The sequence below is a fragment of the Phyllostomus discolor genome, chromosome 8 (genome assembly GCF_004126475.2).
Source record: "Phyllostomus discolor isolate MPI-MPIP mPhyDis1 chromosome 8, mPhyDis1.pri.v3, whole genome shotgun sequence".
Lineage (NCBI taxonomy): Eukaryota > Metazoa > Chordata > Mammalia > Chiroptera > Phyllostomidae > Phyllostomus > Phyllostomus discolor.
In genome coordinates, this window is record NC_040910.2 from 112155098 (window position 1) to 112427149 (window position 272052).

A 272052-nucleotide genomic window follows, 5' to 3' on the forward strand; every position below is an offset into this window, starting at 1 on the left:
ACCCAGAGCCTGAGGCCAAGGGCTGGCCAAGAAGGCGGGGCCCGGGCTCGGGGCATGTGCCCCCACGGACACGGCCCCGTCGGAGGGGACACAACAGGGTTTCCCTTCTCCTGGAGCCCCACGGACCAGTTGTCCCTGAGACTGAAAAGGGACAGGAGAGACGGCCTCGCTCACTCCCTCCGCCCCCGCCCTCCGGGGCAGCTCAGAGGGCCAGGGCTCCCCACCCGCCCCCCACCCTGAGGGGGGGTGTGGTTTCCTCTCAGCCTCCGCCCCTCGGAGGCTTCTGCTCAGGGGAGATGCTGCTGGGAGGTGTCGGCCAGTCCGAAGGAAGCCTCTCGACAGACAGACAGACAGACAGACGGGGGCCAAGGCCAGGGCCAAGTCCAGGCCCTTCCAGTGGAGGGGCAGCAGGTGGGGGCCACAGGGCGGGGACGGCGCCTGATACAGGGGGGGTGAGGCTGTGTGCTCGTGTGTGGTGTGCACACGTGCCAGCGCCGCGTGGGCACCTGTGCGTGCGTGTGCGGGTGCTGGGAGGGAAGGAGGGAGGGCAGGGCGGGGCAGGAGCACCTGTGGCAGCAGGCGTGGGGGGGGCGGGGCCAGCCCGTCCAGCAGCCCGGCTTTGGCCGGAAGCCGGGAGGCAGGGCGTCTGCCTGGGCTCCTGTCTCCGCTGCTGGCCCCGTCTCAGAGCCCACAGAGCCGACGTCCAGTGTGCGCACAGTAGGTGCCCGGTGGCTAGCCCCGGTCCTGGCTCTCCCTCCCAAGGGCGCTTCTCACCCTCGCCTGTGCCCGCCGGCCGGCCCCTCCCAGCCTGCCCAGGACCCTGTGGGAGCCCCGGGGGTGATCCGAGGGCTCTTCCCTCCCCGCGGGCCCTTCCTCCTCCCCCGGGAACAGGGGGATTTCCTGGCCGGTTCCTCGGCGGGCGATGGGAGCCGTTTCTCTCAAGTTCAGCCAGACAGACAGCCCTGCAGGCCTCCACCCCTCTGCTCGCAGAGGCCTCGGGGGCCATTTCCCTGGCCCACTGGCGAGACTAGCCTTGTCCTCAGACCAGACCCTGTCCCCGCCCCCACCCAGGGGGGCGTGGGATGGGGGCTGAGGCTTCAGAGGGCAACAGGCCCCGGAGCAGCCTGGTTCCCCCCCCACCCCCCCCCGCACGGGTCTCATGTCCCGGCCTTCACTGCCCGCTCCTTCGTCCTTCAGGAGGCCATGCCGATGAGTCCCTCTGCCGGATACCTTGCCCGCCCCCACGTCTGGGGGGGTGACTCTCCTGGGCGCTCACACCGTGCCCCAAACTTGCACCCTCAGCATCAGTCGAGGTGACCTGGAACTGCCGGACTCCCTCCTCCCTGGACTGTGACCCCCCGGAGGCAGGACTGGGCGCGACAGCCGGTGCGTGGCCAGTGCCCACTCCACCGTCGACGCCCACTGCCTGGGGCCTGAGCACGCCTTCCTGGCACCCGAGGCAGAGCCCACCCTGGCACAGGCGACCCAGGAGAGACGGCGCTCGAGAACCCACCGAAGGGTTCCTGGGGGAGCGGCCCGCCCCTGTCTCCACCCCCCAGCTCCTCTCCCCTCCCCCACGGTCCTGCCAGCCTCGGAGCCCGGCCCCACTCCGACACGGCCTCAGGATGGCGGCCCTGCCACCGGCTGAGGCAGGCTCATCGGTTGTTGCCATGGAGACCAGCCAGCAATCCGCTCCGCACCCTCCTGCTGCACAAGGTGGGCAGAGCAAAGGTGGCGGCCAGCTGTGTGCCGAGAGAACCCGCCAGGCAAACCCCTGGGCTGGGCTCAGACGCGCCCGGGTGCACAGCCGCCTCCCACTCTCCCTCCCACAGCGGCGTGACCTCAGGCCGGCCGCCTCAGCCCCCAACACACACAGGTGTTGAGGGACGAGGTGAGACACTCAGGACAAGGGCCGTCACTGCGTCATGTTGGTGTGCCAGCCACCGCAGGGCCACTAAGTGGCAGAGCCTGGGGCCACTGACCTGGGTGCCACGTTGGCCACTCGCTGAGAAAGGCTCTGCTGCCCGCCGCTCACCCCCCCAGGGTCTGCGCTACCGAGGCAGGAGAACCCTCTGGGCCCAGGTACGCACCCCAGAGGGTGACGGAGTGCAGCTCTGGGGGGCGGGGCGAGCTGCCTGTGCAGGCCCCCCTTCCCGCCGTCTGCACGCCCGTCTCTGGGGAACCCCAGGCTGCCAGGGACCGCACGTCTCCCTGTAGCCTGACAGCCGTGGCTGTGTGACACTGCAGGCCCCCGGAGGTCAGGGACCACCCCGGGGCGTGTCTGTCCGTCTCCCGGACCCAGGGTAGTCACACGACATTTGTGGGGTGAGCGATGACCTGCAGACGAGCCGAGCCCCCAAACTCAAAGACTCACAACACTCAGCACAGACTCTTGTTTCTTATCGTCGATGGGTGAGGGCAGCAGGGGCGCCCCCAGGACCCCGCAGCCGCCAGGGCCCACGCCGCTCCCCGCGGACGGCAGAACCCCCAGCGCCCCGCCGTGCAGGCGCACTCGGGCACTCCCTGCGAAGCCACCCCTGGTGTCGGCGGGTTGGGGGGACTTCTGCGCCCGCCCTTGTGGGGGTGCTGCAAAGCCTCCTGGCCAAGGATGCAAACGTGGAATTCCAGAGCAGGGAAGGAAGAGTTAGAACCCAGAATCTAATCTGCCACAAACCGTAAAGCGGAAACAGTTTTTTTTTTTTGTAGACCACGAAGACCTGTAGACCACGAAGCATCAGATAGACGTTATAACTGGGCTGGGACAACGAGCGTCCCCTCGGCGGCGGCAGCACAGTGGCTGCAGAGGGGAGTGGGGTGCTGGGCAGAGGGACTGCCCCGGGGGGGGGGGTCTGAGGCTGTGGATGGGGCTCATCCACCCGGCTCTCACGGGCCCCCACCCCGACCCCCCACCGGCCGGCTGGCACTCCTCAGAGAATGCGCCGGAGGCCGGGCAGCAGAGCGGGCTGGCATTTCAAAAGCTATTCACGTAGCGAACATACAGGGGCTACTGTTAACTCGTCAGGCTCCGTGCCGGTGTGCCCCCAGATTTCAGATACGCGTGGCTGGCCCTGGGCTCAGAGGCACCTGCTTCTGCCTGGCACACGCACCCCTGCACACACAAACACACACGCACACACACACACGCACCCACTGACCCTCCCTCCCCCGATCCCCAGAGGCACTCAGCTCCCAGGAGCGGGAGCACTAGGCGGGCCCACCCAGGGCTGCGGCCAGAGGCGGCACAGGGAATACGCCGGCCGGGGCCCGAGACCACTCGGGTCCCCATTCTGGAAGCCCCGGCAACCCCCCCCCCACCCCCGCCTGCTCAGGTTCCCAGCTTCCTCGTTTCCCTTCCCAGAGCCCCGCCCACCCGGGAGAGTAAGGCGGACGGACACTGTCACGGGCTCTAGAATCGGCCCCGGGGGCATTGGTCATCATCGAGACTCTAAAACTCACTGAGTTATTAATGTTGGACAGCGCAGCCACGCAGGGTGATGCTCCGTGAAACCTTAAACGCCAGAAGCTGCTTTTGTTTTCCGAGCACCTCTTCCTGTCGTCTCAAAGGGGAGGGATTATTCCCCCAATGAAGGGGAACCAAAAACAGGGTCAGGAAGATGAGACTGCCTGCCAGCCTGGGGCCGAGGGTCCTGGGGTGACAGTGGTTGTGCTCCCCATTGGGGTGGGCGCCACCGGGTGCTAGGGAGTGCACGGCTTCTGTCCTCAGCTTCTCAAGATGCCGGTGTCTCTCTGTCCTTCTCACCCCCTCGTTGATGCCCAGGTGCGGGTCCCGGCCCCAGGGACTTGCTCCAGTTGTCTTTGCAATTAGCGTTCCCACCACCTGCCTCTCCGCATGGCCGCCATCCCCTCACTGTGCACAGATGCGTAGACACCACATCCCCCCGACAACCTGCTCCCCACACAGGTCCCCCCACAAACACACAGGTTCCCCCCACAAATGCACAGGATCCCCCCCAAACACACAGGTTCCCCCCGTAAACACACAGGTTCTCCCCACAAACACAGGTTCCCCCTGTGAACACACAGGATCCCCCACAAACACACAGGTTCCCCCCATGAACACACAGGTCCCCCCCAGCTGCGACAGCTGAGGCCTCCCTGAAAGCAGAGACAGGCAGCCTGTCCGGGATGTGACCTCGAGACACTGGGCAGGGGAGGGTGGCGTAGGGAAGGGGAAAGAAGAAAAGGGGTGCATCCAGCTGCCTGCACCGCGACACCTGGGGGCGACCCCACTCGTGAGCTTCCAAGGAACGTGTAGAAAGAGCTCTGACCTGCCCCTTGGAAAGAACCCACCCCACACAACACTCGTCATCATTTAACTCACAGGGACGAGGCAGTGGGGCCAGGGGTTAAACAGCTCAGCCGGGGAGCTATCTGAACCTCGATCGCTCCAGGAAGCATTGGGACAACCTTTGGGGCTGGAGGCAAAAGTCGCATGAATTTTTGGACTGGCCTCAGGCACTCACAAGCTTCTGGCCACTTCTGCGGCAGTCCCAGCTCTGCTATCTCTTCCGCGTCCAGAAACACCTGGCCCTGGCCGGGGGCTGTGGGGTGGGGTGGGGTGTTGTGGCCCTGGCCGGGCTCAAGGCTCTGTCACTGCCCCCGACAAGGCAGCCTCCACCCCCCTCAAAGCCCCCTTCTGGTCCCGGAGAGCATGTCCCTGTGCCTGTTGGAAGGAAGGAGCCTGGAGCTGCCCAGGGGGTGCCTGGGAGGTGGCCACAGCCCAGCCGGAGACCAAGGACACCAGCCATTAATCATTGTTCCCCGGTGTTGTCAGGCCTGGCGACCTCCAGTAGGTGCCACATAAATACACTTAACCTTTAAAGGGCCAGGGTGGTAGCCCCAGGGAGGGGAGCTGAAAACCCTCCCCCGCGGGGACGAGCCGTCACCGTCCTCTGCTCCCCGAGTCCCAGTCACAGAGGAGAGAGCGTATAAAACAAGGAGGAAGCCCCAGTCGTGACCCCAGCTCCATCCATCAAACTGGCGGAGCTCTGGCCGCCGCCTGGAATCCAGGGAGGGTTTCCAAGGAGGACAAAGGCCAAGGGATGATGTCAGCGCCGGAGACCCAGCCTATCTGTCTCACTCCCCCCGGGGGCAGCTGTGCCCCTGAGCACCAGGCCTGTCCAGCCAAAGGGGCAAGTGGCCATGGGAGTCCTGGGCTGCGTGGGACCGGGGGGCCTGAGGCCTGAGGACCTGCCAGGCTGGAGGAGGGCGTCCACCACCCTCTCCTTGGCCTCCCTCCTTCGCTCACTCCGCAAAGCAGCTGAGCGTCTTCCTCAGTCCAGGCCCGGCACAAAGGGCCAAGGACGCCAGAAGAGATCAAAGACGGTCCCTGACCCAGGGGACTCATGGTCGCTGTGAGGGGGAGGGGGAGCTTGCGAGAAGTCATTGCCACAGACTGGAAGTCAGTTCCAGGACGGGGTAGAGAGGAGGCACTGTGCAGCCTGAGAGGTGGGAAAAGGAAGCACGGACGGCGGGAGAGGAGGCGGAGGTGGCGTCTCAGAGCAGGAACGGGAGCTCCCCAGGCAGACAGAGGGAGCTCCTGTGGAGCGGCCAGGACACGGGCGGTGATGAGATGAAGGCCAAGGCCACCATGGAGGATCAGGGAGGCCAGCCCCAAGCAATGCCACAAACAGGTGGCCGCTGGGCTCAGCCACCCGGGTCCCCTTCAGTGCCGGCAGCGACCTCAGGGAAGGCCTGGGCTGCAGAGAGGCGCCTGCCCGAGGCCCCGCCCTGCCCAGAGGGGCCCCACCCAGGGACCTGCAGGTGGAGGGTGCCCAGGACCTGGTGGCCCGCCCAGCGCAGGGTGGCTCCCGGGGGCTGCTCCTACAGACTCACCGCCCCTGCCCACTCCTGTGTCCTTCCCTCCTTTCCCCTTTTTTTGTTGTTGTTGTTGTTTTTTAATTTTTTTTAAATATTTTATTTATTTATCTTTAGAGAGGGAAGGGAGGGAGAAACAGAGAGAGAGAGAAACATCAATGTGCGGTTGCTGGGGGTCATGGCCCACAACCCAGGCATGTGCCCTGACTGGGAATCGAACCTGCGATGCTTTGATTCACAGCCCGTGCTCAATCCACTGAGCTCTGCCAGCCAGGGCTTGTTGTTTGTTTGTTTGTTTGTTTGATTGATTGTTGAAGGCCAAGCAACATCTTTGTTCAAAGGGTAAAACACAATGAGCGTTTACTTAGGAAATCGTCGGACTCCGTCAGGACGCCAGGGCCTGAGCAGGCCTTGCTCCAGGCTGGCCTCGGACTCCTGCCGGAAGTGGAGACCTTGCTCCCTTTTCTTCTCTTTTAAACCAAGTTTCCTGGGGAGACATTCCCTCCTCCATTCTCCGGTCCACACCCTGCTCACTCTCTGTGCCTCCTGGGCGAGTCACCCGAAAAACCAGCTCGGGCTGAAGGGAAGGCTGTGATTTAAAAACAAACGGTCAACAAACCGATCAGAAAGAAAAGCCCCCGGCCAGCCGGCCACCCACTCAGTCCAGGGTGGCAACCAAGACTCGCTCTGCTCCCAAACGCCCCTCGCCCGTGGGGAAGGGCGGGACCCCGAGGCCCCAGGCAGCAGCTCCGCACACTGTGTGCTCCACACCCCCGGGTCCTGGGGCCAGGACCCTGCCCGCAAAAGACGTTGCCGCGTGCTCCGGGGCGTTTGCCCAAAAACAGCGCTGGCATGTCGCAGAGGGGAGCCCCGGGGTGGAAGTAATGTGCAATGCTGGGGTGACACGAAAGGACAGGACCCAGGGGTGCTCACACCATCTCTCAGATACCCTGCCCCAACCACAGAGGTTCTGGAAACCCGACAGGTGAATGCAGTATGGTTCACTGAGAGGGCTGGGGGCCCACAGAGCCACCTGGGCCAGCAGGTGAAGACAGAATGACCTCCTCGTCTTCCTCTTGTCCCCAGACCCCTGGCCAAGAAGTGATTTGCTGTACGAAGCTTGATTTACCCACTAACTACACTCGGCCTCCCAGGTAACCTTCCACCTGCTTCCAACACACTCCTGCCTCTGGGGGAGCCTCACCTAACACCCCATTCAAGGAGCTGGTGATTTGCAGTTGTGTTGGGAACCGCCCCGCCTGGTTTCAGGAGCTATAACCCCCAGGGCTGAGGCTGAGTGACATACCTTAGGACCATAAACCACTGAGGAGACAAAGCTTATCTCCCTGGGAGGGGCGCCGCCTCTGCCCCCTTCCACCTCACCCTGCTTGGCCCCGGGAGGATCACTGGTTAGCCAATGAGGGGTAAGATTCCTCAAGGGAGGGACAACCTAAGACAGGCACGGTCACGAAGGGGCCCTCAGGGAAGGACTTGGGGGGCTATAGAAAAAGGGGGTGATGGACCCTCACCCCTCAGCTTTGACATAGCCTGAGTGCTCATTCTGTCTGTGAGAAGTCTCCTGATCTCTTGGCTGCCTTACTTCCCCTGCCTGACTTAAGCCTGAAACAATGCGGGAGGGTGGGTGCCGCCCTCTGCTGGAAAGGGTCCCCCCCAGGCGATCAGGCCTAAGGAAGAATGCACAGAATCCTGGGAAGCCTGCTTTGCTAAGAATGTCCTCAGTGCTCTGATAAGGGTCCGAGCACGAAATGAGTGTGTTTCCCAGAGTCTCATGGCCCTTCAGCTCCCTGACCCTGACTCAGAACAGGCCCTCGTGGTTCTCTGGACGTTGTCTGTCGTCTGAGCCTCACTGCCCAACCCTGACTGATGAGCTTCCCCTGTGCTCCTGTGCGCACCGAGCCCCCTGAGAGCCCCCTGAGGAGCAGGCTCCCGGCCCTTCTCCTCCGAGAGATCAGCCCCCTCTCCTCCCCAGGCAGGTCGTGTCTTGGTAGACGTATTCTCATCCGTGGTGGATGGGGGCGGGGTGCCCTGCAGGGGGAGCCCCCCACCCCACTGCTCATGTGTTTATTACGAGGAGGACCTGTTGCCAGGAAGTCGGCACATAAGACGCCATGGCTCGCCGCTCACTCACTGTGACCTGCCTGGTTGTCTATACGTGGCTCACGGAGGGATCCGAGTCCCCTGGCTCCCTGGTGTACGAGCACCTGTGACAATGGCTTACAGACACCAGTCCCCGCGGGGTGGTTTGTCCCCGTGACAGTGCGCAGGTGAGCGTGCATTTTCCGCTCTCACCTCCTCCCCCACAGACCTCGGGGACCTGAAGCCCAGGTGGGGGAAGGGGAGGAGTCTGAGCTGGGACCAGATGGAGAGCCACCTCAAGGGCAAGAGCAGGGCGGGACCGTGAGACGCCTGGGGGAGGAACCGGGCAGGTGCCACCAAGGCTGCCGCATGGGGACTCGGGGAGACTGGAGGCTCCTCACCAGCAGCAGAGCCCCCTCCCCGACCCCCCCCATGCTCATTGTAATGACCCCTTTCCGGCCACCAGCACCCCAGCCCTCCCAGACTCTGGGTGCGGGGCCTGTCCAGGGACTCACTGACTGACACACTAACTGCTGCGAAACAGTGGGGACCCGCATGAGTTTCTGGGTCACATCCAGGTCACGTTCACCATCAGGCCCTTAGTTAGCACTTACCTGTCTCATGAACGGACCTGGGCCTCATTTCCCTAGCATGTCAATGAGGAATATTACTGACAGCTACCTCATAAGAATGCTGTCATAATTTTAATAGCAATGCACTTATAACGTGCTTGACACAATGCGAAGCAAATGGTAAATGCTCGGAACAAATTATTATTATTATTATTATTGCCACCAGCAGTGGCTTCATTCTAATCGCTGCCTCTCAGGGCTGTGGGGACAACCCCAGTATGTTTTTCTTGCCCCCCCCCACCCCCCGCATTTGTCTGACACTCAGGTATTGAGACAGAGACACATTGGAGATTCACGGGGGGCGAGGAGCCCGGCTCCGAGGAACAGGGGGGGAGAGAGACGGGAAGACGAGGATGGCCCCGTCACGCCGAAGCGTCCAGGTTGTCCGTCCGCCCCTCCCGTGCAAGAGGCGCCGAGGCCGAACTCAGCCCCAAGGCCAGGCAGCCTGGAACGTCTGCGGAGAATCTTCTCTCACGACAGAGCAAAGGAAAACTTCTGGGACAGCTGTGGCTGCTCCTGCCACCATTGCTCACGCCTTTGTTCCTCCCATCCCCCTTCCGAAAAGCAGCCGAGCGGCGGAGGATGCAGAGAGCCGTCCCAGGTGCTCCTCCTCCTCGCCGCCTCCGCGGCCCTGCCGCGCCTGCTCGGACCTCCGGGGAAGCTGTGACCCCGCCCCATCTGTCTCATCTCACCTACCCAGGGGCAGGGGGCCCCCGGCCCCCAGGAGACCCTGCCCCAGAGCCCTCTTGCCAAGATGCCCTTCCCCCATGGCCCCCCACCGTGTGTACCTCGCGGCGGCCCCTGGCTGCCCCGGGATTTAGCCGAGGGCATCCCGACTCCCCCGGCGCCCCGTGGCCCTCTCACCCCCCCCTCCCCCCCGTGCATTCGGGTACAAGCTCAGGGTTTGCTACCTTCATTACAGACCGTAGCGCAAAACCGTAATAAAATACAATGAATGTTTTCCCAGTGAAAATCCAGGAGATGAGTTACTGTTGTAATTTAATAATGGGACGGGAAACTACAGCAAATTACCAAAGTATATAATTAAAGTAAATCTATTTGAAAGTCCTTTATTGCTCCGTGTTCCTCGGGTCTCAGCCTCTCCCCCCTCCGCGGCAGCCCCTTCCCTTTTCCGAGGTGCGTGGTGGGGGATGGGAGCCGTGGATTCCTCGGAAGCGGTGGGCTCCTGGCGGGAACCCCGACTCCCTGGACCTTCCCCAGGGGAGGACAGCGTGCCTGGCGGAGGCTGCGGCCCAGGCCGGCCTCCCCCGGGGCAGAGCAGGCCGAGACCCAGAGGCACAGGCTGAGGTCGGGTGCCGGGACCCACCTCCGCTACAGCCTCAGGGGCGCGGGGGGGGGGGGGTGGGGGGGTGGATGTTGGCCCTAAACGCTGCCCGGGTGAGGCTGAGGAGGGGGTGGTGACGAGGAAGGAGGGGTGTGTGCCCTGAGAGGACCGTTGGTGGAGGACAGGAACCCCAGACCCAGGGACCTCAGATCTGGTCATGGCTGTCAATGTCAACAGTGTCGTGGTGACGAGGCAGCAGGAGGCCAAGGCTCAGAGAGGCTCTGTCATCTTCCAGGGTTGCACAGCGACGAGAGCCGAGCTGGGGTCTGGTCCACCCGGCCCTTGGCACCTCCCACGAAGCCGGGCAGGGAGGCTCCCGCCTGCCGAGGGTGCAACCGTGCCGGAAGGTGGGGGAAGGAGAGGTAAAAGGCTTCGCTTGCTTCCGTGGCTCTTTCCCACTTTCTGGAGTTCACGGGCAGATGTGGGGGGTGGGGGGACGGGGGTGGGCGAGGTCGAACCAAGCCTGTGACCCTGCACCCACAGCGCCGCGCCCCCCCCGCCCCCCACCCCCGCTTCCTAAACCCGGGAGAGGTACCAGCTTCAGCCCCTCTGGGACAAATCCCCTTTGTCAGAAGCCGAGGGGCAGGCCCTGGGGACCCCCAGCGTGGCCTGGCCTGCCTTTGCAGGGAGGGGGCTCTGCGGGCCGGCCCAGCACGGGAGGGGGCCAGCTGCGCCTGTGGTCACTGAACGGGCCCTGATGGGAGGATTTCTGCGGGCCATTCAAACCCAGGCGGCGCGTTCCGCCCCGTCTAGAGCCCTTGAGACGTCCGTGCTCCTGGTGGCTGTGGGGAGCTGAGTGACCCAAACTGAGATCGGGCCCCAGAGACCACGCTGTTAGGACAGCCAGCTCGTGGCTTAAGAAAGTGACCCCCAAGAAAAGCAAGCACTTCCCTGCCCACGAGCAGGTTTTCCAGAGAATGCTGGGGCTCAGGAGAGAGGCTCCTGCTCACAGCAGCCCTGGCCAGGGCTGTCCACTCCCAGCTGGCCCTCCCCCTCCTCCTCCTCTCCAGAGGAAGGGACCTGGAGGCGGCCCCCTCCCGCCTCGCCCTCCCCCCTTCCCTGCAGGAGGAGAATGATTGAGAGGTGTGGGCTTGGCAGGCAGCATGTCCTATGCAAATGAGATGCAAAGTGGATGCAAATCTGAGCCGCGCTCTCTGAATCTCCAGTTGTCATCTGGTAGCTGAGCCGCGGAGCCCCCCAGGCACTCTGAAGGCCACTGTCTCCTTCCAGCTTCGTGTCCATCAAGGACCGGGAGCTCTGGCCATGGGACAGGTGAGCAAGACTCAGCAAAGGGCACGGGGCCACCCACCCACCCACTGCAGGCCCCCCCCCAGGGCCCAGGCCACTGACGCTCCCTCCTCCACCCACAGCCCTCTTTTCCGGCTCTGCCCAGAGACACGCACCCCCAGAGCCCCAGGGAAGGACGGGCCTGGGGAAATGCCCCAGTGCATCCCTCCGGCCACGCAGGGGGCTTGTTGAGCGTGGGGCAGCCTTGAGGGCGAGTTCTCCACCAGATTTCCGAGACTGGAGAGGTCTGGGGGGGGGGGCGGCTGTTTCCAGCACCAGGAGAGGCAAGTGGGGGGGCTACCTCTGCTCACCGGGAGGGCAGCGGGACACCACTGCTCTCGGCGGCCCAGGGCGCACGATGCTCAGCGTGCGCTTGGCTCCCTTGGCCGGGGAAACACCTCTCAACGCATCCCAGAGCTGCAAGGCCACTGCTGCCGCTCCTGGAGAAGTAGCCGACATCCATGGCCAAGTGCGTGGGCAGGGAGGAAGGAGGCAAAGAGGCCATGAGGAAAGAGAGCAAAGAGAGGCTGGCCCCGGGGCGCCGTCTGCAGGATTGGGAAGGTGAGGCCACAAGGGACGGGTCCCGGAGGCCGAGGACGAGCAGACTGTGGGAGGAAATGTGCGCGAGTGTGCAGGGACGGGGCCCAGGAATAAACACCTGTCCCCACACCTGTCCCCTCACCCAACAGCATTGTCCTCGGGGCCGTGGCCCTCAGCAGCCCAGCTCAGCTCCGGCTCCCAAACTGGGGCAAGGGTCCTGGCTTTTCTCTAACACCCGCCTGCCCCCAGTACCTCCTTGTCTGGGATGAGAAATGCAAAGGGGACAGAGGGGGACAGGGGGGACTAAACAGGCCAGGAGTTTCCCTTTTCCGTCTGCAGCCTTCCTGGCCCTCCAGGGCAGTGGGCCGCAGCCCAGGGCTGCGGGATACCATCTGAGGGGCAGCGCTTCCCCAGGGTCACCCTGGCTGACACCTTCGCGCAGCCCAAATTAGGCCCCGCCCTCTTCCACACGCTCCAGAGGAAGAGAAACCTGTTCCGGAAGTTGCCCTCCAGGTGGAGGATGCGCGCTCTCTTCACACCCGCAAAACAAAGCTCTGTGCCAGGACGAAATGAGCTTACCCAGGTGGGAGCAGGTACAGAGCTCCTGCTACACGGCCTGCTCTGTGCCAGCCCCCCAGGGGGCAGGGGCCACGCGGCAGGGGGTTCTGCCACGCCCTCTGCCCTTCCCGCCAGTGCCCACGCCCGTTCTGTGCCTGCTGCAATCAACCTCCAAACGCAGGAGGCTCCCCGGGACTCTAAGGTGAGGCGCGTCAGGCCGGGCGAGCCGGAGCCAGGACCACACAGCCCTGGGCGGGAACAGGGTCATTCGCCCAAGTGCCCGGGAAAGCCGGACTCCTGACCTTGAAGTGCCCTCCTACCCCCAGAGCCCCAGGGAGTGTTGGCGGTAGTGACCCCAGAACACGCATGCCCCAGTGTGTCCCTCTGGCCCCCCAACATCGGGCAGCCCCCCCTGGATAACGCGGCTGCAGCAGAGCTCCGCATGCTTTTTGCAGCTGAAGAGCAGAGACGTGGGAGGGAGGGCTGGCCCAGAAGCCACAGACCCCTCTGCAGAAATAGAACAAACAAACAAACGAGAGTCCGATCTGCCCAGGACCCCAGCGCAGGGGACATCCCGGAAGCAGGTCTCAATTTCCCTGCTTCCCTCCCCAGGGCTCCCGGCTCGGTCTGGCGTCGCCGCAGTCTCCGGGGCCCGCAGCTGCTAGCCCGCCAGCCGGGTGCACAGCCCAAGGTGCACGTCCTTGGCCCGGCACGAGGGGCTTTGCAGCCCTGGCCAGCTCCGAGCTGCGTGGGGGAGGCAAAGAACCAACCAAGGGGTCTGAGCCGTGCCTCTTGCGGCCCCAGGTGCACAGCCCACCTGGGCAGCTTCCGGACACCCTGCCAGCTGGACCCGTTGGTTCAGAAAACGCCACAGTTGCCACCGTTGCAAACAGGCGGGGTAAGGGAGCCTGCTCAGGGGAGCACAAACCTGTGAAGGGGCAGGGTGGTGTCCTTTGGTTAGCTGTGTGCACTTGGACTTCTGTCTTAACCTCTCTGAACTGCCGTTTCCTCATTCGCCAGACAGAGAAAATCGTGCCTTGCAACTTGGTTACACAAATTGCATTATTATTTATGTCTCCATTACATTATTATTTATGTCTCTATTACATTGTATTTATTTATTTCTGAGAGCTTCCCACGAGCCAAGCATCTGGTTAAATACTCTCACGCACTGTATTTTATTTATTCGTCGGATAAGGAGGGGACAGTACTAACTCCGGAAAGGAGGAAGTCCCGTGAGGGTTGAGGTGGTCGGGCTGCATCCAGGTGTTCTGGCTCCAGCCCCGACACCTCAACCACCGTCTCCTGGTGCTGTCCTTGCTGTTCAGCCCCTGCAACAGCCTTGGGTGCACAGAAGCGTCTCAGTAAACGACGGCCACTCTCTCACTGCCACCCTTTCCACGTAGGTGTCTTCGTGGTCTCGCCAGTGTCCGGCGGCTGCATAACCAATGACTCTAAAACTTGGGCGCTTGAAGCAACACACATATGTTATTGCACAGTCTCTGTGGGTCAGGAGTCCGGGCACAGCTGGCCTGGGTCCTCCTGAGCAGGGTCTCACGAAGCCGCCATCGAGGTCGGGCTGTGGGCTCCTCCAAGGCTGGCCCGGGGAAGGATCCGCTCCACACTCCTGTGGGCGTGGGCAGACGTCAGCACACTGTGCGCTCTGGGACTGAGGGCCTCTGTGTCCTGCTGGCGGTCAGCTGGAGATTACAGCTCAGTGCAGGGCCCCTCCAAAGTCAACTCACAACACGGCCGCTTGCTTCGTCAAAGCCAGTAATGGGGAGAGAGAGTCTCTTTGCTAGAGGACGTTACAAACCTCTGCAACGTAACCGCATGCCTCCCGTCGGCCCCAGGAGGCCCTGCCCACACTCCAGGGGATTAAGCCCCCAGGAGGAGGGGACGATGCCCCTGAGAATCCGTCCTCCACATTGGGCACGGCAGTCACAGACAGCTACGTCCCGCCCGAGGCCAGCAGAGCCTGGTGTGCTCACGGTGAGCTGTGAGGCCGCTCAGCTGCACAGACACACCAACTAAACAGGGGGGCGGGGGGGGGTCTGCTGCAGAGGCGCAGCCCGGCCGGACCAGGGCCGGAAATGATGGAGGGGAGCTCAGAGGAGCTCCGAGAGAAGGAGAATGGGGGCCTGACCTCTGCCGCGCTCCTGGCATCCAGCCGCGCACGGCACCGGCCGGGGCTGAGGACCGTTTACAGGGCGAAAGGAAAGGTGTGTTGGGGGGCAGCAGGGGGAGCCAGGTCCGTTCCCAGCACCTCGCCGGCTGGCTGCCCTGTCGGGGAAGAGCCCACGTCTACAGGAAAAGCAGGTGAACTCAGCTGGAGGAAGGCAAGCAGGGAGTGGAGTTTCCCCACCTCCACCCCCGCCCCAGGCACTAAGGCCCCTCCAAGCCACAGCCCTTAGCTGATAGGAAGGAAGAAAAGGCTTTTGTTACAAGAGCCCTCTTTATGGGAGGAGAGGCTGTCCTGTCAAAAGCCCAGGGTGGTAACCCGTCCCCAACACCACACACACGAGTGACAGCGTCTAATGGAGACTTTTATGATAGCAATGTAATTGTAAAAAAAAAAATGATTAAAAAATTGGTTTCCATCTTTGCGCTCCTAGAGTTCATTTGTTTCCTCATTCATGCACTAAATAAGCCCGTAATTAATCTTGAACCCTGCAGAAAGGAGGCTAGATTGCCATTTTCTCCATAAGGACGCTCTTTACGTTTTGGAAAGTTTGAAGAGGCTCTTCAGCAGTCTCCTTTAGTGGTGTTTTATCGGCGTTTCAGAGCGGCTTCATTAGGCTGCCGGGGCTGCTAATTGCATTACCATATTTTTAAGCCTCATAGGTTCCGGGCCAGGTTTGTCCTTCTCCGAGGCGTCCCGGCTTTGCTGGTTGGACACGTCAGAGGTCTGGGGCTTGTTTTGCTTCCCCCGGGGCGGGAGGACCAGCCATGGGCTGCCGGCTTGCAGCCCCAGAGGAGAGAGGCCACCTCTCACAGCAGCGGGGGCCGATTTGCTTTCTCTTTTCATGCAGAATTTAGCTTCAAGGGTTGCTGCGATGGCATTGTTCCTGGGGAGCGAGGAAAACCTCCAGTGTCCCAGCCAAGACAGACAAAAGAAGTGTGTGTGTGTTTGTGTGTGTGTGTGCACAGGTGTATACACAGGCATGCACGTGTGCATGTGTGTGAGACAGCCCTGCACATGCACATGCAGCAGGCATGGAGGAGCTCTGTGCATTGGAAGAGTGGACAGCAGGCTGGGGGCTGGGACAGTGGGACGGGGAGCGGTGCCACCGGCACAGGATGCACACCACAGAAGTGGGAGCTCCATCGGGACACCCGGCAGCAAAAGGGCCTGGACAAGACCACCCCCCTCCATCCGGAGGGTCTCCCAGGAGAGCCACATCCCCCGGTACACACTGGCTGCTGACCCCTGGGACAGCTGGGGCACAGAGAGGCCACACGTGCCCAGACCTCAAACCACACCCCGTCCCCAAACGTCAGATGTGACACGCCCCCAGACGCCCATCCTCGTTCCGGTTTCCCTCCAGGCGGACCCCCCAGGGAGCTCGGGCTGAGAGAGAACGCATCACAGGAGATGGCCAGGAGCCCTCTTCTGTCTCGGGCCGTCCTGGGTGTGCGTCGCTCTCTCTCTCTCTCACAGACATTTTTAAAAAAACAAAGGACTGCGGCCAACCCCACAGACTCACAGGGGCACGCCTGTCTCCACACCTGTGCACAGCGGTGTCCCCTTTCTCCGCCACCCACATGACGCTAGCCCACGGGCAAACAGCGTGCTGTGACTCAGGCTTCCGTGGAACACACACACACACACATACATACACACACACACACGTATCTGTCTTGCCCAGTGCCTTCGGCGTGGCCGCTGAAGAGGAGACTTTTCCCCATTTGGCGGAAAGGGATTCCCGGCCCGGCTACGGACCCCGGTCAGGTTTGGCTTCGCTGGGGAGCACGAGATGTCAGCAGCCGTCCCGCCCTCGGAAGGTGCTTCATTTCTCCCCAAGTACCACTTCGCTTCTTAAAGACGTATTGATTTCTTCTTAGGGAGAGGGGCAGGGAGAGAGAAAGACAGAAGAGCAGCATCGACAAGGTAAGAAACGTGAGCACACGCGCCTCTCACACGTCCCCAGTGGGGGGACCTGGCCCGCCACCCAGGCACGTGCCCTGGCCGGGAATCAGGCTGGAGAACTTCCCCTTTGCAGGGTGACGCCCAGCCCACTGAGCCACCCCAGGCAGACTCCCCGAGGGACACTTCTTGCCATTCAGTGGCAGTCCCCCGCCTGAGGGCTATGGCCCCCGATCCAATGCAGCGTTTCTCATGCAGCAGGCGCTCCATCCACCTGTGTCGAGCGACTGTCCTCCCCACGGCTAGGCCAGGAGAAGGTGAGGCAGCCAGGGTTCTCCCTCCTTAATTCCACCCCTCCACCTGGACGCCCTGTCCTGTGGCAGCCTCGCCTGCAGACGGAACGCCCACCTCTCAGGACACCTTGATGCCGCCCCATGGCAAAATTCCAAAGCCAAGAAGCGAGGGGTGAAGTGCCGTGGGCTGCCCACCTGACCTCTGAGTGGGTGCAGTCTCTAAAGCTGGTGTCTCCAGGCTCCCCAGTGTCCTCAGCCACAGTCCTTTGGGACCTGGTTCCTGTGGACGGTGGCAGCCTCCTTCTGCACCACGCACCCGGCACTCGCCCCACCGCACCGACTGACTTCACCCGAGAGGATGGGGACCCGTCAGGCCGAAGACATCTGGTTCCTAAATGTGCTCACAGCCGTGGGAGGAGTTTGCGGCATCCTCCGGTTCAACGGCAGAGAGCAAAGGGCACGCTCCGAAAGGGGCAGCAGCCCAGACCACCGCCCTGGTGAATGCTGCCTGCAGGCACCTGCCCCGGCTCTCTGAGGGCCGCCTTCCCTCCTCCGACGACGTTGTCACTTTTCCGAGGATAAGGCGGCCGAGCGAGCCCCACTCAGAGTCCCCAACCTGCAGTGCCAGCTCCCTGCGCTTCGTACTCACCGCGGAGGCAGGAAAACCTTCCAAGACTGTGAAACAGCTCTAGTGGGTGGGGGCGGGGCGGGGGGACAGAGATTATAAAAGAAAGAAAACCGTGGTAATAGCTAAGGAGTAAAATATTACCCTAATTAAGCAGGGGGAGGGGGAGGAGTCGATGCGCTAAGGTTAAAACACGCACGGTTTTCCCTTCGCTTCTTTTTTCTTTTTGCAAATTGTGTCCTCGTGCGTTTCCTGATGACTGATGGGATATATTCCGGGCTTTCAGAGCAAGAAAAGTCATCAGGGTTTCATTCGTTATGTTTATGCCAATGGAAATAAATCTCGGCCGTCACCGGCAAGGTTGCTCACACTCCCAGGGCGCCTGGGGAGTGCGGCCGGGCGCATCCGCGGCGGGCGGGCGGGCGGGCGGGCAGAACCGACTCGAAGCGAGATCGGCTTCGGCCTTATTGATCACAGCGCTTCTTCATCACCTCTGTGGGGCTGCGGATCAATAGCCAGGCCCGCGGAAACAGAACCGATTTTTTCTTAGAAAATCAATGAAACCGAATATTTTCTTACAGAATTGAGCTTGCATGGTTGTTGGTGTGCAGTTTCACAGGGTTTTTTTTTTTGAGGGGGGGAGGGGGGTTCTTTCCCCGGGCTGCTTTATCAGGACCAAGGGGCAAAGCCTCGTTAAGACAGGTCGCCTTTGAAAGGAGAAGAGAGAATTCTCTGGGAAAACAGAGCGCCCAGCTCCGCCACCCCTCCCCCCCCAAACCCTGGCTGGACGCTCTAGCTTTGCTAGAAAGCGCGGGCATCGGCCTGACCCCTGCACGTCCCGTGGGCAACGCCCGTCTGCATGAGCCTCCTCTCGGGCTCGAACGTGGAAGTGAAACTTCTTGGAAAGCGCGGACGGACGTCTGCAGATCCGGGTTCCGAAAGCAGAAGGAAGCTCCGCGGGCATAAGGGTGAAACATGGCGGGGCTGCAGCTGCTCCGCTTGCCGCAGCCCGCACGCGCCTCTTTCTCCACCGCCCCCCACCCCCACCCCCACCCCGGGGACGCGGAGGAGCGGCTGCAGGCCCTCGGGGAGGCCGGGCTCAGGCTTCGGAACAACGACAGGAGGAAGCCAGAGCCTGGAGCCTTGGCCAACGGGCCGCGCACACATCTGGGCGTGTTTCGTTCACAGACACTCAAGCAAATCCCCACCGTGCCCAAGGAAGCGAGCCGGTGGGGGTTGGGCAGCATGCCGCCGCTTGCAGACGCGCCGCAGCGCCCCCAAACCCTGGTCCTTCGCGGGCAGAGGGCGACACAACCCCTCTTCCTTTTGCTTTAGTTTTCTTGCCACCGTCTTCCAGTCTGGTATGATCCCAGATGGCATCCATTAAAAAAAAAAAAAAAAAAAAGAATTTTCCTTCCACTTATAGAATCTCTATGGAGAAAACTCCCATGGACACGGGGCCGTGGCGTGGAGCCCAGCAGGACGGCCGGGCTGAAAGCCCTCCAGCACCGCGGAACAGAAGGAATGATATGTTCCTGGTGGGACGTCATAAATAACAAAGCTGTAATTCCACAGAGGGGCCTGGTGATGACATTTCGAAATCTCCCTTCGCTTTGTTCCGGCGGCTGCTGTCATCAGAGCGCCAGGCAAACGCAGCCCAGATTTACGGCCGTTTGGGAGGGTCTCCTGCGAGGCCTGTTCCCTGTCCTCTGTCTCTCGTCCTGAGCTGGTCTTTGGGTGACTCGGGCGTTCCCTCTGGGCCTCTGAGCCCCGGGACAGATGGCGCCCGATTCGGACCTGGAGGGTTCAGGTTTGCCCCAGTCTCTGCGGATTCTGCAGTTGCTGTCTTTTTTGTTTCTATTATTTTTTAAAGCTATTTTTTAAAGATTTTATTTATTTATTTTTAGAGAGGGAAGGGAGGGAGAGAGAGAGAGAGAAACATCAATGTGCGGTTGCTGGGGGTTATGGCCTACAACCCAGGCATGTGCCCTGGCTGGGAATCGAACCTGCGACACTTTGGCCCGCACTCAATCCACTGAGCTATGCCAGCCAGGGCTTTGCAGTTGTTGTCTTTTTCCCCCTCTCTGTGTTTGAAAGATTCTGAGCTGACCAGGAAAGCTGGGGTGATGCACAAAGCCGGGTGCCTTTCTGCAAGACCAGAAGAGTCAGAAAGGTCCCCAAACTAATCTAAAGCAGCGGGCTGGCCGCCTGGAGACCAACAGCCGCCTGAAAATGGAGCCGGCCACCTGCCCCCTTGGGTGTGGAGAGCAGAGGGGTGGGGTCCAGGGGTATCGGGGCAAGCAACAGGCCTTGTTCAGGGGAAGAGGCGGGTTAGAAACAGCGCTGAGTTTGAGGGCCATATGGGGGGTTTCAGATCCAGTGTCCTGAGGGAAAATACTTCTGCTAAGAGCACGTTTTCAGCCCGTTAGAGTTCACGGGATGTAATGCAGGCCTCGGCGGACCGGGGAAGGACCTAGCAAAGGACCTGCTCGGACCCTTTCCGAAGTTCAGCGAGGACTCACGGCAGGCCCTGAAGTCCAAGACCGCGAGGAAACAGCGCAGAGAGAACAAAGGCACAACCTCGATAAATAACGCGGAAACCAGAAACCCCACATTTGTCATCTGTTGGGGCGTGTTTCCTTGGAGACCCAGAGCTCCAAATGCCTCCCACTCGAGACGGACCGCACGGGACACTAACTGGCCCGAGGAGCGCCCACGGAGGCCCTCTGAAGGCAGGCGCCCCTCTCGGGAGAGGCCAAGGAGGAGGAGGGCCCGTCCTCAGGAGCGCGCGTCCTGGGGTGGAGCCAGGAAACAGACAAGCGCACGTGACCCTGACGTCAGCTCCGCGAGCGCCAGCAGCGTGTGGGCGTGTTCGCCGCTGACTCTCCCGCGTCTAGGAGGCCGCCTGCACAGGTGGGCGCTCAGGCCACTCCGGACTGGAGCAGCGGTACCGTGTATGTGTAGGTATGTCCGATGGCAATGCGTGACGTGTGTGCTGTGAAGAACACTTTCTAAGAATACAACGTAAGGGCCCCACAGGTGCCGAGCTTAAATACCCTTGACCCTGGAGCAGGACCAGATTTGCAGCTCGTCCGACCTCGGCACACCATTCAGTCAAGCCTGTGGCCCCTACACACGCACACGCACACACCTGACATCCATCCAAATACAACTCCCCTCACCTGCGACAACACCTGTTTGCCACAGGCCTTTTCCGACCGCCAGGCCTCAGGCCTCATCTCGCATCTGGAGTGCGTGGCTGTTTAAGGCCGACCCCACACAGCAAAATGATTTTTGGTCATCGCAGTTGGCTGAGTAATGGCCCCCTCAAAATATCCTCATCCCCAGAAACTGTGACCATTACCATATTTGGAGAAAGATATTTGGCGAATGTGATGGCTGAGGGGTTTTGGGAGGGGTAGGTCACCCGGGATGAGGCAGGTGGGCCCTGAGAGCAATCTCGTGGCTTATCAGAGCAAGGCAGAGGGCGATTTGGGAGAGGGGGACTGTTGGGAGCTGCCCCGCCTGGTTTCAGGAGCTGTAACCCCCAGGGCTGAGGCTGAGTAGCATACCTTAGGACCATAAACCACTGAGGAGACAAAGCTTATCTCCCTAGCTGGGGCGCCGCCTCTGTCCCCTTTCACCTCACCCTGCTTGGCCCCGGGAGGATCACTGGTTAGCCAATGAGGGGTAAGATTCCTCAAGGGAGGGACGGCCTAAGACAGGCACGGTCATGAAGGGACCCTCAGGGAAGGACTTGGGGGGCTATAGAAAAAGGGGGTGATGGACCCTCACCCCCTCAGCTTTGACGTAGCCTGAGTCCTCATTCTGTCTGTGAGAAGTCTCCTAATCTCTTGGCTGCCTTACTTCCCCCGCCTGACGTAAGCCTGAAACAATGACGGAGGGCGGTGCAGCCCTGGGCAGGAAAGGGCAGGTCCCCCCGGGCGATCAGGCCTAAGGAAGAATGCACAGAATCCTGGGAAGCCTGCTTTGCTAAGAATGTCCTCAGTGTTCTGATAAGGGTCCGAGCATGAAATGAGTGTGTTTCCCAGAGTCTCACGGCCCTTCAGCTCCCTGGCCCTGACTCAGAACAGGCCCTCGTGGTTCTCTGGACGCTGTCTGTCGCCTGAGCCTCACTGCCCGACCCTGACCGATGAGCTTCCCCCGTGCTCCTGTGCACACCGAGCCCCGTGAGAGCCCACTGAGGAGCAGGCTCCCGGCCCTCCTCCTCCGAGAGATCGGCCCCCTCTCCTCCCCAGGCAGGTCGTGTCTTGGTAGACGTATTCTCATCCGTGGAGGACAGGGGGCGGGGACAGGGGTGTCCCCCACCACAGGACGAGGCTGCACAAGGACCCGAGCGATGCCCTTTGAAGGTGGAGGAAGGGGCTGCGAGCCAAGCGCCGCGGACGGCCCTGGGAGCCTCCTCTCCTCGAAACCCTGGGAGGGGCTCGGCCGCCAGCATCTTCATTCGGGCCGGGTGACGCCCGTCTCGCGCTTCCGGCCTCCAGGACTGTGAGGTGGTAGGTTTGTGCTGCAGGAGCTGTCAAGCTGGTGGCACTTTGTTACAGCCATTGTCGGAAACACATGTGGCAATAACACATGTAACAGTCATTCTCTCCTCGTGTGGTGATGTTAAACAATCACTTTATTTTATTTTATTTTATTTTATTATTTTAAAGATGTTATTTATAGGCAGAGGGGAAGGGAGGGAGAAAAAGAGGGACAGAAACGTCCATGTGTGGTTGCTTCTCACGTGCCCTCAACAGGGGACCTGGCCCGCAACCCAGGCACATGTCCTGACTAGGAATTGAACCCGCAACCCTTTGGTTCACAGGCCAGCGCTCAGTCCACTGAGCCACGCCGGCTAGGGCTAAAACAATCATTTTAATAGGAAGAATACACTTTCATCATAAAAAGATAACTCCGATCCAGTGAGCCATTTCAGGGAGGAACTACAATGTGTAGTGAGTGACCTTGCCAACCACAAGCGTGGGTTGGCGCAGTCCCTGCAGTTTCACCGCTTTACACGTTAAACACGGGGGACACTGCAGGACCCACCCAGGACTGAGTGAGTAGAAGTGAGGCAAGTCCCGGGCTTCGCTGCGGTCCCTGCGCTCTGCCGCTGCTGGCCTCTGACCTGCTGTTTAAACGCGGAGACGTGCAATTCCCCAGGGGCTGGACGCGAGAAACTGCGCCGGAACTGACCTTGAAGGCTTCCAAACCCTTTTGAACTTCCTCCCCAAATCAACAAACGAGCAAGGGTGGCCGTCCCCACGCTGGGATCCGCCCACACGCAGCTGGAGTTTTCTCACCAGCTCTTGAAAAACACACTGTTCATCACAGGCCACGTAATAAACGGGTGCCAGTTTGAAGCTTCCGTATACATTCTCCAAGCCCCACAGTGACAACAAATTGCTAGGACCGACGGGCCGACGAAAACACGTTCAGGGGACATCATGGGGGTCCAGGGTGCGTGGTGTTCGTAAGCCGCAAACCAAGTGTTGTTGCCTTTACTGTCGCTTCTGAATTTCCTGCGGAGGCTGGGTGTCCTCGTGGCTGGGACGTGGGACACACAGCTCCCCCTGTCCGCCCCTGGTCTGGCACCTGTGTCACAGCCCAGAGAAGACGGGGAGCCAAGCCCTCCTCTGGCCCTCCTGCCAGGGGGCAGAGCACACACCCAGGGGAGAGCCCTGTCTCGGAGGGAGAGCCCGAGGGCGGAGGACCAGGGTGAGGAGGGCGCTCCACAAAAGGCCCAGGCCCTTCCAGACCTCCAAGTGGAGGGAGGCCTCCTTCTCAGCCCAGGTGTGTGGCTGGCAGGGGCTTTGTGGGAGGAGCCTAGCAGAAACCAGCACAGATTCCAAGCGGGCCCGTCTCCCGCCCCGTGCAGCCTGGCCTTGGGCTTTCTCCTGGGGTGGGGGTGGGAGGCCAGCCCTGCCCAGGCCCTGAAACCCCTGCTCTGGCCTTTCCCCGGAGGGGCACCTCCACCCGGGAACTCACCCACTGGGCTGGCCACGGGCCAGGGACTGTTTCCCCGGCCAGGTGTCACCCCCAGCATGGCCGGCCTTGAAACCTTGGAGCTCTGCAAGTCTCTGGCCTGTGACAGCGCCCCAGCAGCCAGTGGAGGGATGAGGTCATCGGGAAGCCAAGAGGCCGCAGGAAGGGAGAGTGTGGCCTGGGCCACAGACTGACCAAGCCACACCCCTCCCGCTAACTCCAGCCACCCTCCACCTGGTCACTGCTTCCAAGGTGAGGTGGTGGCCTGTCACTGGTCAGCACCACCACCCACCCCTTCTCTCCCGAGCCCCCTGGCGTGCAGGTGGCCTCCTGGTGAGCCCCGGGCTTTGGAGCCGGCAGGTCCGGGATTGGGATGCTGCGTCTGCCACGGGGGGGGGGGGGGGGGGGGGCAGTGGGCTGCCCCTCATCCTGCTCCTCACTGTTCCTCCCGGGCTCAGGGGAACATCCCACGGGAAGGCACAGTGTCATTTGTCCGGACCACCCACCCCCACCCCCAATCAGGAGGGGTCCTGCTTGCCCCTGGGAGGAGCTCTGACGGCTTCACGGGAGCCTCTTGGGGACCAGCCGATCATTTCCTTGAGTGCCATCGGGGGAGGCGTCCGGGGCTTTAGGGCCCCCCTCAGGGTGGCCCCAGGGCAGGCAGCCCCTTCGGAGTAGGGCAGAGTGGGACCCGGGCAGGAGAGGAAAGGGGTGAGGGCGGGCGGGGGAGGCGGCGCGGAGGGAGACGGTGGCGGCCCGTCAGTATGCAAATCGCTCGCATTGAGATAAATGATCCGGAAGGAAGGCAGGCAGGGCTCCCAGCGGGAGCCATTTGTCATTCCTGCTCCCGAGGTGTGAACAGCGCCCCCCCTCCACCCCCAACACCCGCAGCTTCCCCATCCCTCCCTCCCACCCAGGTGCCAGCGCAGGCACAGGTGCGGGGCCAGGGGAGGCCTCGCCGGGGCGGGCCCGGCCGGCCACCTCCTGCGGGTGGATAGGGGCAGGGCGCTCCTCGCGCAGCCTTGGCCTTGGGTTGCCCTGCGATCGGCGTGGGAAACAGAGTCCTGGGCCGCCAGGGAAGCGGGCCCTTTGTCTCTCTCGGAAGGACAGTGTGAAACCACAAACCTCCCTTTTCGCGATCAGCTAATTGACACATGCGTGTCCTGTGCATGAGCTGCTAAGATTTTCCCTGACGTCAGCACAGCCCAGCCGTCCGTGGGGCTCGCCCGGCGGGCCTGGCACTGGGTGGAGGACGTGTGGGGCCAGGCTCTGTTGAGCAAGAATGGGCGTGGTGCTTGGGGCCCCGCGGCCCCATTCGTAAACCGGGGAGAGATGGGCCCACCAGCCCTGGGGATCTGGAACTCTCCAAGAGACTCAGCCCAAGTCTTCCCACCACCCTCTTCTGTTGGGAGCTCCCCTCTTGAGAGCAAAGGACTGAGACATCACACTGGCAAGACCCAAAGCGCCGTCTGGGAGCAAATTCGGGGCAGCCGGGATTTGGGGCCACTGCACTCTGGCGACCTGAAGACCGGCTTCCCGGGCTGGAGACGGGCTGCTACAGCTGGGGCGGGCTGGGCCGGTGCCCCCCTCCCCCTTCCTGGAGCTCGGAGCCCGGTCCGCATGGGGGCCGGGTAAGTGTTTGCCGAGTGAATTAATAAGCACCCAGAGAAAGCCCCTCCGAGGACCACGCCGCACAGACTTCATTCTGGAGAGCAGTAACGCTCTTTGGGATTGCACCCACAGCCTTTGTGTTACAAGCATGTGGCCTCACGTTGGCCTTTGATTCACTTGTGCATTCATTCATTCATTCATTCATGCAAGGCATAGTCATCGCTCAGCCCTGGACTGTCCGGGTGTCACAGGGCTGCCACGAGTAGGGTCCGCAATGGCAACGAGGGGCTCTGCTGCTGGCGGCCGATCACGGCCAGTCCTGCAGCTCCCCGGGAGCCCAGGGCGTCACCGGGCTCTGTGACATCATGGAAGGTTCTAGCAGCTCACACCCAGGACAGGCACTTGTGAATTAGCTGCACGCTCACACGCCAAACTCGGGGTTTGGGGGTTCACGCTGCCCTTCCAGGAGACAGCCAGTCTTCGCCAGTGACGAGCCTCACCCTGGCCGCCTGTTCGGGACAGTGCTTCCTTCCTTGGTGGTCAGCGGCCGGGCGGGCTTGTCATCGCTTGTGTGAGGTCCTCATCCGAATACTCCGAGGTCGGCTCTGCCCGCAGCCCCCTCGCTGCCAAACTGCAGGAAAACGCCAGAGACGCAGGCGCGACTCGATTTAGTTCCATGGCACATGTTAGATGCCGCCCACGCCCAAGGCACTGAGTCCGAAGTTAACAAAAACACCACGCTGAAAAAGACCGGGTCCCTTTCCTCGGGGACTGGCGGGCGACCTGGAGGAGGCAGGCAGACACAGTGCGTGGACAGGACCATGGGTAGGTATGAACAAGATGGCTGAGCAGGGGGTGCCGGCTGAGTGGTCCCCAGCACCGGGGCCCCCCCACTAACCATGTGCAGGCCTGGCTGTACTTTGCACCAGGGGGCTCCGTGCGGCCCCCCTGTCGTTGCCTCCATTGTACAGACGGGGAAACTGAGAGTTGAGAGGCCAAGCCGTGGGCCCAGGGTCATGCACCCAGTGAGTCCCGTCGACTTTCACTGAACTCAGCTTCTGGGACACCCCATGGTGCTGTTGGCCCAGGTTTGGCAGGGCAGGGGGGACCGCCGTCTGATGGGGGCCCCAGGCCTGTCACTGGGGACTTGGGAGCCTGTCACTGCCTAGTGCCCCAGAGCTGGCTTCTCCTCCCCCTTCCCTGCTGTGCCCGTGTCCACCCTCCCAGGGTCCCCAAATCTCCCGGGTCTCCCAAAGCACTGAACTGCTGGGTGGAATCTATTCTTTAGCTTTTCCCCTCCGCTGAAATCGGCTGTCAGCCATGACCCAGGACACACCCCCAGTGACAGGCCTGGCCTTCCCCGGGATTGAAGACAGGGACCTGAGGGGCACGGCCCCAGGCTGTGCTCTGCATGGCAGCCGGCGGCAGCCAGCTTCCCGGGCAGGGGGCCAGCCTTGGGCGCAGCCCGGGCGAGAAGAGCTTTTCTGCTTGTTGGTGACAAGCTGGAGCCTGGAAAACATCACCCTGGGCCGATGTGTCTGGGGACTGCCGAGCCTCCTGGCGTCCACGGAGGAGGCACCGTGGCCACAGACAGACATGACCCCGAGCGGGAGCCGCAGACACGTCACCGGGACAGCGGAAGGGAGTCGGAGAACAGACATCCCGTTTTATAAACAGAAGGCGGCAGGCCCAGGGCCGAATGCCCAGCGTGGAGTCTTCTCCACGCCCCTCGCTGTCCTCAGCCTCCTGCCTTTCTCCTTCCGACCCCTGCTACCTTCCAGGCGCAAAGGGAGACCCTCGGGCAAAAAATGGAGCTCCTGCCATGCCTCAGTCTCCCCTCCTGTCCAGTAAACCGTCCTAAGGCCCAGGATGAATGATGAGCTGGGAAAAGATTCCTTTTCTAGTCCCTGGACTTGACCTTCCCCAGCCGGCTCCCTCCTCCCAGCCCCACCCCCACTCTGCTCCCCGGGCCTCCTGAAGCCTCATCTTCGCACACATTCGATGGCCGATGGCCGTGTGATGATCATAATTACGGCGTTAGCCCAGCGGCCTGAAAAGAGGTCGGGGTGGGGGAGGGGCGGGCTGCGAACGGGGGAGAGGAAAGTTCTTTATTAAATACAGATGTTTTTAAATCACTGTAATTAACTGGAATGGACACCACGAATCACGGGCATAAAAGCTAAATGGGCCTTTGTTTTAACTGTTTGTCATTCATTTCAAAGGGTCACTGGAGACTATGGCACTCAGAGGCGTGCGTGCGTGCTTCCTGTTTGCTCTTGCCCGGTGAGGGCTCTCTCCGGGCACAGGACCGAGTGTGCCTGCCCGTGTACACACGCCTCCCGTCTTCTGTCTCTGTCGGTCTCCCCCACGTGGGCGTGCACACACGTGCCCCTCGGGCTGTCCTGCATGGGGCTGGGCGGGGCTGGGAAGGGGAGGGGGTCCCAGGCCTGCAGCCTGGAAGCTTCTTCAGAGGCTGTGGCCCTTCCCCCACGGAGGCCTGTCCGTGGCCTGTCCTGCAGGTGGCTTCTCCGTGGACGCACAGAGGGTGGAGCTGAGCCCTCTGAGCCCCACAGAGCAGGGGCTGTGTCCTCAGGGACTTGCTGCCTCCCCCCTTCCTTGCCACAGGAAATAACTGGGGGAACACGTGCGCCCCCCTTTGGGTCAGACTCCCCCCTTTTCTCCCGGGAACGTCCTTCGTACTCCAGCACATTCCTGCCCTGTTTCAGGGCAGTGGGAAGGGGGCGGGCTCAGGCCGTGGCGAAGAGGACGGAGGTGCTTTGAAAGGCTTTTGGAAGGTCTCCCTGGCCAAACACCCATTCCCACCCCTCTCTCTGGCCCCACGCCTGAAGCACTTGGGGCACGTGGGGCCCAGCTTGTCTGGGGTTCGTGGGGGAGAGGACAGACAGCGCCGGCAGGCGCGCCTGCAGCAGCAGGGCGAGCGTCTCCCCAGCGTCTCCAGGCCAGCCCGAGCCTGCCGGCCTCAGTGCTCAGCCACCGTCGACCGTTTTGGTCCTAGGCGAGCCCAGCCCCCCTGTGCCCACAGAGCCAGCGGCTCTGCTGCTGGAGGAAGCCGAGATACTGGGGCCTGACAGCGAGCACCCACCTCCGTCCCACCTTGCCACCAGGGCCCGCCCCCATGCCCTGCCCGCACAGCCTGCCCACCAGCACAGCAGGCTCCCCTGTGACGCCCACTGCCTGTCCTACCACTCCAGCCCCCGCTCGGAGCCCGGCTGATACAAAAGGGAAGAGGGCCAGGAGGGAGATGGGGTGAGGGCCCCTGGAGTGTGGGGAGACTGATGATATTCCTGGAATGTTCTGTTGGAGCCAGAAACCCATCCCCCTCCCCCACTTCCCATAGAATCCACGTTGGGGTATTGGGTTCTCCAACGTTGCATTTAAGGTTGCAATTTAGTCACACCCCAAGTCCAGCCAGGACCCCAGACCCCTAAGAACAAGGCCACCTCCAGGTCCAGTGCCCTCGGAAAATGTTGTCTTCCAGGACAGGCTTTTCCTTTCACTGCGGTCAGTGGAGCAAGGGTGACCCAGTCTTGAGGTCAGCTCCCGGCTGCCTCCCCCCGGGGCTCCCCTCGGCCCCCTCCCCGGAGCTCCTCTCCTCAGACAGCACCCTTAGGTCTGGGCTGTCCAGCCCAGTGGCCCTCAGGCCGTCTTGGCCGGAACCCACAGTAGTAGACGTGCCCCGTGCACCCAGCCCTGGGTCACACACGCATGCGCAGGAGAGCAACGGAAACAGAAGGCCTTGCACGCTGATATTGTCTGTTCTGCCCTATTTTATTTTTCGCTTTTTTTTTTTACGTGAATCCTTTCTAGTCTCCTTAGTCAGTGGTCTTTTCCACAGCCCACGACCTGGGCTGCACCCACCAGTGGGTCTCCTCTCACAGCGAGAAAACCGCTGCTCTAAGTTAAGTCCTCAAAGTCTCAGCAAGCCGACTGTGCGGCAAGCCCCGCCCCCCTGGTGTCAGGGGCGTGGCTTCTGGCAGGACCCGCCCAGTTTTGGCCTGGCTCTTCCCTCCACACAGCCGAGAGCAGGCAGCAGAGGCGGGTCCCACCTGAGCTTCCGTTTGCCCCGCCGCCCTGGCCGCCTTCCGCTCCGGCATCGCTGAGCTCCCTCTCCCCACCCTCTGCCCCGTGGCTTCCTCCCCCTTGTCCAGACTCTGAAAACCGTTTTGTTATTTGAAGCACAGGACTTGGGTGTCCACAGCCTTGAGAGATGTTGGCCCAGAAGTCCAGCGTATGGCCGTAGAGAGGGTCCGTCTGCAGGTCTGGCCTGCCAGGGGACACTCTCAGTTCATACAGGGGTTTTGCAGGAAGCGGTGGAGCCTTTCCTTAGCAGCCACGGGGTGTCTGGAGCTCCCTGAAGTTCCGACGGCACCCTCTCATTCACTCTCCCTGTGAGTCTCAGGACATGGGATCTCACTGCCACTCTTCTTTGTTTTTTAAGATTTTATTGATTTATCTTTAGAGAGGGAAGGGAGGGGGAAAGAGAGAGAGAGAGAGAAACATCAATGTGTGGTTGCTGGGGGCCGTGGCCTGCAACCCAGGCATGTGCCCTGGCTGGGAATCGAACCTGCGATGCTTTGGTTCGCAGCCCGCGCTCAATCCACCGAGCTAGGCCAGCCAGGGCTCATTGCCATTCTTCTCCTGGGACACTCAGAGAAGTCAGTCTCCAGAGGCCTGGGACCAAGTCAGGTGGGGGAGGGGGTCGGGGCTGGCCGGGCCAGCCTGAGGACAGCACAGCTGGGGAGGCTGCTTCCCCCGGGGCAGGTGATCACGGCAGAACAGGTCCTGCTAGCCCCAGGTCTTTTGAGGATTCCACACCCCACGACGCCACCCCACATCCCTCCTGGCTGTAAATTTCCCAACAGAAGGCAGCTGTTCCTGGTGTCATTGTACAGCCAGACATGGAAGTAGGGGAAGGGAGAGGAAAGAAACAGGGAGAGAGAGAAAAAGGAGACAGAAAGAGGTCAAAAGGGAAAAACTAATCATACCTTGTAATACCGAATTTCCTCCGTTTGAAAGTCAACTGATTTTCCACCTTCCCGGGTTGCCACAACGGAGGCACATCTTATCATCGGCGTCAGGAGAAAGGCGTCAGCTTCCACCTGACAATCGATCGTGGTGAATCGGGATAGAGGGGAAAATGTGTTCCCAGGCTTGCCCCTGCAGCCCTCCGGGTGCCCATGGGCTCAGCGGTCCCCACCCCACGGGTGCCCGCCGACGGCCTGAGGACCCCTCCCTGGTTTGGTGTCGGCTGGCTTCACAGAGCTTCAACCGCACTGGTTCACAGGGAAGGGAATTTGGAGGCCACGGTTATATCTGTGTGTGCACGGCCTTGTGTGTCTATTTTCAACTGAGTGTTCCCAGCTTTGGGGCTTTTTGTTTGTTTGTTTGTTTTCTTGCTTTCTGCAGTGATAATGAACCTAATAAAACTCCAGGGTTGCTCGGGCAGAGGAGCCACTTCAGAGAATTTCAGATAAAAAACACGGCGTTTGGCAGGCAGGCGCCTTCCGAGAGAAGCCAGCCTGCCTCCCAGAAGCCGGGCCGCACGAGGGGGGTGGTTTTCACTCCGAGAGCCTGGTAATTAGAGAGGAGAGGCCCCTCAGGTAGCCGCCGAGAAAGGTTCCTTCATGTGACCCTGCTTGGCGCAGCCCGCTTTTCAATAAAAGGAGCCACTTGAGCTGTGTCCCGGAGGAAATCACCTCGGAGCCTGTAATCCCCGGATAGTCCTGGGGTTATGCAGCCTCAAGTCCTGCCTTTTGCGGTGCTTGCGTCTGGCCCGGCGCCCACTCCCCACTCGGAGTTCACCCGGGACGGGGGACGGTCCCCGACTGGCCTCTGGCCCCACGGGGACACCGGTCCCCGGCGATGCTTCTTCCTTCGTCGGCGGGCACCTCCCTTCTCGTCGGCCGTGATGATCATCTTCCCGAACGTGCTTCTCTTCCGGCTGTCGGGAGCAGCCCACAGCCGTAGTTGATGGTTTATTCATGATTTGCTGATTTATTTATTGAACATAGGTATTCCTGTGGCAAATACATTTTTACCAGAAGTTGGAAAGAGAAATATGCAGCAGCTTCTCCTGGCCCCAAACTCCGGCTCTCCCCTGCCCCCCACCCTCCCTGGCCCGACTCAGGTAGACGGTGCGGATCCTCCTGAATCCAAAATCTCACCGTAAAATGTCCCCCCTCCACCAGGTGCTTCGGCGCTAGGTTTGTTTTTTGTCCCCAAATTTCCCTCCCTGAGGTGTGACCCAGCAGTTGGGCCCCTTCCGGCTGAATTCCCTTCCAAAATGTGGAGCACACATTTTCCCACGCCCGTGCGAGGACACGTGGGTACTTTCTGGGGAGTCCCCACGAGGGCTTCGCTGCCCACCTCTGTCATCGGGAGCTGCGTCCGGGGTCACCGGGCCCGTGCCCAGGAGCGTGTCAGGGATCCAGGCCCCAGAGGCCTCCCACGTGTGACTCACTGCACTCGCACGGCACTGAGCTCAGGCGGCCGCTCCTCCGGGAGCCCAGGCTCGGCCCCCTGCCCTGCTGTGTCTTCAGGCCCCTGGACCGAACACCCACGCTCGTCTGCAGTCAGCTGTCTGCCTGGGTCCGCGCAGGACCGAGGCTCTGCAAAGGGAGTGTGCTGGAAAGCCAACCTGATGGGGTTGAACTGCCAGGAAATCGACTGGCTTTGGAGGCTGAAGGCAGGGCTGGCTTCAGGCGTGGCTTGATGCAGGAGCTCCGACAATATGATCATGACGGGTCGCCGTCCATCTCTCGGCCTGAGTCCATGGGCTGCCTTCCCAGACAGGCTGTCCCCTTCGCATGCTGCCGGCGTTGCATTCCGTTTAAACAAAGACGATGGAACGAAGTCCGGCCACGCTGGGCCGGCTCCCCTGGGCTCATCCTTGTGTCTCATTGATGCAGGGGCCCGACGGGCAAGTTGACTGGACCCAGGGGTTGGTCTGGAACCACAGACTATTCATAGTGATAACAACAACAGCTCACCGTTAGCCGCCTGAGAGTAGAGGGTAGGTCCTTCCATAAAAACGGGGTGACTGCTGTGACCCCAACCAGGGACGGCACTAACACACACCTGCCCAGCTGAGAAGGCTTTGGAATTACAGAACGAGAAAACCAGTTGCCAATCATCTCATCACCGAAGACAACTACTAGCATTTGGGGGTGCTCTTCCTTGCACCCTTTTTCCTATACGTGGACGTGTTCATGTGGAACTGGTCCTGTAATAGGGTGTTGAGCTGAAGGTGCTCCCAAATGGAGAAAACCCCCGTAGCTATGACCTGGGGGCCAAGGGAAGCGGACCCGAAGGACTCGGCCAGTCTTTTAATCACCTTAAAGAGCCGCGCCTGTGCTCGGAGCCGGGGAGATGGACTCAGACCAAGAGGCCGTGCAGCTGGGCAGGGGGGTGGGGAGGGGGCTTCCTGCACCTGCCGGGGGGCCTGGAGGCCGCTCCTCCGTCACAGGGCCGGCTTGCCCGGACTAACAATGGCAGCTGAGGAAGGCCGAAGGAACCAGGCCACGGGCAGGTGTAACCCGGTGTGGGAGGAGTCAGAAACGGGGTTACGGAGGAAGATCCGCGCCAGGATTTAAACCCAGGTGTGCCGGGGCCTCACCGCGAGGCGGCCTGAGAGCCGGTCGCGGGGGGGCTCTCGTGGCTGGGCAGCTTAGACGGCGGGAAAGCAGGACGTGCGTGGCAGCCTGCAGAGCTCTCTCCCGGCCACACGGGTTGAAAGGGCACAGCAGGGCCCCCGGCCCGCCGTGAGGATGCAGTTTTGAATTAAGAACAGCAGCCTACCTGAGCTACCTGGACCTCTATGTCTTTTCCTGAGATACGGACCCCCTGAAGGGCCGGGTTTGGCAAGGGGAGGTAGGACTGTGTGTGTGTGTGTGTGTGTGTCTGTCTGTCTGTTTTGAAGGGACTTTGGGATTTAACGGCAACATCCCACCATTACTCTGAACCTGCATGACTTTTAATGGAATCATTCCTTTCCTTTTTACCAAACTCGGACTCGGAGAGCCACAGTTCTTTTTTTTTTTTTAAGATTTTATTTATTTATTTTTAGGGAGGCTAGGGAGGCAAGGGGTGGGGAGAGAGAGAGAGAGAGAGAGAGAGAGAGAGAGAGAGAGAGAGAGGGAGAGAAACATCAATGTGCGGTTGCTGGGGGTCATGGCCCGCAACCCAGGCATGTGCCCTGACTGGGAATCGAACCTGGGACACTTTGGTTCGCAGCCCGCGCTCAGCCCACTGAGCTACGCCAGCCAGGGCTAGAGCCACAGTTCCTAATGTGGCGGCGGCGGGCAGAAAGAACCCAGAACAAAAGACCCCAGAGCCGGGATGGGGGTGGGGGTGGGGGTGGGGGGTTGTTTCCGGAACAGTCCTCCTGGCTACAGGTTTGATGTCTGGCTTTCCTTCACTTAACACTTCACTTTTCTCACCTAACCTGCCGTTTTTATAACCCCCTAACTGCATAACAATACACTGAGATGTATATTAACCTATTTAACCATGTTACAATGGGCTTTTTAAAAAATATGCATGCTATTCTAACAATACAACCTGAGGCATTTTTAAAAGCGTCCCATTGGGTGTTAGAGGCGATGCTTTCACAAGCAGGTGATCATCTGGCCTTAGGAGACCACCCTGGTGGTGCTGGACCTCCCAGGGCGCCCCTTCCATCTCCCTTTGGATTCTCCTCGGAGTGGGGGAGGGGGCAGAGAACGTCATGTCTGGTTTTCCGAACTCTCCCCGCTTCACCCAGGGAGCCCCCCTGGGGGCCCTGGCTATCCGTTCCTCGCAGGGATGCGCCTGCACCCCCCCCCCCCCAAACTCCTCTTCAGGGAACAATTTCCCGAGGTCTCCCATGGTGCCTCATTGACAACTCCCCTTAATTGGGCTGGGATGATCGCTCTTTCTTTAAGCCGCAAATGGTGACGGATGAGGCTCTGACACGACCAGGTCTGCACTTGAACCTCACCTTCATTATTTTAATCTCTCTCGGAATCACCGTCTAATGGACCCGTGTTGCCGTAGGAGTCCGTGAATGGCAGGCGGGTGTCTATAAACCCCTCAGAATCACGAGAGGTCCCTCCACCTGATTCGGGAGACCGCGGACAGGTGCAGATAACCGTGTGGTCCCCCCCCCGCGAATGCTCGCAGACGGGCAAGGACACCTGGAGGGGCGAGCCTGGGCCTGACTACTCGGGATGCCCAGCGTCTGACCAGACTTACACCTCGTGGGAAGGGGTGGGCGGCAAAGGCTGAAGTGGTAATGTGGAGACCGTCGAAGAGTACAAAGGGTTGCGAGGAGTTAATTAGGAAGTTTGTTGATGGATTTATTCCATCATTTGGCATTTGATTGGGCTCACCGGTCTGTGCCAGGCTCTGAGGCGGGGCACAGGGATATCAGGGAGCGGCCCCCGCTCTCCAGAGCCTCACGGGCTCTGCGTGGGAAGGAGGACCTGCAGTCCACCCCTGACCCTGTGGAGCAAAGCGCTGGGGAAGTGTCCAGGTCAGCGGGGCTGGCTTCAGGGCCGTGGGACCCACCCACGGCCCGGTGCACAGAAGGACCTTGTACCTGGTTCAGGTTCTGCAAGTGGGCATTGCGACCCTTCCAATTCATTCATTCTGCAAAGATCTATTAGGCGCCGACTAGGTGCCAGGCACTCCTCTGGGCACTGAGGACAAACGAGACAATCCAGGACAGGCGAGAGCCACCAACTCTGCAAAACACATAGGGTGTCAGGCGGGAGTGGGGCCAGGGAGGAGAGCCAGGCTGGGGACACGGTGAGGGCGAGTCAGGGGACTGGCCACCACGTGCCACCCCCTGGATGGTTATGACGGTTAATTTTACACATCAGCTTGGCGGGCCTGCGGCACCCAGTTGTTGGGTCAAACACCAGTGTAGATGTGGGAAGGACGTTTTTAGGGGGTTTTGGGGGGTTTTTTGCATACGATTAACACTTCCATCGGTGGGCTTTGAATAAAGCAGATTACCCTCCATGATAGAGACAGGCGTCATCCAATCAGCTGAAGGCTTTAAGAGAAAAAAACGGAGGTTCCCTGAGAAAGAAGGAATTCCGCCTCCCTCCCGACAGCCTTCCAGTGCAAACTGCGCCACCACCCCTCCCCCAGGGCTCCAGCCTGCCAGCCAGTCCCAATCATCACCTGCTTAATATCTACTTAATATCTCTCTATCCATCCATCCACCCACCCAGCCGTCCACCTAATCTCCCTCTGCATCATCTCTCTGGCTCTCGATCTATCGTCTCTGTATCCATCTGTGCATCTGTCTCTCTTTCTCCCATCAGTTCTGTTTCTTTGCAGAACCCTGACCCACCCAGCAGCGCGTGAGGCCTGGCTGCCGGCTCTGCCCCCCTCCCTGCTCCTCACGTCCCTACTACTGCCCAAGCCAGGATGCAGATAGACGGAGGGGGCTCCTGAGCCCAGGGATGCCTCTGAGGACTCCCCTCCCCGAAGTTGCTATCACAGACGGCCTTGGCAGCGGCCCCTGCCTGGGCCAGGAGTCTGGCACGGGTGTCTTCTCATTTCCCTCTTTCAAGGACCCTGTGGCTCGAAAGCCCTGCGCACAGCACCCGGTGACATCCTCTGTGGCTGTTCGTGGGGAGAAGAGGCTTGCTTTCTCCCAGATGGCTACCATATTTGGCTTGAGCTGGGCCTGGGATGGAGGGACTCCATGGCACGTAAGGCCCTTAGGTCAAGCCCAAAGAAACCTCGCAGGCAGCCGATCGTGGCACTGGTCCTCACTTCACACCCAGCGCTCACACGCTCTGCAGAGGGACCCGGCCGGCCGAGGCGGGGAGGTGGCTGCTGCTGGTGCCACCGCCGCCTCCAGCTGGTCGACGTGTCGACAAGGTCTTTCCGCGGTACCTACGGGATTCTTCAAAGAGATTTTTGCTGGACTGTCAGGCGCTGCTCCTTTTTTTTTTGACATTGAAACGTGCGTGTCATTGCTCCAGAACGCTGTTGTCTTCTGGAAACAAACACAGAGGTCATTGTTTACACTGCCAATTAGCAGCCGCGACCGTCGGTGGTGCACAAAGGCCCGCTTGTGTCCCGCCGGCCGTGGCGGCGGGGGAAGCGTCTTGGATCTCTGACGTGGGTCTTCACACGGAAAGGCCCGGGCTTGCCCTCCGTGGGATGCTGAGGAGCCATTGTCTGTTGCCCCGTGAGCTGGGGGCCGCAGGTCCGAATACTGGTTCCCATGGTCCCCTGGGGCTTTGCCAAGGGCGCATGTCACCCTGGGGCAGCCGTGTCCCCGGCATCACGCCGCATCTCCTCCCTGGAGACCTGGGGAAGGAAGCTGGATTCGGAAGGGGCAGCGGGACACCGCAGCGGCCAAAGCCTTCCTGGCTCGGCGGAGGAGGGCGGAGGAGGGCGGGGGTGCACGCACGCTCCCCGGACCAACGGGGATCTTCTGCCGCCCTTGGGCCGGGCACACGGGGCAACACAGGGCCCCCCTGGGCTAGGCACTGGGTGTCCGTGAACTTCAGAAAGCTCTGCTAGGTGGCAGGGCTGACCCCAAACAACAGCAAACCACTACAGTCTGACTTCTTTCCAGGAAGCCCACCCACTTCCTTCATCCGCCTTGAACATGAAGACTAACAGGGAAAAGCTGCTTCCATATACACTTGGCGGTTGCTAAAATGCGCTCGTCGAGGGGTCACTTTGCATCTGGACACGGACGGAGGGAAGCAAGGAGGCGCTTCGTGGCACCCAGTGCTGACCCTCCAGGTGCGTCCTGGGGTCGCTGCAGGCACCAGGTGATGGGAAGGGCTCCCAGGTCATGGAGAACGTCAGCCCGAGACCCTTCCGCGTCGTTGGCGGCTGGGAGGAGACCCGTTACGTAAATCACGGCAAGTTCATTTGGTAAAGCAGGGTGCCTGCTGTGAAGATGGGGTTTAAAGAGTTTATGGTGACAACAGGAAAACTACCAAACCAAAAAGTTTCTTACGCTCAGACGGAACACACTCCTCTTCTCCCCTGGGGGCAATTCCGAAACATTCGTAGAGCAGGAACATGTCTACGGGCTTGGAAATTATGTTACAAGCTTGGGAGGAAACACTTTTGAATACTAACACCGTCTTGAGGACTGGGATCACGTGGTATTTTTCCTCTTTCCATCTTTCTATATTTTCTGTTTGTTTGTTTTTTTTCCATAAAGAGCATGTATTATTTGATAGTTGGAAAGAATAAAAACAAAAATAAACAAATAAGCGGTTGCTATGATGAGAGAATAGGGCGGGAACTTCATTATCTTGCTCCCCACCCCCACCCCCCGGGATCACATTACACCCACAGGCCGTCAACTGGCAGCTGGCCCCCTGCCCGGGGCCTCTTGGCCGACTCCACGTCACACCAGATGCCAAATGTAGAGGTTTGGCAACCTCTGGATTTCACCAGATTTGGCTTTTTTTTTTAAGCACTTCTGGCTACACCTTCCCCCCACATCCGTGCACCTTGGTTCGTGAGGTTCGACACGGTTGCACCCCCTGCAAGAAGCAGGCTGCTCCCAGAGTAGCCAACACAGTGTCTCGGGGGGAAGATGGACCCCTTGTGTCAATGTCGGAATCCCAGTTCCGTTCCTCTCCCAGGGACACTGCCCCTTGCAGCCCCGCTGTGGATGAGGCAGATCTTGTGACAATTCCCAGAGCCACACCGTCCAGCACGAGGGCTGCGTTCCAAGAGGTGACCTGGACAGTGAGTGAGTCAGCACACGGGACCTCCCCGGGCTTCCTCCCCTGGATCCAAGGGCAGGACCGGTCCACCGGAGGATGGAGCATGTCCCAGGGGATGGGGCACACTGTGACGGGCTCCAGGTAAACCCACCCTGTTCTCTCCCTGTCAGCCGATTGAAATCTGTGGTTCGAGCGGCTACAACAAGCCTGTGGCTGTCTCCCTGGTCTTGCTTCTCTAATTACTCACCCTGCGGATCTCAGCACGAGTTGCAGCTGAGTGTTTGAAGCCAGAATCGTTTCCGTGACCGAACCTTCCAAGACAAGCCTGCTTCTGTCCCCCATATTGGCGTCTCCACCTTTGGGGACATGGAACTCAGGCTCAGAAGGCCTGTCCCTCCCTCGTTCCCCGGATGATACTCGCCCACTCTTAGTCCCAATGCCGTCTGTCTGTGACACCCATGGGCGGAGGTAAACCCATAAAACCTGGAACAGAGAACCATTCCTTCACCTGGCAAACATTTATGGAGTACCCGTGACGTGCCTACACTGGGGGCACCACAGGGAGCCGGTCAGACGTGGTTCTGCTCGTGCGGAAATGGACACGGAATAAAACGGCCAAAGGGAAACCCGGGGGACCCAGCCTCACTGTCGGGGGCACAGCAGGCATCTGAGCTTGACACCATGGCATTTGGGATAACAACGTGAGGAATTACCTTGGTTGAAACCAGGTCGAGACTCCCTTGGGCTGAATGTAATAACAGACTGGACGTGCTCGGCCATTTGCTTACCCACCTGTTATCACAGATGAACTATCACCTGAAGGGTAACCACCCCCACCCCCCACCCCCCACCCCCGCCAGTCCTCCCACTTCTGCCCCGGGCACCACCGTTCTCCCATCACCCCCACCCCCTGGGCCCGTCACCTGAGTTGCTTTGACCCCTCCAGTCCCCTGCTGTCCAACCAGGGCCCACGTTCATGCCTCTCTCTGAAACGCTTCCGGTTCTTTCATCGTGGGCGCCACCCTGTTTACTCTGCACGATCAGCCGCTGCCTCCCCTCCTCTCCCAAACATTCATTAGCCGCCCACGGTGCGCCAGGCACCGCGCCGGTCCTGGGCTACAGCCGTGAACGAAGGACGAGCACGCCCCGCTGTCGTGGAAAGCGCAGTCTGGGGGCGAAGGGTCAGGCACGGACACGCGTGGGGCGCATGACATGAGTGCAGCGGAGCAAGCTGACTGGATGAGTGAGTGGACGAGTGAATGCCCAGGTGCCTGACCGTCGTGGTCCCTGCTCCCGGCCACCCTGCAGCGCTTCTGCCTGGTCCCGTCACACCCTGCCCAGAACTCCCGGTGGCTCCCACACGGGCGGCTCTGCTGCCCTAGCCTGCGGGTGCTCTGTGCCCCGTTCCAACCCGCCTTTCTAGCTTTATTTCCTCCCAACCGTCCGATAATGCCCACGCCGCTCCGTGGCCACGTGGGGTTTGCCTGTCCAGAAGACTTGCCTCCCATCCTGCTTGTGCATCGGAGGGAGCGGGGAGGTGCGGGATGGCGGGGTTTGGTGTGCGAGAACCGAATCCTTAGCTTCTGGAGCAGGAAGTCGTGATGTTAAAAGAGAAAAATCGCCCTGGCTGGCATAGCTCAGTGGATTGAGCGCAGGATGCAAACCAAAGTGTCGCAGGTTCGATTCCCAGTCAGGGTACATGCCTGGATTGCAGGCCATGACCCCCAGCAACCGCACATTGATGTTTCTCTCTCTCTCTCTCTATCTCCCTCCCTTCCCTCTCTAAAAATAAATAAGTAAAATCTTAAAAGAGAGAGAAATCAGGAAGGAGAAGAAGAAACATATTCTTTTTGGAACTAGGAAGGTTGACAACTAATGGTCTTGCACATGGTAGCTTCCAGGGGAGAAATCAGGAGGGAGGAGGGAGGGAATGCGAGACTGGTTTTTTTTTTTTCGTTTATTTTCAGACTAGTAATGGGCAACCGCCTTTTTTTTTTTTTTTTTTTTTTTATTGATTTTTAGAGAGGGAAAGGAGGGAGATAGAGAAACATCAATGTGCGGTTGCTGGGGGTCATGGCCTGCAACCCAGGTATGTACCCTGACTGGGAATCGAACCTGAGATACTTTGGTTCGCAGCCTGCGCCCAATCCACTGAGCTACGCCAGCCAGGGCTGGCAACCGCCTTTTAAACTATGTCCATGGGTTAGATTTGTATTGTCTTGAATGCTTACAACGTAGCAAGATAAAAATTTAAATAAGAAGTAAAAGTGCTCAGTGAAGTAACATGTATAAAGTGTACGGCGGAATGTCTGGCATGTTAATAAGCAAAGAAAGAAAGGTTCACAATTCTTTTGTCTTCACAGTGAACGCCGGGTCGTGTGGCACTTGCTACGGATGTCTTTGCCTTCAGCGTTTCCTAATCGGTGAACGGCACGGGCGTCTTCTGAAGAGCGTTTTTCTCCAGAAGTCCTGGTTGAAAGACTTTCTGCACGCGTGTCAGGGCCGTGGAAGCTGGCAGAACAAACTCCCAAGCTTTTCGGGCCTTCCCCTAATCCATCTCCACTCACCTGGCATTCCTGGTCTGTAGGAGATTTTTCTCCCCTTGGCATTTCAGGAATAGAGGCCCTTTGCATGGTGTGGCTCCTCCCTGGCCCGGTGCCCCGAAGTTCCTGGCATCCAGGCAGGAGGAGGAAGTGAGAGGAGAAGGTAGAGATGCTTCTCAGTTGCCTGGATACAGCAGTGCTGGCCGGCACCACTCCTGCTCATATCCCATTGGCCAAAGCGAGTCCTGGGGCTCCACCTGGGTGGGAAGGGGGTACTGGGAAGTGTAGTCCCTGCCGGACAGCCTCTTCTCGGTGAAAACCAACAACGGGGAAAGGCTTTGGGTGGAGGAGGCGTCTCTGTCACATGCACAACTAACTAACGGAACTGCATCCACACCCTCGGCTTAGCCCAATGGTTCACGTATGTGTCCGAACCCTGTGCGGTTCCTCCCTCCCACCCTTCTCTAGTCCCGGCCACCGGCTCTCGCTGTCCTCTCCCCGCGTGGTTCTGTATATTCCGGGGGGCACACCCTGTTCATTCATCTAAATGCAGTGGGGTTTCTCAAGTACAAATCCTGTCTCCTCTTGGAAGTTGGTTCTGTTTCCACAGCCATCTACCGACAGAGCCACCGACACTGAGTTCCAGAGGCCTGCAGTGTGACAGCTGGAGGGGCCTCAGCACTGCGGTCCAGTCCCACTGATAGAAGAGAAGGCAAACGAGGCCCCAGAGGGTGAAAGGACTCCCCAAACTGGGTGTTCACAGAAGACCTGTTTCCCCTTCCTGCCAGGAGCTCAGCAGGAACCTCCAGGGCAACGACAGGTCGGGACCCTGATCCTGCTGGGCCGCGGGTTTGAATGGGACGTGCTGGGGAGGAGCCCAGCTGGCCTCTGGGCACCGGCACTTCCGTGTGGATCTGTTGTCATGGGAGCCAGTCTCCAAGATGGCCCTGTGAGCTCCCTCCCACGCCGAGCTGGGGTGGGTCTGCAGAGCAGAAGTGACAGAAACTGGAGCCCCCCCACCCCGCCCTGCAGATGTCCCAGCCCCAGGCAAACCTCCAGCCACCATGGGCCCAATCAGCTGCTTGGCCGAAACCTCGCGAAACACCCCCAAGCCGGAGCCTCCCAGCTCAGCTGCCCCCTCGGGGGTCCTCACTCTCAGAAACTGTGTGACGTAACATGTTTGCTGTTTTAAGCTGCTAAATTTGGGGATAGTCTGTTATTCAGCAACAGATCATCAACACAGACATTTTTGTGTTCTATTTTTTTTAGAGTTAAAACAAAAATCTTCTTTTTATTATTAAGTATATTTTATTGATTATGCTACATTTTTGTTTGCTACTTGCAATCAAGAATACCTTTTGCTTTACCTGGGCTGGAGAGTAAATCGAAAATATTAAAGCTTTCAAAAAAAAAAAAAAAACACTTGATTTCTGCAACCGTCTCAGGAAATGTCTGTGGTCAATGTCAGACACTCTGGTATTTCTTCTGTGTTGTCCCAAGTCCTCAGCTAGTGGGTAAACTACTAAGGAAAAGAAAAAGATAAAGAGGAAGGAAGGGAAGGAGGAAAGGAGGAGGGAGGAAGGAGGGAGGGAGGGGAGCCCGGGAGGGGAGGAGGGAGGGAGGTCGTTTTCTGGCGGCTCCTCCCTAGCCCACCCTTCCAGTGCCATATCTGGATCTCATCCCCCCCACGGGCACTTTGGTGTTAACCTTCTTATGACATTTATCACAGGTTATCTTAATTCTTCATGAACTCAACAACAACAAAAATATTCATTAGGCACTCAGGGCAGCTCTGCTCTGCATGCTTGAGATGCATCAGTGAACAATGATCTTGCCCCAAGAGAGCTTACGCCCCAATCGGGGTGACGAAAAACAATAACCACAATACACAACAAATTATGCATCCAAAAAGGCGATTGACACTATAGAAAGATGATACAGCAGACCAGGGGGGTGAACTTGCTTATGTCTTTATATCACGTCTCCTCTTTCAGGGGCTCCGGGCGGCCGGCGACCCTGCAGCGTCTGCCGCGTCTGCCGGGCTTTGCTTTGTGTTTGCTCGATGCCTGCAGATGTTTGCTGAATTCACGCCAGCACGAAGGAGCTAGTCCCAGGACCGGGAGTTCATTCAGATGCCCAATCCGAGAGTGACCGATCATCAGACCAACGAGCAGATTCGAGCCGCAGAGAACCCCGGCTGGGGAAGAGCCCGCGAAGGGATGGATCCCTCTTCCTTCGACCCCGTCGGTGAAACTCTGCTGCCTGAATCACCTTATCTCCCCCTGGCCCACTGGATCGCCAGTTTGGCAGAATGGGGTCAAAGCAGCAGCGGTGCCCCCAAAGCTGTCTGCCCGGGTACCACGGGACCCTGCTGAATGAGGCCATTGCAAATACCTGAGCCCCTGGACAGGTGACATTCTCATTCTTTTTTTTTTTAAGATTTTATTTATTTATTTTTAGAGAAGGAAGGGAGGGAAAAAGAGAGGGAGAGAGAGAAACATCAACGTGCGGTTGCTGAGGGTCGTGGCCTGCAACCCAGCCATGTGCCCTGACTGGGAATCGAACCTGCGACACCTTGGTTTGCAGCCCGCGCTCCATCCACTGAGCTACGCCAGCCGGGGCTGACATCCTCCTTCCGACTCCATCAGTCGTCTTACCGTCAGTACCCAGATGGCCTGGCGTGGTTTTCACCCCGCCTGGTAGGAACAGACCCCATGGAAAGGAAGGGCTACGAAGTGCCCAGGTCTGCTGACCAAGGCTCACCTCCAAGACGCCCACCACGCCACTGGATGACTCAGACCCTGAGGAACCGAGGCAAGTGAAGTGTTGAGCTGTGTGGCCCTGCACAGTGTGGGGGCTGGCGTGTGTTTCCACGGCAGGCAAAAACACAAGGGGTATGTTTTCCTGTTAGCTTTAATACACCTCGGACAAGGAATTTAAAAATGCGATACTATTAACATAGAATAAAGCAATAATTTACATTGAAGCAGCTACTGAGTTCCAAAAGATCTAGAACCAGAATTTTAGACCTGAAGGAATCTGAGGCCGCTTACAACATCATCAAACAAACAAACAAAAAACCAAGGTGGTAATGTCCTCCATTTCTTTTGCAAGCCCCGCCCCCCGGTCCACCCCTCCCCCCTACACACGCAGATTATCTGCCTCTGCAGCCGTCTCCCCGCCTCTCTCTGGTCTCAGGAACAGGAGAGACCCCTCACCGCCGCTGAACACCCGCTGAACACAGAGTGCCCCCAGCCCCACCTGCCTACAGGCCTGTCTTCCTCCACACGTGACCCCTCCAAACAGACGGACAGACGCCTTCCTCCTTGATGTGTCCTCTTTACTGACTGGCTCTTTCTTCTCAGCACGTTAACATGCTCCTGTCTCTCTATCTAAAAAAGCAAAACAAAACAATGCAAAACCACTTTCTTGGTCTCACCTTTCTCTGTAGTCACGCCCGCCCCCCTTTCCTGGCCCTGTTGGTTTCCTGTGGCTGCAGTTACAAAGGGAGGCTCACGCAACAGACATTGACTGTCTCTGGGTCCGGAGGCCAGGAGTCCAAGATCAAGGTGACGGCAGGGTAGGCTCCTGCTGCGGCTGTGAGGAAAACCCGTCCCAGGCGTCTCCCCTAGCTTGTGGTGGTTGCTGGCAATCTGTGGGGGGCCTTGGCTTGTCAATGCATCACCCCAGTCTCTGCCTTCATCTGCATGTGGCCTCCTCCCGACGTGCATGTCCGTGTCCAGATTTCCTCTTTTCTAAGGCCGCTAGTCACACTGGAGTAGGGCCCACCCTCGTGACCTCGCCTTAGCTTGACTCTCTGCCAAGTCAAGTTTCCAAATACCGGGGGTCAGGACAATAGAAAGTATTGGGGGGACACAATTCGTAACAATGGCCCAACTTTAAAAAAGAAACATGGTTCCTCCCTATGCCTCCTCCCCATCTTTACTCCCTGCTGTCTCCGTGTCCCCTGCCCCCAGGCTCCTGCACGGCCCCTGCTGAGGACTAAAGGACCTTGAGGTAGCCCAGTGGGATGGATGTTTTCCTGTCTTCACTGTGTGGACCTTACTGTCACGCTGTTCCTCAAACTCCTTCCCTTTTGGCCTCTCCGCTGCTGGGGTGTCCCCTGGGACTCCGCAGCCCTTCCTCAGATCCCCGCAGGGCTTTCTCCTCCTCCTCGGGGTCCATCCTCAGCTTTCTTCTCTCTCCCCACTAAGCCATGCCTCAGCGACTCCTCTACGCCCCTGCCTTCAAGGCCCACCCCCTGTGCAGACCACCCCTGTAGAGTTCTCCGGCACCGACGTCTCTCCTGACTTCCAGGTCTGACCATCGCCGCCGTCTGTTCCCCTGGCGTGTCCGACTCCAAATGCACCCAAGCAGACTCACCCCTTCTCCCTCCAAGTCCTACCGAAGGCCTCTGGCGAACCTCCTCCTCCTGCTGGAGCCCCTGCCTCACCGTCCACACACCTCTCCCCGAGCCAGACGACTGGGCGCCACCCTGTATCGTCTTCCGTGCCATGCCATCAGTCCCCAAGTCCCCAAGTCCCTGGAGTTAAAATTATTTCCCAGACGGATCCTCTCCATGTGGCCTCTACTGCCACCCTCGTCACCTCCACAGGTTCTCCTTTCTTGGCTGTTTGACTTTGTAAGCCTCCTGCCTGCGCCGTCACCTCCTGCCTCCCCCTACCTCCTCCGCCTTACCTTTCTATCCACGTCATCCTTTACACTGTTCCCGACAGGTCTCTCGGGCAGCCAAGGTTTAGAATCACTCGAGGGCTCTGCCTTGCCTGCATGATAAAGAACGAACTCTGTAACGTGACATGAGCAGCCGCTCCCGTCCGCTGGCCCCTGCCCACTCTTCCGTTCCTGCCCCTCCCCCTCCTAGCAGGAGTGCTGTTCCAGCTGATAGATACTTCAAGGCCCCTGAAAGTATGTGCTGCTTTCTCATCTCCTTCAAGGAGATGGCTGTTCCTCTTGTCCCCGCTTGCATCCTTCAAGACGCAGATGACGGGTCCCCCCTGCCCTCTTCAACACCTGGTATGTACCGCAACCATACGTCACCCGTGGCCTCATGCATTATACCTCCAGCACCTAGTCCACTGCCTGACACATGATACAGGGTCAACCATTGTTCCATGAGAATCCGTAACCCAGTGAAGTGTCCAAAGCAGAACCCTGAGGCCCAGAAAAGCGCCCAGGGTCTAATGGCCAGTGAGTGGTAGAGCTGAGGTTCAGCCTGGCCCGGATTTGAAGGTTCTTGTCAAACAGTGCAGCTTCTCGGGCCTCACCCTGGACCTGGATCAGTCGGGACTTGGAACAAGCGACCTTGGTGATTCTTCCGAACAGACGATGGCCGACGCCTTTCTGCTCGTCTGAAAGGCCTTTTAAGTTGGTCACATTTGTAAAGGGCCAGTCGGTTGCTATCTGTGGGTGACAAGCAAGGAAACGGGGCCCAGATCCATTTCATTTTCATAGAAAAGCAATCTTTTGTTTGAGTCCTGAGGCTTTTCCTTTTAGAGTCCACCATTGGGATGCAAATTCTACTGGCAGAATCAACAGACACAGAAGGAGGGAAGTGGGGACTTGAGGAGGAAGCAAAGCAGATCTGTGCAGTGAGAAGTGGCGTGGAGGAGAGGGGACTGTCGCCAGCAGAACCCTTAGGGAGGGTGCCCTTTACTGTTGCTTTATTTCCAAATCTTAGTGTGCATCAGAATTAGCTCCTGGGTTTGTTAAGAGGAGTATACCTGGGCCCCGCCCCCAGATCTGGCAGCAGGGGCCCAGGCAGCAGCATTTCTAATAAGCTCCCAGGGAGCACACTTGGAGGACCACTGAGCTAATCCAACCTCTGTACCCAATGCAATAACCTATTAGTCTGTGTCACCCACGGAGACAGGCTTGTGATCACCCCATCTTTCTGCACAGACCAGCCGCGGACCTTGTCATACCTGACCCTTGAAGACGACACGGGAGAGTGGGTTGTGAATTTGACTACAGAGGGCTTAAAATAGGGCAGCAGAGAGGAGTGCTCCCGCCTCCTGGGATCCTCGAAGGCAAATCAGAGTGGCGGGTTTGTTGTCTCTTTCACCCACAGACGTTTCAAAGCACAGCACTTGCGGTAACAAAATTTGTATTGCGGAAGCAGAGTGTCATTATCTGTTTCCTTCGAGATAGGGACACGTAGACAGGAGTGGCCTTCTCCAACACCAACAACTTCCAAGTACCGCCGCTGAGCTTCCACTGCGCCAAGCGTGCCAGCCTGCTTCCACGACTCCTCCTGAAAATGGAGGCAATTCTTCTCGTGACTTGAACCGAAAGTTAAAAAGGGACTGTTAAATCGCGTATCTCCCCAGACCTTACCTGAGATTAATGACTAGTGTATATGGAAGAGGAGTGGCGGAATGGAGGACCACGACCTGTATCGAGCGTCCGGGTCGGCCCGGACGTCCGTTTGCACGGTGGGGGTGGGTGTTAGTGCTCTTGGGAAGAGGATGTCCCCCTGGGGGCCTGTTTCAAAGCGAGGCTTGTTTGGCTTGCAGTAGAGCGCTCCCCCGGGAGCGGCAGCGCGTGCAAGGGCCGGCTGGCAGGCGCGTGGCTAGCAGAATGCTCGGGGCTCCAGCCGGCGCGTGTACGTGTGTGCGCACTGTGGGGAGATTCAGGGCGTGTGCACGGCACGGGCGGGACGCGCGCCACTACGGGCGCCGGGTGAAAATTCCGCACAAAACCCAGGCTCCTGCGCTGCGGCGCGCTAGCCTGGGGAACCTAGTGAACGTGCAGAGCGCTACCGACGGCCCATGGCTCCGCGCGCTAACAGTGAGCTGCTGCATCCAAAGACTGGGAAGAGAGCTGCGCGACTCTCCACAGACCACTGGTTGGGGCACGAGACCCCGGGACCGGGCAAGCAGAGCGCGCACTCAATCACTGGCACCCCCGCGCGCTCCCCGAGCGTTCCAAGGAGCCACAGCGCGGGCGGGTATTAACGGGGAAGGAGAGGGCGTGGCCTGTCCGAGACCAGCCAATGAGCCAGGGAGGGGCGCGGGCGGGCGGAGCTGGAGCATAGAGCGCCTATTGGCCAGCTGGCCTCCGGTATGCAGATGCGGTAGAGTCACGTGCCAGGGGCCCGGACGACTTCCTGTTGGAGGCCAACGCGGGGCGGGGAAGGGGGCGCGAGCGCCCCGTCTGGCTGGAGCTGGGGGAGGGGGGTTCTTGTCAGTTACAGCAACAAGATGGCCGCGGTGGCAGCTCCGCACCTCAGCGCGACGGCCTCGGGAGCCGCAGCCACCGCCGCCGGCCCCGCCGCTCCGCAGCCCTGAGCGCCACCCCGGCCACCCCCGCCGCCCCCGCCAGAGCCCTCTGCGCCACCCCCGCGCTCCTGCCGCCGCCGCCGCGGGCCAGCCTGAGCCAGAGGTGGACGCAGCGCAGCCGGCCGAGCGCTGAGCTCCGAGCCCCGCCGCTGCCTGGGATCTCGGGCTGCACCGGAGCCACCGTCCCGCCTGCGGGAGCGAGGAGGAGGGCGCGTCGCGGCGTCTCCGGGGCCGGACCTGGACCTGCCGGGACGCGCCGCCGCCCACCCGCCCGCGCCGCCGCCGCCGCCGCCCGCGCCGGGAGCTGAGCTCGCGGCGCCGGCGCTGAGCGGGCCCCCGCCGTCCGAGCGCCCCGCAGGCCTCAGGGCGGCCGCCTGGGTTCTCGTCGCCACCGCCGCCAGGCCCGCGCCGCTGGAGCCCAGCCGAGGAGCCGTCGCTGCCGCCGGGGACGGAGCCCAGGTGAGCGCGGGCCAGGCTCCGAAGAGCCGCAGCTGACCGAGCCGACGGCGTCGCCTTTGTTCAGCCGGCCCGGAGCGCGAGGGGTCGCAGGTCCCGGCGGGAAGGGGTGCGCAGCGCGGGGCGGCGGGAGGCGCTGCCCGCGGCGCGGTGTCGTGTGCGCGCGTGCGCGCGCGCGGGGAGAGAGGTTCCCTGGGCCCGGTGTGCGGGGAACCTGGCGGGATTGCAACGGTGACACATCAGTTGTGGTGTTTTTAAACTGATGCGCTCGGTGGAAGCGGGCTCTCCCCGAACGGTCACCCGCGGGCTTTGCATTTTGTGATGGCATGCAGAAACCCGAATGTTTTGGGGGTAGGGCCTCCGCGCCGTTGTTCAGGGGAAGAGCAGCCCCGGGGCGTGCTCTGGCGGAGGGTGGCCAGGCCTGGGCCTGGTGCAGGCCTGGTGCAGGCCTGCAGTTAGGTGGGCTGCTGGCGGCGTTGCAGGCTGCGGAACGATGCGCGCGAGGAGGGCAGCCGCGCCACATCACAGCTGCCCTGCCATCCGATCGCGTAACCCGAGCGCCTCGGCGCCACCTCGGCACCTTTACCTTGTGGATGAGATTTAATTGATCGATTCGTAGCTATTAAAATGTGCAGATGCGAATTTAGGGGCTCCCTGCGCGGTAACCGGGCGGGGATGCCGTTCGCTCGCAGCTTGCGCGGAGCGTGGGGAATCTCACCGAAGATGCAGGATCGCTGCCTCCTAGTCGCGGGCGAGGGAGGAGCCGCAGATCCGGCTGCACCTATTGCGGTTTAAGGCACTCGGAGGCATCCGTGATTCTGCACGAAGCGAGTGCGTTGCCTCGAACCTTTGCCTGTGTCAGAGTGAACCTCCATTTGGTGTGCTCGGTTATTTCTCGGCGTGAACTGCGGATTGTGAACTCAAAATGGTGCTCTGTGGAGGTCCGGCTCAGGCGTCCTGAAGGAGTTGCGAGCTGGGGGCGTCTGGCTGGTTTAATCCATTGTGTTGCCGGGGTTCGGGTTTTCTCCTGTAGCCGGCGTTCCGGGCGATGTGCTTCGGCGGCGTAAGTGGTCAGGGCACGGTGATGGCTGCGTGGAGCTGCTCGGTCTCTAACCGTCATTGACCCTGCACCAGGCTTTTTTTTAGGCGAATTGTTTGCTGCATTCAGGATTGAGTGGCTGTGGCGGGATGGTTGAGACGCTGGAAACGTAGCTCGAGTGGTCTCGGAGGACAGCGTTGGCGGGTTCGAACTGTGTGGGGGTGGCACAGACCCCGGCCCTCCTGCAGCGCAGTGGGAAAGCGTGGAGGGTAAAGCCGAGCCCCAGGCCAGATGAACTTGCTTGGCAGGGGGCACCTTGAAGGAATGGACATCGTGTCAGAACCACGCAGGTGGTGAAGGTCTGGGAACGCCTCTCAGCGTGGCCCGGCTGTAATGCTTTGTTGGGGAAAAGGATGCAAAATGAGGTTTTCAAAATGACCAACTCGGTCGTAGTGTCCAAATTAATTTCATTGTTGCTGTTTTCAGAAGACAATAGCCTGATAAATGCTTACCTTGTTTACCTATACTGAAAGTTTGTTTTTTCTACAGAAAGTTCTTAATGCGTACATTTTCATAAGAAAAGAGGTCCTTAGAGAATCTTTTCCTTTCACAAGTTGGGTGATGAGAAATCGATAGCCTAGAACGTGGTCATAGTAACGTTCCTGGGCAAGGTAAATTATGTTGACGTGACCCAGGAATTGTTCAAGTGAGCACTTCCCCACCTGCCAGAGCAGAGCGCATTCCAGGTGTGACGGAAACCCCTGAGGGCATCCTTCCGGGGACGTGGTTTCTCGAGCCTGATTCTCAGTCTTCGCGTCCCAGTCTGAGGCCTGACCGACGCCCCGTGCCTCTGTTTTACTGCTGAGGCGCCGAATCAAGTTAGGTGGACACCGAGGCTGTCACACGGCTTAGTCCTGTTTCATCTGGATTCTGGCACTTAAATATTTCAGTAGTGACCCGGGGTATGTGCAGATGTTGATTCTGGATTCTCCTCCGCACCCTGTTTGTTGCTGCTCGTGCCTAGGTGGCGCGGGCTCCAGCACTCTCGCAGAGGTGGTTTTGTCACACATTTCTGTTCAGTTGGCTCAGCGACTGTGGAACACATAGTTGCACTAGAGGGCTGGTCCGAAGGAGACCAGGGGGAACTGTGTCTTTTGACTCTTCGTGACCATGGCTATGGGGGGACGAAGGAAACTTTAAGTGGCGGCATTTCTCGCCGCCGCCTCCTTTGCGTCACGCAGCCGGCTCTACAGAGATAAGTTGGTGCTTCCCCCAGTGCTGACCTCTGGCTCACTTCCAGAGCCCATCTGGAGGAGGAGGAGGAGGAGGTCAGGGTGGGAGCCGGCAGTCTCTCCTCCGTGAAGGGACCTTTGGGTGGGGAGGAGGTGGAAGATAAAACCCGCGCGGCGCTTGCCCGGCTCCAGTGAGGGTGGCGGGGTCCCGAGTGTGGGCTTATCCTTGCTGCACTCAAGGAGGTGATGCCAGTTTTCCTAGATTGTTTTTAAAGATGACTGGTGGGAATACGCCCATTTACCCGTGATTCAGTGTGGCATCAGGTAGCGTCCCTGACAACTTAGCATCTTAAGGGTGAAGAGCCGTTTCAGTGAGGACTACTTATGGCCCTCCTTGGCCTTCCCCAGTAGGGATCACATGGGAGAGACCGCCTGCTTGTGGCGGGGTTTATTGTCTAAAGGGGACATCCGAGAATGGATTCCCATCCGGAAATGGATTGGCTGGGCAGTCTGAGGCCGTTCCACCTATCAGCCTAGCAGACGACGTAATTAAGATTTGGAGATGGAGCAACTGAAGGTTACTCAGCCCGAGGAACTGCAGCCTGTGGGAAAAGCCTGAGCCACGGGGAGCCAGGAGGGGCGCTGCCAGGAGGGGCACTGCCCGAAGGCCTGGCTGAGGGCGGGGTGGGTGGGGGGAGCAGCCAGGTGAGAAATCTTTTTTATTTTGTTTTTGTTTTCTTGAGTTGACATTGCTTTGGCTTCTCACTCACGATTTTGAGACAATCACATGGGTTTTTACCTTTCATTCCAGCGTTACTTCAGGGGCCTTCTGAAGGGTTAGAAATCTGTCTCTGGGGTCTTGGTGCCATGTTCTATTTTCTGTGATAACTGATTTCACAGGGCAGGTGACTGGGTTTTATTGGCTTACTGAAGACACTTGATCCCTTGATCATGCTGTTTGGAAATGTCGGAGATTTAAGTAGGCAGAACTGCATCAGATGAGAGCTAAGCTTTTTTTAAAACAGATTTCAGAGTTTCTGTGGGTCACCCTAAACACGATTACCTAAAATTTTACTAGTTAAATAATTTTTTCGTCACGAGAAGAGCATTCTTTTCTTTGCAACGTAATATATGATAAACTTTCTTTAAATAGACTTTCGTGCAGTAAAGATGTTCTCATAAACATTCAGCTTATACACAGCTTTCCAGGAACATCGTTCCTGAAAAATGTAAAGCTCACTTGCCGTCCGAAAGGCTGTACGATCTTGCGTCACGATTGCGTGCCTGACGTGGAAGCCCAGAAGCCTGCAACTCTCGCCTGGTGGACTTGTTTGATTAAGTTGACTGACAGACTCCTGTAAGCTTCCTGTTGTGCGCATCCTGCATTTGAACTGTAACTTGCTGAGTGAAAAGTAAAAGGTGTATTTTTCAGTTCTCCAACGGGGACGTGACAAGCTTTCGCATGTTAAAAACATGGTGAAAATCCATACCCTGTGGGCCATTTTGGGAGCTGGACTAGAAGTGAGAGTTCTCTCCTTGGCCACGGACGCTTTCAGAGGCCAGAGAAGCCGGCGCAGCGACGGATGCTGTTGGCCGAGAGAGCGCGCTCCCTCCCGCGCTCGGAGGAAGGACGGCAGCGCTGCGTGCGGGGCGGGCAGTCTGGGCGCCGGGCCAGGAGGCGTCGGTGTGTGCGGTACAGATAGCTGTGCGCATGCGCCCTCCTGAGCCTCCGTGGCCGCGGGCCGCGCGGAAGGGGCGGCCCCGGGAAGCAGCCTCCTCCTCTGCTGTCTGAGCTCTCGGTGCTGCGTGTCGGCGCTCGGGGTCCGGGCCGCGCACTGGGACTCTGGTTTCCCAAGATGCAGTCAGTGTTGCTTACGGGTGGGCAAGAACGTGGCTTCTGACGGTAGGTCTCTTCTGGGCCGATGGGTTTAAGTGTTTGCTCTCGGAAGTATGGGGCGGTGAGTTGTCGGTCACAGGGTCCCGTCCCCCCCACGTGCCTCTTGTCAAGGCTCTTCTGTTGGAGAGTGACGGCCCGATCACAGGCCACTGGGCCGCGGCGCACAGGCCCCGAGGGCCACCTGGGGTCTCTCCCCGGTGGACTGATCTGACCCAGCCGCTTCCCATTTTACTTCCTCCTACACCTTTTCTGACACCGAGACACTTTTAATTGTTCGTACAGAAATGTGGGAATGCAAGAGCGTGCAAATACGTCCACTCATCGTTATTCAAGGTTGCAGCCTGTTCCGTGACCGGCACCCGTCTGTACAAATCTGGGTGACCCCCATGACCTCGGACAGGTCTTTTTTCTTCGGAGACTCCCATCCTCCTTTAGGACGTTTTAGACACTAACGCTATGTTACATCTTCGTAATGTTCCTCCTCTGAGGGCCTGAACTGCGGGCCCGCGACACCACAGTGTCGAGTCAGAGCGTCCTCAGCAGTGGGATGAGCCGCCCACGGCGGAGGCCCACGGGCCCGCGGCCAGGCCAGGGCCACAGCAGGGCAGTGCCCGGGCGCCTCCTGGGGACTCACGGTCGCGCCGTGTGCCGGGCCCCGGCCGACGGAGGAGGTCTCTCACAGCCCAATGCATTGCTCGTGTCGGACCTGGCAAAGGTATTGTTCACCTTTTAGTCCCAGAGAGGATTTCTTTGTAATTACTCTTTTAGTAGGCAGGGGAAATCTCAGTTAAAACAGCAGTCGGGAATTACAGTGGGGCCCGGAGTTGGGAATGGCGGTGGCAGCGCGACTCACTGCCTCTCGGCCGTCGGTGCAGGGAAAGGTGTCCGCAGCACCCTGGGGCGGGGGTGAGCGCACTGGGTTTCTGCCATGACTGCATGGTCGTGCTTTCCTACATGGGAGACGAAACGAGAAACACCGAGGGGAGGGGCGCCGCAGGAAGGGGGCTGAGTGGGCTCTGTTCTTGGGGAGGCTGCTGTCTTAAAGGGGGCCTTCCTGGGTGGGTGCCGCGGGGAGGGGGAGGAAGGCGACCCATGGCTGTGTGGGAGCAAGGACATTTGAGTCACTGGGGACAGGTGAGGAGGGCGACGTGGGGCAGGAGCAGTGAGGAAGCATCCCCGCCGGTAACCGGCACTCCTCTTAAGAGCAGTCCTCTGTTGGAGGACTGGTCCGTGAGCATTTGCTCCGTGGTAGTGTGCCCAGGACGCGGTGTTGCTGTCTTCTCAGCCCTCACGGCACCCCCGGAGGGCGGCTGCCCTCACTCCACGTTACACATGCGGAGAGGGGCCGGACAAGGACAGTCACTTCCACGAGATGCCACAGCTTGTGGCAGGCGGGGCCGGAAGTCAGCTCAGACAGTGCACTTCCGACTCTTCTGCGAGGGTAAACAGCTATTCACCCTGGATTGTTTGAGCAACCTTGATTTTTATTGTTTTTATTTATTGATTCCAGAGAGAGAGAGAGGGAGGGAGGGGAAAGAGGCGGGGGGTGGGCGGGAGAGACACACACACACACTTCGGTGATGTGTTCATTGGTTGATTCTTTTATGTGCCCTGACTGGGGGTCGAACCCATACCCTTGGTGTATTGGGACGATGCCCTCACTGACTGAGCTCCCCGGCCAGCGCTGGAATTGCTTTTAAGTTAGTCTTTCTTCCTCCGGTTGGCGTCCCGCCCGTCCGTCAGCAGCCAGCAGGAGCTGAGTGCTGTCTGGGCACCCAGTGAGTGCTGTCTGTCTCTCAGCCGCAGCTCGTAGGGGAGGGGCCATCTCTGTGTTCACCTGCTAGGTGGGGGGGGCGCTGGGCTAGGGGAGGCTGAACAATCTGCCCAAAGTCAAAGCCTTACTAAGTGTGCGTAGACCCTCTGCCACCAGAGTCTGAGCTCTGCGCCATCCCCCCCCGGGCTGCCTTCCGGAGCCCAAGCCCGGTCACGTTGTTCCTCCCTCTCCCCATCCGCTCGCCCCCCCGAGTTGTCCTGCTAGTGAGGGGATGGCACCCAATGGGAACAAGACGACCACAACAACAGCATGGTAGCAGTAAGGGCGGTGAGGGTTTCTGGAGGTGACGGCGTCTGTAGTGGTGTAGACGGAGGAGCCGTGCCCCCCCGCCCCCCGCCCCCCCCCCCCCCCCCCCCCCCCCCCGCCTTGAGGACGCGCAGTGCTGTGTTAGATGCTTGGGGAAGTTCCGCACCAGAGGAGCTGTTTACCGCCTTGATCAGCCCGGCCTCCCCAGACGTATGTGACCACCACCCATCGCTCTCCCTCCGCACCTTCTCCTGGTCCCGTGGAACGGACTCTGGGGGCGTGGAGAGGGGGGCCTGCTCCTGTCGAAGAGGGAAGGGACCGCGGGTGGAAGTGGTCGGCCAGACCTCACGTCGGCGCGTCCCGGGGGTCCGGTTGTGGGGGTATTCTGCAGGGAGACAGACAGGCAGGCCGTGTGTAGGGGGCGTTTTGGAACGAGACCGACACAGCAGCTTGGACTAGGTGTCTTATTCAGTACGTGACACTGAGGCCTGCCTGGAAGGGAAGGGAAGGCCTGTGTTGGCGGTAAGGTTGAGAAGGGGCTTCAGGGGCAGACCCTCCTTCCTGCCTGTTCAGGGACTGCCGATGGTGGTTGATGAGCGAGACGTCGACTCGGGGGTAGATCAGAAACTTCCACCGAGCAAAGGTGGGGCAGGTGGCTGAGGGGGGGCAGTCGGAAGCATGAAAACCCTCGGTTGCAGCTGTCTGTGTGAGGCGCCGCACGCTGGGACACGTCGCGGCAGGGTCGGCCTGGGAAGGCGCGAGGGGCCGGCAGGCGCAAGGCCCGGTGTGACCGGCGTGGACTGTGCGAGCAGGGCTTCTCTGGGGTCAGGCTGCCTCGTGCCGCGCCTCCTGGGATGTGCCGGTGCGGGATCAAGGAGCTAACCCTGGAATGTTCGGTTATATACAGGCAGTGAACCCGCAGGCTTATTGGTCTATATTTTTTGGGTGAACCCGCAGAGGTCTTTTAGGCTCCTTCCCTCCCACCTTCTCCCATCATTACTTCTACGCTTACATTTTAAACTCTATAATAATGCTGTCCTTAGTGAGATATCCATTCTAACGTTATCATGCCGGAACACACGTGAGAAGTAAAGCCAGCCTTACACAGATGAGCCCAGGTCGTGTTGGAGCAGTCAGGCGTGTGTCTGAGATGTTTGTACCAGCGCAGCCGGCGCGGGGCCGCGCAGCCGCCTCCGGGACTGCTGTCTGGGACCCAGACGCTGTGCTGCGCCCGGGGGCTCGTGGGGAGTCCCTTTGAAGGTGCCGGCGGGGAGAGGTGGCCCAGGAGAAGACCGAGCGGCCTTCGCTGAGCTTGGTGCCTTGGGCTCCCGGGCAGAGACTGGACGCCCGGCCTGAGTCCTGGTGCCTGGTGAGCCACGAAACGATGGGGCGGCGCCCCTAACGACGGGGCGCCCCCGGCGAAGTTGGACGTCTCAGTGCCGCACCCGCCACACATCCCGCACTCAGACTTCATGTAACAGCCCCAGACAGGCCGTGCGGTTGATGGATGGTTCCAGAATTGGGACAGAAGAGAGAGAAAACCAATCATCAGGATATTCTGGGAAACATGAAATCGGATTATAACATAAACATATATACCAGTGTTAGTTACTAGAACTTTTTAAAAGCTACATAAACTTAATAGATTCCATTACCCAATAATAGGTTTTTTAACAAAGAAATTAAAACCAAAAATGGACTTTTTAAAAACCTGCCGTAGAGTGGGGTGGGGAAGCTTTAAAACAGACAAATATTTATTTACCACGGTTGGGTGGCGGAAAAGAGCCTCGGTCTCCATTGTCCCTTTGTGCGTTACTACGGCCTCGTGTCCTGTAGACAAGCACTACACCCGCGCCGCCCCGATCCCTGCAGGTCCCAGGTCCCAGCGGAGCCCCTCCCGGGGGGGCCGTGCCGTGCAGGGGGGCCTCGGTCGCCCCGGGCGTTCCTCTGGTGGACTCGGAGTCGCTCGGTAGCAGGGCTGGTCAAGTGTTCCTGTTCGCACGGCATTGTGTGGGTACGAAGATCAAAGTTTTCCGTCTTACTTGGAGTCCCCTGTGTCTTCGGGGGTTTCGCCGCCACAAAGGATGGTGGGGGAGGGCAGAGGTTGATGAGGAGGCGCGCTGCGCCTCCTTTTCGTGGTCGTTGTGGGGCGGGGGCAGCCCGTGGCCTCAGACAGTCAGCCTCGCCCGTGGAAGAGTGAGTCTTGAACAGTCCTGAGTGGGGCGCCTCGGGCTGTGTTCCGTGGGTGCCCGTAGGAGCGGGCGGTTCCCGTTCCCGGAGGCCCCCGGGTAGGTGCCGCCCATCGGACTGTGGAGACAGAAGGGGACGTTTCTCAGGGACATCGGGCTTTCAGGCATGATGGGTGAAATCGCACAGAACACCTGCCGGTCCGCCTGCCCGCTGGGAGGGGGGCGTTGTGCGCGGCGGGGTCGCTGGCTGACCCGGGTGTGTGGTGGGCGGTACCGAACTCACCGCCCGGGTCTCCCCGGGGGCGGGGCTCCGACCCGAGCGGGCCCGAACAGGGTGCTGTCGGAATTCTCGTTCTTGAAATCAGTTTGCGTTCTCTCGTAACCTGAGCACCCCGTTAGCAGTTTATTAGATGTGGTTATCTAACCAACTGCACACGCGCCTGCTGAGCCGGCGGCGCCGGGTTTTGGTTGCGTAGACCCCGCGGCCCCGGGAAATGGCTCTTCTCTGCAGTTGGTGATTTTTCTAACTGAATCTCAAATTAGCGAACATCAGTTTCAGGATTCGGCCTTTAGGGCCACTCCAACGTGTTTCTAGCCTTTTATTTGCATTTCCCGTACCGTTTTCCCTCCCCTTTTTAAAATGTGCTGTTTTCCCACCCTCAGGTTTGCTTTATTTTACATTTTCTCTCCTGAAACTTGGAACTTCAGGGATGGGTGTTTGCGGCGGTAATGCTGAGGCATCTGTTTTCTTTCATTTTGATGTATTTTTGCGTTCCAAAGTGTGTTTGCTCTGAAGATACAAATTCACAGCTGGAGAAGGGATTCTGAGCTTCATAATCGCTTTCGTTTTTGAGTTCCTGTCGTGGCCCAGTACAGAGCACTTGAGGTATCCCCTCACTTCTTCCCGCCGGTCGGCCGAGAGACCCAGGCGCCCGAGCTGGGCGCAGCCTCCTCCCGCCAGAGGGGTGGTTGGCGCTGTTCCTAAAGATCCCAGAGCGCTCTGGGGCCCAGGTAGGGTGCGCGAATCTGAGCTATTGTAATTAAAAAGCTACCATATGTTGCATAGATTACCTGTGTCTAATGGATTTACAGCCCCAAATAAAATAATTTGGGGCTCTAAAGGCATACTAAGGGAACACTAGCTTTGCTGTGTTTGTGGAAAACATCACAGATGCCTGAAGAGCCTGCCGGCGAACGTCCTTTGCTCCCTGGCTCTTGCCTCCAGCGCCCAGAATGCAGCCCCGGTCCCGCGGGGCTGCGGGACCCGCGCGGCCCTCGCTGATTGTTTTTTTCCTGCCACGGGAGCAGAGTTCTTTTGAAGCATTATTTGAGAGTCAATGTTACTGAAAAACTGAACCCTATTTAAAGGGATTCTAGTTTTGATCCACATTTCTATAAAAATCCGTGTCACCTCACCACCGGACCGCTTTGGGTAACGGGTGTGCGGGACGTGAGCCGCCTTTGATCGCGGGAGCAGCGCGCGAATGGACGGCGACTGCCTTTCCTCCGCCCGATTCAGCTGCTTCCCACCCGGTCTCAGATCTCTCAGATCTCGGCTGGAAAGCAGTTCCCCTCACTGACCCATTTCCCTTCTACGTTGTGTCTCCTGACTCTTCAACGCAAAATTTGAAGGAATGAAGTATTGTAAAAACCCCCGTAGACTTAGGAGGTGAGGAAATCCAGGCGCCTTCTGTAGAACGAGCATGCCGTCTTTGTTTCATCGTGTGGCTCTCTGGTGGGAGACGTGGCGGTTTGCTTCTTTCCTGAGATGTCCGTGTGTCCAGAAGAGATGCATGTAAAGTCCCTGGGATTGGTAGAGAGGCTATGGGTCTAGGAAAAAAACAGATGTGTGGGGGTGAGAGTCTTGCTTAGTTAACACGGACAGTGTAAGATGTTACAATTTTAGTGAACATGTATGCAGTAAGCCTAATATTAACATGCATCAAAGCCTTAAAATAAAAGGACAGCTTTTCTGCCTTTAAAACAAGATTCATAGCAAATTGGGAGTTGTGCAGCCATAACCGTAACCCAGTTTCTGAGCATCTTCCTTACCCCCAAGCCCCTCGTGCCCACCTGCAGCCAGTCCCCAGTCTCGCCCTCGGCCCCAGACAACCACATCTAACCCTTTGGGTTCTACAGACTTTCCCTTTCTGGAAATGTCACATACTTGCCATCTGGCTACTTTTACTCGGTGTGATTTTTTTTTTTAAAGATATCTTTTTTTGAAAAAAAAAAAAAAAAAAGATTTTATTACTTTTGGAGAGAGGGGGAGGGAGGGAGAAAGAGAGGGAGAGACACAGTGATGTGAGAAACATCGGTCAGTAGCCTCTGGTAGGTGCCCTGACCATGGACCGAACCCAAAACCGTATTTTTAAGTGTCTCATTAGCTGGACAGCTAGGTCTCTTGATATCATCTGGTAAACATCAACACCTCTGCTGGTCACAGGTATGACCTCATGTTGTCATGTGATGACATTGTATTTCACATGCGTGGAAAATGAGAGCCTAAACTGGCTTCTGTCCTTGCAGATCGAGTTCCGAGTGTCTTAACGTACTTAGCACAACACTGGTGTGCTTCGTGAAACCTATTTTTACTCTCTCGAGCTTTCTCTTTGCTGTCTTCGCTCATGCCCCCGGTGACCTCATTTAGTTCCGTGACTTAAATGCCACACATACCCTGAGGACTCCTGAGTGTCATGCCACCGGCCTGGACTGCTCCCCGCATTCAGTGTCTGCATGCCCACTTGCCTTCTCTCCGTGCGGTTTAAAGGGCGCGTCCCCCCCCCCCCCCAGGCCCGGGCCCGTACGCTTGCTCTGGCGGCCCCACTTAGCTCTGGCTCACCCCCCACCTGGAGGGCGCTTCCATCCTTCCGGCACTCCAGTCAGACCTCTGGGGTCCCTTCCTCCTCGTTTTCTCTCCATGCATACTCCATACGGAATTGAACAGATTTTTAAATAACCAAGGACAAAGAAGAGATCACAGGGAATGTCAGAAAAAAACATATTAAACTGAATTAAGAAAGAGAACAACCTGTCGGATTCATGTGATGCAGCTAAACCGTACTAAGAGGGAAGCTTACAGCTTTAAATGTCTGTGTTTGGAAAGGACAGGACTGTCAGAGCAATAGCTTCAGCTTCCGCCTTACGAATCCAGAAAGTGAAGAGCAAACTAAACCTCTAGTAAGCAAAAGGAGTGAAATAAAGATTTGGGGAAATCAGAGGAATGGAAACAGAAAACTAGTAGAGAAGATCAGTAAGACGAAGGGCTGGTTGATTGGAAAGATCAACGGTATTGAGAAACCAATAGCTAGACTGACCAGGAGGAAACCAGAGAAAAAAGAAGTTGCCAGGATCAAGGATGAAGGAGAGGGCACGGGCCCTGATCCTGCAGCCATGAAGGACAGACCGTGAGCAGCTTCGCGCCCACAGATCAGACGGCTTAGATGAGATGGAGGGATCCTGGGAATAGGCGAATGCCAAAACCGACTCGGGAAGAACGAAGAATTTGCACGGGCATACAACAAGAGAAGAACTTAAATTAGTAAACCAAAGTCTTGTCACCAGGAACACCCCAGCTCATGTCGGCTTTACCGGCACCTTCTGTCCAACGCGCGAATACAAAGCACTACTACTACCAAGCCTTAACAGTGTCCCCGAAACAAAGGAGGTGATGTTTCCCAGCTGACTCTGTGAGGCCAGCATTGCCGTGAGTCCAAAGCCAAAGACATCGTAAGAAAATGAAGCTGTAGCCCACTATCGCTCATGAACATAAACGCAGAAATCTTAATGTCAGGAAGCCACGCCCAGTATAAAAAGGGTTAGGATCAAGAGGGATTTGTCCCCGGACTGCAAGTTTGGATGGATATCCTAAAATCACTTAATGGAACACACCATGTTGATAGAAGAAAGGACAAGACCACGTGATCATCTCAATAGACGCAGACACATGGGACGCTCAGCTGCGACAAAAACTCTCAGGACATGAGGTGTGGAAGGGAACTCCTTAGACTTGGTTAAGAGCATACGGGAGAAACACACGAAGTTAACATCATACTTAGTGAGGATGGGTGACTAAATGCTTTCTCCCTAAAACTGGAGACAGGAAAAGAACGGCGGGTACTTCACTTCTGCTCAGCACGCCGCTGGAAGCTGTAGCACGTGCGGTTGGGGGGAGGACCAGGAAACGCACGGAGAGTGGAGGGCAGAAGCCAGCTGCCCCTGCCCGCAGGGGCCGTGATTCTGTGCGGAGGAAACCCGAGGAGTCCCCGCGCAGAAAATCCGCTACAACCGGTACACAAGCCCACAAGGACGCAGGATTCACGATCAGCATGCAGAAACCACTGGTTATTTCTTGTGCATCTAGCAGTAAACAATTTGAAAATAAAATTCCAAAAACAATTTAATTCACTGTAGTATAGCATCAAAAAGAATTAAATACTCTAGAATAAATTTCATAAAAGAAGTGAAAGACTTTTATACTGAAAACTGCAACATGTTATCCCTGGCTGGCGTAGCTCAGTGGATTGAGTGCGGGCTGGGAACCAAAGTGTCCCAGGTTCGATACCCAGCCAGGGTACATTCCTGGGTTGCAGGCCATAACCCCCAGCAACCGCACATTGATGTTTCTCTCTCTCTCTCTCCCTCCCTTCCCTCTCTAAAAATAAATAAATAAAATCTTTAAAAAAAAAAAAAAAGAAAAAGAAAACTGCAACGTGTTGCTGAGAAAAATTAAAGATCCAAATAAATAGAGGCGTTCTATATTCATGGATGGGAAGACACAATATAGAAAGTCTCCCTACATTTATCTATTCAATGCAATTCCCATCAAAATCACAGAAGACCTTTGTTTTTTTTTTTAACATACATGGGGAGGCTGATTCTAAAATATATATGGAGATGCAAAAAACTTAGAATAGCCAAAGCAATTTTGACAAATGAGAAAGTTAAAGACTGAACATTCCCAACTTTAGAATATACTGTAAAGCTAAAGCGGGTAAGACAGGACGGTGTGGCATGTAGACAGACAGAGTAGGCAAACGGAACACGTGTGAGTGTTCAGAAATAAACCTTCGTGCTTGTGGTTGAATCCGATTTTTGACAAAGGTGTCAGCGCAGTTCAGTGGGGGAAGGAGTGTCTTTTCGATGAATGTGCTGAAGGAACTGAATATCCACACGCATGAGCGGGATTCAGACCCTTAACCTCACACCATACATAAGAATGAACTCAAAACCGATCATAGATTTAGATGTAAGAACCGAAATTGTTCAACTGTTAGGAAAAAAAAAATAGAAAAATCCTTGTGACCTTTGATTACACAGAGTGTTTTAGGTACAACACCAAAGGAAGAAAGAAAAACACCATAAAAGAAAAAAAGCGGGTGTTCATACAGTAGAATATTATTCAGAGATAAAAAGAATGAAGTTCTGATACATGCTGCAGTATGGACGAGCCTCAGAAACATCATGCCAACTGCCCTAATCCACGAGGCTCCGTTGTTTGGGTGTGGTCCCACAAAGCGAAAGGTTACCAGTTCGATTCCCAGTCTGGGTTGTGGGTTCATCCCTGGTCAGGGCAACTACAAGAGGCAACTGATTGATGTTTCTCACATCGATGTTTTATTTATTTGCTTTTAAAGAGAGGAGAAGGGAGGGAGAGAAACATCAATGTGTGGTTGCCTCTTGCACACCCCCTACTGAGGACCTGGCCCGCAACCCAGGCATGCACCCTGACTGGTAATCAAACCGGTGACCCTTTGGTTTACAGGCCCGCATTCAGCCCACTAAGCCACACCAGCCAGGGCAAATAAATAAATTTTTTTAAGATACCTTAAAAAAAATCACACGGGGTAAAAGTAGCCAGATGGCAGGTACATGACATTTCCAGAAAGGGAAAGTCTGTAGGACCTAAAGGGTTAGATGTGGTGGTTGTCTGGGGCCGAGGGTGAGACTGGGGATTGGCCACAGGTGGGCACGAGGGGCTTGGGGGTACAGAAGATGCTCAGAAACTGGGTCACGGTTATGGCTGTACAACTCCAAATGTGCTGTGAATCTTGGTTTGTTTGTGTGTTTAGAGACAAAAAAACTATCATATTTTAAGGCTTTGATGCATGTGAATATATTTTAACATTTTCATTTTTTGAATTAGAAGATTTTTTGTTTTGCTTGGATTTATTTGAGGTTTATATAAACACTGCTGTTTAATGTTCTTTATAATCAAGGTGATCATGATTACAACAACAACATTTTTAACTAAAATTATATCCACTCTGTTCCCAAGAATAAGTCGTAACTAATTTAAACTTAAAAATGTATGGATCTGTGGTGTGTAGCAGTGAAAACTGAGATGCAGAGAGGCTGCGAGCCTGACAAAGATGGGACAGCCCTGGGTTCAAGCCTCGGGCTCGCAGAAAACTAGTTTTATGTCGGCATAGTTAAGTGAGCAAAGAAAAAGACAGTGTATAAAGCAGATTAGTAAGCAAACACATTTTCTGAAGTCTATATTGCCGGTAGTCAAGCAACCAGTCGGGACGGGGCACACCCCCGCCACCAGGTGCCGCCAGGTCCGCCTGTCCAGTTCCACGGTGTGCTGGGTGGGGGGAGGGGCGGCGAAACCCTGCGACCAGCCCGAGTGACCCCCGGGAGGATGCGGGGAGGGGGTTGCTGTCCTTACAATTCTGTCTGTGAAGGTAGCTGCACCTTTCCAGTTTAAAAAGTAACTGAAAGCCTAGCGGGCGGCCCGGCTGGAGGCGGTCTTGCACACCAAAATGTTGCGGGTTGGGTTCCCAGTCAGGACACGCACCTAGGTTGCCGGTTTGATCCCTGGTCCGGGCACGTTTGGGGGGAGACCGATGGATGTCACCTCTCTTACATCAGTGTTCCACCCCCCCCCCCCCTCTAAAATCAGTCAACACGACCTCCGGTGAGGATTTAAAACCACTTTTTAAAAAAGGTTTTAAAAAATAACTCATTCTTGCAGGAAGGAAATTATCTGTTAAATATTATTTAATCAAACCCTTCATTTGGGGGCAAAATCTGTTCTTTTGAGAATACGCAAAAGCAGTGAGGTCAGGAGCCCTTGTGGCTATTACAAAAGCAAGTTTCAGCAACGAGGAGTGGCCAATACACCGCTGGCACCTTTTCATCTGGCCGCTTAGACGTTGCGTACAAACCACCGCCGCCACCACCATCTGCTCTTATCGTCACTTTGTAGAATCAAAGACATTCCAGGCCAAGAAGAAAGGGACACCGTCAGAGGGGCGCGGCCTGGGAATGCGCATAACTGATGGTTGGCATGTGGGGGTCACTAGTGTAAGTGATCTTGGAAATCGTGATTCTGGGCTAGATTTCCAGGAATGCTGGGAGTCCTTGGGTTTCTTTTAAGATTCTGTGAGCCTTTGTTTGCTCTTCTGGAAGTAGATAATAATGCGTACTCCAAGGTTAGGGATTAAATGATGCCGCACCTAAGTTGAACACCGTGCAGGTACACATTATCTTCCCCGTATTCAGCCCTGCAAAGTCCGTGCCTCACTGTCGTGTGTGTGTGTGTGTGCGCGTGTGTGCGTGTGTGTGCTGCTGCTGTTATCGGTTCCTGGGTGTACTGCTGCAATTTCAAAAGTGTGTTTCAGGTCTAGAGAGCGGGGTTATTTTAACCCTGTCATAGACACGACCACAGTAATCACTTCTGTCTGATTTGTAAGTCGTGGGAGGGGGGTGGTTTTACCCTGGACACACCCAAAGTGCTGGCATATACATTGTTTGAGCACATACATGGACGAGAGGTTGAATCTGAATTCTTTGTAGACTGTTAGGGTTTGTTTTTATGATGACCATACTGTCGGTTTAACTTACTGGACTTCACACGGAGAAGCCCAGTTGCGGTTGCAGCATTGCATATGACGCTTTCTCCTCTGGCATTTATTGACCGTACTGTGGCAAAGCTTTATTCAGTAAGATCACGTACCTAGGAATGTATAGTCACTCCAGAGTTTATCAGAAAGTATAATTCATCATTATTAGTATTACTTCTTCAAAACCTCCTTCTAAAGCTCCATCCCCTCGCTTAGGGGAGCGTTGAAGGAGGAGGGGGAGCGCCTGCCAGGCTGCGGCTCGCATCCGAATTGCTGAATCACCGTGACCGTGTTTCCAGCTTCCCTCTGTCTCACGGCCGTAGCCTTCTGCCTTTTACAGGGATTCCCCTGTGCGCATTCTCCCTCTCTCCTATTGGATCATAAGCTGCTTGAAGGCAGGAATCATGCTTAGTTCTTATCTTTGATAAAACCTAGCTTATTGACACGCATAGTAGGCACCAGGGAATATTGCTTGATTGTGGGAGGGTCTTCGGATGCAGTGGATCGCTGATCTCTGCTGGTGCCCGCCCTCCCTGCGGAGCCGGGTGAGACCCCCGGTGCTGAGAACAGTGGGGTGCCCGCCCTCCCTGCGGAGCCGGGTGAGACCCCCGGTGCTGAGAACAGTGGGGTGCCCGCCCTCCCTGCGGAGCCGGGTGAGACCCCCGGTGCTGAGAACAGTGGGGTGCCCGCCCTCCCTGTGGAGCCGGGTGAGACCCCCGGTGCTGAGAACAGTGGGGTGCCCGCCCTCCCTGTGGAGCCGGGTGAGACCCCCGGTGCTGAGAACAGTGGGGTGAGCGCAGCGGCTCCTTTTCTGTCCCACAGATACCCTTCCTGGTCTGCACTCTCCCGGGGTTTTAAAAAGTAGTAGATATTTCTAACCTGGTGCAAAGCAAAAGACAACTTTTAGGTCAAATGGAAATAACATTTATTTGATGTTAAATTTGTGCCAGGACAGGGTCTTTTTCAGTAGTCATGGAACCCTTTGAGAATCCAGAGTACCCAGATAGAACAAGGAAGTATTTTAATGATAAAAGAATTTATCTCCAAAAAGCTGCTCCTTTTTAGATAACGTTAATAAAAATTCATTCTTTTATATTTTTCATATTTACTATGTAAATTGCCTCAGAACTTTAAAAAGAAGGAAAGCTATATAGTTTACTTTATAAATTAGAGTAGGACACTAACAGACATGGAGATAAGCAACAAAGCTAACTTTAGATTTCTGTAACATAGATGTAATCTGAGAATCTTAAAGAGTTTATCAGAAAGTATAATTCATCATTATTAGTATTACTTCTTCAAAACCTCATTCTAAAAAAAAAATGTGAAACAAATGCAGCAGCATATTAAATTAGAATAGTAAGGCCAAATAAGGTGTATTTGGGGAATGCAAAGAACTCTAATACTCCATGAGAGTAAATCAAGTAAGAAAGAAACTTGATAGGGTTATCTTCATTGCTACCTGGAAAGTCATTGAGTAAAATTCAATATCCTCTTTTTAAAAAAAATGGAATGCTGACACACAAGAATGCTCTCTGCAGATTATTTTTATCTTAAGAAATTTGTGGGTCTCCTGTGAATGAATATGTAATACATATTTTAGAGAGGGGGGGGAGGGAGGGAGAAAAATGTCCATGTGCAAGTGCCCCGGCCAGGGCCTGAACCCACAACCCAGGCGTGTGCCCTAACCAGGAATCGAACCCGTAACCTTTCGGGTCATGGGATGATGCTCCAACCAACTGAGCAACATTGGCCAGTGCAAAATTCAATATCCTTTGAGACTTCTGCTTCTGGCTTAGGCAGACCTGCTGTATCAGACCAACCATGCTACCAAAAACTAAAGAAGCTAGGTAGGACATAAACATTAAATATCTGAAGGCATTGGAAGCTACTGTGACGTTGAGGACTTTCAGGGGCCAAGGTCCCTGCGAGAAGAGCGTTCTAAAGCAGCAGAGGAAGTGTGTGGTGCCACGTGACCCCTCAGAGGCATCTGTCAACTCAAAAGCTATGATGGAAGAGCAAAACGGAGAGAACGGAGGCTGAGAAGCCAAGGGGGGTCCAACAGACTTCTGAGGCTGGGGCACAAAGCCTGGGACTCGGGGTGATGGAGGAGGGAGGGAGGGTGCTGGTAAACGTCCCAGGCTTTTGGTTGGACCCCAACCCCCCAAAAGTTTTACCCTAGGAGTAATGGTGAATGTAAGGGTGATTCTGAAATGCAGCCCTCGCAAAAACGAAAACTTAATTCTGATGCTATGTATCATCCTTAGCAGAACTGAAAAAAAATCAGTCACTAAATTATTTTCTGTGAGACAGTTCTCTCGCTGGACTTGAGTTGGAAAAAGCTGCTGTAGAGTAACCACTGAAAAGGCTAGAAAGAGAATTGATGGCTATAACCTAATACCGAAGGAAAGGGGCAATGAAATAATAACAAATGCTTAACTGGGCCAAAGAAGACAAAAGAAAAGGAACACAGAACAGATGGGATACGGTGGTGGTAAGATGGCCAGTGTGAGCGACCTCAGACAAAACAGAATTCAGGCATGGCCCATCCCTGGAAATGAAGGCGATTTCAGGATGAAAAATGAGCCAGTGCACCAGGAAGTGAGGGTGTGCATATTAACAGCTTCAAAATACGAAAAGCAAACACCAACAGAATGGAAAGGAGTAGACCTAAGTTCATTACCACTGTCTCGTCTCTGAGACGTCCGTTAGGAAGAGCGGGATACTCGTCTCATCACGCGTGAGCTCTCAGACCGGCTTTCCACGTCCCGCCCCGCGGCGAAGCCCCGGGAGCAGTCTCCCGCTGTCCCTGCCCCTAGTGACTCGGTCGGTCGCGGGGTTCTGCGGGACAGCAGCGCGGGCCTCTGCCGCGTGCGGGCTCTGCTGGGGGCGGCGCTGTACGGCCCGAGCGAGTGGGCGGGGCCTCTGCCGCGGGCGCCGAACAGTTCGGTTACTTGGGCATGGGAGGCGGCCGGCCGCCTGTCTGGGGCTCTTTGTGCGGCTGCGCCCAAGGGCCGACTTGACTGGCTGCCGCGCTCAGGCGTCATTACGGAGGAGGTGGCGGCCACGCCGCGCAGCGGGGGCGAGGGGGGCGAGGTCTGCGGCCGCCGGGGCTTCCCCCACGTGTCTCTTCTCTCCGCGCCGACTGCTCGGCTCACGAGTGAAGAGCAGTGGGAATCTGCGAGCCCCCCGCCGCCGCCCCACAAGGCAGGGCTGTGAGGGGATTAGCGGGGCCACGCCGCTGCCGGGGAGGGAGAGCCGGGGCCTCGCCGCCGCCCGGGAGGGAGAGCCGGCCTGGGGAGGTTCGCACTGCGGGAGGAAGGGAGGTGCGAGGTGCGGGGACGGCGGAGGAGGCGGCCGGGACACCGTCCGTGACCTCAAGACCGGGCGCAGAACGAGGAGTCGGAGTAAGTTAGTGCATTTTTTCTTTGCTCGTTCTATCTGTATGTTTAACGATTTTCCTCCTCTTTATTTCATATCCAAATTGTTAGGCGTTCATGGGACAGCTTGGTCTTCAGGGAAGAGAGTGTTAACGGACCGGACCGAGCTGAAGGAGCAGCTCGTGCAGAAGTGGCGCGGAGCAGGGGCAGTCCGGCCGGCGGCTCCCCACTCCGGGGACGCGAGGGCGTCCGGGGACAGGAGGGCGGGTCCCCGCGGCCGTCGGCACGAGTCGTTCCGGCGCGTTCTGTGTGCGGTTCGGGGCGTGCAGAGGAGGAAGCACAGGAGAGCCACGCGGCCGAAGCGGCGGGCGGCGCCGGTCGCCTCCCGTCTCCGGTCTGTGTGAACTCGGGCCCGCCCGTGCCCGCCTCGTGATGCTGGGGCTGGGACGTGTGTGCGCACCAGGGCCCAGGCCTCTTGGGGCGGACAGGGGACCTCAAAGTCCTGCTCACTAAAATATGAAATAGAAAATAAGGAATACAGCCCTGGCTGGCGTAGCTCAGTGGATTGAGCGCGGGCTGGGAACCAAAGTGTCCCAGGTTCGATTCCCAGCCAGGGTACATGCCTGGGTTGCAGGCCATGACCCCCAGCAACCGCACATTGATGTCTCTCTCTCTCTCCCCCCCCTCCCTTCCCTCTCTAAAAATAAATAAATAAAAATCTTTAAAAAAATTGCTCTTGTTTAAAAAAAAAAGAAAAAGAAAATAAGGAATACAAAGGTGGAAGGATGTTTTCTGTTTGTAGGTTGTATACCCAGAAAACCCAAGATGATCAGCTGAAGAGTTATATGGTGCAGTATAGACAAATCACTAACCTGACCATCGGTAACCATTTGGGCAGTGTATGGAGTATTTGATCCTATGCGTAATAATAAATATAAAATTCCTAGAAATGAACTCAACATATACAGGGAATAAATATGAAAAAGACGACAATTTCACTGGAAGAGGAGAGAAATAAATTGAGGGAGTTTCTCAAGTAGGAAATTAAATCCTGCAGAGCTTTCAGTTCAATTAATTTGTAGGGTTAAAGCCATTTAAGTGCAAGAAAACGCATATTTGCCGGGATTAGTGCGGCTCAGTGGGGCGGACACCCTCCTGCAGACCAAGAGGTCTCCGGTTCAGTTCCCGGTCAGGGCACGTGCCAGGGCCGGGCCCCTGGGTGGGGGGGGGCGGGGGGTGAGGCAACAAACAGATGCTTCTCTTCCTCCCTTCCCCTCTCTCTCAAAAAATTAGTTGAAGTCTTTAAAAAAAAAATACTTATTTTTCTTTTGGAACTTGACAAAATGGTTGTAAATTTTATCTAGAAGGATAAAAGCATACTTAAAAAATTTTTTTTAAAGAGTAATGAGGGAAAGTAGTTGTAACAACCAGAATTTTAAAAAGCTGTGGTAACTAGAATAGGGCGGCCCTGGCAGCAGCACACAGTCGTCAGGGCGGCAGCGTGGTCTTCGGCCCCGCCCGCTGCCTGTGACTGACCCGGGAAGAGCCGTTGTCACAAACGCGAAGAGGAGGGGGTCATTTAGTCCCGGGGCACTAAGATGCCCACACACTCGGCTCGCTACTTGATTTACAACAACAAATAACAACAACGAGAAAGTAAATCCAGTGCCTACTATACAATTAAGTAAAACTTTTAAGAAGATTTTATTTATTTATTTTGAGAAAGAGAGGGAGAAAGAGACGGAGAGGAGGCTCACCAACATGTGAGAGACACAGCAGTCACTTGTCGTCCGCCACCGCCCCCCCGTTTGTTTGCAAGGCCGCAGCCCTGCCGCGCGCACGGGCCGGCGGCGCTCAGTCCGTTTGCAAGGCCGCACAGGCCGGGGCCCAAACCAGTTTTAAATAAAGCATCATCAGTATAAAAAAATAAGAAATCTAGGACATAAAAATAAACTCGGGGAATATTTCTATGCTAGAAATCTCAAAGTTTTTTTTTATGGGATTTGTGGAAATTTAAAACTTCTGAATGCCAAAAATAATTAAAAGGCAAAGTAAAAATGGGAAAAATGTTTATAGCGACAGGATAAAAGGTTAATACATTTAAGATATAAACTCTTATAAGTTGATAAGCCCCCCACTAAGAACTCAATGGATAGGCCAGAAGATATAAACAGTCAATTCACAGAAAATGAATGCATTTAGGTTAAGAGATATGGGGGATATGTTTATTAATAATCAAAGAATTGTAAATTAATGCCAATGAGATATTTATTCTATCTGATTAACTGATTAAAAATTGTAATACTCAATGCTTGTGAGGGTATTTTGGAATAATCATTCTTGTACTCAGATAATAAAAATAGGGGTTATTTAAGGGCTTTTGGATAATAGTTTGGTTGTAAGTATTGAAACCTTTAATTATACCCTTTTGTTTTAGTAATTCTGCTTCTGGAAATCACTGAAGATATTAATCACAAATGCAGAACAAACTACACAAAGGGGGTTAGTGATTAAAATAGTATAAAATGAAAACACTTAAATGAACAAGGAATTGCTAAGAGAATTGATGTATATCTACACAGTGACGACATCATGTCGTTAAAAATTGTACTCGAGAGGCTTGTTTAGTGTAAGATTATCTTGTGAAAGTGGAAAAGCAGAATACGGAGTTTTGTACGGAGAACTGTTTCAACCGCATCTCCTGCTTTAAGCTGAGAGCGTCCCCTGCACTGAACTGAGCGTTTCTGAGAGTGCAGTGTAGGGCGGCGGTCAGCCGCGTGCCCCGGCCGCTGTGCGGGTCGGCGGGAGTGACCTGCTCTTCCCTCTCCGTCGGTCTTCTCCCCGACACGAGAATGTCCGCTGTGCACCTGCCCACCTGCTCCTCTTCTCTCCCGGGAGACACACCTGCACTGGGGTGACTCCCCGCTCGGTGTCCTCTTCCGCCCGAGCCCATTTCCACTCCACGAGGGCCTGGGGGTCATCGGCGTCCGCGCTGCTGTGTCCGTATTTCAGAATGTAAACACGTCTTCCGTGGGATCTGAAGCTACACGATTGCTTTTTCAGGGCCGGGCAGTCTTCTTTGGGTACTGAATGTTCGAAGCTCTTTAACGGTACATGTACCTACAAATAAACAACTATCGATGGGAGAAATAACATTAGTTTTCAAGGAAACGGTTTTGCGCGTTTCGGGCACCCGGGCCGCTCCCAGTGCGCACAGGTCGCACGGAAGAGAGAACTGCCACTCCGTGGGGATTCTGCAGCCAGAGTTGGCTCACTGGGTATCCTCGTCCCTAAAGCCACATCCTGGTGCGTGGGGCCCGGCATGAGCAAGCTGTGGGCGCATAGTGAGGGGCCTGGTCGCCCTCTGAGCCTGGCCTTTAAATGTGGGTGCCCCTTAGCCTCTGGCCCTTTTTTCTGTTAGCCCGAACCACTTCCCTCTTGGCCTCCCCTATGACTGCAGCTTTGACTGAGGCCTCTACATGGACACCCCCTAGCACGTGCTCCGGCCCGAATGTTGGAATCTGGGCGATGCGACCAGCGGCCGGCTCCCTTCCCAGTGTAATGAATGCTCAGCGCCTCAGACTCGGCACGTGCTTCTCCAGGGTGGGTCTCGGGGAGGGACGCCCCCCACACTCAGTCACACTGGGGAGAGACCTCGCAGGGACCTGGAGGCCTCCCTCTCCCCTCTGCTCACACCCTGCTTTCTGTCCCCAGACCTTTGCCGCTCCCCACGGCTGCACCGAGTCTGAACTCGCTCAGACTGACCCCAGGGGCCTACTCTCTGCTCCCCGCTCTCCACCCTCCCTCACAGCCCACCCTCCACCCTCCTTCTTACAGTCCATTTTCCACACAGATGCCAGAATGGTCTCCTAAAACACAAGCAGGATTGTTTCTCTCTTGCTTAAGATTCTTCAGTGGCTTCTCACTGTCCTGAGGACAGAGACCAAAACTCCGCCCCGAGTCTTCCTGAACAGACTCACTCTCGTGCTGCGCCCTCGCCGTTTGCACACGTCAGGCCCACCGGTCGGTCGCCCGGTGGCCGTCCCCACACACTGCACCCCTCCCCAGTGTCTCGGTGCCCCCACCGGGCCAGCTCGTCACCCTCCGGAATGCAGCGTGCGTGCATAGGAAGCCGCCCCTGCCCTCGGGCTGGGCAGGAACCCAGCCCCGTCCCGTCTGAAGGGAGCTGTCTTTCCCTTAGAATTGACTTGGATTTTTTAAATTTATGAAATACAAGTATTTCCTCAGTATATTATTTATATCATCCTCATAAAGAATGGTCTAATAGCAACTATAACAATTTGTATTCTAAAATTTAATTGATTTTTTACTTTGTAATTGCACGGGGCAGATAAGTTTGATTTGTTATTTCAGGGGCCTACTGCATTGCTGTTTGTTCTAAGAGATACATTTTCCCCAGTTCTAACATCTCTGACATTGGTATGCATCTTACAGAAATTGGCATATCATGGTATTGTGGACAGCATTTTTCTTTCTTAGTGGTGCATGAAATGATGGCACGTCTTATACTTGAAGGCATCTTAGATGTGATAAAATTTGGTATTTTGTAACAAGTTCATAAGTTCATTCTGGAAGAATTTTTTTAAATATTTTTAAATTTATTTTTTTAGAGAGAGGGGAAGGAAGGGAAAAAGAGAAGGAGCGAAATGTCAGTGTGCGAGAGAAACACTGATTGGTTGCCTCTCACACGCCCCCAACTGGGGCCATGGCCTGCAGCTCAGTCATGCACCCTGACCGGGAATCGAACCAGCGGCCTTCCGGTTTTCAGGCCGGTGCTTGATCCGCTGAGCCACACCAGCCAGGGCTTGCTCTGGAAGATTTACTGGGGACCCGGTGATGCTCAGGCATCCTGTGGAAGCATTGACGAGGCTGTTACCTCCATGGGAAGGCGGACAGGCCATCCAGCGGTTCCGCAGACTGTTAGTTTTCCCTGAATGCGTGCGCCCTTGCTCTGTTGGAAGAACGTTTAGACGGGCACGGGCAGAGACGTTTCCCCAGCCTTCCTCGTGTCCCGCTACGGGCGCGTGAGTAAGTTCCGGTTAACTGGGTGTGAGCAGAAGTAGTATGTGAACTTCAGGGCATGACCCAAGAAGGAAAGGGTTTGCTCTTCAAGTCATCTTTTTCCTCTTCTAGCAAATGAAAAGAACCCGGGTCCTTAGAGAACCTCACGGAACAGCGGTGCCTGGCCAGCCTCTGGGCTGGGCGGCGGCGAGAAGCCTCTTGGGGTCTCTTTGTTACAGCGTCTTTGCCTGTACTGTAGCTACTGTGTCGTCTCAGGATTGTCTCAGTGGGGCCCTTCAGTTTCCGGAACACGAGGCCAGCCTTACCGTCCTAAGCTGGAGCAGGCGCTCCCCCTCTTGGCTGGGGTCAAGATGCGCTCCTTAGGGGCGCGGTGGGGCGCGGTGCCCTCAGCGTGTTTGAGAGGCGGGCGACCTCAGCTCGGCTTCCCGCCCCGCCGCTGACTCCGTCGGGCCACCCCCGCCCTCTGGGCTTCAGAGTCCCCTCCTAGAAGACGCAGGTGACGTTCAGCGCAACAAGATTATTCTGAGGAGTAAGTGAGGTCATCTATTAAAAAGGCCTTCCTAGCTCAGGGCTTGGTCAATGACAGCTACTGCTATTATTAGTTTTTCCTAAGACCACAGCCTCCGACTGTCTGCTGCCCTAGTATTTTTTCAGTCGGACTTGCTGTCGATGGAGGGTTATTGCCTTGGCTCCCCAGAGTCGCTGAGTTTTGGAAAGTTCCCTGTGTTTTCCCATCATGCTTTAGGCCGCGCGGAGGTGGAGTGAAGCCTGGCCTTTCACGTTCCGCAGGGCACGACAGAACTGTCCCACGCTCGACTCCATGCCGCCTGTGGGAGGTGTCCCCTGAGAAACACGTGGTTGGACCCGAAGGCCAGGGCATCCCCCTCTTCTCCGCAGAGCTGGGGTGTGTGCTCACGGGTGACGAGAAGCCAGAGGGGACAGAGCGAGGGATCGGATGCGAACAGTCCCACCGTTTGGTCAGCTGCCGGCCCCTCCCGCCGTCAGACAGACTGCAGGGCAGCCCTGAGCGCTGCCTGTGTCGGCTGTTACCAGGCGTGGTCCAGTGAGAGGCCTTTGCAGGCTTCTTTCTTTCTTTTTTTTCTTTTCTTTTCTTTTTTTTTTTTTTAAGAAATCAGAAACCAGGGTAGTGTCAACTAGCAGTAAATTGATTTTGTGAGAGTAATAGGAAATATTGCTTTTTTAAAAGAGGCTTTGTGAATATAACAATTGGGTACGCCATTCATACAAGCGGACATACTTTGAGCGTTGGCGTTGGCCGTAGTTGAAGGTGCAGAAACGACAATCTGTGACGAGCGAACACGCATTAGTCACCCAGTACGCGACCCCACCAGGGTCTCAGGCTAGTCCAGCACCCGTCTGCTTTGTGTCGCTTGAGACGGGGACTGAAGACTCGCCCCGGTTGGTCAGGCAGGGGCCGTGCGGCACATTGTAGAACCCTCTTACAGGGAGGCAGCTCCCCCGGATCTCTGGCCGGATGTTCTTCCGTGCTAACCTGTTGTGTGTGTAAAATAGAAAAGCAATGTTTTTTTCTTGCCCTGGCTGGTGTGGCTCAGTGGATTGAGCACGGGTCTGTGAAGCACAGGGTCGCCGGTTCAGTTCCCAGTCAGGGCACATGCCTGGGTTGTGGGCCAGGCCCCCAGTAAGGGATGTATGAGAGGCAACCACACGTTGATGTTTCTCTCTCTCTCTTCCTCCCTTTCTCTCTCTAAAAATAAATAAATAAAATCTTAAAAAAACACACACAAAGCGATTCCTCTAAAAAAATAAAATAGAAAAGTAATTTTTTTCTATTACTGGTATTTTTGAGGTAGATTTTCTTCATTTCTCTGAAATATGAGTTCATAAAAATTTTTAAAAGTTTATTGATTGATTTGAGAGAGAGAAAGGAAGTGGGGGGGCATTGGTCTCGTGTCCCCCTTCCTCGTGCAGTCCCGGGTTGGTCCTCACGTGCGCCCTGACCGGGTGCGGAGTCGGAGACCTTAGCGTCTCTGGGTGACACTCGAACCAGCTGAGCTGCTAGCCAGGGCCAAGCTTTTACATTTGAAATGTGAAATGTTAATAGTCATTTCCGTTTCTGTGATACTTTTCTGCACAAGTATGATTGGTCACATAACTGTTTTCTGCCATGGGTTTCATTATGGAAAACTTTGAGGCAGGCATTTGAGGTCTTTCTCAGTGTATGACTCGGGCACCTACCCGAGACCCTTCCCTACCACCCTCACACACGAGCCCGGGGGCTGGGCGCGTGCTGGTGTCACCTCTTTGTCTCTGACCTCCCCTTTGCGCAGACAGCCAGGAAGCTGTTTCTGCCCGTCCTGTGCGCTTGCCTGCTCCCCCAGTCAGAACCGGACTGGGAGCGCCAGGGGGTTTAATGCGCCCCAAACAGCCTGCAGCTCGCAGCCCTGGAGCCCGCAGAATTAGAGTCTTAAACAGAGGGCTGCCCTGGGGGCGTCCGTGGCCCAGGCAGCAGGCCCTCCCTGCTGGGACTGCGTCCTTTCTCTCTTGCAGTCACGGAGGAGCCTCTTCTGAGTTTGCCCAAATGCACCGCAGGCTTTAGACCACAGAAATATTATGGAGTTAAAAAAACAACTGGCAAGCGATAGCAGCTAAATTCACGCAAATAGAGTCTTCCCCACCTGTCTGTTTTGATGTTTAGGTTATGGGTTATTAATTAAATTCAACTTGTAGTTTTATACTTTGGTATCATGTAGCCACATCTGTGATATTTATTTATTTATTGATGTGACAGTATTAAAAAGTCTCCAGTTTATTGGCAGGATTGAACTGGGCTCTAATGTAACGGTCCTTCTGTCCGGTGAGGAGGGAACCCATGCGGTGATGTGAGCAGGGAAGTTGTCATTTAAAGGATTGGCTGAGTGTGCCGGGGGGTCGGAGTGATGCGGTACTGGCCGGTCAGAAGCAAAGACAGTGATACAGGATGTGGGGAAGCCGGCAAAGGGAGCACCCGCGGCCCCTGGGCTGAGGTCCAGACCTCCCTGGAGAGGGCACGGCTGTGACTCACGAGGTGACAGAGGTCACTGACCCCGGTGGCGGTCACTGACAAGGGAAGCTGCCGGATCGGGAAGCGAGGATGTGTGGGCTGGGGGCAGGCTGCAGGCACCTACCAGGTAGAACACGCTGCTTCCACAGTCTCTGTAGCGCCCTCTGCTGGAAAAGCTTAGCATCGCGCCAGCTAGCGAAGGAAAACGCCTTTCCAGGGCCCGGCTGTTTGCAGAGCGGGCGGGAGCTGAGTGTGGAGCAGAGAGGGATGCATCAGTGAGTAGCCAGCAGCTTCCTGCCTCCTGGTTCGCTTCCCGCCGCCCGGCTCCGTAGTAGTTGGAAGGAGACGCTTTTGGGGCCGGCATGCTTATCGGTGGTTACACAGTACATAGTGTAAAGTTCTCTGGCAAACAGTGAAATCCTCCTGTTTGTAACCACGCCACAGCGCGCACAGCAGGACAGGCCGGCAGGGCCTTCTGTACCTGACGGACGCGCCGGAGAGTGGTTTGCCTTGCTTTAAGCATATTTAAAGTGCAAATATTCCAGGGGACTGCACGGTAATGGGGAAAACACAGTACGGATTAAATTAAAAAATAAAGTACGCACATTCAGGTGTCATTACATAAATTGACTATGGAAATGGTGTGACATTAAAAAGTATAGTGTCATTTTCTGACTTAATTCGAGGTGGCTTTAAACTCCGAAATGAACTAAAGAAAAGGTTTTTACAAAACGGGACTGATAACTCCTATAGTTGTAATCGACAGGTTAGTGTAGTAACACTGAAGCAATTTCTATAATAGTTAAAACTGTCTACTGAACCTGATTCGTTTTGAGACAAATCATAATTAAATAGCTCTAATCCAGTCAGCACTTGCCGAGTCAGCCTAAATTAAACAAACAGATTGCCAAGAAACCGTTTATCAGGGCTCTGGTTACAAGCGACGGGGAGTGATCCTGTGTGGCTGGGACCGAGGGAAGAGGGACTTGGGGAACTTTTGGGGGGGCAAGTTCCGGCTCAGCAGCCTGCACTCGGCAGCGAGTGCGCGTGGACGGGTTTTGCGGGTGCATCCGAGACGTGGGTCCGTTCCAGCTGTTTGCCGCCCAGCTCAGCTTGCAGATTCCCGTGGGGGCACCAGGCCCCAGAAGCAGCATGTCCCTGGGCTCGAAAAGCATTTGTCTCAGAGACTGGGGTCTCCATTTCTCAGCTTCCCCGGCTTTGTCGCTGGCCCCAGTGGTCGAGGGAAGGCTCCCGCAGCCGCTCCTCTGAGCTCAGTGCCCCCTGATGGGCCCCGCGCAGCGCTGTCGTCCCTGGGGCCACCGCCCCGAAAGTCCCTGGCGTGCCTGTGGCAGAGGCGGCTGCAGTCTCCGGGGGAACTGGACAAGTCACCAAGGGGGGGAGAGAAGGAGGCCGGGCGGCCAAAAGGAGAGGGAGGTGGTCCGCCGGACTGTGCAGAGGAAAGCCAACCGAAACGAGGGGCATCATTCTGTGGCAAGAAGCCAGTGGAAGAGGATGACAGGATGGCGGACACCTTGGGGAGACGGGCGGGACGTCCCTGTGTCCGTGGTTGGACCGAAGTCCCCATGGAACGTTTGTCCGTCAGCCGAGAGGCAGGAGATGCCGGTTCCTAAGGCGTCTGGCCGCTCGGACACAGAAGACCCTCCCGGGGTGCTGCGGGGTTTGGTCCGGTTCGGCGTGTGCGCCAGGAGGGCGAGTCTCAAGAGCTGAATCCCGGGATGACGTCCTCGGGAGCACCAGAACGGAAATAAAGTCGGCGTTCCTTTGGAGCGCCCTAAGCGTCTCCTTGCCTTTCGTGTTCTGGTGGTGAGGGGCTTGGCCTGGGTCCCTGTCCCCCCAAGGGGAGGGCCTCTACCAACCACATTATCTTCTCACCCTCAAGGAAAAGCTCCTTCCACCCTCTGCTCCTGCTTTTTCATTAATTCTTACTGTTGACACTATCACAGATGTCCCCATTTCACCCCCCTTGCCCGCCTCCATCCAGGCCCCCCCCACCCCGAGCTCCTGTCTATCAGAGCCAAGGTCCCTTTGCCTACTCCAGGTCCCTGTGTCGCAGCGAGTGACTTAATGGTTCTTACAAGCAGCTCCTTGCTCGCCTGTATGTGCCGGTGACCGTACTTGAGAGCCCTGTCCCGTGACTCTGAGCCCCCCCTCGGCCGCACCGTTCCCCTGGTTTCCGTCAGGGAGTCAGGCTGATTCGGGCGGCCTCCCCGTCCCGGGACAGTCCGTGCGCCTCGAGGCCTGAGACGACTTCACGTCGCATCCTTCACCCTTCACGGACCGCCCACAGAGGCCCAGCGGGCGCCGCCCGCACGTAGCCGCTTTCAAACACACGCTAGAAAACTGAGAATCTTGAATATTTCTCCGACAGGATATCGCTTCCTTCCCTTCCCCTTTTTGATCTCACATGATAACCCGTTACCGGCCCTTCCTGACCGGAGTGCTGCCGGGGAGTCCCCACCGAACCAGCCACACCTCCTGCAGGACAGCGCGTGGCGCACCGGCACACGGGGACCCCCGGCGCGGGAGCCCCGCCGGCGTGCTTTCGGAGCTTGGGCTGACGGGCCGTAGGCGAGGAGGCGGAGTTGGGGCGAGAGACGTTCCAGCTTCTGGTGACTAAACTTCAAAGCTAAAAACAGGCCGGCCATCCCTTTTTTTAGTTCTCACTGGAGGGTGTATGTTCACTGGTTAAGGGAGAGAAGCAGCGGTGATGCGAGAGAAACATCGGTGTGTTGCCTCCTGCGTGCGCCCGACCAGGGCTTGAACCGCCACCTCGGTGCGCGCCCTGACCGGGAATCAGCCCGCAGCCTCTCGGTGGACGGGGCGGCACGCCAGCGAGCTGACCGTCTTCTCTTGGATCCTGTTCTTTTGTGAATGTAGGGAGTGATCAGCTGACAAAATAACTGGAAGTTTGGCGGTTTTTCCACCCAGAGCAGTTTTGCCGTGGGCTGGCCGCATTCCCAGTCCTCCTCCTTAATGTCGTCTTTTAACCCGTGGTCTCCCGGGGAGCGGCCGCCGTTTCACTCGGGCCCTGAGCGGGTGCCCAGAGGGGGCCCTCCCCCTCCCCAGCTCTTCCTTCCGGAGGCCTCCGGGAGGGTTCTTCTCTCTCTACCCACAGCCTCCTAATCAGTGGTTGCTAAACTATTTAAGAAAAAAAGAAACTTGCACATTAACCCAGATTATGAAAAATATTTTCATTATAATAAAAGTCACCATAGTAGGGACCCGTTGTAGGGTGCTGTGCCGCGTAGGGACCTCATGTCCACGGCGGTCCCGTGACTCGCTCTGGGTGCAGAGGCGGAGCCCCGAGGCAGGCCTCCCTCGCTGGGTCCCCGCCGCCCCAGCACAGACGCCAGTCGGAGCGGCGCTGCTCTCCCAGCGCAGGGGCTGCTCCTGGGGGCCAGAAAGTGGAAGTGAGGTGCGTGTGCTGAATTGGCTGTGTGGCGCTCACACCGTGGCGCCCTACGGAGCCGTTAGAAATAATCGCTTAGATCTACCACTGGGGGAGCGGGGAGGGCCGAGATTCCTGCCTGCCCCCCAGTGAGAAACGTTTGCAGGATGCAAAAAAGTGTGTATTATGTGACGCAGTCTGAGTTTACAAAGCAGTGACCACAGTACGTGCAAAGTTGTGCTGCTCTGCGTGTTTGCACACTGAGGGGCGAGCGTGGGGGAAGGGGCGTGTGCAAGGGAGGTGTGGCAGGGTGGGCCTTCACGGGGCCGGTGGGGAGTCGGGGCGCCAAGAAAAGGAGAAACAAGAAAAACGTGCACGCATGCGTGTTTAGGTATAATTTTAAAAAGAAAGTTGGAATTAGTAATTAAAGTTTAACAATGAAATTCCCCAGCCCGATCATCATCACTTTTCTTTACCCACCCCCCCTCCGTGCAACCTGACTTCTAAGCCCGTCTCATGACTTCTCCACGCAGAAAAAAATGCTAGTTGACCGTCAGTGGTTGATACGTACAGTTTTCTCCTCTTCCGCTGGGCCAAGAAACTTTCCAGGTCTAAGTTTGCAGTCTTCTGACTGGTCCTGAGAGGCAGATAGAAATTTACTGAATACTACTTGGTCACTTCAGAACAACAAAGTTTCCCCGGTCCAGTACGAATCTGAGCTGAGATCACGGACCGGAAACTGGTACCAGAAGTGTCCTGGGTGGGGACAGGCTTTCGTCAGGGTCGCAGAAGCAGAAGGCAGTCCTGCCGCCGAGGTGCGCACAGCCCAGAGGACAGGTGGAGCACCCGGGGTTTGCTGTGGCCAGGGCCTGCGACCCCCTGACCACAACAGAAAGACGGCAGAGCCGGAGGGCGTCCCCTGGGTGGGCATCCCTGTCGCGCTCGCTGCACTTCGTACGTCTCACTTTCGAGTCGTGGTGACGGGACTCGCTGTTCCCGAGACTCTCCCTGAAAGCGTGTGAACTCTGCTCTGTTCACGCCTGACATCAGCACTGGAGAAAGAGCACTCAAACTGCCACTGTTCGGGCAGTGTTGGCTGGGAGCCGACCCGTCCTTGTGTCGCTGGTGCCCGCCGCAGCGAGCAGCGCCTGTCAGTCGTGCGGTTCCTGAGCGATCGGATCAGTGCGCGTGCCAGTCGGTCCCGGGGTCGGGCTCTCTAGGAAAGGGACCAGGGAAGGCAGCTTAGACCTTGGACGGAAGGGGCAGTCCGGGCCCAGGTGTCATGAAGACAACGGACGGGCGCAGCGGAGACGGGAGTCACGGTCAGGGTGCGGAACAGGGGCGTGTGGGGTTCCAGCAGCGCGGCAGCTCTGCCTGCCCAGGTCTCGTAGCTGATGCTCCAGATAAAGCGCCCGGCGATCGGGGCGGAAGCTGCACGGGTTGGCATCTGAGGCTGCCACTGCCAAGGTAACCAGCTCCCCCGACCCTCCCAGAGCACGGCCCACCGTGAAGCGAGTCCAGCCCGCACCTACAAAGTTAGGTGGGTTTTCAGCACCTCACTTCTCAGCTTGAGTGGGCAGCCAGAGATACCAGGCAGCTGAGAAAAGTCCCTCACCTTAAAGACGGCCCCAGGGAGGGAGCACCCAGAAAGGAGACAAAGATAGGGCAGGCCGTTGAGGGGAACTTCAGAAGAACCCTGGTACTGTCAGCCAGGACAGAGGCCGGTGCTGTTGCACCCACAAAACAAGGATCGTGTTCTGTGAAAAGAGCAACCAGACAATAAGAGTCCTCAACAGTTTCAAGCATCACGGAACCGGAAACCCCCTCAGAGGACTGGGAACCGACTGAGCTGAGCCCCCGTGGAGGGGAGGGCGGCGGCGGTGCAAGGGCAGGAGATGTGGAAGACAGGTTGTAGGTGGTCGGTCCAAGAGCTTCCGGGTGTTGTCGTGTAGAGAACAGGTGTGTTCAAGAAAACAGTGGGAAGAAGTGTCTGTGCTGGAAGCACCAGCCAAGTGCTGGGCACAGGTGATGGAGCAGGAGACGCCCGCGCACCTGTCAGGAAACTTCGGCGTTCCAGGGTTGCGGGGGGCTTCGGAAAAATCACCGGAACCGGCCCGAGAAGCACGGCGACACGGTGCCACCGGACTTCCCCTGCGGAGGCGCAGGGGCGCGGTGCCTTCGGAGATGGTCCTCGGCCTGCGGGCCCATATTCAGCCAGGTCATCGGGGAAACAGGTGGCCTGGCACGGTTCTTGGACCGCACGGCGTAGGAACGTCCAGGCATCGCCCTCCCACGAGCGTCTTCCTGGAACAGACACCTGGAGAGGCTTCGTCGCCAGGCGAGAGCGTAGCTCGGCAAGGGAGACCAGGGCAGCGGCAGGGCGACGGCGCTGGTGGTGCAGGTCGGCGCTGGCAGATGGCGGCGGCGTGTGCTGGGGAGTTCCCATGCGCGGGAGCGCGGTCTGCAGGCTCCTCTCCACTGGAACAGTCCAGGTCGGCAGGGACGTACAGTGAGGCAAAGAAGTTTCATTGAAGAATAATTGAACTGCAATGAAAGAGTAACTGTAGGCTCCAAAAAGATACACAAATGTCCAACAAGCATATGAAAAAATGTTCAACATCATTAGGGACATGCAAATCGAAACCACAGTAAGGAGGCGAATGAATGAAAACAAAACAGGAGGGTGGTTGGCCGGGGCCGGGGCGGCGGGGGCGCACGGCGGCAGCCGTGCAGTGAGGACGGTTTCGGTTCTGCAGGGCGAGAGGAGGCGCGGAGATTGTGCAGCTGTGTGGGCGCCACGTTCCCACACGGCACACCACAGACGGTGAAGGCGGTGAATTTCACGTATATTTTGCCACAAATAAAATTTCCTAGGAAATAAACTGAGGAGAGGGTCTATTAGAAACCTGGAAGCAGCGTGCAAGAGGAAAAGAAAATCCTTAGGAAGTACTGGAAGCAAAGAGCCACAGGAGGAATGGAATGTAGTCACAGCATGTCGCCCAGCTCTGCAGGGAACACTTACACATTCTTTATAACGCTTGCATATAAATAAATGTTGTGACGCTTACCTTATAAATAAGTGTGTATGTATAAATGTAGCATTTCCATATAAATAAATAATGACATTTCTGGATGTGGCTGAATGTCGAGATGGGGCGGGAGACAGGGTGCTGTAAGGACCAAACCGTGCCCACCGCCGTAGAGATGAGATCGCTGATGACTCGGGCCAGTAAGTCCAGGGACGGCAGCTCAAGCCCGCGTTCAGAGACGCGGAGGGCCGTGGCCCGTGAGCGCGGGGAGCGTAACTGAGGACGGGGATGCGGAGAGGGGGCGAGATGCTCCCACAGCTCCCTTAAGAGGGCGGTCCGGGGGGAGTCTCCCAGAGGCTGTTCTGAGAGAGCCGGGGTGTCGGGCGGGATCTCTGTGTCCAGGGCCTGTGGGCCCTCGAACAGGGAGCCTGTCTTGTCGTCACAAGGCTTTTATTTTATTTTTTAAGATATTTATTTTTAGAGAGGGGAAAAGAGGAAGAGAGAGAGAAACATCAGTGTGTGGTTGCCTCTTGTGCATCTCCTACTGGGGACCTGACCTGCAACCCAGGCATGTGCCCTGACTGGGAATCGAACCAGTGACCCTTTGGTTTGCAGCCTGCACTCAATCCACTGAGCCACACCAGCCAGGGCCGTTCCATAGCTTTTATATTGTGTGTATTTTGCTGGGAGCGTCTATTAACTTTATTGAGTAAAAAGGTGATTGGGTGTTGGGTTTTTTTTTGGTTATTCATGAAAAGTGGCAGAAACTGCACCCTGAGAGTTCGCAGGAGGGCAGATGACCGCTGGTCAGGGGCAGATGACAGCACGGGACGAAGCTGTGGAAGAGCACACGCGCCTGCGCTCCGCCCCACGGGCGGGGACTCGGGCGGGAGGTGGACGGCGCCTCCCAGGCGCACGCGCTCTCTGTTTGGGACGGTTTGCTTCGCTGTTACAGTACAACCTCGACAGCGCTGCCGGGGGAGTCGCTGGCTTGAGTTAGTTTGATTTTCAGAGTAATAGAATTAAGCAAAAGTCATTTTTACTCCATCTATTGAATATCTTTTAATAAGATAGCTGTACTTGCCTACTTTATTAAGTTTACTGTTTGGAGAGAATTCAAGGCGTTTGTGCTGCGTGGAGGCGGAGAGGGGGCTGCAGGGGGTGGGGGCCGCCGCGAGCCCGGACGTTACGTGTCCGCTTTCCCGAGCCGTGTGCCTGCGGCTCGACGGCGAGACGCTGCCTGCTCGCCGCCGCCTCGCTCACAGGCTTGCCTGGCCCTCGTGACGACCTTGTCAGAGCAGGTTTCTTCGTGAACACGTCCCTGGGAAGGATCGTGTATGAATCATAACTGTTTTCCGAACTCGATACATGAATGTATGGCCCTTCTTTAAACGTAGTTTTTCTCAGCCTTGGCTGAGCACCGCAGGCATCTGGAAGCTTCTGGAAGATTTAAAAATGGCTGATGCCCGAGTCCCACCCCAGAGGGCTCCCGGAGAGGGTGGCGGCTTCCCAGGTGGGTCTGGTGCGCAGCAAGCCCGAGACCCACTGTTTCACAGGAAGAGTGTCCCCTAAGCGCGCCCCCGTGTTGATTTAAGTTACTTTTCTTAACATAGTGTTTAAGTGTGTACAGACTGACCCTGGGTTGAAATATCCCGTGTGTGTTGTTGTGTATAAAACATGTTTGCAAGTTAAAAACAAAGTGCACAATGAACAGATTCGAACCGAGCATCGGTGGGCAGAGAGCAGTGCGCGGGGGCTTCTGTGCGTGTGAGCCTGCTGCTTCGCCTGTGACCCCCTCTGCCTGCGGCGCCCCCTGGGCCCCGCTGGGAGCCGGAGACCGTGCGGCGGGATCACGCGGTGGGATCACGCGGTGGGACGAGCAGAGGAGGTGTACTGCAGAGAAGACTGGGCCTGGGTGGAGGGCAGCTGTAGAACACCATGGTGCGGGGGCCGAGGGAGGGGACCCGAGGGGGGACTCACTGGAAGAAGGCGTGGCCGCGGCCCACTGGGTGGCAGGGCAGCCCCGCGTCTGCCCGGGCCAGAGCTGGTCTGCACACGCCGGGCAGCAGGAGGCGTTCCCCGGAGCGCAGCCGGCAGCCAGGGCGCGGGCTCACAGGAGGTGGGGGTCCTGGTGGCAGCCCCCCCAGTGGCAGACGGCACCCGCGTGCCCCGCCACGTGGGTGTGCAGAGGGAGTGGGGGTGTTCTTGCGGCAGGCACGGGGCACACGGTGTCCCGTTGGGAGAGCCATGTCATGGGGAGGACTGGGGTGGGACAAGCAGCAAGAGGCCTTTGGAGCACACGGTGTGTGTGTCTCGAAAGGGTCGCACCTCCAAGGAGTCGGGCTGGGCTGGGCCGGGCCGGGATGGATCCCAGGAATCTGCCGGTTTAGTAGGTGCCCCGTGATTCTGATGCCGGGGGTCCCGGAGACGACACTTAAGGGCGCCGGGGCCGGGGCCGGACGGTAGGGCTGTGTGTCGCTCCTTCTGTGCCCTCATGGCCTGGGGAGAGGCCGGTGTTCACCGGGGGGCTGCACGGGTGACCGCTGAACCACTCCAGACGCAGGCGCCTTGCGGTCGTGCCGGAGGCCCGTTCCGGGGGGGACGAGCCCACGCCTGACGCCTCTCCTCCAAGTGTCCCGGGCCACACCGGCGACACTCTGAAGCGCCTCACGACTCCCCGAGGACCCTCTGTGTTTGTTTTTTGGTTTAAGATGGGCTTGTACTAATGGCACTTTTCTTTGTGTTTAATAGGGAGAAAGAACAAGAAACACAAAAAGAGGAACATTTGATGGAAGAAAAGAAAAAGAAAAAGCAGGAAGAAAAGAAAAAGAAGGAAGGTGCTCAGAAAAAGGTTTGGCTGGCGTTACTACTTCCTTGTCTTTATACTTGCGTGCTCATTTGCATTATCGTGGCCATTCCATCGCAGAATTTCGTTTCATTGCTTGTAAAGATCAATGTGCTAAGTCTGTAGTTAGCAGAAAATAGATATTTTGCTGGTGAAACAAATACAGGGTGACAGCCACGAAATTTCTTTCTTAAGGACCCACAAATACTGGAGCTGTGTTTTAAAGACGTTTGCTTCCGGTGGCTGGCGGCCAAGGGTGCTCACGCTGTTCCCTGCCTCAGCGAGCTGCCCGGAAACGCGAAGGGCCGTTCAGCTGCGGCTGTTAGAAAGCGAGAAATAGTTGTTGTAACTTTGGCAAATGTTCCTCTGCAAATCCAGTAAATATTAAAAATTATAATTAACCTTATAGTCATGCTTGAATTTTCTGGCATTTAATATACCAAGTTATGCCATTTGCTGTTGCGCTCGCCTGGTTTAATGGACCTTGTAGTCTAAACTGTGTACCTTCTAGACTCATTAAAGCGCACAGCTCGTGTGAGCGCGCAGGTACACTTGTTTGCCTTTGGATCAGTGTCGGCACGCAGTGAAAAGCACGTAGACAGTTAGACATTGTTCCCAGAGGTACAGTGGGTTTTAGTAAATGAACTGGGCAAAAACTTGTTTTTAAAATTTCCTGTTAAAGCCTACTTATAAACTTTCATAGATGTGTGCGCTCTACACATTATCCCTAAAGAGTTTCTAATTTTTTTTTCAGGCTGCTGATCAAAAAACCAAAGGTAAGTTTATTTTATTTGTGGGGGGCACATTTTATGGCAGCACCAAGCTTCTTGTGACAAAGAGTTGTCTTTCATTGGCGGTTAAACGCGGAGACTCTGACCCTGCCTCTGAGTCCGCTCTTCCTTGTTCGCTGTGAAACTCCTCCCGTGTCGCCGGCTCCCCGCCCGCGCGCGGCTCGGGGGCGCCAGTCTGCTCTGGAGGCCTGGAGAGCGGGGCGCCAGCCTTCCGCGCAGCGCTCTGTGGTTCCCCCGGTGACTTCGCCCCGGCAAGGGGTCACCTGATGAATCGCTTCAGTTCGATTAAGAACAGCCAAAGGGCCCTGAGTCCTCTCACAGCTTCTGGTTTGTCTGAGCCAGCTGTTCACCACGAGGGCGAGTTCTTCGTGCGCCCCCTCTGCATGTTGACATGTCAGGGTCCTTTCGTCCGGCACGCCCAGAGTCCGCTGCTTGCTGTCGTCTTGGCGGGTGTCGGCGGGGACACACGCGAAGACCTGTCTCGGTCGCTCAGGCGCCCCGAGATCGCGTCTCAGCAGCCAGCCACCAGGAAGCGCCACCCCAGCCTCTTCCTTTGCGCTCGACGGGGGGAGGGGCACGGACTCCGTTTCTTCAGGCCTCCGGCGTCCCCCGTGTGGAACAGGAGAGGTAGTGGAGGAGCGGCGCCCCCTCATGCAGCCGCGTGGGCCCGGGAGGAGAGCTCCCGGGGAGAGGCGCAGCGCCTCGCGTGCAGGCGGTGCTCAGTGGGGGGCGCTGTAGCCCGTCGTGTTATTTTTGAGCCTTTGTCTCGGTGGGACCGTCGTTTGTGCACAGTTGCGTACGCAGGCACGTGCGCTGCGGAGGGTCCCCTGAGGTGCGGCCTCGGGCCGAACCCCTCCCCGTGCTCGAGTCTCGTGTGGCATTTTACCGTTTTCACAGTGAGGCTTCTGTTTCCTGCCTCCCTTGAACTTCGTACCCGGGCAGAGCAGGTGTCAGTTTACCTTGGAGACACTGAGGCTGAGAGCACGAGTTCCAGGGCTCGCTCTTGGCCGGGCAGTCAGTGTGAGGAGGGGGCCCGGGGCCCGGCCCCCCAGGGGCCCCTGACCCGCCCGCACAGAACGCAAGTCGCCAGAAAGGACACGAGGGCCTGTTCTGTGCCCTCGGAGCCGCGTGAGCTTACTTCTCACGAGGGTCCAGAGGGCTGTGGTGCGGGGTTGCATTGGAGTTCGTAATCTTGAATAAGAAACAGTGGTTTCTTTTAATAGTTATTTTACAGAATTGTTTGAATCATCCATTTCTTTCTGTTTTTTTTTTTAACATTTTGAGAAGTTTTTACAACCTGATTCGGTACCAGCTGTACTCCATCGTCATTGTCGGTGGCGTTCTTTTCTCTTCAAACAGTGACGGCTGCCGACGGTGCGTCGCCTTCCCCAGCGGCTGCTGTCTCTGCTGCTCCGACGCCCTTCTCACTGCTGACCCCCCCCCCGCCCCCCCCCGGCCTCCGCGGGCCTCGCCCTCTGTCTTCCCTGAACTACTGCTCCTTTGGGTGCAGCTTGTCGCCCTACTAGTTAGTAGCGACCCTACTAACTATAACTAGCATCAGAACAGACCATAGTTACTACTATTATAATGTCCTTCTAAACAAAAACAATGCTGTTTTGAATTGTAAATAATCTAGCAGAGCGGCTAGGTAATTCGTTCATCTACGGTTTTCTCAGCCTGCCGGTCACTGCTGCTCACGTGAAAGGGAGCTGCCTGCAGCGGTGGCCCGAGTCTCTGACTGAGTGCCTGTAGACCCCACGCGCAGGCCCGTGTGGGCGGGAGCCGCACGGCAGGGGCCAGTGCTCCCACCATCACCTGCACGGCCCTCGGGTGGGCGGAGGGGTGGGGCTGCCCTATCCCACGCGCCCCAGCGCCCCAGCTCCTAGCACCCCGCGCAGTCGGTAGGCTGGTCGGCGCCTTCATGCCAGTCTTCACAGAGTGTTAATTATACTTGAAAAGTGTTTAGTTTCTGCAGTAACCATTGAACTCGGACAGTGAATCCTCTTTTAAAAGATGAATGCAGAACAAATCTCAGATATTTCTTTTGTGATGAGTTCATTCTAATACAGTGTGCTTCCGGCTCCCGCCCTGGAATCTTACAGTTTCGTCCCTGATTGTGTTTCAAACCCCAAAGCGCGATTCCTCTGGTGAGGTCCTTTTCCTCCGGTCACGGGACTCAGGCCAGCTGAGCCAGTGTGTCGGAGGCAGCGCCCCGCCCTGGCGGCTGGGTGGGCCTGTTTCCCCAGCGCAGACGCGCCGGCTCTGCTGGGGCGGCCCCCCACCCACGGCTCTCCCCGGGCCTCTCCCGGGGCCGCCCTCCCTGTGTCCGGCCGGGCGTGCGAGTCCTGAGGTGGGGTGAGGGCCTGTGCTTGGGGGGTCCTTGCTCAGTCAACTTCCCTCCTTTCCCCGGTGATGAAAGACCTGGGGAACACGGTCTCGACAGAAATCACGGGCACTACCTGAAATGAAGGGCCGGCCACTCCAGATCCCTTTTTTCCGAGATGCTGCCCAGCCGCCCGCCGTCGCCCACCCGCGGAGGAATCTCTTTGTGAGCGCGCACGCGCACTCGCAGATCGGCTTCCCGCAGCTGACGCTCCCTCCCGTCGGGGACCGCACTGAGCCGCTCGGGAGCCGGTTCGCACACCAGGTGGTCCCTTGTGAGTCCCAAACCGTGTCTTTGCCCGGTGACTGAAGGCAGGGCCAGCTGCACACACTCGCCCAGGACACCTTCGCCCGGGACACCTTCGTGAGACCCTGGCGCTCTCGTACCGGGGGTGGGCCCACACACCACTGTTGGCTCCCGCGCTGCGGCTCTGCGGGGCGTCCCTCGGGTCGGTCGCGCTCCGGGGCCCAGTGTTGCTCTCCATTTGGGAGGGACACCAGCCTGAATTCGGTCACAGACAGTAGCTTTACATGCGATGCGGTGGCGCTGTGAGCCTCAGTTTTCCATGTTGTCTTCTGGGTTTCAAATGGATTTAATGTTTTTTATTATTTGTTATCGTTTAGGGTTAACTGTAATACTATTCGTAAATATGAAGTGAGCTGAATTTGGTGATTTTTAGCTGTATTTTCTGAAGCTCATAAAATAGAAAGATAAGTTTTCATATAAAAAGCTCAAAGTAAATTATTTTATGTGTGAAAGTGAGTATGTTAATGACTCGATGTGGCTCCAGCCCCATATAACCAATGGTCTGTGGTTCAGGGCAGCCATGTACTTTCATGAAGTCATGCATTTTAACCAGCTGCCTGATCCTGCGGGAAAGAACTACAGATTTCTTCAGTCCAGTATTCAATTTTGCCACGCGTTCACTTTGTCATTGTTAATCTTCAGAAAACCTCTGCATGCTCTTGTTGGTGCAAACCAACAGAAACCGTGCTCTTCCGGAGGCCTGGCGGTGGGCGGTGAGGCCCGGGGCGCCCACGTCACGGCCCGGGGCCGGCCTCCCGTGAGGGCTCATTCATTCTACACTGACCTTTCCCAGAGCTCCCCTCACCGGGACGAGACGTGGTGACGTTGGGCTTCAAAGCAGGCTTCCCCCGCGTCGCAGTCAGAGGTGGGTGCGAACCTGCACTCGTGCGCTTTGCCAGGTAAGTGGCGCACCTGTGGAGCCGAGGCGGGGGGCCTCTCCCGTGCAGGGGTCTCTCGGGGTCTCCGCCCAACACGCACTGAATAGCGTTTACGGAGCAGCAGACCCGTGTTTCCCTGAGTGCCGCTGTGCGTGAAAACTGGCCGGATTCCGTGAATTTGCATGTGTGCATGTTTGTGCGAAGCAAGTTACTATTTTGAGTTTGCGACTTACTCTTAAAGGCAATAGCTGAAAGTCTAGTCAGCGTGCTCAGCACAGTATGTTTTATAAAACATGGCATCTTATTTGCCTGTCTATAAAATTAATAAAATCTTAGCGCTTGAAGGGTCTTTAGAGATTATTCAGTTCCTGTGTTGGATGGGAAAGGAGATTCACAGAGGTTAAGTGATTTGTATAAGTTTTGACAGCCAGTTTGTCCGAACTAGAACTAGAACCCTTATCTTCTGGTTGTCAATTATAAATTTTTTTCTGCTATCATTCTAAGAAGTAATTTAGGATCTTTTCAAACAAGGCTAAAAGAGATTCCTGAGTCAGATTACGTGCGAGACCTCTGTGGGATGGCACCTCCTTGGGAGGGATCTCCAGTGCTGGGTCCGTCTTGAGCCGTGTTGCTCCGTGTGCAGCGCAGTCACGCACTGTGCAAGAGCGGTCCGGTCCGCGACGCACCGCGTGCATGACAGCGGGCCCACGAGGTTACAGTGGAGCCGGCATGTTCTGTCGCCTCGTGCCGCAGCCGTCAGAAGGTCGCAGGGCACACACGGCTCCCTGTCCGTGGTGGTGCTGGTGTGGGCGCACCCCCTGCACTGCCAGGCGCACGAAGGCGCGGCACGCGCAGTCACGCGCAGTGCGGGGTGCCTGATCCCGATCACTCACCACTGCACTTTCAGTCATTATTTTAGAACGTATGCTTTCTGCCTAAAATAAAAACCTTGTTATAAAGTAGTGGCCCTAGTCTGCTGGCAGCAGCCTACCGACCAAGCATAAATGAATCAGGGGGCTTCGCCAGAATTCAGAGACAAGTTTTATCCGAGGGTCTCAGGCGCGCTGCAGTCCCGGAGAGTTCCCATGGCACAGAGCACGTTCTTGAGAAGAGTCGGTGCCGCGTTCTCGGCTTGCGGAGCGGCGGCCCCTGACGGAGAGAGCCCTCCCAGGTGCCCGGGGGTCTGCGCGCTGCATGCCCCTCCGCGGTGCCTCAGGGGTCTCTCGCGTTCCTGTGACTCCCGGCACTGACGCACAGCTGAGAGGTTCAGGTGCGTGGGTCTAATTCTAAGCCGGTCGAAGTAAGATAAAGTTAACTGCTCCCGCTTCAGCCCATTCTGGTTTCAGTAGTTGCGTTGGCCTGACTGCGGTGACTCCGTTTTGTTTCCTCGCTCTTTCCTTGGGCCTCACGCGTCTCCTGTCCACTGCGTCCTCTTGTGCTCGATCCACCGTGTCTTAGGGCCGTAAGATGCACCGGACCGTGAGATGCACCTAGGTTTTAGAGGAGGAAAATAGGGGGGAAAGTTCTGAAGCAAAAAATGTAAAATATTTAATAACCTGTGACCCCACTCCACCGCTCCCCCCCCCCCCCCGAGAGCCAGGTAAGCTGCATTCAGACTATAAGACACCCCCCCCCCCCATTCCTTCCCATGTTTGCAGGGAAAGTGCGTTTTATGATCTGAAAAATACAGTGATCCTGTGTTTCGTTCGGTGCAGCCCCTAAGCGTTTGCGCAGCGGCGGAACGTACTGATGCATTTCTCTGCACGCACCCCTGTCGCTAGGTGATGCGTGACTGTATTTAATCTTACTGCTGAGCCCCTCGTGGAAGGAAGATATAACAAGTGCATTAACTTTTTTCCATGAGGACAAAAGAAAGTGTATTAAGATGTGGTATTTTCCCGCTAATTACAGGCAGTTTAAAAGGATAAAAATTTATTGGAAAAAAACTACCCAGGTACACAAATACAAATTTGTGATTAAATCTTGGAAGAAAGGAAGTAACCCAGTTGTAACGGGGAGCGCACTGCCTCTCCACTGCCCGCGCCCGCGGGGGCCCTGCCGTCGAGTCTCAGGGGCGGGGGAAGCCCACACCTCTAGCTCGGGTACCTGTGCACTGAAATGTTAACATGAGCGCAGTTAACAGAGAAAGCTACAGTTCAGAGCTCTAGAGGGAGCGGACAGTCTGCTTTCCGAGAAATAATTGATCAGATTACCTGCTTTTCTTTGGCCTTTCTCTAGCAGCTTTATTGTGTTAGAGCTGACACACAGTAAACTGCACTTACTTGAAGAGAACAATTGAGCGCGTCGGCATGAGCACACCCGTGCGACCATGCCCACAGTCAAGACCATACCCGTCGTGCTCGGAAGGTTCCGAGCGCCCCTGCCCATCGCCCGGCCTCCTGCCCGTCGCTGCAGAGGTCTCCCCGCCCCCCCCCACCCCGGCCCCAGACGGTTTGGTGGGCAGACGGGGTCACGCAGCCGGCACTTCTGAGAAGCATCCCCACCGCTGCGTGTGTCAGTAACGCATTCCTGCAGTGTTGGGCACTATCTGCCGTTCGGATGTATCGCCACTGGCTAGCCCATTCATTCACCCGTGCGTGCACATTTGCGTGGCTTTAGCTCGCGAGAATACAGGTACCGTGAACGCTCAGGTGCAGGTCTGTGTACGGGCATGCACTTCCACCTTCCGCTGGTAAACGTGCCGGAGAGCGGCCGGGTGTGAGAACGAGGTACACGTGTGCCGGAGCGATCACCCCTGCTGTGGTCCCTGGAGCTAGCTGCGAGAACAAGGGTGGGGGCGTCTTCCCTGTGCTCCTGGAGCCACCACCCGTCGGGCCCTCGGGACGGAGCCTCTCCACCGCCTCTGCAACAGAAGGGGTGGGGACAGAGGGGCCGGGAGGCCGGTGCGCGGTCCTCGTGCGCCGTGCATGCGCAGGGCCCTGGAGCGAGGTTTTAGACCGGAGGGCGCGTCGGAGAGCTCCAGGGCGGGGTGACAGCAGGAGCTGTCTGTCCTCGGGAGGGCGCCGGGGTGCCGGGTCGGACGGGACTGGAACAGGCAAGCGAGGGCCGGAGGCCGAGGGTGCAGTTAGGCCGCTGGCCGCGTGGTTCGGGCGCAGGTGCCTCCGCCGCTGGGTCAGGTGACAGGGAGGGGTCGAGTTGCTGGGTGGACGGGGCTGAGCGTAGAAACTCCCTGCGCTGCTGAGGGTTTCGTTCAGCAGGTGCTTTCACCAAGCGCTGCTGTTTGCCCCGCACCGCGCTGTTCACGACGGGGAGAAGAAGATGTAAGGAACGGATGACCCTCCCACTCCCGTGGAACACGGAGACGTCTGGGGAGAGGGACGGACCCCAGCGTGGCGCCGCGGGTGTCGGTGCTGACTGAGCGGTCACGTGGCAGGAATGTTGTCTCACGAGCCCGGAGAGCGGAGGGCCTGGGCTGGGCTGGGCTGGGCCAGGCCGTGGGGGCCTCCTTGGAGATGCCTCAGTGAGGTTTGAAGGGCGACAAGAGCATGACGGGGCCTGGGCCCCCCTGCAGAGGGAGCAGTGTTGGCAAAGGCGCTGGCTGGGGGGCGGCACTTCGCGGGTCCTGAGCGGCAGCAAGCCGGCCTCGCAGGCGACTGGTCAGCCAGGGTGGGGTGTGTCTCGGAGGCAGGAGGCAGGTGGACACAGGCTGGGCAGGATGTTATGGGGAGGTGCATCCCTCCTCCTCCTCCAAGCAGGAAGAAGGTTTTTTCAAAATCAATCTGCACGTGGCCCGTTTTCCTCCCGGTCCCCCGCCTTCCCTGACCACTGTCGGCATCGTTAAACTCGGGCTCCCCCTTCTGGCGGTCGTTGGAGTCTGCACTTTGGGGAAAAACGTCCCAGGGCTATTGCTGTCCCACAATCCCTTAATTCGGTGAAGAGCCACACAGCCCTGCTGCACGAGGCGGTGCACGCCCCTCCAGAGGACGAGGGGACGGGCACCAGGAGCCGTAACGCCACCGGAGCCTGTGGCTCTCGGGACTGGGACTTGCCGCTCTTCGGGAGCCGGCTCGGCTCAGGACGGCACGGGGCGGAGAGAAGGGAGGGCCGGCTGGGCAGGGGACGGCAGCCGGACACCGCGTGGGCGTCCCCCTCCTGTCCGTCCGTCCAGTGTGCTGTCCCATCCGGGGGTGTTCAGCTGGCCTTGCAGGTGGGAAAGATGGTGGGAGAGCCGACACGCGTTAGTGCTGTATTGGTCACGTGGCTTTGACGTACGTGGTCGTCAGACTTTTCTGTTTTAATCTTTGAAAGCAGCTGGCGGTTGTTCGGAAGAACTTAGAAATACCTGCTTGTGTGATTAACAGAACCTCCTTCAGAGGAGAGGAATCCAAGGACCAAAACAAAGTAACCTTCTAATGAAATGGTTTTAATTGTGAGTAGCCGTTAAAATAATTTTACTTTAACATTTGTGTTGCTCATTCTGGTATAGTTAGGGTAGCACCTCAGTGAACACCTTCTAGAGAGGTCATTAATCTATTAGACTAGAAAATACCTCTGAGTAGAAGTTCCCATTAGCAACGGGCACTAAGCTGGTGGAGTTAGTAGTTAACGAGTCTGCGCCCGTTCTGAGTTGGGCTCCAGAAGTTGCCTTGGTGACAGACCGGCCAGAAGCTGTCAGCAGAACAAACGGAAGGCCGCTGCTGTGTACCCCGCGGGGCAGCCAGTGAACACGGCAGATGGGCCCGAGTGGCGCACGGCCGCCCTGCCTGTGTCCCATTGTTCTCGGGGAGCTGCTGCGTGCGCCACGGTGCTGGCCGCGGTGCCGGCTGCAGACGAGGTGGTGACGGGGAGTCGCCGGTTACTCAAGCACAGGAGAGGAGCTCTCTGTCACAGCCACATGCGCAAATAGTCCGTCACAGATGTTTGATTAAATTTAAATGTAAAATTCTAAGAGACTCTGAATCTTTCAGTATATATTCCAGAATGGCTAGAATTAATGCATGCTTTTTGAACATTTTTTCTTATTGTCTTGTGGGTTATCTGCATAGGAGAAATTCCGTGCTTTACATACAAAATTTCTTAAGTTTTAAGATGCCATCAATTATAGGCTATATCATCGATTTACTGTTTGTTTGTTTTTTTTATTGATGGAGTCTGAGGATGGATGAGGGAACTATTTAATTTATGCACCAGTTGGCCCTGCCTGGTGTCACTCAATGGAATGAGTGTCGACCTGTGAACCAAAGGGTCACCGGTTCAAATCCCAGTCAGGGCACATGCCTGGGTTGCGGGCCAGGTCCCCACTTATAGGTTTGCAGGAGGCAACCAGTTGGTATATCCCACATTGATGTTTTTCTGCCTCTCTTTCTTCCTTCCCCTCTCTCTGAAAATAAATAAGTAAAATCTTAAACGAATGAATGAATGAACTTATGCACCAATTGTAAGATGCATCCGGATTCCAGAAATAAGACGTGTTAGAATGTGCGGGCTCAGATGCCCCTCTAGGCTGGCACTTCCCCATGAACAGCTACTGTAGAAGTGTTTCCGTAACCCTCTGCGTGCCCACCTGTCAGCGTGCGCTGGGCTCGTGGTGGCAGCCTTCAACAGGCCGCGTGAGGTGCATGGGTGAGTCACGGTGTCATACGCGCCGTCAGAAGGAAGCCATCGTTGAATACCTAGCTCCGGCCGTATACCACGAGGTCCAGGCGGATGACAGGTTTAAGTGGACCACTTGCTGAAAACCTGGAGCCTTCACCGGAGTTCAGCCGGAGAACGTGGAACCGTGCCGGGGACGCGGGTGCCTGTAAGGTCACCGTGAGGCCAGGCCTCCAGAAAGGGTCCCCCGGAGCACCCTCCTGAAGAGCTGCTCCTGGGAAGAAGCAGAGGCCCCGTGGCGCTGCTGACGCCACCCGTGCAGTGTCGCTGCTGCGGCCCCGAGGTCCTGGACTGGCACCGGTGCTGTCTCGCCGCCACTAAAGCAGTGACTGGAGACTGGGCCCGCACAGAAACCGCCACCGGCCACCCCAGGGCCGTGCTTACCCCGGGAGCAGAGCGGTGCCTGCTCCGCCGGCCAGATCGGACCGCAGGCCCCCCACGGCGGGGCCCGAGGCAGACCCTGGCCCCCTGTGCTGGGGTGCGAGCTGGGGGAAAGGGGACAGCTTTGACAGCTGCTCTGTAACTTTTTTTTCAATGATGGGGTGATTGTTTATTTACATTGTGTAGTGCTTAACACCTTCCAGGCAGTGGAACTGTGAACCCCAAACTAAAGCGGGGGCTCGGGGCCGGACGAGGGGTCTAATCCCCCAGTCCTGAGAACCGCCACGCCTCTCTCTCCTGGTCACCTGCAGCTGCGGTAGAAGCTCGGAGTCTGCCTGCTTTCTTATCTTTTTCAGCTCGTAGTACGTACAGTTCATTCAGCGGGACTTGGTTTTATTTATCAGCCTGCAATACTTGCCGCTGCTTCCGAGAGGAGGGTCACCCACTCTACCCGACAGAGGTCCTCTGACCCAGCTGCAGCCGGGCTGGCGGGCCCTCTCCCCGGCCCGCCGTGCGTTCCCTGGCAGCCCAGCTGCGCAGGAGCCAGCTGAGTCGGCCTCCTGGGGTTCGCCCGAACCCCCATGTCTGCTGTTTCCTCGTGGTGATTTTCCACCCTCTGCCCCGTGGCTGCGTCCCCACTCACCACGCCGGGCTCCGAGCTGAGCCCAGTCTGCCCCGGGGGAAGCCCCACGGCAGGGGGCCCGGCCCGTGTCACGTCCTGAGTCAGGCCGGCCTCACCGTCGTGCACGGGTGCCGCCGAGCTCTCCCCTTGGACACGCCTCGAGCACTCACAGCACATTTACGGTGCGCCGGACCCTGCTGTAGGTGCTTCTGTCCCCCGTCAGCGGCCACTCCTCACGGGACCCTCAGCAAGGGCGTTGTCCCCATTTCCCCGCCAGTTGCTCACGTTTTACAGGTGGCACAGCTGGGGGACAGCGGGGTTAAGGAACTGGCCCAGGGTGGCCAGCCAGGAAGTGGCCGGGCGGAGGTCGAAACCCGTCCGTGCTCTGCATCTCACGAGAGGAGCGCACCCTGGCGTGCACGCGGTGACGGCCTCACCCGGGAGGGAGGAGGACGCGGTCGGGGAGGGGAGGCGGGGGCACTGGTGCACCTGCCATGTTCTTAGTAAGCTGGAGATCGGGCACGACAAATGTCGTGGCAGTGACTTGGTGACTCGGTGACTCAGATGGAAAGGCCTGGGTGCTCTGGGCGCCCCCCGCTCCCTGCCCTGGGGAGTCCCTGGTGAGGGGGCCGGGTGGGTCGGAGTGGAAACCCGCCCTCCCCAGTGTGTCCCGGCCTGATGCCGACTCTGGCCAGCAGGAACCGTGTGTTGTGGCTGCTGTGAGCAAATGCGCACGGACTACAGAGTCCTTTGGAGAAAAGGGGGCGTCATGGCTGCTCTCTGAGAGAGAGGGAGAGAGAGAGAGAGAGAGAGAGAGGGAGGGAGGGAGAGAGAGAGGGAGAGAGAGAGTGCGAGCCCCAGCCCCTGCCTGTACAGGCTTTTATTGCCTCTCTGGGTACATGACATGGGGGATGGTCCTCATTTACTATGCACACGTGTACTGCAGGTGATTACCTTTGACAGATAACAGAGGAAAGAATGTTGCTAATACGTGTTGCTAAAGAATGTTACTTCAAAGAGAAGGATGTTGCAGACCAAGGGGAAAAATGGTTGAACCGGTTACACTCCATACCATTACACTCCATCCCCGGGAGGTTTAGCACAGATTTTAGGAAGTTACAGTAAGTGCTTACTGCCTCAGTTCAGGGTGAGGGGGTTAGCAAAAGCCAGCCTCATAGCGGCTTAGGTACAATGCAGGCCTGATTCCCCACGGGAAAACCTCTCCGTGGGCGTGGCCCTGTGTGCGGACTCCCTTCCCACTGGCCTTTCCCAGTGGGACCTGAGCTGCATTTCCACGCCGCGAGAAATGGCTCTCTGTACCAGCTGTCTGTAGGGCTGTGGAGCGGAGAGAGGAGGGCGTGGCACCTCACCTGGAAAGGTGCTGTCAGTCAGGGCCGCCTGGCGGTGGAGCTGCACAGACAGTGTCTGGGTCCAGTCCCCCACTTGCTGAGTGAGCAGCCAGTGACGGTCACATCGATTGGTACCCCATGAGCTTGTCCCCAGAGGGACCTGCCCCTGGAGAACCGCTCCCCAGACTGGAGGTTCTACCTTCCCCACGTGCTGCAGCCGGGACGGGAACACCGTGGGGGGGTCCTCCCACCGGGCCGCCCGGCCGCTGTCCCTCAGCCCCCGCACTCCGCCCCCGCCAGCCTGCGTCAGTCCTGGGGAACACGGAGTCCCCTTCCCGTGCACCGTCCCGCTGCGGGAGTGACGGGCGGGCCTGCACGTCCCCTAGCCCAGTTCTTGGGCCCTGCCTAGGGGTCCCTTCCTCAGAGGAGCCTTCTCTGAGCCCCTGACCTCACTGTTGCTGCTGCCGTGCTCACCGCAGCCTGGAACTGTGTCCTTGCAGGACGGCTGTCAGGGTCGTCTTGTGCCAGACTGTCACCCCCAGGGACGGGAGCCCTGCTCCTGGCACGACAGGGCGCGCTGGCCACCTCCCGAGTAAGGAGACGGGAAGATGGGGGGATGCTGGTGCGCTGTGTGAAAAGGATGGTGGGGTGAGAACGTGGGGATCGCCCCCACCTGCACCCCAGCGGGCGGGTCTCCGCAGCACCCGGCGTCTGTCGGCGACTGGCTTATGTGTCGCGGTGGTCATGGGGCTTCCCCCGCCGAGGTGGGAGCCCCACGGGGTGGGAGCTGCCTTCTCCACTCGCTGCTGCGTCCCCAGTGCCCGAGGAGCGGCTGCGCCGGGAAAGGGCCGGGGCCAGTGTGCTGAGCGGAGCAGCAGCTTCTCCCACGGTGACCTGTGAGCCACGGGCCGAGGGGGAGCCGCCTGGGGGGCGGGTGCTGACGGGCACAGGAAAGGGCCTCTGGCAGGCCGCCTCAGCCGGAAGGGCACTCCTCAGCAGCAGTGGGGCTCGGCAGCGTAAGCGGGGAACAGACCTTGTGTCTCTTTCTGAGCCTGTGGGGCACCCGGCAGTCCGGACAGCAGGCTGGAGGCTGGGGCAGCGTGGAAGTGTGGGCGGCACAACGGGGGTGGCCGGGGCCTTGGCGTCCTCGACAGCCATGTAGAATGGGTCTGGGGGCGGGAACCAGGGCCCCGAAACCAAGGAGGCCGGGGCAGCACGAGACGCTCTCCTGCCCGTGGTCCAGAACGACAAGGCGCCCTGAGGGTTCAGAGAAGGCGCCCTGCCAGAGCCCTCCAGGGCCCCGAGGGACCGCCCGAGCTCCCTGCCGCGCGCTGGCCCGGTCTGGGAGGACAGTGGTGGGGTTTGTGAGCTGTTTGGGCCCTACTGTGGCAATGCCCTGGGAACATTTCAGCTAAAAGCAGAAAATCGTTTCTTGGAAAGAGAATTACTTTAAGATTTGCTTTCTTACGTAATGATTTGACACACCACCTTTCCACCAGCAGATGTGGCCCTCATTTTGAAAAGAGGAAAAGTTGATTAGGCAAAGGAGCCTAACCATAATTTCCAGCTTAATAGCTTTTTGATTAGCTATGTCGTTATTAGCTGGGTGCTATTGTAATTTTTTCTAAGTAAAACAAATGATTTGTTTACGACCCATGAAGAAACTGAAGCCCGAACCGCCCTCGCCTTGTGCGTGTGCTGGGTGACGCAGGGGTGTGCCGGCGCCGTGGGCGGGCCTCGGTCCTGCAGGTGTGGCCGGGAGCGTCAGGATGGCCTCGCACCCTGCGTTGTGTCGGGGCCGCGGCAGACCGAGAGAGGTGGGCCCGAGGACCGTGCACGGCTAGCCAGGAAGGGCCCGTTGGATCTGCCGATAAGGATGGATCCAAAATTCGAGGTCCTCCACTTACCGGTTTGGTGTTGTGTTAACTGGCTCCTGGTTTCAGAGATCTGAAAAAACTGGCTTCGGCCAGGAAAGACTGGTCAGCGGCTCCCAGGAGAGAGGCCCGGGGCGCAGCTCCACAGGTCGTGTTCCTGGCTCCTTCAGTGCTGCTGCTGCTGAGCGAGGCTCCCCTGCCTTCCCTGGGCCGGGGGCGGCTGGCAGTGTCCCCGTGAGGAGTGTGGGGGCAGCCGACAGGGCACGAGGCTCCGGGCCCCGGCCTCTCGTTTAGCTGAGCAAATGCTTGGTGGTGCTTCTGCATGTGGGTTAAGGCGCCAGGACTGGGGCCAGCCCAGAACCACAAGGGGACATGGGAGAGCTGGCGACCTGCCACTTTGCGTGTACACGGTCCTGAGGACTCAGCTCACCTCTCCGCAGCACTCCCGCCGCCCTGGGCGCAGACCGCCTTGGGCACCTTCCGTGTGAAGGGCGGCCGCTTCCAAGCAGCACTGTCCGGTAGGCAGCTGCAGATCGGGGCAGGACTGAAGCAGAGGGCAGCATGGGGCAGCATTTGGGCGTCACTGAAACTGGATGACCTTTCCGGAGAGTCCAGGGCAGAGGAATGAGGCCAAAGACTTGAAGCCCATGCGTGGCCATGGGGCCTGCGGAGCCAGGCAGAGGCCCTGAAGGACACAGGCAGGGCTCGGGCAGGCCTGGCGGAGCTCAGACTCCGTGTGCCTCGCAGCCCGTGTGGGGTCTCGGGGAGTGGCTGAGCGCACCCTCGAGCTCGGCGTGCTGCCCTCGTTCGCTGCGCGGTGGCAGCGTGCTACCCTTCTGTCCAGCGCTGTAAAGGGCAGGCTGTCCTCGCAGGTGGAGCGGAGCCCCGGGACTGATGGATTAACTGTGATTATTTTTACTTTTAAAACCAAACAACACCCACACAAGACTTCGAATGAGCTGTTGACAATAGTGGGACTGGGCAGACCCAGGAGACTGCAGTGTGGTCAGGAAGCGGGATGGGGGGGCGTCCTGCGGTTCGGGACCAGGGTTTGCGGTGACAGACAGCACGCTGTGTGGCTGTGATTTCCCGAGAGAGAGGGAGCGGTCCGAGCCCAGGCGGAGGGTGGGGGTGGCGGCTCCCACCCTGGGAGATGAGAAGGGGAACCGGAACGTCTCGGGTTCTCCCCCATGTTTCCTGGAAATGGTGTTAGGGTGTCCCCTGTCCATATGAGACGCACACAGACCAGGTACAAACTCGTTTCACGTGGAGCTTTACTCGGCTAGGAGACCAGAGACGTGTACACACTGAGCAGACAGAAACTCCTTTCATCTCCAACACCAACGTGCATGCGGTGTTCGTTGGATATTAATGTTGCAAGTGCAAGGTCGGAACAGCCGTCGGGGCTCAGATTCTCCTGCCGCGCAGACCGCCCCCAGCGCCGGCGCGCCCGTCGGGGGGACCCCATCAGGGCACCGCTCAGCGCCCCCACTCCTTTCCTTGGTTAGGTTACCATGCAGCCTTTGCTGAGCATCGTCCTCTGACAGCGTTCTGGCTCTCACGTCACGCAGAGGCGCCACGTGCAGATCGGCCCTGCGCTCTTTCCCAGTGAGTCCGTGACGCGGGGCGGGGGTGTCGCGGACCCCACCCTGCACACGCCGGGCTGCCTGAGTAACCCAGGTACATGCCCCGATGCGTGTTTTTTAGACTGTCGCTAGAATTAGAGCAGCACGGTTACGTCTCAGTCGTGGGCACCCGACTGAAAGACCCCACAGGTTCGCAGTGCCCCCTCCCCCGCCCACCTACTGCTTTCCCACGGCGGGACCCAGGAGCCGGGCTCTCGCCGCCCAAGGCCCGTGCAGACTGGAGGGTGAGGGCTGCTCTCCGACTCGACACCTATTTCGCAGACCAGCACCCTGGCTCAAGGCTACGGTCAAGACTGGTTGGTCTGTGGGAAAACTAGGCGTCAGACCTCGAATCTGAACTTCGGTCCAGTTCTGTTCCCAAACACTGCATTGCCATCTCTCTCTCAGATTTCCGCTTCCTTCCTTTGGTTTGGGTCGGGTTTTACGGGGGTGTCACTAAAGTGTCCGGTTCTCTTCATTTCGTCCTTCTAGTGCCAGAACCTACTAAGACCTGCTCCAGCCAGCCCCAGCCTGCCGGCCCCGGGACCAGCGCCTCCACCAGCACTCTCCCCGGCAGCAGCAATGGCAAGCGCGCGCCTGCCGGCGGCCAGCAGCCAGCTGCGTCCCGTTACCTGCCTCGCGAGGTGCCTCCACGCTTCCGCCAGCAAGAACAGAAGCAGCTGTTGAAGAGAGGTCAGCCGCTGCCCACGGGGGCGCTGACCAGTGGAAGCCCCACGCAGGGTGCTGGGCCTGCGGGGGTGAGCCCTCCTCCCCCGCCGGGAGCCGGCGCACAGCAGCAGCCCGGTAAGCTCCAGCCAGGTAAGACCCCACAGAAGGGCAGCCCCTTCCCCGGGGGCGGGGGCGGGGGCGCCGTCTGCAGCCTGGCTGCCCGGGAACTCCAGCGGACGGGTTTGTGCCCATCTCCAGTACATACAGGGGGCGGGGCTGCTGGTGGGGGTAGAGGCACAAGGAGATTCGGTCACTGATAACGGGCGGGTAGGTAGGTAACAGGTAGATTCACTTCAGTTGGATTTTAAAGTTGAATTCCCTTCCCCCACTTGTTTACGTTACGCCTCACGTGCCTGCACTTGGCAGCAGCTGCTCTGTCGCTCTCCGGAAACCGAAGGTCTGGACGGCGGCGCACAGCAGCCTGTCGGGGCAGGTGCTTTGGAGCCTGCCGTGAGAACGCGTCAGTAACACCCTTCCTCTCGGTTCCCCAGGGTCGCTCGTGACCTCCCGCACACGTGCGTCGCAGGGAGGTGACCATGTTTTATGGGAAGTGGGCGCTGCTAGCTGTCATGTCACACACGTCCAGCCAGACCTGCCTGGCAGCCCCTCACCCTCGGCCCTGCGGCGTCTCGGGGTCGACCCGCCTGCTCCGGTGGGCGCAGCCTTCTCTCGCTCCCGGAGAAATCACCCTCGCTCGTTTGCTTTCCAGCTTCCAGAGTGTGACGCCGCACCTCCCAGCCCCTGTTCCTGGCGTCATGACTTTATGGGTTTGGACCTAAAACGTTTTTACTGGAATTCTAGAGGTGTTTTTGGAAGAGGGCGACGTACGTGTGTTCCAGCGCCGGGCTCCCCTTTCCTGCAGCCCGCCCGTGTCAACGACTGGCGCTGGTCCGGTGCGGGGCCCTGTCTGCTGGCGGTCGTGGGGTCCCGGTCTGCGGTTACAGGAGGGGGGCTTCTTGGATTGGACTGGAATTTGAAACACACAAGTCACGAATCATGTTAATGTTTTTTCTTTCATGGGCTGCCTTTTAACGTGGGGAACAATTTCCACACGGCGTAAGAGTGTCTGTAGCAGGGTTCCTCCAGACCGGGGCGTGCTCGGAACAAAGTCAGACGGCCTGGCCGTGTTTCTCCCAGCGGGCGTGACTGCCACCTGCTGCGTCCCTGGGAGAGTGGACACAGGTCAGCGATCAGATACGTGCATTGACCGAGAGTGCATCCGCCGCCTCTGCTGCAAGCCGCTTGCAGTCAAACGTGCCGTCACTTTCTAAGCTGCAACGTGGTCCTCAGTGAAGTCGTAACGCACACAGAGGTTGCGCCCTCGCGCCTGGGAAGCTCGGTGTGTTGGGTTGTGGTGCGTATGTTTAGAAAACCGAGGAGGGAGTGTGGCGGCCTGCTCTCCCCGGGCCTTCCTGGCACGGCGGTGGGGCGGGCGCCAGAGCTGCGTCAGTGCTCCCGCCGGACGCTGCCGGGGCGGCTGCCGCTGGTGTCGTCTTCTCAGACGCGCGGGGAAGTGACAAGAAATTCATTCGCTGGAGTTTTGTGTGAGAATATTTTTTATTAAAACATTCGTCTCTATACCTATTAACATTCTCTAGAAAGTCATCCCTAGTTCATTTTACTTTAAAATATATAATAAAGACTAGCTCATCATTTTATGTATAAAAATATCTCAGAAAATAACATTAGTCCACGTAATATTAACAAAATAAGGAAAGATTAATTTTTGGTTCCCAAACTAAACTCTTCACTTTGCCCCAGTTCCCCCGGCGGTCTCTGCTGTCCCAGCGGACGAATCTCTGCAGCCCGTCCCCTGGCGCTGACTCGGGGGCGCCCGCAGCCACCTGTGCAGCCCGTCCCCTGGCGCTGACTCAGGGGTGCCCGCAGCCACCTGTGCAGCCCGTCCCCTGGCGCTGACTCAGGGGTGCCCGCAGCCACCTGTGCAGCCCGTCCCCTGGCGCTGACTCGGGGGTGCCCGCAGCCACCTGTGCAGCCCGTCCCCTGGCGCTGACTCGGGGGTGCCCGCAGCCACCTGTGCAGTTTTCCGCGGAGCCCGGTGCCCCGCCGGTCGGTCCCTCCGCCTGGCTGTCCTCATGGCCTCCCCTGCCAGCGTGTCCCCTGCTTCTCCCCACAGCCTGCCTTCCGTGCTCCCTGCCGGGCTCACTCATGTGCCCATCTGGCACTGTCGTGTCCAGTACGTGCGCACGCTTGGCCACCCTGCCCCTCTCTGCACACCGCTGTGTCGTCGTTCCTCCGGCCCTCCCCTCCCCCCGAGGCCCTTCTCGGGGCTCCCTTGGGGCCTCTGCAGTCACCACAGGGCACTTCCAGGCTGTGGCCACCCCGCTGCTCTGGCGCACCTGTTTCTGTGGTCCCCCAGAGGACTGCCACCCTCGGGGGGCGGCAGGGGTGGGGCTGGTGGGGCGAGGAGACTGAGCTGGGGCGGCGTGAGCCCGGCGGGAGGACCGCGTCACCACTGAGGGTCTCCAGACACGCAGGCACGAGGCTCGGGCACTGGGCGGGCTCCTGCGCCCCCGGGGCAGGGCTCCTCCCGGCCCCGGTCCCGGTCCTCCCTTCAGATAGCAACTGTCTGTCCTGACGTGGAAGGCGGACCTCTGAAATAACTCAGGAAGCTGGATTTTCACATTCATGTATTGAATTGGCAAAAAAAAAATTTAATTGGTCGAAGTGTGAGTATGTAAGTGTAGTGACTCGGGTTCCAGAAAAATGTCATTTTATCACATTGTTTTTCGTTCAGACCCTGTTCCTACAAGTCTGAAGCATAGCTCTGGCTTGGAACACTTGGGAGCTTTTACCAGTTTTTAAAAGCCTCTCTTTTAGTTGTGCTAAAGACGGACAATGTATTGTTTCGGTGGCCGCTTTGTACGTGTCGTGTAGAAACAGGCTTCGGTGACTCGGCGGCTGTGTTTGCTGCTTAGACATCCTTCAGATGGAGGCAGGAAGGTAATTAAGGAGTTGGACACTTGCCAATTTGCATATGGTGCTCGTTTGGGATATTAGAGCCAGTGTCGGAATGCCAACTGTTCGGGGGGCTCGGACGGAGAGGGAGAGGGAGCGGAGACAAAGGCAGCGAGAGCGCGCGGCGGCTCATTTGCATGCGGCCCACGGCCTGCGCCGTTGTGCTCTTGGCTGACTTTCAAACCAGCAGAAGAAAACTGGCTCTGACGCTGCCTGTGCCCAGGGCCCGAGCGGGAACGTGGCGACAATGGAGGGAACTGAAAGAGGAGGGAAGATCGGTTTAGTGTCAGCTGCAATTAGATAATCAAAGCTTTCCAGGCCCTCCGTGGGCCCCCCCCTCCCCACCACAGCGGGGCAGCGGGGCCTCCCGGAGCGGAAGGGCTGCCAGCACTGCCCGCTGGCCGCCGCGGGCGCCCGCAGGTTGCCTGGGACTTGGCTGGCAGCGCGACAGGATGAGGCTGTCGCTGTGCGCGGCTGACATGGTGGAGCTGAGAGCCCAGGCCACCCCGGAGGCGGGCGAGCAGGCAGCCGGCTTGCAAGGTAGCGTCCCCGGGGGTCGGGGGCCCTTCCTGCAGGCATTTGCGCCCCGTCAGCCCCGGCGGAGGAGGAGGGGAAACGAAACGCACACGGGGCAGAGCGTGTGCTGGGCCCGAGCCAGCACGCGGCGCGCCATCAGAGAGCAGCGGCAGCTCCGAGCCCGGGCTGCCGGCACAGGTCACGCTGTGAAATGGCGCCTCGGGGAGCTGCTGGGCAGGGCGGCCCTCCCGCCCCCCCCACCTCCTGGGCATGGGCCGGCCTCCCGAGGGAGGACGCTGCTCCTCAGGGTCCCACTTGTGTCTCGTCCTGATGGGGTGTCAGCCTGGAGGAAGTGGTCTCCTTCCTGCTCGTTTGAGGAGAAGCCAGGGCAATAAGCTCATTCTCTTCAACACTTCTCGTCATTGTTGCCAGTAACCCTTGTACTCTGAAACCCGTACGCAGGTTCCTCGCTCTCGGGGCTGAGCGATCAGCCAGGTGTTTTGGAGTCTGCCTGGTGACAGAGTTATGTATCCAGGTGCCATCCGGGGAGGTGTCGGGGGTTATCGGGGGCTGGCAACAGCTGTTGGCGAGCCCTGCTGCTCGGAACCTGGGTGACGAGGGACTTGTGTAGCCAGCGAGCATCTCGTGGAGTGTGTTTCCGGTTACGGAAAGCTGTTGGAGCTATTTTTCATAACATCTGTAATATTTTTCTAATTTCCATTGAAAGGCTATGGTGATAAAGAATGAATTATGTCTCATTTGTCAGCATTACGACTAATTAAGCATTCTGCACACTTCTGAGTAAATCTCGTCTGTGCTTCCCTATCTGATTAATTTGATACCTAATTCAGTTTTTGCTTAACGCAGCTTTTGGAAGCTCTTTGTTAAATACTCTTCCTTGAAAACTTTATCTTTACATTTTTAACATTTTAAAACTTAAGAGCAAAAAAAAAAAGAAGAAAGCTTTTCTCTTTAAACCAAGCTATCTTGTCATGTAACCCTTTTTAATTTAATCACTTAAGGCAGTTATGTTACTTAGATTTTTATAGACACCTTATTTTTAGAATGTGTGAGCCATGTAAACATAAGAGAAGACAATTTGACATTATATACAAACTTCATTACTTTTTCTTTTTAAGATTTTTTTTAGGGGAAATTTTTTGATAGTAGAATGGTATAGTGGAAAGAGTAGTAGGATTTGACTCTAAAAATGTGGGTTTTAGTTCAGCCCTCACTGCTTTATTTGTTATAACACCTTTTCCAAGTTTGACTTCTCCTAACCTCTCTTTCCCCATCTCTGAAGTGGACGTAACTTGTGAGGTTCGATGCACTCACTCACTGTGTGTGGAAGCACTTAGACCTTCAGAGTGCCCACACAGTGTGTGACGTCTCCTGGAGTGAAGACTCTGGCTCGTGAACTCGCTCAGACCTGCTGCGTACCAGGCGCGTGGGACGCAGCCCCCAAGGCCCTGGACTGCGCGGGTGGCCTGCAACCCCTGCGAGGCGGCGCCGCCCCGTCCCTTTACGGCTTTTATTTATGGCAAAACGCTAGTCCTACATGCCAGTCTTTCCACAATTTTTTTTCACGTAGTCCTGTCTTTCAGACGACTACTAAAAGACAGATTGGTGAACTGAAACATGGTCAAGGCACTTTGGGTTATAAAATGCAGATTGTTCAAATTCTGTTGAAATCCAAGTTCTAAGAAGAATGTGTGCACTGCACATGAAGAGAATAATGGTCTCTTCACATGTTCATTTTTGGAATAGACTCTGGTGTCAGGGTACGTTGTGGCGATGGTAAGGGGGTGGTGGTGCTGACGGTGATGATGCTTGGGGTGGTAATGAAGGTGACGATGGTGCCCTGGTCGGCATGGTTCGGTTGGTTGAGGTGTCGTCCCGTACACTGAAAGGTCGCAGGTTCGATCCCCAGCCAGGGCTCGTGTAAGAGGACAACCAGTCAGCGCTTCTCTCCCTCTCTCCCTTCCCCTTCTCTCTGAAAAGCAATGAAAAAATGTCATCAGGTGAGGCTTAAACAAAAAAGATGGTGGTGGTGGTGAAATAATGGCGGAGGCGGTGGCAGGAGTGGTGATGAGGACAAGAGACGTTTAGGGATTCCCTGGGGCGTCTTCTCAAACCCGCTCCTACCGTGCTCCCCAGAAGCCCCCAGAAGTCGTTAAAGGAGTCTCAGCGGTGGGAAGGGACGGCAGCGAGTGGGTGGAACCTGACTTTCCCAAAGCGGCTTTAGGTTTGACCGTGTGTTGGGGTACAGGCCCTGCTCTTCACATTCCGCGGCTTGCATTGTTCCTGCCCCGCACCGAGACGACGGTGGCGGTGGTGTTTTCAACTCAGCTCGAGTCTGTGTTTGAAAACCGTAAATACTGCGTGACAAGCGTGACGTTTGCGTTCTGGTTTTCAACACCTTTCCAGCTTTTAAATACATTTTATGTTCAAACTATTATTTTTTTAAATTAATGGGTTTTTTTAATATTTTATTTTTAGAGAGGGGAGGGAGAAAGAGAGGGGGAGAAACATCAGTGTGTGGTTGTCTCTTGCGTGCCCCCTACTGGGGACCTGGTCTGCAACACAGGCGTGTGCCCTAGACTGGGAATTGAACTGGCAACTCTTTGGTTCACTGAGCCAAACCAGCCAGGGCCCAAACTATTATTTTTAAAAAATATATTAAAGTAGGAGAGAACTTCCAGTCAAGATGGTGGCACAGGTAAACACGGCTCGCCTCCACACACAGCCACATCCAAGGTCCAGCCCTGCCTGGTGGGGCTCAGTGGATTGAGTGCCAGCCTGCAAGTCAAAGGGTTATCGGTTCAATTCCCAGTCTGGGCACTTGCCTGGATTGTGGGCCAGGTCCCCAGAAGTGGGGTTGATTTGAGTGGAAGTCTGACAGCTATGGCATTAGAGAAAACACATCCGTCCAGATTGGTAGGAGGGGTGGAGGCACTGAATGGCTTGGCCTCACATCCTTGTGTCTTGGATAAAAATTCAGGAGGGATATCTTGGGAGTGAGTGTCCCAGCCCCATACCAGCCCCCCAGCCCAGTGTTCTAGTGCCGGGAAGATAAGTCCCCATAACAGCCATCTCAGACTGCTTTATAGCTCAGGCAGGGTGGCCCCAGGCAGAACACGGGTGGGAGCTGACCTTGGCCTGCACCACCCAGGAAACCCCAGAGTCTGCGCACCCAGGGCCGCAGACCGTGTCAGAGCACCATCACCCTGCCGCCCTGCACAGCTGATCCCCCACAGAAGGCAGAGGGTGGTGGTCGGCGGTCACAGCCAGTCCCTGCAGCTGACTGGCCTGGGTAAACCCCTCCTACTGACCTGCCAACAGCAGTCAAGCCTTGACTGTAAGAGGAGAGTGTCCTCAGCCCACATGAAGGGCACACCGTGAGTACCCAGCATGGGCGATAGGGGAGGTAGTACCCTGGACCCCGCAGGACACCCGCTGCATCAGGCCACACTACCAAGACGCAGAGTCACGGCAGCTCTGCCTAGTACATGGCAACAAACACAGGGAAGCTGCCAAATGAGGAGATAAAGAAATATGGCCCAAATGAAAGAACAGATCAAAACTCCAGAAAAAGAGCTAAACGAAATGGAGATAAGCAATCTATCAGATGCAGAGTTCAAGGCGCTAGTTACAAGGATGCTCAAGGAACTTCAGATCTCAGCAGCATAAAAAAGATCCAGTCAAGACGAAGCATACACTAATGAAAATAAAGAACAATTTATAGGAAACAACAGTAGAATGGATGAAGCCGAGAATCACATCAATGATTTGGAACATAAGGAAACAAAAAACAACCAATCAGAAAAACAAGCAGAAAAAAGAATCCCCCCAAAAATGAAGGTAGTGTCAGCAGCCTCTGGGACAAAGTTCAAGTGTTCCCAAGTTCACATTGTGGGGGTGCCAGAAGAGACGAGAAAGAGCAAGAAATTGGAAATCTAATTGAAAAAATAATGAAAGTAAACTTCCCTAATTTGGTGAAGGAAATAGACGTGCAAGTCCAGGAAGCACAGAGTTCCAATCGAGATGGATGTAAAGAGGCTCACTCCGAGACACATCATAATTAAAAGGACAAAGGCTAAAGATAAAGAGAGAATCTTAAAAGCTGCAAGAGAAAAGCAGGTAGTTACCTAAAGGAGGGTGCCAGTGAGGCTGTCAACTGATTTCTCAGAAGAAACTTTGCAGGCTGGAAGGAATTGGCCAAGAAATATTTGAAGTCATGAAGAGCAGGGACCTACAGCCAAGATTGCTCGACCCAGCGGGCGCGTCCTGCCCGCTGCTGTGCCGGACACCAGGATGGAGGAATGCCTTTTCTCCCCGAGCCCTTTCTGCAAAGCCGGCAGGGCTGGGCTGCGTGGGCGGAGCCGGGTCGCTGTGCTCCGGCTGCCGCAAGCACACACGCTCCACGACGCGGCCCAAGCGGCACTGCAGGCCGGAGACACCTCGCCGGGACGGCTGGTGTTCACCCTACTGACTCCTGTTGTTCTTGAAATGTGGGATTTTAAAAAATGTATGGGAATGAAAAGGTGCTTGTTCTTACAGGATTATCTCCTTAATTCCAAGGTAAGCCTCTGTTGCTCTTGAAAAGCTCTAAGGGCACAGGCTGTCCGTGACAGTGCAGAATCCCAGGGTCTGTCCGTGGGCCACCGGGAGTCCCTGCCCGCCCTCCGCAGGGCAGGGCGGGGTGCTGCGCTGCGTGGGACTGGTCGGTCGCCTACCTCAGGCTCCAGCTGCCTCGGGGACGGGTTTCTGCGCTTCGTTTGCTCGCAGAGCGCGGGGCGGGGCTCGGACTGCGAAGACCTTCACACCTGTTTGTCTTTCTCGTGAGCAGCCGCACCGCCTCTGCACTCTGCCCTCTCGGTGCCCAGGATTAATGTTCAAGCTCAGCTCAGGCTCACATCTATTACTTACAGTTTAATGTTTTGATTACAGATATTTGCAGGAAATTGCAGAGCAGAGCCAGCGGGGGAGGACGGCGGAGGCTGGGTTGTCTGCCGTACGTCTGTGTGCGGGGAGACTCCCTGTGCCCAGGGTTTCCTTACCTCTCGACGGTGCGGCTCTTCCGTCTTCGTCTGTTTTCAGTAGAATAAAAAAGTTCGATTATAAAAACGACTTTGCTTTACATCCGAAAGGATGCTCAACATCACACCGATTGCTAAGGAGCTTCGCATGAAAGTCACCGTGAGCCGCCACTTCCCCCCAGGAGGATGGCTGGCACCCACAGCGCAGCCCGCAGCAGGTGCCGGTGTGGCGCGGGGGAGGGTGGGGTCCTTGTGGTTGCTGGCCGTAGCGCTTACAGTGGTGCGGCTGCGGCTGAAACCATGTCTTAGCTCCCCCCCCCCCCACCAGTCTGTGTCTGCACATTTCGAGCTATATCCCATAACCACCTACAAGAAAAGGTAATTTATAAAGCAATTCCACTTCTGTGTGTGGACCCACAAGAATTGAAAGCAGGGGCTGGAACAGATATTTGAATGCATGTGTTCATGGCAGCGTTGTCCACAGTAGCCAGATTGCCTGCAGCAGGCGAATGGATAAGCAGTGTGGCCTCTGCTGACGGCGGAGTGCTGCTCCGCCTTGAAGAGGAAGGGAATTCTGACACATGCTAGAACGTGGGTGGACCTTGAAGATGCTATGCTAAGTGAGACAAGCCAGTCACAAAAGGACGAATACTGGATGACCCCATTTACAGAAAACGCCCGGAACAGTCCGAGTTGCAGAGAAAGGGGGTGGGGGGGAGCGGTGGCCAGCAGCGTCTGGGCACCAGGAGTGGGGTTGCTGTTCCGTGGGCGGAGGGTCCCTGTTGGGCGTGGCAGGCAGAGGCGCTGCCTGCGCTGCAGGAGTGTGCTGAGCCTGTGTGCTTTGTCTCTCCGGGAAGCACTGCTTGGTCGCCGAGTGCGTGGCAAGCACGGTGGATGTGAAACTAAGGAGACACCATCCGTCCCCTTAAGAAACTCAGCTTCAGAAATTAGACTCCTAATTCCGTGATCAGAGTGTTGTTTTAATCACACTGAACCTCTTTGCTCTTGTCAAGTTTTCACATTTTTCTAACAATAAAAATGTGTTCTTTTAATTACATTCCTATTACTTACGAACATTGGCTGCTTACCTCGGGTACGTTTGGGGATTCCATCTTCCACTTCGTTGATACCGTGTTTTAGCATTTTACTTTTTTTCTAAAATGTCATTTACTGTTTCTAATCCTCACCCACGGGTGTTCTGTTGCTGACTTTAGGTAGAGAGACAGAAACACCCGTCAGCTGCCTGATAAACTCCTGAGCCGGGGTCGGGCCCACAGCCTTCTGGTGACGCTCCCTCTGTCCAGCTGAGCTACCCAGCCAGGGCACATGTAAACAGTTTTCCTTTTTTTTTCTTTTGAAATGTTTTTGAAGTAGAAGAAAGTACATAGAAAGTAAAACTATTCATGATATAAATTTGCCACAGTATTTTGTCATATTTCCTTTGGATCTGTTTTTAGAAATGTTACAAAAGTCACCCCCAATTCCATTCTTATGTCCCCCCAAAAGAGCTACGGTTCCGGGTTCTGTTGTGAAAACGACCGTCCGCGGTGCGACGTGTCTGGTTTCTGAAGGGCGCGCCTGGAGCACCGACGGGGGTGCCCATGTGCCGTGCCGCTTCCTCTTCTCTGAGCTGCCCTTTGCCGGTCACTTCACAGGTCGTCGGACTGCCGGCCGGCCTCCCCTTCCTGCTTCTGGCTGGTTTCCCGGCTTCCTCTGCATCACGTCTTCTGTCGTGCACGTGCCTTTAGCACGACGGTCAAGTCTTTCAACTCTTGTACGTCTTCTGTAGGAAGGCGCAGTGTCCTAGGTCACAGCGATAGCCTGCTGGGTTTCTTTGCTAAGCTTTAAAAAGTTTTGCATTTTGTAATTCACCCTTGAATCCCTCCAGAGCTTGTTTTCATGTATGATCTGAGGTAGGGGCCCACCGTTACTTCTGCCACGCAGCTAACCCCCCTTCCAGCAGCGCTCACCAGGCCTTCCCCTCTGCCTGGCTTGTGATGCGTGTTGTCCTGCTCCCTCAGATGGAAACAGCTGTTTCAAACCTGACCCGCACGCAGCGTGCGTCCCTCAAATTGGGGCTGGGCAGTAGTCAGAAGCATTTTACAGGAGCCCTCAAAGCAGACCAGTAACAAAGAGCCGATCCTCTTCCAGTGGGGCCCTTGGGGAGTGGGAAAGGTGATGGGAAGCATTCAGAGGGCACTGGGTGCTGGGAAGGAAGGCCCGGGACTCCGGGCGGCAGCCTCCGGCCCAGGCCAGGCCATGGGGGGTTGCAGTGCGCGCTGGCCCACCTCTTGTGCACCCGTCCGGGAGAGTGAGCTGAGGTGGGTGTCCTGATGCCGGGGGGGGGGGGGGGGGTGGTAATCTGTCTTTTAAGTCGGTCTTGTTTTCCGTGTTGAGTGATGAGTGTGTCGCATGTCTCTTTAACTTAGTTATGACGTAACCTAGCTCTAATAGTATGTGCAAAACCAGTAGGGGAAGTCGTCTTAACCGGGGACTGCAGAACCAGCCCCTAATACTTGACAGTAAAAGACTTAGTTGCTGAGTGGCCTGCCTCCGCCGGAGCCTAGCTCCAGCTCAGCACCGCCCTTCGGATCGGGGCAAGAGTGGTTTGCTTGCTTGCCTCTAAGGTTGCAGCCAGCGTTGTGTTGTCTTTCTAGTGATACTGGTATTCTTTACATGCTGCCTTTTTTTTTTTTAGCTCCTTCAAACTTTAAAAGAGACTTTCTTTGGGAACCAATTTTACTGTCCACAAGTAAGGTTTTACTTGTTAAAATAAATTTGAATAGAACATAATGATGAAAGGTTCCAAAAGAAAAAGAAATATTTTATTGTAGTTATTTGCATATCATACTAAAAAGAAACTCCGTCAAGGATTTCTAAATTGTGTGAATTTGTTATACGTACAAGTTAATTTTTTCATAGTACTGTGTTTTTGAGCAATACATTGAATAAAGTCTGCTGGAAAACTAATTGGAATATAATTTTGATTGCAGTGTGAGGAATACTCAAATTGTTAGGAAATCAGAGGAGATAAAATACAGACACCAAGTACTGGATTCTTCTAAAGGACCCTAAGAGTGAAATGATAGGAACACTGTAGCAGATCACGCAAAGAGGAGACTCGTTCAGGGAACGGAAAGCCGTTGTAGGAGTCCTCAGGGGTCCAGAAAGACACCGGGTATGGGGCAGAGAATGTTTTTTATTAATGCGCAGGAACCAGTGATAACTCATGAAGTAGCACAAATACGAGTCAACCTTTCTAACCCTTAGTATGCGCGATAAAACATAAGACAACATTTTGTCGTGTTTTTCTCCCCACCTGCCTCTGTCCGCCACCCCTCGGGCTGCCTCTGTCCGCCACCCCTCAGGTAGTGTTCCAGCACGTGATGCTGCAGCGAATTCACAGCTCTTCTCGGCTACACACGCTTCCCCTCTGTGTGCCACTGTGACTCCAGCTGCGTCTTCAAGGGCACGTGGAGAGCTGGGGCGGCCGGGGTGGCGCAGCCGCTCCGGGACACGGAGCAGCGTCCCCTCACTGCGGGTGCCTTCAGAGACTCGTGTGCCCCCGGGGTCCTCTGGAGAGGACGGCGTGTGGTGTACTGGCAGGAATTAATGTGATCGTAGCAACATTAACTCTTTTCTTAATGGGAGCTTTTAAGAAGACAAGCAGCTCTCCTCTTTAAGTCCTCGTTTTAGCCTTTGTCGTTCTGAGTTGAAAACCTGAGATAATGAGCTTCCTCCAAAGACGCACCGAAGCTGATTCCTTGACACATGGGAGGAAAATCTAATCTTGAATGTGTTTCATCTTTTTCAGATCTCAGTCACAGCGGACTGGCAGATCATTATGAGAGCTCCCACTGGGGACAGCAGCCCACTTTCAGAAGCGAAGCCGGCTGCAGCTGGGATAAAGTGATCATAGACAGGACCGATAAGGAGGCGTGGCCTGCCATCGCGGGGACGGAGACGGAGTCTGCCTCAGAATGCGCTACGGACACTGACTCCGCCTCCAACTGCGGCTCGGAGAGCAGTAGCATGGCCACGGGGGGTGCCCAGGGCGGCTTCACGGGACACGCCAAGAAGACCAATGGCAATAACGGCACCAGCGGCGCACTCGTCCAAAGCCCCCCGAATCCGAGCGCCCTGGGAGCAGGGGGAGCCAACGGCACCGGCAGCGCGGCCAGAGCGTGGGGCGTAGCCACGGGCTCCGGCTCCGGCCTGGCTCACTGTGCGCTCGGCGGCGGGGACGGGAAAGGGGACACCATGATGGGGGACGGGAGAGGTCCGAACTGCTGGGGCGCCTCCACCCCCAGCGCCGGCATTAATCTCAACCTTAACCCGAGCGCCAACCCGGCCGCCTGGCCGGTGCTCGGGCATGAAGGAGCTGTGGCGACAGGCAGCCCTGCCAGTATTTGCAGTCCGGTCAGTGCCATAGGACACAGCATGGGCACCCAGAACGGGAACCCGACGGGCACTCTAGGTGCTTGGGGGAGCCTGCTGCCGCAGGAGAGCACAGAACCACAAACGTCCACTTCTCAGAATGTGTCTTTCAGCGTACAACCTCAGAACCTTAACACTGATGGACCAAATAACACTAACCCCGCGAACTCTTCACCAAACCCTGTCAATGCAATGCAGACAAACGGGCTGCCCAACTGGGGCATGGCTGTCGGCGTGGGGGCCGTCATCCCGCCCCACCTGCAAGGCCTTCCTGGTGCTAACGGATCGTCGGTCTCTCAAGTCGGTGGGGGCGGCGGCGAAGGGGTCGGCAGTTCCGTGTGGGGACTGTCCCCGGGTAACCCTGCCGCGGGGAGCAGCGGTTCTGGGCTCAGTCAAGGGAGTGGAGACACTGTGAACTCAGCACTGAGTGCTGAACAAAATGGGTCCAGCAGTGCTGTGCAGAAGGCAGGGGGCGGAGGGGCCGCCTGGGACTCGGGGCCTCCCGCTGGCCCCGGGATCCTCGCCTGGGGGAGGGGCCGCGGCGACAGCGGCGTCGGGAACGCCCACTCAGGCGCGTGGGGCCGCCCCAGCAGAAGCACTGCTAATGGGGTGAACGGGGAGTGGGGAAAGGCCCCGAACCAGCATTCCAGTGGTGATGGCGGGAAAGGATCCACGGGGTGGGACAGCCCTGGCGTGAGCGGCCAGAGCCCCGCCGTGCAGCCTGGCGGTGACCACCTGAGCTCATGGGCCAAAGCCGCCTCTTCCGGAACCACGGCGAGCGAGGGCAGCAGCGAGGGCTCCGGCAGTCACGGCGAGGGGGGTGCCGGGAGGGAAGGCGCCGAGGGCCGGAGGCGAGAGAAGGGGGCTCTAGACCAAGGGCACATCCAGTTGCCGAGGAACGACCTGGACCCGCGAGTCCTGTCTAACACGGGCTGGGGGCAGACCCCAGTAAAGCAGAACACTGCCTGGGAGTTCGAGGAGTCCCCGCGGTCCGAGCGGAAGAACGACAACGGGACGGAGGCCTGGGGCTGCGCGGCCCCGCAGCCCTCACACTCAGGGGGCAAGAGCGATGGGTCCATCACCAACAGTACAAATACCTCTTCGGTGTCGGGGTGGGCCAGCGCCCCGCCTGCCGCTGGGCCGGCGGACGCAGGCTGGGGGGACAGCGGCGGCAGGGCGCCGAACGGCCCCGGGGTCTGGGGGGACTCGGTGAGCTCCGCTGCCGTCGCTAACGCTGCTGCCGCCAAGGGCGGCCACACCTGGAGTGGGACCGTGGGTCCGGAGGACAAGTCACCCACCTGGGGGGAGCCTCAAAAGCCCAAATCTCAAAACTGGGGAGACGGACAGAAATCGAATCCAGCCTGGAGCGCGGGAGGGGGAGACTGGGCAGACGCCTCTTCTGTCCTCGGACACCTGGGGGAGGGGAAGAAAAACGGCTCCGGGTGGGACGCCGACGGTGGGCGGTCGGCGCCGGGCTGGAGCGAGTCCGCGCGGGCCGGGACCAGCGGCTGGGGCGGCGGCGCGGGTGCAAAGGCGAACGCAGGGGCGAGCTGGGGGGAGTCTCTGAAACCCGGCCCCCCGCAGAACTGGGCGAGCAAGCCCCAGGACGGCAGCGTGAGCAACTGGGGGGGGGCCGCCTCCGTTAAACAGACGGGGACGGGCTGGATCGGGGGGCAGGTCCCTGTCAAGCCGAAGGACAGCGGCGAGGCCACGGGCTGGGAAGAGCCTTCTCCGCCGTCCATCCGACGCAAAATGGAGATTGACGACGGCACCGCGGCGTGGGGCGACCCGAGCAGCTACAACAGCAGAGCCGTGAACATGTGGGACCGGAACAACCCGGGCCTCCAGGGCGGCGCCGCGGCCGCCGCCACGGGCAGCAGCACGAGCGCCGTGGAGACGCCGCAGCCACACCCGGCCAGCGCCCCGCTGAACCGATCGCCGCTGCTTGGTCCAGGTAGGCGGGGCCTCGGGGTTCTCGGAGAGTGGAAACACGTGCGTTCTCGCCCGGCGTGCGTGTGTCGGTGTGCGTGTGTCCGCCGGCTCACGTCTCGCAGCGAGTGGCACTCGGGGCCTGCACCTCACAGTGCTGCGCTCCCGTGCCCTCGGGGGACCGCGGGTCCCGCAGGGTCTCTGGGAGCTCTCCCCCCGAGAGAGCCTGTCCTGAGCACGGGCAGGGAAAGCAGGGGGAGGTAGACACGCCCGCTTCGGAAAGGACGGGGCCGTTAGGTGAGCCTGCGTGCACATGCAGAGTCCCCGTTTCTCTCCGACACGAACCAGCGGCCCTCAGCCCAGGCCCGGTTCGAGGGCCCTGGGGGCGTGGGGGCCGTGTCCTGCGTCTGCAGGGAAGCCCGCCCACGGGCACTTTGTACAGCTCCACGGAGCTCGGGGGGACCGGCTTTGTGGTGTGTGCGTGGTGCCTCGCAGGACGAGGCGCGCTTTGATTTCAGCTGAAAGAAGAACCTTGAACCCGACTGAAACTTGTGTTTTGAGTTCTGCCTTGCGTGAGGCGCTCTCCTGGACACTGGGGCGGACGAGGAGCAGAGCCCAGAGCAGCGCCAGCCCGCAGGGGCCGGACTGTGACAGAGAGTGACGGGCGGTCCTCCGGGCCTGGGCTCACCGCATGGGAGGGAGCGGGAGGAGAGTGCAGGCCCCCCTCTCCTTGACACTCTCCACCCCCAGAGGCCCACGTGCGGGGCCCCGGGGCCCCACCCCCACACTGCCTTCCTGGCCGTTCCCGCCATCCTTCCTCGGGACTGTGTCCGAGTCTGAGCCTCCCTGGCCCCTCGGGGCCCGGAGCTGCGCGTGGGGTGGGTGCTGGGACGGCGCAGAGCGGGGCTCAGTCCCCAGTCCCCACTGCAGAGCCTCAGCGCCCGCGCATGGCCCTCCTGTCCGTCCTCCTGTCCTCCAGGAAGTGGTCCCGCGCCCACCACTGTCCCTCGGGGGCTTGGCTTCCCGTCTTCTAGTTGTCCTCTGGGTGCCCGCGCCAGGGCTGTGGGTCGCTGCAAGTGCGGTTTAACCAGCACGGGGTGGTGGCGGCCGCAGCAGCCCGCTTCCCTGCTGAAACCACGCTCCTGGGAGTGCAGTCCGAGCCCCAGCCTTGTGAGGCATGCTGTGCCGCTTGTCTTAAATCGAGCTGGTAACGGGGAGCTTTCGTTTTCGCTAAGGCTTCTGTGAGGCCCTGCCTCCCTCCTGGCCAGTCGGCCTCTTGGTCCCAAGCGTGGAGCTTCATTTCTGGGAAAGCTTTGGACCCCAGCCCCGCAACCGGTCGAGAGCTGCCTGGACCCTGGTTCTGTAATCGGCATACTGGTTCTCTGTGGCAGCTTCATGCCGTCCCTAGACTCTGTAAGCATGCCGTGCAGGCAGGACTGGGGCCAGGGTCCTCTCTCCATGGCCGTCCGCCCATCTTCTCACGCACGGGGCTGAATTGGCATCCCGGAGCCCTCTCTGGAGCTCCAGACTGTCAAGCCCCACACACACCCCACTGTCACTAACCCGAAGGTCGGACGGCTGGCGCCCAGGGCTGCGCTTGCTCCCACGCACCTGCCTTTTGGGCACACGTTGTTCGTGTGAATCAGTGTTTTCAAATGAAAACGTTCTGTATAAATTCCAGATTTCTGGCTTCTTTTGGAAGCCTGGAAGCTCTGATACCTTGGCCTCCCAGGGCAGCCGTCGACCGGAGTGACCCCCTCAGTCAGACGGGGCCTGCGCCTTCCGGTGTGCCAGCCGCTGTGGCTCCTGGAGCGTGTGCTGGGCCTACCGGAACCGGCCGGCTCTCCTGGGGTATTCAAATGTGTGGTTCCTGGCTGTTTCTTTCCCCCGCTAACATACGGCTGACACTCCTCGGCACTTAGCTCTTGTAAAGTACTCGGGTGAGTGAGGGGCAGCACGGGGGAGGAAAGGCAGCCGATGCTGGGAAAGGAAGGGACGCACACGTTACGGCGGGTCTGGTTCCGTGGGCGGGGCCCGTGATACAGTCCAGGTGGGCAGGAGGTGCCCTGCGACTGTCGTCCTGCCCACCCAGGACCCTCTCTGGGGACCCTCGTTCCCATGGCTGTCTTTCCAAGGTCACTGCCCGACACCCCCCCTTCTCCTGGCAAAACTCCAGCTGCACAGCGTGCCCTTGTGCCTGGCACGGGCTCCTGGTGGGGAGCGTGGTGACCCCATGTGGCTTGTTCCCACACCCTGCCGTGTGACGCCGTGCTGGAGGGGGCGCAGTCTCCCGAGGGCACACGCGGAGAGAAGGCGGTGAGGCTGCACAGTGTGAGACAGGCCTTGCTTGCTGCCTCTTCTCAACACTACCCCCCCCCCCCCCCCCCCCCCCCCCCCGCGAGACGGCGCCACACTGCACGGGGACGGTTCCTCCTCCTTCCTCTGCGTGTTTCCCCGGGATCGGCTCTTACCCGTGAGCTTTCCCGTGTGAAGGCCTTCCTGGTTTGTTGGCAGGGCCAGAAGTACTGTCTTGCATCTGCAGAGTGTTTACAGATCGTTTTCTAACGAGCTGCACATTATCACCCAGCGTAAGAGAGGGTGACGCGGGTGACCCCCCCCACAGCACCGGTGTAGACGCAGTGCCCACGGAACAGGCAGGCAGGGCCGGTGCTGGTCTCCGGGCAGTGTGCTTGTCTGCAGAGCCCGTGTCACGTGCAGTGTGCGTGTCACACGGCGTGTGGCGGGGTTGCTTCCTACTGTGTTTTCACTGATGCTGTTAGCCTCTCCCACCACGACACCCAGGGCTGCTTGAGCCGTCGTTCCTGCCCTCGCTGCCTGGGCCCTGGAGGCCTCGGCCCGAGCCAGGCTCTCCTCCGCCAGGAGGGCGGCTCCTCCGCTGCCCGAGCTTGTCCCCGCCCAGCACCCCCCCTGCCCCGCCCCCCAGCTGAGATCCCTGCGCGCCCTCGTCGGGAGGGGCCACCAGCCTCTCCCCAGCTCCCTGCTCAGCCCACAGCGGGCTGGCTCCTGCGGTCCTCTCATGAGGGGGGCTAGGGGGTGACCAGTGGGTGCCCGAAGCCGTGACAGGAGCAGCAGTCTCAGCGCTGGCCAGGCTGCAGGGGAGCTGTGGCTTGGATACAAGCCCAGCCTGGACTCCGTGAACCGCCTGGGGTTCTCTGCCCCAAACGGCCAGGCACACGCCTGAGGGCCGCCGACGAGGCTGCTGCTGCTCCGGAGTTGGTCTGGCGTAGGCCTGCTGCCGCCTTGCTGCTCGCTGCCTGTGCTCAGCTGCTCAGGCCGGCATGCTAGTGACCGCCGGGCATTCGGCTCTGCCTGCCGTGGTCACCGGTGGTTTCGTGCTGCGGCTGGAGGGAAGCCCCCTTTGCACTGGGCCCCTCGCTTAGTCTAGTGACGTGCTGTTTGCCTGATCACTTAGTGTTCTGGACAAATACTGTAAGCAGAGGCAGCAATCACGTGAATTAACCATGGAAGAGGCAGATCACCCACGCCCTAAACTAAAATTTGGGAGTGCTGACTCTTGTGGCTCGTGGATTGAGCACCAGCCTGTGAACCAGGGGGTCGCCAGTTCGACTCCCAGTCAGGGCACAAGCCTGGCTATCAGCGCCAGGTCCCCGGTAGGGTGCATAAGAGGCGACCACACATTGATGTTTCTCTCCCTCTCTTTCTCCCTTCTCCTCTCTCTCTAAAAATAAGTAAATAAAATATTTTAAACATAAGTAAATGAAACTTGGGAGGAATTAGAGTTAGGAATTCTCTGGCTTAGGGAGCTGTTTCCCTAAGCTCAAAAGCAGAAGCTGGGGGACCGTGTCCTCCCTCTGAGACGCCCTGTCCTAGCTGCCCGGCTGCCCCTTTATCTTCCTTTGGGTGGAAACGACACCCAACACCCGAGTCACCTGCAGGCCGGATGAGTCAGCAGGGCGCCGCGCACGTCCCACTGCGTTCCCGCCGCGGCCTCTCCGGCCAGGGCGGGTCTATTTTAAGCACCATCAGCAGTTACTAAAAGGGGTGATCTGAGTGAGCGCTCTGCGCTTTTTATGGGTACACGGGGCTTTTCTTGGGTCTGGTGCTGTGGGGCGGTTTCTATTTACCCTTGTGTGTTGTGGGGGGCTTGGTGAGGGGAGCCGGAGCGGGGAGCAGCAGGCCCCACTGATGAAGTAGGAGGAGGGTGTCCTGCACGCACATCGGGGCTGCGCGCCCAGCTCAGACCGGTGAGCGAGTGAGACGGTTAAGCACAGCCCTGGCTTGGGGCGGCTCTGTGGGTGGGCTGAGCGCCGGCCTGCGCACCCGAGGGGAATTCCCAGTCAATCAGGGCACAGGCCTGGGGTGTGGGCCAGGTCCCCAGTAGAGGGCGCCTGAGAGGCAACCACATGTTGATGTTTCCCTCCCCGTCTTTCTCTCTCCCTTCCCCTCTGTCTAAAAAATAAATAAGTAAAATCTTAAAAAAAAAACCGCTCAGCCCCTACCACATCTCAGTAAGACAGACTTAGCACATTCAGAAGCTGTTTTATTACATTAACAAAAGCTAAGTAGATTTTTTCTGTTTCTAATACACTCCTGTGAGCGGCCGCTGTGCCGCTCCAGGCCGCATGGCCAGCTTTGAAAAAGACCCTTGTCCAAAACCGTCCACTGCAGCCCCCTGAATTTGGGGGGGAAGTGTCAAAGACGGGGCACGGAACGAGGCGTTCGGAAAAGCAGTGCCCCCGCCGCCTGCCCGAGCAGACCCCTCTGCATCGGGCTTCGCTCCCTCCCGGTGCTGACTTCGAACGTGAGAGGCTCCCTGTTGCGGCAGCTGCCCGTCCCGCGCTGTCCCTCCGCGGGTCGGCAGCCCAGCGAGCACCGCGGTGATGCACACTGCACTCACAGGGCCCCAGTGGGGGGAGGACCCCGTCCTGGGGTACCTGAGTCAGTGCCCGAAATGCCCGGCACAGACCAGACGCTCAGATGCTCATTCAGGTGAACTTTTAGTCCTTTCTCCCCCCTTAATGGTAATCGGCTACTCATTCAGCTCAGCCTTTCTCCCCAGAAGGGGCTGCCTGCCACACTTACAGAACTACGGAGGCAGCATCCGCAGAACGGGCTAGAGCTGGTTTCTTATTTCACAGAAGAAAGAGCGCCCCCTACCGACACCACTGTAGAGCCCGAGATGAGAACCCTTCCGCCGGGTGAGGACTTCCCCTGGGCTGTTTCCCAGCCTTTTACCCGCTCCGTGTTCGTCTTCACGTCGGCCGCCGGGTGTGCGCCGCCCGGGCACTTCGCTGGCTCTGCTCGGGTGGAGAGCCGGGAAGTGCGGCGTGTTGAAGGTTGGACGGAGGCAGTGTACTCCGGGGGTGTCTGTTACTGTCATCTCTTTCCTGGTGCCGTGTTTGCTGTGTCGTGAAAGGGAGATGATGACTCCTGAACCCCAGGAATGAGCGCTCCCCCCGCCCCGCCATGCAGAAGTGCTTTGCCCGGAGCAGTGGTACAGGGTGGGGCGAGAGCAGGGTTGCATCGCTGAGTGCTGGGAGCACAGTCTGTCCTTGTGTTACTCACCAGTTACTGCATTATTTTCATGTGAACCACTGTAAACCTGCTTTTGCCCCACCCTGTATTTGAAGGACCGTTTTTAAAATGTTAGTAGCAATGTTTTAAATGTAAGTTAGGAATTTGTTCTGCCTCATTAAGCCCAACTTTTTAAAAAGACCTCTGTAAAATTATTGACAAAAGAAGATACCAGATTCACTCCACCAGTAACCACTGAGCAATGGACAATGTATTTATTTTAGTAGTGTGTATGTAAGATTATTCGCAGCCACTGAAAATACTTGCTTGTCATCGAAATCACCCAGGGGGCCTGCTGTTAGCGTGTCTTCCAGGGCCTTTCGCACGCCCAGCGCGCACGCATCCTGACGTGTGCGTCCGCCCGGCGTTGCAGGTGAATTCCGCTCCTGCCGGAGACGAGCTCAGAGTGGAAACACTGTGGTCTTTAGCTTCGAGTGATGATTATCCTTCCACTTATTCTTAAGGTTTTGAAACGTGCTTGCAAACCATTTGCCTTCTATATAAAAATATTCTATAGACATTTGTGCCACTTTAATATAAGGAATTAAAAACCCTTTGTTAAAAACTATAATTACCGTAGTCTTAAATATTTACTTAGTTTAGATTTAGTTAAATAATTTGTAGTATTGTTGCCTTCCAAAGAGATGGCAGTACAAGGGTGATAAAGTTTAGGTGAATTCTTTAATTACCTAAATAAATTAATATTTTTACAACTGATTGGCTTTTAGTAACCCCTCAATTATCATTCCAAAACACCCATAATTTGAATGAGCTGTGTTAGTTTTCCCAATTTAATTTTGTCCCTTCGGTTTGTAAAACTACTTCATGGTTGGCAGTCGCTGGCAGTAACTGGTTGGGACTAACCTTCCTGTTATCAGTAATAACTTATATAATACGCCGCTCAGCACAGAGCTTGCCATTAGAAACGACCCAAGGCCCTGGCAGGGCAGCTCAGTTGCTGAGCGCGTTGTCCCGATGCTCCAAGGGTACTGGTTCGATCCCAGTCAGGCGCGTGCAAGAAGCAGCCAGTGAGCGCACAGATGAGCGGAACGAGTCAGTCTCTCTGCCTCTCGTCTTCTCCCTCCCCTCCCCTCTCGCTAAAACCAGTAAGTGGAAAAATTAAAATGACGCAGTGGTTGAATGTCCTTTGGTCACTAATGAATATTATTGTATTTCATTAGAATAAAACACGTCAAGGGGACTGACCCTATTTTTAGTCAGAAAATTCGTGTTTTCTAATTGAGACAGAGATATCCATGTGCCAGCCAAACAGTTTAAACTCTGTGGTTAGCTTTGCATCTCATGCCTTCTGTTCTTCTGTTCGAAACAGTCACGTTTCTGTCTCTGAGACACCGTACCGGTCTGAAGGTGACAGCTGACGCGAACTGTCGTTAAGGCTTTCAGTGGTGCTGGGGGGGGGGGGGGGGGGCGTGGTGAGCAGAAGCAAAATGATCAGAGTGTGCGTTGCTCCAGGGGAGCGAGGTGTACGTATGTAACGTAAACTGTTTTCTGGCCGAAGTGTAGAGGGGGGGACCGTACTGTGGCCTGGCCCTGTGACATCTGTGCCACAGATGGTAATGCCTGACCTTCTGGAATCATGAGGTACCCTGATCAAGTGCCAGTCCCAGGTCAGCAAGCTCTGGTGACAAGACTGGGCGGAGGGAGAAGGAAGAATTTCTGGAAAACACTTGCAGTCACTGTGTGCACGCTGGGACCACCCCCCAGCCCAGACCAGACCCACAGCTCCACCACTGGGTCCCCATCTGAAAGACAAAGGCTTCAGCTCTAACTCACCCCCCCCCCAAACCCCAGGGGCACCTGGGGGCTGTGTGTGTTCTCTGCCCCTGTTTAATCTGCCCAGTCTTCCCATTTCTTTGCCCGCATCTGTGTCTTTGATGGTTGGTCAAAAGATAAGCAAGAATAATTTCTCAATGTGTATTTACAACTTGCAAATTTTTCTTTTAAGGAAATAATGTAACAAAACTTCTTTTAGGTTGTTACCTATAATACCAGAAGTAAAAAAGCTACTTCTTAATCTTAGTTTTAAACTGTGCTTTTAAATACGATTATGATGCAAATACTGTGAATGTAATGGTCTTTAATGGGGTCAAGAGGGAGAAAATTGCAACTCTAAGAAGCTAAACAAATCTGATTAGATTTAATGTGTCCTTTTCGCTTTCTACTAAAAGCCCTCCTGAAGATAGATTATCTCAAAACTGTGTTGGATTTGAAATTACTGTTTTCACTTTCCCTGTTTCACTTCTGTTGCTCTCTCTGCCCCGCGGGGCCCTTCGCAGTCTCGTCAGGCTGGGGGGAGATGCCCAGTGTGCACTCGAAGGCCGAGAACTCTTGGGGAGAGCCGTCCTCCCCCTCTACCCTGGTCGACAACGGCACAGCAGCCTGGGGCAAGCCGCCCGGCAGCGGCAGCGGATGGGGGGACCAGCCCACGGAGCCAGCGGTGACCTTTGGGAGAGCCGGCGCGCCAGCCCCAGCCCCAGCCCCAGCCCTGTGCAAACCAGGTAGGACGAGCACCGGCCTGCCCGCCCTGATGGCTCAGAGCAGTTTCTCTAGAGGGATGCTCCCTGTTGGATTTCAAGCATTAAGTCTTAGGACACTTCCCTCATTTCCTTTACGCTTTAAAATTAACATTGACTGAGGCCGTGAAGAAACATTTGCTGTGTCTGACACACGAGCACCAAGGGGCTTCACGCGGAGCCTAGCTTCCCTTTTCGAAAGATAAATAGTTAAAAGGACCAGAACGACACAGCCCGTAGCCTCCACCCTTCTGCAGCACGGCCGCCCGGCCGCTGCCGCGAGCGGTCGGAGCCGGCCGTCTTCCCCGTCTGCGGCTGGGCTTGGGCACGCTCGCCGCCCCGCCCAGCGGTCCACCGCGTCCTGCCTTGCTCTTGTCTTGGAAACAAAGTTCTGCTCTGGGTACTCCAGGTTCATGCTCTTTCTCTCCTCTTTGTTCCCTCCCTCCCTCCCTCCCCCATGGAAAACGCGCTGCATTTTCCTCCCGCTGTCTGAGTGTGATGAGTGCAGATAGAAATGTGCTCTTACAAGTGTCCAGAGCGCGTTTGCCGAGGGGAGTCCCCTGTGAGGTGCGGGTGTTGGCCAGTGTGGTCCTTTTGATGTTAGTATGAGGCTGCTGATTGAAGTCTGAGGCTCAAGTCAACACAGCTGCAGAAGCCGCACATTTTCTCTGGACACTCTGTGTGTCTTAGATCTCAAAATGCAACTCCAATAGCCACCGTTTCGGTCCCTGGCTCACCCTGGGCAGCATGCTCCACGCCTGCCGTCCCGCTGGACTGTTTATTCCCCTCCTGTTGCTCCCCGTCACGCATCTGAAGGAGAAGTCAGCTTCTGGGTGTCGGGCGGGGGTCACGTGCTGTCTGGAGGCGGCACGTCTGTCTTTCTGATTGGTCCTCAGGGGCCCGACGATGTGCCCGTCAGCCTTGGGCGCACCGCCCCTCCGCGGCCTGCAGTCTCCGGTGGACCGTGCTACCCCTGTCTTTGGCCTACTTCAGGTTCTCCCGGGAAGGGGAAATTTAGATAAACTTGACACCAAAAATTATTTTGTATTTTAAGAAAGGAGAAAAAATAATACCCTGAAGTAAAAGCTCAGTGCTCAGCCTGTAGCTCCACCTGCCTGGGGCTGCGGCTGCCCCCTCCAGGTATTCTGGGGCAGCTCCTGGGAGCTGGTCGGAGACAGAGGCCTCGGGATGCAGCCACAGACCTGCTGCGCCCCCCATGGTCCCCAGGCGACTCCTGGGGTCACGCTGGGGCACCCTGGTCGACACAGCCGACCGCTGCAGGTTTGGGTCCAGCGGTGACATTTTCAGGGCTCTGTGTGTTGCTGGCCATGGGGCCCCATAGAGGCGGCCACTCTCTCCCGTGGCCCAGGGATTAGTGTGAGAATGTCCGTGCATCCATGTGACCCGTGGGGTCCGCCCCGGGGGTTGGAGCAGCACAGACGAGAGAGGGCTGGCGTTCGGACAGAAAAGCGCGTCCACTGGGCCCTTCGGTCTGGGGGAAGATAGGCGACAGTACCGCTCCCCCAAATGACGGGAATGACCAATTTGACGAGTTCGTGTTCGCTCTCTTTCTAGCTTCAAAATCTATGCAAGAAGCCTGGGGCAGTGGTGGGGACGACATGAGCCTCGGTCCCAGTCAGTGGGAAGACGAAGAAGGGGGCATGTGGAACAATGCTGCTTCCCAGGAAAGCACCTCCTCCTGCAGCTCCTGGGGGAACGCCCCCAAAAAAGGACTCCAAAAGGTGTGCGCGCTCTCGGGGGGGGGGGCAGGACGCTCCCTCAGACACGCACGCAGCTTCGCACGGCACCCTCAGTTAGCGGCGGCGGCGGGTCGGCCTTGGGGCCTTGAGGACTCCGGGAGTCCCCGGGAGCCTGTCGGGGGTCTCTGCTCAGCGCAGGGTGGGGTTTTCTGGAGGCCGCACGGGACCGCTGTCACAGCAAAGCAGATGCGGAGGCGGGCGGGGGGATCAGCGCACAGCAGCGCCTCGCTTCTCCCGCCCCTCCCTCCGCAGGGTCTGTCCAGAGCGCGGAACTGTTTTCCACTTAAGTGCCTCCATTAACGCGATACACTGGTTATTTTTTAAACAAATGTTTCTAAATTTCTCAGTGTTCACTGCTAATGCAGTACACGTTGGTGGACATGGGTCCCGAGCCCCAGAGGTCCATCCCTGGGCCGCCGGGGCGGACCGGTCGGTTGTCCTGAGACACGCAGCCGCCCTCTGGGAAAGCCTAAGTAACAGGCACCACGGGAGCTCCTGAGTAGATCACAAAAGTAGATGCGAACGAGAAAAAGACGCGGCGTGAGATCGTTTTTCGGACGGCACTGCGGGGGCGGGGCCTGTCTAGCTGTGCTGGCGGCCTGAGCGGGGGGGGGGGGGGGGGGGGGGGGGGGGGGGGGGGGTGGAAACGGTAGTGGGCAAAGACACAGCTGCCTGGCGGAAACGCCAGAGTGTCCGGTCGAAACACAGACGACCGCCTGCAGAAAGGGTTTGTAATTCACGTCGAGGGGAAGGCTGCCCTCCCTGGCGTGTAAAGAAGGCCCCGGAAACTGGTCTTCCTAAGGCCAACCAGTACCCCGACAGAAAACCCGCAGAGAGCGCGAACAGACGGTTCATAGGACAGGAACGCAAACAGCCCCTAACCCGGGAGGGCCGTCGGCCTGGCCTGCGGCGTTCAGTCCAGAACAGCCGAAAGAGGTGCCGTCTCTAACCTGAGACCCGCGGAACGCCGCTTTAGTGAGCACGCTCTGCTGGGGGCGGGGCCACGGCATCCCGCTTCGCAGGCAGCACGCAGGAGAGCGCCGCCCAGCGGAGGGCGCTGTCTGCCGCAGCGACCAGCTCTGCACGGCGCTCCCTCTGGTCATGGGCCTGGCAAGTGGCATTTGTACACAGTTTCCTGTTGCAGCGTTTTTCGGTAAAAAAAAAAAAATTAAATGCACATCGATGGGGTAACTGGTTCAACTATGCCACATCCATATTGTAGAAAGCTAAACAGATATTTTAAAAGAAATCCCCTATGTGTTAATAGGAAAAGATCACCGAAATGGTAAATAAAAAGGGTAAGATGCACACAAAATGAGTGCAATACACTTGTATACAGTACTGCAGTATCATGGCACTTTGGAGGGGAGGGGAGAAGGGACAGAAGTGTGTCTGAGTGTGAGCACACGCACTGGTGGCCCCCACGGGACTAGAGAGTCCGCAGGGGTGAGGAGGGCACCGCTCAGAGTGGGCTTTCCTCAGAGAGCGCAGGGACCGGGAGGGCGGGCGGCTGGCGGGGGCGGGAGGCGCGTCCGCGGGTGCCCTTGCCCCACTGGCAGGTCGTGTGAACGGAGCAGTCAGTGTTCGAGCAGTTTCCATGGAGGAGAGCGTTCAGTTGTCAGTGAGCGGGACCCGGAGGCTAAAATCAGGGTTCTCGGGCGCAAGGGGTAGCTGGGATTGCAGACAGAGGAGGGGAGTCTTCTTACCAGCAGGCTGGCAAGTAACCCAGTTGGGGGGGGGCGCGCTGCCTCCTCAAGGAGAGGCCCGTCGGGTGAGGGGGGTCCCCCCACCGTCGCCGCTGTCCCCGCGCCCCGGCCTGTGGTCAGGGCGGGCTCCGTTCTGGAAAGCCCCATGGGGGAGGACTTCTTGTGCTGTGTGGGGGTGGTGGGGCTGCAGCTTTGTGACGGGGGAGGGAGAGCCCCTCACCCCCTCTGCCCTCAGGGCCGTGAGCGAGGAAGAGTTGATACAATTAACAGGTTTTTCTGTTCCTTCTTACTGCCTTTTTTGTTCTGTTGGAAGGGACCCCCTGCGTTCTGTCATCTTTTAGAACAAAGCTTACGGGAGGGGGGAATGCAGTTTTTAGTGAACTCCGAGCAGTATTCATGTCAGCAGAGGGCTGTGTCGGGGGGCACTTCCTGCAGGTGTTTGATGCTGGGAGGGACGCGTGCTTGTGAGGAACTAGAGCCGTTGTCGGGAGCAGAATTGCCTTGCCTTAAACCCACGAATCCCCCGCGTGGCCCCCTGCGGCACCCCACAGAGCCAGCCACAAGACAGCGTCGGGGACACAGCACTCCCCGACAGCACTACAGAGAGATTCGGGGGCTCTCAGAGTTGTGTGACCTTCAGGTGCCTCCCGTGTCCAGGAGAAATGCACGCACATGTGCTCACGCGCCCCCCCCCCCCCCACTCGTTCCAGGGCGTGAAAGCATCCGGCAAGCAGGACGAGGCCTGGATCCTGAACCGGCTCATCAAACAGCTCACGGACATGGGCTTCCCGGTGGGTGCCTGGCTCTCTCTCGTTCTACTGCGCCCCCCCCCCCCCCCCCCCCGTGCTCCGTGGGTCCCCTCCCGCACGGCCCCCGTGTGTCCTTTCCACACTGGACTCGTGCGACAAGGAAACGCCCTTTCATCTGGGCGCTTGCGTTTAGGGCTCACTGCTTTGAGCCGCAGCGAAGAGCCGCGTCCCTTCTCTCGAGGAAGGCACGAGGGCCTTTTCCTGGAATTGAGTTTTCACTGGTTCGTGCAGTCCTAGCGTTTCATCCATGATGGGAAGCGAGTCTGTATCGGTCTGCACAGCAGACCGACCAAACCGCAAGAGAAAGCCTGGTGCGGAGGGAGGCTTCCTGTCCAGGAGAAGAGCCCTAAGGGAGCCCGGTCGGCTCCCGAGTCTCAGGGCGTGTGCACGGAGCCCAGAACCTCGGACGCGCCTCTGAGAGGGGCCGCCGTCCGTCTGGGCCCTGCGGTCAGGGGCGGAGGGCAGGGGAGGCCACCTGCCTGTGCCAGGCAGTCCCTCCAGACGCCTGTCTCCACGCGCGTGTGCGGGGGGGTGCTTGTCTTGTGGGCGCTGTGGGCGCCTCCTGAGAGAGAGTCCGGCGGGGGGCGCTGCCTGCTCCACGTGGGACGCAGGCCCCCCCCGCCCCGAGCAGGGCCCCAGGCCCGGCGGGCCGTGGGAGGGAGACGAAGGGCAGTCCCGGGCCCGATGTCACAGCGAGCCCCTGTGCTTCGTTTCTCGTTCCCCGGGGGTTAACAGCAGAGCCCGGAGTCCCTGAAGGAGAGCATGGACCTCCGCGCTTCAGCTCTCGCGCTGACACACGCACAGCCGCAGGGGCACGGGGCGGGTGGTGCCGGGGCGGCCCTGCCGTCCTGGCCGAGGTGTGCGCCACGCCCCAGGGCGCGGTGCACGGAAGTGTGAGGGGCAGCTCGGGGCTCGAGCCGGCTCGCTGCATTGTGTCCTTCCCCCGGCTTTTTATGTGCGGAACACTCTCCTCCACCGCAGCAGTGAGAGAGTATTTGCAATTCTGAAGCCTAATAACATTGGGTCAATAACAAGCGCTTCCCTGAGCTGATGGTGATTAACTCCTTGCAAGCGTTTCCTTTGGCTAACATGCCCGTCTAACGAAAACTCTGTTTCCCCCAGAGAGAGCCAGCCGAAGAGGCCTTGAAGAGTAATAATATGAATCTTGATCAGGCCATGAGTAAGTAGTGTGCACACTCGGAGTCTGTCTTCTCAGAGGTCCCGCAGCGAGCGTCTCACTGCCCCGTGGGTTACTGGTGGAACCCGTGCTGGGTGGACAGGACCAGCCCCAGCAGCGGGGAACTGTGTGATGTGCCCTAAGCCTGGAGCAGATTTGGGGACTGTGGGCTGTGGGGACAAAGGACCAAATGCCACCTTGAGCCATGTTTGCTTTTTTCATCGTTTTCCAGAGCTTCGACAATTAGATGAGGTCCCCCCCCCCCTTTTTTGAGTGAGATAGTAAGGACACTCGTGGAGAAAGGCCCCGGACCACACGCCAGCCCTCACGCCTCGCTGGCTGAGCTCTGGCTCTCGCTGAGACTGCCAGGAATGAGCCCCCGGTCCTGGAGCCGCCCTGACCCGTGACTGTCACGTTAGGGGCTCCGTGTGAAGACGGGGTCGCTCTGGTCGGCCGGCCAGCCCTGGCCTCATTTTACCCACGTCTCTGTTCAGAGACCTGATTCCACACACATTTCTCACAAGTAACTGCACGCCGTGTTCCTTATCATGAAAACTGGTTGACGAGGGTTTAACGTTTCCCTGGCGAGGTGCCTGCCCGTAAATTTCTTGGGCTTTCAGGCTCACACCTGCGCTGCCGTCTACACACTTTTTCCACCGGTCCCCTCGCGAAGCTGCCTCTTTCCCACAGCTCTGTGCACACGGCGGGCCCTGCCCGGGCGTCCTCGCCCCCTTTTTCTGGCCCAAGCGGTCCCACCTGACCTCCACGCTCCCTCCGTGGAGTGCTCAGGGACCCCGCCGCCAACCAGAAGCACCAAGACGTGCAGACGTGGTGCTGAGTGGGCCACAGAGCACGCCGGCCTGCTGGGGGGGAGCTGGGGGCAGGGCGCCGTGTTGTCAGGGCTGAGCGGGGAGCGAGTGTGCGAGGCAGGCAGTCCCCACCGCCCGGCACGCTCCAGAGGGCCCTGGGAGTGCTGCGGCCCCTGGTCCGGGCCGCCAGAGGACGGCACCGGCAGATGAGTGCCCAAGGACGGGACCTGCCAGCAGCGGGGATCCACTTCGTGATCGCGTGCAGGGCCCGGTGCAGGTGCAGGGCAGCAGCTGCCGGAGGACAGGCGGGGCGAGCTGGGGAGACGCTTCTGACCTTTGCCACTGAGAAACAGACAGAGGGGCCGAGCGCCAGTGGGCAGCCTCCCCAGCCAGAGAGCCCCAGGGCCGGACTCCAGACTCCGCAGTCCTCGCTGTGTTGGGGCACCCAGCAAATGGAAATCGTGGCTGTGGGGGGGCAGGGCAGCTGTGTTAGACGGGTGGCTCGGGGACGTCCCCTCTCAGAAAGTGCCCGCTGAAGGGGGGTGGTCCCAGGATCAGCCCAGCCCAGCCCTGAGGGGCGGTGCGGCCAGATGGAGTGGGGGCTGAGAGCGGCGCCCCCCGTTTCCTGGGGGTCCAGGGTCTCGCACTCAGCGTCGCGGCCGACCCTCAGGCGGCTGTCTCGGGTTTCTGGCGTGCTCTAGGTGCTCTGCTGGAAAAGAAGGTGGACATGGACAAGCGTGGACTGGGAGTGACCGACTACAATGGAATGGTCACCAAACCCCTTGGCTGCCGCCCACCAATCTCCAAAGAGTCTTCCGTGGACCGCCCCGCCTTTCTTGACAAGGTGTGAATTCAGGTGTTTTTTGTCTGTTTAACAAGAGGTGTTTTTCATTCTATCGGTGTCTGTTCTGCCGCACTGTTGCTCCTCTAATTCTGTTTTCACGCACACCCCGTACGTGCCCTCGGGAAACTGCCGTGCGCCCTGTCCGCGGGCGGGCACCGCACACGGCTCACCCTGTCTCTCTCCGTTCAGGACGGCGGCCTCGTGGAAGAGCCCACGACTTCACCATTTTTGCCTTCGCCAAGCCTGAAGCCCCCCCTTTCGAACAGTGCACTCCCGAATCAGGCCCTGGGCGGGGTCGCCTCAGGGCTGGGCATGCAAAACTTGAATTCTTCTCGACAGGTAAGGCCCCTCGCTGGGGGACGACGGTGTGGCCTCTGTCTTGCCTGCCTTTGAGAAGGCTGGGACACAGGCTTTCATGTTTTAACCAGCGTCGTGTTCTAGAGTGTGGTCAGACATGTAAAGGTAGTTACAACCCTGTGAACGTCGTTTTTCACGTGACTTGCTGGTATCAGGGCTCAAGCTCAGTTCTTGAGATTTAACTATATTTGGAAGAAATGCTTAGAAATTGTATTTCTTTTTCCACGTACCTAAAACGTGTTTGAGTTCAGCTTACTTGGTACTAACTTACTGCTCGTTTAAATGGTACATAAATCGAAACCTTAAATGTCTTCCTCTGCCGAAAAACACCACCTTGCCCCCTTGTTCTCAGAAAGAGGGAGGGCACCTCCTATAAGGTCCTCGGTGACTCTCAGAGCCCGTCAGCACTTCCCCCCGCCTTGGACCCTCCTGGGGAAGGGAAGTCACTGTCGGTCAGGCCTGAGGGCGGGCCTGAGGGTTTTGATTGGCAGCTGGCTGTTCGGTGTCCCTTTCCTGCCCCAGACTCTCCTGAAGGAGAGGGTGCGGAGCAGACCGTGCCCATCCCATTGGAGAACGCCTCTTCCTGCTGATTGTGTCCTGGACGAGGCTCACGCGCACACGTCTTTGAGACTTCTAAGTAGCTGCGGTGGCACCGAGGGTGGCCGAACAGTCCCAAGCGTGCCTGTTGTCCCGGCCAGCCATCAGCAGTGTGTCTCCCACTGTCTGCAGCGTTCCCGGCTGCCTGGCCTTCGGCCCGGGGCAGTTCGGCGGGACGCCTGCCACCTGCAGGCCACGGCCCCGGGAGCACGCAGCGCTGCTGCCCGGACGTGTCCGTTCGTGCGACTCCAGGGCTCGCCGCTGTGGGAGCAGCGCTGTGTCACCCCAGTTCCTTTTCACATGACGGCCTTGTCTCAGGACACTTCGACCCGGCGCGTCTGTGGTTTAAGACACAGGCTGGCCCCCGGGGCTGATTCTCACCATCCGCAGCCCGTTTACGCAACAGTTAGTAAAGCGACGCCTTGGTGGGAGTTACGAAGGGATTGGAGACCCTGTCGCGTTCCTGTTCAGGAAGACAGATTGTTTGCCACCGTGGCCCTGTCGTTCCGACTCTGTGACGACTCTGTCCCCCCGTCCCCCGCAGATACCGAGTGGCAGTCTGGGCGTGTTTGGCAGTAGCGGAGCAGCACAAGCCAGGAGCATGCCGCCACCGCAGCCGCCCATGCCGCCGCTGAACCCCTCCCAGCCCGGTCTCCGTGCGCAAGTGCCTCAGTTTCTATCCCCTCAGGTGAGACCTGCCGTCGTAACAGGACAGAGCGCACAGTGGGGGTACTGCAGTCCAGTGGCCGGCCCCCGATTGGTTCAGGGCAGTGAGTTCCAGGCAAAAAGGTGCCCTTGACCGTTGACCGTCAAGGTCAGGGCTGGCAGAGCCATGCAGGTGCAGGTGCCGCAGGAGAGGCTGGGGGCACTGTGCTCACTGAGAGGAGTGTCTGCTTCCTCCCACGAGCAGGGGGACCGATTCCTGAGCCCGTAAACTCAAGAAGGGGCCCCCCCCCCCCCCCCCCACTTCCGGGACAAGACCCACTGGTCGCAGGCACGGTGCCATCGACGAGGGGGTGTGCACCTGCCTCCCTTGCCTCGGGCCTGCTGACTGTCACTGTGACGGGCACCCGGAGTCACTCCTAGAAGGGCAATGAGAAAGTTACTGCATAACCAGAACGTTTGGAGGGAGAAATCTCCTTCCTTCCTCCTGTCCCCTACCTTCTTCCTTCCTTATTCCTCACAGAAGCGTGTTAACTAGTGTTAAGAGGTCCACAAGTGTTTTGTAATGTTCACTCACGAGACGAGTTAAGTATTGTTTAGTTAGCAGTTCTGAGTGCGGGAACGGCGCAGGGAAGAAGATGCCCTCACAGTGACCCGCTGCCCCGGGCGTGTTTTGTGTCGCGCAGGTTCAAGCACAGCTTTTGCAGTTTGCAGCAAAAAACATTGGTCTCAACCCTGCACTATTAACCTCGCCGGTTAACCCTCAGCACATGACGATGTTGAACCAGCTCTATCAGCTGCAGCTGGTGAGTGGGCGGGCCCGTCCAGGTCGCGTTCCGGAGCGCAGCGACAGCGCTCCCTGACCCTCGCAGCCACGGCGTGTGCGTGGGCGTGCAGCACCTGGCTGATGAGAGGAGTCCGGGCACGCTGCTTTGTCGTAGAGACGTTTGCGTTGTGAACGGTCAGAACAGGTGGCGAGTCTTTCACTTGGCGGTGCTTTCCCTGCGTGAGTGAACTCTGGTTCGCAGACTCTCCCCCACCCACCCCCAGTCGGGCGTGCGGCAGCTTGAGCTCCCGACCAGCCCTCCCGGTCCAGAGCCTCTCGTCCCCACCGCAGAGCACGACAGAGCACGAAAACCCGCTCCGGTGGCTGCTTCTGACCCCTTCTGAGGGTGGAGCACGCACTGCCGCCCTGGGAGCGCGAGAGGAGCCACTTCCGCACAGAGCGGATGCCTTAGACATGGGGGCGAGCCGCTCACCCCGAACCCCTGCCGAGGAGGGCTGATGCGATGCGGCCTCATCCTTGTTGAAGTTTCGTGATTGAACGTGTCTCGAATGCTGAATGTTTAATGGTCTCGGTGCTTCTATAAAAGGCCGTGTCCTCACGTCTAGGGACACGGCGAGTGTGTGTGCACTGAGCTCCACGTGCATTGCTCCTGCTTTAGTACGATGACACCTGATCTGCTCAGAGGTCTGTCCCACGACTCCACCTCCTCGGGAATGCCCAGGAATCGTGAAGGGAAAAGGGCCCGTCCTGGGCGCGCTCAGTCCAGCCCAGGGAGCGTCCGCTCTCCCCAAGGCACCCCAGCAGGAAGGAGAGGGAGCATGTCCTAGAGACAGTCACGGCCTTCAGGGAGCGCCCGGGGCTCGGGACGGGGGTCGGGCCACCGCTGGACTGTCAGGGAGACAGGCCAAACCTCAGGTGGAGAGGACCGGGCACGGCGTTTGCAGCTCCGCCACGACACGTGGCTGGTTGTGTGTCTGGCTGTGGCGCTGCCGCTCTGAGTCCTTGACTCACGCGCTTCGTTGACCCTGCGTGGGAGGGGCCCCGGGAATGCCGAGTTATGTTCAGTGCGTTCTGATTTGAAAGCAACACGTACTGTCTCCACATTTTTTCCAGAAAAATGGGTAAAAGAACATTCCAGTGCATTCTACGATTACGTTTTAGGACCTGTAGGGTTCACTTACGTGAAGTATTTCATTCCTTCGTAAGTAATCCTGCAGATTAAGGAGGCATTTCCAATAGTGCGGCCTCTCCATTTGCTTGGATTCTGTTTTCATATAGCCTCTTGCCAAAAACTGCCCAGAAAATCCATGTTGTATGAAAAAACTGACGACATCGAAGCGACATTTTGAAACAGACGACCAGACCTTCTGCATTTGCGTGCGGAAGAGGGTCAGGGTCGCCGGTTCGTGGACGGGGTCTGTGTCAGACGTGTCACGGGTCTGGCTTCAGGCTCCACGGGGTCGGAGTGCGTCCCGCCGCGCCCGACGCGACTGACGAGCCCGTGGGCGGGCGGTGTTCCGTCCCCGGGCAGGGAACCGCCTCTGAGCCGCTGTGGACGGCTTTAGTCTGTGTCGTTATAAGAATAGGTGTTTTTTTTGTTTGTTTTTTGTTTTGTTTTGTTTTGTTTTCCATTTTCCCTCTTTTCACTTTAATTTCAGTTTGTGCGATTGACCAGGAGAACTCTGATCTCCTCGCTAACTGAAAAACACCCTGGCATGCTCCATCTCCAGCAGGGGCGCGGCCTGGGGCTCTCTCTAGGAACCCCGCCCCCCCCCCGGGAGGGCACTGGGAGGGCACTGCGCCTTCCAGAGAGGCCCCGTGGCACTCAGAGTGTGGCAGCCGCAGTGTGGTGCGGGGAGCGCGGGCCGGTGGCCGCGTCTCAGCGCCCTGGTCGCCCCCTCTGTCGGCAGGCGTACCAACGTTTACAAATCCAGCAGCAGATGCTCCAGGCCCAGCGGAACGTGTCCGGACCCATGAGACAGCAAGAGCAGCAAGTGGGTGCCGGCAGGGCTCGGCGGGGCCGTGGGCGCGCGGATGGGCCGGTCCCCTGTCCCGGGCTTCTCTCCCGCTTAGCCTCCCCCTCCGCAGGGCCCGAGGTCACCCGGGTTCGGGAGGAGGTTGGCGGTGGGGACTGGCCCGGGGGCGGCCGGGACCGCTGCCCCCGCTCACGTGCGCGCGTCTGCCGCCAGGTTGCGCGCACAATCACTAACCTGCAGCAGCAGATCCAGCAGCAGCAGCGCCAGCTGGCCCAGGCCCTGCTCGTGAAGCCCCCGCCGCCCCCGCCGCACCTGTCTCTGCACCCCTCTGCAGGCAAACCGGCCATGGACAGCTTCCCCCCGCACCCTCAGGCCCCCGGCCTGCCCGACCTGCAGACCAAAGAGCCGCAGTCTTCGCCCAGCACCTTTGCTCCTTACCCTCTCGGTGAGTCTCCGCCCACGTGGCGAGTCTCCGCCCACGTGGCGCCCCGGTTCGTGCGGGACGCGCGTTCCCGGCAGGCTGCGAGCGGCTCTCGGGCCTCGTGCTGACAGGACCGCTGTAAATACTCCAGGGCGACCTCTTCCGAGCAGCACTGGCCAAAGTGCCCGGGTCACCTCGTGCCCCTTGTCGAAGCTGCAGTCGCTCCGCTCCTGGGTCGCTCCTGACTTGCCTCAGCTGCCGCCGTCACCCGGCCTCGGCTGCGGGGAAGGGGGTGGCACGGTTTTCCGGTCAAGGTGTTCGGGTCTCTGTGACCCGGGCACTTCTTTAAAGTGATAGGCCCCCTCGCCCGACTGGGTGTGCGCCCGCGGAAGGGAAGGCAGTCGTGAACGCAGAGCCTGCAGACGGGCAGCTCGCACGTGCGAAGGTCTTTGCTCGGGTCTGCACGGTGTGCGTGTGTGTTCACTGCTGACACTCAGAAACTGGAGTTTCAGATGTCAGTGACTCCCGGCTTCTCTTGAATGGCGGCGTTCGGGCTGCGTTGGTGCGGGCCCGGCAGCACCTGCTGGCTCGGGACAAGCGCTGCCCCCACCCGGCCCACCACCCTGGGCTGCATTGCCCACTCGGCCCGTGCAGGCACCTCGTTTGCAGCCCTGACTGAAGGGGCGAACAAAAGCGCTGAGCCCCCCGCTCAGGGCAGAGGTTCACCGGGGCCTGTGAGGTGGGCCTGCAGCTCGGGGCGCCCCTCAGGCCTGCTGCGCTGCGCTCCCCTCCCGGCGGTGGTGCTGTCCGGCTCCGGACCGGCGTCCCCACCCGGAGCTCTGCTCTAGCCTGCCCGTCGCCCTCCCCACCCTCTTCGTTAGCCCAGCACAGCGCCGGGCCGTGCTGGAAGCCCCCGGTAAACCCAGGGCGGCACAGCACGCCGCGCCAGCAGAGGCCGCCACGGCACCCGCACTCTCAGACGGGCCTGCGCCCCGGGAGTCGTTCACGGTCAACCGGTGAACACCCTCCGAGTGGACGGGAAGGCAGCCCGTTAGAGGCAGACTGGAGTTATCCCGGCCAGCTCGTTCCGGGGGCCCTCAGACCACTCCTCCCGGCTCGGGGAGAGGTTTCGATCTGGCGATCTCCACGAGAGACCTGAGATCAGAAAAGGCTCCCCTGGCGGGTTGGCCCTGTCCTGTGTTTCTGTGAGTGGGCAGCCTCGGGACCCTGCCGAGCACTGGGGAAAGCCGAGCGGAGACCCGCTGGTCTTCCTCCGACGAGGACTGCTTACCGCCTCTCCGCCCGAAAGCGGCGCGGCTCCTTTCCCTCCTGTCCCGCGCCGGTATCGGGTGTCAAGGGTCCGGCTGCGGACCGAGTCTCGCTGAGGCTCCAGGCGCGCTTTAGGGAGCCGCCCCGCCCTGACGGGGCCTCTCTCCGTAGCTGGACTGACCCCCAACGTGAGCGTCGGCAGCATGGACATGACTGGCGGTTTGCCGGTGAAGGACCCGTCTCAGTCCCAGTCGCGCCTCCCTCAGTGGACACACGCCAACCCGATGGACAACATGCCCGGTGCTGCTTCTCCTCTCGACCAGAACCCCGGCAAGCACGGTACGGCCGAGCCCCGGCGTCCAGCCGCGTCGCGGGCTCTCCCCTTGCCACCCAGGCTGCAGCTGTCCTCTGGGCGGCAGTGCCGGGGGCTGCCCAGAGACGCCCCGTCCCCCTGCAGAGGACGTGGGGTCCCAGCTGGTCGGGGGCCTGCTCCCTGAGCCCTCGAGCACCCCGTCTTAGCTGCCGGCCCCGAGGACGGAGGTGCCCCGAGCAGCAGAGAGGACAGGCCACAGCCTGCATCGTTTCCCTACATCCGTGGCCCTCTTACATCCGTGGTCCTCTTACATCCGTGGTCCTCTTACATCCGTGGTCCTTGACAGAAGTGTTGGACTACTGAGCAGAGGGGCTTTTTAATAAAAGGGTAACATGCAATAGGAAACGAAAAGCTTAGAAAGGGGGAAGAAGCAAAAGCACTACTGAGCACTGGAGGTGACCTCCGTAAGCATCCAGTGTGGTTCTGAATTTCGTGGTAGCGTGAGCAGCAGAGGAAACGGGATAGGGCGTATCGTTTTCTCTTGATACAAAACGTTCTGAAAAGAAAAGAGCCTGATGGCGAGTTCTCCAGGACGGCGTCACATGCTGTGAGGGCGCCTCCCCGGGCCAGCTTCCCGCCCTGGGTGTGCGGTCCAGCGGGGCGTCCAGCGGGGCGTCCAGCGGGGTGTCCAGCGGGGCGAGCAGTACAACTCGTAGAAGAGTTTCCCTTTCGAGGACGAAGTCACTGGGTCTCAGAGAAGGCCGGACCGACCACACCGGCCGCTCGCACTCCGGACGAGGGCCGGACCTGGTGCTCGGCGGGGCGGGCTCGGGGTCCCCGCTCACTCGCTGCCCCCGCTGTGCCCGCAGGTGCTATCCCTGGAGGCCTGAGCATCGGGCCCCCGGCGAAGTCCTCCGTCGACGACTCCTACGGCCGGTACGACTTGATCCCGAGCAGCGAGTCGCCAGCCAGCCCTCCGGTGGCGGTCCCCCACAGCTGGTCACGTGCCAAATCTGACAGCGATAAAATCTCAAACGGCTCCAGCATCAACTGGCCCCCAGGTGAGAGCAGGCGCCACCTCATGCAGCGGCAGGGCGGGGCCCTCTCCGGGCCCCAGGGCGGGCAGTGAGGCCCCAGGAACCCAAGGCTCCTGGAGGGACAGTCCCGGGTGGGGTGGCTTCCTCACTGGAAAGCCACGGGTCAGATCAGCGCTGGTGCGGCTGGCGCTGCGCGCTTTTCCGTGGGCCCTCCTTTCGGTGGCAGGCGTGGTCGGGCGGCGCGGGACTCCGTCTGGTCTGGAGTCCCTGGGCCTCAGCGTACTGGCTGAGCCGTTTCACGTGGTGGCTGCAGTGCCTGGTTCTGCTCTGTTCCAGAGGGCCGCTGATTTACGAGAGCGAGCCTAAAACGTCCCTTCGGATTTAATTAGCAGATTATTGAAAGTTTGACTTATTTCGCAGATTATTAAAATTTCCAGCCCTGGCTGGCGTAGCTCAGTGGGTTGAGCACAGGCTGTGAACCAAAGGGTCGCCAGTTTGATTCCCAGTCAGGGCACATGCCTGGGTTGCAGGCCAGGTCCCCAGTGGGGGCCACGTGAGAGGCAACCACACATTGATGTTTCTCTTCCTCTCTTTCTCCTTCCCTTCCCCTCTGTCTAAAAATAAATAAATTAAATATTTTAAATAAATAAAATAAGATTTTCATAGATTGTCATGGAGCAACGTGAAGGTGCCTAATACTCCTGTTTTGATCTTCACTTTCTTTGGAATCTTCCAGAATTTCATCCTGGAGTTCCTTGGAAAGGACTTCAAAACATAGATCCTGAGAACGACCCCGACGTCACTCCTGGAAGTGTCCCCACCGGGCCGACCATCAACACCACCATACAGGACGTCAACCGCTACCTCCTCAAGAGCGGAGGTGAGGCGGCTGCCTGCGCTTGCGTGGGAGCGCCCCGCCGGGCCGGCGGAGCCCCGGGCGGTGGTGTGGGCTCTGAGCGGGTGCAGCCGGAGACACACGGGGGGGCTGCTTCCCCAGCTACACGAGGGGTGATTGGGTAGTGCCCGTGGTGACAGCGGAGGTGGGTTTGCCAGGTGTACTAACGTGCCGTGCTTTATAAGCAGTGTAAAGGCCACCTCGGCTTTTCCTGGGGGGGCCTATGCTGTGGCAGACAGCGGGCCTGGGCTCCCCCAGGGCACGGCTGCTTCCTTGGGCACAGCGGCGATGGCGGCGTCCCCGCCGTCGGCTGTCGGACGGCTGTGGGAGCTGCTCTGGCCCCAGTGGGTCGGTCTACTTGCCTCTCCCGCGCCACCTGGTCCTGCGCCGCACAGCTCTAAGACAAGCGTGGGGGGTTCGAGCCCTGGAGGCAGTCCCTGCCGGGAGCCCGCTGTCCCTGCATTTGCCACCAGGGCGGGAGGCCCCCGCCGCAGTCCCCGAGGTCAGCGCCCAGCACCCGCACGCCCACCGCCCGTACTTGGCTGAATGCAGTTCCCTCTGACCGCAGACACCACGGGTCCTTCCAGGACGAGCTGGGAACGGCTTGAGAAAAACCTCAGAGGGGCCTGAGTCTGAAGCGTTAGGAAGGCCAGGACGTAAAGCTGTGGGCGCACACACACACACACACACGAACAAGGCGTGCGCCGGTCCGTAGGCAGAGGACGCACGTGAGGAGGGCGTGTGGCTCACAGGTGTCTTCACGTGCACTCTGTGTCCCCACGCGCTTCCTGCCAGACTTGGAACCCGCGTCAGAACGCTGTGCCGGCTCTTTGCTGCCCGTGGTTCCCGGGGGAGGAAGTCGTTTCCGTGTGCCGTAGCATCTTACTGCAGATGGGGGGTCTGCACTGGCTCGTTCCTGCTCGTGTGTGTCCTCTGCTACTTACAAGGGGGTGCGCTCGGGGAGCTTTGCTGCTCCCCGCACCATTTAGCTGAAGAGGGGAGGCAAGAGGGAGCCATCTTCCCTGCATCCAACGTTGCTTTTTGGCATCTCTTTTCCTGCTCAGCGACACGTTTGCTAAGATTAGCATTTGCTTATTGTGGGGTCACAGTGGCCTGCGGTGACCAGAGTTGGAGAACTGCCCATGGGGTTTGTTGTCCTGGTCACTGTGGTGCTGTCTGGGGAGCAGTGACAATGACACCTCCACCACCAGCGCCTCCCGTGCAGCTGGTGAGGCAGGCACCCAGGTGTCTGCACCTCCTGGTCGAGCCCTGGCCGCAGCAGGGCCTGGGGCTGATGGGTGTGACCGGTTTTCTTTTTATGGTTCCCCAAAGAGACTTAAACATGCCCCCCACCCGGGTGCCAAGACGCCCAACTGCACGGCCGTTGGGGTGGCTGGGCCGCCCCAGTGCCGCAGGGCGACAGGGCGGGCGCGTCTCAGAGCCGTGGGAGGTGACGGCGCAGGCGGGCTGTGCAGAGGGTGTGGCTCTGAGCGGGGCTGAGACGAAGAGAAGCCACAGAGGACACACGCCGCACCCCTCGGGCCCCAGCCTGGACCGGCGCGTTGCCCCCGTGTCCTCCCAGATGCGTCCAACTACACACACGCTTGGCGTGAGAGCCGACTCGCGCTCGGCTCGTTTAGCGCGTTGTTGGTGCAGTGTCAGCCGCACTGGCCGGGCCGACGCTGGATGGCGCAGGCGGGGGTCCGAGAGGGCGGTCCCGTGCTTCTCGTGGGGGGGCCTGACTGCGGCCAGCGAGCCCTCGGGGGGCCCCAGGCTCTGCACGGACCCCTCTCCCCCACGAACGCCTGTGCCCGTGTCCTCGCCCTTCGCCCCTCCAGGGAAACTGTCAGACATGAAATCGACGTGGTCCCCCGGCCCCGCCTCGCACACGCACACGCAAGCCTCCCTGTCCCACGAGCTGTGGAAGGTGCCCAGGAACACTGCTGCGCCCGCGCGGCCGCCGCCCGGCCTGACCAACCCCAAGTCCTCCTCCACCTGGGGAGCCGGCCCCCTCGGCTGGACCAGCTCTTACTCCTCGGGTGCGTACCGGTTCCTGTGTCCGGACGGGGTGGGGGAGGCGGCTCCGTGTCCCCTCGGCTTGCTCTCGGGGGGGCGTGCCTGCGCCCCTTGGGAGCACCCTGGGCCCCGCGCCAGCTGCCGACGCTCTCAGCATCAGCCCTGGGCGAGGAAGCCCACGCGGGTCCGCTCTGAGCGGGCAGGTCCAGCGTCTCGGCACACGCAGGGGTCCCATGGGGTCCTGGGGGCAGTCCCGTGGACACTTCCCTGGAGCGCAGGGCTCTCCTGGCCAAGCACAGACCCCTGGGGTGAGACTCCCATCCTCACACCGCAGCTCAGTGGCTCCCCTCCGGCGCCCTCTGCTGGCCGGCAGGGATGGGAGATGGGCACGGGGCGCCCACGACACTGAGGCCGGCGAAGCTCGTCCCCTCCTGCCGATCATAGATAGCCCTGTGCTTGGGCTCACGAACACGTCTCTAGGGGTGGGGAGCCGGGGGCAGCCCTGTTTCCAGCCCCAGGGTCTGCGCAGCCACGCTCCGTGCCGGTGGCTGCCCGCACGCAGGCGGCTCGTTGACCGAGCTCCTCCCTGGCCCGGGGCAGGTTCTGCCTGGAGCACGGACACCTCAGGAAGAAGCAGCAGCTGGCTCGTCCTCCGCAACCTCACGCCCCAGGTACCGTGGGGGCGGGGGGAGCACCCTGCCCCTCGAGGGCCCCTGCCCGCCCGCAACACTGTCTTTGCACTGGGCACCTCATTCGGGGACGGGGGGCGGGGCACGGGCAGCAAGGAGTGGGTGCGCCCGGGGGTCTTGGAACCCTCTGTGGAATTACTTAGGTTCCACTCTCCAAGTCACGCATAGTAAGCCCTTTCGGAAAGAGACGTCTCCCCAACACTCAGCGCGCCCGATCCCGTGTGCGTTTTCTTTGAAGAGCGTAGCGGAAGAGGTCCCGGGAAGCTCGTTACCGCCCCCTGTGCTTCCTCAATCAGATCGACGGCTCCACCCTGCGGACGCTGTGTTTGCAGCACGGGCCGCTGGCCACCTTCCACCTGAACCTGACGCAAGGCAACGCCGTGGTCCGCTACAGCTCCAAGGAGGAGGCCGCCAAGGCCCAGAAGTCCCTGCACATGTACGTGCCCCCAGCGGGGTCGGGTCTGGGGTGCGGCGGGCATGCCCTTGGGCTGCCGTGACCGAGCGCCACCGGCACACGGGCACGGTCCCTTGGTTCTGGGGCAGGGAGTCCGAGGTGTCAGCAGGGCCGGCTCTTCCCGAGGCCTCGCTCCTGGGCTAGCAGATGGCCGAGGTCCGTGTGTCCGTGTCCTCACCTCCTCCTCTTACAAGGGCACCAGGCAGAGCGGGCCAGGGCTCACCCTGATGTCCTCCTTCTGCCGCAGTTGTCTCTTTAAGGACCGCTCTCCAAGTACAGCCGTACGCAGCGGTGTTGGGGGTTAGGGCCTCGACACGTGATTTGGAGGAGACACCCTTCACCCTGCAACCGCAGCCGAGTGGCCGTGGCCATGCCCCCCTCGAGGGAAAGGCCCAGGAGAGGGGGCGTAGAGCCCGGCGATAGAAGACACCCTCCCGGCCCCCGGGGAACGGCGGGCGTGCAGCCCGCTCGTGTCCCCTGCTGGGCTTACAGCCCCCGCTTCCCCCGTTCAAGCACGGGGCTTTTAACTTTAATTTTTTTGTGTGTCTAGAGAGCGGGAAAGTGGTGGGGGGGGGAGAAACATCCACGTACAAGAGAAACATCGATCGGTTGCCTCTGGGGGCCTGGCCTGCAGCTCAGGCCTGTGCCCTGACCGGCGACGTTTCTGTGAGCAGCCGGCGCTCAGCCCCCGCGCCGGGCACAGCGGCCGGGTTTCCATCAGACGTGCTCAGACACCTCCTCAGTGACCGCGGGTGAGGTGCCGGCCCGGGAGCAAACCACTCTGAGCCTGGGTGATGCTCCGGTTTGCTTGTGCGTTTACATGCGACCTCGGGGCGTGCTGTCCACAGCACACGCCGTGGCCGCTGCGAGAGTCCACAACGAGACGCAGTTCACGCCGGTCCGGGGCGCGGCCGTGGTTGGCAGGAGGCACGGGAAGCCCTCGGCGGAGCTTCTCCCGCAGAGAGGGTGAAGCCGGGGCAGGGCGGGGCAGCAGTGCAGGCGGGGCGGGGCTGCGCACTTGCCCAGATTGTGAAGATTTTCTTCATGCAAGGTCATGTCATCTGCAGGTGACAACAGTCCCACGGGTTCCCAGTTCGGGTGGCTTCTGTCTCTTCACCTGGCTGCTCGCTGTAAGGGCCCCAGCGCCGTGTTGAAGAGCGGCAGTGAGAGGGTGCCCCTCTGGTCTAGAGGGAGAGCTTCCCGCCTCTCGGCGTGGAGCGTGCCCACGGTGGGCTTGCCGTGCAGCCTCTGTCCCCTCCACGCCCTGCCTGCTGGGGTGTTGATCACACGTCACACGCTGTTTCCGTATCCGTTGTGATGGTGATACGCTTGGATCCTTCCTTCTGTAACGTGGTTTGTCACGCGTATGGGTTCGCAGGTGTTGAGCCCTCCTCATCCGAGGGAGGAATCCCACTTGATCAAGGTGCATGACCCTTCTACTGTGCTCCGGAATTTGGTCTGCTAGTATTTTGTTGAGAATTTTTTGTACCTGGCTGAGTTCTGGTCGAGATGGAGGCATAGGTAAATGTGCTTTGCCTCTGGTACAACTGCAGAAAAAATTACAACCAGGACTCAAAACAAAGAGTGCCCAGAAGTGTCAGGAAATCGAGCCGTGTGAGGGTCTGGCAACCGAGGACGTAAAGAAGCCGCGTTCATCCACACGGGCAGGAGGCGCGGACGGCCACAGGACCGCACGTCGCACCCTCGCCCGTGGGGGACAGAAGCCGGAAGGGCCGCCTCGGGAGCGAAGGGTCCCGCGCCAGGAAGGGACGTTCGGGAGACTCCACGTGAGGAAGGGCCCAGCGGCGTGGGCTTGGAGCTGACGCAGACCCGCCCCGGCTGGGGTTCAGCACCAGGCGACAGCCGGAAGGGAGGGCGCCCGGCGCCTTTGGGGAGTGAGTGAGATGCCTGGAAGCGGGGTGAGTGCAGGGCGAACCCCCAGAAGCCCAATGGGAAGGTTGTCCCCTCTCTGACCCGCCCCCGACCCAGAGCCTCGGAGCACTGACGCAGACCGCCCACCCTGTGCCTGCCTAAGGCTCCGCCCACCCCACCCAGTCTATAGGCGCCCTTCCTGCGCCAGCCACACTGCTAAGACGGGGAATCGGAGCAGCTCTCCCTCACACACAGAAACAAACTCAGGGAGGCTGCCGACTGCGGAGACAGGAAACATGGCCCAGGTGAAGGGACAGATTGAAACTCCAGAAAAAGAACTGAACGAAACGCAGGTGACCGACCCGTCGGATGCAGAGCTCAAAGCACTGGTGACCGGCATGCTCGGAGCGCTCCCTGAGCACGGCCGTGGCGTAACGGGAGTCCCAGGCAGAAAGGAGGGCCACGCCAGGTGGAGCAAAGGGGCCAGCAACGGGGGGGTGATGGCAAGAGTCAAGCCAGCGGTCTGGGACATGAGGAAGAAATAAGCATTCAGCCACAGCAGCAAAAAGAAAAAAGAATTTTTAGAAAATGAGGATACTGGAAGAAGCCCCTGGGACATCTCCGGACTGACCAACACCCGAGTCGTGGGGACGCCGGAGGAGAGGAAGGGCAAGAAACCGGAAACTGAGTTGAGAAGATAAAGAACACTTCTCTAGTTTGGTGAAGGAAGTAGACACGCGTGTCCGGGAAGCACAGAGAGCCCCAGAGAGGGGCTCAAAAGGACCCGCTCCCAGACACTTCACAGTTAAAATGTCGAAGGGTAAAGGTGAGGAGAGGATCCTAGAAGCAGCTAGAGAAAAGGAGACAGTTGCCTACAGAGGAGATCCCATCAGACCGTCAGCTGCTTTCTCGAAAGAGACCTTGCAGGCAAGAAGGGGCTGGCGATAGGTGTTCCAAGTCACGAGAGGCCAGGACCTGCTCTGCCCCCTCAGGCTGTCACTTAGAGTGGAAGGGCCGGTGAGGTGCTTCCCAGACAAGGGGAAGCTAAAGGAGTTAGTTCATCCTCACCAAGCCCTTATTACGTGAAACGTTAAAGGGACTTACTTAAGAAAAAGATCAAAACTGTGAACAGTAAAATAGCAGCAAATTCACAACAACTGAAACTGAAGAGCAAACTAAACAAACAAGTGGAACAGGAACAGAATCACAGATACGGAGGTCACAGGGAGGGTCGTCAGCGGGGAGGGGGGGAAGGTGCAGGGATTGAGAAGCATAATCGGTAGGAACAAAATAGACGGGGGGGGGGGGGGGTCAAGAATAGCATAGGAAATGGGGAAGCCGGAGAATTTGTGTGCACGGCCGTGGGCGTGAACTGGGGGGGGGGGTTGCTGGAGGAGCGAGGACGCCAGTCGGGGGGTGGGGGGACAAAGGGGACAAATGGGACCACTGCACTAGCATAGTCAATAAAGCGTGCTGAAGAAACTGTCCGCATCTGTGTTTAATCCCCAGGGATGTCTGCCCACGGTTCGCCCCCAGGGCCCCGTCTGCTTTGGTGCCGGGGTGGCACCAGCCTCACGGAGCGAGTGGGGGGGCCGTCGCAGGAGCGGGGGGAGGGTGGGTTTCAGGCCTCCGTCGTTCGCCCGCAAGACCGTCCGGTCCCGGGCTCCTCCGCACCAGGGCGGTCCCCTCACGTGCTGCTGGTCTGTTCGTGTTCTCCGTTTCTTCACGACACGCTTGTGGTGGGGCGCGTGTTTCTAGACCTTGGTCCCTTTCTCCCGGGTTTCCCAGTGGGTTGGCCCGAGCCGTCCGCACGGCCCCTCGGGCACGGTGTGTCTCCGAGGTGTCGGCTGTAACGTCTCCTCTTTGGTTTCCTACTTACTGGAGCCTCCGTTTGTCTCCGCGGCTAGTCCGGCTGCAGGGTTGTCGGCGCCGCTTCTCTGGGCAGAACCGGGTCTCAGCTTTGTCGCTCTTCTCCGGCAGGTGTGTCCTGGGAAACACCACCATCCTGGCGGAGTTCGCCGGCGAGGAAGAAGTGAACCGCTTCCTGGCCCAGGGCCAGGCGCTGCCGCCCACCTCCAGCTGGCAGCCCGGCACCGGGACCGGCCAGGCGCGGCTGGGCGCCGCGGCCAGCTCCCACGGCCTGGTGCGGAGTGACGCCGGCCACTGGGGCGCCCCGTGCCTGGCCGGCAAAGGGAGCAGTGACCTGCTGTGGGGCGGGGTCCCCCAGTACTCGAGCAGCCTGTGGGGCCCGCCCAACAGCGACGACGGCAGGGTCATTGGGAGCCCCACGCCGCTGAACACCCTGCTTCCCGGCGACCTTCTCAGCGGGGAGTCCATCTAGGACCGCCAGGACCCCGCAGGCGCCACAATCATCAGCACCGGGGCGGGACGCGGACCCTCTCCAGGCCGGGCGTCTCGGAGGACCCGCTCACCGCGGCCCGGCAGCCCTTCCAAGTACCTCTGCCCAGGACTGAAGACGGACCTCGGCGCGGCCCTTGCGAACTGTCCCGGGACGGTGCGGGCCGCGCCTGGCCGGCGTCCCTCGCCAGTGACAGGACGCTCCTCATGGCTTTTCATTCTGTGTTGTCTCACGTTCGTGTGGCGTGTCGTCGTTTTGATTTTTTAAGTATAAAAGCTGCTTAGAATAGTTCTATCATGAAGGGCACTTTTCAGATTGTGGGCTGGAAAGGGTTATTTTATCAAAGGGGGGGAGGGAGGGGGGAGGGAGGGAGACGAGAAAGCCTATTTAAAACGAGCCTGTGACGATTATGCACATTACCAGAGGCGGACCCCGCGATCGGGGAGCCGGCGCTCGCCACCGGGCCGCGGCCCCGCGAGCGGGGCAGGAGGGGCGGCCTGCCGTCTGTCCTCCGTCCCCGCGGGTCCGCCCACGCACATTACCCTTGTCTCATTGCTTTTCCATGTCATTGTTTTTATCCCAAAAAATATTTTTTAAAAGTTTAAAAAAAAAAGACATATCAAACATGCAAATACTTGAATCCAGCAGGCCATAATGAAATGTGAACACTTTCTAAGTCTAATTCTACACTTCCAGGTCGGCATCCGTACGCAGAAACAGGCTCTAGGAGAAATTTCTAAGTTCACAGCCTATGTGTGTGTGTGTGTGTGTGTGTGTGTGAGTGTGTGTGTGAGTGTGTCCAAACAAGCGAGTGTGTGCGCGTGCGCATGTGCACGCCCCCGTGTCCGTGCGTCCAGCGTGAGAGGGCCTGACCGCGGGCCTCCCCTTGATTCAGTGTCTGCTTCTCCTCGGGCGCCGGTCCGGCGTCCGGCGTCACTCGCTTCTCGCTTTGCACTGAGTGCCCCGCGCCTCCCCCGGCCGGTCCGCCGCGGGCGGACGAGGACCCGCAGGCCAGGGCCGCGGCACTTCACGTGTAAATGTTTACTCAAGGACTCTGTTCTCGCGTCTAGAACTTACTTACCGTGTGTATCTCTGGAGAAATAATATGTGTACCTACCTTTAGCAGCTTTTTATTGCGGACTCATGCAAGAGAACTATTACCAGAGTATTGCACCATTTTTCCACTCGGAGTATCAAGTTCAAGAGAAAGACTGTTGCCGGACCGCGGCCACGCGCCCTCGCGGAGGGCGGGCGGGCGGGCGGTCCCGCGGGAGGAGCGGAAGCGAGCACTTGGACGTGGGTCGTGACTGCTTTCGGAGGGGCCCGTGGTGGGGGCTCCTGCCTGTTTACAGACCTTTTTTCTCCTTCAGACTTTAAAATAAAAAATTTTAAAAAGGAATTTAAAAAAAAGAAAAAAAAAAGACTTCCGTCGTAAAGTAAAGAAACCTATTTTCAGAACGCAGACGCGCTGCTTCAGAGCTCTGGGATCGAACAGTGTTGTTCCCCCCCGGCCGTCGCCGGGGGCCCTGTCGGTCGCCCCCCTCGGCCCCGGCAACGAGGCGCTGTGGTCACTGTCTTGCACATGCGGAAGCGCGCTCAGGAAAGCCGGGGTTCCCGAGGGGCGGCTCCACACCGTTCCATGTATTTTGTAACCCAACTCCTAGCACTGAAGATGTTATTAAAAAACAAACAAAAAAAAATACATAAAAAAAGAAAAAAGAGGAAAAACACACAAAGAAGAAAAGTACCTAATCTCTAATGTGTAGCAGTTACATATTTACCAAATAATGGACTCAAAAGAAATAGATGTTTGAAGAGTGCTTTATATATTAAAAATTGCTTTATGTTTTAAAAAAAAAAAGAATCAATGTTTTGATTGTTTTGCAAGAAAGAAAGACAATGGCGTAACATACCCTCACGTATGTTTTAAAAATATATATATATGAACTCTGTGCTCCCTGCCTGCTCGATCAGGAAACTCTTGTGCATTACATTTTTTTTAATTCGCTTTTTAATGGTTTTATCAAAATGAAACAAAACAAAAAAAAAAAAAAGAAAACACAAACAAGCAGCAGCAGGCCCCGCGGAACTGAAGCGGGTCCCCGGAAGCTGGTTTTCTAGAGGATCACGAACTGTGCACACCTGGGTCCCCGGCCCGTTCCCCGGTTCAGCGTGTGCGCGGCTGGACGGCCCGCCCTTCCTCGGAGGAGCCGCGTCTCGTTGCCATTGCGTGCACTCGCTGTATTTGATGTACGTACACCTGCCGAAGTGTATCAAGTGTGCGTGCGTGTGTGCACGCAACACGCGGCTCCCCAGGCCGCCGTTGGTAGCGTCGAGCTGTAGAGAAACTGACGTTTGAAAATTGGGGATGGGAATAAAGAATCTGTTTTTGTTTTTGTTTTTTTCTGTTGGGGTTTTGTTTTTTTTTTTTCCTGACCTCTCACTTTGAATGGAAGATTTCTAACTCTGAGATGAAGAGACAAGTTTGTGGCTTCTCATGTTTTTTCCTCATAGAATGTGATTGTTGAAGAACACACACCGGAAGTTGCTTTCAAAAGTACAACGCTTTGTTGAATCTTAATAAATCGCAATTTTTTTCTTGGCTGTTGAAACAAATGTGGTTTTTTTTTCTTTTTCGAAGGCAGATGTCATCCATGTTCACTCTGTATGTACCGAGAGGGTGTCGGCCTGCTGAGTGTGACAAACCCCCGTCTCTGTGGTGGCAGGCACCCTTCCCGTCTGTGTCGTTAGCCAAACACCGACGTCGCGTTCCTGGTCGCCGAGAGGGTGTCTGGTCGCAGGGTGGGTGTCTGAGCTCCGGCACCCGGCAGTGACCACTGCTTCTGGGGGGGCTGTCCCCCGAACAGCAACACCTGCCGCGGGCCTGGCCTCCACTCCAGGTGGCTCCCCGTCATTGTCATGGAGACCAGAGGCACCCCCAAGCAGACCGTGTCTGCAGCCGCCCACACCCACCTGCGACCCAGCCCGGGCGTCAGAAACCGGGGAGAGGCGAGCACAGCGACGGCCCTCCATGTTTCCCTGACGTCCGCACTGTCACCGCGGTCTTGCAGGCGGAAGTTCGAGCTCGGGACACTGACCGTGAGCTGCGGTCCAGGGCCAGTGCCTGCTCCATCGGGAGTAACAAAGCCAGCCTCTGGGAGACAGCCCCCGCTGCCCCGTGTGGCTCCTTGCTCCAGAGACCAGCAGACCGGCGTCCCTCGTCCCTCGCTCCTGTGCGTGAGTCCTTGTTTCAGCAAGAGCACGGGACGTGGTCGCCCCCCGGGCACGGCGGCGAGCCCCTGGCTCTGCAGAAAGTTGAGAAGGAAAGCACCGAGCGGGTTGCGTCCAGGAGGGAAAGTGCAAGGACCGAGGCCGGACGACGCGCCTGACCCTGAGAACCAGCGTGAGCCTGGAGGCACCTCCAGGGCCTGTGTGCGGTTACCACGGGCGCCAGCTGCCAGCACCCGGCTCTGGAAAACCAGCTTCACCAGGCGGCAGCACCGGCCCGGGGCCTGGGGGGCCGGGTGGGGCTTGGACCGACTGGGGAGGGCGAGGGAGTCGGGAAAGGGATCAGCTCAGAGCAGCGTTTTCTGACCGCACTGGCAGCGCCGCGGGGCGAGGCAGGGAGGGGGGCGGGGGCAGCCCTGTTCCCTGGAGAGGCGGAGAGGACTGGTGGTTCCGGTGCTGTGAGAGACGCCCTGGGAGCTGCGGAGGAGGCGAGCTCGCGTGTGCCAAGGAGGCGGGAGGACCCCGAGGCGCTTCAGAAGTCGTCACGGGAACGCCACGTTCCGGACGGGCCGCAGACACCCGCTCAGAGCTCCTGGCGGGAGCACAGCCCGCCAACCGAACGGCTCCACCCGTCGGTCCTCGGCAGGAGCGCCACTGTCAGGCTCTGCTTGCATGTGGCTGTCCTGGAGCGGCAGCCCCTGTGGCCGGTGCCCAGGCCTTGGGGGAACAGGCCACCGAGGCCCGGGGTGTCGATTCGGGCTGGACGCAGCGGAGCAGCGCTTCTCCGGTGTTGGGGCCCTTTGGACGTGTTCTGGGCCCACGGCCCCAGGCTCTTCCGTCCCCCCAGCTCGGTCCCTCTGGGCAGCCGAGGGCGAGGAGCCGGCGGGACCCTGTCGCTGGGCTGAAACAGCTGTCCCCCTGCCCACATCGCAACGCCGGTCCCCCGGAGTCCGCCCGGTCTCGCCTGGCAAGAAGAGCAGACCCTCGGGTTTGGTTCTTGTGGCAAAACTGCGTGGTGCACACTGCCGAGCTCTGTGTGGGAGCTGTGGCCTTCGCCCCACCAGCCCTGAGGGCCAGAGGTCAGGCCCAGGGGCCACTGGGCCCCCCTCCAGTCAGGCCCGCACAGGCTGCCTCCCCCGCACACATTGGAAGCTGACCGGCCGTGGAGGACCGCAGCCCAAGGCGGAATTCCTCCAGAAGACTTCTGCTCTCAGCCTTTCAGATGATTGGGGGAGGCCCCCGCCCCTGGCAGGAGAGGTGGTCTCCTTGAAGTCACTCAAACGAGCTGCAGGGTCCCTGCGCAGCGACACCTCGAGTAGCGCTGGAGGAAGTAGCTGGAATCACTTCCCAGGCAGGCCTGTCCCCGGGGTACAGAACAAACAAGGGGGGCCTGGGACAATACACTATTACTGAAAGAAGCCCCCCAGGTCCGTCATGTCCACCACCAGAGGAAAGATGTCTCTCAATGCCAGGGATTGTGAAAAGGAAAGGAAACGTTTATTTAATGCTGTACAGACTTACAGTAGGGGCCTAATGTCTGCACCAAAAATCCTAAAGTCCCTTAAGGCACCCACAAACAGACACAGTCCTTCCTTCCCCCTTTACCCAGTCCAGAGCACCGCATCTCCTAAAGCTGCGGGGGTCCCTACTCTGGCAAAGGCACGTGGTCCTCTCTCCCTGGACCACGGAGTCTCCACTCCGTCAAGGCCACGTGGTTCTCTCCCCTAGGGCCGCGAGAGCCTTCACTCGGCTAAAGCTGTGTGGTTCTCTCCCTCCAATGGGTGCCGCGTCTCAGCTTAAATCCCAGCGCCAATCTTCCTCTGAAGCCCCATTTCCGGCTCCTCTCACAATTGGCTGCAGCTGCCAGATTCTGGGCAGGTGTGGCCCTGTGGTGTGGAGCCAATTATCTCCAGGCTCTTCTGGGTCTTACTACAGGTCCCTATTTGAGGCTCCCCTCCTGGCTGCACCCTGTCACACCCGTCTGTTCCAAGTAGCTCGTCCTGACCTCAGAGTGGCTCTGAGGCGGCTCCGTGGGTCGTGACTGACTGACGCCATCAGTTGGAAGTGGTCACCTGGTGCCCGTCACTGGAGGGAGGCATCTGGCCAGGTCTGGCCCAGAGACCTGAGGTCAGCCACGCTCTCCGGACTGCCCAGTGCCCCCCCAGCAGCGCTCGTGTGCAGAGCCACCGCCCGGACCGGTGCCCACTGCTTGCAGGGGTCCCTCAGCACCGGCTGGCCGGGATCGGCCACACGCCCAGGGTCCTGGCGTGTCGGGCACACCGAGGGTGCCGTCCCCTGCCTGCAGAAGTCGGACTGGGTGAACCTCGGGCTGCATCAACACATGGCACGTGCCTGGACATGCGCACTGGACACGGAGCACCTCCGGGGGACTGCCAAGAAGGGGGTCCAGGCTGGGCCCTGCCGGTGGTGTGGCGCCTCACTATGGGGCCTGGCATGGCCCCTTCCCTACCCAGGGCCAGCGCCCCGGCTCCTGCAGCCATGCGGCCTGCGGCTGTGACCCCTGGCCACACGTCATGCCACAGGCTCCTCGGTCCACCTGGTGGAACCTGCGTGCACCCCCTCCTGCCCCAGCCTGGGCCCTTGCTGCTCCTCCACCTGGCCAGTGCCTCTCCCCACAGCTCATTCAAGACTGAAATGCCACCCCCAGCCCCTCCCTAAATGTGCCTCCGCCCCAATAACCATGAAGGCTTCCTCACTGCTGGCTCTGTCACCCTGGACATGCACACCCCCACGGTGGTTCCTGCAGGCTTGGGTCACCCCCAGCCTCTCGCTGACCAGGTGGCCTTCAAGCTGGGATGCATCAGTCCTGCCATCTGGAGCTTGGCCAGCAGAGGGCGCCCATCGCTGAAGACTGGAGCCTGGTTTGTTGATAATGAAACAACCTGGCACGTAGAGACGCCCCACAGAGGACCTGGGCACAGGATGAGGCCGCTGGGGAGCCCTCGTGTGGCAAGAGGAGCCTCAAAGAGCCAGGAGGAGGAGTTAAAGGGGCCGCACGCAGTCCCTGGGGCAGCAGGAGGCAGGCCGGGCACACCTGGGCACACCTGAGCGGGCCCACCCAGGCTCGAGCACAGGCTCCCACAAGATGAGCCCATGCTGCAAAACACGTTTAATCAGAATAAATAGAGTACCAGGTGGGGAAGGTTGCTAGGGGGCACCCCAGCCCCACTGCCGACCCTCCAGTTCCAGCCTCGGACAGGCCGCGGAGTCCCGGCAGGGTCACAGGAGGGGCCGGCCCAGGAGTCCCGGCAGGGTCACAGGAGGGGCCGGCCCAGTCAGGGTGGCGTGTGTGTCTGCAGAGCTGTAGGGGCCGGGCCGAGCCGGTGAGCAGAGGCGGGGCTGCCGGGCCCCGCGCTGTGCTGCCAGGGGTCCCAATCCTCTGCGTCCAGGGCTGGGGGCGTCACAGCTGCCTGCATCCTGCCAGCCCTGCCAGAAAGGGAAGTCAGCCAGCGGCTGCTGAGGCCCCTGGCCGCGGCTGGACACCCAGAGCTTCCTCCTGAGAGCTGAGAAGCGAAGGGCCTGACGTTGGACAGGACGTTGGTCCTGCAGACCTGAGCCCTGCCCCCTGGCTGGGTCCGTCTGTCTGTCTGTCTGTCTGTCTAGGCAGCAGGAGAGGGTCCGAGCGCATCTCCCTTTCCTTCGGCTTAAGCACAAGTGACGGAGATGAAGGGTGGGAGGCAGGGCTCCCTCCTGCAGGCCCAGGGCCACCAAGGCTGAACCTCGGCTGCCCCCTGGCTGACACAGGAGGGGAGGGGAGGGGGCAGAGGAGAGGAAGGGAAGGGCAGCAGGAGCCCAGCCCCACCCTTCCCCCTGCACGCCACTCTTTTCACTTCCGTTTTCTCCTTTCTCGCCAAACTTGACCTTTTTTCTCCTCCCCAAGCGCCCCGCTCTCCTGGTGGGGAAAGTGGGCAGAGTGGGTCCGAGAAGCCAAGGGCCACTCCCCTCCCACCCCCAACTCCACCCGACACCGCAGGGGGGAGGCCCAGCCGCTTGCCCCTCCTCCCCACACTCGCACACGGAGCGGCCCAACCTGCCCCAAACCCCGCACCTGCTCCTCTCCTTCTTCTCGCAGACCGAGTGAAGCTTGTTGATTAGGAAGATTTTGTCCTCTCCCTCCTAGAAATGCCAGAACAGGGAAGGTGAGAGGTCAGAAGAGCTGTCCTTGCACCCTGCACCGCCCTGTTCCAGACAGCCCTTAGGGACACTCCAGGGAGTGTGCAACATCACAGGTGGAAAAAGTTTAAAGAAGGGGGAAAGAGGCAGCAAGACAAGAACAACCTAGCACCAGGCAGTGGGCATATGTGCAGGTCTAGGCTTCCCAGCAGCCAAGGTGAAAAGGGAAAGGGGACCAGCCACCCAGTCAGGGTCCAGAGCCAGCCTGACAATTTAAAACTGGCCCCCCCCCCCCATACCAACACTGCCTGTGCAGCTCTGTGCTCTGGGTCATGTGTGTAACGGGGGGGATGAGAATGTCTGAGTCAAGGGGCTTGTGTAAGTTCCTGCTGTCGCTCTAACCAGTTGCTACAAACAGCACAAGTCCACCCCCTTTTATTCTGGGGGTCAGGAGTCCAAAACGGGCCTCACTGGGCTCGGACCGAGGTGTCGGCAGGGCTGGGTCCTCCTGGAAGCCCCGGGGCAGAACTGTGCCCCCCCACCTCCCGGAGGCAGCTGCACGCACCCCTTGGCCCACAGCCTCCCAGCTACAAGGCCAGCGATGGCCAGCCAGGCTTGGGGGAGAGCCAGCGTGGGAGAACCCGGGGCTCTTTTCATAACTGAATACAGACAGCAGAGACCTGCTGTCCCACGGAGCGGCCAGCCCAGACTGGGCAGGAGGGGCGGGGGTGAAAGGCCATGGTCCTGCTTCCCGTGAGCGTGGCGACTCACTGGCCGGGGACCTGGCCAGGAGGGGGGCTGCGGGGGCAGGGGTTTCCCCGCTTCCTGGCCCACCTGCCTCTCCCTCTTCTATGGCCAACTGCCCGGTGCTCAGTAAGGGTGGTTTGACCCTGAGCCACTTTTAACCGTTTGCAAGATGAGAGTGCCGAACAGGGTCTGGGTCTCCACCTGGGTCTCCGGGCAGCCCAAAGCCACTTCCAGGGTCTCAGGAACCCTCACGGAGACTGCCCGCACCCACACAGGGCCCCACCCTGAAATGCGGCGCTTCTCCCGTGCTGCCGGCCGGAGCCGGGTGCTCTGGGCCCAGGGGCCCGGCTGCCTCGTGTCCGCTCCTCTGCCTAGTGCAGACCCCGCCACGTTAAGTGGTGTACTCTGACGAACAGACCCTTTCCACAGCCCAGGTTGGGGGGCCTTGGGGCGCGCTCGCGGGGGGCCCCTGGGTGGGGGCAGCGAGAGGGGCACTCACGTTGCTGATCTGCTCCTTGAGGAGGCCGATGACCTTCCGCTGGCCCTTCACCACCTGGATGTTGAGGTAGATCATGGCCCTGCCGGGGAGGGGACGGGCCGGGAGGCAGCCGGTGGTCAGGCCAGACCCCCGCAGGAGCCGGGGGGCGGGGGTGGGGGTGGGGGCCCTCCTCCTGCCCACACTCACAGCATCAGGGCCGACACCAGGTAGACCGGGAAGGTGTTCTCCACCAGGTACCGGTGGACCCAGGGCAACCAGGAGACCCTGGGGCCCGCCCTCTCCAGGTGGCGCACCCACACCTTGCCGGCTTCGTACATGGTGTCCAGGGTCCGGAAGGGCCCACAGAGGCTCGAGGGCCTCACCCTGTGGGACGAGGGCGACCTGAGCCGTCAGCCGGGCAAAGGCAGCCACCCCATCACCCCGAACTGTGGCCCCTCACCCTGGGGGCACCCCACCGGCCCCAAGGCGGGCGCCCACTCACTGCCAGATGGCGTAGCAGAGGAAGATGGCGGCACCCAGGAAGGAGGGGAAGCAGAGCAGCGAGATGAAGACGGTGCTCATATGAGAGGCCAGCCAGGGCCTGCGGGGCGCCTGGCAGTTGGCCATCAGGCTCGCCTGGGGACAAAGGCTGCGTTCTGCCACCGCCCTCCCCCAGGACCCCGGAGGGAAGAGCGGTGAGGCCTGAGCGAGACCCCAGGACGGGACCGACAAGCAAACACTGGAATCTCAGCCTGAGGGTCAGGAGGCACCAGCCACGCCCTTGGTTTCCGGAGGGGAGACCGAGGCCCGTGGGGATGGCCTGTCCAGCCTCGCCCGTCTGCGGAAGGGCTGGCACTAACAGCCACCTCCGCGGGTCTGAGGTCTCTCTGCGGGGCCAGCGCTTTATAAACGCCATCTCCGGCCACCCCCCTGGGCGCTGTCCCCGCTGTGCAGATACAGAAGTGCAGGGCCAGGGAGAATGGCGCCACGCACACTGGCCCCAGGACGCACAACCGAGGCCGCTTCTCACGGCCGGTTGGCCTGGGGCTCGGAGCGTCCCCGGGCTCCCTGGCCCTAAGCCGGGCACACGGCACCCAGTCGTGACCAGCCTGCCTAAGGCAGTGGTGCTGGGGGAGGGGACCGCGGCAATGACCCCGGAGGGTGACCCCAGGCTGTCAGCCCTGTACCACGTGGGTCCGAACTCCCAGAGCGCTGAGGCTGCCCGAAGAGCTGCCGCCCGGTAGCCCTGCCGCCCGGTAGCCCCGCCCCCTGGAGGCCCCGCCCCCATGGCCCACCGCCCTCCCGGGACCCAGCAGCCCCGGTACCTTCTTGATGTAGAAGAGCAGCAACAGCTTGATGACCTGCACGGCGGGCAGGAGGGGCGAGAAGAGGACCCCCAGCCTAGGGAGGAGAGGGGAGAGCTGCGGTCCAGGGGCCAGGCCTTGGCGGGGTCGGATCAATCCGCCGCACGCCTCCCCTTCCCCCGCCCCCTCCCCAGGCCAGGAAGGGTGCAGCACACCCGGCCGCAGACTGCGGACCCGGGGAGGGCAGACGCCAGGGCCCACGCCACCCCGCGGTCCCAGGGCTGGGCCTTGCTGCGGTCCCCACGGCAAAAGGGCGCGGCCGCCCCCCCCCCCCCGAGGGGGGGGGGGCAATGGGAGGGGCCTGGAAGACGCTCACCAGGTCAGGGTCTGCCCGTAGATCAGCTCCAGCACATTCCCGGCAATGTCAAACTCGGGCTTCCCCCTCCTGAGCTTCTTTTCGGAGATGAGCCTGCGGCAGAGGCACGGAAGGGTCACCCGTGGGGCCGATCCCGGACACCAGCCCTGTCCCCGCCCCTGGGAGACAAGGCGCCCGGAGGGTGACCCGCACACCAAGCCAACGTCCCTGCCCGCCCCACTCCGGCGCCCAGCCCCTGTCAAGGGGACACGGCGGCACCTTGGGGTCCCTGCCCTGAGGGGCTCCAAGCCCCAGCGGGCCTCATCTCAGTCCTTTTTCTAAGTACGAGCAGATACCTCCGGGCACAAACACGCGTGACGCATGTCGCGCGTTGCACATCTAAGTTATTACCACATTCACATGTTCCCCAAGGAAACACAAAAAGGAGCAAAGAGCGAGCGCCTGCCCCGCGGCCCGCGAAGCACTTGGAAACGCCCGCCCCCTCCCTGCCCTTCCCCCCCTCCCCCCTCCCCGCAGCCTACGCACGGCCCTGAGGCTGCGCCGCGCGCCTGGTGGTGCGCCTGTTCTGCCTCCCGACCTAAAAATAGGTTGCACCCCGACCCGGGTTTTCCCAGGTTAACGATGTTTTCCGAAAACTGTCTTGGGCGGAGACACCCAGCCCTCAGCGGGGAGATCGGAGGCCAGAGAACCTCCCAGGTGGCCCCGCCCCGCCGCGCAGGTGAGGATGCGCGCCCGGGGGTGGGGGGCCCAGGAGCCCAGGGGGCGGGGCCTCTCACCGCCACACCAGCTCCCCGAAGAGCGTGTCCAGCAGCGTGAAGAGGAAGTCCGTCACCACGAGGCGGTACAGCTCTTGGCCCACGAAGTTCTCCCAGCACTGCAAGCAAGGGGCTCAGCCCTGGGGCCCCAGGGGTCCCCGCCCGCCCCGCTTGCTCCAGCAGCCCACCTGGGGCTCCCAACCTGCCCGCAGACCCACCCAGCCCGGGGAGGGCTGGGAAGCAGCGCCCCTGTGTGGTGCCATCACCGCGCACCCGCCCCTCCCCCAGACCAACGCAGCCCCTCACTCCCGCAGCGCCGCCCACACCCCCGCTCACCTGGTTATTCAAGGCGCCCACCCTACGGCCCAGCCAGTGGTAGCAAAGAATCCCCAAGACGACCATCTTGAGGATGAGGTTCCTGCGGAGGGCGAGGGGCCAGCAGGCTGAAGGAGGGGTGCCTGGCGGGCAGAGGGCGCACCCTGGGGAGCCCCACCTGGTCACTCACCTGCAGATGGCCACGTACACCTCCAGCACGGGGGAGTCCTGCCGCTCCAGGACGGCCAGCCCACGGTACAGGTAGGGCGCCACCAGGTTGAGGAGGCCGACTACGAAGGGCAGGCCCAGCAGCGCCCCCTCTGGCTGGGCAGACACTGGGCTCTGCGGGGGCAGAGGGAGGGGCGGTGGTCACGGCGGGCGCCCCATCCAGGGGCGGGGCCGGGTCCACGGGTTGGCCGCAGGGGTTGGGGGGCTGTGGGGCGGGGCCCCGCAGCGGAAGGAGGGGGTGGAACTGCCAGGCTGCAGTTCCCCCAGACACATCCACCCCGGGCCTGGCGTGGAAACCACACAGGAAAGGGGGTGGATCACAGGTGTCGGAAAACGAAGAGTCAGACGAGCAGACGAGAAAACAAAAGGAAAGAGAATGGGGAAGAGTGTGAGGGGGGCGAGAGAGAGGCGGTCCCGAGGGAGGGCCCCCACCCCCAGGGCTCCCAGGCAGGGGGCAGGGACTGAGTAGATGCCGCTCGCTGGGGGCGGGGCCCAAAGCAGCGCCACTCTGGCCCTCCCACAGCCAGAGCCCTCGGGGCCCACCCGCCCTGTCCCTGCACCTGGATCATGAGCTCGGAGAAAGCGTAGACGGCCACGGTGCACCCGAGCGTGATCCCCAGACACAGCAGCCACACGAGGGCCAGCACCACCGCCCGGTGCAGCCGCCCGCACACGCTCCTGGGGCCGCGCTGCAGCCGCCACTCGGCCAGCAGCTCCTGCGAGAGGACGAGGGTGGGTGGGGACGGGCGCTCGGGAGTGTGCAGATGTGGACCCCACAAACCACCGCTTGCCCCTCCCCCAGCTCTGGGGCCCGGTCTCCAGGCAGAGAGCACAGAACTCGGACCCCACCCACCCTGTGGGTCACCCTGCCTCCCCCCCCCCAGGGCTCCTCCTGCTGCATCCTGAGGCCAACCCCACCCTCTGCCACCTCCCGAGCCAGCACGACCCCCACGGAACCCCCCCCCCAACGCCAGTCCTGCAGCACAAGCCCCAGAAAGGCAGCGAAGTTTCCAGGTCCGCCGCCCTGCCGCCCTGGGCCCTGGACACGGGACTGGGCCTCTGGGCCTCAGTCTCCTCCATCGTAGCCCGCCTGGCGGCCCCGGGGCTACTGTGATGAGCAGGCAGTGCGGCCCGGCAGGGGCCCCTCAGGCCGATACCGGCCGGGGACTGAGGACCCGGGGACCCCAGGGCGAACCTAACCCCCCCTCTCTGGGGTGCCAGCCCCTGGTTCTGCAGCCCAGAGCCGGGGGGATGAGCACACGGAGTCCCCACAGGACGGAGCGCAGGCTGCCGTCCAAGGCCGGCCCTGAGCACACATGCCCCCGAGAGCCCCCCGAGGGCGAAGTTTTGCGCTGACTTGGCTCCTGCGTTGCCCGAGGGCCGTGGGCGCTAACACCCGCCAGCAGCCGAGAGGCAGCCCCAAGTGGGGGGCGTGGACGGGGGCAAACCCAGGCGGACCCGGGTGTCCCCCCAGAAACCGGGAAGCAGCTGCCAGGGCACTGAGGGTGAGATGAGACCCCGGCACCCACGTCCAGCCCGCACGCAGCGCTGCTCTGGCTGTCCGGCCCTAAATGACCGCAGGCCGGGTCTCCGGAGCCGAGTGGGCTGGGACTGGTGCCCTGGGCTCGGGGAGGGGCAGTGGCCCCCCTGGGCAGACTCACCTTCAGCTGCGTCCGGATGTTGTCATGCTGGAGGCGGGAGGCCCTTCTCTGAGTCACCTTGTGGTCCCAGGAGCAGAAGACGGTGATGGCGTGGGCCCCCGAGGCGCTGCCGACCCGGTAGCTCTCCCCGAAGGAGCGGGACATGCTGGGCGCACAGAGCCGGGGCGGGGCCGACCGTGAGGAGCGAGGGAGTGGGGCCGGGGAGACGGCAGCCCGGACAGTCGCCAGACCCCACCGCCCCCGGGAGGAGCCCTGCTGGCCCCGGCCCCGCCCCTGGCCTCCCGGTGGAAGCCTTCGGCAACTCCGTGCCAGCCCTGTCCGAAGGTGGTGCCCAGCAGCCATGGCAGCTGGAAGAGGGGTCGGACTCCACTCCCCACTGACAGGACGGCCGCAGCTGGATGAGATGCTGCTCACCCCAGGGCCTTTGCACTGCCTCTCCCACCCCCCAATGCACCTTCCTCCCCTTCTCCCCACCTGTTCTTGTTTAACTACCCCCTCTGAGGCGAGCGCCACCGCTCCTAGGAAGCCAGCCTGACTCCTCCCCCAGGGCTCCCTCGGGTGTGCGCCCCGCTCCCGGGCACACCCCCCGCCTCCTCACTGGCCTGCAGCCTCCTTCCCCAGAGGGCGAGCCCCCTAAGGGCAGGCACCGGGCGCATGCACCTTCTTGCCCCGAACTAAGCACAGAGAATGCCTGTGGGGTGGATGGGTGGTGAGTGCACATGTGGGAGGGAGGCCCGTGGGTGGGGGGTTGGATGAGTGGGTAGCTGGACACGTGAGAGGGTGGGGTGATGGATGGGTGGGTGGACGGATAGATGGAATGATGGATAATAGAATGATGGATGGGCAGATGAATGGATGGAATGAGGGATAATAGAGTGATGGATGGGAGGATGGACGGGTGGATAGATGGATGGATGGGTGGATGATGGGATGGATGGACAGATGGATGGACAGATGGATGGATGGACAGATGGATGGGGTGATGGATGGGTGGTTGGACAGATGGATGGGGTGATGGATGGGTAGATGGGTGGGTGGATAGATCAACGGCGCCAGGAGTCAGGCGCACAGGGGGAGGGCCGTTACCTGTACACCAGGGTGATGCAGGTGATGAAGAAGGCGGCGCCCACGGTGAAGAGGTAGGCCAGCGGCATGTTGTAGGGCAGGCCGGCCGCCTCGGGGGTGCACTGGCCGCCCTGCAGCGGGCCGGCGCACGGCTGGTTCAGGGTGGCGTTACTGTAGTAGCCGTAGTACATGACAGTGTCCGTGAAGCGACCCTGTGCGGAAGGGGAGGCCCGGCCACATCAGGGACTCGCCCCTTCCCCACGCCTGACGCCCCCTCGGGCTTCAAGGGGCTGGGGGAGGAGGGCGCCCGAGGGGGCGGGCCAGAGCAAGGCCGGCAAGGACCACGCGGAGGCAGACGGGAGGCCAAAGCCTGGGTCCTGCGTCCTCCCAGGCCCCACTGACGGGGACAAGGGGAGCTGACTGTGGCCCACGGGGAGTCACCGCGCTGGGCGAGGGCGGGGCCCCCCCAGGGGAGGCTGGGGCGAGAGGGTGCCCGCGCCACCGAGCCCTCACCCCGCCGGTGAGGAGCTCCAGGCCGGTGAAGGCGGGGGCGGGGCCGCGGGGCGCGGGCGGGAAGGCGGCCTGCACGCCCACCACGAAGGCCAGCAGGGGGAGCAGCAGCAGCACGTTGAAGGCCAGCAGGGTCTTGAGGAACAGGAAGTAGGACAGCACGCTGGAGCCGAACTGGCCGCCGATGCGCTTCAGGGCGTAGTGCCACGGCGCCAGGGCGCGGAGCCCCGACAGCAGCCCGAGCCCCGGGTGGTGCGAGGCCTGCGGGGACGGTCACGGAGATGCGGCAGGGTCCGGCCCGGGGGCTCTGAGCGGTGAGCTCGGGGCCCAGAGTGAGGGTGCAGGGGCAGTGGTGGGGGCGGCGCTGCTGGGGGCTGGCGCCACGCAGGCCGCGGAGCCAGGCTGAAGCCAGGGGACCCCACAGGTAGCACGGGTGGCCAGCCCCAGCCCCCGGACCACCCAGCCCCATCCCCAGTGGCAGCCCAGCCCGGGGGCTCCTACCGGGACCCGGGCGTAGGAGAGCCGGCTGCAGCAGGAAGGGAGCCTCGGACGGCCCCGCCGCTTCCCCCTCGGGGTCTGGGTCTCCTCTCTGTGGACAGAGGTGGTAGCATCGGGCCTGGGCGGGGACAGGACCCAACCCCCTCCCAGGACCGCCCCCCGCCAGCCAGGAGGGGGCGGCACTGACCGCAGGCGCCGTTTCTCAGCCAGGCCGAGGGGCATGGCCCGCAGCATGTGGTCCCGCTGCGCCGGCGTCAGGCCCCGCAGCTCCTTCACCAGGAGGGCCCGCTTCTCTGCGGGGGGAGAACCAGGAGGCCCCGTCGGGTCCCCTGAAAAGGCATCCCTCCCCCCGTCCCTCCCTCCCGGGCAGGCCTGCACACTGCCCGCCCCACCCCACCCCACCCCACCCCACCCCAGGCTTCCATCCACCCACCTCACACGCCACCCCACAAACCCTCTTCATTAAGTTCTCAGCATCCCCCCAACGCCCCCCTCCTGGGCCCACACTGTCCTCCGCCCCCCACCCACAAGCACCTCACTCGGACCACCACTGACCTGAGCCCCGCCCACCCCCATCAGCAACCGTGGGGTCCCAACCCCACCCCTGTCGGACCGCTTCCCCCCACGCCAGCCCTCGCTGGGGGAGAAGGGAGGGCAGGACCAGCAGGTCCTGGATGAGAACTGGGGTGTCACTCCCCTCACCTCCCACCGTGGGCGGGGGGAGCCACGTGAACCCCAGTGTTAACAGATGAGAAATGGCACCCGGCCTGGTGTGCAGAGTACAGCTGGAATGTTCACCCTGACCATAGAGCCCTGACCACCCTCCACTGCTGTGTCCTCCCCCCGCTGGGCCCTTGGGGAGACCCAGGGAGGAAACGGGGGCGAGGTCCCAAGAAAGCACCCCAGGCCTGGGGAGGTCAGAGTCCAAAGGGCACAGCCAGGCACAACCCCACCTCAGGGCCTTTGCACATGCCCCCTCTACTCTAGCATCACCTCCTCCAGGAAGCCTCCCTGGATCCCTCTAGGCTAGACAGCGTCACCATGCTCTCCCGGACAATCGCCCTCCCTCGGTTGCCCTTGTCTGGGCCTTAACTGCCTGCTTCTCCGTGGATTTGGGGCCGCTCTGTGTCACCGGGCAGACGGCCAGCGGCACGACAGCCCAAAGCTCACCAGGTGGTGTGGGGTGTGTGAACTAATGTTTCTGGGTGTCTGCCAGCCAGAGCCAAACCTTTTGCAGCCCGAAAGCGCCCCCCCACACCCTCGTCCCCGCCCCAGTGGCAGGCACTGAGTGAATGCACCGCTGGGTCCCCTGTCCCCGGCCCTCACCCTGGCCCGCCCAGCCTGCCCCCCACTCACCCTCCTCCTCCAGGGCCGTGGAGTCCAGCTCCAGGTCGTACAGGCGGAGGCTGGGCCGGGCGGAGCGCGCCAGGCCGCTGAGCGGCGGCCGGCTGGCGCGGCGCCGCAGCTGCACCGTGCGGTTGTAGTACTGGGAGATGATGGCGCCGTGGCTGCGACCTGCAGAGGCCCCGGCGGGTGGGTTGGCGCGGGCCGGCCCGGACGCCCACTCCCGCGGGAAGGCGGTGGCGGCCCCCGCCCCTCCCAGGCAGGACCCAGGAAAGTCCTTTGGTGAGAGCCCCCGGATGCTGCCTGCCGGGTTCCCAGGAGCCTATTTTTATCCCTCGGCCGGCCCTGGAGTCATTTTCACAGGGACCCGGGCTGCACGGGGGCTGGGCCGGGCCTCGGCCAGCCGCAGATGGAGTGGGGTGGGTGCCGGGAGGGCCTGGCCCTGCAGGACACAGGTCCCCTGGAGAACCCGGCCCAGCCCAGTGTGGGGGTGTGGGGGTCTGGGGTCAACACCAGGACCGAGGGCACGGGGTCCCACTCACCAATGGTGCGGCTGGGCATGCTGGCCAGGATGCGGAGCGTGGCCGCACTGTAGACGGCTGCCCCCTCGGGCCCCAGGAGGGCCTGGTGGTCACTGCCTGGCAAGCAGAAGGACTTGTCCAGAGCGCCTGGAGACGCTGCCCACCGCAGCAGTTCCCCGGCTCCGTCCCCGCCCCCACTAGCCAGGCTGCCAGGTGGGCTGTGCGAGAGGCTGAGGGGGCTCAGGGCCCCGCCGGCACCGTCTGGCCGCCGGGCCAGGCCGCGGGCTCACCTGAGGGCCCCAGGGTCCCGGCGCCCGGGCCCAGGGGCTGCAGCTCCAGCCCCTCCTCGGCTGCTCTCTGGCTCTGCTCCCGGATCAGCTGGTGGAAGGAGTCATGCACCGCGCTCTCGTCGTAGGGGCTGGGCTCCGGGCTGCTGGCGGGAGAAGGGCGGTGGGGGACCGGTCAGCCCGGGCTGACCGGTCCTCACCCCTGCAGCCTGCCCCTTCCCGAAGGCCGCGGTCCAGTCGGCCTCTCCTGCGGACGGCACGTCCCCGCCCACAACCCCCCGGCCCCAGAGCACGTACCCCTGGTCCTCTGGGGTCTCAGAGACGTCGAGGACAAAGGCCATGTCTGCTGCCCACGCCTCGCCCGCGGCAGCTCAGAGCCTGGACGCCCGCAGCCTCGGACGCCTCCCGCTGCCCGGCTGACGAGGCGAGAGGGCCGCCCTGCCCTTGGCCTTCAGTGCCCGGCTTGCTGGGGACTGCGGGAGGGGCCGCTCACTGCCCGGGCTGCCCGAGACCCTGCCCTGCCCCCATCCACGGCCCGTGCGAGGTCAGGCGAGTGCCCCCAGATGAACTCAGGCCGGAGTGGGCTGCAGGACGGCCCCTTCCAGGGCAGGGCGGGCGGAGGGGGAGGAGGCGCGCCGTGCTGGGGCCGGAGAGCGGGGCAGAGGAAGGAAGGGCGGCCTGCACCGGTTTGCTCGGAGGTCCCAGGCCCTGGGAAATAGGGAAGGGGCGGGTGCTGTGGACACAGCGGCCAGCCTTAGGGTTCTGCCCCAGGGACACCGCCCCCTCCTGGGGGGAAAGGTCAGGGCAGCTGCGAGACCTCCCCGTGACCCCAAAGCACTTCCTCTCACAGGAAATCCTCACGCGCCCCCGCCCCCACCCCACCAGCCCGGGGCCCAGTGGGATGACCTGCCTTGTCCAGCTGGGCCCCCACCCAGCCAGCATCCCCCCAGCACGTGCTCACACACACACACACACACACACTCACACGCACGGAGCAGTCGCCGCGCCCCCGCCTGCAACACAGACAGCTCTCCGGGGACTGGGCCTCCACTCAGCCACCCAGGGCCAGTGGGCCGGTCAGCCGGCAGGGGAGGGGCATGAAACAGGCCGCCTTTGTCTGCCTTTGTCCAGGCAGAGGGCCGGGCCGTCCCTGGGACAACTGGGACTGGGGCGGCCTTGCCTGGGCGCCTCGCCCCGAGGGAGTGGGGTGGGGGTGGCCAGCTACCAGCTGCCAGCGAATGGACGCCTGCAGGGCCCTGCCCCATCACGCAGGCCGGCCCTGGTCGGCCCTGCCCCCTCCGCTCTCTCCTTGCTTCCCACCTCCCCGGGCACTCGGCGCTCAGGGGAGCTGGCTCAACTCCAGGGGGCTTCCTGAGTGAGGCCAGGGTGCCCAGACAGGGCAGGTCCTGCGAGGGCTGTGCCCGACTGGTCCTCCTCACTTAGGGGCACCCAGGACGCCCAGTCTCTGAGCCCAGGCCCCCAGCCCCGCCCCAAGCCCCTTCCCCGCTCCAGCGGGAGCACAGCATGGGAACCCACGGAGAGGGGTCGGGTTGGGAGCTGGCCCCTCAGTCCGCAGAATCCCTGCAGGGTGCTCACGGGGTGCCTCCCGGCCCCGCTCCTGGAGCTGGGACCCTGCAGACCCACTCTCCCGAGCCCTGGTCCACGGGGCCCAGACACAGCCCTTCCGCACGCAGGGAGACGGGAGGTGGTCCGAGGCTGCGGCCTGGTCCCCCTGCCTCCGCCCCCCGGAGGATGTGTCTCTCCTGGGCCCACCTGGGCACCGTCCGGGACTCACTTCCGGCTGGTGCCCGGCGCCCTGGCCCCTGCTCCAGGTCGGCGCAGGTCTGGTGAGTTTCCGGGCGGGCACACCATTCCTGAGCCCTGAGCCAGGCGGGGTGGGGCGGGGCGGGCCCTTGCTGGCAACCCCAACCCAGCAGCCAGTCCTCGGAGCACGGCCGAGCCTCCTCACCCAGGGCCCTCGCAGCCTGCCTCCTTGCCCCTTCCCACCCCAGCCCTGGGCTCACACCCCCGCCCCCTCCTGGGTGCTGCCTGCCAGCCCGGGATGGGCTGGGGGCTCCCGTTCCCCGGCCCCCGCCCCTCCTGACAAAGTCAAACGAGGAGACACCCAGGAGAACCCGAGGGGATAACTGGTGGGGAGGCGGGTCGGCTTGCGACCCAGTGGCCCCAGGGCCCCAAAGGAGTTCAGACGGCCCAGCCACCAGGGACTGCGGGGCCGGGAGAACGAGGCACCTCCCCCAAGCCCCAGACCAGGGGCACTCACCTGGGAGGCATCAGGGAGGAGGGCCCTGTCCCAGAGAGGGCTGCCGGGTCCTGTGGCCGGGTTCCCACCGCCTGGGGGAGGGACCGGGGGTCAGGGTGCAGAAGCCTCCCAGGGCCAGGGGACCGACCTGGGGCCCGAGGGAGCTGCACCGCCCAGCCGGGCCCACGTGGTGGCATCACATGACCGGGCCCAAGGGTGAACCCCACCCCTGCACCCCTGCCCTGGGCCCCTCTGGCAGCTGTGCTCTCTCCCTGCCAACTTCGACCCCTTCTGGAGCCCCACCCTGAGGTCGGGGCAGGCTGAAAGCCCGACTGTCTGCGTTGACTCCAACCTCTGGGTGAAGCCCCCCACTTCTACAGGACTCAGTGTTCCCAGATTTCGAACGGGGACCGTAACGGCAAACCCACCCACTTCCCAGGGTGACTATCGAAACGGCAGGTGCTGCAAAGCCCCACGGACACAGTGCTGGGGACGCTGGATTGGGCGACCCCTGCCTTCTGAGACAACCCCCCCCCACCCGAGGTGCAGGCCAAGGCTGGCGGAGCCTCGCTTATCTCCACCCCCAGATCTGGGCGGGGCTTCTGCCGCTGCCCAGGCAAGACTCGAGGCGCTTCCTGCGTGCTAGGTGGGGGGAGGAGGGGCGAGCCAGGGGACATGGACACGGTGACCGTCCCCACGGCTGTTTTCTGTCACTCCCCACAAGCTGGGCACATAGGCACGGGGGTCCCTAGTTTGCAGACGAGGAAACTGAGGCTGACAGTTTGTCGGCCCCCAGATGTCACCCCCAAGCCTGAGTCTTGTCCCCCTGGGGACTGCCCAGAAGCCTGGCGTGGAGGAATCCTGGAAGAAGGGCGGGGGGAGGCTCCCGTGGGTCAGAGAGAGCGGGGGGGGGGGGGAGCGGGGGGGCCTGTCCGGGCTGGGAGAAGCCCTGAGGGGTGAGCAGGGCGAGGGAGAGCGGGCAGGAGATAAGGCAGGAGAGGCCCCAGGCGGGAGGAAGGGGTGCACAAAGCCAGGAAGCCCTGATGCAGGCACAGGGTGCCGGTCGCGGGGAAGGGGTCTTAGGGCTGAGGCAGGATGACCGGGGAGGGGCTGCGTTGCAGCAGTCCCTGTGGTCCTCCTGTGGGCCCTCTCCAGCTGGATCTCAGCATGGGGGCCCAGCCCCCGCCCCCCGCTGCCTCTCCTCTGCTCCTCCCCACCCCACGCCCCGCCCCCTTGTGCGTGCAGGACTGCACACGCAGCGTGAAAGTCACCTCCTCTGAGGGGCCTTCCTGGACTGATCCCTTGCTATGCACACCTGCCTGTCTGTGTCCTCTCCCCCAATTCTCTGACCCTCCACGGGCCCAGCAGCAGCCCCCGCCGTGGGGCCTGGCACAGAGGAGGGACTTGGAAAGCCAGGAGGGGGCCAGGCAGGGAGGCCGTAAAGCCGCTGGAGCTCAGCCATGAGCTAACTGAGCCCTCCAGGTGGGGGAGAGGGAGCGAGGGGGAAGGGCAGGGCCTGGGGGACCCCAGGGGAGAGAGAGAGAGACGGCCAGGTGCCTCTTAACGCTTCTGAACACCTAGGGCGGGAACAGAGGCCACCCAGAGCGCCAGGCCGAGGCCTTGGCGAGGGGACAGTGACCGAGGTGGGAAGTTAGGAAATAGCTCCGCCGGATGTGATGGGGCCCACCCGTCAGTCACTGTCTCGCCCTGGCCTCCGAGCGAAGCTGGGGCCGCTGGCGAGCGGCAGATAAGAACCCGGCGCTGCACTGGCAGCTGCCTGCAGGGCCTCAGCTCCCGAGGCTGGAAGGCGGAGGACCAGGGCCAGCGGGACTCCGGGCTGCCACCGGGTCCCCGGGGGTCTGGGAAGCAGCAGCCACGCCGTAGGAGCTGGAGGTCCTGGTCCAGGCACCCCCCGGGGGAGGGGAAGGGCCACCCCTGCCCAGCGTGCACCGGGCAGGCCCAGCTGCCCGCCTGCTCACCTGCAGCCTGCGCCCCGAGTCCACAGGAAGTGCCCCCCTCGGTGGGGAGCAGAGGAAACAGGGGCAGGTGGGGGGCGGGGGCGGGGCCGCGGTGGAAGCCGGGGTTCCTGTCATGTGACCCCTGCCCTGGGCTCTTCACAGCTCTGCCAGGCCTGCGGAGAGCCAGCCTGAAGGGGTCCCCTCGGGTCACCTGACCCCTCATCCGCAAGTGAGCTGAGAAGTGGCGGGTGGAGGCCGGGTGAGGGGATGCAGAGAGAACTAAGGTAGTGGCTGCTGGGGCGGGAGCCAGGGTCCCAGGGGTCGGGGCAGGTGGGGGCACCTGGCAGACCCCCAGGTCTGGGGGCGGAAGCATGAGGTAGAAAACTGGAGGGTCCCAGCACTGCCACCCCCGGGCGCTGCAGGGTGCCAGGTCCTGCAAACTTGGGCTGCCGATGGGGTCGGCTTCTCAGCTCCTTGCAGGGAGAAGCCGCACCTGCAGAGGGGTGGGAATTTCCTGTCGCCACCGGGTCCCCTGGGGGTCCGCCCACTGTGGGCGGCAGGCGGAGCAGGCCTTGGCCCCGCCTGCTCTGCCTCGGGGGCCCCTCCTTCCGTGCCCTCTCCATCTTTGTCCCCATTTGGCAGACGGGGAAGCTGAGGCCCCTGGCCCCATGTGGCTTTGGGATGCGGACAGGGGCTGAGGCCAGATCTCTTCCAACAGGATTCTTTCTCCTCGAGTCTGGGCACGCCACGGCCGAGACCTTGACTCCGGCCCCAGGCGCCTGGCGTCCCTCCTGGGGACGGCCCCGGTGAGATGCTGCCACGGCGGTCCCGGCAGGCGGGGCAGGCCCACGGGCAGCCGGCGCCCGAGCCCGGGGCGGAGGAGCTCTGGGAGCAGGAGATGGAGCGGCTGCGCGGCTCGCGGGCGCCCGTGCGCACGCTGCCCTACGCCATGGTGGACAGGCGCCTGGTCCGGTGGGTGCCGCACGCCCGGTGGGTGCGGAGGGCCGGGTGGGAACCCCCTGTTGCGCTGCTCTGCGGGCCGGGACGCGCACGCCGGGTGACCCGGGGCACCGGTCCCACCCCGTCCCAGGCAGCTGCGGGAGCCCGAGGGGGCGAAGACCTCGTGCTGGCAGCGGTGGCAGCGAAGGCGGTCGGCTGCGGGAAGGCGCCTGGGGGAGGCAGCGCAGAGGCTGGCGCGGGGCTTTGGACTCTGGGAGGGCGCCCTCTACGAGATCGGGGGTAAGACCTGCGCCCCACCGCCGCCTCCCCGCTCCGGGGTCTCCGTGTCCAGCTTAGAAACGGGGGGAGGGCATCCCGCTGGCCCTGGCTCCCCTCGGTCCCCACCAGCCAACCCCCATCCTCACACACCAGAGATGGGGCGAACCTCGATGGCGACAGCACCCCCTGGTGGCTGTCAGGGGTATTGTTAGAGGGGCCTCCAGGACGGGACCGTTAAACGGGGGTCTTAGGACCCTGATAGGGATTCTCGCTGGGGCGGCGCTCAGCGCCGCCCTGATCCCCCTGTGCTTCCCCTCGCAGGCCTCTTTGGCACCGGAATCCAGTCCTACTTCACGTTCCTTCGGTTCCTGCTGATGCTCAACCTGCTGACCCTGCTTCTGACCTCCAGCTTCGTGCTGCTGCCCCTGGTCTGGCTCCGCCCCCCGGACCCAAGCCCCGCCCTTAACTTCAGTGAGTGGCTGGCCCACGAGGGCACAGGGACACGAACCCATCTGCGCCCTGGGCCTCCTCCCACTCGGGCCCAGCCCTCGGACCCCACTGGCCCGGCCTTGGCTTGGCCACACCTCCTGACGCGGCCCCAGAGTCCTGCTCACGCCCCACCCCCCGGGGGTTGGGGGGCTGTGGCTTGGGGAGGGGCAGGGTCTCCCTAATGCCTTGGGGCCCTTTCCTACCGGCCCTCTCTTCCTCCTCACAGCCCTCCAGTGCCCTGGCGGCCCCCAGCCCCAGGCGGGCTCCCTCTATTTCTATGATCAGCTGTGGGACATTTTAACTGGCAGAGTAAGTGGGCTCTGTCCCGGGGGGTGCTGGGCTGGGGACCCAGGGAACTGGCCTCAGGGGGCCCCTGTCTAGGCAGACCCCCCCACCTCTCTGAGGACGCTGTGGCTTTTAGGGAGACAGCCTTACACAGACAGGCTGGCCGGGCCAGTCTCGAGGTCAGAGAGAGGCCACCTCACACAAGCCAGGCCTTGGGACACGTGCCCGCAGTCTCGGGGCCCAGCTGGCGGGGGAGGACAAGGAACAAGACGGGACAAGCGTCCAGGCCTCTGAGATAAGCACCACCCCGCCCTCGTCCCTGAAGGCCACTTAGTGGCTACTGTTCAGGCTCCAGTGTTCTGGTCGGCGTTCTCTCTCAAAACCATGGGGCCTGGGGCACGTTCCCCGGCCCCTCCGAGTCTCTGTGAGATGCGGGCGCTCTTGCTCAGTTGTGAGAGTCCGTGAGTCGATCCGTGACCAGCACCGCACACAGCCCGGTGGGCGCCGGGGCTCAGCTGCCGCCGCCCACACCCCCAGGCCTTCAACAACACCTACCTCTTCTACGGTGCCTACCGGGCGGGGCCCGAGAGCGGCTCCACTTACAGCATCCGCCTGGCCTACCTGCTGAGCCCGCTGGCCTGCCTGCTCCTCTGCTTCTGCGGGACGCTGCGGCGGTGAGCACGGGGCCCTGCCTCCACCTCCTAACGGGCGGGGGGCTTTGCTGGAAACCCCTCCCTTGGCGTGGTGCCCCCAAGGTAGCAAGAAGGCCCCGGCTCCTGCCCAGTGTAAGACTTGTAGGTGCTTTCAGGGCCCAAACTCTGTGTCCCCAGCTGCAGACCTCAGAGACAGGGACCTCGGCCTCCCTCGCCCCACGCCCCACCCAGGCTGCCAGGGGCTTCCGCCCCACCGAAGACTCGAGCCCAGGCGGCGGCTGGGGGCCCAGTGGGAGGCACCCTTCCCTCACAGGCCCCTGCCACCGCCCCTGCAGGATGGTGAAGGGGCTGCCGCAGAAGCTGTTCCTGGGCCAGGACTACAGGGCCCCTCTCAGTGCCAAGGTCTTCTCCTCCTGGGACTTCTGCCTCCGGGGGCAGGACGCAGCCACCATCAAGAAGCACGAGATCAGCAACGAGTTCAAGGTGCGCGTGAGGGTGGGCGTGCTGGGTGAGGGAGCGAGCGTGGGCGCCTGTGGGGGGGGGGGGGCACACGTGTGCACGCAGGGTGTCCCGACGGGCGCAGGGGCTGCACAAGGGCGCAGGTGAGCAAGCTCGCGGGCCCACGCGAAGTGCGAAGACGGGCAGCCTAGACCAAAGCAGCGGCCACCCCTGGGCCCGTCCCAGCGGCACCCGAACCCGGCCTGCGTCCTGGCAGCCTGTCTCCCGCGAATACTGACCACTCCCCTTCCGTGCACCACCCGCCTACCTGCCTCTGCTTCCACCACCCCGGCAGGTGGAGCTGGAGGAGGGGCAGCGCTTCCTGCTGAAGCAGCAGCAGACCCGGACCCAGCGAGCCTGGCAGCTGCTCCACTACCTGTGGGTCAACCTGCTCATCGGGCTCCTGGTGGTCGGGGCCATCAGCGCCATCTTCCAGGCCACCAAGTACTCACAGGACAACAAGGAGGTGCCCGGCTGCTGACGTGTGCTTATTTAATCCTGGACAGGACGGTGGGAGGAGACGGGCTGGCCCCACTTTGCAGACGAGGAAACCGAGGCTCGGAGAGGTTAAAGCTGTTTGCCTCAGTTCGCACGCAGCCCACGCAGATGGGCCCTGCCTCTGGCCCTCTCCCAACACCAGGCTGCTGGAGCCTGCGGGCTTCCGGCCGAAGGAGGGGTGAGGGGGTGGGGGGGCCGCCGGGGTGCCTCCGGCTCACAGCGCCTCCCCCTGCCCTTCTGTTTGTGCCACCCCAGTCCCTGTTCGTGCTGCTCCAGTACCTGCCCCCCGGGGTCATCTCCCTGGTCAACTTTCTTGGTCCTCTGCTGTTCATGTTCCTGATCCAGCTGGGGAACTACTCCCCCAACACGGAGGTCAACCTCACCCTCATCTGGTGAGCGCCACCCCTGGGCAACAGGCGGGACCCCGTGTGGAGCGGGGGAGGGGGGGAGGCCTGTGAAGAGCTGTGTTCTGCTGCCCGTCTGGGCTGTCTCCCCGAGAGGGAAGGTGTTTCTAGAACACGCACTGTCAGGGCCCTGCTGCGAGCCGCTCCAGGCCCCCTCCATCCAAAGCAAGCCCAGCACCAGCCTTTCAGAGGGGCCGGCGGCTGTGTTGCCGCTTCACACAGGCAGGGACACCGGGAACGAGGGGTGTACACAGTTCCCGTGTACCCAAGGGCTCACACCCTGAACCCCAACACCCCTGCGTGTGACCTGTGAAGTCAGGATCATCCTCATCCCCCTTGGCAGATGAGGATACCGAGGCTTACAGGGACTGAGCGCCTTGGCCAAGGCCCAGCTCCCCATGCCTGCTGGGGGTGCGGGCTCCAACACCAGCCCTCCTCTGCCCCCACGCTGTCTCCCCACCCCCCGGTGGGGTCCTACTGTGGACCCCTCCCCGACCTGAGCTCCCTCTGCCACCCCACCCGACCTCCCTCTGCAAAAGGACCACCCCTGCCGACAGCCCGCCATGCGCCAGCTTTGGATGGCATGGGGTTAACCGTCCATCTGTATGACCCAGCATGCATTTAAGATCCCGCAGGAGCGGGCCTGCGCGCATGTGCGATGCTTGAGGCCGTGCGGGCGGGCTGCGCGTTAACAGGCAGGGGGAGAAAGCACGACCTCACCGGCGATAAGGATATTAAAAGCCGGGGGAGGCCTGTGAATCCCCAAGCAGGGCACGCGGCGAGGACGGCTGGACGGGGCAGCATTCCCAAACTGGTTTAAAAACGGAACCCTTCTCCCGTGAATCAGCTGGGGACCAAGATTCCGGGAACACACTTTGGATTTAGAGGGCGCGGGGCCACGGGGAGACCTGAGCCCCTCCCCTGACGCCGCCCCCGCCCCCGCCCCGCCCCCAGGTGCGTGGTGCTGAAGCTGGCCAGCCTGGGAATGTTCTCCTTCTCCCTGGGCCAGACCATTCTGTGCATCGGCCGAAACAAGACCAGCTGTGAGTCCTACGGCTACGACGCCTGTGACTACCAGGTGGCTGGTGGCTCCGTCAGGGCCTGTCCCTGTGGGTGTCCGTCCCCCCGCGCCCCCCACCCCCCACGCCCCTTTGATCTGCTTGTCCATCTCCAGGTCTCACTTTGGTGAGAGGCTGTGGTTAGCGCTTTCCACGCCACAGCAAACCTCCAGGGGGCGCTCCTGGCCTCGCTCTGCACTGTGCAGGGTGGCAGCCCTGGCTCTCGGGTTTGCCCACGTGTGTCTTATCCCTGAGGCCCAGGCTGTTTTGGTTTTTAGTTTTTTAAGATTTTATCTATTTATTTTTAGAGGGGGGGCATGGAGAAAGACAGGGAGAGAAACAATGTGTGAGAGAAACATCGTTTGGTTGCCCCTCGTACAGGCCCCAACCAGGGACAAAATCCTGATGCGCCCTGGCCAGGAATCGAACTAGCAACTTTTTGCTTTGTGGTGTGAGGTCGCCCAACCCACTGAGCCACACCGACCAGGGCGAGGCCCAGTTTTGTTTTTGTTTTTTAGGATTTTATTTATTTATTTTTAGAGAGGGAAGGGAGGGAGAAAGAGAGAGAAACATCAATGTGCGGTTGCTGGGGGCTATGGCCTATAACCCAGGCATGTGCCCTGACTGGGAATCGAACCTGCAACACTTTGGTTCGCAGCCCGCGCTCAATCCACTGAGCCATGCCAGCCAGGTGTGAGGCCCGGGTTTTAACTTAGCAATCATATTAGACTTTAGCCAAGGCTCCTGTCCACAGAGACCCCCCCGCCCAGCGGTGGGTGAGGGGCGGCTGGGACCACGGGGGGTGGTGGGGACCACGGGTGGTGACGGGGCCGTTCTGCACCAGTGCTGGGAGAACCTGGTGGGGGAGGAGCTGTACAAGCTGAGCGTCTTCAACTTCCTGCTCACGGTGGCCTTCACCTTCCTCGTCAGCCTGCCTCGGAGGTGAGCCCCGTGGGGACATCCTGGGAGCGACCCGGGCGCGCCTGGGACAGCCAGGGGCTGCAGCCAAGGGTGGGCAGTTCTAACTACATGCGTGTGTCCCCGTGGTGACTGAGTGTGGGACGGTGCGTCGCCGTGGCCTTGATGGATGCGGCCCGCGTGCCCCTCCCGGGCAGTGACCCCCAAACACGCCCTGTGCCCAGGCTGCTGGTGGAGCGATTCTCAGGCCGGTTCTGGGCCTGGCTGGACCGGGAGGAGTTCCTGGTGCCCAAGAATGTGCTGGACATCGTGGCAGGGCAGACGGTCACCTGGATGGGCCTCTTCTTCTGCCCCCTGCTGCCCCTGCTCAACAGCATCTTCATCTTCCTCACCTTCTACATCAAGAAGGTTCGGGCTCAGGGGCTGGGAGGGAGCAGGGCGCCCCCTGGAGGGGACTCACGTCCTGCCTCTGGCCCCAGCTCGGCCCGACTCCTGGCTGCTAACAGACACGTCCTTGTCGCTTGCTCCCCAGTACAACCTGCTGAGGAACTCCAAGGCGTCTTCTAGAAGATTCCGAGCCTCCAGCTCCACCTTTTTCTTCCAGCTCGTGCTCATCCTGGGGCTGCTGCTGGCCACCGTGCCCCTGGGCTACGTGGTCAGCAGGTGAGGGGGGCGGAGGGACCGCGGTGGGGGTGGGGTGGGCAGGAGGGCGGGCGGCTCCCCTCCGGGGCCCTGACCGCAGCCCCGCTCTGGCCGTCTCCGCACACAGCATCCACTCCTCCTGGGACTGCGGCCTGTTCGCCAACTACTCGGCCCCCTGGCAGGTGGTCCCGGAGCTGGTGGCCCTCCAGCTGCCGCCCCTTGGCCAGCGAGCCCTCCGCTACCTGGGCTCCCAGGCCTTCAGCTTTCCCCTCCTCATCCTGCTCAGGTGCGTCTCAGGAGCGGGGCAAGGGAGGGGGTGCCTAGGAGTGGGGGTCCTTCCCCCGGCACCCCCATCTAGTCTCATGGGACCAGACAAGGGGAGTGCAGGGAGGTGGACCCCCGGAATACGGAGCATAGGGCTCAGGGGCCTAGGGTTTCCCCCTGTGCCCACAGGCAGCCCCGGGGGGCTTCACCTGACCGCCCCCCCAGCAGCCACGGAGCCTGGCGCATGCGCTGAAAACCTGTCGTGCTTGTGGCGGTCGTTCAGAGGAGAGGGACTGGGCGCAGGTGGGGGGAGGAAGGGGCAAAGAGAGGACCCCAGGAGGCGGTTTTAAGAGACTGGGGAGGGGAGGGAGGAAGTAGGGGTGATGAGGTGATGACCTTGGATCCCCCTCTGTCCAAAGCCTTATCCTGACCGTGTGCATCTCCCAGTCCCAGGCTAAGGCGAGGGCCATCCAGGGGCTCCGGAAGCAGCTGGTGTGGGTGAGTGTCCGCTGGGCTGGGAGAGGCCCCCCACCCCCCGCCCGGTGAGCCACCCTCCGGGAGGTGTGGTCTCAGGCTGGGAATAGAAGCGGGGAGGGTGGAAGGGCACGGGCTAGGCGTGGCCTCAAGCTAGGAGCCAGACAAAGCACTGTGGCCTTAAATTTGAGGACAATGGTTTAATGCGAGAGTGGCTGAGGGCGGGGCCGGGACGCTGTTTGAGGCGTCCTTGGGCGGGAACGGCACTTTACGGGGCGTGGCCGCACGGGAGGCGGGTCCGAGGACCCGGTCTTTTGAGGGGCGGGGCTTGCGTTGGGCGGGGCCTCAAGCGGGCTGCAAGCCGCGGACTCCGGATCAGCTGCCGGGAGGCAGGGACTGCGCCCAGGCCTGGCCTGCCCGCGGGGGCGGCGCGGCTCCTAACCGGCCGGTCGCTCCCCTACAGCAAGTCCAGGAGAAGTGGCACCTGGTGGAGGACCTGTCGCGGCTGCTGCCAGAGCCGGGCCTCGGTGACTCTCTGGGGCCTGAGTCTCCTCTCTTTCGATCTTCGCGCGCGAGATCCTTCTGCCCCGGATTCCCGTGCCCCGGGTCCCCGGGCCCCAGGTCCCCCCGGCCCTCCCCCTCCCGCGGATCCTTCCTGTAGGTTCCGCTTCCCAGCAGCGCCGAAGCCCGACGTGCACACCTCAGCTCGACCCCAGAGCACCCCTTGCCCCACGCTCCTGCCCCCTGGGTGACCACAGCCTCCCAGTGGGCGCCCCAAAGCGGGATCACACACCCGAGGGCAGCAAGAAGACGATGTGGAAATTTGTGTTTGTAGTTCATACTTTTATCTTATTTTTTTAAATTTTCTGTTTTGTTGTCTTATAATGTCCCTAACGTATTAGTATGATAACCCATAAATACAGTTTATAAATATACATCCGTGGGGAGTGCCGCTGTAGAATTAAAGGGTCCCCACCTGTGGGGAGGGACCACCAGGCCACAGAGCAGACCTGTGGGGGACGGGTTCGTGGCTCCGGGGTGCCGCCCGAGGCTGGGTCCGTGGTTTCTGAGCCTGCGGGAGCTTCCTTCTCGAAACCGGAGGCTGTGGCGGCGGCTCTCCATCCACGGACCTGGGCCTGGGAGGGCGCCTGAGGAGCTGTCAGAAGCTGGCCCTGGCCAGCAACTCGGATGGGATCCATCCCGGCAGAGCCAGCAGCCAGGGCTCGGCTTTCTAAAGCCTGCCCCAGACTTACCGCGGCCAGGGCTGAGAACTGCTGGTCCAAAGGACCAGGGTGCGGGGGGGGGGGGGGGGGGGGGGCAGTCAGAACAAACCCCAGACCTGCTTAAAAAGCCCCCACCTCCACCAGGGGCCCAGTGCCCACCTGGACCATGGTGGGGCTGTCGGGTGCCCTCAAACCAGCAGCTTAACAAGGTCACGGAAGGCTCAGCTGGCTAGCTCTTCCTGTCCCTGTCCCCTCGCACTCACCCCACATCACGAGACCCATCAGTCTTGTCAACACACGCTGGGCCCTGTCCCAGGGCTGGTGACGAGCCTACGAGGGAAACGGCTCTGTGCTCAGGCCAGGAAGGGCCACCTGCCTGGCCCACGGGGAAGGGACACCCGTGAATTCTCAGCTTGGGGCAAGAGCGGGGTTTTGGGGTTCCCTTCCAGCATTACCCGGGGACTTGTTAGAAATGCAATTCTCAGGCCCCCTGTGGGCTCCGGAATCAGAAGCTTTAAGGGGGTTGGGGGTGGCCAGCAGGTGAGTCCCTGGGGTGGTGACGGCCCTGAAGTGGGAGAACCACAGCGTGAACCATGGGTGTCCTTCCCCCACCCCCTTTACGCGCCTCCAGCCAACAGTCACGGAGGGCCAGCCGGGGGCTGGGCCAGCCTCCCTGGGAGCTGTGAGGGAGCAGGCAGGCTCGGGGCCCAGGGAGCCAGCAGGCCCCGGGCCTCAGCCACCTGCAGGTGTCTGTGAGGATGTAATAAGCAGTCACTCACACCGTGTCCAGGTGGGTGCCTGGCCCTCCCTAGGAGGGTGGTCCCTCCCCGCTCTGACCTCAAAGACACTCCTTGAGCGCAGCACCTGCTTGAACACACTCTTGGGTTAACCAGGCACCTCACCTGGTCTGAGGTTAAACTTGGGGGCTGAGCCCAGCACCGGCCACCTGACAGGTGCCCAGCAGGCAGGCATGAGTGAACCAGCTGAGATGGGTGGAAGGAGCCTCCCCCGCCTTCCCCACTAACGGGGGTCCAGCCCCCCAGCCCTCCAGGCGTGTATGTCAAACCCACCCCTACACTGTGTGGGGCTTCAGAGGGACCCTGGTGATTACACTGCATGCACCCCAATAATCTAGGATAACCCCGCTACCTCGAACCCATCATATAAACAAACTGAAGTCCTCCTCACCAGGGGACATGCGCGCTCCCGGGGACATCGGCCCACCACCCAGCAGGCCCAGGGGCCGCAGCCTGGCAGTGGCGTCGGAATGCAGCCCCTCTGGGCTCCACGGCCCAGGCCCCTCCCGATTCCCTGCGGGGCGTGGCCGAGGCTGCCCTTCTGGGCCCAGCCCCGGGTGCCGAGGCCTCTGGGTTATCTCCCCCACCCACCGCGGGCACCTCCCGGGGAGCACCCTGGGAGCGTCGGGTGGCGGAGGCCCCTGACTGGGGGAGCCTTATCGAGCCCGAGCAGACGGGCCGCACCGACGCAGGCATGAGGCTCCTGCTGCTGCTCTGCGCGGCCGCGCTGGGTGAGCTCACGGGGGTGTCTTGGGAGGGGGTCGCCGTGCTCAGGGTGTGGGGTGCTGGGGGCACCGGAGATGTGGGGCCTGAAGACAGGGACACCTCCGGAAACAGGGGACAGGGAGGGACAGAGCTGGGCTTCGGTCTCGGTCCGGCCCCGCACAATGTGCGGCCTGGCCACTGCTTCTCCTTCCTGGGCCCGCTGTTTGCCCATCTGCAAAATGGGCTGATGCCACGAAACGTGGGCTTGAAAGGGCTTTTGTGAGTGAAGAGCCCCAGTGCGTCCCGGGCCTCCCATCTGGCCTCAGGAGGGGGCTCTCTGAGTGACAACAGCCTCCTCTTACCACCCTCCGCACCCCCTCTCTTACAGCTCCCGGCTGCTTCTCCCTGGAGCAGGAGACAGGTGAGCAGCCTGGCAGCGGGAGGGAGGCCCCCCCCCCCCCCCGCAGTGGACCCTGGGCTGTGGGGAGGTTGCAGCCGGTGAGGGGTGTCTGCTGATGGACATTTGGAGGACTCTAAAGCCTGACCCCCAGCCCTGCAGGGCCCTGGGGGAGTGGGAAGGAGAAGGCTGGGGGGGGCTCCTGGGGACTTGGGGCAGTGAAAGTGGTTGGCTTCCCGTTGGGCTGTGAGTGCTGGGGGGCTGCTGGCGAGGGGGGCGGGCCGGCATATTCCTGGGCAGGTGTATCCCGGTCACTCTGCCCCAGGTGCCAGGCAAGGAGCAGCAGCCCTCGGGCAGCCCACAGCTCTGCTAAGTGGGTGTGGCCCCAGAAAAGAGTGGGGGCATTCAGGTGGGACGCTGGGGGGCCAAGAAGGGGGCAGCGAGCAGGCGGGGAAGTCTGGGCTCACCCCGAGGTGCGGCAGACGAGAGGCTGCCTCCCCCTGCACAGGCTCGGGGCCCCCTCTCCTGCGGACTGGGGGGGCCCAGCGCCAGGGAGGGCACAGTCTCCATCCAGCCGGCTCCCCTCAGCGTGGCCCCTCCTCTTCTCGGCTCCCCTTCCTTCTCCTGCCGTCTCTCCTGCACCCACTTCTAGCCCTTTGCCCCTCGTTGCCGGTAGAGGTCGTAGGCCACCTCCTCTGCTGGCCTCCAGGGCCGGGGAGCTGCGAGGCCTCCGGGTCTGGCCACAGGGTCCAGGAGCCACACCCGCCCCCAGGGCGGGTCTCGGCAGCACAAGCCGGAATGTCATTTCCTCATTTGCTTTAAAAACAAATGCACTGTGGCGCTTTTTTGCTAAATGAGAGAGAGAGAGAGAGAGAGAGAGAGAGAGAGAGAGAGAGAGAGCGCGCTAATGCATAGCTCCTCCCTCTCATTCCCGGGCTTGGCTCACTCTGCCCCATCAGGTCCTGCTACCTGAAGGCCTAAGAGACCCACTGGCAAACCCTTCCTCCTTCCCTTCCCGCTCTCCTTCTCACTGAGCGCGCTCAAGCTGAGAGCGCTTGCGTGGCCCCGGGCCCTGCTCGGGCCCCGGGATGAGCACACCAGGGACAAAAGCGGAACAACGGCCCCTGCCCTCGGGTGGCCCCCATTCCCGTGGGGACAGGGCAACAGGTGACATAATACGATTGGGCACAGTCTCCAGTGTCCCGGGAGGTCATTGGTCCTAGAGAAAAGCCAGCGATGGGCGGGAAGGGAACACTCGGGTGGGGAGGGAGGGCGGAGGTCACTGGGAAGTTCGCACTGACAAGGGGACACCCTGCCTGTCACAAAGACAGGCAGAGCAGGACGCGCCTGGACAAGGGCCATGTGGCCCGAGCGCAGGAAGGGCGGGGAGGTCAGAGGGGCGGGGAAGGTGGGGAGGGAGGGCCGAGCTGCGGAGGGTTTGCGCGGGGACAGGTCTGAGTGAGGCTTCAGGGGTCCTTTCGGCTGCCGTGTTGGAAAGAGACGCGTGGGGACCTCGGGCACAACCCCGGAGAGCCATCGGGCTGTCCCCGGATCCGGAGGAGAGGTGGCTGACGCCAGGGAGGAGGGGCCGGGAGACAGTCTGCAGGCCAGGCCTGCCGCACTGCTGGGGGGTGGGTGAAGGGGGTGCGTGGGAGAGGCGCCCCCCCCCCCCCCCCCGCTGTGCCCTGAGCCGGGGCAGGGACTGGCAGCCATGGGGCCTCGCAGTGGAAGCGGCATCAGCGGAGCGGGAAGTGGGGCAAAGGACACAGGATGTTCGGGAGCCGAAGAGCGGAGAGGTTGCAAAGGTCTGGGAGCTGGAATTCCTAAGAACAGCGGCAAGTGCGGAATGGAGAGCTCAGTCATGCGCCGCCACACAGCGGGGCACGTTCGTGAGGCCATGCCGTGGGGGCAAGCGCCCCAGAATGCGTGGACACACCTGCAGGGCACGGCCCACTGCACACCTGGGCGGCGGGGCAGAGCCTGCAGGTCCTGGCGACAGGCCGGCACAGCACGCCCCTGCGCTCCACGGCAGGACAAGTAGTTAACCGGGCAGGCGCGGACTGGCGCGAGCGAGCTGTGGGAACCCCGGCGCAGGAGGCGGTCCGACAGCGACCTGTGTTTCCGGAAGCGGAAAGAGGGCGCCAGAGCACAGCGATGAGAAGCGCAGCGCAGCGGACACACAGATCGCTAACATGTCGTTGGTCACAGTTATCCAGCATCGCACACGGCGTGCGACTGTCCCTGCCGCCCTTTCCCACGGCTGGCAGCGCAGCGGGTCTGTTGACACCAGCGCCACCGCGTGGGCGAGGCGTCACGCAGCCGGGTGGAGGCAGCTCCGATGGCACCAGCAGGTGGGAACCTTCCCACTCCAGTGTGCCCTTACTGGGCCAATGGGGCCACGCAATGTATGTGGTCTGTCATCAACCGCTGTGACCCGCCGCGGCCGGTGACTGTAGCAGGAACCAGGGGCACGGACCTCCAAGGTCATTGTAACCCAGAGGGCCCGCTGGGGCATGTCTGGAGACATGAGGTTCAAGGCTGGTGTTTAGGGAGTGAGCAGGAAGAATGGCCTGGAAATACCAGGAGGCGGCCAGGCCCGTCGTCCAAGGTCACTGCCAGGCAGGCTGTGGAGCCCCAGCGCCTGGAGACAGCGCGGGGTGGGCAGGGCGCTGGGGAGGGGGTGGCTCCCGCTGGGCGTGGGAGTTGCGGAGCCGTGGAGGGATCCGGCCAGGGGCCAGCTGAGCCTGCGTTCCAGGGGGCGCGGTGAGGAGTGAGGGTGGGAGGGGCCGGGAGGTGGGACAGACGTGGGGCAGGAGGACCAGGGTGAGCTGGGGGCCAGGGGGCCCCCATGGGGCTGCTGCGACCATCGGACAGTGTTCTCATTCAATGGAGCCTGGATGAACCGGCGAACGCCGAGAGCACGCGTGGTATTTCCGAGCGAGGTTCCGGGCCGTTCCACCCAAGTCCTGCGGAGGGAGGCCATCTGGGCGGCCTGGGGCGGCCAGGAACAAAGCGCCACATCGCGGGCGTTAAAGACAACACGCGTGGACCCTCTCCCTGTTCTGGCGTCCAGAAGCGCAAAAACCAACGTGTCGGCGGGGCTGGTTCCCTCGGAGCCCCTGAGCGGACACTGCCTTGCTGCTCTCCGGCTTTGGCGGGCGCCGGCAGTCCTGGGCGAAGGCGACTAGTCCCCGTGTTCCTCCACCCTCCGCGTCCGCCTTCACGCACCCTGTGCGCGCATGCGCATGTGTGTATCTCTCGTCAGGCCCCGCCCAACCCAGTATGCAGTATTGGGGTACATCTGCAAACAAGGTTATTTCCAACTAAGGTGCCGTTCACAGGCCCCGGGGGTTAGGACTTGAACGCATCTTTCTGGAGGGCGCAATTCCACCCTGAGCAGGTGGGCCGCCCCCTGGACATCAGACCCCAGGGCCCAGCGCAAAGCCTCACAGGTTGGAGCTCCAGGGTCGGGGCTGCAATCTTCAAGCTCCGGTTGACAACAGAGACAAGTGTGAGGAGCAGGGCGCCCCCAGGGCCCAGGCGGAGCTCTGTTGCCTGAACTTCTTTCTTTAGCAGCTGAGGGAGGCCCTGCCCAGCCGCCCACGCAGCCCAGCCTCCCCTCAGCTCCGCTTCTAGTCCCAAGGGTGGCCTTGTCGTCACGTCCTGAAATTTTGAGTGCGCCATCTGGTCATTCAAATGTTCTGACACCCTTGATGAATTTTTAACTAAATGCCAACTCACTCGTTAGTGGTGGCTGGATGTGCACGGACACTAAATAATCCACAGGGGGAAAAACCCACAGGAGTCTTGTTAGAATCAAAAGGCAGTGCCTACGCACAGGATATGAAAAGACAGCCCGTGAATTTATGTAAATCAAGGTTCTATTAATGGCCATCGAAATGGAAATGAAGGTGGCCCGGCTCTTTCTTTTCACTTTTCTGAGTCAAGCTCAGCTCCCCCCCTCTGTGTCTGGAGCTCAAACAGAAGCCGGTCGGTCTCTGCCCCGGATGCTCACCACCCCTGCGGAGGAGGGTCTGGCGCAGAGCAGCCTTGGGCAGGGGCAGGGAGTGGGCCCTTGGCCCCAGGGTCGAGCTGGTGTACAGTTAGTAGCAAATTTGCAAAATGGTGCCCTGGGAGAGTAGCTTCAACTCTATAAACAGCTTCCCTTGCTTCAACACCAAGATTCTGCATGAAAAGCCTGCTCCCTCAAAGACGGCAGTTCTCACAAAGTTCAGCGAGGGGCACAGATGAGAAAGAACCTGTGGGTGACTACGGCCCTGGACGGGGTGACACCCTGATTCCAGCCACAAGCTGCCGGCCAGCACCACCGCCGCCCGGCATCGGTCCTAATGACGCTGGGGCTGGAGAATCGGTCACAGTGACTGTGCTGTGCACCGTAGGACACGGAGCGGCCTCTCCGGCCTCTCCCCCACCAGATGCCAGGAGCACCCTCCACTCATGACACCAAAAATGTCTGCAGACGTGAGGTCCCTGGAGACGGCATCGCCCTGGGTGAGAACCACTGGGCTGGAGAGAGACAAGTTCAGTGCCGGAAAGGTGGGGCCCCAGGGACGTGTCCCCGGAGACCACGGCACTCTGCTCCAGGAGCAATGTGCTGACTGCAGGGCGTTTTTGAAGCCAGAGCGGCCAGCAGGAGCGGAGGGCGCAGGAGGCTGTGACACCGGATGCTTCCCCCACCGCGCCCAAGCGCTGCCCCTGCACCGGTCTTGAAAGCGCGCCCTGAAGAACACGCCCCTCCTCGCCCCGACCAGCGCGGCGCAGCGGGCGGGGCGTCTTCCCAGGAAGCAGAAGGTTGCTGGCCCCACTTCCGGTCAGGGCACGTGTTTGGGTCTCAAGTTCGGTTCCCAGTCGGGGTGTGCGAGAGTCTCGCGATCGATCTTTCTCGCATCCGTGTTCCTCTCCCTTGCTTGCTTCCTCCCTCCCCTCTCTCTAAAAATAAATTTGAAAAAAATTTTTGAAAAAAATGAAAAGAATATGCCCCCTCTCCCGAAGGCAGTTTTGTTTAAACCCGACGGCAGATGTACCCCAGACGGCGGGGGAGGCCTGTGGTCTGCGTCTGTATGGGCTCCGGGGCCCGCCTACGGAGCAGAAAGAAAGCTGCCTCCCCACAGAGAGGTGGTCTAGGTGGGCGCCAAGGGGCTCCCGACCCGGGTCTGCGGAGGAGAGGCCCGTGGCGCTGCGAGCAGGCGCCTCCTTCTGAAGTCCCGCCCCGGAAGTGGCGTCTGTCTCTCTGGTCCCCTTCCCGGGCTGGGATCTGGGCTGTAACAACCCTGGTGGGTCTGCTCGTGCCCCCGGCCCCTGCCCCGGCCCCCGACTTTCCCTTTAAACCAGACGTGGACCTCTCTCTCTCAGGGAGCATCCCAGGCCCGCGGTGGGTCCCACGCGAGGGGCCTCTGATGTGCGGGAAGACGGGCGCTCGCGTTCCTCCCGGCCGCTGCCCACGCTCAGGCCCGCCGCAGCGCCAGTCCCTCGGGGGCCGGTCCGCTTTGTCCCTCACTCGTCCCCATCCCTGTAAGGGAACCCGCAGCTCAGTGCATCCTTGGGGGACGCGGGGACGCACGGAGCGAAGCGCTGTCATCCCAAAACGAGGTCCCCGCACCTGGGACGCAGGCCGCACCTCGGCCTCTCCCTGAACGGCGACCGCCTTGTCGTCGAAGTGAGTCATGCAGTGACAAGCGGTAAATCTCTGGTCTCCTACCGCGGGCCGGGGCAGAGTGGCTGGCCAGAGGGACACGCGGGTCCCGGGAGCACAGGCCCAACGCGACGGGGGGTCCAGGGTCAGCCCTCCTAACCCGTGCTCCCCGCTCCTCCAGGCTTCCTACTGCTGGTCTGATTCCATTTCATCTTTAAAGTAAAACCTTCCGTTTCTTTTTATTTTCTTTAAAGAAAAACTTGAGGTGAAATTCACGCGACAAATGTAGGCATTTTAAACTGATAATTCAGCAGCATTTAGTGCGTTCACGATGCTGTGCGGCCGCCACGTCTGTGTACGTGCAAACCACTCCCATCGCCCCACGAGGAAACCCCGGCCGCTCAGCAGTTGCTCCCAGCCCGCCCCTCCCCCCAACCCCACTAACCACCCCCCCTTCTGTCTCTGGATTTTCCCACGCTGGACATTTCACATCAACGCAATCAGTCACACAGTATGTCACCTTTTGTGTCTCCTGTCACTAGCGTCACGTCCTCCGGGTTGCAGGGGTATCTGCCCTCCTCTCTTTTTCGGGCAAGCGCCGCGCCGCTGTGCGCACGAGCCCTACTTTGTGTTCGCATCCATCCGCGGGTGGACCTGGGCGGGGAGCGGCCTCCACCGCCTGGCGGCTGTGAGCGGCGCTGCTGGGAGCATGTGCGCGCATGCGCCTGTTCCAGGCCCCGTTTTCAGTCCTGTGGGCGAATGTGTAGGCTTGGGAGTGTTGGGTCACGGTGATGCTTTGTTTAACTTTTTGAAAAACTGCCACATCGGCCTTTTCTTACCGTGCTTGATGAATGTTGGGTTTCCTCCCGCCTCCTCTGTGTCACCTCCCAGAAGTCCTCCCCGAGGTCTCCATTGCCTACAGCGTCCTGGAGGTCTTCCCCCGAGGCCGGCGGGTGCTGATAACCTGCCACGTGCCCAACCTGCCCCCGCCCATCACCTACTCCCTCTGGGGGAGCCGGGACATTCAAGTGGCCAAGAAGGTGGTGAACACCCGCGACCCGGCCTCCTTCACCGTCAACGTCACGCTCAAGTCCAGGCCAGACCTGCTCACCTACACCTGCCAGGGGGCCACCCCCTGGGGCACGCAGGTGGCCAGCGCCAAGCTGCAGCTGTACTGGGAGCTGTGGGCTGGTGAGTTCATGGGCACAGGGGATGGGGCACGTGGGGTGCAAAGATAACAAAATTCCTGGGGGTGAGAAGCGTGGGGGCTGGAGCCGGAAGGTCAGGACAGAATAGGCTGCCGGACTCCAAGGGCCACCCCAGTCCCTTGGGGCCTGGCCCAGGCCGGTGTGGATGCTGCTGGGCCTCCGGGGTGCTGGCCTCTGGCCTGGTTGGGCCCTGAGGGGGTTTGGAGGAGAGCGAAAAGTTACCCTGGGAGCTCTGGCCTCGGGCTGATAAGGCGGGCACGTCGGTGCTTCATCTGGTTTAATCTTGCCGCAGCCGAGGCCACCCAGCCTCGATGAGGGGAAGCTGAAGCTCTTGGAGGCCGACGCAGTTATCCCAGGCCGCCCAGCCGGCAAGTGGCTAAGGCCGGTTTCAAACCCCGCACCGTGGCGCTCCAAAGCCTGTGTTCTTCCCATTCCGACCCTGCTCTTAACTCAGGGGTCCTTCCCGGTGCGGGGGCTCGGGGTGGGAGCCGAGAAGTGTTGCCTGCCGGGTGCTGGGACTGGGACCCCTGAAGACTGGCACCCAGTTGGAGACAGCCTGGGGAGGAGAGCCCCGAGTCTGCGGCAGCACCACAGGTCCAGGGTTCAAATCCCCACACCCCCAGGCTGTGGGTTCTTAGTCAAGTCACTCAACCTCTCTGAGCCCGGTTGCTTTGTCTGCAAAACAAAGGCAGTAGTCCCTGCGCCAGGGTTGGGGTAGGAAGGAGCCAGTGCAAGTTCTCGGTAGAGGGGTAGGCACTGGACCAGGCACAGGGGCTGTCGCTCGCAGAAAGGCTGTTCAGAGCATGAGGCTGCAGGCCTGGGGGATTCTAGGTTCTAGACTCTTCTAAGATGCAGGTCTTGTCCTTCAGGAGCCTGTGTGTATTTCAGCAGAAGGGTCAAGACAGAAAGGATACAAGTGGGACTGACAGATACATTTTGCATGGGACATACTGGTACTAAACAATTATTCCTTGTTGACGTGAAACGCAAATTTAACTGGGCATCTTGTGTTTTTTATTTGCTCACACTGGCAACCCAGAATATCCTGCATGAGAATAAACCCAAACGAGAACACGTGTGGTACACACTGCCCGTGGGGAAGACGCCCAGATGTGAGGCAGAGGGAGCAATCCGGAAGGCTGCCTGGAGGAAGCATAATTATAGTTAGGCCTCCAGGCTCAGTTTCTCATAACAAGGGAACTTGCTGGGAAGAGGGTGTTCTAGTCTCCCAGCCATACCTGTGCTTCCCGTCCCGCCCTGCTAGAGCCCGTGTCCCAGCTGAAAGCTGACTTCACCCTGCTGGACGGAGGGGCAGACCCGAGGGTGCAGGTGTCCTGCCAGGCCTCCTCGGGCAGCCCGCCCATCACCTACCACCTGGTCAGGAAGGACGGGCACGTCCACATGCAGCAGACGCCGCACCCCGGGCAGCCTGCCAACTTCTCCTTCCCACTGACCCAGGCGTCCTACTGGTACCAGTGCCAGGCCAAAAATGACATCAGTGCCCAGAGCAGCCCCTTCACCCTGGTGCCCCCAGGTGAGAGGGCCCCTTGGTTTCCGGAGGGGCCGCTGCCACTTCTGGGCAGGTGGGTGGGAGGTGCCGAGAGCGGGGATGGGCATTGGGAAGCAGCCACGCCCACCCTGGCCCTACCTGCCCCCCTCACAGGACAGCTGCCCAAGGGCCCCACCTTCGTGCTGGCTGCCAGCCTCACCTCCATCACAGCTATCACCTCCGGGATGCTGGGCTGGACCGCGTGGAACAGGTAGGAAGTGGGCGCTGGAAGCGGGGGAGGGGTGGGAAGCGCCGGCAGCCTGAGCGGACCAGTGGAGAACCCCTCTGGAGAGCAGAGGGCGCTGCGTTTGTAGGGCGGGGCTGCCACCAGGGTGGAGAAGGGGCCATACCGCTTGTGCGTGACAAGCAGAGGTTTATGAAGGGCCTACTATGTGCCACATGCCTGCTGAGGGCTTGCTGATTCTCATGGCTTTATGTGACCTTGACCACAGGTCCCTGCTGTCCTGCCCTGCAATGCAGCCGGCTGGCCTCTGGGCGGGGCACTCTCCGTGTTCCTTATGGGTCTGAGCAGGGACATCGGCATGGGGACAGGCCTCCTGGGACCAGGCTGGGTCAGTGGCTTCTGCCCTGCATGGGGACCACAGAGGTCACTGCTCCCCGGTTGATGACAGGAGACAGGGGTCTGACCTCCCGGGGACCCCTCTCCAGTGTCGTCACTCCGCTGACTTGTAAAGTGGCCAGGGTCTGAGGGCTCCCCCTGTCCGGCCCTGGGAGGCAGTCACGTCTGCCTTGTTCGATCCTCTCTTTCCTTGGTTCCCGAGACACCGTCTCCTGGTCCCGCCTCTGTGGCGGGCATTGTCCAGGAGTCTGTCCTCAGCACTCTCCTTGTCTTATCTCGGGGTCCCTTCCTCCAAAGCTTCTGTTCTGCCCAAGGCCAGACTCAGGGGCGAGCCACGTCACATCTCTGAGCCTCAGTTTTCCCCTCCACAAAATGGGGTCAGAGTCCTGCTTCCCACTCACCTCGTGACCAGGGCCCCGCACTTGCCCTCCGGGTGATTCAGCGCCCCTTTCATTTAGTGGGGTGACTCAGCCCCGTGCCTCTCCTCCTGCCCAGGGCCCGGGTGCGCTTGGCACCATAAAATCCCAAGATGCCTTGGGAGGGGTGGCTGGGAGGTATGCTTGCCTTAAATAAGCTGGAGTCTCACCTCCTTTGTCATCCAGGTTGTGACCGGAAGATGCAGGCTCAGCAGAGTCCCCAGCAGAGCCCCCCCGCCCTTGCCCCCTGCAGAAGGACCCACCATTCGGATGGAGAGCCGAGCACCAGCCTGGACTCCCGGAGCCCTGGTGTCCTGCAGGGAAGGTGTCAAGGTCGGGCGGGGCTGTAGAGGGGAGAGGAGGTCCCGGGGTCAGAGGGGGCTCTGTGTCCTTGCTCCTTAGCTGCTCATCACCGTCCATGTGGTCTGGAAAGAAGGGGGGGAAGACTGTGAAAAGGCCCAGCTGTACCCCCACTCAGGGCCTCCCCCTTCCCCCACATCGGCTCCCCTCTTCCCTGCAGTGGCGCCCTGTCTCCCTGTGGCCCAGTCCTCTGGCCCCACCTGGCCAGCCCCCTCCTCCCACTGACCTTACCTGCAACTGCAAAGGGTGTCTGGGACTCCTCCCTCCTCAGCGCGGGGTGCCCCCACCCGAGAAGGCACCCCCAGCCCCTCACAGAGCTTCCCTATTCAGATGCTCTGAACCACTTCAATAAAGAACTGGATTAAATTCTGGCGTCTTGCCGGTCACCCTGGAAATCTGCTTCTGGCTGCCCGTCACCCTGCAGCCTGGAAGTCTGAAGTCACACGGTCCCTCACAGCCCGGGGCTGGGACCCAGCCCTGGAAGAATCGGGGGTGGTCTCCACCCCAACCCGGACCCAGCCCCAGGGAGGAGGAGGGCGTGGCAGGCTATGCAGGGCGGGGACCCGGCCGTGTGGCCGGGGGTTCTGGGTGAAATGCGGAAGCAAGGAGTGGGTGTGCAGGAGCCCGGGCACCTGCAGGTGCGTCCGGAGGGCTTCCTAGAGGAGGCAAAAGTGCTGGGCAAAGGGTAGGTGGGGCCGAGGGCGGGGCCCTCCGTGAATCCCTCTTGCCCTGGGGGCTCTCTGACCCCTCTCGGGTCGCACCGCGGGACACTGTGGCGGGTCCGAGGCCGGGGACTGGACGAGCATTCGGCGGGCGGACCGATGTCCGCCGAGGGACCGGCCTTGCAGTTCGTGTATCCCGCCGCCACTCGCCGCCAGTCGACACTTTGCCCTCGGTCCCTGAGGCCGCGCTGGCCACGCCCATGGGCGGGGCCGGGGCCGGGGCGGGGCCTGGACGACTGGCTAGTTCCTAGGCGGTCGGTGGTGGCGACGGCGACGGCGGCGGCGGAGGCGGCGGCGACATGGAGAGCGGGGCCTACGGCGCGGCCAAGGCTGGCGGCTCCTTCGACCTGCGGCGCTTCCTGACGCAGCCGCAGGTGGTGGCGCGCGCTGTGTGCTTGGTGAGTCGGCGCGACGCGGGGACCCAACTCGGCCCCAGGCCCCGAACTGGACGCGCGACAGGTGGCAGCGGCCAAGGGCGGTGGTGTGGGAGGCGGCGCGTAGGGCCGGCGCGCGAAGCCAGACCCGCCATCTCCCAATCTCCGGCTCTGCTGCCCTCCACCCCACCCTTGGGCCGGGCGCCCTCCACTTACGGCGCCCCCCCCCCCCCCAGGTCTGGGCGCAGGGTGGCCCGGATGGCGCCGTAGGGAGCAGGCCCCTGTGCCTGCTGGCAGTGGGAGGAGTTTGGGGCAGCTCCAGGACAGGTGGCGGGCGCCCGGCACTCAGCACCGGGAGACTGCACCTTGGGGATTCACCTGGAGGGGCTTTCCCGAGCCACGTGCTGTGTGGGCGCCGGGGCTGCGGGGGGTAGGCCTAGCTCTGGAACAGGATCCCCTTCCAGGCAGGAGCAGCCTACATACAGGTCTGCTTGCCCACCCGAGATCAGGGGACTCTAGGATGTACCCCTCCCCGTGAGCTAGGTGGGCGCTGCAGCACTGGGTTACTGGGGGTGGGAACGTCGCGGGTGGGTCCCGTGTTCTCGGACCGCCAGCATATCCAAAGCTGGCATGGCTGGCAGTCAGCAGGCGGGGCCTGGACTGCTTGCACATGCCCGCCTGGGACCGAAACCCGAGGGGCCCTGGTAGCACCCATGCCCCTGCCCTGCCAACTGTAAGGTCTGACCCCAGGAGCAGGCGCCAGGCGCCGCGTGGGGTCGGCAGTGCCAGGAGCTGGGCCTGGCACGCCGCTTCCAGCATCCCGGAGTTCCGGCTTCACCTCCAGCGGGGGCGGGGCTTGTGACTGCCAGCTCCAGAGCCTCCCGAGACGGCTTTGTGCAGGCAGGCAGGGTGAGCCCGGGCGGGGCCTGCGCCCGGCCCAGAGGGAGCCAGGTGTCCAGGCTGTCCTGCTCCTGCTCACGGCGGCAGAGACGGGCGGTGGCCTTGACGTTTGGGGAGTTGACCAGGTGGCATGAGGTTGTCGTTCCCAAGGGCCTGGAACCACTCCTGGAGCCCTGGCTGGTGCACCCCCTCCACCTCCTACCCCAGGACCCCCCGGGGCTCTGAGTGCAGAGCTGTACCCCCAGGCCTGCCGGTCAGACCAGCCTGGAGCCCCCTGTGTGGCCAGGGCCCGCTCTGGTTGGGAGGCGGACTGGGGTTTCCTCGGAGGGGAGGGGCCGGGACTCCGAAAAGCCTGGAATTCCTCTTCCTCGTTGGGAGAAAGCCGGCCAAACCAGGGAGGCCAGTCCGAGGCAGGGAAGGTGGAGGGCCCGGGGAGGTGGGGTCTTCCCACTCCCAGTGTGCCGGCATGGCTTTGCAGAGAGGTGGGGGTCTGCCACGGCCGGAGCCTTCGGGCAGGGAGGTGGGGTGAGTGGAAGCAGGTGGCTCAGGACGGTGAGCGGAGCCGACCCTCCAAGCCTGGGTTTCTATGATGCTGCGGCCCATCGTGTTTAAAACTCATTGAAAGGCGCCCCGGCTGGTATGGCTCAGTGGATTGAGTGCCGGCCTGTGAACCAAAGGGTCACGGGTTTGATTCCCAGTCGGGGCACATGCCTGGGTTGCAGGCCAGGTCCCCAGTGGGGACCACACAGTTGATGTTTCTCTCCCTCTCTTTCTCCCTCCCTTCCCCCCTCTCTAAAACTAATACAATCTTTAAAGCCCGTTGAAAGGGGAGGTGGGTAGCCCGCCCTTTAAACCCCATCACGTACAGCCACAAAGACCTTTCTAGGCAGGACAGTCCCCTCCCAGGAGATCCCCATAGTTTCCTCAGTGTCCTCAGTCCAGGAATCCCCGAGCCCTGGGACGGGCCCCTGTGGTGGCGATTGTCACCTGATCTCAGAGAGAGCCCGGGAGAAGGGAGAAGTGAGAATGAAAGCCCTGTGCACCGGGAAGCAGCTTTGCATATCATCAGCTCGCTCGAGTTGAGAAGGGGCTTTGAAGCCGAGCCCCTTAAGGGGAGCAGAGCCCCTTAAGGGGAGGAGCGGCAGTGGGAGGGGCCAGGGTGCCCCCCACCGTGCATGGCGGCCCGGACTGCCCGTCCGCGGCGCCGACCCCTCCCGGCCTCTGCCTGCAGGTCTTCGCTCTGATCGTGTTCTCCTGCATCTTCGGCGAGGGCTACAGCAACACGCACGACTCCGAGCAGAGGTACTGCGTGTTCAACCGCAACGAGGACGCCTGCCGCTACGGCAGCGCCATCGGGGTGCTGGCCTTCCTGGCCTGCGCCTTCTTCTTCGTGGTGGACGCCTACTTCCCCCAGATCAGCAACGTCACCGACCGCAAGTACCTGGTCGTCGGCGACCTGCTGTTCTCAGGTATCTGCCCGTGGCGCCTCGGTCGTTCTCAGGCGGTGAACCGGAGCAGACGGTTTCCCCGGAAAACCCTGGGGCCCCCCAGGGCCCTCGGGAGGGGCGGGGAGGGGCACGGGGCCCCACGAGTGCAGACGGCTCGCACACAGCCGTCTGAAACCCACCGGTGTCGCGGGAGAGCACGCGGGCCAGGAGCCCGGCCTCCCAGGGTGGCATCTAGTCCCTGCCGAGCCTCTGGCCCTGGGCCCCACCGGCTCCTGGAAGGTGCCCGTCCGTGGAGCTGACCCTGCCCTCCTGGCCCTCTCCCCAGCTCTCTGGACCTTCCTGTGGTTTGTCGGTTTCTGCTTCCTTACCAACCAGTGGGTGGCCACCAAGTCGGAAGATGTGCTGGTGGGAGCCGACTCGGCCCGCGCGGCCATCGCCTTCAGCTTCTTCTCCATCTTCTCCTGGGTAGGTTGGCCGGGCCAGCTCCCGGTGCCTTGGGGGGAGGGGGGAGGGGGGAGGCAGAGGGTGGGGGAGGCCTCTGTGAAGGGCAGTGGAGGAACCCAGCCTCGGGGCTCCCCGCAGGGCCTGCTGGCCTTTCTGGACTACCAGCGCTACAAGGCCGGGGTAGATGACTTCCTGCAGAACTACGTGGACCCCACCCCGGACCCCAACACCCCCTACGCCTCCTACCCGGGCCCATCTGTGGACAACTACCAGCAGCCGCCTTTCACCCAGAACGCGGAGACCACCGAGGGCTACCAGCCGCCCGTTGTGTACTGAGCTGCAGTGGGGGATGGTAAGGGGCGCAGGGGGGCGCCTGGGGGCCACCCCTCCATCCTGGACTCCGCCCCCCAGGCCAGCCTCCCGAAGCTGCCGGCCCGGCCCCCTGCCTGGTGTCCGTCCCTCCTCACACAGCCTGGCTTGAGGCACCCCTGCCCGAGGGCTGCAGCTGCCCCTCGGGGGTGTTTTTAGGAAAAGGGTTCCCAGCTAGTTTGTCGTTGCTTCTCCCGGTCCGCAGCCCCGCCTGACAGCTGGAAGTGCCTGACAAGCTGTTCTCACAAGTGCCTTTGTGTCTCCCAAGCCGATCAGGAGCGGGGCCCAGGACCAGGCCACAGTGCCCTGAGGCTCGGGGTTCTCTGCCAAAGACGAGGCTGGGGGCCTCCCCTTGCTCTGTCCCTGGGGCGGGCGGGGCCTCCCTCTCTCCTCACTCAGGTCTGCCGCCCCCGCCCCGCCTGCCCCAGAGTGGGCGGCCTGCTCGCCCCTGCTCGCTCTCGGGCCTGGGGTCACCCACCGCCCCGTGCCAGCGCCGCCGGGCCTTCTTCCTGACAGCCCGCCCAGGGGACACGGGGCAGCACCCCCTGCCCGGTACCCCTCCCATCACTCCCGCCCACCCCACAGCAGGGGGAGCCTCTGCCTGACAACACCCAGCTTTATGTAAATACTCTGCCACCGTGCCCGGGGCGGTGTGGGTGCGCCCACGGCCCCGCGGCCCCCCTCAGATTCTGTCATGGACTACTTGGGGTGGAATAAATGGTTTTCTCATTCATAATCTCCGGTCACTGGTCGGGCCTCAGCAGGAGGAAGTTCTGCTCTGGGGGACGTGCCTCGGGGTGGGGCTTCTGGGGAACTTGCATGTTGAAGGAGGTTCCGGCAGGCTGGCCGCCAGCGTGCCTGGTGACTGCCCGCTCCCCGCCTGGGGTCTCATTCCTCACGCTGCCCTCCCCCGTCTTAAAATAGCAGCTGTGCTCAGCTGGTAAACAAGACGGGCTCTTCAGACGCCCTGCCAGGGTCCTGGTGGAGGGCCCTGGGGACAGGATCTCTGAGCGCCCCTTCCCCGGGACCCACCCTTCCCTGCCCACCCTCTTGGAGTGGAGGGGCCCCCCAGGAGGGGCCGGGGCCCTCCAGTTCCTGCAGGAAGGGCTCGCACCTTGGGAACCCCGCACAGGCAGGACACCCAGCCCCCTTCCGGGCAGGCCAGGGCGCTGAACCAGCTCCCAGCTTCCCCATTGAGCAACAGCAGAGCAGCTGTCAAAAGCAGGCCCGACTTTCAAAATGCTGAGTAAAAACGAGGAGGGTTCCGGCGAACAGTCACACCTTCGTGCAACCTGGTCCCCAGCCCAGGCCCACCCCACCCCCTCCCCGGCAGGCTCTGGCCCCCCCCCCCCCGCGGCACAGCTGAGCTCGTGTTCTTGGCCCCTGCACCGGGAGTGTCTGTTTCACAAACAAAACCTGACCCCGCGGCCCCAGCTGACTGCTCTGAGCCCGGCCTCCCCCTGCTCCCCCATCTGGGCCCCAGGCTCCTCTGCTCGCCCACTTTGTCCTGAAGCCCACCCAGAGTGAAGAGCAAGCGGATGCCCCCGCCTTAGGTCGCGCATCACGAGCATTTCTGTTGGGAGGGGCGTGGCCAGGAGGGGCGTGGCCAAGAGCGGTGGCCAGAGGAAGACCCGCCAGTGTCCACGGCGCGCCCGGGGGGAATTCCAGGCAGTGAAAGAGAAATGGGCTCCCACCAGCCAGTCCATTGTAATGTCAGTTTAATCTCACACACTCGCACACACACCTGGGTCCGGAGCCCCAGCAGGACCTGAGCGCCTGTGCAAAGGAAGCTGGCACTCTGGTCACCAGAGTGCGAAGGACTTTCGCCCCAGAGGGAAGTAAGAAGACCTGAGTCCAGCCGTCGTTCAGGGCCGGGGCCCGCCCCCCGGGGGGGCAGAGGGACAGGAACCTGCGTGTGGACGGGACCCGGCGCTGAGCCGGAGCTGCTGATGCCGGGACTTGCCAGCGAGAACAGAAACTCAGCAGCGAAAGCCGCAAGGGGGAGGAAGCCAGCAGCGCCGATGTCACAACAGCGTGTGGCCGGCCGGCCCCTCACCCCAAAGGAGAAGGAGCGGTGTCTGCCAAGGCCAGACCCCGAGCCACAGGGCAGGGACGGCTCCAGCCCCGAGTGCGTCGTGAGCGGACCGGCAGCCGGGAAGGGAACCGAGAAACGCCAGCGGACAGGCAAGGAGGGGAGCGAGTCTGTGGAGCACCAGCCCGCAGGGCCCTGCAGACGCAGGAAGCCCACAGCCAGTGAAGCGTCCCCGGGCCGGACTTCCTCTTCCTCCTTCGGAAAGGCCGCGGGGGGGCAGGGGACAGGCGTCCAGCAGGGGGCGCCGGCGGCCCCGGGCTCTCAGTTGGCCGGGATGTGCTGCAGGATCTGATGCAGGGCCAGCGGCTTCCTGGTCCCGGCCGCCTCCCCGAGCTTGGCCTCGCCGGGCTTCCCCAGCCCCGGGCAGTTCTCTTTGTTGCCCGGCCCGGCCGGCTGACCTGCGGCCTTCTGGAAGTAGCAGAGGCGGCACACGGCGTGGTATTTGTCTGCTCCTCCGATCACCTCGACCTGGCCCGGGGGACACCACGCGCCTGAGCTGAGCGGGCCCAGGACCTGCGGGTGGTCCTCCCGCACAACCCCCCCTCCCCCCACCAGAAGGCGGGCGGCGGCTACCTCCTTCTCCAGGCCCAGCCGCTTGGTGTAGGCGGCCTCGCGGAAGCACTCCATGCACACGGCGTTCAGCTTCACCACGCTCTCGGCCAGCGGCACCAGGTTCAGGATGGCTCCGAAAGCCTGCGTGCGCGGGAGGGACAGCGGCGCGCGCTCGCCTCACCCCGCCCAGCGGATTCACAGGCACCCAAGCCAGGAACCCGCCCGCCCCCCACCCCAACGTTAGCCCTGCCACAGAGGGCATCCGTCTGGGGGCGGGGCTGCTCCTGAGTCCGGCTCCTCTGAGCACCTGGGCTCGGGCGGGGCCTGGTCGTCCAGGGAGCGCGCATGCACCTCAGGGATGGAGAAGGACCCCTGGGCCGCCCGGACCCCTTCCTCCCTGCCGGCTCCCACCCACGACGGGCCGCCTCACCTTCCTCTGGAAGGTCCCGTCCAGGGCAGCCACGATCACGGTCTTCCCCGAGTTGGCCATGGCCTCGCTGAACTCCACGATGTCAGGGAACTGCAGAGTGTGGGCGGGGGGAGGAGAGAGTGAGCTTCCACCCGGAGCGGTAGCTTCCAGAAGCCACAAGGGAGACCTCGCCGCACCCAAGAGTCCTGCCACCTGGACTGGTGGCGTCCTCCGCACCGAGACACGTCAGGACTCGGGTCCTTTCCACACCAGGGTCTGGGGACACGAGGAGGGGCCCCGGCCCCCCACTCCCAAACTGATACTCACAGCAAGCAGGCTCTGCTACTGGAAGGCTTGTCCCGTTCCCATGCCAACCCCCCCTCCCAGGGAACTTGAACCCTGACCCTTGGCAGGGTTCCCAGTCGGCAAAGGTAAGGATGGAGACACCCAGGTATCTGCTGCGTCTCCAAATGTCCACCGGTGGCCACGTCACTGGTGTTTACCGCCTTTAGTTTTATAGGCTGTTATGGGCTGAATTGGGTCCCCCTCCCCCACAAGTGGATGTTAAAACCCTGACCCCCACTACCTGCGCAGTGTGACCCTATCTGGAGACAGGGAAGCTCAGGGGAAGGGAAATTTGGACAGAGGCGTGCAGAGGGACGAGACGTGAAGACACGGGGAGCAGCCTGCAGCCGGCCCCCATCACGGCCGTGCCCACAGCAGGACTGGGGGCCCGCAGAGCGGTCAGCACCTCCACGGCCAGGGCACTGGCCCTGAGCACATTGACACAAGTGACATTTAAAGTGGAACTTCAGAGTACTCAGCAAACCTAGGGCTTCCCTGGTAGATGACAGTAGCCAAAGTGAGGGGTGCTGGCTGGAAAGGAGGGGTCCACCTACGGCACCCCGGGACCTGTGGCCAGCTGCTTCCTGAGGTCTGAGAGGGGAGACCCCACAGGGGAGACCGGGAGCTGGAGCAGGTCTGCGCCTCGGCCACCATCTCGCCAGGAGCCGGGTGGTGGCCGAACGCCCCCCGGCTCCACCTCCCTGCTATCATGCTGTCACAGAGGCCACGGACACCATGGGTGGAGGCCACGGAGGCCTGGGGCAGCACAACATTCAACTGCAGATGGTGAAAGACCTTGCGACGGGCCAGACAAAACCCAGCTGACGAATGAACAGAGAAGGAATGTTCACGGCGCGTGTGTGGGACGGCGTCGGCAAAAAGACACACGGGGAATGGCCACGCACAGGCGAGTAGCAGGCAGAGGAGAGGAGCCTCCTGGACTCCCCGGGAGAGGAAAGCAGTGCTCGGGAGCATGCCCCAGAGACAGACCCACTCAGTCACGGCTTCCTCCTCCCGCCGGCAACCAGGCCACGAGTGCTCAGTGAGAAGGCACGGTGGCTCAGTGGATTGGGCGCCGGCCTGCAAACCAAAGGGTCGCCGGTTCGATTCCCGGTCAGGACGCATGCCTGGGTTGCAGGCTAGGTCCCCGGTTGGGGGGGCATGTGAGAGGCAACCATACATCGATGTTTCTCTCCCTCTCATTTTCTCTCCCTTCCCCTTGCTCTAAAAATAAACGAATAAAATAAATTAAAAAAGAAAAAGGAAAAAAAAGGAAGGCACAGTGAATGCAAAGCAGGAGACCTTACACCACACCCCGAGACATGCTGTTCTGAGAGCAGGTGGTGGCCCTGCCCGGGACAGTAACCGGTAAGGGGACGGGGACCTCCTAGCAGCCCCAGGAGTGCATGCTCATGCGTTCCCAAAGGAACAGGGAAATGGCCAACCATTTTTCCTCAGCTGCCCAGCTCAACTCAGTGAGCAAGAGAGACGGAAAAAGGGGACTCTCAGGGGGTTCACAAGAACGAGGCCCAGACAAGCCCACTTACAAACTGCCCTTCGTCGATGCCTATGACGTCCACGCCCAGGGCCTCCTGGGTGGTGTCCCGGAGCTGGCAGGCGGGCAGCGCCTCCATGGTGTTCCTGAGGAGAGAGAGCCAGGGCGTGAGCCGGCAAGGGGGACCCAGGAGACCGGAGCCAGCAGGCAGGGGCCGGTGCTGGCGGCCACCCACGCAGGCAACGTGGGCTGCCCTGTCCGCCTAGAGCGCGGGGAAGCCTGACTCAGCCTCGCATTGCATTGGTCTTCACATCAGTGCGGTCAGGAAACGCACTGATGTTTTTTCTTCTTTGGATGGAGGAAGAGACCCACGAAGGCACAGCACCCGGGGCCTCCGGAAGCTGTGACCACTGGCGCCAGAGGCTGACTGTGAGTCCTGCGTGTCCGGGAAGAGCAAAGCCGGGGACCCCAACGGCAGGGCGATGACCCAGAAGGATTTCCTGCACTCGGCTCTCCGGCCCATGAAGGGATTTCTCCGTGACCCGAGACCAGCTGACTGAGCCAGGACACCGCCCGTGGCCTCGCGAGTCCTGGGGGACAGCCCTGCCCGGCAGTGTGAAGGGCGGCGTGTGGGAACATTCCAGTGCAGTAAAAGACACCCCACACCCCCCCTACCGAAAGCCAGGGCCTTTGCAAAGAGGAATGCTATTCCGTGTCCTGTCTTTTTAAATAGTTTCTATGTTTTCCCACAATGTCATTTTCTGTGTCCATTTCTGCCTCTCCCGGGCTCGCCGCCTTCAGAGAGGCGGGCAGTTTCCCGGAGGCTCAGCAGCTTGCAGCTGTGTAGCACCCCCACCCCTCGAAACCCAGGAGAGCAGAGGGCAGGCCGGGGGCAGGCCGGGTCCAGCTGCAGCAAGGGCAGTGACCGGGAGCTTTGTCCCGCCTGCCAGGCACTCTGGCGCCACCCCGACAGCCCAGGACAGGCAGGATTGTGACACTCGGCCTGTTCGGATTTAACCCCGATCTGACGGACTCCAGAAACGTGACGTCTAATCCCTGCAGTGCTGTCTCCTCTGCTTGCACTGTCCTCCCCAGACGCGCCCCCGTTCCTGTGCGGCGGCCACGTTTTAGGGACAAGGAAGCAGACCCGGAGGCACGGTGGACCTGCATCAGGCAGCGCCGCCGGAAACGTCTCTCTTTAAGTCCAAGTCCCCAACACCGCCCGCCCACCAGCCGCCTGGCTTCTGAAATGCCACACACCTGCAGCGCGGCTTGGCTGCTGGGGGCTCAGGGGGACAAGTCCGGAGGAGTGAGATGGCAGGGACTCCGGCGCAGAGACACCAGGCCCCAGTCTGCTGCCAAGGCGGGTGGGCAGCGGGAAACTACACGGAACCCCAAACTCAGGTAGCGGACGGAAAAGCCCGCACTGCACGCGGATAAACGTAACAGGGAAGCACGCAGTCCAGGAGGCCACAGGGAGTCCGCGAGGACGAGCGGAGGGAAAAGTCAAGTCAGAACCATCGTGCAGGCCGATCGAAACCGGCTTGCAAGGCTGCCAGTCGGGGTCACAACAGGTGCTACGGACCTAGGGGCGGCCGGCTCTGGTGGTGGGGGTGTCTGGTGCGCGGAGGATGCTCAGCAGCGCCCCTAGAGGCCAGAGGCACGCACCCCTTTCTCCAGTTGCAAAAACTAGAAACATCTGCAGACATTGCTAAATGGATTCTAGGGGGCAAAATCGCCCCGGGTTAAGAAGCACTGGGCCGGAGACCCCCGAAAGGCCGAGTCCTAGGCCGCCTCGCCAGGCAACCTTGAGCATGCAGTGCCAGGCATCAGCTCACTAACCATTCCCACAAGACCTCTCACGGCATCTTCTGTGCCGCGTTCGTTTTGGCTGGGGGCGGGCTTTTCGGGGGAGGGGGCGGGGCAGAAGGGGCAGGCACTGACCGGTCGTGCGTGGAGAACAAGTTGCTGTACCGCGTGTCTTTGGCGTATTTGATCACCAGGCACTTGTACTGGGCGATCTGGAAGCGCTGGACGCGTCTCATCAGCTCAGTGCTGCGCAGGCAAAGGGGGCGGGTAAGGCCCATGGCGACAGGGCAGGTGAGCAGGACCCAGCCGCCCACCCGGGCTCCCCACCACCTGCTGGGGGCTTACAGACACCCGCTGATGGACAGGAAGACTGCAGGGCCAGGCGTGGGAAAGACAGTGGGGACCAGAGGGCCCCGCCCTGAGGGCCATCTAGACCTGAAAGGGACGCAAACCCGCCACCCGTGTCACTGGGGTGTGGGGGGCCTGGCGGCCAGGAATGGCCCTGAGGTGGTCCCGGGAAAGCTTACCCTAGAGGGTTAAGCTTCCCAGGGACCGGGTGGGGTGGGGCGACGCACAGGCCACAGGCAGAGGAGAGGAGTCTGGACTACATTCCAGATTAATCTCCTCTGAGAGTTCTTTGCAGTAGGAACTGACGTCACAAACCGGCTTCGTGCCAGAAAGGAGACACTTTGCTTCCAGGTCCAAGAGACCGCGCTGGGCCAGAGATTTGGGCTGGGGCATTGTCCAGCAGTACCCGGCCCCCCGATCCCCGCTGCTGGGCCATGCACAAAAGGGCCAAGGAGTTACTGCGATGCTCATAGCCCCACTTCCTAAGCAAAATCACCTCGCTCCACTGCTCAGTTTGGAAAGTAAATTTCCTGACCATCTAAGGAGATGGTCTTCCTGCAAGGAGGCGGTCCAGGGCCTGGCCCCCAGGGCACGAAGTCTTTAAGGCTTGGTCGCCCCTTTCTGAGTAGGGGCGAGACTAGCAGTGCCAGGACCGGCTCAGGAGGCACCAGCTCTGGACCGAGGATTTAAGCTGGGTGGGGGTGGGGTGGGGCGGCCCCTCCAGGATCAGATCCGGGGGGAGTGGGGGTGGGGGAGCGGCATCCTGGGCGGGAGGGCTCCAGGGCGGGGGCGCGAGATCGGGCAGCGGGGGTTGGGGGCTGTGCCAGAGGGGGAACTCCGCCAGGGGCGCCAGGGCAGGAGGGCGAGGTCCCAGGGTTGTGGGGGAGAGGCGAAGGTGGTCCGGGATCAGACCCCGCCCCTTGAAGCCATTACCTTTTTCCTGAGAACATAGGTCCGAGAATCACCTAGGAGAGAAGGAGAGGTCACTTCGGGGCCCACTGTGCACGCATTCCGGGGCACCGGCCACGACCCCAAGCCCGCGCCCGCCTGCCCAGGACCCCGTCCCCGCGCCCGCACCTGGATCTGCCCCCCGGCCTTGCAGGGGGGGCCGGGCAGCACGGTGGGCAGGGTGAGGCAGCTCATAGTGCCTGCGGGAAGACTGCCAGATGGGAGCCCCCAAGACTGCCGCTGCGGAAGCTCTTTTGGATTCCCGCGCGCTCGCCTTTATTGGCCCGCGCGCGGGCCAATCACCGCGCGATTGCGAAACTGACGGGCGATTTCCCGCGCCGCCCGACCCCCTCGGGGCGGAACCCGGCACAGGCTCGCTCGGCTCCGGTAGGCATGGCGGGGGCGGGGCTCCAGGGACGCGAGCCTAGCTAGTCCCGCCCCCGTCCACCCCTGCTGCGCACGCGGGGCGACGCTGAGTCAGGTTGCAGACGCGGAGATGGATGTACCCGGGCAGGGTCCCCAGAGCGAGGCTCCCTGGAAGAAGATGTCGGAAGAGGTAGGCGGCTTGCAGCGAGGGTCTGGGGCTGAGTGCAGCTCAGCGATGATTAGGTGCAAGGTCTAGGGAGGAAGCTTAGAAGCCCTCTAGACCACTCTTGTGGGCGCTGTTGAGTGCCCGCTTTGGGCCCGCTTCTGAGAGCTGCAGCGCCGGGAGGTCACCCCGTGATGCCCCTGCAGGCAGGCCTTTGTGAGCCTGTGGGCCTGACTTGAAGGGTAGAGAAAACTGAAGCCCTGGCTACGTGAATATCCATAAGCTACAGGAATCGGCAAAGTCCTTGACCTCCGTCCGAGCTTGCGCAATGAGTGCGTAGGGTGTGCAGGCCGCAGGCCAACTGCGGAGGCGGGTGTTTGCTGCCGGGTGCTCTCGAGGGTTAGAAACGGCCTGCGGCGATTACCCTTGGATCACAGTCTCCTAACTCGTCTGCCTGCCTTTGAGGCCGTGGTTCTTCTTCGGTCAGGGACGCCTCGGAGAACCTGATGCAAGCCACGGATACGGCCCCGGGGAAATCCCAGCGTGCATTGCTCTCTGACACACACGCACACATCCCCAGCTGTCAGAGGACCATCAGAGTCCTTTGCAGGATCAGTAGGATACACCACAGCCCTGAAGATGAGGAGGGAGCGCCAGGCATGGCTGCGAGCCCCCCACAGGCGGACGGCGCAGCCCCGGAGCCCCTGGCGGGGAGCCCTGTTCCACGGGAAGAGGAAGCACACACGTTGGAGCGGTTAGCTGTACTCGGCTTGCACGCCTTGTGTCTCTTCACCTCGTGAAGCTGCTGTCACAGTGCCCGGTGCCCGTAGGCAGGCACCGAGACCCCGAGGCTGACGGCTGCCCGGGGCAAAGCGGCCTGTCCGTGATGGAGCCTGGGCAGCGCGCGGCCCAGCGGACTGCAGAGCCCGGGACCTTTCCGGGAGGCCGCGCCGTCTTCAGATTTCCCGGTCCGGCATTGACCTGTTCTCCTGTGCCTCTGTGCCCTTTCTCAAGATCCCTGTTCCCTGTTACTTTCTGCATCACGTCCGAACGTCTTAGCCTGATGTTCAAGCCCTCAGGTTCTCCAGCGGCAGCTTCCCGGCCCCGCCTCTGTGTGTGAGCAGTCCGGCCGGTCAGCATTCCCAAACCGGCCCTGGATTCCTTCCTTACCGCCTCGGCGCCTTCGCCTGTGCCGTGCCCCCCTGCGGTCAGAATCGTACCCTCCCGGGGAGCACCGGCTCCACGTCACTTTGTCCGCAGTGGCCACCCCAGTGCCCCGGCCTCCCGACATCTGAGTTCATCGGGACACGTTTATGGGGCCTCATCTTCACTTTGAGGCTGTTCGCTGGTTAAAGGCATGTTGTCACTCTGGACCACGGATGTGAGAGCGTCTTCGGTGTTTTGTCCGAAGCACCTCACTCGTCAGTGGGGGAGGGGAGTGGAGAGGGGTGCCAGGCTGGAGGCCGGAAGGGCCTGCAGGAAGCCAAGGGCGTCTGTGAGAGCCTTAGAGAGCGGGGAAGGGGCGTCTCGAGGCAGAGGAGCACCCCGGCACGTGGCGGGCGGGGCGCACTCCGCATGGAGAACGCAGGCCTCACAGGAGCTGTGTCTGTGTCCGCAGCAGCTGGAGAAGCAGTACTCCCCCAGCCGATGGGTTGTCCGCCGGGGAGCAGAGGGAGCCCTGAAGACCTACTCGGAGATGGGAAAAGAGGGTACGGGGGACCGGTCCACGGCTGCGAGGGGTGGCCTTTGGCGCGGGGCAGTGGTTCAGAATGGGGGGTGGGGGGTGGGGGGTGGGAGAGAAGCCGCCCCGGAGACCTGTGAGCTAGCGAAGTGTCAGGGTTAATCCCCATCTCTGCCCTGCGTGTCCGGAGTGACGTGGTGTGCTTTTTTTAATGCTGGGCGAAGCAGCCACGCTGGGCTGGGGAAGCGGGCATCACGGGGGTACTGGGAGGAAGGAAGCAGCCAGCCGCTCCCCTCTGCCCGGAAAATCAGGTGTTGGCAGACCTGCTTTGCCTGAGCAGAGCGAACGGAGACCCTGGGGCGCCGTGGCTCTCTAACCGGAGATAACCCAGCCCAGTGCACTGGCTTGGGCTTGTGTCAGCACCCACGCTGTCCCAGCCGATGTGGGTGGAGCCTCGTCTTGGGCTTTTGGAGTTGCCTTCTGTGCTCACCTGTGTGCCAATACGCCTCTGTTTGCTCAGTAAATATTTGCGTGTTCAGTGACACCCGCACGAGCTCGTAGAAAACCTGGGTGGCTTTCCTCCTCATCTTGAGGGGGAGGAGTGAAGCCTGTCAAAAAAGGGAGTCACTCATAAGCGGCAGGAGCTAAGACAGGGGCGCCACCGTTGCCTTCGGAGACTGTCTTTAGGAGCTGCTCCCGTGAGCCCCGGGATCAGCTCTCAGGCCACGGTCCGCCTCCTCCCTTTCTCGGTACTCCAGCTGGCCCAGCGGGGCCGCGGGCGCTGCAGACCCGTTTCATAGATGCGGAACATCTTTAGGGCTGGGGGGAGGGGTGAGCAGAGCCACGCATGTGCGGGGGCGGAGCCTGTCTCTATTTAAAATGCAGGCATTGTGTTCATCCTGGACTTTGGGGCCTTCGTTTTTATTTAAAAATATAAATTGCGTTTAAATAGTCGTAATCTTTGTATGGGTCTGCCTGAGCTGCCATCCAAAAGGCCGTCCACTGGGGTCGCTTCAGCAATAGGAGCTGCTTCTCATGGTTCTGAAAGCAAGAAGCCCAAGCCCAAGGCCAAGGTGCCAGGCAGCTTGGTTCCCCGCTGAGCGTTCTCTTCCTGGCCGGCAGGCAGCTACCTTCTCCAGGTTCTCATGGCATGGACAGAGAGAGGGTTCTGGTCTTGCTTCCTCTTCTTATAAGGCCGCTTATCCCGTCTTGGGGCACCCCCTCAGGGCCTCATCTAACCCGTCACCTCCCAAAGGGGCCACCTCCGGGGCTTCAACACAGGATTTGCGGGAGGCACGGACATTCAGGTCATAACAGTCTTCAGGACGGAGGTTTCTGGTGCCACCTGCCAAGGTCGTGCCCCACGGGAGTGCCTCACCCCCCGCCCCCTAGTCCAGGCGCTGCCCGATGAGGTTCAGTGACTTAGCCAGGCTCACTCGGCTGGTGATGGTCCCCACCCCCTGAGCAGAGCCTCCAGGTGAGAGTGGAGCAGGTGCTGTGCGAGTGTATAGGGCAGGGGGAGGCGGGAGGATGGTGACAGACGACATCGGTGAGGGTCCACCGGCTGGCCTCTCCTGGTGGGGTTCCCCAGCCCTCACTGGCGCTGCCTGTAACCTTGGAGCTTGCCTCGTTGGAGTCAAACTGGCGGGAGGCAGCAAAACGTAGGGAGAGAAAGCAGGAAAAAAAACAGCAACAACAACCCACAACGTCTCCTGCCAAGCCAGAAAACCTCTCCACAAAGAGAAAGGAGACGTGTTTGTTGGGTAAAGATGCAGCCAAACGACGAGGTGCACCTCGGCTGCGCCGAGGGAGGGCCGAGCCGGAGGGAGACCTCGCGAGACCTAGCGAGGGAGGGAGACCTCGCCCGCTAACAGGGTCTGGCAGGCCTGCCCCCTGGCTGCCTGTGCTCCAGAGAAAGGACGCCCGTCCTCAGGCCGGAAGACCTGGCTGGACCAGTGGCCACACTAGTGCACCCCAGTCCACCGGGTACTTGGGGTGAGCGTCTGTTTGCTCATTGCCTTCGTGGGGGGCCGGGGAACTCCCTGTGTCTTTATGACAAGAGGTAGTTTTGCGAACTGGGGCCAGCAGGGCTGAAGAGGGGACCCCGACCTCCCTCGCGGAACCGGAACCGTGTGGGCTAGGTGACACTATCTTCCTTGATGATCACATTTCAAAGACAGGGCTGGCCAGCTGCCAGAACTTTGAGAAAAACACTCCCAGGTTGTAAAACCGGCTGGAGGCTTGCTTCGCTTTGAAAACTAGGTGCGTCTCCAAGGGGTAGGGAAAGGACTTACAATTCCCTGTGAGTTTCCTATACTAAACACTCTGAGGATAGGCAGCAAGGTAAATGTTTCTCTCTTTTTTTTTTTAAGGTTTTATTTATTTACTTAATTTTAAAGTGGGGAAGGGAGGGAGAAAGAGAGGGAGAGAAACATCAATGTGTGGCCCCATCTCCCAAAAAGCACCCATCACCGGGGACCTGGCCCGCAACCCAGGCATGTGCCCTACCCTAGGGGATCAGACCGGGGACCCCGTTTGGCAGGCCGGCGCTCAGTCCGCTGAGCCACGCCAGCCAGGGCTAAACTCTTCTAATTTGCACCTTTTCTGGTTTGCATTCGCTCTTACGGCACCTTGCAGTCAGGGGCACCGTGCAGTCAGGAGACGTTTCTCCACCTGTCCCTGTGAAAGGCGGGCCTCCCTCAGGCTGGGCGCACTGGCGGGACCGCGGGATGGGCGTGGGTTGAGAGCAGGGGGGGTGGGGTTTAAGAACTATTTTCTCTTAAACTTGTTTTACCAAGACTCTCATGGATGTAATATATATATGATAGACATATACAGGAGCTGCAGTCCTGCGGTTCTGTCTGCGAGCTTCACCCGCTCCCCTGAATTTTCCAAACTCTCCGCTGCCCAGACCACGCCTCCCTCCAGGAGGGCCAATCACCAGCGGAGTGGGGTGGGACCTTGTGATTGACAGCCTCTGCGACCCACAGGGTTTCCCGGGGCCCTTCCGGCATTCACCAGCTAAACGATTGGGCTTTTTCCAATGCGTTAAAAAAAGAAAAAGAAAAAAAGGAAGGAAGAAACCAAAGGCACACAGAATACAAGCCCCAATTTGTTCTTGTGGCAAAACACCCATAACAGAATTTACCATTCTGGCCGTTTTAACGCCTCAGTAGTAGGTGATACATCCCTTCTAGTTCCAAAACATTGTCATCGTCCCCGAAAGGAAGACCCCTCCCCCTTAAGCACCGCCCCCCATTGCCCCCCAACCCCTGCCCCTGGCAGCCACTCCCTGCCCCCTGTCTCCGTGGACTTGCCTCCTCCGGACATCTCATATAAATGGAGCCACACGTATGCGGTCTTTCGCGCCTGGCTTCTCCTTGTCGGCATGATGTCTTAGAGGTCCATCCGCGTGGCAGCGCTTGGCAGGACTTCATCACTTTTTCTGGCTGCGTAACATTTCTTCCCCTCCCTTCTGCTCTCTAAAAAACAAATAAAATCCTTTTTTTCTTTTAAAGAGTGGATTCTCCACAAGGTAGCAATTTAACACAGAGCTCTTAGAGTACACGTGAGCCGACTACATTTGCGTTGTGCCAAAACTGAGGAAAAGATCAAGAAATTCAGGATCTGAACTGGGGAGCAATTAAAACCAAGCAGCCATACGTGTTCATGACCGTGCACCAGTCTCCGTCTCCCAGGCGTTCAAAACCTCAGTGGACTGGAGAAGAAATTGCCTCTCTCTAGGAGGTTGCCCGGTGGTTGGTGGGGGGCAGCTGGGCGCAGGGACAGAGAATGAGGGGACCCACAGCCTCCCCAGAGTGTGACCCCTCATGGGCAAGGGACACAGGAGGGCTTCGAGGAACAGACCTCACTGCAAACTTCCTTTTGTGAAAAAGCAAAAACTTGGCTTCTATTATCTACAACCCACAGTTGTCTTACAGACAAACTCCAGGAGCTAGAGGCAGGGGCCAGAGACCCAGCTGAGCATGGGTTTGAGCACTCAGGGGCCGCAGGGGCTGCAGCTCCTGGAGCCCAGTGCACGCGTGGGCCAGAGAGACCTGCCAGGCAGGTGGAAGGGCCAGGGTCAATTCCACGCACGGCAGCCGCTGCAGAAAAGGTCAGGGCCCGTTTAGTTAACAATGCCGGTGAAACTACCGATGACTTTATCTTTTATTTTATTTTTTTAAAGATTTTATTTATTTTTAGACAGAAGGGAAGAGAGAGAGAGAAACATCAATGTGTGGTTGTCTCTCAGCTGGCTCCCAACTAGGGACCTGGCCCACAACCCAGGCATGTGCCCTGACTGGGAATCGAACCGGCAACCCTTTGGTTTGCAGGCCAGCACTCAGTCTACTGAGCCACACCAGCCAGGGCTGAACCCAGTATTTTGATGAACTTGTCAGGCAAAGACACATTCACACAGGGCTGGTGGGAGGAGAAACCCCATGGGGGGCAGTGGACGGTGGCCTCAACAGTGGCAAATGCATGTATACCTCTGAGCCAGAAGTCACGCTGCCGAGGACATGTCCTTCAGATCCTGGCACGCGGGTGTAACGGTGTGTGTACGAGGCTCTTCACCACAGGCTGTCTGTGTCAGCCAAGCCCAAAATTCAGCAGTGGACACTTCATCCTTTAGTCATCCGTTCACTGAACACTGAGCAGGCGCCTCGCCTGTGCTGGTCTCCTAGGTGCGTGGGGCATATCCGTGGGCCAAATGACTGCCCCCCCCCACCAGTACTGCTGTGATTCTGTGGGGGGAGGATGATGGTGGACAAAGGACATGAGGAATAAGTAGTCAGTGTCTGCCTGTTAGGAGGCACATGCTATGGAAGACGAGGCGGATGGCGGAGGAGTGGTGTTGGGGGGCCAGGGTCACCCCCGTGGAGAAGGCGAGCAGGGGAGACTTGATTTTGTGCAGCCCCAGAACCACTGGGGAAGCATGGGAGCTGACTCTTTGTGCCCCCTGCTTCGCATGTTGAAGCCCTGTCCCCTCGTGTGGCTGCATTTGGAGACGGGGCCCTCTAAGGAAGTAGTTAAGGTCAAACGGGGTCATAAGGGCGGGGTCCTGCTCGGGAGGATTATGGGAAGTGACCCCAGAGAGCCTGCCTCCCCGGGGAGGGGGGGAACTCCCGGCAAAAGAGGGGCAGTGTGAGCTCGGAGCAAGAGGCTGCCACCTGCCACCCAAGGGGGAGGCCCCCAACACTTGCCCCTTCTGCTGGCCCCGTGATCTGATTACATTTTATGATAAATATACCAATAAAGACTTACACATCAAGAAATAGGATCTTTGCCCTGGCTGGCGTAGCTCAGTGGATTGAGCTCGGGCTGGGAACCAAAGTGCCCCAGGTTTGATTCCCAGCCAGGGTACATGCCTGGGTTGCAGGCCACGGCCCCCAGCAACCGCACATTGAAGTTTCTCTGTCTCTCTCTGTCTCTCTCTCCCTCCCTTCCCTCTCTAAAAATAAATAAATAAAATCTTTAAGAAAAAAAAGAGGAGAAATCTTCAGAATTAAAAAAAAAGAAAGAAAGAAATAGGATCTTTGCCCTGACCGGTGCGTCTCAGGGGACTTGGGCATCATTCCGAAAAGTGGAAGTTGCCGGTTTGACTCCTGGTCAGGGTGTAGGCCTGGGTTGTGGGTTCGTTCCTGGGCGTGCCAGAGGCCACTCGTCAATGGTTCTCACATCAACGTTTCTCTTCCTCTCTTTCTCCCTCCCTCCCCTCTCTCTTAAAAGAAAACAAGAAAAAAAAATAATGCTCTTCTTGGCCCGAGATACATATTTCCCTGTGGTCCTCCAGAAGAGCTTACCACGTGCCAGATTTCGGGGAGTCCTGCGGGAGCTCCTGGGGACCTTTCTTACTGCGGCGTGAACGCTGCGCCCGTGCCAGCCCCGCTCTGCCTGCGGCGTTTAGACACGGCCCTTAGGATTGTCCTCACACCCTTCCCCCTTTCCTCCCACCCAGGTGCCAGGCCATTCCCCCGCCACCCTCACCTCTCCCACCTTGGCACCCAGTTGTATACTTACACTGCTCCACTGTCTGTGTAGTCACCAGGTTTCCCTGAAAGATTATTTTTCCAGATACCTGGAGAAGTTCGCACTTCCCAGAGCATGCAGCGCAGGGTGACGCACATGAGTACGAATGCGCCGAAGCCGGGATCAAAGGGTGCTTCTCAGAACCCATCACTCACTCCGGGCAGAGGTCAGCAGAGAGTGTGGGTCCCACGTGGGTGGGCCAGTCTGGCCTCCTTGGGACCACACACACATGTGGAATGCTTCAGGACCCGGCACATGCCCCTGGGTAGGGCAGCTGCAGCCATCTGGTCAACCCCACGGCGCTTCTAGCGAAAAGGTTTCTACCAGAAATAAAATACAAATTGCTGCTCCCCAAGTGTGTGCTGACAGAGGCTTGTCTGTGACCCGAGACAGCCACCAAGAGGGCCAGGGACACCAGGAGGACCCTGCTGAATGTCCCCTATGGAGACGGCGAAGGGGAGAAGCTGGACATCTACTTCCCGGAGGCGGGGTCTGAAGGTGAGTGGCGGGGCTGGGGGTCCCTGGGGCCGAGCCCCACCCGGTGCCCTGCCTCAGCCCGGCCCCGTGTCTTGTCTTGCAGCCCTGCCTTTGCTCGTGTTCCTTCACGGCGGGTACTGGCAGAGTGGCAGGTGGGTCCGGAAACAGGAAGAGGGGAGACGCAGGGAGATTCCTCTCTCCCGGGCTGCCGAGTTTCCCAGTCCTAGAGCCGCCGCGGATGACCGCCCACGGGGGGCAGGGGGTGCACTCGCAGCGAGGGACGTGGGTTCTGTCTCAGTTCTGGGGCCAGAAATCAGAGGTCGAGGTGTCGGGGTCGCGCTCCCTCCAAAGGCCTCGGGGGAGGACCTGTCCCCGCCTCTCCCTGCTTCTGGTGGCTCCTGGTCCCCCGTGGCTTGTGGCTGCCTCATTCCAGCTCAGCGCCCGTCTCCACGTGGCCCTCGTGTGTCTGCGTCTCGGATCGCCTTCCCTTTTCTCCTACAACGCCACCAGTGGTCGGGTTGGGGGCCCCTCCTAAACTCGAGGTGATCTCATCGCAAGATTCCTAGTCACACCTGCAAAGACCCTACTTCCAAATAAGGTCACACGCGAAGGAAGGCACAGGGGGGCTAGGATGTGGGCGTACCTTTTCGGGGAGCACTGTTTGGTTGGACCCACTGTGCCGGGTGAGGAGCAGGTCCAGCCCACTCTGTCATTGAAGGGAAAGTTGCAGTGAGTGACCGCGGAGGGCGGCGCTCTGAGAAAGTCCCGGGCGAAGCAGGGCTGCTGTTCACCCTGCGACAGGCAGGGGGCGCTCGGGGTCTTCAAGGGCGCTTGCACCCTGGACTCTCTCGCCCAGGAGGTGCTGAGACAGGGTCCCCCACCCTCACGCCTTCACATTGATAGGACCTTCATTACCCCTTTACCCTTTGCCAGGTGACGGTCTCGGCGTGTTTGATCTCCTTCGATGCTCAAACCAGCACTTAAACGAAAGAACATAATTGTACAGATGGGGAGGCCAGGCTTAGAGGTTAAATGAGGTCCCCGAGGTCCCATTGCATGCGTGCGATGCGGCGAGGACAGAGCCCACACCCTCCCCCACACCCCGCGGGGTCGCGGAGGGGCAGCGCTCTGGGAGGAGAGGGCGCAGGAGCAGTACGGTGGCCAAGCTGGCCGCCGTCGTCACGGTCGTCACCTCTTCGTCTCTTTCTACAGTAAAGACGAGTCAGCGTTCATGGTGGGCCCGCTGACGGCTCAGGGCGTGGCCGTGGTGATAGTGGCTTACGACATTGCCCCCAAAGGTAATGGGTGGTCTTGCCGGTTCTGGGGAGGCTGGTGGGCTTTGGAGGAAAGTGAGACCCAGGTCACCCTTCCTCTCTCTGGGCAGGCTCCCTGGACCGGATGGTGGACCAGGTAACGCGGAGCGTCGCCTTTCTCCAGCAGCGGTATCCGCGCAACGAGTGGGTATCACGGCGGGGTCTCCCCCGGTCAGACGCTTGTGGAGGAAATGGGGAAGGGAGCCCGGGTTCAGCCCCTGCGACGCAGCCCGGCCGCCCTTCTGGCCTGTGGAGCAGAGGACACAGCGGGACTCCTCGGCACTGGCCCGAGGCTTTGGGGAACCTGAACGCACACCTGTCACTGCTCCGCCCCATCCAGGGGAATTTACCTGTGCGGACACTCAGCTGGGGCCCACCTGGCCGCCATGATGCTCCTGGTGAACTGGACGGAGCGCGGAGTCACATGCAACTTGAAAGGTCTCCATGGCGACCGCGCGCGGGCTGGGCAGCTCCCCCCTCCCCCACCGGCCCGAGGCGCTGCTCTTGACCCAGGGGCTCCTGGGAGCAGGGGCACTGGCTTCTCCTCTCCCTGATGTGGTCTCCTCTCCCTGGCTGTGGGGCCCGGATGGGCCGCCTCTGGCCTGCTAGGCGCCTGCGTGAGACCTGGTCTGAGTGGCCTGACGGCCCCACTTGCCCTTCTGACCGCTTCACCTTCACAGGCTTTTTCCTGTTGAGTGGGATCTACGACCTGGAGCCCTTAGTGCACACCTCTCAGAACGCCCCCCTTCTCCTGACCCCGTGAGTCGCTTTCTTCCCACCCCCCCTGCTGGCCCACAGCCTGGGAGGAGGGGCTGGGGTGGGACATGGGCTTCTCTCTGTCCTGACCCCACCCCCACCCCCCACCAGGGAGGACGCGCAGAGGATCAGCCCCCAACGGCTCCTGGAGGCGGCCCCCAGGCAGCCCGCAGATCCAGCCTGCCGCGTGCTGGTGATTGTGGGCCAGCATGACAGCCCCGAATTCCTGCGGCAGTCCAGGGAGTTCTATCAGGTACCCCGAGCACCCTGCTTCGGGCTGGAGGTTGGGGGTCCCGCAGCCTCATCACCCTCACCTGTGTTTCCCCCCGGTGGCCCCATCAGCCCCTCACTCGCCAGATGTTCCGTGAGCCCCCAGTGTGTGCGGGCTCGGGGCAGGGGGTGAGCCCCCTCCCCTCCTGCAGCCTCATGCCTCCTCTTCCTCCTCTCCCCCTCCCCCCAGACACTGTGCCGAGGAGGGTGGAGAGCCTCGTTCGAAGAACTCCAGGACGTGGACCACTTCGAGATCGTCTGGAAGCTAACCCAGAAGGACTACGTGCTCAACCAGGTGGGCATGTCCCTTCGCTGGGACGGAATGGGTCCCCGGTGGCCCCTGCTCACAAGGAGAGGTGGGGAGGTGGGGGGGCGGGGGGCACGGAAGAGCCACTTCCCTGGGCTTTTTGGTGTCCAGGAGGGTGGGGGACCCGCGGGAAGGAATCGAGTGCCGTACTTGCTTCCTCCCTCGGGAACAGCCCCAGGAGACCCGCAGGGCCTGGTCCTGGGTGCACGAGTGGGACCTTCACGGGGCTGCGGGTGGGGAGAGGCAGGCGCCAGGTGGTATCCGCCCGTCCGAGTCTCAGCATAAAAGCGAAGCCAACTCCGTGTGGGGAAGGGTGGGTGAATTCGGTGTATAAATGTTTATTACAATAGTAATATGGAAAACCCTTTTTAAAGTCAAAGGATAAACTGGGAAAAAAACACGTGCCCCAGAACTGGTGGAGGAAGAGTGACTACTTTTTAAATTTTTTTTCTGGGCAAGCGGGCACTTGATTGGCTTCACTTTTTAATCAGCGGCCGCCTCTGACGGGCTTTCAGCTCACACAGTTGGCGTCCTTACTGCAAGAGCCCTTTCAAGTCAAAAAGGAAGAAGCTCAGCCCCGGCTGGTGTGGCTCAGTGGATTGAGCGCTGGCCTGCAAACTGAAAGGTCGCCAGTTCGATTCCCAGTCAGGGCACATGCCTAGGCTGCAGGCCAGGTTCTTGGTGAGGGTGCAGGAGAGGCAGCCACACATGGATGTTTCTCTCTCTCTTTCTCCTTCCCTTCCCCTCTTCTAAAAATAAATAAGTAAAAATATATATGTTTAAACATAGAGCCTTTCTTGGCTCATGGGTCACACCTAGGGGGGCAGCAACCAGGAGGCAGTGCTCATAGGCTGGGAGCTTCATGAGCACCTTTCCCAAGGGAGCGGGGGAAGGCTCCTGAGTTGCATTGCTGCGATCGATAATGCGGGTTGTTTGATGGGGTTCCTCCGAGAGATCCTCACAAGAGCTTCTCCCATGCTGGGGCCTGGGTCTCCTCCCCACTGCAGATCATCCTGAAGACAATCTTCCAGGACGGCCTCTGAGGCCCGGCCAGCACGCGCCCGGCCTGCGAGTCTTCTCCGGAGGGCCTGACCGCACCCTTCCCTGCCGCCCGGCAGCCTCCATTTGCCCACCCACCCTGGCGAGAGCCCATTCTTCCCCTTGCTCTGAGCAGAAATCAAGGTCTCCACAGCCATGCCCTGGTCTGGATTGAGGGGCTCCAGGGACTGTCCGGCCCAGGGCAATGCGGTGTGAGGCTCTGGAAGGCCTGCAGGGACCGGTCTCATGCTGTACCCCTCACAGCCAGTTACCCCAGGCAGGAGAACACTAAGCCTGCATCTGCAACAGGAAGGCGTGCTGACTACATAGGCAAGAGGAAGATTCCTTCTTGTCCAGCAACAAGCCCAGCCAATGGAAAGTGCTGCAGCTCAGCCAATGAGAAGCCGCATCACCCTGAACTCTAATGAACTTTTTTCCCCTTAAGGATTTTGTTGTGGACCCTACTTTCCACTTTTTGCCCTGGCTAGTGTGGCTCCGTGGACTGAGTGTCTGCCTGCAAACCAAAGGGTCTCCAGTTCGATTCCCAGTCAGGGTACATGCCTGGGTTGTGGGCCGGGTACCCAGTGGGGGCGTGTAAGGGGCAGCCAATTGATGTTTCTCTCCCTTTCCTTCTTCCTCCCTTCCTCTCTCTCTAAAAATAAATAAATAAAATCTTTTTAAAAAGTTTTCCATTTTGTATAACTCCTGGGAATATCTGTTTCTGAGTTATGATGCTGTCAGATTCATATGAATCATTTAATAAAGCCAATTAGATCTTTACATTTACTGAGTTGAATGTTGTTTTGTAACAGCTCTGAGGCCTGTGTGACCTCTGTGGACATCACTTATGCCGCACAGATCTTAATTGTCTCATCTGTTACATGGCAAGCTGTAACACCTGACAGCTAGAAGGCTAGTATCACATTATCTATGAACTAAAACACAAGAAGAGGGACAAGTGTACAAAAAGTACACGTTGGCAAAAACTTGAAAGGTGCTGGCAAGGCAAACAGGCATGGTGGATGGCAATGAGTCCTACTGCAGTTTTTTGGAGAATAATTTGGTGCTAAGTGTTACAATTTTAAATGCACATTAGCCTAGAAACCCACTTTTAGAAATCTAGCCCCTGGAAGCAAAAGTACCAGAACACAGAGAGACTCATCCGAAGTATTTATTGCAGTACTATTTATAATGGCACGAAATTAAAACCCGAGGGCCCACCAACAGGCGCATGATGGAGGGAGGATCCGGATGCGGCCGCCTGGAGCTCCAGCCATTGACTGAAGAGCTAGCTCATTCCGGAGGAATTCGGATGGAAAGGGAAAAACAAAGGTCTAAGGGTCCGTTTCTGGTCTTCCAGAAAGCCCCAGTGAGAAGACGGAGAGAGACGAGTTAACAGCTCCCTCGAGCGAGGGTGGAGGTTCCGCCGTGGCTTTCATTCACGGGACATCATTTCCTTGGAAGATGCGCCGCCCGGACGGACGAGTCTGGGCACACGGTCCAACCCGGGCAGCCCGAGGGCAGGGGAGCTGGACCGAGGGGGTTCCGGCCTGGGCGCGCATAAAAACAACGAGGATTTGCAGGTCGAAAAGGCTTAATACATAGGTACTCGACAGGCGCCCCTCCTTAGGTGCGTTCCGGGGGCTCTCGCCCATCCTCAGCTCCTCTCCCCACCACTCCTCGCTCGGCGTCTGGGAAGAGGCGAACTCCGGACCCAGGTGCACAGGCGCGCACGAGGCAAACGCCGCGGCGCGCCGCGCAGGAGGACTACAACTCCCAGCACGCCCCACGCCGCCCAGCCTCGCGTTCCCAGAAGGCCGCGGGAGCCCGCTCACCCATTCAAAAGCGGAGGTTGCGGACTTGTTTTTCGGCCGCTGCCAACCGCCGGATTTGAATCGGGGCGCCGCTTCCTGGCGCCGGCAGCAGGGTGGCGGTGAGATGGGCGCCCCTTCGTTGCCGGACACCTGGAAGCCCTTCCTCAAGGACCACCGCCTCGCTACGTTCAAGAACTGGCCCTTCTTGGAGGGCTGCGCCTGCACCCCGGAACAGGTGAGACCGAGGGGCCTCGCGGGGCCCGCGCCAGGGCCCCGACCCCGGCCTCCGGCTCGTCCGTGGGCTCCCCGGGGCCCGGGCCGCGCCCCGCCGGGGTTCTGAGCCGTGCTCTCCCTCGCAGATGGCGGCGGCCGGCTTCATCCACTGCCCCACGGAGAACGAGCCCGACTTGGCCCAGTGTTTCTTGTGCTTCAAGGAGCTGGAAGGCTGGGAGCCAGACGACGACCCCATGTGAGTACCCCAGGCCAGCCTGGCTCGGCCCCTGGGCGCCCGGCTGCATCCGGGGCTTCTGTTTTGGGCTGAGCTCGGGAAAAGTATTTGAATTTCCAAGACCCTTAGTGAAGGAGTCGCGGTTTTCCGACCTCATTTTGGACCCTGAACAGCTGTCGCGAGTGGGTGGACCTCTGTGTGCTGGCGCTCGGGTGATGCTCTCAGCCTCGTCGTCGTGATTTGGCCAAACGTCCCTGGGGGCGCGCTGAAGAGAGGCTCGTTCTTGTAGGCACCGGGTGCCTTTCAGGGTCGACAGAACCTGGGAGCAGGTCGTGTTGTGACCTAGGGACGAGCAGGTGCCTTTCTTGTAGCACAGTTTTTAAATCCGAAGCTTTTTTTTTTTTTAAGATTTTATTTATTTTTATGGAGAGGGAAGGAAAGGAGGAAGAGAGGGAGAGAAGCATCAATGTGTGGGTTGCCTCTTGTATGCCCCCTTTACTGGAGACCCGGCCCGCAACCCAGGCATGTGCCCTGACTGGGAATTGAACCAGTGACCCTTTGGTTCACAGGCCTGTGCTCAATCCACTGAACCACACCAGCCAGGGCTAAATCCAAAGCTTTGTTGAGCTATAGCTCACACACCACAAAAACCACCTCTTTTACCCTGCGGGGGTCGAGCTAAAAAAATGGCAGCGTTGGGTGTCTGCGTCCATCCGAGAGACACATCCATTACTAGTATGTGCTGAAATGCGGAAAAAAAAATTAAAAACACCGCAAATTTGCATTTGTTGTACTTATATAATAAAATACGTGGTTTTTTGTGTTTCACTTACAATCTAGAAATTCTTAAACAAAGACATATGAAAACATAACTTAAAGCTTTCTTTTCAAAGAACAGGAACACGGATACTGCTAAAAAAATGCAGCCAAGAATGTCTTTAATACTCGTTAATTAGAATCTTCGGTAGTCAGCTTTGCGAAACGTTGGTAACTGTCATCGCAGGCGAGGGCGCTGGGCTGAAGCGTGAACCCTTCTCACAGGCTTGCAGAAATGTTTCTTAAGGATTTTATTTATTTACTTTTAGAAAGAGGGAAAGGGAGGCAGAAAGAGGGGGAGAGAAATCTAGTGTGAAACCATCAGTTGCCTCTCGAGCGCCCCCTGCTGGGGACCTGGCCTGCACTGCAGGTGTGTGCCCTGACTGGGAGTGGAACCCACCAGTCCCTTTGGTTCCCAGGCCGGAGCTTAGTCCTCTGAGCCAGGCCAGCCAGGGCTGCAAAAATATTTCGATAAGCGACTCGTTTTGGATGCATAGTGCTAAACACATCTTTTTCTTTTCCTGCTCGTTGTGGGAGCCGTGTCTATGCCGTCATTAGAATCTCCTTCCACTTGAGTTGGAAATGGATGGCGTTTCAGGCGTGAGGCCTTATGCATACTTGGAGAGGTTTTCGGACACCTCCTTTTTGCGTTCTGACACTAACCGAGTTACGAGGTTGCTAATAACCATTCTGCACCGTTCCCAAGTCGCAGCTCAGCGTGTGAGTACCTGAGCGTCTATTTCTGCAGCGTTCAGAGAACTGGGTAGGCGACAACCATGGGCCACCTCCTGGTGTTCCTGGCCACCTCATCCGTCCCTGTCGTCGGGCCCACAGTGTCCGCTCCTGACCTGGTTCGGTTGTAATGTTCTATTTGGTCAGGCTTTTGTGAATGTGAATTCACAGCGTCGTCACAATGCCGTTAATTGCGTTCCTCCCCGTCGGGGTGTGTGAGATACAAGTGTGCAGTCTGCACCACGCCTGTTTTTAGAAGACACGAATTCAGGGCGTTGCTGGGGTTTGTTCTTACAGGCAGTGCCTATGCGTGAAAGTCGCTTCTCTTTCAAGTCAGATGAGGTTCACGGCAGTGAACCAGTGACCCGTTGTCCTTGGAGAGGATCTGTCCGCTTCCGGGGGTTTGCTCTAAGCGGGTAACTTTGCATCAGACCTGATACGATGGTGAATAAACCTAAATCCCCATGAAGATGCCGTAAGTCTGAGCGCAGCCCCCACCGCCCACAGCCCCTGGCACCCACCGGTCGGACCAACTGCGTGCGGTGAGCCAGCTGGACGTGGGGGGCTTGCAGGTGCCTTCCGTCCAGGCGTGCGTGTCTGTCAAGCATCTTTCTCGTGGAAACCAGCCCAAGATGGGGCCGATGTATTTGTTTATGCGTAATAAATTAGATCCACGATGTTATTTATGGTAAAGAAGTTCTGAGTTGTCTTGGCATTGTTTGCGTTTGGCTGAGCTGATGGAAGTTGACACAAAGTGTTCTGTGGCTGTTTTCTGGTTTGCCTTCTTACTGGATTTTCCGTCCACTTTGATTCTTTATCCTTTCCAAAAAAAATACTCTCCATTCATGTCTAATTCCTCTTCACCTTCTTCGATAGACGTATCTTGCTCAGCATCCGAATCTTCTGGACAGACTTCCGCATCGTCCGCCCCTTCTGAGTCACTTCCATTGTCGCGTTCGACTCTCCTCCTCTTCGTGGGGCACGAGCAGCGTTCGCTGAGGTTCTTCCCTGTCTCTCGGCTCATCCGCTTGATACATTTTTCCAGCCATTTTCAGTAGTAGATGGAAAAAAACCACAACACTGACTTCAAAGTTCACACACACACCCCCCCCAACAAACAAGAACCCACTGCAGTGACACTGATCCCAGAGATCACGGGACCTCATACAGTTCCCTGGCGAACGTCACACGCCCTTAGGAGACACGCGCTGTAACCAGCCTGATGGCTTAGACGTTGTGGCGTGACGGTAGTCATGTGCCGACGCACAGCTAGTCGTGACCTTGAACCTGTGCACCTGATAGACGCCACGGTGTTTCAGAAGAGGGTCTGTGTCTCTCAGATCAGCCACGACCCCCGATGGTTGGAGTGGTCTGCTCCCCGGTGTTGTGGATGTTGTTCTGTAAGGACCGGAATTCTGTGTGTGTGTGTGTGTGTGTGTGTGTGTGCACGTGTGTGTGCACGCATGCGCACGGACTGAGGGGGAGCCGGCAGCTGTCTTTCTGCCGTGCGACGCCACATTCTTTGATCGCCTCCCCCGCCGTCAGAGCCGATTGTTTGCACAGCTCTAGTTTTTTCCCTGTAGAGAACCACTGAGTTGTTTCTCGCCTTGAGCAGGATGTGTGTTTGCCCTGGCGGTGAGCGTGCGGGGCTCCTGGGGAGAGTGCCCATGGTGGTGTTCCCGGGCGCTGGCTCATTTGCAGACTCTGATCACTGCTGGCTGTCGCCGCGGACCTCGTGAGGCTGCGCATCCGTCCCAGCGCTGTGCCGGTCCAGCCCGGGGCGTTTGGCAGCGCTAGGTCCCCAGGCAGGAAACGAGGGTGCAGGCCAGAGGGCTGTCCTCACCCCAACCAGCAGATGGTGTGACAGCGCCCGTGGAAGGAGACTGCTCCCCGCTGTCCCTTGGGGGTGGGGCTCCGAGAGGCCTGACTGGTGGCCCTGGGCTGCAGTGTGGACCCCGCTCTCCATTCACGGCTGCGGGGCTCCAGGCAGTGAGCCTCCGCCGGAGCACTGGGGGCGGCATCCCCGGGGGGCGGGGTGCTCAGACCAGCTGTGGGGGGAAGTGGCCTGGCACCCAGCGCTGGTTCAGTCCGCTTCGGGCCTCCCTGCGCCTCTGCAGCCGGGCAGGGTGTCCGGGAGGCGGGGTGGGGGGCGGGCGAGGGGCTGTCTCCCTTCTCCCTTCACCGACTCCTGGGTCCACGTGCTCCTGTGTTGGCTTTTCCAGGGCGGAACACAAAAAGCACTCGCCTGGCTGCGCCTTCCTGTCTCTCAAGAAGGCGTGTGAAGAATTAACCCTCGGGGAGTTTTTGAAGCTGGACAAAGAAAGAGCCAAGAACAAAATTGTATGTATGATTTGCAGCAGGAGTCCAGAGCCAGCCCCTCGCGGGGTCTTTAACCCTGACCTTCCCAGCCCCTCACCCGCCCGTGCGTCTGACGATGCTCAGCTGCGTGTGTGGGGGGGCACGTGGGGGTGCGCAGGGCGTGGGCGCACCCTCAGGAGAGGTGTCCCCAGTGGGAGTGCCCCCTGCCGGCCGGGCAGTCCGGGTGTGGGGTGGGCGTGGTGTGTCAGCCGGGGGGGAACAGAGGGATGAGGGCACCTAGCAGAGCTTGCGCTGGGGAAAAGGCGCTGGTCCCACTTGAGGGGACTTCTGCAGGGGGGGGCAGCCAGGGTGACTGGGAGATGAGGAGAGTGAAGCCCCCAGCCCGGGTGCAGAGGGGAGGGGTTGCCGGGGAGATCAAGGGTTGCCAGGGAGATCCTGGGGAGATCAAGGGTTGCCGGGGAGACCCGTGATGGCGGAGGGCCGCTCAGGTCCTGATGGGCGGCCGGGTGCCCTCTGCCTTCCTGCGCCCAGCCTGGCGGCCCCACAGAGGGCCGTGGGGGCGTGCTGATACCCTCGTAGCGCAGGTCCGGGGGGTGCCCCGCGGCTGGTCGTCTCGGTCCCTCGCAGGCCCAGCTCGGGGAGCGCTGTCTGCTGGCCGGAGGCCCGGGGAGGCCCCCACTCTGCGCCCGCCGCCCCGGATTGCTGCTGTGGCAGAGTGCGTGGCTCCCCGGTCTCTGTGAGACAGTGTTCTCCTTGGGGTTCGGTTCTCACAGCTGCTTACAAAGGTGAAGACCCGAGGGCTGTGCGGAAACAGGCCCGGCTGTAGGTGGGGGGCGCCCCTGTGGGGTTGGGGAGCAGCTGGGAGAAAGCGGGGCGAGCGGGCGGAGGGCGCTGGGGACGTGGCCAGCGAGGCTGAAGCGGCTGCGGGTCGCTGAGCGGGATGAAGGAGTCGTGGTAGCCGCGACCAACAGGGAGACGCTTCGCTGGCACAGTCCCGAGCGGCGCCCGGGTGCCTGGGGACCCTGTGGTCTGGCAGAGGCAGTGGGCAGCCTGCCGGGGAGGAAGCCCCCGGGGCGCGGGGCGCGGTCTGCACCTGCAGCGTGGCCAGCAGTTTTTCAGCAACTGGTTTCTGTCCCCCGGAGCCAGACTACAGGGTACTTAAAGCAGCGCGTGAGTTTTTAGTTATTTGTTTAGTTACAAACAACATGGGCTTCTATAGGGTATATTTCCTTCCAGACCATTTAAAAATTTATATATTTTAAAGAAAAGTAGAAAGATTAAGCCATTTGTACCTAATCGGTCTATGAAACTTATGCAACAGGAAGGTTTTTTAAGTCTGTGGCCCTCACTCAGCGCACCGTTGGGAGGTCCTTGTGCCGGGCCGGCGGCCGCTGAAGCGGAGCTCCAGCCGCACCGCCGCACTCCCCGCAGCGGTGGCTGCACCGGCCGGTGCTCGTCCCACGGAGAGTTCTGCGGGACAGGGCCGCTCTAGGGCGCCTGCCGGTTGTGAGGCTCAGTGCGAACAACTCGTCACTGGTACAAAGCAGGTCCCTGGTGTCCCCCTGTGGATGGATAGTGAGGGCTGGGTCAGAGCCGGAGCCGGGACAGGCGTGCCCGGGGGCCGTCTGGGCACCTGGCCCCTTGAGGTGGGCTGGCGTGCGAGGCTGGTCTCTTCTGCAGGGCGGGTGGGGGCAGGAACTGCTGCTGGGAGCCGGGTGTTAAGTCAGCGCTGTGCGGGCACGGCACCGGGCGCTCCTCGCGATGCTGCGCGCCTCTGAGGCCCCCAGACCCACCCCCGAGGGCTGCTGCGGGCGGGTGTGGCAGGGTCTCCTCCGCGGGTGGGCCGGCGGCTGACTCCCGCGGCTGCACCGCTGCCCCCGTCATTGGGAGAGAAGTGAAGTGAGTGAGAACCACCGAGAACACAAGTCCGTCCCGGGAGGAAACTCTATCCGGGAGTGGGCGGGGAGCCCCCTCTGTGGGCGCCCCGCCTGGTGACCGGTGCGGTCAGCGGCTGGCTAAGGTTCGCTCCGCAGGTCTTATTGTGGTTCCCAATGCCAGGCTTCTTGGGGTTTTTTACCCCCACCCCACCCCCCTCTACTGGAAATGTGTGAGAGTAGGCTGCCCCCTCGAGTTGCGGGGAGGGGGGCCTCCCGGGCTCCGCCGGCAGGGGTCCGGCGGGGGTCCGTGGCCAGGCCCCCCTCCCCCACCCGTCAGGTGCTGCTGCCTCGCGGTCCCTCGCGGTCCCGTCAGTGTGTATCTTTACAATGGGATTTTCTTTTTTGATCCTACAGTAAGTAAGCCTCACACACGGGTAATATTTAACATACAAAAAAGGCACATGCTGAAAGTAACCTTTACAACGTTAGCCGTTATCGTTTTTCTTGTTGGAAAACATTTACCCTGAGAAAGTCGTTGGTGGTTAAAGTGACCGGCGTCCAGGAGGATGCATGGGAGGCGGGAGGGCAGCCCCTGGCTGGCTGGGCCCTGCCCTTGGCGCCGCCCCCCCTCCCGAGGGCGCGCACGCACACGCACACGCACGCAATGGAGTGGCGGAGCGGTGGTCGCGAGCTAGATTTAGGGGAGGCTGGCGGTGAAGGTGCCTGTGTCTTCGGAGAAAGCTAGTGCCGCGGGCTGCCCTCCCCTGGGCAGGGCGGGGGCTCGGGCCTTTCCCGGGGCGGGGGGGCTCGGGGGCTGGCGGGGCGATGCGGAGGGCAGGGCTCTGCCAGGCTCGCTGGGCGACCCGGCCGGGCGCGTCCTGGGCCCCAGTCTCCCTGGTCTTAGCAACGGCCTGTGAGGGGGAAGCTGTTGTTTCGATTTCCTGAGTCTCCTCTTCGTTTCCAGGCAAAGGAGGCCACCAGCAAGCAGAAGGAATTCGAAGAAACGGCAAAGCAAGTCCGCCGGGCCATCGAGCAGCTGGGAGCCAGGAAGTGAGGCCGCCCACTGTCCTCCGCGGGTGGGCCGCCGCCTTGCGCGGGCACGGCCCGCCGCCACAGTGCCCTAGGCGGGGAGAACCTCACAACTTCGAAATGGGAATATTTAAACTGTATTTCTTTTCTCTTGGAAGTGGGGCCATGGGCTCCTTCTGTCTTCGCCTCTGGTGTCACCGGGTCTGGTGACTGGTCCCTTTTCCGCCGGTGTTTCTGCGCTGTCGGCCCGGGTGCGGCCTGGGCGGAAGGGCGAGAAGCTCGGTCACGTGGGCAGAGCCCTGCCCGGCAGAGTGGCGGGCCACCCGGCCTCGAAGCCCGAGACCCGACGTGAATGCAATCATAGGTCCGCTGTGGCTGGACGAACCGAGAATTAAGGGTGCCATTTAAAGTGTCGTTTGCATAACTGAGGTCACCGTGTGCGTTTCTTGTGTCTCCACGTGCTCGGTAGGGTGACCCTCCGCAGGCCCGCAGCACCTGGCCTGCCGGGCCTCTGGCGGCCGCGGGGGGAAGGGCGCTCCTCGCCTGTCTCGTCCCTTCGTGGTCTGCAAGGCCGCAGGGGGACAGCTGGTGGCCCGGGCTGCCTCTGGACTGTGGGGGGGCCCCGCCCACGACTGAGGGCCGAGTGGCCGGGAGGGACGGAGGGGGCTGGAGTCCTGGGTAAAGCTGGCCTCTGGCTGTGAGGTCCGGTGGAGACCCTCACCACCACGGGGCACGTGGCAGGGTCACAGCGTTGCCGGCGCCACGCTGCAGCCCCTCTCTGGCTGGGGGGGCGGGGGGGGGGGGGGGCTTCTTTCTTCCCAGGAGTCCTGCCCCGGGGAGGGGGACAGCGGTGGGAGGAGACCCACCAGAGGGCCTCCTGGTCTTGTCTTCCCAGGGTTCTGCAGGTAGGCATCTCCCGCCCGGCGCGTGGGGCGGGCGGCTGGTACTTCACCTGTCTTTCTAATCTGAATCTCCCTAAAGTAGGACATGGAATAAATGAACTTAAAAATTGTGTTGAAAAACCTTTTGGAAAAATGTTTAAAATAACGTTTTCTCGTGTCTGCACCCTTACAAGACCGTAAACTCAGTGATGCTTGAGTCTCAGCCCTGGCGTGGGCTGGGCAGAGGGTTGGATCCAGGGTGACCCCAACACGCCCCCCCATCCTGACCCCCCACTGGCTCTCAGCTGCAGTCTCGTCAGCCAGCCCACCGGGGCCACAAAGCCTCAGCTGGCTTTGCTCACTGTAGGTGCGCGGTTTCTGGGTGGTGGGGAGGGGGACCGGGACAAGGTCCTCAGCCGCCCCGAGGGTCTGCAGTGCCGTCCTCCCAGGTGGTTCCGGTTCCTCCCCGGACCGGCACCGGCCAGCATGGCAAGTGAGCACACGGCCACTCGAAGCAACTGGGGAGGTGGACGTGAACCTGAGGTGGACTCTGACGGAAAGCAGCGTGGCAGGAAGCACCGTCCTGCTGAAAGGGTCTCCTATGAAGTTGGTGCACGGGGCACGCACTGGCCGCTCCCTCCCCAGAACGCAGTGGCCGCGTCCTTTCTAAACGACCCGGCCCAGAGCTGAGGGGACAGGGGGGCTGCTGCAGGCCTTCCCTCTGCACTGTTGGCCCCGTCTGCATCGCTGCGACACCCCCCACATCCGGCCCCACCCCGGTGTCCCGCTGTCCTCCCCCGGCTGCTCACGCAGGGCTGCAGCCTGACGGGAAGGGGATGGGTTGGGGTCAGCGCCCCCGTGGGGTTAAGCTGCAGGGTGGACTGCCCCCGTCCTATACCGGGAACCTCTGGAGGCCATCTTGGTTGTTTGAAAAATAAAAACCATTTCATTCTAAACGTGGCTGAGGACCCTACTGGGTTTTCCAAGTGTTGCTGTCTTTTCAGGGTCGGTCCTCAGCCTGGCCCTGCAGGGGAGGGCGCATCCCGGCTGCTGTAGAGCTGGTGGGGGCAGGGGGGTGCGGTGGGGGGGGGGGGAAGGCTGCTGGGACTCAAACCCAGGTCTGCGCCAGGTCCTCCAGACCCCAGGGCTCAGCTGGCGATAGCAGAGGGAGGGGTGGAATCCATTTCTCTGGGCGCCCCAGGGGCATGGCGAGCTGGGCAGGCGAGTGGCGCATGGGCAGGATGGGGCACTGCACCCGGAAGAGCCCCTGAGGCGCTCAGCAATGTCCTGCTGCCTGCAGCGGCCGGGCCCTCCGCCTGAGCCAGCAGCCTGGTGCCTACCACTCTGGCCATCTGAGTCCCAGGCGGGCAGGTGGGGAGGTCTGAGAGGGGCTCGGTTTCCCTTTGCATCCTGGGATTGGGCACCCCAGTTCTGCAGGCCTGGCAGGAGTCCTGGCTTGGGGGGGTGGGTCCTGGGGGCGGGCAGGGAGCTGGGGCAAGCATCCAGGCCACTCTTGCTGGGCAACGCCGGATGCCTGGGGGCTTCCCTGCCCTGTTGGGCCTCCAGGGCCGCCTGCAGAGACGAGAAGGTGAGTCCCAAAGGGGAAGCAGGTGCCGAGGGGGTTGCGGTAGAGGAGGGCGGGGTGCTCAGTGGTCCCCTGGACTCGGGACATGGCTTGCATTCGCCCCTCTGCCATCGGCCCTAATGTGCCACAGCTGTCCCCATTCCTGGGGACCTGGGTCAGGGGGAGAAGCCACCCCTGTCTTGGGGAGGGGGAAGGGGAGAAAGAGGCAGGTACATCTGTTAACGCCCGCCGTGCTGGGCACGGTGCTGAGCACCGTCTGCCACCTGCCCGTCCCACCGGCCAGTGGCCTTAGCAGTACTCACCGCTCACCCGTGTTACGGAAGGGAAGACCAGGGCCCGCGTCACCCCGGAGCGAAGGGCCAGGTGTCCTCACTGGCTGGCGGGGCTCCCAGGCCTCTGTTCTGTCCCCGTGCCCCCAGCGGTGGGTGTTGTGGGGGGAGACAGTGGGCCCGACAGCCCCCTGGGTCTGCAGTGCAGACCGGCAGAGTGAGTAAGCGAGCGGGCTGGACACACCCTGGCTTGTCCCTTGTTTTCAAGCCTCTGTCCTCATCCTGGAGTGGCCACTGCTCCTCCCGGCCCTGCAGGACCAGACCGTCCCATCTGCAGCTCCCTGGGGAAGGGCTGCAGTCGCCAGGGGCCCGTGGGTGCCCTGCACGGGCGGGTGTGGAAGTCCTAGTGGGGTGGGGGGCGGGGCTGCCTGGGCGGGGCCTGGGACCCGGGGTGTGGCTGCAGGCTTGTTGAATGGAGGCTGCACCCAGGCCAGGGGTCAGGGGGCTCGGCTGAGACGCCAGCCTGCAGGCTGCAGAAGAGGCGCCCTTGGAGGGCCAGACAGGTAGGAGGCCAGACCCCCAGCCCACACTTGGTTTGTGGGGGGCTGAGGCAGCTCACTTTCCTGCAGGCGGAGAAGTCGGGGTGACCGAGAAGGGTCCCCCGGGCTGTGTGGCACCTGAAGCCCAGAACAGCCCCATCCTCAGGGCCTGCCGGAGTCTGGGCGTGAGCGGGGGGTGGGGTGGGGCCTCTCTTGCCCTGTTCTCCCTCCCTGTCCCCCTTACTGCTGTAAAGATCATGGGGGGCTCCTGGGGGCACAGGCACTGGCACCACCATCGTGGGGTCCCCCTGAGAGGCAAAAAGTGGAGGCACTGAGTGGGGGCCCCCCTCCTCCTGCTGTGTTAGCATTTCTCATTCCCCGCAGCAGCACGGAGCCCAGCGTTCTGTGGGCGGCACCAGCCTGGTGCCTCTCAGACGTTCCCAGGACGGAGACCGTGTGCCTCCGACTCGTGAACAGAGCCAGGGCCAGACCCCAGCTACCAGCTGCGTGCATGTATCCCTCCGCCTGGAGACCCCGAGCGTGTGTCTGGGTGTCGGCGCACCTGGAGACCTTGTCTTCTGCGGGCACCGCTCCTCGCTCCTCTGACCCCCGAGGAGCACCAACTTCCAGTGCCAGAGGGGACCGAGTCCCGGGGATGGGCGCCCCGGCGGCTGGTGGTGGGGGCACGGTGGTGGGGCCAGGCCTGCCTGGCCCCGGTGGCCCCGGAAGGACCTGTCCCCCCGCTTCGCGGCTGCTGTGGGTGTTTTCCAGTCTGGACAGGTCTGGGGTGCCAGGGCGGGTCTGGAAGGGGTGGGGTGCATGCCTGCAATGTTGAGGTGTGGGTGTGGGGCTGGGGGGCCAGGTGCAGGGGTCCAGGGCGTTTCTTCCTCTATCCTGTGTGCTCCTCCCTAGCTCCAGGCCACGGGGACTTCCCCTGTGCTTTGGACGTGGGCACCCATGTCCCAGGGATGGAGGGGGACAGTCGGAACCGCCCTGTTCTTTTGAGTCTGTCCGTCCCTGAGTGCCCAGTGCTCCGGGTGGCCACTAGGGGGCAGAAGCTCTTCCCGTGTCTGAGTCGCTGGCCTGAGCTAGTGCTGCCCCCACGTGGTCAATCTGGGAATGGCTCTCATCTACCTGGAGAGGCCATCCCAGGTCCCAGCCCAGTACCTGGGAAGCACCCTGCGCTGGTCCCAGCGGAGGGGTGCCGGGTCCTCACCTGAGTCACCCAGCCCTGCTTATACACATGGAGGTGACACTCCTGCCCGAGGAAGAGCTGGGAGCCCCAGTGTCTGAAATGACACATCATTTAGAAAGACAGGTGGGGGCAGTGTTGGCACAGGGGCCCGCGGGCGCCACGGGCCCCATGCAGCTCGTCCAGGCTGAGCTCCAGGGCCACAGCTGACTCCCAGGTGCCGATTAGGGAACAGCACCCCCTCGAGACACCTGACCCCCGTGTGCCAGCGAACAGTCCCACTAAATAACTGCACGAGTCCAGGGTGACCACCTGTGACCGCTGGGCTGGCAAACTTGCACCCTTTGCTCCGAGGGCCCCCTCAGGGCACCGCCTGCCCCCTGGGGGAACCGGTAGCTGGGCACAGCCATCGGCAGGAAACAAAGGGCACAGGGGCACTGGGGAACTGGAGAGCCTAATAAAGGGACAACCTACCAAGGTGGGGTAGAACGGAGGGAAGTCAGCAGGGACGGTGCAGGACCCCCAGGCCACAGGGGCAAGGAGGGATGACAGGGACCTGGAGATAGGGACGGGCGGAGAGAGCCCTTGCCTGGCTCGGGGACACCCTTCCAGGAGGGAGCTGGGCAGGGGCAGGGACACGCCGACCCCACTGTCCTCCCTCCCTCGTCTCCTGTCGGGGCCCCACCAGGTGACACCAGCGGGCATCCAGAAGGCTGGGGCCTCCCCGGTGTGGTCGCAGCCCCCAGCACAGAGGGGAGAAGTGTGGGGGCGGACCTGGAGGGCAAAGGGACATCGCCCTGGCTCACTGGAGATGAGGCTGGCCACGGTGCTGGTGGGCGCAGACCAGGTCCACCCTGCCCCCCACTCCCCCCAGCGTTCCCCTGCCACTCCGGCTGGCTGCCTTTCCATGCAGCCCTGAGGGAAGGGGCAGGGTGGGAGGGGGCTCCATCGACACTGGCCCTGGCCCCGAGTGAGGCTCCCTAACGGCTCCCTGGTGAGGACCCTGTGCCGAGTGGCCGAGCAGGACTGGGACCCCAGGTGGCCCGCTGCACGGCCTGCGGTCTCAGTGACCAGGTGTCTGCTCCGGAGGCCCCTCATCTCCCTCCTGCACCCCACCTCCTCCTGGGCCATGGTCCCCCCACCTTTAAACTGTGGTTTGAACCCCCCTTACCCACTCAGCTCTCACACCTGTCTTACTTCCTTTCCCATCAGCCCCTTGCAGGTGGGGCCCTGCGGTTGCACTGCCGACTTCCTCTCCCAGAACAGAAGGACGGGAGCCCGCTCAAGGGGAGATGCCGAGGGGCTGGGGGATGGGGCTTGGGGTTCCCGCTTCAGAGCGCACCGCGGCGCTCCTTTCCTGTGGCATCACGCACGAAGCCTCCAGCATGGCATTCACAGAGGGTGGGATCTGGCCTCTGCTTCCCCCTCCCCCCAGGGACAGAGCGCCCCCTGCACCCCAGCCCATTCCCTGTCCTGTCCTGAACCCCTTTCTCGCCACTGTGCTCCTGCCTCCGCCGTGTCCCGCCCCGTGAGCCAGCCTGTCCCCTCCCCGCCGTCCCGAGCCTCCCCTCACCCCCGTTCCCTAGGCGCGCTCTGCGGGTGCCCGGCAAGCCCCGCCCCTCCCCCCACCCGGCTGCGGGCAGTGGCTGTTCCTGCACCGGGCTGCCTGCCGAGCAGCGGGCTCAGCGTCTTTGAAGTTCCAGGCAGCGGTGGCTGGATGCCTGCTCAGTCTCAGCCACCACCTGGCCCCTCCCGCGGGCCCTTGGGGTTGCAGCGGGGACTCGGACTCGTCCCTGGCACAGCGGCGGCTCGTTACCGCAGCAACTGGCAACCCGGGACGGGAGTGCGGGTCACCGTGCCTTGCAAACACGCCCTAGGCTGTTGGGACCCTCTGCTCTGGAGGTGCAGTCTGTGGAGGGCCCCCTTTTCCGGATCAGTTTTTTGTTTGTCTTTGTGAGGGAAGGCGGTGAGTGCAGGACAACAGCTATAGGCTTCAGAGAGAAAAGACGTGGGTTCAAATTCTGCTTTCCATTTACTCAGTACAGCACCTTGAGCGCCTTGCTCAGCACCTCAGAGCCCCCTCTGCAAAATGGGCTAACACCCACCTTACCCGGCCATGGGCAACACTTCAGTGCGCATACGAATCACCTGGAGACGGTGTTAACGCGAAGACGCTGGCTCAGCAGGTCCCGTGTGGGACCCCAGATTCTGTGCATTTCTGCCGGCCCTTCGGGTGACGGGCGAGACTGAGCAGCAGGGACGCAGAGCGCGAAGCCTCGCCCGCGTGCGAGCCGCCACACTGTGCGCTGCAGGCCACCCCTCCCGCCAGCACCACGGACAGCGCCCGGGGTCGCCCAGACGACCCCGGGCCCCCGGCCTGAGGCCGGGCGCACCGCGGACGGCGGGGTTTTCGCCGCAGTCGTCGTCCCCCAAGACCGCCTCGACCTTGGCGAGCCTCGCGGCCGGCCCGGGCTGGGTCACCGTGTCGCCACGCAGGTCCACCACCTGCGTCGGGACCCCCACGCAACTCCTAGATCCCGGCGTCCCGCTTGCCCCTTGCCGCCGGGCCGCGCGGCCCGGGCCAGTCCGCAGAGCTTGGTGGCGGCAGCGTCAGAGCCCCCTCCCCGCCCCTCCCAAGCGAGGACAGCCGGGAACTCCGGGGTCCCCACAGCAGGACTTCCCAAACTTCGGACGCCGCTGGCTGGGGGCTAAGGAGAGCACCGCGCGGCATGCTGGGAGTCGTAGTTCGGGCTCCCTCGGGGCCGGCAACGCGCTCGCCGGGGCGGGAGGCCGCGCGGCCTGCTGGGGGTTGTAGTTCGGGCTGCCTCGCGGCGGGACTGGACGGGATCCCGGGAGGTACGGGAGCGGGGGCGGTTCTGGGGGGCCAGGAAGAAGCCGAGGCGGGGCCAGCTTTCAGAACGCAGGCGCTCCCGCGGCTCGTGCCGCGAGCCAAGACCTGGCCTGGGCACTTAATACGAACGTCGGGGCAGTTGAGCCTCCCCTCAGCTCTAGGTGACGAGTACCCTGGTCACCCAGGTTTTACAGGTGGGGACCCTGGGACACACGGATGCTGATGGCCGTGCCTAAGGTCACTCGATGAGGAAGTGGCCGGTGCTGCCGCCTCCAGGGTCCAGCTCTGAGCTGCTGTATGACGTTTATGTTTTTCAATACATAATACACAATACATAATAAACTACACAGTAGATTTGCGGAGCACCTACTGTGTGCCCGGCTTTGTCCAGGTGCCAGGCAGAGGGACACGGCGAGGGTGCAGCTGCCTTCACAGGCACAATGGGAGGCAGACTCAGAGGGCTGCATGGAGAGCCCCCTCCTCCCCACACCCCTGCCCGGGAGGGGCACTGACCGACCCGTGCAGGAAGGACGGGGGTGCGGGCACGCATGCCCCCAGTGCGAGGCAGTCGGCCCCAGAAGCCGCAGACCTGGCCAGGGCCCCCCTGAGCCAAGAGGCTGCATATCCTTCCTCAGGCACCGACCTTGGACCGAGCTCTGGGGGTGCCTGCTCCGGTCTCTCTGGGGACGCAGGAGAGCTGGGGCAGCCTGCCCTCCGAGCTCTGGCGCTGGGGTGGGGCCAGGCCGTTGCAGGACGGAGCTTCACCCAGAGGGAGTGTGTGGGCCCTGGGAGAACCCGCACGGGGCCTGGCCCGGCCTGAGTGTGGAAGGCAGAGCAGGGCAGCAATCACGAAAAGGCGCAGGGAATGGTGCCCGCAAACTGGGGGCACAGCATGGGTGAAGACTCGGGGTAGGAGGCCGCTGCAGTGTCCCAGGCCCCCAAGGAGGCCAGCCTGGCTGGAGGAGTGCCCAGGGGTGGGGGTGGAGCCCAGCAGCTCGGTCTGGGGTGTGGCAGCCTCCCCAGGGCTCGCCCCCTCTAGCCCCCTGCCCGGCAGGGTCACCCTGAAGGAGCGGAAATGCAAGTCCCTGTAGGGTCTGTGGCCCCAGGGGCCCCCTCTAAAGGAAGGGCTCCCTGTGCCCTCCTCTCCCACTCCGGGGCCCCTCTGGCCCTGACCCGAAACCTCCACGGAATTCCAGGCCCTTTGGAAACCAGCCCCTTATCTCCGTCCGGCTCCAGCCCTTCTGCTGGGAAGTGGGGGTGGGGAGCCGGGGCCTCCATGGGAAGGAAGGGCGGGGTTGGGTCACCATACTGGCTCCCTCGGGACCGAGGAGAAGAGGAACCCGCATCTGGGTGCTCAGGCACCCCCTCCTGCTTGCAGGCGCTTCATGGTTCGCACAGCCTCCCTGTTAGTCCCCACAGCAGCCTGGGGGAGCCGTCTGGGCAGCGGTTTAGGGCGATCTGAGAGTGCCACCAAGGCGACACCGCTGGTCACCAGACCAGGCTGTCTCCCTGAGAGCAGGCCCTTCCCGGGGGAAGCTGGGGCCCCACAGAGATTCCTTCTGCCCATCAGCTACTTGCCACCCCCTACCTAGTCCCAGGGTAACCGGCCGGGCCCTGCCCTGTCCCAGTGGGGCCTTGCCCCCGAGGGACAAGGCCTGTGGGCTGCGGGCTGAGCACACAGAACACTCCAGAGGCTGAGGGGGCCCCGGCCCCTGCCCATCACCCGCGGGCAGCGAGGAGAGGCGTCATGACCCCAGAAGCAGGGTGGCCTCCTTCCCCTGCCGCGCTGGATTCGGGGCACTTCCTGGAAAAGGGGTGTCTCGGCCGAGACCTGTGGACTGAGAAGGTGGGAACCAGGGCCGCCTGCCCACGGCTGGGGAGTTTCCCGGCAGGAGAAACGGCAGGTGCGAAGGTCGGGGGTGAGGCGGAGGCCAGTGCTTCTGGGGAACAGAGGCGTCTCAGCCCGGCAGCGGCGCGGTGCGCCCTCCTTGTGGGGGGAGCAGGGGGCGCGGGAGGGGCGGGGCCCTCCTGGGGCCATGAGGTGCCCTCCAAGGCCTTGTCGTGAGGGGAGACCCTCTGACCCAGCCTTGGTCTCAGCGGTTGTCCAGGCTCGCGCGTGTATATGTGTATTGCACACACGTGTCCATGTATGTCGGTGCGTTTACGCACACATGTGCATATAACTTGCTTGCCTGTGTGCGCGCGTGCGCACGTGTGTGCATCTGTGTGCGAGCACTGCCGCGTGCGTGCGCCTGTGGGGGCAGGCATGTGGGCTGCGTGCCTCTGTACCGGCACACGTGTATGCGTGTGCGACGCGTGTCTGTGTGTTTGGGGGTGAGTGTGTGTCCCTGGCCGTGTCAGGTGTGAGTCATCCTGTCGGGAAGCTGGGGACAGTCCACAGCTCCCGGGCGGGGATGAGAAGCCGGAAGTCCCTTGTGCAGCGCAGGGAACTGGCCGCTCCCCACGGCCCGGGTCACCGAGCTGACCCCTCCCCTCCTCCTCTCCTCCAAAGGAGGGTCCAGTTGGATGGCCAGCCCCCGCCCCTGGGGGTCACATGATCACCTCCTGCCTCCACACAGACCTGCCCCACCGCACCCATCAGCTGTCCCCTTCTCCCCCACAGCCACAGCCTGGGGCCAGGCCGCCTTTGGCTTCTGCCCCGCCCCAGGGGCGCAGCCCCGCCCACCCCCATCCCCCCGCTCCCGGCCCCCTCCCCCACACCCCACCGCTGCCGGGCTGAGACGCGTCTGTTCCCCAGAAGCACTGGCCTCCGTCTCACCCCCGACCTTCGCACCTGCCGTTTCTCCTGCCGGGAAACTCCCCAGCCGTGGGCAGGTGGCCCTGGTTCCCACCTTCTCAGTCCACAGGTCTTGGCTGAGACACCCCTTTTCCAGGAAGTGCCCCGAATCCAGCGCGGCAGGAGATGACCCTGCTCTGGGGTCACGACGCCTCTCCTCGCTGCCTGAGGGTGATGGGCTGGGGCCGGGCCCTCTTAGCCTCTGGAGTGTCCCGTGCGCTCAGCCCGCAGGCTTCGGGAATTCGAGCTGAGTGACCGATGAGACCGGACTCATGGCACGGCTTCCCGAGACCCCGGGAGCCCGGGGCAGCGTGGGCGCTGCTGTCTGAGGCGGGGGCGGCCGGGAATGCGCAAGGAACGCATGTTGGTCCCACCCCGGCTCCTCCATGGGGGGGAGGGCCTGGGTTCCCCAGGATAACCCTCCCCCTGGCCTTTCTGAGGTCTTTGCGTCTCCCCAGAGCCGCTGGGGGAAGCGGGGCGGGCTCCCCAGGGGAGCAACACGTGAACCCTGGGGCGGCTGCCTCTCACGGCGCCCCGAGGCCCCCTGGCTCCCCTCCAGGTGCAGGCGCCGGGGTGTGGGCTCCCACAGGCAGGAGCGCAGTGCGGCGTGCGTGTTCCTGGAAGGCCGGGCCCCTGGCAGGAAGTGATGGCAGGAGGCTGCTGCTGGGAACCGCGCCGGCCCGGCTGCGATAAAGCGGGGCAGCAGATTGGAGCTGCAGATATCGGCCTGGGTCCCGGTAAACAGGCTGGGGGGACGTCCCCCCCCCCAGCCCGTCCTCTTGGCCCCGCGCCCGCAGGATCTATAGGACGCTGGCCTGGGTCCAGCCCGACAGCCCGCGTGTGACGTGAGAGCTGTTTGCTCCATCATCGCCCCGGACTCCGGGGGTGGGCGGGGGGAGGGCAAAGGAGAGGACGCTGGGGCCGGGGCCCAGGCTGAGGGGGCCGGGGGCATGCACTTGACCCCTGTGGGGGCTGCCCCGTGTCAAGGCCACATGTGCTGTTGGGAGGGAGCACGGGTAGGAAAGGAGGTTTCCCAAGGACCTGTGTCCCCCTCAGCGGTGGCAGAAACAAGACAGCGCATCGCAGGGGTGACCTTCAGAGCCATCGAGGGAAATCCAGATAGGGTGGGGGGTCGGGAGAGAAGGGGTGAGAGGGGCTGCACCCTGCTGCTCGGCAGGCAGGCGGGCTCTACGGACAGCCCACGCTGGCCTGGGGCCAGGCCGCTGAGGGACCCGCACTGTCCCGGCCCAAGGAGAGCCGCGGAGCTTCCTTCCCGGACGGGGCGGGACAGGGCCGGGCCGGGCAGGGCAGGGCTGGGCTGGGCGGGAGCGGCAGAGTCCACACAAGGGTCTTCCCGTCCACTTGGGTTTGGGTTGTGCTTTTTTCTTTCTTTCTTTTTTTTTTTTTTAAGTTATGAGCTGCCACACAACATGCACAGGCGCATATTGCATTTTACAAATAAATATAAAACGAACTTCCCTGTGGCTGGCACTCTGGGCGCGACACAGACCGTGGCCAGGATTCCAGAAGGTTCTCGGGCGTTCACTTCTGCTGCCCGACTTTTCTTTACAGTTTTGCCACTGGGGTGGGTCCCTTAGGGATGGCCAAGTGCTTCGAGATTCTGAACTTGACACAAGGTGACTGGGCGCGTCCCCTTGCGTGTCCGGCTCCTTCCGGGGGGCATTAAGCCCATGAGATCCACGCGTGTTGACCTCGTGCGGCCGGGTGCTTCTCCCCGGGGTGCCTGGGCTGCAGCTGACGTCCCCGCTCCCCCCGTTGGGGACCTGGGCTGGCTGTCGGGTGGGCTCACTCCCGGGAGCACCTGTCTGCAAGGGTGGCGGCCGCCTGGGGCGGGGCCGCTGGGCCCGATAGGCATCTCCAGCGTGACTTACTCGAGGTCTTCCCGTCACCTGTCCCCGTCCCCGTCACTGAGCCTTATCAGACTTCGCAACCCGAGCCCTCTGGGCGGATGACAGGTGCTTATCTTTTGCTTTTCATCTGCTCTTTTCCGACAGCGCGCGCCGTGAAAGAAGCCCCTCGCGTGTTCTGGCCGCGCAGACGGCTCCGGTGCGAGATGCTTGACGGATGGCAGATTCTTCCTTTTCTGTAGTTACCCGTATTCCCCCCCCCGCCCCCGCCCCCACCCCCACCCCAGGCCTGTGCCTCAGGAGCTCCTTCCGCTCCTCAAAGTCACGGTCGTGTTCTCGAGCTGGGGAGTGCTGCCCTTCCCAGGAAGTTTGCACTGGTTGACTGGCTACCTCCTTACCCCTGCCAGCGCACCCTGCAGCTCCCGGGCGTGTGTTTGCCCGTCTGACTCCCCGGCCGCCCTCCCTCCACCTGGGACGTGTCTTTGCTCTGCAGGCCACTCGGCCGCTCCCCGGTGGCCGCTGTGCCCCGGGGCCCAGGCCAGCAGGGTGGGAATGGGAGTCCCGACTGGGGACAGGAGCGGTTGCCTGGGGCTGATGCGGAAGGGAGCACGGGAAGCCAGCGGCCTTGGGAGGGAGTGAAAGGCGGCCTCGGGCAGGCCTTCAGCCCTGCAAGCCTCAGGGCCCCTGGGGCATGGCAGGTGCAGCCCTGCCCCACCCTCCCCTGTGGCGGGGCTGGAGATCCCTTCCTCTGCCGAGACTGCCCTCCGGCCCTCAGCTGCCCCCCTCGGGGGTGGGAGGCCGCTGCTGTCCCTCAGGGTCCCTCCTGCACCGTACCAGGTGTGGGGGGAGGGTGCCCAGCCTCTTGGGGTTGCAGGTGCTGGAGGCGTGACCATTGCCACAGAGGCACCCACAGCTTGGAGTCCGGTGGGGAGGGGCCACGGGGAGCTCCAGGTCTTAAGGGCTCATGGGGGTCCCTGGGGGTCCCCAGGGGCCCCAGGGGCAGAAGTGCCCAGGGTCCAGGCCTGGCGCCGGGTGGGTGGAAGGGCTGGAATCCTGGGCAGCCCGCTGGGACAGGCGCCCCTGGGCTCCCTCTGCTCTGCTGGGAAGCAGCCGGCCTTCCAGGAATCCGCCGCAGGGCGGGGGCGGGGAGGAGGGTGGGGGAGCCAAGCACGCCCAGGGCTGGGTCCCCCCTTCAAGGGCCTCCGTGTGGGGCTGGGGGCTGGGCCCAGGGGACCCTCTGCAGAGCTTGGGAGACCTTGGCCTTTCAGGCCAGCCCGCTGGACCCCTGCCTTCCCAGGCCCACCCCCCAGCCCTGCCCCGCCCCATGGCCCCTGCCCCCCACCCTGCCCCTCCGGGGCCGCAGCGGAGGGCTCAGCTGGGCCCCCCGGCCCGGGGACAGGCACGAGGTCTGGCGGTATTTACCGCTGCAGCCCCCCCTTCCAGGAACGCGTCCCCCGCCCCGGGCAGCAGGCCTCTAATCTCTCGGATCTGCTCGCTTACTGGCATCGGCCTCCCGTTTCCTGTTACTGCGCCTGGGCCGAAGCGCTGGGTCAGCTCCATGCCGGTCGGGCCCTCGCCGGCTCCCGGGGCCTCTGCCCTGGGCCCTCAGCCCCCCAGGCAGCGAGGACAGAGGGGTCAGATGGGAGGCGTGGCCCCGGTGGCCTGTCTGGGGCCGGGTCCTGTCCCACAGATGCTGACCCCGTGCTGGGCGCAAAAGAGCCAACCACGAGGCTGGCCCACCGGCTCCAGCCTGGGGCTCATGGTCCCGCAAAGCGGGGGGACCAGGGCTCCTCCGCCACGGCTCGGGCCTGGCAGACAGCAGCCAGCATCTTCGGTGGCTCTGGATCCAGCCTCCCGATCTGCCATTGACCCCAGAGGCGGGATCCGAACCCGGGTTATCCAGGGCTGAAGAGCACCCTTGTCCTGTGTCCTGGCCGTCCGGGAAATTTGTCTCATACGGAACCCCAGTCCTTCTGTTACCTGGCCCCTGGTCGGCCTGTTTCTGTCCCCTCTGCCACGGACAAGTCCAGTTTGTCCCCCCCGCCCCCAGCCATCCTGCAGAGGGTGCAAGGTGGCTCTGGCTGGGGCGGGGGGCCCTCCGGGCATGCTGGTGTGGCCCCCAGCCGAGGGCAGGCTGGCCCTCGGAAGAAGGAAGGCTGGCACTTGAGAGGCTGGGGACCGGACCAAAGTCGGGGAGGTGCCGGGGACCCCACATGCTGGGCAGGCCATGGTCTCCGAAGGGAATTCCACAGCCCGGTTCACGGGGGCGGGGAGGAGGATCTGTGCTTTGTATCTAAATTTCGACCTTTTGAAATGTGAGTGTTTGATAACGCAGGGGACAGAGCCGCAGAGTCATGGAAACTTGCGGTCTCGGGCTGACTGTGCGTCATGGTTACGAGCTCGCGCGGCTCCAACTGCGGGGCGCCTGGCCCTGGTGCCGAGCAGCAGGAGGTCTGAAGTCCAGGCCTCCTGGGTGGGTGGTTTCTCGTCCCGTGCACCTGCGTGCGGAGCCCAAAGTCCGCCACGGCGGGATGAAGCAAGGCCCTGGGCTCGGGGACCTGGAGGGCTGGCTGCCAGGAAAGGCCTCGAGCTGCAGTGACAGGGGTGACAGGAGGTCTGAGGAGCAGGAGGCCTCTCTGGGGGGGGCTTGTTCCCGTCGGGAGCAGAGACAGGGTGGAGGTGTCACGACCAGGGTGGCCCAGCCCTCTGCTCGGGCACCAGGCACCCCTTCCTCGGAGCGGGTGACAGCACCCGCAGCGGCGCCTGCAAGGGCCCACACACGTGTCTCCCTGGCCCTGGGTCCCCGGGAGGAGTGTTGTCACCAGAGACTTGAGTTGCACAGACACACATTGGTCGGGCGTCTGCGGGGCCTGTGTGGCACGTGACCCAGGCCAGGGGCCGGTGCTCCCTGCCGGGACCGGTCGTCCCGAAGCAAGGCCGCCCAGGAGGAAAACGCCCAGGTCTCAACCCGCCCACCAGTCTCTATCTGCTGGGCCCCTGGGAGGGTTGCTGGCCTGTGCTGGGCGGCCGGGGGCGCTGTCTCCCCCTGAGGTGGATGCCCAGGGGCTCTGCAAGGCTGGGACCAAGGTCCCCGTTTTACGGGTGAGGAAACCGAGGTCTGGAAGTTGGAGTCCCTGCTGCGAATCAGCAGAGGGAGGCTTGGAGCCCAGGCCTCCGGGGTCTGGCTGTGGGCACCATGGGTGAGCGTGGGGCCAGCAGGGGGCAGTGCCCGATGGGCCTGGAGGCCCTGCCCGCTGCCCGGCCGTCTTCCCCTTCTGCACCCAGGAGCCGGTCCATCTTCTAGACTCCGCCCGGCTGGCGCCCTTGGCCTAGAAGGGCGTCCATGACGGCCTTCAGCCCTCAGCCAAGACACACCCTTCTCTCCCTGTTTCTTTACACCTGGCTTACCTCTGAGCAGCCCTTGCCATTGGTCACTTGCCCCTGTCCCTCACCGGGCTGCGGGCCACCGGAGGGCAAGGCCTGCTCATCTGTCCTTGGGACCCCTAGCACAAAGCCCGGAACCTGGTGAAGGTTGAGGAAACACCTGCACACACGGGGGTGCGAGTGTGGAGAGGAGGGGGCGTGAGGGCTTCCTTCCGGGGATGGGAACGGGACCCAGAGAGGAAGAGGATGTATATGGGGAGGCCGGGCCCCGCTGGCCAGGCCCGCGCTGACCCTGCTGCCCAGGGCGGCCAGGCGGGCAGCCAGAAGTTCCTCCAGCCTTCCCACCTGAGGGCCTCAAGCTGCACCTGGGACACGAGTCCGCCGGCCGCTGGGGGAGGGGTGGGGCGCGGCCGGGGCTCAGGCAAGACACGCCCCCGGAATCTGGAATCAGTCCGCTCATTGGCTCCATTCATTCATTTGTTCAGGAAATATTTATTGGGCACCAACGGGCGGCGGGAGGGCGGGGTGGGGGTGGGGCCCTCCTGGCATTGGGGTTGGGGGACCCTGCTTAAGGGCTGGGACTCCGGGGCGGGCACGTGGTCCATGTGCACCCCCATGGTGCGGGGGGGGGGGGTCTGCCCGCTCCACACTGGGCGCAGAGCCCCTTCGCCGCGGTCGTCCCTCTGCCCGCCTGGGCCCCGCACGGAGACGGCCACCCTGGACCTGGGGGCCGGGCTTGCTCGGGGCGGAGCGAGCGGGGGGCGGGGGGCGGGTCTCCGCAGCCCCGCCCGGGCCCCACACACGCCACTGTTCCCGGAATGGGGGTTTTAAACTTTTTTTTTTGTTGTTGGCGATATGCATGTGGTCTTAATTATTTATACGCGGCACTTATCTCCCCCAAATGTTGTATCGGGATTCCGCAGATCCGAGGCCCGAGAGCGCTAGATGGATGCCCCGGGCGGCGCGGGGGCGGGGAGGGGCCTGACTGCAGCTGCGGGAGCCGGGAAGCCGGCTTAGGCGTCCCCTAAACAGGCCCGGGGGCAGGGCAGGGAGGATCCCGATCCCTGGTCGGTTAAAGCCTTTCAGGCGCTGGTGGGCGTCGTCGGGGAGCGGGAGCCGGGTGTGGGCCCGCGGGAGGTCACACCTGGGGCAGGTACACGCCACGGCTCAGGCCCGCGTGGACCCGGCCAGCAGGGGCGGCTGTTCGCGGTGCGTCCGGGTGGGCGAGAAGGAGGGCGCAGAGCCTCATCGCGGCAGCAACCCAAGCGGCCTTAAGGGGGGGTCCCAAGGTTTTCCTAACGGGAGTGGGGGAGGCGAGAACGGGCGCGCCCCTGAGTCCCGCACTGGCGAGGAGGCCGGGCGCCCGCGGTCTGCTGGGCGCTCCGCACCCCTCGGAGGCTGACCAGAGGGAGGTTCAGGGGAGTCCCCCGTCGCGGGACCTCCCGCCGAGCGGCGAGCGGTTCCCCCGTGGGCCCGAGCGGGTGGGGGCCGAGCCTGCCCCTCACGTGGCCGCCCCCCCCCCCGGCCCCCCGCTGCCTGTGCCCTCCGTGTGCCCTCCCTTCCTGGACGTTGGGGCAGCGCCCTCGCCGATTCCTGGAAGCGCCTCCCGGGCGCACACACAACGCCTCCCTCGCACTCGCCCACCCTGCGCCTGCAGGATTTGCATGGGGGGGAGCGGACTCTGAGGCCAAGGCCTCCGCCCCGTGGAGCCCCGGGAACCTGAACCTGGAGGACCCCAGGAGTCCCAGACCCCCCCCCCCCCACACTGGCAGTGCCCGCAGCTCCCGGGCGAACTGTAGGGTCCTGGCCGCGCCCAGGCGGGGAGCAGCGGAGGGTCCCGACCAGATGCCTGGGGGCTGCCTTGTCGGGGTGGGGCGCTGGGCCGGGGCGACCCCAGCCGCCTGGAATTCCCCCCGGGGTGGTGAGTGGGCGGGGGCGTCGGATTTGGAGGTGCACCCAGGGTCCCCTTGCCTGGGGGCTGCTTGTCCCCACCCCACTCCGAGATTCCGGAGGTCCCACGCCGTGGGGGGCTGGGAGGACTTCCTTGAACTGGCCGCTTAGGCCGGAATCCTCCCGGTGGAGGCCGGCGGGGTGAGCTCTTGAGCGCCCTGGAATCCTAGACTCCCCGGATAGGGCCTGGCGGCGGGGAGGGCAGCCTCACTGAGGCCACTCCCTAAATCTCTTCCCAGGCCCTGGAGGCGAGTCTCTCTCCAGAGGTAAAGCTCCTTCCGGAGGGAGATTCCCGCCAGCTCCCAGGCGGCCGCTGGGTAACTGGTCCCTGGACTAACAGCGGGTGTGGGGGGCGCTGCGATTGGGGCGGCAGCCGCGCAGGCAGGGGCCCAGCCCTGGGGACCTGTCTGCCGCTGGAGGGAGGCAGGGAAGGCGGGCATTCCCGGCTGGGGAGGGTCTCTGTGCTTCCCCAAAAGGGTGAGGACCCCGGGGAGGCAGCTGTACGGCCTCTAGGCGCCAAGTGCCCGCCGGGCCCCCTTGGGCCCCTAGAAGAATTGGTCCCCAGCAGCCAACCTGTTCCCTTAGCCAGAAGTTGCCATGGTGACCCCCTCCCACCTTCAGCTACAGCTTTTCCAGTAAAACCACTGCAGAAATCCATACTTCCCGACAGGCACGCCCCCCACCCCCCACCCCCACGGCGCAGTCTGGGAGCAGCTGGGAGTTAACCCTCCGCTTGCCAGCGGATGCTCTTTGGGGGCGTCTGGGGGGAGTGAGAGCGGCAGTGGGGGCCTGGGCGGAGGGGAGGCAGGGAGGTGCAAGGGGGCAGGCCAGCTGCCCCGTCCCTCGAGGCCGCGGCAGGCAGGCCTGAGCGATGCCAGGAAGCTGCAGGGGAGCGAGGACGCCAGTTCCCGACACAGGGCCCCCTCCCCGGGGAGACTGGCTGGGGTCAGGGCCCCTCCTGGCGTGCTGACGCCGGGCTCCGGCTCTCCGGGGGGACCTCCCTGCCGCGGGGGCAGCAGCTGCTGGCCCCTCCTCCAGCCCTGTCCCAGCACAACTTCTGTCCTGGGGACAGCTCGGGCTCTGGGGCCCCCCTGCCCAGCACTGGAAGCCCCCCCAGGTGGGCTGCAGGCCCAGAGCCTGGCACGGTGCTCACAGGTGGCCCCGACGGACTGTCGGTCGAAGGGGACTGACCCTCAGGGTCTGGTCTACCTCGCCTGAGAAGTGGCGGTGGCCACGTGGGCTGCTCGCAGGTTTGAGAAGGAAGCTCCGGTCTGCGGGGGCCCCCGGGACTGGCCTGCCCGCTTCTGCCCCCAGAGGGGCCCCCAGAGGCCCCTGAGGCCGGGCAGGCCAGGGCCTCGGCACGGTGGCCCAGCCCTGCCGCCGCCGCCGCCGCCGCGTGTCCGGAGCCGTGAGCAGGACACGCTCTAATTGCTCTCCGTGTAGCCCCGGATGAATAATTGAGAGGTCTTTGAAGAGAATTAATTAGCCCGTTTATTGACTGTAAATGCTTTGCTGCAGACGATAAAGAGGGCTCCTGGCCCAGCCTGTGCGGGAGGCTGCCCGCTCCGCCCGCCCTCTGCAGGCCCGGGGCTCAGCCTCGGCCGGCCGGGGTCCCCCCCCCGCCTCCTCGGGAAGAAGGGGTGCTGCTCGCTGTGCCCCCCCACCACAGCTCGGCCCATTTCTCTTCCAAGAGACCAGGTGGGAGGCCCCCTTTCCCCAAGGAGAGGGGCCCCTCCTCCCAAGGAGTGGGGGTGGGGCGTGTCCCGCTGCATGCTGGACTTCTCTCCTGGGGCCAGGTGCTCGGGGGAGTGGCACCCCGCTGGACCTGCGGGCTGCCCTGGGCTCTGGGGGTCTGTCTCCACTCAGTCCGGCACCTCTGCTGTCCCCCAGGCCCCGTGCAGCCCTCTGGAGTGACGGGAGAATAAAGGTCGGGTGGGGGCTCAGCCCTGCGCACGAGAGGGCGGGACCGAAGGGGCCAGGCTCTGCCCTCGGCGCCCGGCCAGGCTGGCTCGGGGGTACCGGTGACTTGTCACATGGGCAGACAGCTCCGCGGCCTTTACTCCGGGCCAGATCCTGTCCCGGGCACATTCCAGGGACTCTTTTATCCTCCGACAACCCCCTGTGCGCCCCACGGAGACCCGGAGACCCGGCGTGGGCTTGTTCCCCGATGGGTCGGCTGAAGCTCACCAAAGTGAGGGATTGCTGGATGAATGGGTGAATGGACGGACAAACAGACGAACAGAACAGACAGATAAACGTGAGGACACTGGGTGTCAGTGCTGCACCCCCACACCCTCTTTGTCTGACTTGAGGACCAGGCTCTGATGTGTCTGCCAGCCCCAGCGGGGGGAGGGGGACAACGAAGTGGGCGCCCCGGGCACCACGCCAGGGGTCAGCCCCCGCCCCGGCTGCTGGGCGTCAGTGAGCGTGGCAGCCGGCACCCGCGCGGGCACGTGGCGACCCGGGCTGGAAACCCAGCCCTGCAGCTGTGCGGCCTGCGGGCCGGAGGGAGCAGGCCTCGCCGGGGAGCTGGGCGGGGAGCAGAGCACCTGGCCCAAGTGAGCCGTGACGGGGCCTGGGCCGAGACCGCAAGGCGGGCCAGAGAGGCTGCGCCGGCTCCGGTGTGTGCGGGTGCGGGGTGGGGGGCATGGCACTGAGCGACTGACTCGGAGCTGGGGACAGGGGACAGGGGAGGGGAGATGACCCCAGGGGTGTCGTTGGCCAGTGAGGGCATTGCTCAGCAAGCGCATGAGCACAGCCAGCCCCCCAGGGCATGAGGATGTGCCCCCCACACGCGCCCCTTCTGCTGGGTTCAGCGAGGAGTCTGCAGCCGAAGCCGGGGGGTGGAGACCAGCGCCGGCGGTGCATCTCCCTGTGCCCCCCTGCACCCCCTCCGCCGTCCGACCCTCTCCCCAGGGCTGCGGACAGCATGCCTCTTTGTTTTTCTGGAGCCTCCGCTCCGTGCCGGGACTTTGACACATCCCGATGGCCCCGCTGGGTGACGCGGCCGCAAGGCTGCCTCTCCGGGCGCATCTGACTTGCACAACTACCCCGAGTTACCAGGTGAGAAGACGTCAGAGCCAGACGCCAGGTCACAGCGACGCCTCTGGCTTCCCCTGCCGCCGCCTCCTTGCCCCCCTCGCCTCTAGGAACGGCGCCTGCCCGCCTGCCCGCCCGCCCTCGGCGCGGTGGTGTCCGGAGCCCGTGGGCACGTCAGCTGGCTTCTGCAGCTGAGGAAGAGACGCCGGTCTCCCTTGCGGTGGCTGAAGCCTGGCGCGTGGGGCCTGGGAACGGTTGGCGGCCCTGCGGGAAGGGCACCGCGCAGGAGGAGAGAAGGAACTCGGTCTGAAGGGCTCTGCGTCCCAGGCGGGGGGGCGGGGGCAGAGCGGAGAGCCGGGGCCGCCTCGGCCCCTCCCTGTGTTCCTGCGGAGGGTGGGTATTCGTCCCTGTATCAGTCAGCTATTGCCCTCATGGGCCACGTAACAAATAGCCCCACTCTCCTGATGGCATTCAACAGCTTCATGGTTTATTTTCTGCTCTGCTTTCTGTGGGTTTGTTGGGGTTCAGCAGACCTGGGCTGGAAGCAACCGGACGTGGCTGCCGGCTACCACGTGGGTCTGAGTTCGTGCCGAGTGTTCCATGCCGTCCCGGAGCAGCAGGGACCCCCCTGGGTGTGACCTTTCCCGGGTTGCTTCAGCCCTGCGAGAGAGCACGTTTGGTTGGGAGAGCCTACAACTCACGTCCCCTCTGCCAGCACATCCCTGACACCCCATCGGGCAAAGCAAGGCATGCGGTGCTGTGTTCCAAATGGTTCCTCGTGTGGAAATCCCAACCCTCAAGGACCACGGTGTGAGGAGGTGGAGCCTTCAGGAGCTGAGCAGGTCACAAGGGCTCCGCCCTCATCCATAGGACTAGTGCCCTCAGGGAAGACCCCACAGAGCTCCCGGCCCCTCCCACCCTGGGAGCCCACTGGGAGAGGCCCACCCACCTTGAGGCAGGGAGGAGGTCCCTCCCAGTACCTGGTACCCATGTGATCTTGGGCTTTCCACCTGTAAAACCGTGAGAAATCACCCTGGCTGGCATAGCTCAGTGGATTGAGCACGGGCTGCGAACCAAAGCATCGCAGGTTTGATTCCCAGTCAGGGCACATCCCTGGGTTGCAGGCCACGGCCCCCAGCAACCGCACATCGATGTTTCTTTCTCTCTCTCTTTCTCCTTCCCTTCCCTCTCTAAAAATAAATAAATTTTTTAAAAAGGATGAACCATCTTTAAAAACAGTCATTAAAAAACACAAAAAAAACCCGTGAGAAATCAACTTCTGTTGGTGACCTGTCACCCCATCCGGGGCCCGAACAGACCAGCATGGGCAATGGGTGTGGTCCAGGGCACGGACGCATCACTGTAGTAGAAGCGCAAGAAGAAGCAGGATGGATAGATAGTTCAGTTTCCACCTTCTCATTTTTTAAAAAAATATTTTATTTATTTTTAGAGAGAGGAAAGGAGGGAGAAAGAGAGAGAAACATCCACGTGTGGTTGCCTCTCGCGTGCCCGCAGCCGAGGACCTGGTCCAGAACCCAGGCCTGTGCCCCGACTGGGGATCGAACCCGTGACCTCTGAGTTGGCAGGCCGGAACTCTATCCGCCGAGCCACACCAGCCAGGACTCCCTTTTTCATTTTTAAGTTTCGCTGTGAAAATAGTTTTTAAAAACCCAAAAAACCAAAAGCAGGCAGAAAGGTGAAGGGGCACGTGCCCCTTGGATGACATCAGTCTCCCCGTAGTTGTCTAGTCTGCGGTTTTTTTCGCGTGAAGGTATTGTCCGCGTTTTGAAGTTGGAGGTGAAATACGCCGGACACGCATTCACCGTCTCGGCCACCGTACGTGCACGGCTCCGGGGCGCCAGGCGCGTCCGCCGCTGTGCGCAGCCTCGTGGTCGCCGCCCGACACTCCTCGGTCCCGGGACCCAGCAGCGCCCCCTCCCCTCCCCTCCCCCACCCCTGGCACTGCCCTCCCACTTTCCGCCTCCAGGAATCCGACTCGCCAGGGCTCCTCCTGCAAGAGAAGCCGTGCAATACTGCCACCGGCCCGTTTCCCGTAAAATCGCGCTTTCCCGGTCCTTCCCCGTGTGCCGCCGCAGGTGGCAGGACTTCCTGCCTGCGTGCGGCCGAGTGGCGGTCTGTCCGGCACGTGGAGAGCCCGCCGTCCGCCCGTCCATGCTTAGAGGACGGGCCCCGGGGTGGCTCCCGCCTGCGGACGATGGTGAGCAACGCTGCCGTGACCACGGGTGTGGGAGTACCCATCGCCACCCTGCTTGCGGTTTCTCGTGGGCCTCTCCCCAGAGGAGCGATCGCTGGCTCACACCGTCCTTCTCTGGTTCGCGTTCCGCACCTCCTCCCGCCGCACCACCCTCCACACCGTGCCCACGCCCCCCAGCGAGGAGGCCCTGGGGCTCCGCTCTGGGCCCGCTGCACCCTCCCCGGCTCTGGTTCTTTTCTGCCTTTTTGTTGATGTCAGAGCAGCCACCTTGCCCCCGGGTGGAAGAGGCCTCTCACTCTGGTTTTGATTTGCATTTCACTCCTTGCGATCTCTCAGCTGATCTGAGATGGGTTTCTGTTTCTCGTAACTGGCACTGGTTAGCGGCTGTCACCGGCGGGGAGAGGGGGAGAGAGAGAGAGAGCCCGCGCAGGCGCTGGCAGCAGGGACTGCTCAGCTCAGGGTTGCGTTTCCTTCTCCTTCTTGCGCCATCCCAGGTCGGGGCTCCCCGTCAGGGGAAACGCCCCTCCTTTTGGGGCCCCAGGTGGGTGGGCGGCTGCTCTGTCTACTGGAGATGGAGCTTCGGTGGTCACCTGACCCTCTGAGAGGGGGCAGGGGCTCAGCTCCAGCAGCGGGTCATCCCAGAGACACACCCACTGCCATGGGGGAGGGGACGGCCGTCCTGACCCCCCAAAGAGGAGGAGAGAACGGATTCCGGAACCGTCCCAACCGCCGGCCTTGCTGCGCGTCTCGTGCTCCTCCGGTCCCCCCCGCTGCAGACTCAGGGGACCCCAGGAGAAGCTCGGACCCTGTGGCCAGGTCGAGGTGGCCAGGGGCACCTGCCGGGGCACTGACGCCCAAGGCTGTGGACACAACAAGTGGACACTAGCCAGAAAGAGTCTGCAGTCAAATGTGGTGATGGAACCCTGAGGAAGCCCCCCCAAGTCCCCCAGTAGATGGTGGTCCCCCCAAAAGACTCGTCCATGCCCTAAACCCCAGACCCGTGAAGGCGGCCTGATTTGGAAAGAGGGTCTCTGCACATGTGGTTGGTGAAGGGTCTCGCCATGAGATGAGATGCTCCTGGCTTGTCTGGGTGGGTCCCACCTCCCAGGACGGGTGCCCTCGTGGGGGACAGACGGAAGCAGGCTCTAGCCGGGGCCCAGAGGGGAAGGAGGCGGGGGAGGGCGGGGGCGGAGACTGGAGGGAGGCTGCCACGGGCCAAGGGGTGCTTGGGACCCAGAGGTGGGAAGCTGAGGAAAGACTTCCCGGAGCCTCAGAGGGGTGCACGGCCTGCCTGCCTGTCCGGAGTAGGGACTGCTGGCCGCCAGAGCCACGACGTCATAAATGGCAGTTGTTGCGGCCACCCAGTTTGCAGCCCGGGACCGTCATACGCAGGGACAGCTGGACTAGCGCTGGTGACCGGACCACCGAGCCTGGAAGCTGCCCCCGCTGACCAGCAAGGCCCCATGATCTGCCCCAAACAACCAGGGGGCACGGAGCGAGAGACGCCGGCAGGCCTTGGGTCTGTCAGCCTCCGGCGCCCGTTAGGCGGGGCCCACACAGCTGACACTCACCATGGCTCTCTCCTGCGCCAGTGTCCAGGGGGACCCTGCAGGTCCAGCTCCGGGCTGGGCGCTGCCCCTCTCCCCAGGCCTGCCTCTCCCGCTTGGACCCACTGGCCTCCTGGGGCCCCACCCTGAGCCCGAGCCCGAGCCCTGCTGGGCTGCAGACCCCTCAGCTCCGGACAGCAGCTCCCCCGAGGTCCCGGCCACCGTGTGCTGAATGCCCACTGTGTGCCAGGCTCCCTGCCCCCCCAGACTCTGTCCCAGCTCCGAGGGTGAGACGGGTGCTGTGCACAAGGCCCGTTGTGGGTGAGGCCAGGAGGTTGGCGTGGACAGGTGACTTGCCCGAAGGCAAATGGCTAGGATCCAAAGGCAGGTGTACTCCTGGGCCCCTGCTGCGGCGGGGTGGGCATCACCAGGTCCCTGTGGGGGAAAGTGGGGAGCAGACCCCAAGGCCTGGACAGCAGTGGGGTGCGGGCAGGCTGGGGCAGGACAGGCCCTGGGAACTGTTCCTCCTCCCCCAGGAGGAGGCCTTTGGAGGCCGAAGGCGTCAAGGGCAGAAGACTCTTTGGCTGGCAGAGCTGTCGTGATACTGGAAAGGGAGGCAGCCCCCACCCCCTCGCCTGTAAGCCGGCTGCGGGCTCAGCCACGCATCAGCCGACACCGGCCCCTCAGCCTGCCCCAGTGCAGGGGCACAGTCTTGAACTTGGAGTGAGTGGGTCCGCTGTGTGCTTCTCTGGGCCAGGCGGGGCGCTGAGAAGGACCTGCGGGGGCCGGGTCTCCGAGACCTCAGGGGGAGCTCAGAGGCAGGCAGGGCCCCGCCCCCTGCTGGAGGCCCACGGCCCCGCCCCCGCCCCACGGGGGTCTTGGTGGCTCCCTGTATGGGCATGAGTGCTGTCTCCAGTGAGCCAGGGCTGCCCATGCAGGGGGCCTCTGCAGGAAGGGGGGCCACGCCAGCTGGGCGTGGACGCCCACCCTGCCACCCCCGGGGCCGCGGGAGGCCACCTGCCACAGGGGCCATCGCGGGGCAGCTGGCACAGCTGGGCTGTGGGAGGGGCCCAGGGGCCGCTGGGGAAGGGACTTCCCAGCAGGCAGCTCTGCTGAGACCCCAGGGGGCCCTCCATTCCGGGAACAACGGCAGAGTGTGGGGTGGGGTGCCGGCTCCCGTGTGGCCCGAGCCCTGCCCCGCCTCAGCGCTCTCCCACCAGCCCCCCCAACCCGGACGATTTTCTCCTCCCTCTCCCCCCTGCAGCCCCCACCCCCCCCAGCCCTCCCTCCCTCAGGCCACCCTGAGGGGAGAGCTGGGGCTACCCCGCCCCCAGACCAGGGCAGTGGCCGGTCCGAGGGACAGCTGGGAAGAGAAGCAGGGCCGCTGGGGACTCCTGCTAAAGGGTCTGGGGACACCAACGGCCACCCCTTCACCTGGCCACCTTCCCAGCCAGGCCCGACTTGAGCACCTGCCAATGTGCCGGGGGCGGGGGAGTGGGTCCCTGCCTCCCTCCCGGGACCTGTGGGGCAGGAAAGGGAGAGGGCGTGTCCCAGGCAGCGGGGCTGGGACCTTCTCCAGGGCTCCCTGTGACCGTGCTCTGAGGGACGCAGGGCTGTCCCCGCTTCTCTTCGGCAGGGGGACCCGGCCAAGGGCGCAGGGCTGCCTGCTGACACCTCTGCGCTGTCCCCTCCCCCACCTCTGCTCTCCTGGGACCTGGGGCTCACAGCTAAGGGTGGGCGGTGCTTGCCCCTGCCCACCCCCAGGCCCTGGGGGCAGGGAGCGAGCCTGGTCTCCGGGGAGGCCGCTGGGCAGGTGCCCAGGGCCCGCAGGGCGGTCCCCCTTTTCCAGAAAGAGGAAGGAAGCAGCATCTGGGGAGCTCGGAGGCCCCCACCCCCCCACCCCGCCGTTTGTGGCCAGAAGCTCCGCCCCGTGACCTGGCCTCCAGGCGGCAGCCCAGCTGGAGGGGGTGAACAGGGTCCTCAAGGAGACCCCCTGGGGAGGACATCCGCCCTCTGCGCCCACCTTTCCCGGGCCCAGTGCCGTCAGGACAGGCCCCTGACTCTCCCAGCTCTTCGGGGGCCTGCGGTAGCCCTCTGCCCTCTGCCCTCTGCCCTCTGCCTGGCATTTCCAATGCCCAGTCCCGGGAGCAGGTTGCTCCGAGGACACTTCCCTGGGCCTGGGCACCGGCCCCACCCTGCCCCTGCCCTGGTGCCCCTGCCAGGAGGGAGGGAGGGAGGGAGGGAGGGCTGGGGCATGTGTGCAAAGCATTATGCAAAGCACAGGTCAGTGAGGCCCCGCCCCAGGCAGGCACCCCCAATCCCCCAAAGCTGCAGGGGTGCCTGCTGCAGGCAGGGTCTTCCAACAGGCCCTGGGGCGGCGGCCAGGAAGGTGCCCTTGTGGCGTTTAGAGGGTTTACTGCGATCAGGGGACGAGGAAGAGGTCCGGGGGACCCCGCAGCTGAGTGCGCCAGTGAGTGGCGGCCCCCCAGGGGAAGCAGACACCCTCGGCGTCAGATCTCGCGGGAGGCGAGCTTGCTCCTCCAGCCGCCGTCCGTGTTCACTCCACCATTCACTCCCTCCCTCGCTGTCTCTCGCTTGGCAACTGGGCTCCTTCTTTCGCTGCTCCAGGGGCCGGGAGCGAGGCACCGCAGATAAGACGCAGGTGGTCGGCGGGCAGGCAGGCGGGAGGGGAGGGGCCAGCCAGGAAGGAGCCTGGGGACAGCTGGAGCAAACCGCCCAGGGAGCCACAGCCCTGGGGGAGACACTGCATGGGGGGGCGGGGAGGGGGTTCCAGGAACTGCAGGGCGCCCCGGGGGCCCAGGCTCCAGGCGGAAGGAGCAGGCAGATTGGGCGGGGGGGGGTGGCGGGGGGACCTCGCAGGCTCCCTGTGGCGGGACACGGCTGCACGGGGAAGCGGCTGACTTCTGGGTACGGCATGGGAACTCGGGTGCATCTCTACCTCATCTGCATTCAGAAGTCACAAAAAGCAGAAGCGCAGGCCTGCCTGTCCAGGGACGTGGGTGTCCGTAGAGGCCCTGAGCCCGTGGGGGCTCCTGAAATGGGAGGGGAGTGGGGAGGGTGTCCCCGGGGGGCGGGGTGGGGGTCTTTGTGGGCCTGTCCATGCACCGCTGGCACCCACCCAAACTCAGCCAAACCCAAGTGGGGCCAGGACGGGGGGCTCACCCACGGAGTCCCCTTGGGGTGGAGCCTCTTCGGGGGGGTCCCTGGGACGCACCCCTCCCGACGTCCCCCTGCTGGAAGGGAGGAGGAGAGCTGCCCGCCGGGGGAGGTGGGTTTGAGGCTGCAGCTGGGGCCCTTGGCGTGCGGCTGGGCGAGTGAGTGGCCGGTCCCGCCCGGATGCCACAACCTCTGGGCCGAAACAAGCCCCTGCTCGTGAGCCCTGAGCTGCCTTTCCCGGGGGCTCAGGTCGCCCCCGAGGCCAGGCCCCCTGCACGCTCAGTCTCCGAGTGGACACGCTCCGCCGGGCTAACCCAGAAGTGCGCCCGCCCTGTGTGACCTCACCCTGCCGTCAGGGGCAGAGGTCGGGCTCCCCAGTCCCGGTCCCACAGGCCGGCCACTTCACCTCTCTTGTGAACCAGCGACCGGCACCCCCCCACTTCCCATCACGGTCGTGCCACTTAAATGGAAGAACACCTGCGTCCCTGTCACACCCGCGTCCCTTATCACTCACCTTTGTGCCTGCACGGCCAGTGCCGAGGCTCTGCTGACCCCTCGGAGCACCCCTCACCTGTCCTTGCTCGGGCCCGGGGACACGGCAGACCAGCTGGGACCCAGGACCCCCACCTGGCCTGCGCTGAGCAGCTGCCCCGGTGACTGTCCCCCCGGTTCCTCAGTGGTTCCCTTTAAGACTTTACTCCTGGGGGTGGAGGTCCATTCTTTTTTTTGCAATTTTTTAAAAGATTTTTTATTTATTTACTTTTAGAGAGGGAAGGGAGGGAGAAAGAGAGAGAGAGAGAGAGAGAGGGAGAGGGAGAGAGAGAGAGAGAAACATCAATGTGTGGTTGCTGGGGGCCCTGGCCTGCAACCCAGGCATGTGCCCTGACTAGGAATCGAACCTGCGATGCCTGGTTCGCAGTCTGCTCCACTGAGCTACGTCAGCCAGGGCTTTGGAGGTCCATTCTCAGTCTCTAGTCCCCCCTGAGGTGTCCACATTTTATACGGTCAACAAGCAGAAGCCCAGGTGCCGAGTTTGGTGTGAACCTCAGATAGCAAACGCACTTGACCTGCGGGACGCACTGCACTCACACTGGACAGCATTGGGGCTGCGCACGGGATTCAGACTGAACTGGGTCTCCCGGGTTTGCGCCGGCAACCCAGGTCCCATCCTCCTGCCCCGGGCTTCTTTCCTTTTCATCCCGCAGCTGAAATGGGTTTTTGTGTTGTTAGGGTTTTTGTTTTGTTTTGTTTTTTTGTTTTTGGGTCTTTTGCATTTTGTAGCTTTGCAAAGGCAGCAGTGAGGAATCCTCATCAGCAGGGTGGCTGAAACTTTAACTCCAAAGGGCGTCACTGGTTTTATCTGTGCGCCGTCGGGGGGCAGGCACGGCCCCCGAGGCCCGGTCCCCTGCGAAGGGGCCGCGCCCCCGGCCGAGGCCCCTTTGCGGCCGCAGTGCAGCGAGCCTGCGCCCGGGGCCCAGAAGTAACGTTCATTCCCAGCGATCTTGCCGTCACGGCTTCTTGAGGATATTTCACGGTTATTGTTGTAGCAAAATTTATACTTTTACAGAAGGATGACAGTACCCAGCTCCTGACGGGATGATTATTGTTGCCTGTTGGTGTGGGAAAGCCATGGAAATGAAACTGACTACAAACAGTGCAGCTACAGCGTGACGTCCCCGGGACTGGCCGTAAATAATAATAAACATCATAGCGGGATGACTGTAAAGCGCTTACAACATCCTTCTCGGAAAGAGCGGCTCCCCGGGTCTGCCCCGGCGGGGCCGCGGGGTGAGGCCCGCCCCCCGGCGTCAAGGGGGCCCGTGTGGGATGCGGAGGGGTGAAGCAGCATCTCTGCAGGCCCCCCCAGGCGGCGAGAGTCACTGAACACGTCCAGGCCTTGGTGGCCCCCGCGATGGGAGCAGAGGGACCCGCGTCGCAGGGTTGGCCAGAGCGCTGGCAGCGGCCTCCCATCGAGTGGCCCTGTGTTGGTTTCCTGGGACCGCTGGGGGGCTTGCAACGACAGGAACTGATTTTCTCAGGAGGTGGGAGGCAGACGTCTGAAATCAGCCCTGGCTGGCGTGGCTCAGTGGACTGAGCACCGGCCTGTGGAACCAAAGGGTCACCGGTTCGATTCCCAGTCAGGGCACATGCCTGGGTTGCAGGTCAGGTTCCCAGTAGGGGGCATGCAAGAGGCAACCACTCACTGACGTTTCTCTCCCTCTCTTTCTCCCTCCCTTCCTCTCTCTCTAAAAATGAATAAAATCTTTTAAAAAAATAGTCCGAAGTGGTAGCAGCAGGGCCGGCTCCCCCCGACTGACCGGGCCTCTGGGGAGGACCCTCTGTCACCTCACCCAGCCCCGGTGACTCAGGCGTGGCTGTGCTAGTGGCCGCATCGCGGTGGCCCTGCTCTGTGGTCTCAGGCTTCTGTGTCTCTGTCCTCTCCTTTTCCGAGGACACGGCGTCGGGTGGAGGGCACAGCCTAGCCCGGGGTGAGCTCATTCAAGATCTTTAACTTAATTGCACCCCCAAACACCCTTTTCCAAATGAGGTCCCTTCAAAGGGGCTGGGGGGGACACCCTTTTTTTGCCAGAGGTGTGGTCCATTCAACCCATTACAGTGATTACATCATCATCATCATCATCATCATCAGCGTTACGATTGCCAGTCGGGAGGTAAGGCGGGAAGCCGAGAAGCACCAGCCCCAGGGATGGAACCCAGCGGGAGGGGACCCGGGGCGGGGGGAGGGGCAACGTGGCCCATGCAGACCATGGGGCGTCACGCAGCCGTAACCAGGGAGGAGACTGCTGCCACCTGGGCGGGCCCCGGGGCCGCTGTGGTTGGTGAAACGCAAGCGGACAGCTGCCGTGCGATTCTGCCTGAACGAGGTGCCTCGGGGGTGGAGAGCGGGTGGGGGAGGGGTGGGGAGTTGCCCGGTCGTGGGGGCTTCGGGGAGAGGCGAGAGTTCCGGAGAGGGATGGGGGGTTGCCGTGCAACGGTTGCCGACCGCCGCTGGACTAAAAACACTCGCAAATGCTTCAAGTGGCAAATTTTGCGTCATTTTTTAAAAAAGATTTTATTTATTTATTTTTAGAGAGGGAAGGGAGGGAGATAGAGAGAGAGAGAGAAGCATCAATGTGGGGTTGTTGGAGGTCATGGCCTGCAATCCAGGCATGTGCCCTGACTGGGAATCGAACCTGCGACGCTTTGGTTCGCAGCCTGCGCTCAATCCACTGTGCTATATCAGCCAGGGCTGTGTTTTTTGTTTTTTTTTTTTTAAGGAAGAAAAAAAGAAAACTCTGAAGGAATCTGTGATTCTTCTGGGCCCACGAGACTGTGCAGCTGTGGGTCTCGGAGAGGTGGGTCGGGATCCCCGGGACAGGCAGCTGCTGGTCAGCGGCGGCGGCGGCCGGAGGGAGCGGCGCCTTGCCGCTCCTGCTTCTCCCCCTTTGCCAACATAGCGGGGGCTCTGGGATGCCTTCCCGCGGTGCGCATCCTGTCAGCTAGCTCTGTGAGGTGTGTGACCCGTGGGGTGGCCGTCAGCACCCAGCGGGGACCTGCTTGCTGCCCCCCAGCCTGGGACCCCGTGAGGTCCTGGGTGCTGTCCTGCTCCGAGCTTCCAGCCCTCTCTGCCTTGGGCGGCTGCTGCTGCTGCTCAGGTGAGCGCGCATGAACAGGGAGCAGGGGGCGGGGCCTGGCTGGGAGCTGGGAGGGGGCGGGGCCCCTCGGGGCTCTGCTGAAGCCCCGGGCAGGAGTCAGGTTCCAGGGCGTCCTGCAGAGCGTGGGAAGTCAGGCCCAAGCCACGGCCGCTGCTGCTGCTGGGGCCGCTAGGGGGAGACCTTGGCGGCCCGGCCTCACACTCGGCCGAAGCCACTGGGCGCAGCCCCTGTGCACAGCCCGGGGGGGAGGCGGGGGGCGGGGCAGAGGGAGAGACTGTGCGTGTGTCCTCGCCCTGGCAGCGGCCTGAGCCCCTGCAGGGGGAGAAGTTCTGTGTGCTGGAGGGCGGGTGAGACGCCGGAGCTGGGGGGTGGGAGGAGGTGCCCCCCTGCAGGGAGGACAGCGGAGAGAACCCCGAGGGAGCACAGGTGTCGGGGGGAGCCTTCCCCGCGCCCGGTGCCGTCCTAAGCATTCTGTGTGTATTATGGGAAATACACGCCCTTCAGGGGCGGGGTCTGTTAATACAATAGCCGTTTTACAGGCAAAGAAACTGAGGCCGAGAGGCTGAGGAAGTTGCTAGAGCTGTAAGGGAGGCCGGACTGGGGGCTGGAAGCCACGGGGGAGGGGGGGGGGCTGAGGAGGCTGGGGCGGCCCTCGGGGGTCCTGTGGGCCTGGCTGAGGACTCCGGCACTGCGCCCTGCCGGCTGGGCAGCCCAGGGCAAGGCCCCTCACCTCCGGGAGCCTCCCTCCCTGCTCTGCCGAGCAGGACTCCTGTCGCCCTCGGAGGTGGCACAGGGCTGCAGGGTGGCAGGGAGGCAGGGAGGCAGACCCTAGGGCTCTAGCTAGGACTCTGCCTTGGCAGAAGGGCCTTGACCCCTGACCCCCGCTTCCTCCTCCCCGATTCAAAGAGGCCCCAGTCCCAAAGAACAGCGGAGAGGCCCAGGCCGCATCCAGAGCCGGGCCCTGCCCTGACCCAGGCCCCTTCGTTTGGAGATCTGGTCGGTCCCAGTAGCTGACCACTGGCCACTGCGTGTTTCTCTCCCTCCCCGGTCCGTACCTCCGTCTCACGTTCACCAGTCAGAGGGAGCCCCGCCCTCCATCCCAGACCCCCCGGCAAGCAGCACCCCTAGCCCCTGCTCGCTTTCCTCCCACCCAGCCCCTCCCTGGGACCCCAGGCGTGGGCAGCGCGGGGCCCTGGGAGCGGCCAAGCTGCCTCCTCTCCGAGCTCCCTGCTGCTGCTGCTGCCCGCGGGCGCCTGGCAGGCGGGGTCAGAACCCCGAGGGCCGGGCCGGCCACGACTCTGGCCACGGATGGGCTGAGGCCAGCCCAGAACAGCGCCCATGCACAGAGGGACCCTTTGCTGGCTTTCTGTCCCTTCTTGAAATTCTTATTTGTTTATTTATTTCTAGAGAGGGAAGGGAGGGAAAAAGAGAGAGAGAGAGAGAGAAACATCAGTGTGCGGTTGCTGGGGGCTGTGGCCTGCAACCCAGGCATGTGCCCCCACTGGGAATCGAACCTGCGACACTTTGGTTTGCAGCCCGCGCTCAATCCACTGAGCTACGCCAGCCAGGGCCCCTTCTTGAAGCTTCTGGAGCCCGGGGCCCCCGCATGTTCATTCTGAGCCTGCAGCTGGATCCCCTCTGCCGGTCCTGTCCCTGCCCCACCCCGCATCCCCAGGTGCAGGGGCCCACTTCAGGGACAAAGGGCACAGGACCAGCAGCGAGGCCCCCAGAGATACTGGCCCCACCCCTCCCCAGAGGGGCCGGCCCTTCTTTCCGGGGTCCACACCCGCTCGGCCTCCAGGTCAGCTGCCCCCCTAAAATGGGGCTGGAGGTTGGGGACCTGTCCCCCTCTGAGTGGTGGCATCTCCGAGCCCACTGATGCCCACCCTAGCCCTGGCAGGGGGGACCCCCGAGGCCGAGGTCTCCCTCAGACTGGTCAGCGCATGGCCTGTTCAGCTTCCTGCGCCCCCCTGTGCCCCCACCCCGTTCCCCTGGGAGGGAGCAGTTCCGAGGTCAACATGCTGGTGCTCAGCCTCAGCTGCCCGCCCTCTCGGGAGCCTCTGTCCCGGCCAGCTCCGATGGGCCACCCACCCTCACCCTCACTCAAGCCTCTCGGGTGGGCCCCACAGCGGCCCCACCCCGGGCAGCCCAGCGGGGACACACACGGGGCCTGTCCGCAGGCACCTGCCTGTCCCCCCTCAGCCCGGCTCCGGGGCTGGGCGGCTGCCCTCTGGCCCGGCCAGCCGGCCTGGGTGAATGTCCTTGGGGACAGGCCATGTTCTGGGAACGGGCGGCATCCTGGCCGGCAGGGAGGCCGGCGCTGGGGACCTCTCCAGGGTCCTCGCTCGGCCCACCCAGGCTTTCCCCAGGTGCCTTGGGCACCCACCAGTGACAGGCCGACCGAGGGCGGCCAGAGGTCACCGGGACGGAGGGAAGCGGCCCCGCTCCTTCCACCTGGCAGGTGCCCCACGCACATGGGCTCACCCTCGTAGGATCTGAGGGTTGGCCTCCGGGGCTGCCGGGTTTGCCGAGGTGGGCATGAAAGAAACGTGGGGGCTGCCGCTCCCGGAATCCGCCCTGGTCCCCTGACGGCCCCTCCCCGCCGCTCGGGGGCCCCAGCAATTGCCTCCCGTGGGCCTCGCCCTCCTCCTCATCCTCCGCCTTTGACCTGGCTTCTCCTCCTCGGGAGGAGCGAGCTGGCCTCTGCTCTCAGGAGAGACTCTCCCTGTTGCTGGGAGCCTCTGCTCTTGACCTTGATCAGCCGTGTGTCCTGGGCTCCGTTCCCGACTCCACCAGCTCCAGGAAGTCGGGGCGGCACGCTGGCCTCTGTGTCTCCGGCCCCTCCTCCCTCCCTCCCCTCCCTCCTTCCCTCCTTCTCTCCCTCCCTTGTCTTTCCTTTCTTCTTCCTTCATCCCTCCCTTCCTTCTCTCCCTCCCTTCCCTCCCTCCTCTTTCCTTTCTTCTTCCTTCATCCCTCCCTCCCCTCCCTCCTTCTCTCCCTCCCTTGTCTTTCCTTTCTTCTTCCTCCCTCCCTTCCTTCCCTCCCTCCTCTTTCCTTTCTTCCTCCTTCATCCCTCCCTCCCCTCCCTCCTTCTCTCCCTCCCTTGTCTTTCCTTTCTTCTTCCTTCCTCCCTTCCTTCCCTCCCTCCCTCCTTTCCTCCCTCCCTTCCTTCCCTCCCTCCCTTCCCTCCCTCCTCTTTCCTTTCTTCTTCCTTCATCCCTCCCTTCCTTCCCTCCCCCCTCCCCCCTCTTTCCTTTCTTCTTCCCTCCTTCCTCCCTTCCTGCCCTCCCTCCCTCCTTTCCTCCCTCCCTCCTCTTTCCTTTCTTCTTCCTTCCCCCCCCCCCCCCCCCTCCCTCCTCTTCCCTTTCTTCTCCCTCCCTCCCTCCCTTCCTTCCCTCCCTTCCTTCCCTCCCTCCCTTTCTCTCACCCACCCACCCAACAGCCAGTTATCAAACACCTGTTATGTGGACACACTGTCCACCGCAGATGTCCTGCAGGAACCTCCGACCCCAGAACCTTGGGGTGCACCCAGTCCCCACCTAGAGTGAGGCTCTCGCTGTCCCCTGTCCCCACCCCAAGGTTCCCTTTCCCCATGGACCCTCCGGCAGCCACAGCGGTGCACCTTGGCTGGTTTGGGCCAAGGTGACTGTCTCCTCCCCTTGGTGTCATGTCCCAGCTCAGGCCACACGGGCCCCGAGAGATGTGGCTCCCCAGCGTTTGCGCTGGCTGGGAGAGACTCGTCGTTTTTCTGTCCGACGGGGACCTAGAGGCACACAGAGCTCTGGGACTGCTCAGGGGCACCTCTGAGGACGGGGGGGCCGGGCCCTGGGGAGCGGGGCTCCTCTCACTGGCAGCTCGTCTGTATGCAGGAGCCTTTCTGAACCCTCCACACCACGGTGACCTGCGCCCGTCGGTGCCCCTGGACGTGAAGCTGGGCCGAACTTGGTTCTTGCTCACTCGCACTTCACGGCGTCCCAGCAGGCACAGCGGTCTGCATTCCCAAGAGGGGCTCACCCCTCCCCACCCCCAGTGCCCAGCTGCAGGGTCCCGGCCCCGGGAGAGGCGGCCCGCTTGGTTTCCGGAACTTCCTGTCTCAAGACAGCACCAATGTTGACCCTGACCTGCCGTCTCACGGTTCCGACCTTTCTACCCGTGGTCTCAACTCGTGTGCACAAAGGCTTGACCCCCAGGACCCTCTGCTGTCTGCCTGGGGACACCCCCCCCAAAGCCTTGCTTTTGGCCACCCGCTTTGCATCTCCCCAGAATCTCTTCCTGGGGGTCTTCAACCCCATCCAGCCAGTCCTGCTAGACCCCTACCCCGGCCCTTGGGGGCAACCTCGAGGGAGCCCAGGCCGACACGGGCACTGGTGTATGGAAGGAGGGCATGAGAGGCCCCCGGGGTTCCCCAGGCCACGGAGGCCTTCAGGGGGTCAGCGGATGACTGAAAGCGGTGGTGGTCAAGGAGGCAGATGGGGAGGACGCGAGCTAGGAAGAGGGGAGCAGACTCCCCTGGAGGCTGGGGGAGGGGCTCGGTCTGGAGCACCACGGGAGCACCAGACCCTTCCGGGCTTCAGAGCCACCCCCCCGGGGCCGTGGGCGCCGGGCTGTGAATCATGCGTCAGTCCCAGCCGCCCCCCCCGGCCCCTGCAGACGTGCCCCAGTGTCCGGCCGCAGGAGGGTGACTCACTTCTCAAGCGGGGACGGTGTCCCAGAAGTAAGGCCAGCCAGGCGGGGGGGGTCCTTCTGGGCCAATGCCCCCAACACACAATCTTAGGGCCCTGCTGTCCCGCAGGGCGACGCCGGCCCCGGGGTTAAGGGGCGGAGTATCAGAAGCCCAGGGCAGCAGGGGGGTGCAGGCGCTCCCACGTACACAGCGCTCCGCAGCCGTTCACGAAGAGGAGGCAGCTGCCGGCGCCCGTCCGAGCTCTCAGGGTGTTTGCAGCGGCGTGAGGCGCGCTGAGCCGTGACCAGCACGGGCTTGGACCGCGCGTGCGGGCCGCTCCTGCGAGGATGTTTTTTTTCAGTAGGTGCCTGTACTGTCCTCTGCAGCCGGGCGTCTGCAGATGCAGCGGACTCCGTGTGCACGGACCTGCCCCATCTCCCAGAGGGGACTTGAGCATCTGAGGATGTTTTGTATTTGCATCATCCAAGAGCTGGAACCAAGCTCTGGTTGGATGCCAAGGGGCCACTGAAGTGTGGGGGTGACCGTGTCAGCCAGGATTGCCAATGAAATGTAAGGGGGGGATTGCTGAGGGCTTCTGAGAATTTCAAGGAGAAATCTGTGTTGCTTGCGCCCCGTTTCCTCTTGCTCAGTGCACCGCCACGTGAGAGCGTGATGCTTGGCACCATGGCAGCCCTTTTGTGCCCATGAGGAGCCACCTCTTCAGTGCTAGGGGGACAAAAAGTCTGGACTCGATTTCGGGGTGCAGGGCTTTCAGCACTGAAACTGGTGAAGTGCCGGGCAACAGGATGGCTGGCGACCCTGAGTCAGTGGGTGGCGTGGGAGCGCAGAGAGTACGTGGGTCCTGGCCAACGCCCGTGAGCTACCAGCCATCTCTGGAATCCCCAACCTCTGGATTTTCTGTTACGTAAACGACAATGTCTTTCTGGTTTAAGTCTCCGCTGCTCGCCCCTGAGGTCACAGGCACGCCGGTTGCACAACCGCGTCCTTTTTCACCTCTTGTTTTTGTGCTGCTGCCCGCACGGGGCCCCGCCCCGTGGCCCCCGTGTCTGCTGGGGGCGCTGGGTGCACTCCGCCGGCTGCCACCGGCTGGGGACTTGCTCCCCTTTGCTGTCCTTTGCTCCCTCTTCCCCCTGACGCTGCGTCTCACGCTCTGCCCTGCACGGCAGCTGACCGGGTACTTGGTGTCTCTTCTCTGTGCCAGCTCCCCGCCCCACCGCCTGCCCCCCCCGGGGAGGGGGCAGACAGCCAGCTGTCTCAGTCTCCCCTCCGTCCCAGTCCTGGCGCATGGAGAGGGGCCACTGTGTCGTCTCTGTGCCAGGACAGGAGGTGAGACCTGGCCCAACAGGCGTCCCTCCTGGGCCGGGGGCTCCCTGCACCCCCACCCCACCCGGCCTGGTCTGTCCTCTCTGCCCTGTGCTGTGGCTGCCTCAGCCCCTTGTTGCCAGGCCTGCACCCCCCCCCCCCCCCCGCCTCCTCTGGGGACGCCAGCCCTCCTCTGGCTGCTGCCAGCAGCCCCTCTGCCCCGTCCGGCAAGCTCCCTCTCCTCCGGGTTCAACTTTCCCAAAGTCACGCCCCTGCGCCACACCCAGAGGCTCGCTCGCCCAGCGGCCCCCACCGGAGCCGTCTCAGGAACAGCTGTTCAGGCCGTGAATCAGCCCCGGTGACAGGGAGATGCTGGTGCCCCAGCGGCCCAAGTCTTGTCCTGACCCGTCTGTGACTTGCTCTGTGACCCCGTCCCAGCCCCGGGCGTCTCTGAGCCCCGGCCTCCGGCTCCAGCAAAAGGGACTCACCTGACAGGCACTCTCTCAGGTCCTCAGGGAGCTGAGGCTGGGAGTATTTGGGGAACAGGCTTCCCCAGAACCCCCTCGGGGTGGGAAGGAGGCAGCGAGGGCATGGGGGCGAGGACCGGGGTCTGCAGTCCCCCGGTTCGGTGGGCCCTGGGTCCCGAACCAGGTGGGCGACAATCCGGCCAAGCCAGCCTTTCTGGGGTGACCTTTCCTCCTCTAGGGACTTGGTGCAGCGGGGGGAGGTGGCCTGGGCCTGCAGGCGACGCTGCTGGGCACGGTGGGCCGGCAGCCAGTGGACTTCCAGGAAGGGAAGCTAAAGATACCCCCTTCCCGGCACGGCGGGGACCCTGCGAGGACGGGATTCAGTTCCCGCCCCCAGCGTCGCCGGGGGCAGCGGGCGGTGACCGGGAGGGCCCTGCGGCAGCTGTGCCGGGGCCGGGCGCCGTGGGGGGCTGGAGCTCAGGCCCCGGGCCTCCATTGGCCGAGCCCCCGTGCCGGTGGGCGAGGTCAGGGCAGGGCCGGCTGTTCCTGGAAGCCCGAGGCGCTGCCTGTCGCTCTGCCAAGCTGCCCGCTGCATCCTCGGGCCTCCTGTTTCCAGGCAGCGTCTGCACGCGCCCAGCCTGGCCCGGGCTCCAGGGCGCCATGCTGGGGGCGCTGGAGCCTTGTTTTGGGCGGCCCTTGAGATGGGCGGCGGGTGGCGGAGGGATCTGGGGGGGGGCGGGGCAAGGATCTCCTGTCCTCTGTGCAGTGCTGGGGGCTCAGGTGACCTGGGCGACGAGATCTATCAGTGTGTGCTTGTGTGCGTGTGTGTGTTTGCGTGTGCGTGCGACCAGGGGCCATCAGTCGGCCTTCGCCCCGGCGCCCCAGCATGGGTGCGTGGGCCCCGTCTTCCCTGTGGGGGGGCTTGCTCCATGGGCCCAGGGCAGGGACCCCGAGGCTCTGCCCGCTGAACCACAGCTTGTCTCCGAGGGGCAGCCAGGATTCATGCATTTCGGCGGTTGTGCCATAAACACGCGTTCCATAGCTGGGACTTTTTGTTTTTTCTCAATGTTTTCCACTGTGGTGAAGTCCATGTCACATAAAACTTACCATTTTAACCACGTTTGGTGCCCAGCTCCGGGGCACCAGGCTCAGGCGCCCTGCCGTGGGGCCGTCACCACCGTCCTCCCCAGACCGTCTTCATCGTCCCAGCCTGACACTCGGTCCCCCCAGCCACTCACTCCCTGCCGCCTCCCCCCCCCCCCGGCACCCCCCATTCCACCTCCCGGCCCTGGGGACTTGGCTGTTTTGGGGTCCCTCACGTAAATCAGGGCATTTTCTTCTCGAGGCTGATTTCCTTCACTGAGCGCGGTGCCCGGCCGGCCCCTCACCCACGCTGTAGCAGGCGTCAGAATGTCATTGCTTCTCACGGCTGCATAGTGTCCCCGTGTCTGTCTGCACGGGCCACACGTTGTCCATCCTTCCCCTGTGGGAGGGCAGTCGGCCACCCTCGAGACACCCAGCAGCGAGGGCCTGGACCCCTCCGGACCTGCACGCCAGGAAACCGGGTCCGCACCCGTCCCAGCCCCCCAGTCCTCGCGCTTAAACGAGGTCACGTGCGGAAAGCACTGAGCGCTGTGCTCCTGGAGGAGGAAGTGGGCGAGGGAGCTCCCCGGTCTCAGCCCGAGAGTGGGGAGTGGGCATATCGCCCCCCCGGGGGACACCTACGTGACCGGGAGCAGAGGTGAGATTCCCGGGGCGTCTGGGATGTCACCCTGGGGTGCTGACTCCTTCCTCGAAGGGGAGGGCACCGCCAGGAGCCGCGGGCAGCACCAGGAGGGCCCAGGGCCTTTGCCGGCATGTGGGCCGTGGGGGGGGGGGGCACTGCTTCTCCTCCGAGCCGGGGAGAGCACAGTGGGTGCCTTCTGCACCCCCGTTCCCGAGACCCCCAGTTCCGGTTCCGTTTGGGGTGCCGTGAGGATGACTTCCGTTTGGGAGGGAAGAAAATGTCACCATCCCCATGGGACAAGGAAGGACGGAGGCTCTGGGGGCCGCGTCACTGTCCGCAGCCCCAGGCCCCGGGGTCACGCCTGCTGCCCTCACTCGGAGGAGCCCCCCCTCTGTCCTGCGCACCCCTGGCTTCAACCTCGGGTCCCCCCCCCGTTGGCTCCACGGGTGCTATGTTTCTAAGTAGGTCGGGTGCCCCGTGGCTCAGAATGCAGGGGTGAGAAGGGTGGACTGAGAAACGTGGCCACTCCCTGCGGGTGGCTGCGTGTTGGGACCCGACGATGTCCACACCCCGGCCCCCAGGACCTGTGGCTGTGACACCTTCCTCGGCCGACAGGACCTGGCAGGTGTGCCCAGGGTCAGGGCCGTGGCCTGGGAGGGCAGCCCGGGCCACCCAGGGGACCCCTAAACGCCGTCCCAAGTGCCGGGCATCTCTCGGCTCAGAAGCAGGAGCAAGGTGTCTCAGCTCAGGTGCCCGTCACCGAGTGCCGTCAGCGGGGGGGCAGGGCTTAACCAGCACGTTCATTTCTCACCGTGCTGGGGGCTGGATGTCCGTGCTCCACGTCCAGCCAGTTAGGTGTCTGGTCGGAGCCCTCTCCCTGGCTTCCAGGTAGCCAGCCACCTTCCCCCCTTGTCTCCACGTGGCAGAGGGAGAGAGAGAGAGAGAGAGAGAGAGCTCCGATGTCCCTTCTTACCAAGGCAACGGCAATAATAATAACACGGTTTAACCCCATCCTGGGGGCCCCAACTCCAGATCCCCTCACGGTGGGGGTCAGGGCTTCGACATGGTCACTGTGGGGGGGACCCAGACATTCAGTCTGGGACACAGGGGCCGTGAGCCGGCTTAGGGGCTTCTGTCTGCCCTGTGCGCATGGCTGCCGGCCTGTAATGAGGTCCCCCCCGCACCAGTCGGACCCTTCTGCTGCACCGGGTGTCGCCGCCGTCGGACCTGCCCCGGGGTGTTCAGTGAGGGTGGCTGAGAGGCAACGAGCGCCTGGGTGGCCGTGTGAACGGACTCCCGGGGGGGGTAGCGAGAGGAAGGAGGTGACCGCCCCTGGACTTCGGAGCAGGGACGCCCCTGGGAAAGCCAGACCACACGCCCGGCCTGAGTCCTGGGGCCCCTCAAACGCACACTGCCCAGCAGCCAGCAGCGTGAGGGACTCGAGTCCCCAGCCCGCTGCTCTCGGACCCCCCTCTGGGAGCTTGCAGTCCACGGTGACGCTTCTTGCTGACCCCAGACGTCCCATCACTGTTCTCACTGCCTACTGCAGACCCTGCCTGCAGCCAACACCCCGGGGTCTCCCTCCCCTCCACACTGCCGTCCCAGGAGGAGCAGGGCCCGGAGACCCCAGGGTCTGAGGCAGGACAGGGGGTGGGTGCTCAGATCTGGGGTCCTTCCGTCCCAGGGGAGCCGTGAGCCACGAGTGAGGGGGAACCCCCAGCCTCGAGGGTCCTGCTCTGCCGCTGCCCCCGGTCCCGTGAGGGGGCTCACACAGGCCGTCCTGCAGGGGCGGGGAGGCGCTGGGCCCCGGGGGGACACAGGGAGGGGACCGGGGCCAGGCCCTCCCCCTGTGTCCCTTCCCCAGACACCCAGCAGGGCAGGGGCTAACAAAGGCTCAGCCCCCCTCCAGCCCCCACCCATCTCTCTCTCCTCTCCCGCCTCCCCTCTCTCCCTCCCCACCGGCTCCCACCTGGGGAGCAGGCACCTGAGCTGCAGTGAAGGTGCTCCCGGGCCTTTCCAGGGGTCCCCCGCTGATCTCAGGACCCGGGTCCCCTTCCCTAGCCCCTCCTCCGGCCCCCCTCCTAGCAGACACTTTCCCTTTAGGAAGACAAAGCGGCGGCCCCAAGCCTGGGCCAGAGCAAGTCCCTGGACTCAAGGAGTTTGGAGGGCATCTCAGCTGATCACCGGAACCCCTTCCAAGGGCCGGGTGGGAACATGGGGGGCGGAGAGAATAGTTCCGGTTGAGGGGGATTTGCTAGCTGGTTCAAGCACAGGTCAGCCCGCCTGGCCAGCGAGGCCTCTGCTCGGACCTGCTGGGCACCAATGAGAGAGCCCCGACTTCTGATGGGCCCCAGGCCGGCCCTGGGCGCCCCGCACCGGCTACCCCGCTGGCAGCCCTGGGGTCGGGGCGGGCGCGCGCACCGTCCTGCCGCACACAGGCGCGGAGCCACTTGTCCGCCGAGAAGGGCCCGGGGGGCCGCCGCTGAGCCGAGCCCCGGGCGTGTGCGGGGGGCGGCCGGGCCCTCGCTCCATTAGGCGGGCGGAGCGCCGGGCGCGCATCGATTGCTGGTGGAGACGCAGCTGCGGCTGCTGCTCCGCGCCCGCGCCGGGCGGCTGTCGGGAATCGGCGGCCCCGCGCGCGCTTACTGGAAACGTGCTCCCGAGCGAGCGACGGGCGGCTCGATGGACCGAGACCCGGACGCCTAGTCCGAGGGCTGGGCCGGGCCCCGGGGCGTCCGCGGCTGCGGCCCCTGCAAGGCCGCCCCGGGGGGGGGGGGCCGGCTCCGTGGGAGCCGGTACGTCGCGGGGCGCACGGGGCCTCCCGGGCGAGCTGGAGGCGGAGGGCGCTGGCGCCCGGCCCGGGCGGGGGACCCACCGGGGAAGCGGCGGGGCGGGATGTCGGCAGCTGCAGACGAAGCCGTCTCCCTTCCCGGTACCCTCGCGGCCGCCCCAGGAGGGTGGCGCCGCGCCAGGCGGGGACCGGAGCCCCAGCCTGAGGACGGTGCAGATGGGCCGGCCGGGGAGGGGCTGGGGACTCTGTCTCCTGACGCGGGAAGACCCTCCCCGCCCCCACTGCGGCCCGGACAACCCAGCAGCCACAGCCGCCCACTGAGCACTGACCACGTGGGAGTCCCACGGGAGGCCAGCACCCTTTCAGGAAGAAGTTCCAGAGGGTAGCGAGTCGTTCATTAAAACCAGGGGCGCATTGTTACTAGGTTTACATGTTATGTACCCACAAAAGTTGACATTTTTGAAGGATGACACAAAAAACAGAAGGGTTGTGTTTCTGGCCATATGCTAGTGGCTTGCCCTGTGCACGGCCCAGGATAGGTGGGTGCCCCCCGGCTGGGCCTGGGGCCGGAGCAAACGCCCCACACCCACCCGCCCGCCCCCGGGGCTCCACGTCACCCTGTCCCACCAGGCCTCAGGCCGAGCTGCCTCCCGACTGCTGGTTCCTACTTCGCAGGCCTCAGCAGAGGGAAGCACCGGCTGTCTGGGGTGCCCCGGGGTGCCCTGAGGTTTCGGTTCAGAGTCGTGCATGCATGCTGAGGCCCGCCCCGGGCTCTGCTGCCCCGTGGGCACCGGCAGGCTGTGGGAGAGCCACCTGAGCGACCCCACGGGCAGAGCAGAGCCCAGGGCCAGGCAGGGCCCAGTGAGGGTCGGACAGAGTCGGACGGAAGGGCTTCGTCGCGTGTCCAGCTGAGATACGGCTCCGGCACAGGCCGGCGATTGGCGAACTCTGTGTCACACAACGCAGAGGCTGCGGCGGGAGGCAGAGGAAGGGTTCCAGGAGCAGCTGGCGGGAAAGGAGAGCGAGGGACCAGACAGCCTGTCAGTCAGCAGGCGCGGGCGGAGCGCGGGCTCCGTGCCAGGCGCGGCCCTAGGGGACGGGCTGTCAGGGAGCCTGCTCAGCTGCCCGGGGTCCCCGGGGTGTCCCGACGGGGAGCAGCACCGCTGGGAAGAGCTCCAGAGCCGCCTGCAGGCCGGGGCTGAGGGGCCCCCCCAGGAGCTAGGGGAGGCCAGGCCCTGAGTTGAGGTGTGGCCCCCCCCTCCGGAGGCAGAGAGTGAGTCAGGCCCCGCCGAGCCTCCCCATCGCCTGGGTTTGGTTTGTTTAAGAACAAATTAGTCACGGAGCAGGCAGCTTTCCCGAAAATAAAATGAGAATCCCCAGGAAACAGGGAAAATTGAAGGCAGGCGGGTGAGTCAGCACGTGCTGTCCCCTCGGCCCCACTTTCCCAAAGGCCGCGCCCCACCCCTGCCCCACCCCGCCCCCTCCTCCCTCTCTCCCTTCGGGCCCCCACCCGCCTGCTCCGGGCACCGATGCCCACCTCCCCCAGCAGGCTCTCCTCCACCGGGGTCCCCCCCTCCCCTCTCCTCCTCTTTTCCGTTTCCTCCTGCCCACCCCCACCCCCACCTGCACTGCCTCAGCTCCTGCCCTGGGCCTCACCCACGCACTTGGGCCAGCTGACCGCTCCCCGCCCCGCCCCGCCAACATCCATCCGTCCCTCATTCTTCCATGTGCGTTACCGGGCACCTGCCCAGGGGAGACAGGAGACTCCTGGGAGGTCGTCTTTGCCCTTGAGACGTCACCTGACTGCAGTTGGGGTCCTGGGCCCGGCCCTGCCTCTCCTGTTCCCCCGGTCACTCCCTCCCATGGGACAGGCAGAGCTGGGCCCCCACCCCAAAGGCCAGGAGCAGAGCCTGGGGCTGCATTTCAAGCTCGCTGTCCTGCCTTCCTCTGGGGCTGGTGGGCCAAGGGGTTGCAGGGTGGGGTGGGTGGGCCGAGCAGAGCCAGAGAGCAGGGGAGAGCTGGTGGGGGGGGGGGCATGTCTCCCCCCACTGTCCCTCCCCCGCCCAGAGCAGGGGTCAGGGAGGCCGGGCACAGGGCCACGTTGTGAATTTGAGGGCTGAGTTCTGACGCCCGCCTGTTCCCTGCCTCTCCGTCCGGAGCCTCGTGTGGGCGAGAGGGGCCAGGCCTGTGCTTTGGGGGGGGACTCCGGCCATGCCCCCTGCCACCCCGCTCCTGCGGGCATCAGGGTGGGCTCCAGGCTGCGGGAGGAAGACGCAGAGAGGCGCCGGGCCCCTGGGAGCCTGGCCTCTCCTCGGGAGGGAGTCGAGGTCTGCGGTCCCTCTAGAGGCCGGCATCGAGGCCCCTCCTTCAGGACCAGGTCCTGGGGGGCCCGGGGCGCCTCCTGAAGCTGCTCTCACACGGGACTCCGTCGCCCCCGCCCCCACCTCCCCTCTGGAGCCCCCAGGACCCCCAGGGCCTCTTGCTCCTGGGCCCCTCCAGCTGCAGGGGGCAGTGGCCCCAGGCTTGGGTCCCCACGGCCGGGCCGGGGCCCCTGTCTCTCCACTTGCCGTCCAGCCTCTGCCTGCCGCTCCCGATGAATAATTCAGTTGTTCGAGTTACAGTAAAGAGCTATCGAGCGTCCCTTCCCAAACTGTTCGGCGCTGATACAAGACGCCTCGGTTCTTTCTAAGGAAAGTCCCTTTCCCAGCGAAACTGAGTCTCGCGGGCGGGGGCCTCCCGCCCCCCCCCCCCCCCGTCCCCGTCGCTCGCTGACACTGGGCAGTAATAGCGGATTCGTTTTCTCAGTGAAGGATTAGGTGCCGGCCCTTGCGAGCAGGAAAGTACACCTGTGCTTAGAGGTGGGGCGGGGTGCTCCTCGGGAACGAGCCCGGGGAGCTCCTGTGAGCCCCAAGTCACGAGCGCGGCCCCGGGAGGCGGCCGAGAGACAGGCAGGGGCAGCACAGGGGGCCTGGGAGGGAAGGTAGCCCGTGAGGCCGACTACGGTGCATGAGTGCACCTGCGTGTGCAGGCACACGGGAGAGGGCTGGCACACGTGTGTGAGTGTATACACATGTGCATGCTGCACACGTGAGCCTGTGCAGTGGTTTGTGCATGTGAGCGTGTGCAGGTGAGGTGTGTGGCGCACAGGTGGGTGTGTGCGTGTTTACGGGAGCTCAGGTGCCGGGGTGTCCCGACCGGGGTGAGAGCCTGGGACGGGCTGGGGAGGTCTCAGTGCAGGAAGGCTGTGGCGCCTGAGGGTGGGGTGGGGAGTCCGGGTGGGGCCGGGCTGCTGCCGCCCAGTCAGGTGACTTGCAGGCAGGCAGGCGGGGGAGGAGCTCTAGGAAGTTCAGAGAGAGGGAGGGAGGAGTGGGAAAGGGCGAGGGTGCGGACGGAGGCTGGGAGACTCCGTGGGGTGAAGCAACATCCAGGGGACGGAGCATCTGGGCTCCAGAGTCCAGGGCGGCCAGGAGGTGGGGCTCCCCTGGTGCTGGAGCTGCTGGGAGCGGCCCAGAGCACAGGGGCCGGGGGGCCGGCGGCCCAGCTGCTGCAGGCAGCCCAGGCCAGGGGTGGGGGTTGGGGGCCAGGGTGGGGAGGGCTGAGGGTGCAGGCTCCCACCCCTGCAGCTGCGTGAGGAGCAGCAGGGGGCAGAGGGGAGCCTCTGACGGCCTGGCTGGTGGCAGGCTCAGCAGGGAACCGGGGCTCCAGCCAGCGCTCCCTGTCCGGCTACAGGAGTGTGTCCTTTGCAACCCCGTGGCAGGGATGGACCGCATTTCCCATGACCCCCCCACCCCCACCCCGCAGAGCCACTGGCCTTTGACCTGATGCACCAGCTGGCCTCCCGAAGCTGTGCTCCAGGGCAGGGACACCCAGCCAGTGAGCACGCGGCAGCCCCAGGGGGCGAGAGCGAAGAGCCTCCTCACTCCTCCCTCCGAGCTCCCGCCCCACCTCCGAGACCCCCTAACTTCGGGAGCCAGAGATGGCTGAGGGCGTGTCTAGAGGCACTCTAACAGGTCCCAGATGCCCTAGGGCTCACCTCTGGAGGAGAGACCTCTGGGTGCCCTCGGGCTAGGCCTGCCCCACCCCCTCACGGGGTGGCCCGGGCGTGTGTCGGCATGGCGGTGGGCACCACCCCACAGGTAGATGGCGCGGTTTGCCCTGCGATGCCCAGCGTCCCCCCGAAGGCTCTCGTGCACCCCCAGCCAGCACCCCGCCCCCTGCGGGATGCTGCACGACGCTCTGCATCCCAACGACTGTGTGGGGCCCAACTGTGGCCTCAGCGCCACCTGGCCAGGTGTGGGCCTGCCCTGGCGGGAGGGTGGCCCTCCACCTGCTGTGTCAGAGCTGCCCCAGCCCAGGCCAGGCAGGGGACAGAGAGAGCACCTCACAGGCCTTGGGGGCCCCTAGGATGGTGGAGACAGCAGCCCCTGGGGCTGCCCTGTCCCTCCCCCCACCCCCAGAGCCCTGAGCCCAGTCTGGGCTCCTCAGAGAGTGGGGTGCAGGGGTACCCAGCCCACAGAAGGGAGGAGAGAGCTGTCCCCAGGCTCCTGGGAAAGGAATAGGGCGCTTCCTGGTGATCAGGAACAAGCTCCCCGTGCCTCCTCCCTCTCCCCGCCCCCTCCCCCCGGGGGGCTTGTGCAGGGTGGGGGGCACCGGCCCCCACCACCTCTTCCCTCACAGGCAGCCTGACACGGGGCCTGGCGCATCGGTGCTCGCTAGCGCTTGCGGGTGAGACATGCTCCCCACGTCCTCTCCTTCGGTCTTCACGGCGTCTGAGGCGGGCATGTCACCTTCCTTTGATGGGCGAGCTGACTGGAGCCCAGAGAGGTCAAGTCGCTTGCCCAGGGCCACCCAGCTCGCCGGGCAGCAGCGGGAACGGAGCCCCCTCCGCACTGAGTCCTGGATGCAGGGCAGCAGGGCCCGGGTCCTCGGCCGCCGTCCCAGGGCCAGGCCTCCAGGAGCTGAGGCCAGGCCGACCTTCATCCTTGGCGTCCGGCCCCCACGTCCGGGTCCTCTCAAAGGCCCTGCCCTGCCCCGCCCCGGGGCAGTGATCTTTGTGACCCAGCGCTTCTGGTTCCCTGATTCCGCGGTCACCCCTGGGGCCGGCGACAGCCGTCCTCCGGCCCTGACTGTGGACACGTCCCCACGGGCCACGGCCTCCACTCACCCTCCAGCCCAGTCCTCCTTGCCACGTGTTTATCACCCCGTCTGTCGGAGGAGGACAAGGACCCCGACACCTTCCTGCCCCCGTGGTCAGCCCGGGAAGCGGGCTGTGCCTCTGGGTGGGCCAGGCTGGGGCTGGGTCAGCATGTGGTCCGGCTGTGTTCCGCCTGCCCATTGAGGGGCGTCTCGGGCGGTTTCGGAGGTTGGGGGCTGGAAGGTGCGGCCCCTCCCCTGCAGGTGGACACCCCGACCCCTGCAGTCGGCTCTCCCTTCCAGCTCTTCCCCATGGAGCAGCCTGGCTTCAGGGGTCCCATCACCTTCTGTGATGGGGGCCAGAGGTCGAGTTCCCCCTTCCCCCCCACCCCCAGGGAGCAGGAGGAGGGAGACCAGGACCATCCCTGCCGGGGAGCGGGAACAGAGCCAGGATTCTGTTGGGGGGGGGCGAGGTCCAGGAGGGCCCATTTGCGGGTGGCCACAGTGTAGACCCCTCAGTGGACACGACGACTTTGGGGGCAATGAGATGACAGTGTCGTCCCCAGAGACCTCAGCTCTCCTCCAGGGGCTTGAGGAAGGCATGTCCGGCCCAGGAGATGGCCGCCGTCCTGGAACCAGTGTGGATGCAGGACCTGGGGACCCAGGCGGAGGGAGTCCCAGAAACCAGACGTGGCTCCTTAGAAGGGGCCCGGCGCCCCCCTCATTTTCCCCTCCTCCTCCTCCTCCTCTTCCCAGGAACTGTGGCTCGGGGGTCTAGGGCTTCCGGCCGAGGGAGTGAGCATGTGGCCACCTGGCCCCCGCCCCGGGGTAGGGGGCTCCCTTTGTGCAAAGGCAGCCCTGTGGTGTCAAATGTGCCAAAAGCCATCTGCCAGGTGCCACCAGGAAGTCAGGGGCGTGGGTCCTGGGCCCGGGCAGGAGCGAGGTTGACCACCTGGGGAGCCCTGGGGAGATGAGTTATGGGAGGAGGGGAGAGAGCAGGAAGGGAATGAGAAAGGAGAGAGGGACCGACAGATGGAGAGAGAGGCGGGGAGAGGGGAGAAAAGAAAGAGGGGTGACTCAGGGGGAGGGCGCCCTGAGCTACCCCCCAACTTGGCAGAGACCCCCGGGGGTCCCGGGCTGAGAGGCCCCTGGGTGTGTGTGCCGCCCCTTCAGGTGCCCTTCCTCGGTGCCCCTCCCACGGGCACTTAGTTATCTCTGGGCTCGGGGCCCCAGGTCTGTCGGCTGCAGTTGCCCTGGCAACGCCCCTTGCTTAGGCACCGGCATCTGAACACGTCCAACGGCGGCCCGACCTGGCTCCCTCCCTTCTTCCCCCTTCTCCTTTTTCAACGCGGTTGCCTCTGCCCGAGTTGCAAACTTCCTCTGTCTCCATGGGGATGGAGGAGGCCGCCTCTCTTTTTCCGTCCCAAACATCTGTCTCTATAAACAGTGTGCGTGGCGCCTCCTCCTCCTCCTCCTCCTCCTGAGCCTGGGCTCGGGGCTCGGGGAGGAAGTGCTTTGTTTGTCTGGAGCGGTTGGCTTCCTTGCACCTCTGGGGTTGGCCGGCGTGGGCCGGCCGCGGCCATGGACTCCGGGTGTCCTGGGCGGGCGGCCAGGGTTCCCGGCTCCTCTACAGCCAGCTGGTGCCTGGTGGGAAGGGCGGCTGCCCCGCATGGTCATCTGGTAGACCCCGGCTGTGCTTTCTGTGCCAGCGGCACGGCCTTGGGCGGGTTACTTAGCCTCCCCGAGCCTCGGTTCGCTCCTCTGCGAGCCGGGGACGCCCACGGCATCCCCCCACCAGATTCGCCGAGGGGCGCACGCGGTGACGACCTTGACCCGGTGGCAGGTGCCGTCATCCGTGCTGCCTCCGGAGGGTTCCTGTGTTTGGTGTTCCCGGTGCAGTTTCCGTAACCACTGCGAGGCTCGCTAGCCCCGGGCGGGAGGGGAACTTGGCAGCCGGGGCAGGATTCCACCCCGAGATGCGAGCCCAGACACCTTCTGACCCGCCAGGACCTCCACCCGAGCCCCAGCCCTCCGTGCACAGGCTCCGAGGAGGGTTTGGTCGGA

The 272052-nt window shown here is 61.3% G+C and overlaps 8 protein-coding genes across 21 annotated transcripts; 6 read left to right on the forward strand and 2 right to left on the reverse strand.

The window, feature by feature from the left end:
* The first annotated feature begins 84911 nt into the window (after positions 1 to 84911).
* Positions 84912 to 149312, forward strand: TNRC6C (trinucleotide repeat containing adaptor 6C). Of its 4 annotated transcripts, XM_036034202.1 has the most exons (21): positions 84912 to 84941; positions 85690 to 85711; positions 101250 to 101576; positions 113832 to 116408; positions 124237 to 124458; positions 126049 to 126215; positions 128650 to 128730; positions 129871 to 129928; positions 131436 to 131578; positions 131768 to 131917; positions 133077 to 133220; positions 133882 to 134001; positions 135893 to 135976; positions 136172 to 136403; positions 137820 to 137987; positions 138831 to 139022; positions 139735 to 139878; positions 141732 to 141932; positions 142510 to 142580; positions 142895 to 143034; positions 146905 to 147265. In XM_036034202.1, exons 4-21 carry the CDS (start codon positions 114050 to 114052, stop codon positions 147263 to 147265), a joined length of 5037 nt encoding a protein of 1678 aa, XP_035890095.1. In that variant the 5' UTR covers positions 84912 to 84941; positions 85690 to 85711; positions 101250 to 101576; positions 113832 to 114049. The 4 variants fall into 4 exon arrangements, with proteins under 4 accessions (XP_035890095.1, XP_028376358.1, XP_035890093.1 ...); XM_028520557.2 differs by lacking the exon at positions 85690 to 85711 and having other exon boundaries at positions 84922 to 84941; XM_036034200.1 differs by lacking the exons at positions 84912 to 84941; positions 85690 to 85711; positions 101250 to 101576 and adding an exon at positions 104724 to 105002 and having other exon boundaries at positions 146905 to 149312.
* A 4460-nt stretch (positions 149313 to 153772) lies between these two features.
* On the reverse strand, positions 153773 to 168992 carry TMC6 (transmembrane channel like 6). Of its 4 annotated transcripts, none has more exons than XM_036034203.1 (22): positions 168974 to 168992; positions 167016 to 167086; positions 165032 to 165442; positions 164738 to 164880; positions 164469 to 164564; positions 163939 to 164097; positions 162770 to 162875; positions 162586 to 162673; positions 162088 to 162345; positions 161596 to 161786; positions 160510 to 160654; positions 159409 to 159564; positions 158811 to 158962; positions 158642 to 158723; positions 158327 to 158424; positions 157551 to 157643; positions 157196 to 157271; positions 156373 to 156506; positions 156078 to 156254; positions 155892 to 155970; positions 154581 to 154648; positions 153773 to 153958 (listed from the first exon to the last, which is right to left on the reverse strand). In XM_036034203.1, the coding sequence occupies exons 3-22, from the start codon at positions 165073 to 165075 to the stop codon at positions 153808 to 153810; spliced, it is 2496 nt and encodes an 831-aa protein (XP_035890096.1). In that variant the 5' UTR covers positions 165076 to 165442; positions 167016 to 167086; positions 168974 to 168992; the 3' UTR covers positions 153773 to 153807. The 4 variants fall into 4 exon arrangements, with proteins under 4 accessions (XP_035890096.1, XP_035890097.1, XP_035890098.1 ...); XM_036034204.1 differs by lacking the exon at positions 168974 to 168992 and adding an exon at positions 167423 to 167479; XM_036034205.1 differs by lacking the exon at positions 168974 to 168992 and having other exon boundaries at positions 164738 to 164877; positions 167016 to 167198.
* TMC8 (transmembrane channel like 8) lies at positions 168935 to 177288 on the forward strand. Of its 7 annotated transcripts, none has more exons than XM_036034211.1 (16): positions 168935 to 169181; positions 169671 to 169924; positions 170043 to 170191; positions 170492 to 170641; positions 170886 to 170968; positions 171482 to 171618; positions 171933 to 172080; positions 172391 to 172561; positions 172849 to 172985; positions 173952 to 174040; positions 174900 to 174997; positions 175198 to 175381; positions 175578 to 175636; positions 175743 to 175901; positions 176327 to 176377; positions 176817 to 177288. In XM_036034211.1, the coding sequence occupies exons 2-16, from the start codon at positions 169764 to 169766 to the stop codon at positions 177012 to 177014; spliced, it is 1974 nt and encodes a 657-aa protein (XP_035890104.1). In that variant the 5' UTR covers positions 168935 to 169181; positions 169671 to 169763; the 3' UTR covers positions 177015 to 177288. The 7 variants fall into 7 exon arrangements, with proteins under 7 accessions (XP_035890104.1, XP_035890103.1, XP_035890106.1 ...); XM_036034210.1 differs by having other exon boundaries at positions 168936 to 169181; positions 173952 to 174075; XM_036034213.1 differs by having other exon boundaries at positions 168938 to 169181; positions 176299 to 176377; positions 176817 to 176914.
* Positions 177289 to 179067: 1779 nt separating this feature from the next.
* On the forward strand, positions 179068 to 189438 carry C8H17orf99 (chromosome 8 C17orf99 homolog). The gene is made up of 6 exons (XM_028521481.2): positions 179068 to 179104; positions 179467 to 179499; positions 186020 to 186319; positions 187601 to 187870; positions 188000 to 188096; positions 189135 to 189438. Exons 1-6 carry the CDS (start codon positions 179068 to 179070, stop codon positions 189229 to 189231), a joined length of 834 nt encoding a protein of 277 aa, XP_028377282.2. The 3' UTR covers positions 189232 to 189438.
* Positions 189439 to 190189: 751 nt separating this feature from the next.
* Positions 190190 to 194234, forward strand: SYNGR2 (synaptogyrin 2). Its single transcript, XM_028520906.2, has 4 exons — positions 190190 to 190361; positions 192469 to 192706; positions 193011 to 193150; positions 193268 to 194234. The coding sequence occupies exons 1-4, from the start codon at positions 190263 to 190265 to the stop codon at positions 193463 to 193465; spliced, it is 675 nt and encodes a 224-aa protein (XP_028376707.1). The 5' UTR covers positions 190190 to 190262; the 3' UTR covers positions 193466 to 194234.
* Positions 194235 to 195408: 1174 nt separating this feature from the next.
* On the reverse strand, positions 195409 to 201769 carry TK1 (thymidine kinase 1). Its single transcript, XM_028521482.2, has 7 exons — positions 201626 to 201769; positions 201482 to 201513; positions 200336 to 200446; positions 198444 to 198537; positions 196573 to 196662; positions 196164 to 196283; positions 195409 to 196058 (listed from the first exon to the last, which is right to left on the reverse strand). Exons 1-7 carry the CDS (start codon positions 201689 to 201691, stop codon positions 195852 to 195854), a joined length of 720 nt encoding a protein of 239 aa, XP_028377283.1. The 5' UTR covers positions 201692 to 201769; the 3' UTR covers positions 195409 to 195851.
* Positions 201770 to 201902: 133 nt separating this feature from the next.
* On the forward strand, positions 201903 to 214364 carry AFMID (arylformamidase). 2 transcript variants are annotated; one of them, XM_028520657.2, is made up of 11 exons: positions 201903 to 202052; positions 203644 to 203734; positions 210133 to 210237; positions 210320 to 210368; positions 211429 to 211514; positions 211601 to 211673; positions 211870 to 211967; positions 212210 to 212288; positions 212397 to 212538; positions 212746 to 212850; positions 213870 to 214364. In XM_028520657.2, exons 1-11 carry the CDS (start codon positions 201993 to 201995, stop codon positions 213903 to 213905), a joined length of 924 nt encoding a protein of 307 aa, XP_028376458.1. In that variant the 5' UTR covers positions 201903 to 201992; the 3' UTR covers positions 213906 to 214364. The 2 variants fall into 2 exon arrangements, with proteins under 2 accessions (XP_028376458.1, XP_035890107.1); XM_036034214.1 differs by lacking the exon at positions 213870 to 214364 and adding an exon at positions 212974 to 213244.
* A 1370-nt stretch (positions 214365 to 215734) lies between these two features.
* BIRC5 (baculoviral IAP repeat containing 5) lies at positions 215735 to 223360 on the forward strand. Its single transcript, XM_028521052.2, has 4 exons — positions 215735 to 215949; positions 216074 to 216183; positions 219933 to 220050; positions 222871 to 223360. Exons 1-4 carry the CDS (start codon positions 215839 to 215841, stop codon positions 222958 to 222960), a joined length of 429 nt encoding a protein of 142 aa, XP_028376853.1. The 5' UTR covers positions 215735 to 215838; the 3' UTR covers positions 222961 to 223360.
* The last annotated feature ends 48692 nt before the right edge of the window (positions 223361 to 272052 follow it).

What these genes read in the sequence shown, in the direction of transcription:
- TNRC6C (XM_036034200.1), top strand. Translation starts at nt 104,915, where the DNA reads ATGAGGCTGTCGCTGTGCGCGGCTGACATGGTGGAGCTGAGAGCCCAG. An exon ending in CCCAGCCCTGTGCAAACCAG is followed by an intron (nt 124,459 to 126,048) that starts GTAGGACGAGCA and finishes CTCTCTTTCTAG; the next exon opens with CTTCAAAATCTATGCAAGAA. An exon ending in CAGCATCAACTGGCCCCCAG is followed by an intron (nt 139,023 to 139,734) that starts GTGAGAGCAGGC and finishes GGAATCTTCCAG; the next exon opens with AATTTCATCCTGGAGTTCCT.
- TMC6 (XM_036034203.1), bottom strand. Translation starts at nt 165,075, where the DNA reads ATGGCCTTTGTCCTCGACGTCTCTGAGACCCCAGAGGACCAGGG. An exon ending in TGGAGCTCCTCACCGGCGGG is followed by an intron (nt 161,787 to 162,087) that starts GTGAGGGCTCGG and finishes CCTTCCGCACAG; the next exon opens with GGTCGCTTCACGGACACTGT. An exon ending in TCTCCGAGCTCATGATCCAG is followed by an intron (nt 158,963 to 159,408) that starts GTGCAGGGACAG and finishes CTGCCCCCGCAG; the next exon opens with AGCCCAGTGTCTGCCCAGCC.
- TMC8 (XM_036034207.1), top strand. Translation starts at nt 169,764, where the DNA reads ATGCTGCCACGGCGGTCCCGGCAGGCGGGGCAGGCCCACGGGCAGCCG. An exon ending in TTCTGCGGGACGCTGCGGCG is followed by an intron (nt 171,619 to 171,932) that starts GTGAGCACGGGG and finishes CCGCCCCTGCAG; the next exon opens with GATGGTGAAGGGGCTGCCGC. An exon ending in AGATCAGCAACGAGTTCAAG is followed by an intron (nt 172,081 to 172,390) that starts GTGCGCGTGAGG and finishes CCACCCCGGCAG; the next exon opens with GTGGAGCTGGAGGAGGGGCA.
- C8H17orf99 (XM_028521481.2), top strand. Translation starts at nt 179,068, where the DNA reads ATGAGGCTCCTGCTGCTGCTCTGCGCGGCCGCGCTGG. An exon ending in CTCCCTGGAGCAGGAGACAG is followed by an intron (nt 179,500 to 186,019) that starts GTGAGCAGCCTG and finishes GTCACCTCCCAG; the next exon opens with AAGTCCTCCCCGAGGTCTCC. An exon ending in GTACTGGGAGCTGTGGGCTG is followed by an intron (nt 186,320 to 187,600) that starts GTGAGTTCATGG and finishes CCGCCCTGCTAG; the next exon opens with AGCCCGTGTCCCAGCTGAAA.
- SYNGR2 (XM_028520906.2), top strand. Translation starts at nt 190,263, where the DNA reads ATGGAGAGCGGGGCCTACGGCGCGGCCAAGGCTGGCGGCTCCTTCGAC. An exon ending in CGGCGACCTGCTGTTCTCAG is followed by an intron (nt 192,707 to 193,010) that starts GTATCTGCCCGT and finishes CCCTCTCCCCAG; the next exon opens with CTCTCTGGACCTTCCTGTGG. An exon ending in TCTTCTCCATCTTCTCCTGG is followed by an intron (nt 193,151 to 193,267) that starts GTAGGTTGGCCG and finishes GGCTCCCCGCAG; the next exon opens with GGCCTGCTGGCCTTTCTGGA.
- TK1 (XM_028521482.2), bottom strand. Translation starts at nt 201,691, where the DNA reads ATGAGCTGCCTCACCCTGCCCACCGTGCTGCCCGGCCCCCCCTGCAAG. An exon ending in TTGTTCTCCACGCACGACCG is followed by an intron (nt 198,538 to 200,335) that starts GTCAGTGCCTGC and finishes CTCTCTCCTCAG; the next exon opens with GAACACCATGGAGGCGCTGC. An exon ending in GGCTGGGCCTGGAGAAGGAG is followed by an intron (nt 196,059 to 196,163) that starts GTAGCCGCCGCC and finishes CCCCCGGGCCAG; the next exon opens with GTCGAGGTGATCGGAGGAGC.
- AFMID (XM_036034214.1), top strand. Translation starts at nt 201,993, where the DNA reads ATGGATGTACCCGGGCAGGGTCCCCAGAGCGAGGCTCCCTGGAAGAAG. An exon ending in GGGTACTGGCAGAGTGGCAG is followed by an intron (nt 210,369 to 211,428) that starts GTGGGTCCGGAA and finishes CTCTTTCTACAG; the next exon opens with TAAAGACGAGTCAGCGTTCA. An exon ending in AGTCCAGGGAGTTCTATCAG is followed by an intron (nt 212,539 to 212,745) that starts GTACCCCGAGCA and finishes CCCTCCCCCCAG; the next exon opens with ACACTGTGCCGAGGAGGGTG.
- BIRC5 (XM_028521052.2), top strand. Translation starts at nt 215,839, where the DNA reads ATGGGCGCCCCTTCGTTGCCGGACACCTGGAAGCCCTTCCTCAAGGAC. An exon ending in GCGCCTGCACCCCGGAACAG is followed by an intron (nt 215,950 to 216,073) that starts GTGAGACCGAGG and finishes TCTCCCTCGCAG; the next exon opens with ATGGCGGCGGCCGGCTTCAT. An exon ending in GAGCCAGACGACGACCCCAT is followed by an intron (nt 216,184 to 219,932) that starts GTGAGTACCCCA and finishes TGGCTTTTCCAG; the next exon opens with GGCGGAACACAAAAAGCACT.